General features: G+C 46.9%; 3 protein-coding genes and 1 long non-coding RNA gene across 5 annotated transcripts in view; 3 read left to right on the top strand and 1 right to left on the bottom strand.

Annotated features, from left to right (window-relative positions):
• Window positions 1-129,132: 129,132 nt before the first annotated feature.
• Window positions 129,133-184,303, top strand: mttp (microsomal triglyceride transfer protein). The gene is made up of 18 exons (XM_078218673.1): window positions 129,133-129,301; window positions 143,428-143,609; window positions 145,769-145,912; window positions 157,192-157,299; window positions 158,242-158,358; window positions 160,003-160,142; window positions 161,049-161,199; window positions 162,509-162,666; window positions 163,559-163,727; window positions 165,663-165,770; window positions 167,377-167,589; window positions 170,446-170,657; window positions 172,440-172,537; window positions 173,403-173,524; window positions 175,722-175,949; window positions 177,254-177,378; window positions 178,440-178,610; window positions 184,125-184,303. The coding sequence occupies exons 1-18, from the start codon at window positions 129,241-129,243 to the stop codon at window positions 184,288-184,290; spliced, it is 2,673 nt and encodes an 890-aa protein (XP_078074799.1). The 5' UTR covers window positions 129,133-129,240; the 3' UTR covers window positions 184,291-184,303.
• A 1,719-nt stretch (window positions 184,304-186,022) lies between these two features.
• LOC144488206 (uncharacterized protein C4orf54 homolog) lies at window positions 186,023-228,541 on the bottom strand. 2 transcript variants are annotated; one of them, XM_078206344.1, is made up of 3 exons: window positions 228,441-228,541; window positions 222,197-226,624; window positions 186,023-186,191 (listed from the first exon to the last, which is right to left on the bottom strand). In XM_078206344.1, exon 2 carries the CDS (start codon window positions 226,521-226,523, stop codon window positions 222,216-222,218), a length of 4,308 nt encoding a protein of 1,435 aa, XP_078062470.1. In that variant the 5' UTR covers window positions 226,524-226,624; window positions 228,441-228,541; the 3' UTR covers window positions 186,023-186,191; window positions 222,197-222,215. The 2 variants fall into 2 exon arrangements, with proteins under 2 accessions (XP_078062470.1, XP_078062397.1); XM_078206271.1 differs by lacking the exon at window positions 186,023-186,191 and adding an exon at window positions 195,617-198,781.
• Window positions 224,516-252,040, top strand: LOC144489408 (uncharacterized). The gene is made up of 3 exons (XR_013496971.1): window positions 224,516-224,654; window positions 232,913-232,992; window positions 251,664-252,040. It is a non-coding gene; the product is annotated as an uncharacterized LOC144489408 (long non-coding RNA).
• Window positions 252,041-283,698: 31,658 nt separating this feature from the next.
• Window positions 283,699-285,621, top strand: part of LOC144486960 (putative E3 ubiquitin-protein ligase HERC4) — a 70,603-nt gene continuing 68,680 nt past the window's right edge. The window contains exon 1 of the mRNA XM_078205017.1: window positions 283,699-283,961. Coding sequence (XP_078061143.1) covers window positions 283,754-283,961 — 208 coding nt within the window. The 5' untranslated portion in view covers window positions 283,699-283,753. The remainder of the gene's footprint in view (window positions 283,962-285,621) is intronic.

Below are 285,621 nucleotides of genomic sequence, written 5' to 3'. Positions count from 1 at the left end.
GTGTCAGGGGGGATTAGCCGGGTAAATACATGGGATTACGGGAATAGGGCCTGAGTGGGGTGCAAACTCAATGGGCCGAATGGCCTCTTTCTGCACTGTAGGGATTCTATGACTCTATGATTCTAACCAGGAATGATGTTCTGCTAAGGGAATTGGAGGAGTTAGGAATCAAATTAAAACACAGACCATTAAAGTTAATGATCTCTGGATTATTATCTGAGCCAAGTGCCATTTAGCGTTGCATCAAACAGATTTGAGAATTAAATGCTTGATGTGGGAAGGAGGGGTTTTGATTCATGGGGCACTGGTATCAGTACTCAGGAAGGAGTGAGCTATTCCATTGGCATGGTCTCCACTTGAACCAGGCTGGGACCAGTGTTCTGGCCAACTGTATAACGAGGGTGTGGACAGAGATTGAAACTCAGAGAAGTGAGAGAGGGTTTGGGCGAAGGGATATTTCAAAGTCTGAAGAAAAAGGTCAAGGTATCAGAGCTGTACATTGCTCAGGGTGAAGACAAGTAGAGTGGGACAGGAACAGACAGAGAGTTTAACAAAAACGTGCACACACTGGCTAATGAGGAAATTGCAAGGAATAGAAGCAAAAAAATGAAATTGAAGGTTCTTTATCTCAATGCAGGAAGCACCTGCAATAAGACAACTGATTAGTGGCACAAATGGAGATAAATGGCATAGATTTAATCGTCATTATTGAAACATGGTTACAAAGTGATCAAAATTGGGAAATAAATATTCTTGGGTACGCAATATTTCAGAAAGACAGAATGGCAAACACGGGGTTTGGGGGGTGGGGGTGTAACCCTGATAGTAAAGGACAGCATCAGGACATTGTGAGAAAGGACCTGGCCTCTGGAGATCGTGAATATGGGTGGAAATTAGGAATAACATAGCAAGAGTTGGAGAACCCTGGTGGGAGCTGTTCGTAGGCCCCCTAGCAGTAGTTATATCATTAGACAGAGCATCAAACAAGAAATTATTGGAGTCTGTAACAAAGGAAAAGTAATAATTGTGGGGGACTTTAATCTTCAGAAAGACTGGGACAATCAAATTGGCAAAAGTGGTCTAAAATATGAGTTTGTAGGATGTTTTTGTGACAGTTTATTGGAGCAGTGCATAGTGGAATGAGTTAGGGGATAAAGCTATCTTAGATTTGGAATGGTATAATGAGGCAGGGTTAATTAATAATGTCACAGTGAAAGATCCACTGGGAAATAATGATCATAATATTATTCAATAATACCATGTTAAGTTTGTAGGTGATTTCATTTGCAAACAAGAATCTTAAACTTAAACAAAGCCAACTACATAGGTACGAGGAAAGAATTGGCTAAGGTTAATTGGGTAAATAGATAAAATGTATGGAGGTAAATGAACAGTGGCAAACGTTTAACAGAACTATTCACAATCTTCAACACAAATACATTCCAATGAAAAACAAGACCTCAGTGAGAACATACAAAGACAGAGCAGGCCATTCAGCCCCTCGAACCTGCTCCACCATTTAGTAAGATCATGGCTGATCTGTTAGTAACCTCAAATCTGCATCTCGCCCACCCCCCGGATAACCTATCACCCTTTGCTTGCCAAGAATCTATCCACTCTGCCTTAAAAACATTCAAGGAATGTGCTTCCACTGCCTTTTCAGGAAGAGAGTTCCAAAGACTCACGACCCTCTGAAGGTTTTTTGCCTCACCTTATTTTAAGTGGCGATGCATTGCTTTTAAAATGGCTTGTTCTAGATTCTAAATTCTAGCTCTAGATTCTAGAAAGACCCATCTGTGACACTCACTCCAGCAGATTAACATTAGTATTAGATTAAAATAAGAGTTTACAATGTTACAAATACAGGAGCAAGTCTGAGGATTGGGGGTGTTTTAGAAACCAGCAAAAGGCCAACAAAAAGTTGACAAAAAGGGAAAAATAGAGTGCGAGAGTAAATATAAAATAACTTGTAAGAGTTTTCACAGGTACATAAAAAGGAAGAGAGTAGCTAAAATAAATGTTAGTCCCTTAGAAGCAAAATTATCACGGGGATTAAGGAAATGGCAGAGGCATCTATCTTCGCAGTAGAAAACACAAGTTTCACACCAAAACCTCATCCAGCCTCCCATCCATTGACTCTGTCTACACTTCCCGCTGCCTCGGCAAAGCAGCCGGCATAATTAAGGACCCCCACGCGCCCCGGACATTCTCTCTTCCACCTTCTGCCTTCGGGAAAAAGATACAAAAGTCTGAGGTCACGTACCGACCGACTCAAGAACAGCTTCTTCCCTGCTGCCGTCAGACTTTTGAATGGACTTACCTTGCATTAAGTTGATCTTTCTCTGCACTCTAGCTGTGACTGTAACACCACATTCTACACTCTCTCCTTTCCTTCTCTATGAACGGTATGCTTTGGCTGTATAGCGCGCAAGAAACAATACTTTTCACTGTATGTTAATACATGTGACAATAATAAATCAAATCAAATCAAAAGAAATAGACGATAACCTAGGCACTAAAAAGATTGAAGAAATAAAGGACATTAATATCAGCAAAAAAATAGTATTGTCAAAACCTAAGGGACTAAAAGCCAACAAATCCCTAGGACCTGATAGTCTACAAACTAGGGTTCTAAAAGAGATAGCCGCAGAGATAGTGGCCGGAATTTTACCGGAATTGGGGCAGGTGGGGCTCGCAGAACGAAATTCTCCTTTGGCCTTGGGCGGGATTTTACACGCCTTGCCTAAGTGAGGTTGGAAAATTCCGCACAGTGGGCACACTGGCTATGATTTCCAAAATTCCTTAGATTTGGGAACAGTCCCATTAGGTTGGAAATTGGCAATGTTACACCACTTTTCAGGAAAGAAGGGGGAGAGAAAACAATGAATTAATTAGGCGTCAGCTAACCTAACATCAGTTGTTGAGAAAATGCTGGAATCCATTATTAAGGAAGTCTTAACAATGCATTTAATGCAGAGTATGATTAGAGCCTCAGCTATTTACAATCTATATCAATGACTTAGATGAAAAGATGGAGAGCAATGTATCAAAGTTTGCTGATGATACCAAACTAGATAGAAAGGGAAGCTATGGGGAGGGCACAGAGAAGCTGCAGAGAGATATTGACTGGTTAACTGAGTGGCCAACAAGTTGGCAGATGGAGTATAATGTAGGGAAGTATAAAGTTATTCACTTTAGTGGTAAGAATAGCAGAAACCTTTTCAAAAGGCATGAAACTTGTAAATGTTGATGTCCGAAGAGACTTCGGTGTGCGGGTATGAGGAATAGAGAGTTAGTGTAGTGGTGTATCAGCAGTTAGGATAGCAAATGGCATGTTGGCCTTTATTGCAAGGGGATTGGAGTACAAAATTAAAACAGTATTGCTGTGATTGGACAGGGTTTTGGTAAGACCACATTTGGAATACTGTGAGCAGTTTTGGTCTCCATATTTAAGAAAGGATAAGCTCGCATTGGAGGCTTGCGACTTTAGAACTCTCTGCCTCAGAAGGAGGCGGGGTCACTGAATATTTTTAAGGCAGAGGTAGATGGATTCTTGGTGGGCAAGGAAATCTGGAAGGAAATGTGAAAGTCAGCACAAAAAGATCAGCTATGATCTTATTGAATGATGGAGCAGGCTCAAGGAGCCAAATGGCCTACGTCTGATCCTATTTTATATGTTCCTAGATTGTTCCCACTGGTTGGGGAATCCTAAACACAGGGACACAGTCTCAGGATAAGGGACCGATCATTTTGGACTGGGAGGGGGAAATTATTTCACTCAAAGTGTTGTGAATCTTTGGAATTCTCTACCCCAGAGGGTTGTAGATGCTCCATTGTTGAATACCTATAAGGCTGGAATAGACAATTTTTAAATTTCTCAGGGAATTAAGGAATAGAGGGAACAGGTGGGAAAGTGAAACTGAAGACCAAGATCAGCGATGAATGTACTGAATGGTGGAACTGGCTCGACGGGCCATGTGGTCTACTCCTGCTCCCATTTCTTGTGTTCTTGTGGTCCTGCTACGGAATTCAAATAGAGGCCTCAAAATGTACAGTGGAGTCTCACTTCCACAGGTTGTAAATTGTTTTGAGAGTCTTTTAAAATGTAACATCTTCAATTTAATTTTAAATTCTTTTTTTCCTCTCTCTCTTCAATCCAATTTTTTTAAGTTTAAGTTTCTTTATTAGTCACAAGTAAGGCTTACATTAACACTGCAGTGAAGTTACTGTGAAATTCTCCCTAGTCGCCACATTCCGGTGCCTGTTTGGGTTACACTGAGGGAGAATTTAGCACGGCCAATGCACCCTAACCAACATGTCTTCCGGACTGTGGGAGGAAACCGGAGCACCCGGAGGAAATCCTTGCAGACACGGGGAGAACGTGCAGACTCCGCACAGACAGTGACCCAAGCCGGGAATCAAACCCAGGTCCCTGGCGCTGTGAGGCAGCAGCGCTCACCACTGTGCCACCGTGCCGTCCCTTAATTAAACACCTTAATTAAATTGCCCCTTCATGCCGTACACACAAAGGGAACACAAGACTGGACTATACAATCATCCTTCCCCTCTGCTTCTTCTTCTGTATCTTTTCTGATTTCAACTCACTCTCTTTCTCTGAGATTCCATTGTTTTCTTCTCAATCCTAACAATTTAGTTAAGGAGATAGATTGTTGGTCCTGTCATTCATCATGGTCATGATGTGGAGATGCCGGCGTTGGACTGGGGTAAACACAGTAAGAAGTTTAACAACACCAGGTTAAAGTCCAACAGCTTTATTTGGTAGCAAAAGCCACACAAGCTTTAAGCTTGTGTGGCTTTTGCTACCAAATAAACCTGTTGGACTTTAACCTGGTGTTGTTAAACTTCTTACTGTATTCATCATGGTCCCAGGCGTCCTGTTGACCTTATCCTGCTGATTTTAACTTGTACTTTTGAAATGCAAAGTTAGTGCAATCTGAAGAGCGTGAAAGAAAACAAATTAATGTTTGGGATCAAGCTCAATAAGTTCACTTCAAAAACAGTGTTCAGGTTTTGTGTTTTCAGTTTTCTCCTGTGGATGTTGGGATGTCCTGTGTGAAAGGGTAATGAAGATGTGTATTGCTACTGTTTTCTTTCAATTTTCTCTTCGCGCCTTTAGATATCAAGAACTAAAGATCCACTGAGGTTGGAAAACATCTCAGAATAATTGTTTTATTGATATTAGAGCATAACAGATTTATAGATAGAAAATCTTAGTCAGAAGTCAGGGCGGCACGGTGGCACAGTGGTTAGCACTGCTGCCTCACAGTGCCAGGGATCCGGGTTCAATTCCACCCTTGGGTCACTATCTGTGTGGAGTTTGCACATTCTCCCCATGTCTGCATGGATTTCCTCCCAGTGCTCCGGTTTCCTCCCACAGTCCAAAGGTGTGTAGGTTAGGTGGATTGGCCATGTGTGGGAATAGAGTGGAGGGAAGACCTGGGTGGGATGCTCATTTGGACAGTCGGTGCAGACTCGGTGGGCCGAATGGCATCTTCTGCACTGTTGGGATTCTAAGTACAATTCAAAATGTAGAATGGTCAAACTCATCAGCTCTGAGGACTAAGGGGTTAATAGTTCTTTGACTTCCTTCTTAAATTGGCAGTTTCTGCTTTATCTCCTGAAACTTCCTAAACTGGTTACTTTTATACAATTTGTGCTGATGCAAAAGCAGTTTGCTATCTTATACATGCAGTTTCTTACAACCTTATCTTTAATCTTGATCTTATCTCCACAGAAATACATAGGAAAGTGCTCCAGAACCAGGGGGGGCCTTTCAGCCTTTCACGTCTTTTCCACAATTTAGTTATTTTAATTCTATCTGCCCGCCTTTGTTCCATAAACCCCAAATACCCTTACCTAACAAAAAGCAATGACAATTTGACCACCTCCCCACTGTTTCCCCCCAACTCGCCACCCGCCACCGTGCCACAGCTGGGGGAGGGTGTTCCAGATTTTCAGTGCCCTTTGTGTGACAAAGTGTTTCCTGACATCACCCCTGACTGGCCGAGCTGACTTTAAGATGATTCTCCTTCGTTCTGGGCTCCTCATTAACCAGAGGAATGAGTTTCCCTCCATCAACCCTTCCCTTTAATTCATCTTAAAACACCTCTACTAAATTGCCCCTTCATGCCCTGTACACAAAGGGAGCACAAGACTGGACTATACAACCTGTCCTCACAGTTTAACCTTTTTAATTTCATCTCAATTTGCCTGCCTTTCACAATCAGAGGCAACAATAATAATCCGTGATACTTTTTCAAGTTTAACAGTCTTGTGATCTATTAGAGTCATGGGGCGGGATTTTTCCTGTCCCGCCCGCCACGGGAATCATAGCAGGCGGGACACAGACCATGCAAAAGTCTGTTGACCGCGGGAGGGGTTTTCCGGTCTTGGGGCAAACGCGGCTGGAAATACCCGCCCATGGAGTTTTACAGCACAAAAAGAGGCCCTTCGGCCCATCGTATCTGTGTCAGCCATCAAGGACCTATCTTCCCCAATCCCATTTTCCCATTCTTTGTGGCTAATGCTTTTAACCAAACTTTGTTCCCTTAACACACCCCTGTGCTGGGTTTCCTGCACAGTCTTTCAGTGTTGTTTGGATCTTGGAATGTGAGCTCAGTGTGTATTCAGTCTTCTCTCCCCACCGGCTGCTGAGAACTTTGCACCATTTCTGCTACTGGCACAGCGAGGTCCGTCTAACAGAGTTCAATCCTCATTGCTGCCTCTGACCTGCTGTAGCTAATCGCTCCCCGCTCTGCTCTTAGGCCACACTTGGAATATAGTGTTCAATTCTGATCGCCACACTACCAGAAAGATGTGGAGGCTTTGGAGAGGGTACAGAAAAGATTTACCAGGATGTTGCCTGGTATGGAGGGCATTAGCTATGAGGAGAGGTTGGAAAAACTTGGTTTGTTCTCACTGCAGCGACGGAGGTTGAGGGGAGACCTGATAGAAGTCTACAAGATTATGAGAGGCATGGACAGAGTGGATAGTCAGAAGCTTTTTCCCAGGCTGGAAGAGTCAATTACTGGGGGGCATAGGTTTAAGGTGCGAGGGGCAAGGTTTAAAGGAGATGTATGAGGCAGATGTTTTTGCACAGAGAGTAGCGGGTGCCTGGAACTCATTGCCGGGGGAGGTAGTGGAAGCGGATACGGTAGTGACTTTTAAGGGGCGTCTTGACGAGTACATAAATAGGATGGGAATAGAGGAACATGGTCCCCGGAAGGGTAGGGGGTTTTAGTTAAGTCGGGCAGCATGGTCGGTGCAGGCTTGGAGGGCCGAAGGGCCTGTTCCTGCGCTGTAATTTTCTTTGTTCTTTGTTCTCTTTGAAAGAGCATCAGACTCTGACGAATGGAATCATTATGTATAAGTACATAATGATTCTATTTCAAATGTGTAAATGTTTAATGGCTAAACACATAAGAACATAGTTTCATATTGCATTGGCTGGGATGTATATCATTTGTAATATTATAAAATAAATAAGTGTTAGATAATTAATATGAATTCTTTAGTGTGGTTTTTTAAAATTGTATTCCATTGGAACAGTCTTTTTTGGATTTCATTTGGGCTGAAATCAAGCTAACATCCCTCAAAGACATCTCCTGTACAAAATTCAACCCCATGGCCCTTGGCTGAGAAAATGTTTTTCATGCACTCCACTGTTACACGGGCATACACGGAAGGATTTGCGATTGTTGCCTCATTTTCTTTTCATTTGTAGGATATGGGTGTCTCTGGCTGGTCAGCATTTATTGCCCATCCCTAATTGCCCCTTGAGAAGGTGGTGGTGAGCTGCCTTCTTGAATCGCTGCTGTCCATGTTCTGTGGGTTGACCCACAATGCCGTTAGGGAGGGAATTCCAGGATTTTGACCCAGCGACTACGAAGGAACGGTGATATATTTCCAAGTCAGGATGGTGAGTGGCTTGGAGGGGAACTTGCAGGTGGTGATGTTCCCATGTATCTGCTGCCCTTGTCCTTCTAGATGGAAGTGGGTCGTGGGTTTGAAAGGTGCTGTCTAAGGATCTTTGGTGAACTGCTGCAGTGCATCTTGTAGATAGTACACACTGCTGCTCCTGAGTGTCGGTGGTGGAGGGAGTGGATATTTGTAGATGTGGGGCCAAGCAAGTGGGCTGCTTTGTCCTGGATGGTGCCATTATCACATTCCAAAATCTGAGCATGCCGACCTCACATCAGGAAAATTGGCATTCTGACCCGAGGAATAGGTTGCAGTGACCCCTTGCCCTGCCCGATTCCATCCTCTCCATCAATCCAAATCGCTCCCTCATGGTGCAGTACTGAGGGAGTGCTGCACTGCCAGGCGAGACATTAAGCCAAGGCTTGGGTACTCTCTCAGCTGGATATAAAAGATCCCGTGGTACTATTTCAAAGAACAAGGCGTCCTTCCCAATATTTATTCCCTCAACCAACAATGTTAAAAACAAATTATTTGGTTATTATCTCACAGTTGTTTGTGGGAGTTTGCTGTGTGCAAATTGGTTGCTGTGTGTCCTACCTTACAGAAAGACGACTCATAACACCAGGTTAAAGCCCAACAGATTTATTTGGTAGCACAAGCTTTTGGAGCGCTGCCCCTTTCATCAGGTGAATGGAGAGTTGGGTTCACAAACAGGGCAATATATAGACACAGACTCAATTACAAGATAATGGTTGGAATGTGAGTCTGAACAGGTAATCAAGTCTTTACAGGTGCAGACAATGCGAGTGGAGAGAGGGTTAAGCAAAGGTTAAAGAGGTGTGTATTGTCTCAAGCCAGGACAGTTAGTGACATTTTGCAAGCCCAGGCAAATCGTGGGGTTACATGTACTGTGACATGAACCCAAGATCCCAAGTTGAGGCCGTCCTCATGTGTGCGGAACTTGGCTATCAGTTTCTGCTCAGCGATTCTGTGTTGTTGTGTGTCTTGAAGGCCGCCTTGGAGAACGCTTACCTGAAGATCGGAGGCTGAATGCCCCTGACTGCTGAAATCTTCCCCGATGGGAAGAGAACATTCCTGCCTGGTGATTGTCGAGCGGTGTCCATTCATCCGTTGTTGTAGCGTCTGCATGGTCTTGCCAATGTACCATGCCGCGGGACATCCTTTCCTGCAGCATATCAGGTAGACAATGTTGGCTGAGTCACAAGAGTATGTACCGTGTATCTGGTGGATGGTGCTCTCATGTGAGATGCTGGCATCCATGTTGATGATCCGATACGTCTTGCAGACGTTGCCGTGGCAGGGTTGTGTGGTGTCGTGGTCACTGTTCTCCTGAAGGCAGGGTAGTTTGCTGTGAACAATGGTCTGTTTGAGGTTGCGTGGTTGTTTGAAGGCAAGTAGTGGGGGTGTGGGGGATGGCCTTGGCGAGATGTTCGTCTTCATCGATGACATGTTGAAGGCTCCGAAGAAGATGCCGTAGCTTCTCCATTCCGGGGAAGTACGATGACGAAGGGTACTCTGTCCACCGTGTCCCGTGTTTGTCTTCTGAGGAGGTCTTGGGCGAGACCAGAAATTCCCGCACAACGTCTACGAAGATTTCCATTGTCCTACCTTACAACAGCAGCTACACATCAAAGATACCTCATAGTCGGTAAAGTGCACTGGGACATCCTGAGGTCATGAAAGGTGCTACATAAATGCAAGTCTTTCTTTTGTAATGTTCAGCCGAGGTATAAAAATGAAAGATAATTTGGTGCTGTAGAATGGAAAAGTGTGCCGGAACTCTACCACCCCGTCTGCCACGGAACCGGTGCGGGCGAGGGTTCGACAATGGAAATCTCCATTGACCATGGGCAGGAAGTTCTGGTCTCGCCCGAGCGAGGCCGTAAGATCCCGCCCAATAGTTTGAAATCTCTGGAGAGTGCCTCTATCATTTTATGAAGCCAATATCAACATCTAAACTAAAGTCAAAGAATGTTCTATCTCACGAGGGCAATGGTGACAAACAGCATTTGAATGCTAATGCTGAAAATTACTCAGATATTGTCCCAGTGCTTGAAGGTTAACTGGCCCCTTTTCTCTTTCAGTGATTAAGAACCGGGCAGCACGGTGGCACAGTGGGTTAGCTCTGCTGTCTCACAGCGCCAGGGATCTGGGTTCGATTCCCGGCTTGGGTCACTGTCTGTGTGGAGTCTGCACGTTCTCCCCGTGTCTGCGTGGGTTTCCTCCGGGTGCTCCGGTTTCCTCCCACATTCTGAAAGACGTGCTGGTTAGGGTGCATTGACCCGAACAGGTACTGGAGTGTGGCGACTTGGGGGAATTTCACAGTAACTTCATTGCAGTGTTAATGTAAGCCTTACTTGTGACTAATAAATACACTTTAAAAAATTTGAAACAAAAGAGCGTGAGGTGTATTTAGATTATGCTTTGCAGTTTGAATTCTGGCGTACACTGATTAACACAAGATATTGTTTGGTTTAATACACTGCAGGTTATTGAATAGTCAGCTTGCCGTGTGTTCATAATAGGCTGTGAATTCATCAAATGTTTCCTTTAATCCTTTGCAGTGGTCTGAAACATATGTGAGGCTTGAACGATGCTAGCAACAGATCCCCAAGAGGGAAGCCCCAGCTATTTGTAAGTTTGAGTTATTCATACAGCTAGCTTTTGTAGAATTCAATAGAATTTACATCCCGGGAACAGAGTGATATTCATGCCTCACAAGAGTCTCCTCCCACACCTCATCTTGCCCTACAATCCTTCCGATCCTTTCCCCCTCATGAGTTTATCCAGCTTCCCTGTTAAGTGTATCTGTGCCATTTGCCCCAACAATCACAGTGGTGGTGAGTTTCACATTGTTGCCACACTCTAGGTTTCTCCTGAATTCCCTATTGGATTTATTTATCACAGTCTACATTTATAGCCCCTGGTTCTGGTCTGACCCACAAGTGGGAACAAATGGACAGCACGGTGACACAGTGGTTAGCACTTCTGCCTCACAGCGTCAGAGACCCGGGTTCAAATCCGGCCTCGGGTGACTGTCTGTGTGGAGTTTGCACATTCTCCCCGTGTCTGTGTGTGTTTCCTCCGGGTGCTCCAGTTTCCTCCCACAGTCCAAAGATGTGCGGGTTAGGTGGATTGGTCATGCTAAATCATGCATTATGTGTCCAAAGATGCATAGGTTAAGGGGATTAGGTAATGCGCGGGGTTATGGGGATAGGGGTGGGCCTGGGTAAGATGCTCTTTCCGCGAGTCGGTGCAGACCCGATGGGTCGAATGACCTCCTTCAGCACCGTAGGGATTCTGTCCATCTTCTCTATGCCTACCCTATCAAACCACTGCATAATCTTAAAGGCTTCAGTCTGGTCACCTCCCAGACTTCTCTATTCCAAGAGAAAAGAGCCCCAGCCTTATTCTTGCAAAGAGAATAAAATATTGGGAATTAAGCCACAATACAGGTCTGAACAGGTTCCTGGAGGGCAACTGTATGTTATAATGCATTAAAAAGCCAAAATAAATTGCCAATCAGATCCCTTTTGAAAGTATATTCTAGAATGGAACTTCAGAAGTGGGTAGAGTGATAATCTCATTGAAATATGGGAAAGAGTGAATTGTTGAAGGGCTACTTGCCCAGTAAACCCAGTCCTTTCAACAATGATATACAATCTGCATATTTTCTAAACTTAAGTGGGAGTGGGGGTGGGATAACCACTTTCCAATGCTTTGAACTTTCCCCCTTACCCCAAAGATAATAAAGCAGCAATCTAGAATATCAACATATACAAATAGTCATTTGGAAGCACAAAATTTGTGTATTGCTGAAAGAGACAGGCTGTCGAAGCTTTCCGCCTTGTATTCATCAGGACAGATTCGAAAGAATAGTAAAGGGAACAACAATTTATACTGCATTTATACAGGCCCTTCGGCCCCAACGTGTGGGGCCGAAGGGCCTGCTTTGTGCTGTAGTTTTTCTATGTTTTCTATGAGAAGAGAGACCTAATCAGTTGGTAAGTAGACTCCGACAGGGAGGGACAATTGGCAACACTTGCTAAATAATCCTGAGTGTGCTAAGAATTACACTGAAAACCAATTTAAGATTATCAGTTGGGCTTACAGTGTGGCTCACCTATGCATCCCAGAAGCTACATCTATGCACCCACAATGGGCCCTGGCCTTTGTAGACAGATCATGCCCACACATTGTGCCTTTTGCAACTAAGGCTTGGGGGACATCCATTACCTGGTTCATTCTCCATGGCAATGCCTTGACCAATCAGGGTCAACCTGCCTGGTTTGAATTTGCCCAAATGCTTGGCAATTAACTGTTACCTAGTGCATTCTCAACAGCAATGCTTCTACCAATCAGAGTCCACTTGCTGACCAATCAGGACTCTCTTCTTGTGCAGTATAAATTGTTGTCCCTTTTACAGTTGGTACTCTTGCAAATTGTCCTGATGAATCCAAGACAAAAAGCTTCAGCAGCACGCCTCTTTTTTAGAGAAATTTCCACATATCTTTGGGGCAGGACTCTTCCCTCCTGAGTCAAAAGGTAATGGGTTCAAATCCCACTTCAGAGACTTGAGCACACAATGCAGGCTGAAACTCCCAGTGGAGTACTGATGGAGTGCAGCACTGTCAGATGTGCCATCTCTCAGATATGACTTTATCTGGTCATTATTTCACTGCTGTTTGTGGGAGTTTGCTGTGTGCAAATTGGCTCCCTCTATTAAAATACTGGCTATGATTCATTGACAATAAAGTACTTTGGGACTTCCTGAGGTTGTGAAAGACACTTGAAGAATGCAAATTCTCTCTCTCTTTATTTAACAGTGGGCTGGTTAGATATAACAAGTGACATTTCCAAAGTCCCAGCTGAATTGGAGCTGTAGGGTAAATGTACTGTCTGTACACAGACTGTGTGTAGAGCCCCTCTCCAGGGAGGCATGCTTCGGGAGCATGCCATGATTTTCCATCCGTTAAAACAAATGAAGGACAAATCATAGACCATTGAGCACAATCTTTTGATTAATGCTCCCAAAGAACAGTGTCACAATTCTGTAAGTGGAAAGTTACCCCTTGATTATGCATCCCTTAGCATTCCGAAAACCTGGCATGTCCAGGACAATCATATCCAACCGCCATCATTTCAGTCCAGTCGTGTTAATGGACAGAAAAACATGATGACAGATGGCCTGTCTGTATTCCCAATTCCCATTTCCATCTTGTGTGAAGCTTGGTGCTGAGAGACACGATTGATGGCTGGAAGTGTTATGCCAAGTTCTCTCTGACATTGACAGCTTTTGTTTTATTTCTGAATTATGCAACTTTATAGCGTCCAAGGCGGACATCTGTAGAGAGAGAGAGAGAGACCCAAATCCGACCTTTGCCCTACTACTACACACCATGGATTCATAGAATACAGCACAGAAACAGGCCATTTGGTCCATGCTGCCCTCCCAGCTTGTCCCAATTGCCCGTGTTTGGCCCATATCCCTCTAATCCTTTCCCATCCATGTACTTATCCAAATGCTTTTTAAATGTTGCTATTGAACCTGCCTCAACTGCTTTCTCTGGCAGCTCATTCCATATCCACACCACCCTCTGCGTGAAGAAGTTACCCCTCGGGTCCCTTTCAAATCTTTCCCCTCTCACCTTAAACCTCTGCCCTCTAGTTTTCAATTCCCCTTCCCTGGGAAAAAGACTATGTGCGTCCATCCTATCGATGCCCCTCATGATTTTATACACCTCAATAAAGTCACTCCTCATTCTCCCACGATCCAATGAATAAAGCCCCATCCTGGCAAAACTCTCCCTATAACTCTAGCCCAGTAGTCCTGGCAACATCTTTGTGAATCTTCTTTGCACTCATTCCAGTTTATCAATGTCTTTCCTGTAACAAGGCGACCAAAACTGTACACAATACTGCAAGTGCGGCCTCACCAACATCTTATACAACTGTAATGTAATGTCCTACCTCTTATACTCAGTGCCCTGACTGATGAAGGCCAGTGTGCTAATCACCTTCTTCACCACTCTGTCTACCTGTGAAGCTTCTTTCAATGAACTATGTACAGGTACTTCTAGGTCCCTCTGTTCCTCAACACTCCCCAGGGCCCTACCACTCACTGTATAAGTCCTATCTGGTTTAACTTTCCAAAATGCAACACCTCACACTTATCTATATTGAAATCCATTTGCCAATCCTCGGCCCACTTCCCGAACTGATCAAGATCCCCCTGTAATTTTTGGTAATCTTCTATCAACGGTTCGCCTAATTTAGTGTCATTGTTTGAACTCTATTGCAAAGCCACTTCCAGTTGGTTTATTTGGCTTAAGTTTAATGAGTGATGTGAAGTGTCGCTTGAAAATCTGCATGTATCAGGCACTAATTTAAGTTACCTCCTCGAAGAATTCCAGTGAATTGGTGAGGCTCAATGTGTTGCTTTAGTAATTGGAAAACCCCTCATGCGTTCTACAATCTTTAGCTGAACATTTACAACCCCCTGTTCACCGCTGTCTTACATTTCATTGTTACTGAACAACCTTCTTGTTTCATTGCTTTTCTGACCATCACAATCACATTAGTTAGAGAGGTATACCACATAGAGGCTTACAGCATGGAAACAGCCCTTTGGCCCAACTTGTCCATGCCGCCCTTTTTTTTTAAACCTCTAAGCTAGTCCCAATTGCTCGCATTTGGCCCATATCCCTCTATACCCATCTTACCCTTGTAACTGTCTAAACGCTTTTTAAAAGACAAAATTGTACCCGCCTCTACTACTACCTTTGGCAGCTTGTTCCAGACACTCACCACCCTCTGTGTGAAAAAATTGCCCCATCTGGATACTTTTGCATCTCTCCCCTCTCACCTTAAACCTATGCCCTCTAGTTTTAGACTCCCCTTCCTTTGGGAAAAGATGATGACTATCTAACTGATCTATGCCCCTCATTATTTTATAGACCTCTATAACATCACCCCTAAGCCTCCTAAGTTCCAGAGAAAAAAGTCCCAGTCTATCCAGCCTCTCCTTATAACTCAAACCATCAAGTTCTGGTAGCATCCTAGAAAATCTTTTCTGCACTCTTTCTAGTTTAGTAATATCCTTTCTATAATAGGGTGACCAGAACTATACACAGTATTCCAAGTGTGGCCTTACCAATGTCTTGTACAACTTCAACAAGACGTCCCAACTCCTGTATTCAATGTTCTGACCAATGAAACCAAACATGTTGAATGCCTTCTTCACCACTCTGTCCACCTGTGACTCCATTTTCAAGGAGCTATGTACATGTACCCCGAGATCTCTTTGTTCTGTAACTTGCCAGCACTTGGCCCATAGTCTTGAATGTTATGGCGTGCCAAGTACACATCCAGGTACTTTTTAAAGGATTTGAGGCATCCTGCCTCCCAGGCAGCACATTCCAGACCATCGCCACCCTCTGAGGAAAAAGAATTTTCCTCAAATCCCCCCCTAAACCTCCCACCCCTTAAGATGTTCCTTAAAACGTACCTTGTTAATCAAGCTTTTGACCATCCATCCTAATATTCCCTCAGTGTCAATACTGCTCCAGTGAAGCACCATGGGATGATTGTTGAAGGTGCTATGTAAATGCAGCTTGTTGGTGTTGAGGGAACACAGTCTTGGAATTTTCCAATCATGGAGAAGTGAAAGTTTGACAAATTGTTCAGAGATGAAGTCCTCGCTAGAACTCCGGCTGCGCCAGCTACCTGACCTTCTGAGGCCAGGACGACATTATTTTTAGAAGGTGTGAGATTCTCCGCCCCCCCCCCCCCCCCCACCCCCCCACCCCCCGTCCCACCGTGTGTTTCTCACTGGTGAGAGGCGGCACGCCGTTCACTGGCAGTGGGATTCTCCGGCCCCCCAGCTGTTGTCAGTGGTATTTCCCATTGAAGCCCCCCCATGCTGCCGGGAATCCCGCAGGAGGGGGTGCAATGACAGTGGGACCAGAGGGCCCGGCTGGCATGAACGGCCTGAGAACTCCGGCCAAGACTTCCAGAATTATCTTCATCCGCACAATCCCGCTCGAAAGGTGATTCATAATAAAGCTTATTTTTCCATTGGTTTTGAAAATTCATCTAGAAATGACCCACAAGGCAGACCAGGGCAACAACCTCTACCTTTCCTCAGCAATTCTACACCTAGACCTGGAAACAGCAACACCTGCAAAATTCCTGCTGACCACTTCATCTACAGCCGGAACAACCCTCATCCCAAAAGGGTTTACCACATTCAAGGTAACCTGTGCACCTACACACCAAATTCCATAGATCAAAATGTCAATGTTTTTCTAGGGATGGGCAATAAAATGCGGGCCAGCCAGGGACGCCCATGTCCCACAACTGAATAAAAAACAGAGACTGAATGGACAAAATAAGAGTGCACTCACGGTTAAGACTAGAAATTGCAAAAATAATAATTTAGAGTTAAAGGCACTCTATCTGAACACATGCAACATTCACAACCGGGTAGATGAATTGAATTGGCACATAGAAATCATAGAGTCCCTACAGTGTAGAAGGAGGCCATTCGGTCCATCGAGTCTGCTCCGACAACAATCCCACCCCAGGCCCTATCCCCACAATCACTCCGCTAATTCCTCTAACCTACGCATCCCAGGACACTAAGGGGCAATTTAGCATGGCCAATCCACCTAACCCACACATCTTTGGACTGTGGGAGGAAACTGGAGCACCCGGAGGAAACCCACGCAGACACGGGGAGAATGTGCAAACTCCACACAGACAGTGATCCAAGCCGGGAATTGAACCCAAGTCCCTGGCGCAGTGAGGCAGCAGTGCTAACCACTGTGCCACCGTGCCGCCCCGGATAGGCACAGATAGAAGTACATAAGATATGATCAAACTGCCATTACATGGTGTCGCTGCAGGGTGACCAAGGTTGGGAATTGAATATTCAAGGCTATTCAGCATCTGGGAAGTGCAGGCAAAAAGGAAAAGGAGGTGGGGTCACATTGATAATAAAGAATGGGATCCACACATTAGTGGGAGAGAACCTTAAATCGGAAAATCAAGATGTAGTGATCTTACTGGTTGTCACGCTGACCGATGGATGGAGCAAGCCGGTAAGATTGCACGAGATGCAAAAAACAGGGTTTGCGTCCGAGTTCTCGCCTCTTGCGATCTTGGGGCGGCACAGTGGCACAGTGGCTAGCATTGCTGCCTCACCGCCAGGGACACGGGTTCGATTCTGGCCTCGGGTGACTGTCTGTGTGGAGTTTGCAAGTTCTCCCCGTGTCTGCGCAGGTTTCCTCCGGGTGCTCCGGTTTCCTCCCACACTCCAAAGGGCAGGACTGTATGAATCTCGTGCAGAAGCGCTGGTAAAATTCTGCCCTATGCCCAGTGGCGGATTAACCATTAGGCTGAGTAGGCTGAAGCCTAGGGGCCCGGAAGGGAGGGTGAATAAATTTTCATAACTATACCCTGTGGGTGAATTAATATAACAAATACCTATAAATAGAGGAGCTTCACCCCCGGACTTGTACTACATGCAAATAAATACAAAATAAATGCAACAAAGAGTTTATTGTCATGCTATAACATGTATACACACTTATTTTAGTGCATACTTAGTTACATATAGTACTTTTTTCAACATTCACCCTTACATAGTATTAGTCCCACACCACAGCACGATGACCGTCACCACCTGCCCCCAGTACTATCAATGTATCATCAAATTCACGATCATCATCTGATAATTCACCAATATTAACATCAAAATCGATCTGTTGATTTACATGCTGTTATCGACACTTTTGTAAACCAAAAAACGCGGAAGCTTTTTAAAGTACAAATGTAAAGAAAATGAAAAATAAATGAATAAAAGGGCTGTAACTGATTCATATAACTTTATGATACTATACATGTAGTACATTATACATAGTACAACGATATAAGTTATCTAACGTCACTTTATTCTATTCAGCGAAGGATGGGGCAGGGGGCAAGGTCAGGGGGCAAGGTCAGGGGGCCTTACTAAAGCTCAGCCTAGGGGTCCGGGTGGTAGTTAATCCGCCACTGCCTATGGCCGGAATTTTAATGTCCAGCCCGCCACGGGAATCGGAGTGGGCGAGGGGCGGACCATAGAAAGGTCCGGCCGGGGTTTTACAGTTTCACGACAAAGGAGGCTGTAAATTCCCACCCATTAGTTACCAATTCAAAGGGTACACTGCCCCTTGGAGCCTGTCTTTATTGGAACTGAATGTAACATGGCTGCTCCCAGTCAGTGCCTCATGGAAGAGGCATCATTAGAGCAAATCTGGTGGGATCTTTAGTCCATGATTGCATTTCAATCCAAATGGAGAGGATGACAATTCAAATAGATAAATAAAACTCAGAAGGGGTTTGATAGGGTAAATGGTGAGAAGATGTTTTAGCTTGTTAGAGAGTCTCGAACTAGTCCACAAATAATGTAGAAGAGTCGCTAATAAATTCAATCAGAAATTCAGAAGAAATTTATCTCCCCAGATGGTGGGATTTCCTTTAACAATAGTGCCCCGATCTCTGGGCTGGCCAGCACTTTTCCAGCGATGCATAGATTTGCACCGATCAGGTGGGTGAATTCCACCGGACCGGCACTGCTAATGCCAATGGGAAACACTCCTGGTGAAAGCACTGATTCGGCTGCATTGTCTCCCCCATCTTCCCTTAATAAAATACAGATTGAAAACTGTTGTGATAGCTTGTACAACTTTCCCTTTGGGATTTGCTTCATCTCTAATTACCCCCTGTCATATCTTAACCCAATGGTCTATTCTGTGCTCTAATTCCGCACAGAAGGTGTTTAGTCACAATGCTTCACCATTATGAGGGGTAGGGCAAGCTTGATGGGCCAGCTCTGGCCCCTGTCTTAGTGTTACAGCGGGTTTCTCAGCCAGGCTGCTCCACCACTTAATAATGCAAGTCCGACAACTACTCAGGTGGCTCCACTGACTGTGTTGCAGGTCTGAATAATCAGCTTGTCTGCAAGGTGGATGATTATGGCGTCTGTCACAAAGAAGCGGCTAAACAACCAACACCAAAACAACAGATCATCAAACCACAGTGGCCAATCGTTGCAAACATTCCCATAACTGCTCCTTATCCAACACATATCATCACGGGAATACCACAACCCCCCTGTAAAGAAGATTCACAAATTGACATCAGCTTATTATGTGAGTATTCATGGCTGTGTAGACATGAGTGTGTTCCAGTTTAATTTAAGCGATAGAAAGAATGCTGAGGTTTGAACAGGGCCTTCATTGCACAGAGTGTAGGCAATGCAAAGGTTCATCCAGTTGACTAGTTCAGTGACTCAGAGTCCAGGTTGACCATTTATCATGACTTCTTCCCAGCTTAAGTTCATGGAATCGCAGAATTTTAACAGTAGCCCCTGATGAGAAAGTTTCAGAGAAAGAGACATCACCTTAAAATCAGAGAGAGACCATTCAGGAGAGATATTCGTCAAAGTATCTTCAAGTAAAGGGTAGTACGGTAGAGTGTGGCACTCTCAGCCACACTCAATTAATCATTTAATATCTGAAATTGATAGGTTTTTTTTAGCTAGCAAAGGTACAAAACCAAGGTGAGAGGATAGAGATAGAATGTCATTCAGCCATGATCTCTATGAATGACAGAACAGCATCAAGGGGCTGAATGGCCTTCTGCTGTTACTACTAAAGGAAGCCATCTGGCAACTGTATCTGCACTGGCTCTCTGCAAAAGTTTTTTTTCTCATTGAATCCCATTCCCCAAAGTCCACCTGCTGCTTCTTGGTATCAAAGTCAATCAGTAGCTTAAAGATGGAATTCAACAGCCCACCAGCTGAGCTGTCAATGGGTCATTGGTCCTAGTTGGTTCAGAGACTGACTTAACTCCAACTTGAGCCACCTGATGAAGGAGCAACACTCTGAAAGCTCGTGATACCAAATTAATCTGTTGGACTTTAACCTGATGTTGTAAGACTTCTTACTGTGCCCACCCCAGTCCAACACTGGCATCTCCACATCATGGGCTTAACTTGCATTTTGTTTTAGTGTTATAAATGTTATTGGTCAAGAAAGTGTCCAGCTGTAGGCTGAATAGAACGTAAGTGCAGATTGGTGCAAACTGATTCCTTTCTTGGAGACTAGTGGAGTTGGTGACTGCCTTTGCTGTTTCATGCAGATTCCCAGGCATGGAGAGAGGAACTGAGAGACCTAACAGCAAGAGTGGATTTCAATCCAGAACTAATGACAGAAGGCAAAGAGGTGATGGGAACTCGCCTTTCTGCAGCATGTAAAACTGGTTAACGTCTTAAGGGGGGAATTTTCCTGTCTCATGGGGGTGGGGGGGAATGGGGGGAGAGGGATGGCTATGGAGTTGAGGGTGGGGATTTCTGGGATGGGGAGACATTGTGGATGGAAGTGTGTTGGGTGCAATGTGTCCCTTCCTCCAGGAGATCTTCCCAGAGGTGAATTCCCTGTGGCATCCATGGTGTGTAATTCATAGAAATCATAGAAACCCTACAGTGCAAAAGGAGGCCATTTGGCCCATCGGGCCTGCACCAACAACAATCCCACCCATGTCCTATCCCTGTAATCCCACATATTTACCCCGCTAATCCCTCTAACCTATGCATCCCGGGCACTGAGGGGCAATTTAGCACGGCCAATACACCTAACCCACATATATTAGGACTGTGGGAGGAAACCTGAGCACCCAGAGGAAACTCAGGCAGACACAGGGAGAACGTGCAAACTCCATACAGACAGTGACCTAAGCCAGGAATCGAACCTGGATTCCTGGAGCTGTGAGGCAGTAGTGCTACCCACTGTGCCACCGTGCTGCCTGATTGAGGTAATTGAAAGGACATGGGCAGCATGGTGGCACAGTGGTTAGCGCTGCTGCCTCACAGCGCCAGGGTCCCAGGTTCAATTCCAGCCTTGGGTGACTGTCTGTGTGGAGTTCTCCCCGTGTTTGTGTGGGTTTCCTCCGGGTGCTCCGGTTTCCTCCCACAGCCCAAAGATGTGCAGGTTAGGTGGATTGGCCATGCTAAATTGTCCCTTAGTGTCCCAAAATGTGCAGGTAGGTTGATTACCCATGGGAAATGTGTGGGGTTACAGGGACAGGGAAGGTGAGAGGGCCTGGGTAAGATGCTCTGTCAGAGAGTCGGTGCAGACTCTCTGACAGGGGCGGCACGGTAGCACAGTGGTTAGCACTGCTGCTTCACAGCTCCAGGGACCTGGGTTCGATTCCCGGCTTGGGTCACTGTCTGTGTGGAGTTTGCATGTTCTCCTCGTGTCTGCGTGGGTTTCCTCCGGGTGCTCCGGTTTCCTCCCACAGTCCAAAGATGTGCGGGTTAAGTTGATTTGGCCATGCTAAAAATTGCCCTTAGTGTCCTGAGATGCGTAAGTTAGAGGGATTAGTGGGTAAAATATGTAGGGGTAGGGCCTGGGTGGGATTGTGGTCGGTGCAGACTCGATGGGCCGAATGGCCTCTTTCTGTACTGTAGGGTTTCTATGACTCTATGACTCTATGATTCTATGATGGGCCGAATATACTCTTCTGCACTGTAGGAATTCTATGACAGTTAGACCATCATTGAGCAGGATAATGCCATTTTACAGGTGACATGTAGTCAGTGTCAGGGGTCCAGCACTTTGAAGGTCATGGGGTCATTGGAGCATACTGTCCACGTCACTATCAAAAAACCATGAGGTTTAAATGGCACAGCCCACGTCAAAGCATTCCCGTGGAGTTGTTTCCCCCTCCATATCGATTGTCCTTCGAAGTCTCCCTTTTAAGGCATTCCCTAGGGCTTCCAGACTGTTTCAGCAAGGCCCCCTCTCCCAGTGGGGAGGCTGGCCATCCAGTCCTGCAGGTGTCCCCACCATGTCTAGACCATCGCCCTTAACTGAACAGCAAACACAAAGGCTGCCCATGAATTCCCGGCCTCCTGTAGGATTGTGACGGAGGATACACTTCCGACATGAGTGGGGTCCGATCCGGGACATTTTCTAAGGTGGAGGAGATTCTAAACAGGATAACACATCAGTCTTTACAACATTGGGTTGGTCTATTTGAAGTGCCCCTTCTTTGGAACCTTCTTCCACCATAAGCACAGTTGTTTGAGCACAGCATGGTGGCACAGTGGTTAGAACTGCTGCCTCACAGCGCCAGGGACCCGTGTTCAATTCCGGCCTTGGTCACTGTCTGTGTGGAGTTTGCACATTCTCCCCGTGTCTGCGTGGGTTTCCTCCGGGTGCTCCGGTTTTCTCCCACAGTCCAAAAATATGTGGGTTAGATTGATTGGCCATGCTAAATTTACCCTAGTGTCAGGGGATTAGCAGCGTAATTAGATGGGGTTACGGGAATAGGGCCTGGATGGGATTGTGGTCGGTGTAGATTCGATGTTCCAAATGGTCTCCTTCTGCACTGTATGATTCTATGTTGCTGAATCAATTGTTAATTTTAAATCAGAGATTGCGAGATTGCTATTCATCAAAGGTAGAAAGGGATACGACTGAGGTTGGGTATATGGAGTTAGGTCACAGATCAGCCTGTGTAGAAACTGAAGGGGCCAAATGGCCTCCCATGTTCTAATGTTGCTGAGATGTATCAAAGATGGGTGAATGGGTTTGATGTCCTCGTCAACAATGAACCAATTGAATGACCTGGAATCTGAAGTGTTGGATTGACCCGTTACTGATCCTAATCATAGCACACAAGAGGTTATTGATAAAGAGTAGAACACATCGATAAACCTTTATTTTGTTCTGGGATCAAGTATTTAACATTTCTACATTGCTGGAGCAATATGGAGTGAGGAAAAATCAGACAGTTTAAGTTTTTAAAATATGTTTTCTTTTCTAAATAGGATGAGATTACAAAATGGGGAATTCAATATGCTGGTGAAAGGAGGAACCTTTGTCCTTCTCCAACAAGACTTACATCCAGGTCTTCCACGAAGCCGGCTTCACGCGTTGGATGTGCTAGACCAGTCCTGACAGTGGCTGAACGAGAAGTTCTCGTGAGTAGTTCCAGTATTTGTTGCATGGTTTGTTTGTCAAGGCTAGTTCCTCCCAAACCTACAGCAAGGGGGTAGATGCAGAGAGGGGCCCAAAAATCCCCTTCAAGTCACACACCATCCTCACTTGGAAATTCTATTGGCCGATCCTTCGTTGCCACTGGGTCAAAATCCTGACACTCCCTCTTTATCAGCACTGTGGATGTACCTACGTCACATGGATGACAGCAATTCAACCTTTCTAAAGGCAATGAGCAATAAATACTGACCTTGCAGTGGTCTCTGTACATTGAACGGGGTTATGAATTGTTGCAAGTCTAGAACACTGTGTCTCAGTGGGTCACACTCTCATCTCGGGGTCAGAGGTTGTGGGTTCAAGTCCAACTTTCCTGAGCTCCAAATCCCACTGAGAAGTCCAATGCCAATACTGAGGGAGCACTGCACTGTCAAAGGTGACTTCTATCGGATGAGACATTAAACTGAGACCCTGTCCCTCGGGGGGGGATGTAAGGAGCACTATATAAATGCCAGTTGTTGTTATAACAGAGTAGCACCATTTGCTTTAGTCTACACTATCAGAGCAGAGTGAAATGCAATATTAGAAACAGACACATATCAAACTCAATCCATTATCTTCCTCATCCTACATCAGCCCCACATTGAAGTCCTGTAACACCAGGGCCTCAATTTTATGCTCCCCATTCGCCACCCCCACCTCCCCGACTCCCTGGTTTTGAGATGGGGAGAGGAGTTTGAAATTGCATGGATGGGAATCCCAACACCATGATCCAGGTGGGATTTTATGGTGGGAGGGGCAGTACCTCGGATTGGAACCCCTGCCCTTGCCCCGGATTGGGAAGTCTAGTTGTCTATTGGCCATGATAGGGTCTTTTCCCATCCAGCCTAAATTTTCAGGCTGACGGGTGTCGGATAACTCAGGGTGGGAAATAGAAAAGTGTAACAATCTCAATCTTGGATTGGAAGATTGGGGAACACACCTCCATCGAAAGCTCCCTTCTGTCTGGGGACACCCTCCCTTCATGAACCAGATACCTCTGGACCTCCATCCACCCTTGGCCTATCCCCATAATTAACCGTTTGTCCCCCTCCCCCCAAGCATCCATCCTCCTACCCTCCCTGGGACCCCTGCCAAATCTCTTCACACCGCTCCCTGCACTGAGTTTCAGGCACGCTGCTGCAGTACCTCTTCTGGCCACTGCAGCACTGTGCCTAGATGGGGATGGTGAGCTGATTGGTCAATCTGATTGGTCAGTAGCCCTCCAAGGCAGGATTTACTTCCAAGTGCAGGTGGAAGTCCCGCCTTCTGCCAATCAGCACGCAACTGGGCGTGAAGTGGTAACAGGCCTGTCCCTGCCAACTCACCGGATGGTGCAGGTCCAACCCCTTCCCACCACACCGTATCATCATTGTCCCAGTGGCCAAGAGCTCCCTACCCAGCAGCAACCCAATGGGGAGCTTGTGGATGAGGGCTGTATTCGTGTAAAGTGTACATCTCTCTTGTCACAGTTACGGTTAGTGAAGCGACAATCCACTCTGTTTAATTATACTGTGGCAATGTGTTGCCGTTCATTTAGGTGCTGGAGCTACTGGCTCAGATCTTGCAGACCGATTCACTCCAAGCTGTACAGCAGTGGTTACTCATTACAGGAACGAAAGGTTAGTGAAGCCACCCCAGATCATTACACAACGTAAACTTCTCAGCCCATTATATTTTGGTGGGATTTTCCTGCGTGTAAATTGGCTGTCATGTTTCCTATCAATTTGCTTCGAGAACAGGGTGGCTTCACAGCGCCAGGGACCCGGGTTCAATTCCCGGCTTGGGTCACTGTCTGTGCGGAGTTTGCACATTCTCCCCGTGTCTGCTTGGGTTTTCTCCGGGTGCTCCGGTTTCCTCCCACAATCCAAAAGACGTGCTGGTGAGGTTCATTGGCCATGCTAAATTTCCCCTCAGTGTACCCGAACAGGCGCCAGAGCGTGGTGACTGGGGGATTTTCACAGTAACTTCATTGCAGTGTTAATGTAAGCCTACTTGGGACACTAATAAATAAATAAACCATTTTGCTGAGTAGTTCCCAAAGGTAGGGGAGTCTAAAACAAGAGGGCGTAGGTTTAAGGTGAGAGGGGAGAAATACAAAAGGGTCCAGAGGGGCAATTTTTTCAGAGGGTGGTGAGTATCTGAAACAAGCTGCCAGAGGTAGTAGTAGAGGCGGATACAATTTTGTCTTTTAAAAAGCATTTAGGCAGTTACATGGGCAAGATGGGTATAGAGGGATATGGGCCAAATGCGGGCAATTGGGACTAGCTTAGTGGTTTAAAAAAAAGGGCAGCATGGACAAGTTGGGCCGAAGGGCCTGTTTCCATGCTGTAAACCTCAATGACTCTATGACTTAGTTATTGGTGGCCGTTTATCAGGCTGATTCCAGGGATGGCGGAACTGATGAATGAGGAGAGATTGACTAGGTTAGGATTGTTTTCGTTGGAGTTCAGAGGAATGAGGGGGGAACACATTGAGACTTATAAAATTCTAACAGGACTAGACAGGGTAGATGCAGGGAGGATGTTCCCGATGGCGGGGGAGTCCAGAACCAGGGGTCACAGTCTGAGAATTTGGGGTAGACCATTTAGGATGGAGGTGAGGAGACATTTCTTCGCCCAAAGAGGGGTGAGCCTGTGGAATTCATTATCACAGGAAGTAGTTGATGCCAAAACATTGGATGTATTCAAGAGGTGGCTGGATACAGCACTCGGGGTGAACGGGATCAAAGGTTATAGGGAGAAAGCAGGATTAGGCTATTGAGTTGGACAATCAGCCATGATCTTGATGAATGGCAGAGCAGGCTCAAAGGGCCCCTCCTGATCCTATCTTCTACGTGTCTATGTTCCTTCAGTTGCTAAGGCCCTTAGCTCTGAAATTTCCTTCCTTAAATCTCGCCTACTCTACATCCCTCTTTCTTTAAGAGGCTCCTAATAATATATCTCTTTAATCAAGTTTTTGGTCCTCTGTGCTCATACCATCTCTGTAACTTGGGGTGGGGGGACGGGTGAATTTCTGGGCCACGCTCGCCCCAAAACTGGAAAATCCAGTCCGAGGTCAACGGACTTTGCATGTTCCGTATCCCACTCGCTACCATTCCAGTGGTGGCGGGACAGGAGAATTCCACCCGGGGTGGGATTGGGCAAGATCAGAAACTTCTGCCCGAATCCAACAGATCTTTTGCTGGTCCGTCAAGTTATCCAACCCGCCCACAACGATTCCTGCGGCGGGCAGGACTGGGTAACTTAGATAAAAGCAAATTACTGCAGAGGCTGGAATCTGAAACAAAAAGAGAAAATGCTGGAAAATCTCAACAGGTCTGACAGCGTCTGTGGAGAGAGAAACAGAGTCAACGTCTCGAGTCCAGGTGGCATTCGGACAAAAGGTCACCTTGGCTCGAAATGCTGGATAATTTAGGCCTTGGTGTCTGATTTGATTTATAACCCTCCCCCAACCCCCCCATCTCTATAAACACCTTGGGATGTCTTCCTGCAATTATGTAACTTGTTGTAATCTTGCGGACATTGTTGTGGGAATGTATCCGGTCTTTGCAGCTTTCTCTCCCCGCTCCCGCCCCCCCCCCCCCCCCCCCAACCGGCCTGGAGGATTTGAGGCCAGTTTGTTAATTAAAATGTGGAGGGTGAATTTTTGCTCCTCTCCTTGTGTTTCACCCTGATTTAGAGAAAGAAATGGTGTTGGATTTGCTGCGTACAGCTGTGGCCAATATGAAGTTCAGTAGTTCAACATGTGTCGCTGCAAGAGAAAAGTTAGCCTCTCGTCAGCCGACCGACACCATGGAGACAGAAATATTCCGAGCAAAGTCTGCCTGTGAGAGGCGGCGTGCCAGGTTTGTACCAGCCGGACATTTGGTATTTAAATTTTTGCACAGGAAATGCTTTCTGTAATTTTTTGCTTCAGATTTTTGTAGATTGGATGCGGGCAGGGTTTGTAGACCTTCTGTCGGTCACTATGGTCAGGTGTCAGTCTTAGTTTGCACTGCCCTTGAGGTGGCACGGTGGCACAGTGGTTAGCACTGTTGCCTCACAGCGCCAGGGACCCAGGTTCGATTCCCAGCTTGGGTCACTGTCTGTGCGGAGTCTGCACGGGTTTCCTCCGGGTGCTCCGGCTTCCTCCCACAGTCCGAAAGACGTGCTGGTGAGGGTGCATTGGCCGTGCTAAATTCTCCCTCGGTGTACCCGGACAGGCACCAGAGTGTGGTGACTGGGGGATTTTCACAGTAACGTCATTGCAGTGTTAATGTAAGCCTACTTGTGACTAATAAATAAAACAAGATTGTGGGTTAAAGCCCCGGTTTAGAGATTTGAGCACAGAATCCAGGCTGTCACTCAATAGCGCAGTACTGAGAGTGCTGCGCTGTCTGAGGTGCCGTTTAACAGATGAGACATTAAACCCTCTCAGGTGGATGTGAAAGATCCCATTGCACTATTTTGGAGACATTCTGCATTGTGCTTCCCAATATCTTACCCTGGTTAATATAACCATAACTACAGGCAGCACGGTGGCACACTGGTTAGTACTGCTGCCTCACAGCGCCAGGGACCCAGGTTCAATTCCCGGCTCGGGTCACTGTCTGTGTGGAGTCAGCATGTTCTCCCCATGTCTGCATGGGTTTCCTCCGGGTGCTCCGGTTTCCACCCACTATCCAAAGATGTGTGGGTTAGGTTGATTGGTCATACTAAATTAAATACATGGGGTTATGGGGATAGGGCCTCGGTGAGATTGTTGTTGGTGCAGTCTCGATGGGCCAAATGGCCTCCTTCTGCACTGTAGGGATTCTTTGAACTAAAAATAACAGCTTATCTTGTCATTATTTTATGATGTTTGTGGGACCTTGCTGTGTGTAAGAGCAGGGCAGGCCATTCAGCCCCTCAATCCTGCTCTACCATTGAATAAGATCATAGTTGATCTGATAATAACCTCAAATCTGTACTCCACCTACCCCTGATAACCTATCCCCTCTCCTTGCTTACCAAGAATCTATCCACCCCTGCTTTAAAAATATTCAAAGACTGTGCTTCCACCGTCTTTTCAGGAAGAGAGTTCCAGAAATTCACGACCCTCTGAGTGAACAAAGTTCTCCTCATCTCCAATTTAAATGAGCAACACTCTTTTTCTAAACAGTGACTCTTAATTCTAGCTCCTCCGTCGAGAGGAAACATCCTCTCCACATCCTCTCTGTCAATAATACCCCTCAGAATCTTACATGTTTCAATCAAGTCGCCTCTTCCTCTTCTAAACTCCAGCCTAGCCTGTCCAAACTCTCCTCATAAGACAAGCCACCCATTCCAGGTATTAGGTTGGTAAACCTTCTCTGAAGTGTTTCCAACACACTTGCATCTTTTCCCAAAAAAGGTGACTGTGGTGATTGTCTCTTTAAGGAAAACACAGCAGAAAAAGTCACCTGGCTGGGAGGACCAATTGGGACAAAGAGTGGGTAATCACCCCAGGGGATGGAGTCTTCTCTTGGGCAGTAGACATGTAGAGGGACCACAGTGAGGCCACACTTGGAGTAGTGTACAGTACTGGTCACTGTAATGATACACTTTCATCGACTTCATTAGAAACACAAAACATATTTATTAATAAGAAAAACTGTATAGAGGCCAGCCTGTGAAAAAGCATCATTACAATGTGACGGCCTAGTGGTATTATAGCTAGATTATTAATCCAGAAACTCAATTAATGTTCTGGGGACCGGGATTCGAATCCCGCCATGGCAGATGGTGGAATTTGAATTTAATAAAAAATATCTGGAATTAAGAATCTACTAATGACCATGAAACTATTCGGGCAGCCTGGTCGGTGCAGGCTTGGAGGGCCGAAGGGTCTGTTCCTGTGCTGTAATTTTCTTTGTTCTTTGTTCAATGACCAATACTGTACACAGTACTCCAGAAGTAGAAAGGGCATGTCAGAAAGGCAAGGTCACAGTGATCATGGGGGATTTCAATATGCAGGTGGACTGGGTAAATAATGTTGCCAGTGGACCCAAAGAAAGGGAATTCATTGAATGTTTACAGGATGGCTTTTTGGAACAGCTTGTGATGGAGCCCACGAGGGAACAGGCTATTCTGGACTTAGTGTTATGTAATGAGCCAGACGTGATAAAAGATCTTAAAGTAAGGGAACACTTAGGAAGCAGTGATCATAATATGGTAGAATTCAGTCTGCAATTTGAAAGAAGGAAGGCAGAATCAGATGTGAAGGTTCTACAGTTAAATAAAGGTAATTACAGGCGCATGAGGGAGGAACTGACAAAAATCGACTGGAAGCAGAGCCTAATGGGAAAGACAGTAGAACAGCAATGGCAGGAGTTTCTGGGAGTAATTGAGGACACAGTGCAGAGGTTCATCCCAAACAAAAGAAAGGTTATCAGAGGGGGGATTAGGCAGCCATGGCTGACAAAGGAAGTCAGGGAATGCATCAAGGCAAAAGAGAGAGCCTATAATGTGGCAAAGAGTAGTGGGAAGTCAGAAGATTGGGAAGGCTATAAAAACAAACAGAGGATAACAAAGAGAGAAATAAGGAAGGAGAGGATCAAATATGAAGGTAGGCTAGCCAGTAACATTAGGAATGATAGTAAAAGTTTCTTTAAATACATTAAAAACAAACGGGAGGCAAAAGTAGACATTGGGCCGCTCCAAAATGACGCTGGTAATCTAGTGATGGGAGACGAGGAAATAGCTGAGGAACTTAATAAGTACTTTGCGTCAGTCTTCACAGTAGAAGACATGAGTAATATCCCAACAATTCAGGAAAGTCAGGGGGCAGAGTTGAATATGGTTGCCATCACAAAGGAGAAAGTGCTAGAGAAACTAAAAGGTCTGAAAATTGATAAATCTCCGGGCCCAGATGGGCTACATCCTAGAGTTCTAAAGGAGATAGCTGAAGAAATAGTGGAGGCGTTAGTTATGATCTTTCAAAAGTCACTGGAGTCAGGGAAAGTCCCAGAGGATTGGAAAATCGCTGTTGTAACCCCACTGTTCAAGAAGGGAACAAGAAAAAAGATGGAAAATTATAGGCCAATTAGCCTAACCTCAGTTGTTGGCAAAATTCTAGAATCCATCGTTAAGGATGAGATTTCTAAATTCTTGGAAGTGCAGGGTCGGATTAAGACAAGTCAGCATGGATTTAGTAAGGGGAGGTCGTGCCTGACAAACCTGTTAGAGTTCTTTGAAGAGATAACAAATAGGTTAGACCAAGGAGAGCCAATGGATGTTATCTATCTTGACTTCCAAAAGGCCTTTGACAAGGTGCCTCACGGGAGACTGCTGAGTAAAATAAGGGCCCATGGTATTCGAGGCAAGGTACTAACATGGATTGACGATTGGCTGTCAGACAGAAGGCAGAGAGTTGGGATAAAAGGTTCTTTCTCAGAATGGCAACCGGTGACAAGTGGTGTCCCGCAGGGTTCAGTGTTGGGGCCACAGCTGTTCTCTTTATATATTAACGATCTAGATGACGGGACTGGGAGCATTCTGGCCAAGTTTGCCGATGATACAAAGATAGGTGGAGGGGCAGGTAGTATTGAGGAGGTGGGGAGGCTGCAGAAAGATTTAGACAGTTTAGGAGAGTGGTCCAAGAAGTGGCTGATGAAATTCAACGTGGGCAAGTGCGAGGTCGTACACTTTGGAAAAAAGAATAGAGGCATGGACTATTTTCTAAACGGTGACAAAATTCATAATGCTAAAGTGCAAAGGGACTTGGGAGTCCTAGTCCAGGATTCTCTAAAGGTAAACTTGCAGGTTGAGTCCGTAATTAAGAAAGCAAATGTAATGTTGTCATTTATCTCAAGAGGCTTGGAATACAAAAGCAGGGATGTACTTCTGAGGCTTTATAAAGCACTGGTTAGGCCCCATTTGGAGTACTGTGAGCAATTTTGGGCCCCACACCTCAGGAAGGACATACTGGCACTGGAGCGGGTCCAGCGGAGATTCACACGGATGATCCCAGGAATGGTAGGCCTGACATACGATGAACGTCTGAGGATCGTGGGATTATATTCATTGGAGTTTAGGAGGTTGAGGGGAGATCTGATAGAAACTTACAAGATAATGAACGGCTTAGATAGGATGGACGTAGGGAAGTTGTTTCCATTAACAGGGGAGACTAGGACGCGGGGGCACAGCCTTAGAATAAAAGGGAGTCACTTTAGAACAGAGATGAGGAGAAATTTCTTCAGCCAGAGAGTGGTGGGTCTGTGGAATTCATTGCCACAGAGGGCTGTGGAGGCCGAGACGTTGAGCGTCTTCAAGACAGAAATTGATAAATTCTTGATTTCTCGAGGAATTAAGGGCTATGGGGAGAGAGCGGGTAAATGGAGTTGAAATCAACCATGATTGAATGGTGGAGTGGACTCGATGGGCCGAATGGCCTTACTTCCGCTCCTATGTCTTATGGTCTTATGGTCTTAAGTAGTCTCATTAGACCCCTATACAACTAAAGTATAACATCACTACTTTTGCACTCAATTCGGCTAGCAATAAATGATAACATTCTATTAGCTTTCGTAATTATTCGTGGTTAGCACTGCTGCCGCACAGCACCGGGGTTCAATTCCAGCCTTGGGTCCCTGTCTGTGTAGAGTTTGCACGTTCTCCCCGTGTCTGCGTCGGTTTCCTCCAAGTGCTCCGTTTTCCTCCCACAATCCGAAAGACGGGCGGATTAGGTTGATTAGCCATGCTAAATTGCCCCTTAGTGTCAGGGGGATTAGGAGGGTAAATATGTGGGGTTGTGGGGATGGGATTGTTGTCGGTGCAGACTCGATGGGCCAAATGGCCTCCTTCTGCACCGTATGATTCTATGAATTACTTCTGTACCTACAGTCACCCATTTGTGACTGGGACATTTGCCCTAGGACACCCAGATCCCTCTGCACCTCCGAGTTCTACAAACGTATCTCCCTGAATGGCCTAGGCTGTATATGGATTATGAGCAGGAAGAAAAGATGGAAAGTGATTATAGGTTTGTAATGATTGGAGCTGAAATGTTTCATTTTTGTTTTACAGGTCGCAATGTCGATGTCAAACACTGGACTCAATCTTGGAGAAAGAACCAGGTACACGGGTTGTGAAACTGACAGTCTAACAATTTTGTTTTATTAATTGAACTAAATATGGGGTTACTCAAGGTCAGCTGCAAAGACAAGCCAGTAGCCATCGTTAGTTAATAAAGGATGAAACGATCTAAACATTGGCTGATAGGATGAGAAGGATTACCGAGCAGGCAAGAAAATAAGTTTTTAAAAGAGGAAAGGAGTGGAAATAATTGAATAACCCTTTCAAAGAGCTAGCATAGACACAATGGGCCAAATGGACCCCTCTGTTCTGTAAGATTTTCTGATTCTCAATATTTTCCCATATAGAAATATAGAAAATAGGGGCAGGAGGAGGCCATTTGGCCCTTCTAGCCTGCTCCGCCATTCATTGTGATCATGGCTGATCATCCAACTCAACAGCCTGATCCCACATTCCCCCATATCCTTTGGTCCCTTTCATCCAAAGATCTATATCTAACTCCTTCTTGAAAACGTACAGACCGCAATTCTCCCATCCTGCTACACTAATCTTTTAGTGCAGCGAGCCGGGAGATTCTCACATCGGTCGATTTGCGGGGTTTATGCGAGTGTTCGTGCTCTGCTTGTCTCTCCCAGCGATGGATTTCTGGCGGTGTCTACTCTGCGCTGGAAATCGGTGGGGAGGTGCAACGACCATTTAAATGGTCATTGTAATATAATTTAAATATAATGACTCCAGGCCTGCTAGCCTCTCCCACTCCTCAGAATGGTTCACTCCAGCGGGGATCACAGTAGCTCCCGATTTCGGCGAGCTAGCAGCTCAACCCTGCTGGAGTGAAGGGGGGGAGGGGGCAATCAGGGCCCCCCAGAGGGTCAAGCGGCGGTGGGGGATTGGCCCCTGGGTTTTGGCACCTTGGCAGTGCCAGCCTGGGCCCCTTGGCACTGTCCATTGGGCAGGGGGGGCAGTGCCACGGGGACAGGGCATATGGGGTTCTAGGGGGTGGGGTCTGATGGGGCAGGTCCTGGGGGCAATTGGTAGGGCTGGGGGAGTTCCACTGCCACTCTGTATATGGAGCGCTGAGGTAATAGGGAGGCCAGTGATCGAGGTGGGGATGTTAGGCTGCGGGGGTGGGGGGGGGGGGCGGGGGCGGTGAAGGGGTTAGACTGGCCTGAGAATGGTCTGGGCGGTGGGGGGGCGGGGTTGGGGGGGGGGGAATCGATTGGGCAATGTGGGAGGGAGGGGACAGAGCGCCAGCATTGCTGGGGTCTTGGGCTGGCCAGCGATCGAGATATTGCAGCACCTTCCCCAAAATATTAAGCTTAATGAAAGCTAATAAAGGCTGTGTGTTTCACCTACATCATAGACTTACCAGGGCGCAAAGCTTATGAATTATATTTTGGGAATCTGGCGTTGCATTATGATTATCCTGTATCACATTTATTCCAACTTCTAATAATTCAGATCGAGAGAGGGACCTCAAAATGCTGGAAGAGATGAGACCGCTTTCCTCTGCTCGCCACAGTCCACAATGTAAAACTGTCAAAAAGCCGAAAACCCTTGGACCCACAAGATTATTCAACGTGATGTCTTCCCCAATATTGGGTGGGAAGTTGTGCCACAGTGTGACTGATTTATGCAAAACTTAAAAACAGAGGCTGACCCCTTGAAAGAGTTTGCAACGAATGAATGTGCAGAGTTATCAGTAAATTTTTTTGGAGGTAAATGAAGCATTGACGTGTCAGATTATATTGTACATTGTCGCTCGGCTGATCCACCAATTTTTGTCAAGGCTTATTCCACCAGAGAGGAAACAATAATTTTAAAGTCGAACTTCAGAGTAACAAGACTGAAACTTTACAACAGAAATGTAGTTACTATCCCCATCTACTTTTGCACTGTGACCATACGGCGACACGGTGGCACAGTGGTTAGCACTGCTGCCTCACAGCGCCAGGGAGCCGGGTTCGATTCCTGGCTTGGGTCACTGTCTGTGCGGAGTTTGCACGTTCTCCCCGTGTCTGCGTGGGTTTGCTCCGGGTGCTCCGGTTTCTTCCCACTGACCAAGATGTGCGGGTTTGGTGGATTGGCCATGCTATAATTTCCCTGAGTGTCAGGGGGATTAGCAGGGTAAATACATGAAGTTATGGGGATAGGGTCTGGGTGGGATTGTGTTCGGAGCAGACTCAATGGGCCTAATGGCCTCCTTCTGCACTGTAGGATTCTATGAACTACCCCTAAAAATGCTATTTAAATCTCATTCCACTCACTACAGTAGTACAGACCTAAGAACTGAAGTATCTTTAAGGCAATGCTCTAATTCAAGACTCAACAAGCCCATCATTCATAGAATCATAGAAACCCTACAGTGCAGAAGGAGGCCATTCGGCCCATCGAGTCTGCACCGACCACAATCCCACCCAGGCCCTACCCCCACATATTTTACCCGCTAATCCCTCTAACCTACGCATCCCAGGACTCTAAGGGGCAATTTTTTTAACCTGGCCAATTAACCTAACCCGCACATCTTTGGACTGTGGGAGGAAACCGGAGCACCCGGAGGAAACCCACGCAGACACGAGGAGAATGTGCAAACTCCACACAGACAGTGACCCGAGCCGGAATCGAACCCGGGACCCTGGAGCTGCGAAGCAGCAGTGCTAACCACTGTGCTACCGTGCCGCCCCCATTCTTAATTCCAACGAGCAAAAATAGCAATGGATTAAAGATTCTAATCAGCACTGATCACCCGACAACCTTGGGTGCACGAGCAGCCTCCATTTAAAAAATAAACTTAATTCTCTCTCATACCATCTGCTGCAATGGATTTTTCATACTTTTTATTTTAAAGGATCTGCCCAATTTTCCTTTTTATTTTTAACTTCCTACATTCTGGCCTCATGCATTTGAACACTTCACTGTAGCAAATAATTTAACCTTGACCAAGTTTGCAAGTCCCTTCATAATCTTCAGAACTGTTTTAGGCCATTTTACAACTTCCCATTTCCAAAGGGAACAATTCACCCCGAGCTGACCAGGGCATCTAACGTTCTTCCCCACGTTTCTTTATCCTTGGGATGAGAGCGTGACCAGGGATTGGTCTTTTTCAAAACTTCACTCGCAGAATGTGAGTTATGTCAGTGTTCATTGGCCATCAATGCGGCACGGTGACACAGCGGTTAGCACTGCTGCCTCACAGCGCCAGGGACCAGGTTCAATTCCGGCCTCGGGTCACTGTCTGTGTGGAGTTTGTACTTTCTCCCCGTGTCAGGTGCTCCGGTTTCCTCCCACACTCCAAAGATGCGCGGGTTAGGTTGATTGGCTTTGCTAAAGTGACCCTAATGCAGGGGAATTAGCAGGGTATATGAGGATTACGGGAATAGGGCCTGGGTGGGATTGTGGTCGGTACAGACTCGATGGGCTGAATAGCCTCCTTTTGTACTGTAGGGATTCTATTCTACGATGATTCTATTCTATGATAATCCAAACTTGCCCTTGAGAAGGTAAATGTGAGCCACCTTCTCCACAACTGAGTAAGTTGCTGGACCATTTCAGAGGTTAAGAGACAACTACATTATGTGGGACTGGATTTTCATGCAGGCCGGATTATGTCAAGAGGCCCAATTTCCTTCCTGAACCATGTCAGTGAAGCAGATGGGTTTTTTAATAGTCACTTTTGCCAACACCAGCTTTTTAAATTCCAGATGCATTTGGCTAATTGAATTGAAATTCCCCAGCCGGTTACTCCAGGCTCTGGATTTCTTATCATTTATTTTATATATTAAAAAAGGATTTGCATCACCTAAAATCAGCCTTAATGTCAATATTTCAGAAAATGCAAGGTCTGGATTGGTAAAACGGGCAATCACATTGAAAATTACTGAATACAAAAATAAATCTCCTTAAAATCTAGCCATCAACCATTTAATATATTTCAAGAGCAAAGGGTCAGCAACCTTTCGGACGTGGCGTGCCGAGTCTTCATTTATTCACTTTACGTCTTCCCACACCAGTCATACATTTGGCACGGTGGCACAGTGGTTAGCACTGCTGCCTCACAGCTCCAGGGACCTGGGTTCGATTCCCGGCTCGGGTCACTGTCTGTGTGGAGTCTGCTCATTCTCCCCGTGTCTGCGTGGGTTTCTTCCGGGTGCTCTGGTTTCCTCCCACAGTCCAAAGGACGTGTTGGTTAGATGCTTAATTGACCCTCAGTGTACCTGAACAGGTGCCGGCGTGTGGCGACTAGGGGATTTTTACAGTAACTTCATTGCAGTGTTAATGTGACACTAATAAATAAACTTTACAAACTTTAAAGTTTAGGAGGTCTCTATAAATAATGACCATAATCTTGGCAGTTAAATGTAATCCTTGCCCTAGCTTTTTCTGAATTTTCCAATGCCTGCAAGTGTTTGGATACACCTTCCCCCGCTACCCACGAAACTGTCACCGTGCCAGCCCCCCCCCCCCGACAGTCGCTGCACTGATGTTGACCTCCAGGGATAGTTTTCGGGTGGACTTTTCATAACCAAAGCTCGAGGTCGGAATCAGCAGTGCAGCAACTCAGTGAAACTCACACCAACAGACTGGCTTTAAAAAGATCGGAACTCCTTTGTTCTGATTTTTTTAAAGCCAGTCTGTCAGGTGTGTGGCTTTGGTTGCTGGACAATCAAGTCACAGGCCTTCGATTGCCAACACCTGGCATAGAGGAAGAGATTGGTTAAAGAAAGATTACAGCAAATGAGCTCTTTGTGATTTGTTGTTGTATATTCTGGGAAATCTGGTGCAGAATCCTATATTTAAGCCATTAATAGCTGAATGTTATAAGTGGGGAAAATATCTACTTTGAAATATGCTTTATCAATTAGAAGCCATGTTCAATATCGACTATCGAAGCAGGTTGCTTTGGTATTAACTGTGGCTCAGTTGATGTCTGAGTCAGAAGGCTGTTGGTTCAAGTCCAACTCCAGGACCCAAGCACAAACATCCAGTGCAGTACAAAGAAAGATGCTGCCTTTTGGATGAGACAAGGTTCTGTCTATCCTCGCAGGTGGATGTAAAAATTCCCATGTCACTACTTTGAAGAAGAAAACCCTGGGGTTTTGGCCAATATTTTATCCCTAACCATAATGGAATAGAACAGATTACCTGGTCATTCATTATCACATTGATAGTTGTGGGAGCTTGTTGTGTGTAAACTGATACTGCATTTCCTGCATTAACAGCAGTGACGACACTTCAAAAGTCCTTCATTGGCTGAAACGCATTTTGGTACATTCTGTGTTTGTGAAAGGGCTTATGTAAATATTAGCATTTCTTTATAGATGTTTCATTTGTACAAGGGTTAATCTTTCTCCCCTCTGTGTTCTTCCTAATTATAGACACCTCAACTAACTGGATATATTGTAATTGCTGTACTGGCAATGATAATGCACTTTTGCTTATGTGTTACTCAGATCATTTTCCTGATTGCATCATGAAATAAATCTTTTCAACTTTTGAACATGAGGCAGTCAATGTTGTTCTGTCAACAGGGAACTTGTACTGACTTTTCAGATTGATCTTTGCACAATGAATTATCCTGGACGTTGATTATGCTGGCTGCTTTACGTCGAAAGCTACGAATAAAAAGTTACGATGAAACATCTGTCGTATCTGTTTGCTTCAGTCATTGTTGACTCCAAGCCTCGTGCAAAGTTTGTTATTACTGACGCCTGCGTCCAATCACCCATGGGAGGACATGATAGGAAAACGCAGTTTAGGAATCCAGTCTTGCCTTTTCCAATAGTTTCACAGTTTTCACTTGTCTTAGAAAGTGACAAGTGAGGTTCACCTGCACCACTGTTTCTCTTCACACAAAGGGGAGGGGAAATCTGGAACCTTCTCCTTTGCCCTTTAGTATCAGAGGGGCCAGCAGGGTAGACATGTGGGGTTACGGGGATAAGGCTGGGTGGAATTGTTGTCGGTGCAGGCTCAATGGGCCGAATGGCCTCCTCCTGCCCTGTTTCGATGATCTTACGAAAAAGTTGTGCAAAGAAACTTTGCACAGATCAACTGAAAATGTCAAAACTGAGATTTTTATGATAGGCAAGTGTATTAAGGATTGCAAAACCAAGACAGGATGATAACACAAAGATATAAAGAAAGCACAAGAGCAAAGATACAGATCAGTGATGATTGAATTAGATAGTGGAACAGGCTGAAGGGGTGGAATAGTTTCCTGTTGAAAGCCCTCAGGAACTACAAACTGCTCAGCAAGTAATGGTGTGAATCAATTTTACTGCATTACTTCACGTCTTCTGAATCAGCAGGACCCAAGTAAAAGAAATAATTAAAAGGTAACCCAGCACCTGTCATTAAGAATGACCATAATTATATTGAAGCCAAGGTGACTGGCCATTGATTCCAATGTACGTCAAGGTATCATACTGAAATTAAATACTACAACCACACTCTCATTGAATGACCACAAGTATTGCTCCTCTGAAAATCAATTCTTCTTATAACATTAGCATTTTGCAGTAACTGCGGGCACCTGGAATTATAGTTCCGGCAAGAGAATATTAGTTTTTGAATCAACTACGTTTGTGTGCATACATTATGTACAAAGGTCATATTCACAGAGAACACTTCAACCTGGGGGAATAAATATTTTCAATCTATTCAGTCATTTTATAAAGCAATTAGGCACCTCTCTGTGCACAATCCAGCTAGAATCCATTTGGGCTAAATCAAAGCAACTAAAATACCAGTATGCACATTGGCAATGACTGCAGGCATTGCGATTTTCAATTCCAAAAACGTTTTAACACAATTCAAAAACTCCGGTGGAGTCATGAACATATAAACAACTAGCAATCTGGGCAGCAGAATTCTGAATAAGTTCAAGTTAATGGAGGGTGGAAAACTGGAAGCAACCAGGGCAGGGGTAACAAATCAATGGATTTTTTTTGAAAGTGAAATTCTCACACTTTCTAAAGCACAAGGAACTGCATGCATTAGTTTTTAAATATATTCATTCCTCAGCCCTACACAGTTCAAGCTTAGATTCCAGGTAGAGAATTATTTCCTTTGTGGCACTTTCCCCCCGCTGTTGCTCCCAAGTACTTTTACCAGCTTGTTTCAGAGTCGGACTGGAGGAGTTCCGGCAGCAGGTGATTTTCTCACCCAAAAGAAAGGTCACAAAGTGGACATGGAGAAGGAAGGGTGAACACGGGAGGCTAAACCTTCGGAAGGATGAGTCTGACAGTTTAATGAAAAAAGGAATTCAAACAAATAACATTCTTTCCGCAGTAAATCACAACAGCGGCAACACTAATGATGTTTGTTCCTTTTCCTCACGGATCATGTACTATTCCCCAACCAGTGAGACAGGCTGTAATCCACTCACTGAGCACGACTTGTCAATTGCTGAAAGCAGCTCTGCTCTGTTTCCCAGTCCGCCCTGCAGTGATTTATAACTGCATCTTCCTGGTAACTTCAATCACAGTAAAAATCTATTAGGCGAAGAAACTTGTTCAGGGCGATTGCTGCACTCTGGCACCTCTGCAGTGCAGAATATCGGGTCTGAATAGCCTTTCCTTGTGGGGCGGAACGTAGAGCCCAAATAGTTTAGCGCGGCACGGTGGCACAGTGGTTAGCATTGCTGCCTCACAGCGCCAGGGACCCGGGTTCGATTCCCGGCTTGGGTCACTGTCTGTGTGGAGTCTGCATGGGTTTCCTCCGGGTGGCTCCAGTTTCCTCCCACAGTCCAAATAATAACTTCATTTAACTTTATTAAAACGAAACGCACAAACTCGAGCAGTGAGTTAGTGGTTACTGCTAACCACTGCTCCTGGTTAGCAGTAACTGAGGTTCACCCCAGAGCCTCATTGCAAATCCAACACTCACCCCCACCTCCCATTGCAAACCCAACACTCATCCCCAGAGCCCCATTGCAAACCCAACGCTCATCCCAGAGCCTCACTGCATACCCAACACTCTGCCCAACTTCCCCATTGCAAACCCAACACTCACCCCAGAGACCCATTGCAAACTCACCCCAACCTCCCCATTGCAAACCCAACACTCATCTACTGCCCCATTTGCAAACCCAACACTCATCCAGAGCCCCAACACTCACCCCAAACCCAACAGTCATCCCAACCTCCCCATTGCAAACCCAACACTCACCCCAGCCTCTCCATTGCATACCCAACACTCATCCCCAGAGCCCCATTGTAAACCCAACTCATCCCAAACTCCCCATTGCAAACCCAACACTCACCCCAGCCTCTCCATTGCATACCCAACACTCATCCCCAGAGCCCCATTGTAAACCCAACTCATCCCAAACTCCCCATTGCAAACCCAACAATCACCCCAGAGCCCCACTACAGACTCAAAACTCACCCCAACCTCCCCATTGCAAACCCAACACTCATCCAGTGCCCCATTGCAAACCCAACACTCACCCCAGCACCCCATTGCAAACACAACACTCACCCAATGCCCCATTGCAAACCAAACACTCACCCCAGAGCCCCATTGCAAATCCAACACTGCACAGAGCACCATTGCAAATTCAACACTCACCCCAACCTCCCCATCACAAACGCAACACTCAACCCAGAGTCCCATTGCAAACCCAGCACTCACCCCAGAACCTCACTGCAAACCCAACACTCACCCGAACCCACCCCATAGATAAGCTGCAGAGCTGGGCTGAGAGGTGGCAAATGGAGTTTAATGCGGAAAAGTGTGAGGTGATTCACTTTGGAAGGAGTAACAGGAATACAGAGTACTGGGCTAATGGTAAGATACTTGGTAGTGTGGATGAACAGAGGGATCTGGGTGTCCATGTGCATAGATCCCTGAAAGTTGGCACCCAGGTTGATAGGGTTGTTAAGAAGGCATACGGTGTGTTAGCTTTTATTGGTAGAGGGATTGAGTTTCGGAGCCAGGAGGTCATGCTGCAACTGTACAAAACTCTGGTGCGGCCACATTTGGAGTATTGCGTACAGTTCTGGTCGCTGCATTATAGGAAAGATGTGGAAGCGTTGGAAAGGGTGCAGAGGAGATTTACCAGGATGTTGCCTGGTATGGTGGGAAAATCGTATGAGGAAAGGCTGAGGGGCTTGAGGTTGTTTTCGTTAGAGAGAAGAAGGTTAAGAGGTGACTTAATAGAGGCATACAAGATGATCAGAGGATTAGATAGGGTGGATAGTGAGAGCCTTTTTCCTCGGACGGTGATGGCCAGCATGAGGGGGCATAGCTTTAAATTGAGGGGTGAGAGATATAGGACAGATGTCAGAGGTAGGTTCTTTACTCAGAGAGTAGTAAGGGCGTGGAATGCCCTGCCTTCAGCAGTAGTGGACTCGACAACATTAAGAGCATTCAAATGGTTGTTGGATAAACATATGGATGATGTTGGAATAGTGTAGATTAGAGGAGCTTTAGATTGGTTCCACTGGTCGGCGCAACATCAAGGGCCGAAGGGCCTGTACTGCGCTGTAATGTTCTATGTTCTATGTTCTATTGCAAACCCAACTCATCCCAACTGCCCCATTGCAAACCCAACACTCACCCCAGAGCCCCATTACAAACCCAACACTCACCCCAACCTCCCCATTGCAAACCCAGCACTCACCCCAGAGCCCCATTACAAACTCAAAACTCACCCCAACCTCCCCATTGCAAACCCAACACCCATCCAGTGCCCCATTGCAAACCCAGCACTCACCCCAGCACCCCATTGCAAACCCAACACTCACCCAAGGCCCCATTACAAACCCAACACTCACCCAATGCCTCATTGCAAACCAAACACTCACCCAAGAGCCTCATTGCAAACTCAACACTCACCCCAACCTCTCCATTGCAAACCCAACACTCATCCCAATGTCCCCATTGCAAACCCAACACTCACCCCAGAGCCCCGTTACAAACCCAACACTCACCCAGTGCCCCCCAACACTCACCCCGGAGTCCTATTACAAATCCAACACTTACCTCAACATCCCCATTGCAAACTCAACACTCACCCCCAGAGCCCCATTGCAAACCCAACACTCACCCCAGAGCCCCATTACAAATCCAACACTCATTCCAGTGTCCCATTGCAAACCCAACACTTACCTCCAGAGCCCCATTGCAAACCCAACACTCATCCCCGGAGCCCCATTGCAAAGCCCCCGCTCACCCCAGTGCCCCATTTCAAGACTTTTATTTATCCCAATGTCAGTGAGTGTCTGCAGAGAGTCGGAATAAATGGGTCATTCTCAGGTTTGCAGGCTGTTAGTGGTACCATAGGAATCTGCACTCACAATCTGCTCACAATCTATATAAATGATTTGGATGTGGGGACCAATTGTAATATTTCCAAATTTGCCAATTACACCCAACATGGTGAGAGTGTAAGTTGTGAGGAAGATGCAAGGAGACTTCAAGAGGACTTGGACAGGTCAAGTGAATGGGCTGAACATGACAGATGGAATATAATGTGAATAAGTGCAAATATATTTACTTCGGTCGGAAACATTACGAGGTTGGGATGTGAGGGTGCCCAAAGGGACCTGGGTGTCTTGTTTATGACTCACTAAAAACTAGCACGCACGTGCAGCAAGCAATTAAGAAGGCAAATGGTATGTTGGCCTTCATCACAAGGAAATTTGAGTACAGGAGTAAAGATGTCTTGCCGCAGTTGTATGGAGCCTTGGTGAGACATCACCTAGAGCATTGTGTACAGTTTTGGTCACCTTATTTAAGGAGGGCTGAACTTGCTATAGAGGGAGTACAACAGAGGTTCACCAGATTGATTCCTGGGATGGCAGGATTGTTTAATGAGAAGTGATTGAGGAGACTGAATCTGCATACAAAGATATGGAGAGGGACAGGTAGTATTGAGGAAGCAGGGGGGCTGCAGAAGGACTTGGACAGGTTAGGAGAGTGGGCAAAAAAGTGGCAGATGGAATACAATGTGGAAAAGTGTGAGGTTATGCACTTTGGAAGGAGGAATGGAGGCACAGACTATTTTCAAAATGGGAAAATGCTTAGGAAATCAGAAACACAAAGGAACTTGGGAGTCATTCTTCAAGATTCTCTTAAGGTTAACATGCAGGTTCAGTCGGCAGTTAGGAAGGCAGATGCAATGTTAGCATTTATGTCGAGAGGGCTAGAATACAAGAGCAGGGATGGACTTCTGAGGCTGTATAAGGCTCTGGCCAGACCCCATTTGGAGTATTGTGAGCAGTTTTGAGCCCCATATCTCAGGAAGGATGTGCTGTCCTTGGAACAGGTCCAGAGGAGGTTTACAAGAACGATCCCTGGAATGAAGAGCTCGTCGTATGAGGAACGGTTGAGGACTCTGGGTCTGTACTCGTTGGAGTTTAGAAGGATGAGGGGGGATCTTATTGAAACTTACAGGATACTGCGAGGCCTGGATAGAGTGGATGTGGAGAGGATGTTTCCACTAGTAGGAAAAACTAGAACCAGAGGGCACAACCTCAGGCTAAAGGGATGATCGTTTAAAACAGAGATGTGGAGGAATTTCTTCAGCCAGAGAGTGGTGAATCTGTGGAACTCTTTGCCGCAGAAGGCTGTGGAGGCCAGGTCATTGAGTGTCTTTAAGACAGAGATAGATAGGTTCTTGATTAATAAGGGGATCAGAGATTATGGGGAAAAGGCAAGAAAATGGGGATAAGAAATATCAGCCATGATTGAATGATGGAGCAGACTCGATGGGCCGAGTGGCCTAATTCTACTCCTATGTCTTATGGTCTTATGTATTCCCTGGAGTTTCGAAGAATGAGGGGGTGACCTTCCTGAATTTTACAAAATTCTTACAGTGCATGACAAGGTAGATGAAGATGGGATGTTTCATCTGGCTGGTGGGTCTAAAACCAGGAGTTATAATCTCTGGCTAAGGCATATAAACTAGAAGCAGGAATAGGCCATTCGGCCCTTCGAGCCTGCTCCTCCATTCATTTTGATCATGACTGATCATTGAATTCAATATCCTGATTCCCCTTTCCCCCATATCCCCATTGGTGTAGGCCATTTAAGACTGAAATGAGGAGGAATTTCTTCACTCAGGAGTGGGGGGGGTGGGGGGGGGGGGGGTGGTGGTGGTGGGGGGGGCGGGGGGCGGGGGGCTCTTTGGAATTCTGTACCTCAGAGGCTGTGGAAGGTCAATCATTGAACTTGTTCAAGACAGAAATCAATAGATTTATGGAGGTTAATGACATCACAGGATATGGAGATGGTGTGGGAAAGTGGCATTGAGGTTGATTATCAGCCATGATCTAATTGAATGGTGGAGCAGGCTTGATGGGCTGAATGGCCTACTCATGTTCCCAGGACATATTTGTAGGAGATGCTTAAATTAGAGGTTTAATAGTTTCAAATTAATTAAAATTAGTGCCGGAATGCTGGAGAGGAGAACAATTGAAATAAAATTTTAATTTCATCAGCCTTGATAACCTTGTAATGTCCTAATGTCCTGTTAGGCGTTGTGGGTTTCCCACAAAAAGAAAATATGTGGTTTGCACACGTAGATTCAAAATAACCACAGGTTTATTGAAGAGCTGCTCTCTTCACAGAACAGAATAGTAAAAAGCAGCATCTGCAAACACACTGATGACGTCACCATCACATCATGTGATCAGCTCTTAAAGCAACCTGCAACCCTTTTAAATGCACAACAAACCTAAAATTATTTGTGTGATCCGTAATTCAGATGAATTTTATGACTCAATGAAAAACCAATTTGCTGCTCTTTAGTCTTGTTTAATTAAAGTACATCAGATTTTGATTTATTGTTATATGTATTAGTATACAGTGAAAAGTATTTTTTCTTGTGTGCTATACAGACAAAGCATGCCATTCATAAAGAAGGAAAGGAGAGAGTGCAGAATGTAGTGTAGCAGTCATAGCTAGCACGTAGAGAAAGATCAACTTAATGCGAGGTAAGTCCATTCAAAAGTCTGATGGCAGCAGGGAAGAATCTATCCTTGAGTCGGTTGGTACGTGACCTCAGACTTTTGTATCTTTTTCCCGACGGGAGAAGGTGGAAGAGAGTATGTCCGGGGTGCGTGGGGTCCTTAATTATGCTGGCTGCTTTCCCGAGGCAGCGGGAAGTGTAGACAGAGTCAATGGATGGGAGGTTGGTTTGCGTGATGGACAGGGCTTCATTTCTGACCCTTTGTAGTTCCTTGCAGTCTTGGTCACAGCAGGAGCCATACCAAGCTGTGATACAACCAGAAAGAATGCTTTCGATGGTGCACCTGCAAAAAATAAAAAGAATAAAATAATTTTAAAAAGAATAAAAGTTAATCTGGTAGATACGATTTCTGGTACGCTGATCCAGTTCAATGAAATGGATTGTGTCTCACTCAACCTCTATCTCTCAACCTCCAGACAGAGTAACCAGCCACTTATGACATATCTGTGTGTGGGAGCTTGCTGTGTGCAAATTCAGTCCTGCATTAGTTTACAGAACAACAGTGACTGCACTTTGACAGTAAAATGTTTTGGAATGTCCCAGGTTGTGAAAGGTGTTATAGAAATTCAACTTCTCTTTATAGTTCTCACATAAGTAATAAAATGGTGCAGCAATATTCTTGAAAAGTAACCAAGGAACCAGAAGTGCTAAGCTAATTAATGTGGCACGCACAACTCCACAAACTTGTTTAGCAGAATTATCACTTAAAGTGATTGGATAGCATGTTTGTGTTTCCTATATAATTGACCCAATTCACTGGGCTGATGATCCATTATAGTGGTGTTAAATAGGGTATTTAATGTTCAACAACATTCAACTATGTTAGAAATATTTTTGGATAATGATTTGGAATATGAGCAGGCTTTATCTATATTTTGACTTGCAGAGAAAAATAAAAGCCAATAGTGTGCCAGGAAGAAAGGCAGCGACAGATCATTTTAACATATTTAAAGCAGCATGGTCAAATCAGGATTTTAAACCCAGTCAATCTGCTACCATCTGAAAATGTTTATAGTTGAATCAAAAACGTCACCAGAAAGCATAGTAATGTTCTGACCTCTGTCAAATGCATGATGTAACAATGTGATATTAATGCTGGACGATATGGGCTGCACAGTGACACAGTGGTTAGCACTGCTGCCTCACAGCACCAGGGACTCGGATTTGATTCCTGACTTGGGTCACTGTCTCTGTGGAGTTTGCACATTCTCCCCGTGTCTGTGTGGGTCTCCTCTGGGTGTTCCGGTTTCCTCCCACAGTCCAAAGATGTGTGTGTTAGGTAGATTGACCATGCTAAATTGCCCCTTAGTGTCCTGAGATGTGCGGGTTAGGTGGATTGGCCATGCTAAATTGCCCCTTAGTGTCAGAGGGATTAGCAGGGTAAATATGTGGAGTTATAGGGACAGAGTCTAGGAGGGATTGTTGTTGGTGCAGACTCGATGGGCTGACCGGCCTTCTTCGGTACTGTAAGGATTCTATGATACTTTGGTGATAATTGTGCTATTGATGAAATTAAATAAATGTGCTTGTTAATAATAATCATTTGAGTTTTGCATCATGCCCTTGAAGTTTTCTAAGGACAGTAAGAGTTATTAGCAGGACTGCATTATATTCACTCTAAACAGGATACAGTCTTTTCTTTAAAGTTAATTGGCTTATACTGGATAACATTGAAGCCAAATCGTAAATGGTGATCCAATTCTTCCGACACTGAGGATTGCATGTTGTGCAGCCATGTTGGCTAATATTTGGGTCCAGGGCAATCTGAGCCACTCCACAATCCCACTGAGGCTCTGTCTCTGTAACCCCATCTATTTACTCTCCTAGTCCCCCTGACACTAAGGGGCAATTTAGCATGGTCCATGAATCTAACCAGCACGTCTTTCGGACTGTGGGAGGAAACTGGAGCACCCAGAGGAAACTCACGCAGACACGGAGAGAACGTGCAGACTCCACACAGTCACTGAATATTTTTAAGGCTGTGTTAGAAAGATTCTTGACTAACGAAGGAGTCAGGGCCAAGCGGGAACATGCTATGATCGTATTGAATGGTGGAGTAGGCTCGAGGGGGCGAATGGCGAAGGTGGTAAGTTGGTATCAAGCTTCCCCAGGGCACTTGGGCACTGCATATAAGCAGCATCACCGGAGTAGGAGAAGCAACCAGTCCCAGATAAAGGCGACATACTGCGGATTCTGGAATCTGAAACAGAAACAGAAAATGCTGGAAAATCTCAGCAGCTCTGACAGCATCTGTGGAGAGAGAATAGAGCCAACATTTCTGACAAAGGCTCATCCACACTCAAAAGTTGGCTCTATTCTCTCTCCACAGATGCTGTCAGACTTGCTGAGATTTTCTGTTTTTGCAACTAGTCTGAGAGAGGGTAATAAAATGGACGATCCACAAAAAAGGTGGAAACAAAACTACAGGCAGTGCATTTTGTGAAGGGACATGGGCAACATATGGGTGGCATGATAAGACTCCATTCCTGGCATTCTCACACATGGTGCTACCATTCATAAATATTTCCTCGCGCGGGAATGAGGCTGATTGTAAACATGTTCTATGTTGCCTGGTCTGGTGGGAAGGTCTTATGAGGAAAGGCTGAGGGACTTGAGGTTGTTTTCATTAGAGAGAAGAAGGTTAAGACGTGACTTAATAGAGGCCTACAAGATGATCAGAGGATTAGACAGGGTGGACAGTGAGAGCCTTTTTCCTCGGATGGTGATAGCTAGCACGATGGGACATAGCTTTAAATTGAGGGGTGATAGATATAGGACAGATGTCAGAGGTAGGTTCTTCACTCAGAGAGTAGTAAGGGTGTGGAATGCCCTGCCTGCAGCAATAGCGGACTTGCCAACATTAAGGCCATTTAAATGGTCATTGGATAAACATATGGATGATATTGGAATAGTGTAGGTTAGATGGGCTTTAGATTGGTTTCACTGGTCGATGCAACATCGAGGGCCGAAGGGCCTGTACTGAGCTGTAATGTTCTATGTTCTGTGTTCTATGTTCTATTATTGTTGCAATGGGAAGCCGTGTCCATGGCAATGGCAGATGTGTTTCTGTGACAGCATAATGGTGGCAGTTGGATAAAGGTTGGCTGGAGGGAGTTGAATGAACACTCCAGTTGGAGGGAGGTCAGGAAGAGATCAGAGCTGTAAAATTCACTGTCCATAGCTGCCTGTCCCTTTGTTGATTGGAACATTAATGAGGATGTGTGAGAAGCGATTGAAGCTTGCTTGCAAGCGGAAGCTGCCTAATCTATTACTAGTGGTGGTCTTCTTCCTCATGACAGCCTTATTTTACATTTATCCGTAAGTATTTTCACCACAGAGTGGGTGGTAGGCGTGTTCTTTACAGATAAGGTCTATTTCAAATGCATTTTTTAATAGGACGAGGTAATAAATCCCAACCACATTTTTATCTTTGAGCCTCAAAGTAGTGCGTTCAAAGCCCCCTTCAGAATTTCAAGCAGGAAATCACTTTGACCTACTGGGAGAGTGTTGCACTGTCATTAGGTGTTGAAATTGTCTTTGGGATGAGTGTGAAGTCTAGCCTCATCGGAGCAGGAGACTTCCCCACTTAGTCTTGGACCATACTTATTCTTTGCTCTGCACCTCTTTAATAAGATTGTCTACTCCTTACCACCTTGTGGATTGCAAGAGCCCCCTGCGTGCTAAGAATATAGGAATCAGGAGTAGAAGTAGGTAAGTTCAGCCCTTCGAGCCTGCTCCGTCATTCAATCAAATCATGGCTGATCTCTCCCTGGTCTCAAATCCACCTCCCCTTCTCTTCCCCATATCCCACTTTCCATTTTTTCATTAGAAATATGTCTATTTCCCTCTTGAAGCCATTCAATGATTCAGACTCCACCGCGCTTTGTCTCCATTGACTCTGTCTATACTTCCCGCTGCCACAGAAAAGCAGCCAGCATAATCAAGGACCCAATATACCCCGGACATTCTCTCTTCCACCTTCTTCGATCAGGGAAAAAGATACAAAAGTCTGAGAATACATACCAACCAATTCGAACAGCTTCTTCCCTGTTGCCATCAGACTTTTGAATGGACCTACCTCGCATTAAGTTGATCTTTCTCTACACCCTAGCTATGACTGTAACATTGCGTTCTGCACTCTCTCCTTTCCTTCTCTATGAACAGTATGCTTTGTCTGTATAGTGCGCAAGAAATAATACTTTGAACTGTATGCTAATACATGTGACAATAATAACTCAAATCAGAAAGCTATGGGGCAGCGAGTTCCACAAATTCACAACCCTCTGGGAGCAGAAGTTCTTCCTCATCTCAGTTTTAAATCCGCCACCTCTCAACCGATACCTGTGACTTTCTGTGATTATGAAAGATGCTATAGAAAGGCAAATTTTTATTTATTTTTGAAATCATGTTTAAAATTAACCCCCCCTCCAGTCCCACCCCCAAATAATCATCATGTTAAAATAGCCTGGGACACTTAATTTGGACAATTTACATTAAAATTAAACTTAAAATGCAAAAATTTTTAAAACTCATTTGCCGCAGCTTAATTATCTCCTGAAGCTTTTACAATGTTACATTTGACAATGTCCCTGTGAATATTGTAGTTGGTACCATTGCTCCCCAGAAGTAACATTGGCGGTTTACATTCTGGAAAGTGAAGATTGTAACTTTATTAAGCTGATAAAAGCAAAGACATTTTCGGGGCGATATGATTAGTCTGTGGAAACAATGTGGTTGAACAATGTCACGTAGCATTGATCTGTCAAAATTGCTACTCTGACATTAAGAAGGAACAATGCCATAACAACAGTGACATCATAGAGCCATTTTAACCAGTCATAAGTTCTGATTCATAATTTATCATTACTTAGAATGTACAGCACAAAACAGGCCATTCGGCCCATCTGCTCCATGCTGGTGTTCATGCCCCATACGAGCCTCCTCCCATCATGACTCTTCTCACCCTAGCAACATATCCTTCTATTCCTTTCTCCCTTGTATATCTTGCTAGTTTCTGTTTAAATGTATATATACTGTTCACATCAGCTATTCACTATGGTCGTGAGTTCTGCATTATCAGCACTCTCTGGCTAAATAAGTTTATCCTGATTCCCGATTCGATTTATTTGTCGTTATCTCCTATTTACAATAGTGGCACACTGGTTGGCGCTGCTGCCTCACAGCGCCAGGGACCCGGGTTCAATTCCGACCTCAGGTCACCACCGTCTGTGTGGAGTTTGCGCATTCTCCCCGAGCCTGCGTGGGTTTCCTCTGGGTGCTCCGGTTTCCTCCCACAGTTCAAAGCTGTGTGGGTTAGGTGGATTGGCCACGCTAAATTGACCCTAGTGTCAGGGGGATTATCAGGGTAAAGATGAAGGGTTATGGGAATAGGGCCTGGGTGGGATTGTGATCAATGCAGACTCGATGGGCCGAATGGCTCCCTTCTGCATTGTCAGGGATTCTATGATATGATAGGATGGAGAAATGAACATTCTCCTTCAGCGATTTTCAATGAAGCATGAAAGGTTTAAACATGTCTCTCTCAGGCATAAAATTACAGGAGAGTATGTTGTGAAAAAAGCACTTTAGTTTCTAACTTTAAAAAAATTCTTTTGACTATTTTTAAAGCATGTTTTATATTGTAAGGATCTGTTCAGTAGATCTTGCTAAGATGCTCAGTAAGGTTGGGCCGTTGTGTTTATTGGTAAGACCTTACTATTTACATATCGATAAAGTATAGCCCAACCTAGGAGCTAACCTCATGCTAACATCCCCTTCACTCACCACATACAACTCTGCCTTCTGTCATGTGTGTCCCAGCATTATACTGTGGGTGCTACAATTCGCCATTCCCACAAAATCCTTATTCTGCCAAATACCCTTACACCGCATTATATAAATGGGGCAATTTGTAAATCTACAATGACTGGCAACATGTTGGCAATAGTTTGACGAGAGAAGTATGTTGTTTGATTTGATTTATTATTGTCACATGTTTTGGGATACAGTGAAAAGTATTGTTCCCTGCGCGCTATACAGACAAAAGACAAATTGTGTCCGTTCATAGAGAAGGAAAGGAGAGAGTGCAGAATGTAGTGTTACAGTCATAGCTAGGGTGTAGAGAAAGATCAACTTAATACAAGGGAGCTCCATTCAAAAGTCTGACGGCAGCAGGGAAGAAGCTGTTCTTGAGTCGGTTGGTACGTGACCTCAGACTTTTATATCTTTTTCCCAACGGAAGAAGGTGGAAGAGAGAATGTCCGGGGTGTGGGGGGTCCTGGCTGCTTCTCCAAGGCAGTGGGAAATGTAGACGGAGTCAATGGATGGGAGGTTGGTTTACGTGTTGGACTGGGCTTCGTTCACGACCCTTGTTCAGATCTGCAAGTTGCCATAATAAGAACAAAAAATGCTGATGAAAGGTCACAGACCTGAAACATTAACTCAGTTCCTCTTCCCCCAGATGCTGCCTGACCTGATGAGTATTTCCAGCATTTTCTGTTTTTATTTCAGCATCCCAGCATCTGCAACATTTTGCTTTTGGCAAGATGTTGTTTGATTGAATGAGTGAAATGCACTTTTGTATTTTCAAGGGTGATGTTAGGAAACAGTTAGTGAAGAAACCATTCCAACAATAGTGGAAAGCTGTAACTCTTTCCACATTCCCCCCCTCCCCCATTAAAAAAAATTGTTGAACTTGGGGTTAATCCGAAATTGTGACTGATATTTTGTAGAGTGGGTCTATTAAGGGTTGCGGAACTGGGGTAGACAAATGGAATTAAATTACACGTTATACCCTAACCGAATGATGGAACAAACAGGCTCAGGACACTGACTGGCCTCCTCCTGTTGCTGTGTATCGTTGATGTGGAGATGCCGGCGTTGGACTGGGGTAAACACAGTAAGAAGTTTAACAACACCAGGTTAAAGTCCAACAGGTTTATTTGGGAACAAAAGCTTGTGGCTTTTGCTACCAAATAAACCTGTTGGACTTTAACCTGGTGTTGTTAAACTTCTTGCTATGTATCGTTGTCAGTCATTGGGGGGAGGTATTTGTACAGAATCTAGTATATATTTTAACAAGGCAAATGGAATGTTGGCCTTTATTTCAAAAGAAGTGGTGCATAAGAATAGGAAAGTGGTGTATAAGAATAGGGCGGCACGGTAGCACAGTGGTTAGCACTGCTGCTTCACAGCTCCAGGGACCTGGGTTCGATTCCCGGCTTGGGTCACTGTCTGTGTGGAGTTTGCACATTCTCCTTGTGTCTGCGTGGGTTTCCTTCGGATGCTCTGGTTTCCTCCCACAGTCCAAAGATGTGTGGGTTAGGTTGATTGGCGATGCTAAAATTGCCCTTAGTGTCTTGAGTTGCGTAGGTTAGAGGGATTAGTGGGTAAAATATGTAGGGGTATGGGGGTAGGGCCTGGGTGGGATTGTGGTCGGTGCAGACTCGATGGGCCGAATGGCCTCTTTCTGTGCTGTAGTTTCTATGATTCATAGAAATCATAGAAACCCTACAGTACAGAAAGAGATGATTTCTATGAATCATAGAAACTACAGCACAGAAAGAGGCCATTTGGCCCATCGAGTCTGCACCAACCACAATCCCACCCAGGCCCTACCCCCATATCCCTACATATTTCCCACTAATTCCTCTAACCTACACATCTCAGGACACTAAGGGCAATTTTTAGCATGGCCAATCAACCTAACCTGCACATCTTTGGACTGTGGGAGGAAACCGGAGCACCCGGAGGAAACCCACGCAGACACGAGGAGAATGTGCAAACTCCACACAGACAGTGACCCAAGCCGGGAATCGAACCCAGGTCCCTGGAACTGTGAAGCAGCAGTGCTAACTATTGTGCTACCGTGCCGCCCATAATTCTTATATAAAGTTCACATCTGGAATATTGTGAATAGTTTTGGCCCCCTTATCTAAGGCAAGATATACCGGCATTACAAGTGGTCCAGAGGAGATTCATTAGGTTGATCCTGGGTATGGAGGGATTTTCTTATGGAGGGAGGTTGAGTAGGTTGGGCCTGTACTCATTGGAGTTTAGAAGAATGAGAGGTGACCTTATTGTGATACATCGGATTCTCAGGGGGCTTGACAGGGTAGATGCTGAGAAGGTGTTTCCCCTTGTGGGAGAGTCTGGAGGGCATCATCTCAGAGTAAGGGGGTCAGAGATGAGGAGGAATTTCATCTCTGAGGGGAGTGAATCTGTGGAATGTTTTGCCGCAGGGAGCTGTAGAGGCTGGGTCGTTCAGTATGTTTAAGGCTGAGATAGACAGATTTTTAACGAGTCAGAGAATCGAGGGTTATGGGGATAAGGTGGGAAAGTGGAGTTGTGAATTGTCACATCAGATCAGCCATGATCTCATTGAATGGCAGAACAGACTCGATGGGCCGAATGGCCTATTTCTGCTTCTACGACTTATGAAATCTGTCTGAAGTATATTACTGAACTCTTTTCTGCTTTGTTTTCAGATGTATGTGGCTACTTCACAACATTTCAATGGCAACATTGATCATTCAAGCAATCTTTTTCATAAGCTGCTGCATTAGCTACTTCTCTTGCATCTTTACGAATCCCGGAATTATCCGCAGAGGTAATGTCGCCTGGAGCGTTTAAGATAAATACAAACTGGAATGGAGTCACTGTGGCTGAACTGCGGAATTGATGGAAGGATGTGACTCACTGGATGTTGCAAAACGTGCTCCTCCAAATAATCCACAGGCTCTAATTTTGGGCCTTGTCCTGACGTTGTGTTGTGGAATTTTAAAAGGGAGTGTATGAACAGAAATGAACACAAATCTTTGAAAGCAGGCTCAGAAGGGCAGAGGTTTGTTGGCGGGGGGGGGGGGGGGGGGGGGGGGGGCGGGGGGGGGGGGGGGGGGCGGAGGGGGGGAGGTACTCCTGTTCAAAAGAACGGTATAGCACAGGTGTTGAGGATGATCATGGAGGAGGTGTTGTTGCCTATCTTTATTGATTACGGTCTGTGGGTTCGGAAGTTCAGGATCCAGTCGCAGAGGGAGGGGCCGAGCCCGAGGCCACAGAGTTTGGAGATGAGTTTTTGTCGTGGTTGAAGGCTGAGCTGTAGTCAATAAATAGAAGTCTGTTGTGATCTAGAGTGCACTTCTTGAAAGGTAGAAACAGCTTTGTGGCCCAAAACTTTCAGAAAGTTGTCTGCAGACAGACGTAGGCAATTCTGAAGCTATTACCTCCCTCAGCCAGAACAAAAGAGAGAAAAAACAAAACAGATGTACCCATGTTGCTTGAGAAGTTGTGAAAAATTTGTGAGCGCCTCCATGCAGTAATATCACTGCTTTCTTGCAGCATCAGCATGTGGGGGATTTGTAAAGGAAGTCAGTCTGTTACTAACAGTTTTACTCATCAATAAAGTCGAGAGAAGGGGAAAGGTAGGACAGGGACCCAGGGAGACGGAGGAAATTAAGAAGACAGAAGCCCTTGGTAAATATATATCGAAAAGACGAGCCGTGACAGGGTGCAAAATAACAAATGAAAAATTTGGATGCATCGATTCGATTCGATTCGAGTACTCCCGACAAAACAAATCTGAAAAATATGACCGTCTGCCTCAGTAGTGACGGGGTTGCAAATGCCAGGAAATAAACATAAACGAGGGGGTGAGAAACAGACAGGTTGAGAGAAGAGATAAGCCAAGGGTGGTCAGTGGCAAACACTGAGCAGCAAACTTGTTGCTTTTCCACTTCTACCTCCTCCTCCTCCTCCTTCTTCCGACACACTAGGCAGCTTTGTATTCACCTCATTTTTGGTTTTCCAGTCACTTGTTCATCACAACAGTAGTAATTTTCGAAAGCCATGATGTGGAGATGCCGGCGTTGGACTGGGGTGGGCACAGTAAGAAGTCTCACAACACCAGGTTAAAATCCAACAGGTTTATTTGGAATCATGAGCTTTCAGTGCACTGCTCCTTCATCAGGTGAGTGAAGAGGTAGGTTTCACAAACACGGCATATATAGACAGAGACACAATTGCAAGACAATGGTTGGAATGCGAGTCCTTTCAGGTAATCAAGTCTTTACTGGTACAGACAGTGTGAGTGGAGAGAGGGTTAATCACAGGTTAAAGAGATGTGAATTGTCTCAAGCCAGGAGATGAGTAGGATTTTGCAAACCCAGGCCAAATGGTGGGGGTTACACATAGTGTGACACCTGGTGAAGGAGCAGCGCTCCGAAAGCTCATGATTCCAAATAAACCTGCTGGCCTTTAACCTGGTGTGGTGAGACTTCTCACAATTTTCAAAAGGGAATTGGGATAAACCCTTGAAAAGAAAACCTTTGAATGGTAATGGGGCTAGAGCGGGGGTGGGGGGTAAGGCTAATTCAATGGCTCTTTCAAAGAGCTGGGACAGGTACAATGGAATGAATGACCAGTGACTGCACGATTCTCAGTGTTTTCTTTTGTTGTAGATCCTGATGACCCAAACTATTTACTGGAGGCAGAAGAAGTGACAATCAACGGGGTCACCTTCATAAAGAAATGGTGCCATGTCTGTCGATTCTTTCGGCCTCTGCGCTGTCGACACTGCTACACGTGTAATGTTTGTGTGGAGGTAAAAGTTGCTACAACGTTTTGTGTCGTTGTTATTTTGTATCTACTTTTAAACAGGTCGGTTGGTTCCAGGTATGGACCATTGCCCATCTCGACTGGGCTGCTTAGAGTTCTGAAAGATCAACCACAAAGCCAGGAACTCATTTGCCCTCTGCCTCCTTCAGCTGCTGAAAGATGGGTGGGTGTAGGTTTCCTGCCTGGGCCATTTTCATGCCCTGCCATTGCTCTGGGGCAGAGCTCCCAAAGAGAGCAGTGGTTAAAATGTCCCAAAACCTGAATATTGGCCTGCAAAGCAACAAGGCCATCAGCAAGACACGCTGAACACTCTTTGTTCCGTGGAGAGCCTTGACACATCTGGTGGGGGGGGGTCTCTCTGTCTGGACATTTCTCGGGAACATCCCCTTAAGCCAACGCTGACTACTGTGAACAAGGCCTGTTCTCAAACCCCAGGGGCAGGCTGACAAGGGACCCATTAAAGAGACTGCTTTGCCCTGGATGGTGTTGAGCCGCTTGTGTTGTTGCAGCTGCACGCATCCGAGTGAGTTGAGAGCACTCCAGCACACCCCTGACTTGTGCCTTGTAGGTGGTGAAGTGGCTTTGGGGAGTCCGGAGCTCACCACAGAATACCAGTCCTTGACCAGCTTGAGTAGCCTTGATATTTATCATAGAAATCCCTACAGTGCAGAAGGAGGCCATGTGGCCATCGAGCCTGCACCGACAACAATCCCACCGAGAGCATATCCCTGTAACCCCCACTGTCAAGCCCCCTGAAACTAAGGGTCAATTTAGCATGGCCACTCCATCTAACCTGCACATCTTTGGACAATGGGAGGAAACCGGAGCACCCGGAGGAAACCCACGCAGACATGGGGAGAACGTGCAAACTCCACACAGACAGTGACCCAAGCAGGGAATCGAATCCGGGTCCCTGGTGCTGTGAGGCAGCAGTGCTAACCACTGTGCTACCGTGCCTCCCTGAGGGCAGAGGGGTAGATGGTAATCAGCAGGAGGCTTTCTTGTCAACCTTTGACTTGATGCCAAAAGACTTCTTGAAGCCAATGTCGAGCACTGATGGGGCCCAACTATATAACGCTGTAACCCTGTCGCTGGTGTTTCTGTTCTTCCGAGGGGACGGGATATGCCCAGGGATGGTGGAGTCTGCAACTTGGGCTGATGGATATGATTCAGGGAACCTGTCTATGCTGAGCTGTCACTTCACTAACCTGTAGGATAGTTCTTCCAACTTTGGCACAATCCCCTAGGTCATAGAGGTTTACAGCTTGGAAACAGGCCCTTTGACCCAACTTGTCCATGCCGCCCTTTCTTTAGCCCCTAAGCGAGTCCCAATTGCCCACATTTGGCCCATACCCCTCTAATCCCGTCTTGCCCATGTGACTGTCGAAATGCTTTTTAAAAGACAAAGTTGTACCCGCCTCTACTACTACCTCTGGCAGCTTGTTCCAGACACTCACCATTCTGTGTGAAAAAATTGCCCCTCTGGACCCTTTTGTATCTCTCCCCTCTCACCTTAAACCTAAGCCCTCTAGTTTTAGACACCTCTACCTTTGGGAAAAGATATTGGTGAGAGCATGGAGGACATTGTGTGGTGAATTGGATCGGATATGTCTGTGCCTTGTCCTCATTTGATATTGAGTGGCCTGTTGGTTTCCTTCAGTGCGATATCAGGTTGCCAGTACAAATCTGTGCAATTTCCTTGTAGTCTGTCTTATCCTGAAAATGGAAAAAAGTTTAATTAAAATTGAATATAGTGAGAATGAAATAAATTGTAACGGAGAAAGTTATGTGTTCACATGGAAGAGAAGTAATTAAAAAATGAATGAAGGTATGAAACTTACAGCACTGTGTAATGACATTTTCAAATATTCATTCAACAGGAGCTGGATCATCACTGCGTTTTGATAAATACCTGCATTGGAAAACGAAATTACCGCTTCTTCTTCATTTTACTGCTTTCCTTGGTGTTCTTTCATCTTTCAATGTTCGGTTTCTGCTTGACCTACATATCTTTGAACATTCACGAGCATTATACAATCGAAAAGATCGTCACGTATCCTTTTATTGGAACTCTAAGGAAGTTAAATGGGAACAAGTAGCAATTCCAAGAGCCTTGTTACAGTGGATTCCATTACGATGGAGCGGACATTGCATAGTTATTTTTTTTTGTACTTTTCCAATTCAATCAAATCAAGTCCAATTCAGAGTCTCAACAAGTTGAGACATTTGCGATCCAGGCTGACAAGACAGGGCATGCAATCCTCTACCCTGTCTTGGGCCTGATCTACATGAGCCAAGCTGATTGGAGTAGGCAGACATCTCTGCTCCCCCCAGGCTTGATCTCATTTGCATCTTAGCCAAAAGGCCGAGATGCCGTTTTAAAAAATTGCTTCATATGAAAATGAAGCTTAAATGCAATCCAATGGCCTCAACCAAGTGCAGCATCACCAGACCACACTTGATCTTAGCCAAAAGGCCGAGATTGAATTATTTACTGGTAACAGCATAAAGCTTCACAGAAATGGGCTATTCAATGTTTCTGCTCTGCATGAGTCTCCTCCCACCTTTACATCATTTCATGTATCAACCTATCCTCTTATTCCTTTCTCTCTCATGTATCTATCTAACATTATGATGCAATTTGCCTCAATGGCTGACCAGAAGTCTCTCCCGCTCTTACCATTGGTGTGTTAAAAGGATTTTCAGATTGACACTCAACCCGTTTGGTTGTGTTATGAACGAGCTGTCCTTGGCCATCAAGTCCTGGGGTTATTTTTTTTTACCGTGTTTATCTTTATGTTGATTTGTGAGGGAGCCTGATGCATTTGTGAAATGTGGTGTTGCTATGGGCTACGGCGTGGAGATTCAGGGTGTTTAGATTTTAAAGAGTTTCATTTCATAGTGGAATCAGCCACATTGTGATTGGTTGCACAAAGCAGGGACTTTAACCATGTCATTCAAAAAAAAAGGTTGGCGACCTTCAGTAGGATTCACAGCAGATTTCACCTCTCCCCCCCCGACCCACCCCCCCATCCCCACCCCTCTAAACACATACACAGGACAGAGATCCTCATCCCTCGTTCTTGGAGTGTGATGGAACATTCTCCACTTGCCTGGATGAGTGTGGCTCCAACAACACTCAAGAAGCTCAACACCATCCAGGACAAAGCAGCCTCCTTGATTGGCACCCTATCTACTACGTTGAACACTCATCCCCTCCACCACTGACACACAGTGGCAGCCATGTGTACCATCTACAAGATGCACTGCAGCAACTCAGCTTCTTAGACAGCGCCTTCTAAACCCTCAATCTCAACCACCTGGAAGGACAAGGGCAATGGATGCACAGGAGCAACACCACCTGCAAATTCCCCTTCAAACCACTCATCATCCTCACTTGCAAATCCATCACCGTTCCTTCACTCTCCCTGGGTCAAAATCCTGGGAATCCCATGCTATCAGCACCACGGGTGTACCTACACCAGATAGATTGCAGCGGTTCAAGAAGGCTGCTCACCTTCACCTCCTCGAGGGCAATTAGGGATGGGCAATAAATGATGGAATAATTAATTTTAAAAAGTTAGGCTGGAAAGGAAGCTCGGCTTGTCGGTCTGAGGCCTGGTGCTTCATGGTGCTATGTTCCCTGATGGCCTTAAACTGCAGAGTTGAATTTCAAATACATTGGAGCTTGATATTGAGATTTTTAATGTGTTTTTTTAATTTCTGAGAGTTGAGTTTTCTGTTGATTCAATTTTTACACAATTTTGGTTCATGAGTTACTGATTTATATGTAGTTTATAAATACCCATGGAAGGGAATCTGCAAAGTGTCTTTCCCTTAACCATTCATTTGATTATTATGATGCTCAATGCTGACCTGTTTTCCTTAATCACTTTTTTGCAGCCTTATTCTTCTCTGTTTGTCTGGAATGTTTTCCTTTTTTTTAACTTATTTTTTTGGATTTCACTCTTACCTTGTGGCAAGAGGAACGAACACCTTTGAGCAGGTAAACACAGACAAAGGTCAAACAATTGCACGAGTAGACATAATGTACAGATGTAAAATTGCATACAACAATAGCTTGCATTTATACAGCGCTTAAATCCAGTAAAACATTCCAGGGCATCTCTCAGGAGCGATTCTCAAACCAGGTTTGACACCGAGCCACTTCAGTAGCTGTTAGGACAAAAGCTTCTCGGGAGAGCCTTCAAGGAGCATCAGAGGAGGGGAGGGAGAAGGAGATGTCTAAGATCAGAGTTCCCGAGCTTGGGGTCCAGGCAGCTAAAGACTTGACCATCAGAGATGGAGCGATTCAAATTGGGGATGTCCAAGGGCCAGAGTTAGAGGAGTGCAGATATCTCGGCGATTTGTGAGGATGGAGGAGATTACAGAGATAGGGAGGGGTGTAGGGGTTGGAAAAGGTTACAGAGATAGGGAGGGGGGAAGGGGCTGGAGGAGGTTACAGAGATGGGGAGGGGATGTAGGGGCTGGAGGAGGTTACAGAGATAGGGAGGGGTGTAGGGGTTGGAGGAGGTTACAGAGATGGGGAGGGGATGTAGGGGCTGGAGGAGGTTACAGAGATAGGGAGGGGTGTAGGGGCTGGAGGAGGTTACAGAGATAGGAGGGGGTGTAGAGGCTTGAAAATGTTACAGGGATAGGGAGGGGTGTAGGGGCTGGAGGAGGTTACAGTAATGGGGAGGGGTGTAGGGGCTGGAAAAGGTTACAGAGATACGGAGGGGTGTAGGGGCTGGAGGGGGTTACTGAGATCGGGAGGGATGTAGGGGCTGGAGGAGATTACAGAGATAGGGAGGGTGTAAGGGCTGGAGAAGGTTACAGAGATAGGGAGGGGTGTAGGGGCTGGAGAAGGTTACAGAGATAGGAAGACAAGCAAAACTAAGGAGGGTTTGAAAAGCAAGGATAAGGATTTGAGATCGAGGCCTTGCTTAATCAAAGGTCAATGAGCTCTAGGGTGATGGGTGAATGGGGCTTGGAAGGTGTAAGGACACAGGTAACTGAGATTTCCCCAGTTACCCTGTGTAGAATGTGGGAGCTCAGCCAGGAATGCACTGGGACAGTCAAGTCTAGAGATAGTAAAGGCTTGCATGAAGCTTTCATCAACGGATGAGCTGAGGAAGGAATGGAATTAGTCGATATTACAGTGGTGGAAACAGGCGATCTTATTGATGGTGAGGATATGTAGTTGAACTGCATCTCCGGGTCATACGAGACAAAGGCTGGAATTCCCTGATCTCTCACCGCCCACTACCGCTGCCAGCGAGAACGGAGCATTTGGCAAATTCAGCCAAATCTCCATTCACAACAGCGGGTCTGGAGAATCCCAGCCGCGGGCGAGATCGGAGAATCCCAGCCGCGGGCGAGATCGGAGAATTCCGTGCTGTGTTTGTCAACAGTCTGGTTGAGCCTCAGAGGGTTACCCGAGAGAGGGGGGTGCAGTCAGCGAGGAAGGAGCTGAGGTTGTGCAGGGATCGAAAACAATCGTTTCAATCTTCCCAATATTTAAATAAATTTATTTACGGAGAGTCTGGAGAATATGTAGTCACTTCCAGAAGGAATAGTTGAAGTGAATAGCCTAGATTCATTGAAGAGGAAACTAGATACAGACAGGAGGGAAACAAGGATGGGAGATAATGCTACAAGAATGACTTGAAGAAGAGTTTAAGGAGGCTTGTGTGGACCGTAAATGTTGCCATGGAGACGTTGAGATGAATGACAATTTTTTGTGCTGTGAGTTTGGTGGAGGTGACAGCATATTAGCAATATCACTGGCCTAGTCATCCTGAGGCCCAACCTAGTTATCTGGGGACATGGCTTCAAATCCCACCATGGCAGCTGGCGAAATTTAAATTCAATTAATAAATTTGGAATGATTAAGCTATCATTGATTGTCATAAAAGCCCATCTTGTTCACAAAGTCCTTTAGAGAAGGAAATCTGCCGTCCTTACCTGGTCTGACCTACATGTGACTCCAGATACACAGCAATGTGGTTGACTCTGACGAAGGGTCATCCAGACTCAAAACGTTGGCTGTATTCTCTCCCCACAGATACTGTCAGACCTGCTGAGATTTTCCAGCATTTCCTGTTTTAGTAATTGTGGTTGACCCTTAAACGCCCTCTGAAGTGGTTGAGCAAGCCATTCAGTTAAAGGCAACTAGAGATGGGTAACAAATACTGGCCTTGCCAGCAATACCTCATCCCCTAAAAGAGAAAAAGGTCTTTCTGCCACACCTCTACAAGTACAACTTGGAAATATCTGTTGGTTTGAATGTACCATTTATCATTGGAAAACTTGTTCAATTTCCAATTTGATCAACCTGACCCTTTACCTAAATAGTTATTTTCTCAATTTTCACTATTTGCTTTTTGTAGATGTAATTTCTGCTTTTATTACATTAGAAACATAGAAATTAGGCACAGGAGGAGGCCATTCGGCCCTTTGAGCCTGCACCTCCATTCAATATGATCATGGTTGATCATACGCTTTCAATATCCCACTCCCATTTTCTCTCTATACCCCTTGGTCCTTTTAGCCACAAGGGCCGCGTTCAGTTCCCTCTTGAACATATTTAACAAAGTATTTTTCTCCTTCACTCGGTATTCTCTCCCCCCTCCCCTCCCCCCTTTTACATCTCTTTTTTCATGTGATATTTTTCTCCTGCTTTACTCCTGGTTGCACTTCACTGTCTGTCAGAGGGTTCAGTCTCTCAGCGAATGCACGCGTCAACCAGCCATAGAGATGTATGTCTGAGTGATAGAGTGGGGGAAGAGTTTGATCTTGTTTTGTCATCTACCCAGTTACAATCTATAAGACGCAGTGTATGGAGGATAAGAGCAAACATGCCGTGTCCTGCTACTTGGTCACTGTTCTTTGAAACTTTTCACATTGCATCATGCTATTTCTCTGTTCAGGATGTCTCGTTATTCTTTGTTGCATTAACATCACCAAAACAAATGGAAATATTAAAAAAATGATATTGCCTTAAAAGATGTTACCTTCTGGAGGTTCCCGTTCAAGTCACTCACCATCCTGCCTTGGAAATATATTGCCGTTTCCTTCACAATCGCTGGGTCAAAATCCTCCCTAACAGCACGGTGGTTGCACCTCTGGGACTGCAGCAGCTCAAGAAGGCAACTCACCACCACCTTCAACTAGGGATAGGCAATAAATGCTGGCCTAGTCAGCGATGCCCATGTCCTATAAATTAATTTTTAAATAAGACAACATAAATTGATCCAGACATGCCATCAAATTGTAATTACGAACCTCTTGTACACACATAAAGTTTCTGGTTGGTATTTTGCTACCAATTCTTGTTTGGTTCCGGGGACTGAAACTGTTTGAACGTTTGTTGTTGACAGCGTACCCGTATGTACAAATTTGTACCAAATCCTTTCAACCGCGGATGTTTGAAGAACTTCTATCTGATGCTGTTCAGCCCTCTGCCAGCAAGGTGAGTTCTGCTTTCAAAAAGGAAATGAAGGTTAATCAGTGTTATTTGTTGATTTTTATTATTTGAATGTATAATACTTTTAAAACATGGCGTGGGCTCAACACTGTGAGTAAAGGACGGTGGATTATAGGACAGTGTGAGTGATCAGAATAATATCTCCGGAAGGTGAATATTGTATGTTTTCTCATGTTTGTTGCCGAGTACAGCCTGTGTGTGGGACTGTCTGCTGTACCAGTTATTTTGTATACAAAATATGCACGCAAATATTAAAAACTGGCCTTTAAAATGACAAAAATAATTAAAGAGTTTTATGATTTAGCGCACAGCAGTGTGGATTATATGAGCCCACATCAGGAACTCAACTCCATCACGGGGCAGCATGATTTTCTGTCTGTTATTTTTAATGGGTGGAAAATGAGACTGGCTGTACTGACATCTGTCCCTGAATTCCAGGTGTGCACTCTCAATGAGTGAAGCTCTACTCTTCCAGCAACACTAGAATCACCTATAGTACAGAAAGAGGCCATTTGGCCCATCGAGTCTGCACCGACCACAATCCCACCCAGGCCCTATTCTCGTAACCCTCATTTACTCTGCTAATCCCCCTGACACTAGGGTCAATTTAGCATGGCCAATCCATCTAACCCGCACATCTTTGGGGCTAAATGGTTAGAATGCTCCCCCTAACAAAATGGAACTGGCATTCAATTTTAATTCCTTAAATTTTATTTTGAAGGTTGTTAGGGACCAGATCAGAAACTCCAAGGTATGTTACAAAGTTAGCCTAGACCCCAACTTTTACATTTGACTTTGGCATGAGGGTGAGTTAGGGGTATGTATCTCGAAGCTATTGTGCCATCTACAGCTTTGGAGTGTGAAGAAATACTCTACGCTTCCAGGAAGAGTACAGCTGCAATGAAATTTGACCCCAACCGGGGTAAAGCAGTTTGTTTGATCAGTCCCACATCAACTAGCCCTTGGGTTTCTGGGGTGGGGAGCAAGTTCCAGTAATGAGGCCTCAGCTGCCACAGACAGAGTCTGGTGTTAGCCTGTAAATAGGGTGCCTTCATGAGGCTTTCCGACTGAGAGTCACTTCACAAGATGTGCTGCAATCTTCAGATCAGAATGTCTCGCTAAAGATTAGTCCTCATGTCTGCTTAGCGGGGTCACCTTTGGCTGACACAGCTCTTAAGAGGCTCGACACCATCAAGCGCAAAGCAGGCTGCTCATCAGAGGAGCATCCATCTCCTTCAACACCCACCTCCTTTGCAACTGCAGTGTGTGCCATCTCACACCCACCGCAGTAACTCACTGCCTGAGATCTGTCCAAAATGTGAGTCCAGGCTAACACCAGTGTGTCAACACCTGCCCTCTGGAGAAGCCTCACAGCTGTATCAGCCTGCTGCAAAGAAGCAGATGTTGAGAATTGAACCACTTTTTCAAGGCAATTATGGATGGGTTGGTAATAATTATCATAGAATCATAGAAACCCTACAGTACAGAAGGAGGCCATTCGGCCCATCAAGTCTGCACCGACCACAATCCCACCCAGGCCCTACCCCCACATATTTTACCCACTAATCTACGCATCTCAGGACACTAAGGGGCAATTTTTAACCTGGCCAATCAACCTAACCCGCACATATTTGGACTGTGGGAGGAAACCGGAGCACCTGGAGAAAACCCACGCAGACACGAGGAGAATGTGCAAACTCCATACAGACAGTGACCCGAGCCGGGAATCGAACCCGGGACCCTGGAGCTGTGAAGCAGCAGTGCTAACCACTGTGCTACCATGCCGCCCAATTATGATGCGGAGATGCCGGCGTTGGACTGGGGTAAACACAGTGGGGCGGCACGGTAGCACAGTGGTTAGCACTGCTGCTTCACAGCTCCAGGGTCCCAGGTTCGATTCCCGGCTCGGGTCACTGTCTGTGTGGAGTTTGCACATTCTCCTTGTGTCTGCGTGGGTTTCCTCCGAGTGCTCCGGTTTCCTCCCACAGTCCAAAGATGTGCGGGTTAGGTTGATTGGCCAGGTTAAAAAAAAAATTGCCCCTTAGAGTCCTGAGATGCAGAGGTTAGAGGGATTAGCGGGTAAAATATGTGGGAGTAGCCTGGGTGGGATTGTGGTCGGTGCAGACTCGATGGGCCGAATGGCCTCCTTCTGCACTGTAGGGATTCTATGATTCTAATATGAAGAAATACAAGTCAACTTTATAACTTTTATTTTCCTTGTTTATATTGCAGCCGTGTGAAATCCATCAAGAAAACCCAAAGAATAAATAATCTCCAGGAACAAACCTTGCATGTTGTATCTCCGACCACTGCTCCTATCACAGACATTGGTGACGTAACAGACAACACTGCGATGTCTACCTCTCCTGCTGTAGATAACCCACCTCCGTACTGCTGTATAATCAACCTGACCAAATCCAATTCTGTAGCTCCCCTCAGCAGCTCCCCCCGTGTTACTGGCCCGACTAATTCCCCCACAAGAGCGACCTTCCCCCGCTCTGATCCAGCCTCTGTACCAACTCACCTATTTTCTGTGATTCCACTGAAAACACTTTCTCCTGAAGCTGACCCGAACCCCTCTCTGCCTGTGACTGCCCTGACAGTCACCTCCCCTGGCAATGCAGTGACCACCTCCTCTGCCCTATCTGCCCTGGCCAACCCCTCTGTTATAATTGCCATGAGTGAGTCCCTTACCCTGCCCGTGTCATCTATTGTATAATGTGGAAAAATCGGCTCCACCTCATCACAATCATTTCTGTCGGCTGCTCTTCTATCCGTGCCTGGCACGGCCCATGCTCGCCATCACCTAACCCGTCGCAAGCCACCCTGTACGCTGCCTGGATGTCCCTGAACCTCCCTTCCAGCTCCTTGTACCTCTGCGCACCTTGAGCCAGGAGTTCCTGGGCCTTCCGTTCACTCTCCTTTGCCTCAACTACCTGCCATTGGAGGAATTCCTTTTCGTATCGGTGTGACTCGCTAGCTTGTAGGATGCACTGCCTCGCATCAGTTAATTCATTAAATAACTGTTCCTCCGCTCTAGCGCTGTCCCCGGCGCTGGTCTTAACTTTACTCAACTCTCTCTCCAGTACAGCAATTCTCCTTTCCATTTTGGCTACCTGCTGGGACAGGCAGGCTAGCCAAACTGCCTTTTCCAACCCTTTAGTGTATTCCTTGCTCTCTGTCCATGTGGCCGCAGCCGTTACGGGCTGCTCCGTATTTATTAGCTCCAATACCCACGTTTTGGTGAGGTTGACCTTTTTCCACAGATATGAGGAGATTCTCTCCTCCATTTTGCTTCTTTCCCTCACCCTCTCTGATAAGTCACATATCCCAGACCACCGGAGTCCTGTCGCGGTCGCCATTGTAGCGGGATCTCCTTTCTAACTCCACTGGGCTTATTTTAGGTTTGGTTCTCCGTTACCCAAACCCCACCGATGCCCGAGTGATTCTCTCTCTCGCCGATGGAACAACGGCCACCTTGCGTCTACTTCACTAGAGTAGCGCTCCCAAGAGAGAGAAAAGGAAACTGCTGCCTATCCACTACCTGGCAGCCTTTCCTGAGTGGGCGGTTTCGAAGCGCCCAGGGTACCCTCAGTTCTAGACTCTGGAATTATGGTAAGGGATATTTCATATTGTGACTTGGTCAGAGATCGTTGGTGAGAAATTGAAAAGATAAAAACGGACTCCAATGGAAGTCAAAGATATATAGAAATATATATTTGTTAAAACATCAAGGTCAATCACCAAACACCAGGAAAACAACACACAATGCCTTATGCTCTATAAGACTATAGCTATGGAAGCAAAACTAAAACGGACACAACGAAATGTTTACTTTACACAAGTTTACCAGTGTCTTAAACTATGAAAGGTGCATGCAAAAGCCCCCCCTTTCCCCAAAGCCTCATCCACTATGATGATCTCGGGAACTTCGCGAATTACCGGAGGGTACTCACAATCCTAGTTTAAATTGCTGGAGAGGAACGAGAGGCAGGAACAGGAGAAGAGAGTGGAGGGTGCTGCCATGCTGGTCCGAAGAGAAAAAAAAGAGAGAGACCAGAGCGTGCTTGTCCCTTTTTAAAACCTGAACCAGTGATTCTCTCACACAAAAACAGTTTCTGATCATTGATAGTTTCGATTGACTGGAACAAAAGGGCCGACAGCCTTAATTGACATTTTAATGTCTTTAAAATGTTCTCTGAGTCATACTGATTGGAATCCCATCAGCGAGCTGAGTCATTGATGTTGTCTGTGAATGGAATGATCTCTGTTCTCATTGTCTTGCTGCTGGGCTATTTACTCCTTGTCTGCTGGTCATGGTTTCTCCTTTGTTTCCTGTTGATTAGATTATCCCTGTCTCGACCTTCTCGTTATTCCCAGCCTCTTGCATATTCATGGGCCTGACAACCAGTCGGCCATTTTCCTTATCTCTGTCTCCTCCCGTTGGGGTCCCATACCCCTAGAATTCCCGGCTCAGTGAGCTCTACACACCTTCCTTGTATCCCTTGTTTAAAGTACCCAATATGTTCCTTGCAGGGTGCCCCCGATGTGTCAATAGTGAATAACTCTTGTGGGAGCCACCCTGGTGTTGCGATGAATAGGGAGTTTACTGATCGCGCTGAGGGGTAACAAGCGGTCCTATTCCCATAGATCTGGATGTGTGTTTTCAGGAATAGGTTTCCTTCCATGATTGGTGGTTCTGCTCCCCTAACCCCCGTATGTTGGAGCGTATTTACAATGGTCATGGTTATTATCAAATATGTCCCTGTTCCCATATCGTTTTTTTTTCAACAGTATTTTTACAGTTATAGTATATACAGAAAATAAACAGGCAATCAAATTAAAAGTAGTTTGTTCCGACGTCTTGATAGTAGATCTGGTCCTGGTTCCTGTGGAATTTGAACGAACGAAAACGGTATCTTTAGTTCATTTGTCTTCATACAGCTTTAATTGGGTCCAATGTTTCCAGACCCCCTGTCCCCTTATATCTATACAGGCACAGGTATCTCCGCTAATAATGACCTCGTAAGGTCCGTGCCATCTTGGGGCAAATCCTGGTTTTGCAGGAAGCACTTTTGTTAAGACCAGGCTCCCGGCTTTTGGGACCTCTGGTAATATTTCTGAGTCCTCCTCTGTATCGACCTGTGCCTGATTAGAAATTACGGACCGGCGCATCCCCTTCAATTGGGTGCTAAGGTCTCGGATGTATTGACGGATCTTATCCTTTATCGGACCCACATCTGTCCAGCCTGTAATAATGTTTTCGGGTAAGTGCATTGCTCGCCCGGTCATCAGCTCGTATGGAGTCAAGCCGGTAGTTCGATTTGTGGTCGCTCTAAGCCTCATCAGAACTGCAGGTGGGACTTCTGTCCAATTTCTACCTGAGGATTGCATTGCTTTTGCCATGGTTATTTTTAGAGTTCGATTCATCCTCTCCACCATCCCGGAACTTTGTGGGTGATAGGGGATGTGAAATTTCTGTTTTATTCCTAATAGTTGGCAAATATTTTTCATAACCTTTCCTGTGAAATGTGTTCCCTGGTCCGAATCAACTTGAATTGGCATCCCCCATCGGGGAATGACTTCTGCTGCCAAAATCCTGGCTACCGTTAGGGCTGTACAATTGGTTGTGGGGAATGCTTCTACCCACCTGGTGAATTGATCTACTATTACCAGGCAGTATGTTTTCCCGTGAGAGGGGGGCAATGGTCCCATGAAGTCCATTTGTCTCTGTTCCCAGGGTCCCTTTGGTCTGGGTTGGTGTCCCATCTTTACCTTTATGGGCTTCTCGGGGTTGTGCTGTGCACATATAGTGCATCTGCGGCAGTATGCAGCCACATCCCGTCTCAATCCTTTCCACCACCACTCTCTCCCCAGGCTCTGTATCATTGCATCCCTGCCTGTATGGGGAAGTCCGTGGTGTAGTTCCAGTAATGTGTTCTGGATACATCCTGGTGCCAATACCCGGTTATCTTTTCTCCACACGCCGTCAGTCCCTTTAACTGCGCCCAGCTCCTCCCATCTATCTCATTCTTGTTGGGGAATGTCCCCATGTAATTTCTGTATGTCAATTTCTTCCGGTTCTACCACTATCGCTGCAAGGGGCAGGCTTTTAATGTCGCTGTTTTCTAGTGTTTGCTGTGCCGCTGTGTCTGCGGCTTGATTCCCTTTGAAATGAATCCACCCTGGGGTGTCCCTTCCGGGTTCCCGCTGGTGGGCTTTTATTTTAATTACTGCGGCCTCTGTAGGCTGTTCACTAGCAGCGCCCTTATCTGCTGTTGGTGTTTAATGGGGGTACCTCCTGTAGTAATGAACCCCCTTCTCCCCCATGCGGACATGTAATCATGGATCACACCAAACGCGTATTGGCTGTCTGTATACACATTTACTGTTTTCCCTGCTGCTAATCTTAAGGCTTGGGTGAGGGCAACTAATTCTGCTACCTGAGCGGACTGACCCCCGTCAATCCGTCCTGATTCTAGGGTTTCCAGGTTCTGGTCTACTACTGCCCACCCTGTCCTTGGTGATCCGGATACATATTTGCGGGACCCATCCACATAGAAGGTCTTATCTGCTGTTGGAAGGGGATCGTCTCTAATCTTTCCTTCCTTGCTATCTTCGTCAATTTCTCCACAGCTGTGCGCTTCCCCAATATCTAAAATCCCTTCCGCGGGGTTTTCTCCCGTGTCCCTAATGATGGTGACTGACTTGTTAGGTGGTAGGAGTGTGGCCTCCCACCTTGCCCTCCTTATATTCGAGACTGTTTTGAGTTTGCCCGTGTTTAGCGTTTCTACCAATGTATGTTTTGTGTGTAGCACAATATCTCCTGTCATGACAATGGGCTCACTTATCCTCACAGCCCATGCTGCACAATCTAGGGCGGCTATGCACCTGGGCATCCCGGTGACTACTGGTCCCTCAGCCGTTGAATAATACCCTACGGGTCTCTTTCTATCTCCATGAGTCTGTGCCACTACGGCAGAATAGAAGCCGTCCTGGTTATCACAGAAGATGTGGAACTTCTTTCTTCCATCTGGCAGTCCCAGCCCTGGGGCTGAAATTAACCTAGCTTTCAACTCTGCATATGCTGTCTCTTGCTCTTGTCCCCACTCTATACTTTCCAAGGCTGGCTTTCCTCCCTTCACTAGTCTCTGAATTGGCTCCGCGATTCTTACGAAGTCAGGGAAAAAACTCCGACTGTAATTGAATAGTTCTAAAACTTTTCGGACCCCTCTTACTGTAACTGGTCGCGGCATTTCTTTAATCGCAGTTTTGCGATCTGCGGGCATTTCTTTAATTCCCTGGGAAATTAGGTGCCCTAAGTACAGGACCTGGGGTTTTGCAATTTGTGCCTTATGTGGGCTGACTTTCAGCCCAGTTTTTGCCAATCCTTCTAGTACTGCATACAGGGCTGCCTTGTGCCCTTCTTCTGTTTTGGATGCTATTAACACATCGTCCACATACTGGAGGACCGTATTGTCCTCATGCAATTTCACCCTACTCAGGATATCGCTCATTGTTCTGTGAAATATGGCAGGACTGTTATGAAATCCCTGTGGGAGGCGAGTCCATGTACACTGTTTCTCTCCCACAGTGAAGGCGAATTTGTTTTGGGATTCTGTGTCCAGTGGAAGGGACCAGAACCCATTTGCTATATCTAGCACCGTGAGAATTTTGTGGTCTTGTGCCAATCCGTTTAAAATAGTCGAGGGGTTTGCCACAATGGGGTGTAATTTAGGTGTTACCTTGTTCAAACCTGTGTAATCGATGGTGAGCCGGTAGCTCCCGTCAGATTTTATAACTGGCCATGTGGGGGAATTGGTGGTACTGGTGGTTTCCCTGAGGATTCCCTTTTCTATTAAACCCTTGACGATTTCTATCACTGCCCCTTGCGCTTCTCTCTTGATAGGGTATTGTCGGTGGGGCTTGTGTTCCGGTCCTGGGACTTTCATTTGTTCTGTGTCGGTTAGTCCGGTATCTAATTTTGTCCTAGCCCAGGCTTCTGGAATGGAAGCGCAGATGGCTCTGAACCCTTCTTTTTCCTGATCCCAATGTTGTAGGGAAAAATCCCTTGTACCAGTGCATTCAAGGAGTCGAGTCGCAAGGTAATTTTCAAAGCGTTTTTCTTTATTGTACAATTACTGGGAACCCAGGGAGACCCCTGTAGCCAGCTTAGAAACAGTGCTTGGCCACGTTGATCTCAACAGTTATACATTTGCTCTGGATATTTATAGGGATCCAAATTCGAGCGGGAACATTTGCTCATACATTTTTACAATACTTATAAAGTGGCCTGTCTGGTCAGGAAGTTCCCTGAGAGACTTGTCAATTTGCATCTATATGGTGTGTGTCCGTGTTAATGGGACTGCCTGTTCTTGGCCCGGTGTTTTAATGTGTTTCCCATTATCCTCTCGATGTGTCCCCTTATCTACATCGACCTCTACTGTTTTGTGTCTGTATTCTATGCTTGCGAGATTAGGTGTTAATGTCATTTTGTCCTGCTGTGTGTAGGGGGATTTAATCTAATCTTTTATTCTTTTTATCCTGGTTTATTAAGTTTCTTTGCCTGCCTTGGCCATTTTATTCCTGTAATATTTTATTGACAGTCCGGTTATGCCATATAACCCACTCCAGGTCTTGACTCGCAGATATCCCGATCTTCTGGCCAAGGGTCGGTTTAAAATGCAGCTTCGTGCTGTTGCTGGGCAGAATAAGGATCTTTTGTCGGCTTTGAAATTAAAGGTCTCTCAGCTGTGTAGAGGGGGATTTAAACGAATGTCCATTCGGGTGTTCCCCTCTGCATTGTGGGCACGTTATGAATGGTGCCAATCAGTCCAATAAATGAATATGTTTAATGAGGTGAATATTGATGAGATAATAAAAATATGGCTTTTGGAAAATGGCCTCCTTCAGTCCCTCCTCTCGTCCAGGGGGTCCCATTCATGGCTGACCCCCCATGGACGATCTTCAGAGGTACAGTGACTTGTACAGATGTCGTCCTTGCCGTTGTTCCTCTTCCTCTGTGGTTTGGTTAAATTCTTGCATCTGGATACTGGCAGTGGGCAGCATTCTTGATGCAATAGTTTCACATATCACTTTAATACAGGTTAAGCCCAGGCAGAGTGTGAACAGGATGGCTACTACTAAAATTAATCCCTTCATAATGTATGCTCCCCAAACTGTGTTAAACAGTCACCCTAACCACCCATCAGTCCCTGTAAATCCCTGTTTAAAGCTATCCAATTGCTTTTGTATCCCGGACATGGCTGCTGTTATGTTTAATGTCTCGTCGTGTACATATGTGATGCATTTTCCTTTGATGGTGGTGCACACCCCTCCTTGTCTGGCTAGCTGATAGTCTACTGCATATCTCGTTTGCTGTGTGTATAGTCTGAGTTCTGCGAGTTCTTGGTCAATTGCACCCAGTGCTTGTCGGGTGCTGTTTCCTAAAATGGTCAGTCCACATATGAAGAAATTCCTATTACTGGCACTGATCACCCCTGCGGCGCCCCCTAGGGATAGTGTTCCCAGAAATCCATACCCCAAAGAAGATCCTAATGTGACAGGGGCCTGCCAGTCGGCGCAGAATTCTGCGCTGATGGCCCTGGTCACTATGCGTTTCTGGACATGCCCTTCGCTTGGGCACGGAACCGTGAGAGGTCTGATTGTCCCTACGGAAAAGAACCTTGGAGGCCTGTCTGTGGCCGTCATGTATACATTTTTGAATAAAAACACATAACCTTCTTTAACCCGACAACATGCATTACCCCGAATCATTTTTAGGGACAAAGGCATGCACGCACCCCCATCCCTCTCCCTTAAAACATTGTGGGTAGTTCCCATGTGTCTCCTCCCGTTGGGGTCCCATCACCCCTAGAATTCCCGGCTCAGTGAGCTCTACACACCTTCCTTGTATCCCTTGTTTAAAGTACCCAATATGTTCCTTGCAGGGTGCCCCCGATGTGTCAATCGTGAATAACTCTTGTGGGAGCCACCCTGGTGTTGCGATGAATAGGGAGTTTACTGATCGTGCTGAAGGGTAACAAGCGGTCCTATTCCCATAGATCTGGATGTGTGTTTTCAGGAATAGGTTTCCTTCCATGATTGGTGGTTCTGGTCCCCTAACCCCCATATGTTGGAGCGTATTTACAATGGTCATGGCTATCATCAAATATGTCCCTGTTCCCATATCGTTTTTTTTTACAACAGTATTTTTACAGTTATAGTATATACAGAAAATAAACAGGCAATCAAATTAAAAGTAGTTTGTTCCGACGTCTTGATAGTAGATCTGGTCCTGGTGACTGTGGAATTTGAACGAACGAAAACGGTATCTTTAGTTCATTTGTCTTCATACAGCTTTAATTGGGTCCAATGTTTCCAGACCCCCTGTCCCCTTATATCTATACAGGCACAGGTATCTCCGCTAATAATGACCTCGTAAGGTCCGTGCCACCTTGGGGCAAATCTTGGTTTTGCAGGAAGCACTTTTGTTAAGACCCGGCTCCCGGCTTTTGGGACCTCTGGTAATATTTCTGAGTCCTCCTCTGTATCGACCTGTGCCTGATTTAAAATTACGGACCGGCGCATCCCCTTCAATTGGGTGCTAAGGTCTCGGGTGTATTGACGGATCTTATCCTTTATCAGACCCACATCTGTCCAGCCTGTAATAATGTTTTCGGGTAAGTGCATTGCTCGCCCGGTCATCAGCTCGTATGGAGTCAAGCCGGTAGTTCGATTTCTGGTCGCTCTAAGCCTCATCAGAACTGCAGGTGGGACTTCTGCCCAATTTCTACCTGAGGATTGCATTGCTTTTGCCATGGTTATTTTTAGAGTCCGATTCATCCTCTCCACCATCCCGGAACTTTGTGGGTGATAGGGGATGTGAAATTTCTGTTTTATTCCTAATAGTTGGCAAATATTTTTCATATCCTTTCCTGTGAAATGTGTTCCCTGGTCCGAATCAACTTGAATTGGCATCCCCCATCGGGGAATGACTTCTGCTGCCAAAATCCTGGCTACCGTTAGGGCTGTACAATTGGTTGTGGGGAATGCTTCTACCCACCTGGTGAATTGATCTACTATTACCAGGCAGTATGTTTTCCCGTGAGAGGGGGGCAATGGTCCCATGAAGTCCATTTGTATCTGTTCCCAGGGTCCCTTTGGTCTGGGTTGGTGTCCCATCTTTACCTTTATGGGCTTCCCGGGGTTGTGTTGTGCACATATAGTGCATCTGCGGCAGTATGCGGCCACATCCCGTCCCAATCCTTTCCACCACCACTCTCTCCCCAGGCTCTGTATCATTGCATCCCTGCCTGTATGGGGAAGTCCGTGGTGTAGTTCCAGTAATGTGTTCTGGATACATCCTGGTGCCAATACCCGGTTATCTTTTCTCCACACCCCGTCAGTCCCTTTAGCTGCGCCCAGCTCCTCCCATCTATCTCGTTCTTGTTGGGGAATGTCCCCATGTAATTTCTGTATGTCAATTTCTTCCGGTTCTACCACTATCACTGCAAGGGGCAGGCTTTTAATGTCGCTGTTTTCTAGTGTTTGCTGTGCCGCTGTGTCTGCGGCTTGATTCCCTTTGAAATGAATCCACCCCGGGGTGTCCCTTCCGGGTTCCCGCTGGTGGGCTTTTATTTTAATTACTGCGGCCTCTGTAGGCTGTTCACTAGCTGCTAGCAGCGCCCTTATCTGCTGTTGGTGTTTAATGGGGGTACCTCCTGTAGTAATGAACCCCCTTCTCCCCCATGCGGACATGTAATCATGGATCACACCAAACGCGTATTGGCTGTCTGTATACACATTTACTGTTTTCCCTGCTGCTAATCTTAAGGCTTGGGTGAGGGCAACTAATTCTGCTACCTGAGCGGACTGACCCCCGTCGATCCGTCCTGATTATAGGGTTTCCAGGTTCTGGTCTACTACTGCCCACCCTGTCCTTGGTGATCCGGATACATATTTGCGGGACCCATCCACATAGAAGGTCTTATCTGCTGTTGGAAGGGGTTCATCTCTAATCTTTCCTTCCTTGCTATCTTCGTCAATTTCTCCACAGCTGTGCGCTTCCCCAATATCTAAAATCCCTTCCGCGGGGTTTTCTCTCGTGTCCCTAATGATGGTGACTGACTTGTTAGGTGGTAGGAGTGTGGCCTCCCACCTTGCCCTCCTTATATTCGAGACTGTTTTGAGTTTGCCCGTGTTTAGCGTTTCTACCAATGTATGTTTTGTGTGTAGCACAATATCTCCTGTCATGACAATGGGCTCACTTATCCTCACAGCCCCTGCTGCACAATCTAGGGCGGCTATGCACCTGGGCAGCCCGGTGACTACTGGTCCCTCAGCCGTTGAATAATACCCTACGGGTCTCTTTCTATCTCCATGAGTCTGTGCCACTACGGCAGAATAGAAGCCGTCCTGGTTATCACAGAAGATGTGGAACTCCTTGCTTCCATCTGGCAGTCCCAGCCCTGGGGCTGAAACTAACCTAGCTTTCAACTCTGCAAATGCTGTCTCTTGCTCTTGCCCCCACTCTATACTTTCCAAGGCTGGCTTTCCTCCCTTCACTAGTCTCTGAATTGGCTCCGCGATTCTTGCGAAGTCAGGGATAAAACTCCGACTGTAATTGAATAGTTCTAAAACTTTTCGGACCCCTCTTACTGTAACTGGTCGCGGCATTTCTTTAATTGCAGTTTTGCGATCTGCGGGCATTTCTTTAATTCCCTGGGAAATTAGGTGCCCTAAGTACAGGACCTGGGGTTTTGCAATTTGTGCCTTATGTGGGCTGACTTTCAGCCCAGTTTTTGCCAATCCTTCTAGTACTGCATACAGGGCTGCCTTGTGCCCTTCTTCTGTTTTGGACGCTATTAACACATCGTCCACATACTGGAGGACCGTATTGTCCTCATGCAATTTCACCCTACTCAGGATATCGCTCATTGTTCTGTGAAATATGGCAGGACTGTTATGAAATCCCTGTGGGAGGCGAGTCCATGGATACTGTTTCTCTCCCACAGTGAAGGCGAATTTGTTTTGGGATTCTGTGTCCATTGGAAGGGACCAGAACCCATTTGCTATATCTAGCACCGTGAGAATTTTGTGGTCTTGTGCCAATCCGTTTAAAATAGTCGAGGGGTTTGCCACAATGGGGTGTAATTTAGGTGTTACCTTGTTCAAACCTGTGTAATCGATGGTGAGCCGATAGCTCCCGTCAGGTTTTATAACTGGCCATGTGGGGGAATTGGTGGTACTGGTGGTTTCCCTGAGGATTCCCTTTTCTATTAAACCCTTGACTATTTCTACCACTGCCCCTTGCACTTCTCTCTTGATAGGGTATTGTCGGTGGGGCTTGTGTTCCGGTCCTGGGACTTTCATTTGTTCTGTGTCGGTTAGTCCGGTATCTAATTTCGTCCTAGCCCAGGCTTCGGGAATGGAAGCGCAGATGGCTCCGAACCCTTCTTTTTCCTGATCCCAATGTTGTAGGGAAAAATCCCTTGTACCAGTGCATTCAAGGAGTCGAGTCGCAAGGTAATTTTCAAAGCGTTTTTCTTTATTGTACAATTACTGGGAACCCAGGGAGACCCCTGTAGCCAGCTTAGAAACAGTGCTTGGCCACGTTGATCTCAATAGTTATACATTTGCTCTGGATATTTATAGGGATCCAAATTCGAGCGGGAACATTTGCTCATACATTTTTACAATACTTATAAAGTGGCCTGTCTGGTCAGGAAGTTCCCTGAGAGACTTGTCAATTTGCATCTATATGGTGTGTGTCCGTGTTAATGGGACTGCCTGTTCTTGGCCCGGTGTTTTAATGTGTTTCCCATTATCCTCTCGATGTGTCCCCTTATCTACATCGACCTCTACTGTTTTGTGTCTGTATTCTATGCTTGCGAGATTAGGTGTTAATGTCATTTTGTCCTGCTGTGTGTAGGGGGATTTAATCTAATCTTTTATTCTTTTTATCCTGGTTTATTAAGTTTCTTTGCCTGCCTTGGCCATTTTATTCCTGTAATATTTTATTGACAGTCCGGTTATGCCATATAACCCACTCCAGGTCTTGACTCGCAGATATCCCGATCTTCTGGCCAAGGGTCGGTTTAAAATGCAGCTTCGTGCTGTTGCTGGGCAGAATAAGGATCTTTTGTCGGCTTTGAAATTAAAGGTCTCTCAGCTGTGCAGAGGGGGATTTAAACGAATGTCCATTCGGGTGTTCCCCTCTGCATTGTGGGCACGTTATGAATGGTGCCAATCAGTCCAATAAATGAATATGTTTAATGAGGTGAATATTGATGAGATAATAAAAATATGGCTTTTGGAAAATGGCCTACTTCAGTCCCTCCTCTCGTCCAGGGGGTCCCATTCATGGCTGACCCCCCATGGACGATCTTCAGAGGTACAGTGACTTGTACAGATGTCGTCCTTGCCGTTGTTCCTCTTCCTCTGTGTTGTGGTTAAATTCTTGCATCTGGATACTGGCAGTGGGCAGCATTCTTGATGCAATATTTTCACATATCACTTTAATACAGGTTAAGCCCAGGCAGAGTGTGAACAGGATGGCTACTACTAAAATTAATCCCTTCATAATGTATGCTCCCCAAACTGTGTTAAACAGCCACCCTAACCACCCATCAGTCCCTGTAAATCCCTGTTTAAAGCTATCCAATTGCTTTTGTATCCCGGACATGGCTGCTGTTATGTTTAATGTCTCGTCGTGTACATATGTGATGCATTTTCCTTTGATGATGGTGCATACCCCTCCTTGTCTGGCTAGCTGATAGTCTACTGCATATCTCGTATCCTGTGTGTACAGTCTGAGTTCTGCGAGTTCTTGGTCAATTGCACCCAGTGCTTGTAGGGTGCTGTTTCCTAAAATGGTCAGTCCACATATGAAGAAATTCCTATTACTGGCGCTGATCACCCCTGCGGCGCCCCCGAGGGATAGTGTCCCCAGAAATCCATACCCCAAAGAAGATCCTAATGTGACAGGGGCCTGCCAGTCGGCGCAGAATTCTGCGCTGATGGCCCTGGTCACTATGCGTTTCTGGACATGCCCTTCGCTTGGGCACGGAACCGTGAGAGGTCTGATTGTCCCTACGGAAAAGAACCTTGGAGGCCTGTCTGTGGCCGTCATGTATACATTTTTGAATAAAAACACATAACCTTCTTTAACCCGATAACATGCATTACCCCGGGGTCGTTTGACCACATGGTCCCATGTTGTGGAACCTTCCCTCCCCCGGGACTGTCCACTTGATTGTACCCCTTGGTGAGAATCAAATGGGTATGTCCCCGAGGCTGAGCTTACGTGGGTGCCGTTGCACTTGCCACACATAAGCTGCCTACCCGCGGTGACTGCAATGCATTTTTGTTGCTTGCAGTCACAAGTGAAGTGTCCTTCCTGGACCCGGCACTCCTGGAGAGCACAATGTGCCTCAGCGCACGAATCATTTTTAGGGACAAAGGCATGCACGCACCCCCATCCCTCTCCCTTAAAACATTGTGGGTAGTTCCCATGTGTCTCCTCCCGTTGGGGTCCCATCACCCCTAGAATTCCCGGCTCAGTGAGCTCTACACACCTTCCTTGTATCCCTTGTTTAAAGGACCCAATATGTTCCTTGCAGGGTGCCCCCGATGTGTCAATCGTGAATAACTCTTGTGGGAGCCACCCTGGTGTTGCGATGAATAGGGAGTTTACTGATCGTGCTGAAGGGTAACAAGCGGTCCTATTCCCATAGATCTGGATGTGTGTTTTCAGGAATAGGTTTCCTTCCATGATTGGTGGTTCTGGTCCCCTAACCCCCATATGTTGGAGCGTATTTACAATGGTCATGGCTATCATCAAATATGTCCCTGTTCCCATATCGTTTTTTTTTACAACAGTATTTTTACAGTTATAGTATATACAGAAAATAAACAGGCAATCAAATTAAAAGTAGTTTGTTCCGACGTCTTGATAGTAGATCTGGTCCTGGTGACTGTGGAATTTGAACGAACGAAAACGGTATCTTTAGTTCATTTGTCTTCATACAGCTTTAATTGGGTCCAATGTTTCCAGACCCCCTGTCCCCTTATATCTATACAGGCACAGGTATCTCCGCTAATAATGACCTCGTAAGGTCCGTGCCACCTTGGGGCAAATCTTGGTTTTGCAGGAAGCACTTTTGTTAAGACCCGGCTCCCGGCTTTTGGGACCTCTGGTAATATTTCTGAGTCCTCCTCTGTATCGACCTGTGCCTGATTTAAAATTACGGACCGGCGCATCCCCTTCAATTGGGTGCTAAGGTCTCGGGTGTATTGACGGATCTTATCCTTTATCAGACCCACATCTGTCCAGCCTGTAATAATGTTTTCGGGTAAGTGCATTGCTCGCCCGGTCATCAGCTCGTATGGAGTCAAGCCGGTAGTTCGATTTCTGGTCGCTCTAAGCCTCATCAGAACTGCAGGTGGGACTTCTGCCCAATTTCTACCTGAGGATTGCATTGCTTTTGCCATGGTTATTTTTAGAGTCCGATTCATCCTCTCCACCATCCCGGAACTTTGTGGGTGATAGGGGATGTGAAATTTCTGTTTTATTCCTAATAGTTGGCAAATATTTTTCATATCCTTTCCTGTGAAATGTGTTCCCTGGTCCGAATCAACTTGAATTGGCATCCCCCATCGGGGAATGACTTCTGCTGCCAAAATCCTGGCTACCGTTAGGGCTGTACAATTGGTTGTGGGGAATGCTTCTACCCACCTGGTGAATTGATCTACTATTACCAGGCAGTATGTTTTCCCGTGAGAGGGGGGCAATGGTCCCATGAAGTCCATTTGTATCTGTTCCCAGGGTCCCTTTGGTCTGGGTTGGTGTCCCATCTTTACCTTTATGGGCTTCCCGGGGTTGTGCTGTGCACATATAGTGCATCTGCGGCAGTATGCGGCCACATCCCGTCCCAATCCTTTCCACCACCACTCTCTCCCCAGGCTCTGTATCATTGCATCCCTGCCTGTATGGGGAAGTCCGTGGTGTAGTTCCAGTAATGTGTTCTGGATACATCCTGGTGCCAATACCCGGTTATCTTTTCTCCACACCCCGTCAGTCCCTTTAGCTGCGCCCAGCTCCTCCCATCTATCTCGTTCTTGTTGGGGAATGTCCCCATGTAATTTCTGTATGTCAATTTCTTCCGGTTCTACCACTATCGCTGCAAGGGGCAGGCTTTTAATGTCGCTGTTTTCTAGTGCTTGCTGTGCCGCTGTGTCTGCGGCTTGATTCCCTTTGAAATGAATCCACCCTGGGGTGTCCCTTCCGGGTTCCCGCTGGTGGGCTTTTATTTTAATTACTGCGGCCTCTGTAGGCTGTTCACTAGCTGCTAGCAGCACCCTTATCTGCTGTTGGTGTTTAATGGGGGTACCTCCTGTAGTAATGAACCCCCTTCTCCCCCATGCGGACATGTAATCATGGATCACACCAAACGCGTATTGGCTGTCTGTATACACATTTACTGTTTTCCCTGCTGCTAATCTTAAGGCTTGGGTGAGGGCAACTAATTCTGCTACCTGAACGGACTGACCCCCGTTGATCCGTCCTGATTCTAGGGTTTCCAGGTTCTGGTCTACTACTGCCCACCCTGTCCTTGGTGATCCGGATACATATTTGCGGGACCCATCCACATAGAAGGTCTTATCTGCTGTTGGAAGGGGATCGTCTCTAATCTTTCCTTCCTTGCTACCTTCGTCAATTTCTCCACAGCTGTGCGCTTCCCCAATATCTAAAATCCCTTCCGCAGGGTTTTCTCCCGTGTCCCTAATGATGGTGACTGACTTGTTAGGTGGTAGGAGTGTGGCCTCCCACCTTGCCCTCCTTATATTCGAGACTGTTTTGAGTTTGCCTGTGTTTAGCGTTTCTACCAATGTATGTTTTGTGTGTCGCACAATATCTCCTGTCATGACAATGGGCTCACTTATCCTCACAGCCCATGCTGCACAATCTAGGGCGGCTATGCACCTGGGCATCCCGGTGACTACTGGTCCCTCAGCCGTTGAATAATACCCTACGGGTCTCTTTCTATCTCCATGAGTCTGTGCCACTACGGCAGAATAGAAGCCGTCCTGGTTATCACAGAAGATGTGGAACCTCTTGCTTCCATCTGGCAGTCCCAGCCCTGGGGCTGAAATTAACCTAGCTTTCAACTCTGCAAATGCTGTCTCTTGCTCTTGTCTCCACTCTATACTTTCCAAGGCTGGCTTTCCTCCTTTCACTGGTCTCTGAATTGGCTCCGCGATTCTTGCGAAGTCAGGGATAAAACTCCGACTGTAATTGAATAGTTCTAAAACTTTTCAGACCCCTCTTACTGTAACTGGTCGCGGCATTTCTTTAATCGCAGTTTTGCGATCTGCGGGCATTTCTTTAATTCCCTGGGAAATTAGGTGCCCTAGGTACAGGACCTGGGGTTTTGCAATTTGTGCCTTATGTGGGCTGACTTTCAGCCCAGTTTTTGCCAATCCTTCTAGTACTGCATACAGGGCTGCCTTGTGCCCTTCTTCTGTTTTGGACGCTATTAACACATCGTCCACATACTGGAGGACCGTATTGTCCTCATGCAATTTCACCCTACTCAGGATATCGCTCATTGTTCTGTGAAATATGGCAGGACTGTTATGAAATCCCTGTGGGAGGCGAGTCCATGTGTACTGTTTCTCTCCCACAGTGAAGGCGAATTTGTTTTGGGATTCTGTGTCCAGTGGAAGGGACCAGAACCCATTTGCTATATCTAGCACCGTGAAAATTTTGTGGTCTTGTGCCAATCCGTTTAAAATAGTCGAGGGGTTTGCCACAATGGGGTGTAATTTAGGTGTTACCTTGTTCAAACCTGTGTAATCGATGGTGAGCCGGTAGCTCCCGTCAGGTTTTATAACTGGCCATGTGGGGGAATTGGTGGTACTGGTGGTTTCCCTGAGGATTCCCTTTTCTATTAAACCCTTGACTATTTCTACCACTGCCCCTTGCACTTCTCTCTTGATAGGGTATTGTCGGTGGGGCTTGTGTTCCGGTCCTGGGACTTTCATTTGTTCTGTGTCGGTTAGTCCGGTATCTAATTTCGTCCTAGCCCAGGCTTCTGGAATGGAAGCGCAGATGGCTCTGAACCCTTCTTTTTCCTGATCCCAATGTTGTAGGGAAAAATCCCTTGTACCAGTGCATTCAAGGAGTCGAGTCGCAAGGTAATTTTCAAAGCGTTTTTCTTTATTGTACAATTACTGGGAACCCAGGGAGACCCCTGTAACCAGCTTAAAAACAGTGCTTGGCCACGTTGATCTCAATAGTTATACATTTGCTCTGGATATTTATAGGGATCCAAATTCGAGCAGGAACATTTGCTCATACATTTTTACAATACTTATAAAGTGGCCTGTCTGGTCAGGAAGTTCCCTGAGAGACTTGTCAATTTGCATCTGTATGGTGTGTGTCCGTGTTAATGGGACTGCCTGTTCTTGCCCCGGTGTTTTAATGTGTTTCCCATTATCCTCTCGATGTGTCCCCTTATCTAAATCGATCTCTACTGTTTTGTGTCTGTATTCTATGCTTGCGAGATTAGGTGTTAATGTCATTTTGTCCTGCTGTGTGTAGGGGGATTTAATCTAATCTTTTATTCCTTTTATCCTGGTTTATTAAGTTTCTTTGCCTGCCTTGGCCATTTTATTCCTGTAATATTTTATTGACAGTCCGGTTATGCCATATAACCCACTCCAGGTCTTGACTCGCAGATATCCCGATCTTCTGGCCAAGGGTCGGTTTAAAATGCAGCTTCGTGCTGTTGCTGGGCAGAATAAGGATCTTTTGTCGGCTTTGAAATTAAAGGTCTCTCAGCTGTGCAGAGGGGGATTTAAACGAATGTCCATTCGGGTGTTCCCCTCTGCATTGTGGGCATGTTATGAATGGTGCCAATCAGTCCAATAAATGAATATGTTTAATGAGGTGAATATTGATGAGATAATAAAAATATGGCTTTTGGAAAATGGCCTACTTCAGTCCCTCCTCTCGTCCAGGGGGTCCCATTCATGGCTGACCCCCCATGGACGATCTTCAGAGGTACAGTGACTTGTACAGATGTCGTCCTTGCCGTTGTTCCTCTTCCTCTGTGGTGTGGTTAAATTCTTGCATCTGGATACTGGCAGTGGGCAGCATTCTTGATGCAATATTTTCACATATCACTTTAATACAGGTTAAGCCCAGGCAGAGTGTGAACAGGATGGCTACTACTAAAATTAATCCCTTCATAATGTATGCTCCCCAAACTGTGTTAAACAGCCACCCTAACCACCCATCAGTCCCTGTAAATCCCTGTTTAAAGCTATCCAATTGCTTTTGTATCCCGGACATGGCTGCTGTTATGTTTAATGTCTCGTCGTGTACATATGTGATGCATTTTCCTTTGATGATGGTGCATACCCCTCCTTGTCTGGCTAGCTGATAGTCTACTGCATATCTCGTTTGCTGTGTGTACAGTCTGAGTTCTGCGAGTTCTTGGTCAATTGCACCCAGTGCTTGTAGGGTGCTGTTTCCTAAGATGGTCAGTCCACATATGAAGAAATTCCTATTACTGGCACTGATCACCCCTGCGGCGCCCCCTAGGGATAGTGTCCCCAGAAACCCATACCCCAAAGAAGATCCTAATGTGACAGGGGCCTGCCAGTCGGCGCAGAATTCTGCGCTGATGGCCCTGGTCACTATGCGTTTCTGGACATGCCCTTCGCTTGGGCACGGAACCGTGAGAGGTCTGATTGTCCCTACGGAAAAGAACCTTGGAGGCCTGTCTGTGGCCGTCATATATACATTTTTGAATAAAAACACATAACCTTCTTTAACCCGACAACATGCATTACCCCGGGGTCGTTTGACCACATGGTCCCATGTTGTGGAACCTTCCCTCCCCCGGGACTGTCCACTTGATTGTACCCCTTGGTGAGAATCAAATGGGTATGTCCCCGAGGCTGAGCTTACGTGGGTGCCGTTGCACTTGCCACACATAAGCAGCCTACCCGCGGTGACTGCAATGCATTTTTGTTGCTTGCAGTCACAAGTGAAGTGTCCTTCCCGGACCCGGCACTCCTGGAGAGCACAATGTGCCTCAGCGCACGAATCATTTTTAGGGACAAAGGCATGCACGCACCCCCATCCCTCTCCCTTAAAACATTGTGGGTAGTTCCCATGTGTCTCCTCCCGTTGGGGTCCCGTCCCCCTTAGAATTCCCGGCTCAGTGAGCTCTACACACCTTCCTTGTATCCCTTGTTTAAAGTACCCAATATGTTCCTTGCAGGGTGCCCCCGATGTGTCAATCGTGAATAACTCTTGTGGGAGCCACCCTGGTGTTGCGATGAATAGGGAGTTTACTGATCGCGCTGAGGGGTAACAAGCGGTCCTATTCCCATAGATCTGGATGTGTGTTTTCAGGAATAGGTTTCCTTCCATGATTGGTGGTTCTGCTCCCCTAACCCCCATGTGTTGGGGCGTATTTACAATGGTCAGGGTTATTATCAGATATGTCCCTGTTCCCATATCGTTTTTTTTTACAACAGTATTTTTACAGTTATAGTACATAAAGAAAATAAACAGGCAATCAAATTAAAAGTAGTTTGTTCCGACATCTTGATAGTAGATCTGGTCCTGGTGACTGTGGAATTTGAACGAACGAAAACGGTATCTTTAGTTCATTTGTCTTCATACAGCTTTAATTGGGTCCAATGTTTCCAGACCCCCTGTTCCCTTATATCTATACAGGCACAGGTATCTCCGCTAATAATGACCTCGTAAGGTCCGTGCCACCTTGGGGCAAATCTTGGTTTTGCAGGAAGCACTTTTGTTAAGACCCGGCTCCCTGCTTTTGGGACCTCTGGTAATATTTCTGAGTCCTCCTCTGTATCGACCTGTGCCTGATTTAAAATTACGGACCGGCGCATCCCCTTCAATTGGGTGCTAAGGTCTCGGATGTATTGACGGATCTTATCCTTTATCGGACCCACATCTGTCCAGCCTGTAATAATGTTTTCGGGTAAGTGCATTGCTCGCCCGGTCATCAGCTCGTATGGAGTCAAGCCGGTAGTTCGATTTGTGGTCGCTCTAAGCCTCATCAGAACTGCAGGTGGGACTTCTGCCCAATTTCTACCTGAGGATTGCATTGCTTTTGCCATGGTTATTTTTAGAGTTCGATTCATCCTCTCCACCATCCCGGAACTTTGTGGGTGATAGGGGATGTGAAATTTCTGTTTTATTCCTAATAGTTGGCAAATATTTTTCATAACCTTTCCTGTGAAATGTGTTCCCTGATCCGAATCAACTTGAATTGGCATCCCCCATCGGGGAATGACTTCTGCTGCCGAAATCCTGGCTACCGTTAGGGCTGTACAATTGGTTGTGGGGAATGCTTCTACCCACCTGGTGAATTGATCTACTATTACCAGGCAGTATGTTTTCCCGTGAGAGGGGGGCAATGGTCCCATGAAGTCAATTTGTATCTGTTCCCAGGGTCCCTTTGGTCTGGGTTGGTGTCCCATCTTTACCTTTATGGGCTTCCCGGGGTTGTGCTGTGCACATATAGTGCATCTGCGGCAGTATGCGGCCACATCCCGTCCCAATCCTTTCCACCACCACTCTCTCCCCAGGCTCTGTATCATTGCATCCCTGCCTGTATGGGGAAGTCCGTGGTGTAGTTCCAGTAATGTGTTCTGGATACATCCTGGTGCCAATACCCGGTTATCTTTTCTCCACACCCCGTCAGTCCCTTTAGCTGCGCCCAGCTCCTCCCATCTATCTCATTCTTGTTGGGGAATGTCCCCATGTAATTTCTGTATGTCAATTTCTTCCGGTTCTACCACTATCACTGCAAGGGGCAGGCTTTTAATGTCACTGTTTTCTAGTGCTTGCTGTGCCGCTGTGTCTGCGGCTTGATTCCCTTTGAAATGAATCCACCCCGGGGTGTCCCTTCCGGGTTCCCGCTGGTGGGCTTTTATTTTAATTACTGCGGCCTCTGTAGGCTGTTCACTAGCTGCTAGCAGCGCCCTTATCTGCTGTTGGTGTTTAATGGGGGTACCTCCTGTAGTAATGAACCCCCTTCTCCCCCATGCGGACATGTAATCATGGATCACACCAAACGCGTATTGGCTGTCTGTATACACATTTACTGTTTTCCCTGCTGCTAATCTTAAGGCTTGGGTGAGGGCAACTAATTCTGCTACCTGAGCGGACTGACCCCCGTCGATCCGTCCTGATTCTAGGGTTTCCAGGTTCTGGTCTATTACTGCCCACCCTGTCCTTGGTGATCCGGATACATATTTGCGGGACCCATCCACATAGAAGGTCTTATCTGCTGTTGGAAGGGGTTCATCTCTAATCTTTCCTTCCTTGCTATCTTCGTCAATTTCTCCACAGCTGTGCGCTTCCCCAATATCTAAAATCCCTTCCGCGGGGTTTTCTCTCGTGTCCCTAATGATGGTGACTGACTTGTTAGGTGGTAGGAGTGTGGCCTCCCACCTTGCCCTCCTTACATTCGAGACTGTTTTGAGTTTGCCCGTGTTTAGCGTTTCTACCAATGTATGTTTTGTGTGTCGCACGATATCTCCTGTCATGACAATGGGCTCACTTATCCTCACAGCCCATGCTGCACAATCTAGGGCGGCTATGCACCTGGGCATCCCGGTGACTACTGGTCCCTCAGCCGTTGAATAATACCCTACGGGTCTCTTTCTATCTCCATGAGTCTGTGCCACTACGGCAGAATAGAAGCCGTCCTGGTTATCACAGAAGATGTGGATCCTCTTGCTTCCATCTGGCAGTCCCAGCCCTGGGGCTGAAACTAACCTAGCTTTCAACTCTGCAAATGCTGTCTCTTGCTCTTGTCTCCACTCTATACTTTCCAAGGCTGGCTTTCCTCCCTTCACTAGTCTCTGAATTGGCTCCGCGATTCTTACGAAGTCAGGGAAAAAACTCCGACTGTAATTGAATAGTTCTAAAACTTTTCGGACCCCTCTTACTGTAACTGGTCGCGGCATTTCTTTAATCGCAGTTTTGCGATCTGCGGGCATTTCTTTAATTCCCTGGGAAATTAGGTGTCCTAAGTACAGGACCTGGGGTTTTGCAATTTGTGCCTTATGTGGGCTGACTTTCAGCCCAGTTTTTGCCAATCCTTCTAGTACTGCATACAGGGCTGCCTTGTGCCCTTCTTCTGTTTTGGACGCTATTAACACATCGTCCACATACTGGAGGACCGTATTGTCCTCATGCAATTTCACCCTACTCAGGATATCGCTCATTGTTCTGTGAAATATGGCAGGACTGTTATGAAATCCCTGTGGGAGGCGAGTCCATGTACACTGTTTCTCTCCCACAGTGAAGGCGAATTTGTTTTGGGATTCTGTGTCCAGTGGAAGGGACCAGAACCCATTTGCTATATCTAGCACCGTGAGAATTTTGTGGTCTTGTGCCAATCCGTTTAAAATAGTCGAGGGGTTTGCCACAATGGGGTGTAATTTAGGTGTTACCTTGTTCAAACCTGTGTAATCGTTGGTGAGCCGGTAGCTCCCGTCAGGTTTTATAACTGGCCATGTGGGGGAATTGGTGGTACTGGTGGTTTCCCTGAGGATTCCCTTTTCTATTAAACCCTTGACTATTTCTACCACTGCCCCTTGCGCTTCTCTCTTGATAGGGTATTGTCGGTGGGGCTTGTGTTCCGGTCCTGGGACTTTCATTTGTTCTGTGTCGGTTAGTCCGGTACCTAATTTCGTCCTAGCCCAGGCTTCTGGAATGGAAGCGCAGATGGCTCTGAACCCTTCTTTTTCCTGATCCCAATGTTGTAGGGAAAAATCCCTTGTACCAGTGCATTCAAGGAGTCGAGTCGCAAGGTAATTTTCAAAGCGTTTTTCTTTATTGTACAATTACTGGGAACCCAGGGAGACCCCTGTAACCAGCTTAGAAACAGTGCTTGGCCACGTTGATCTCAATGGTTATACATTTGCTCTGGATATTTATAGGGATGCAAATTCGAGCGGGAACATTTGCTCATACATTTTTACAATACTTATAAAGTGGCCTGTCTGGTCAGGAAGTTCCCTGAGAGACTTGTCAATTTGCATCTATATGGTGTGTGTCCGTGTTAATGGGACTGCCTGTTCTTGGCCCGGTGTTTTAATGTGTTTCCCATTATCCTCTCGATGTGTCCCCTTATCTACATCGACCTCTACTGTTTTGTGTCTGTATTCTATGCTTGCGAGATTAGGTGTTAATGTCATTTTGTCCTGCTGTGTGTAGGGGGATTTAATCTAATCTTTTATTCTTTTTATCCTGGTTTATTAAGTTTCTTTGCCTGCCTTGGCCATTTTATTCCTGTAATATTTTATTGACAGTCCGGTTATGCCATATAACCCACTCCAGGTCTTGACTCGCAGATATCCCGATCTTCTGGCCAAGGGCCGGTTTAAAATGCAGCTTCGTGCTGTTGCTGGGCAGAATAAGGATCTTTTGTCGGCTTTGAAATTAAAGGTCTCTCAGCTGTGCAGAGGGGGATTTAAACGAATGTCCATTCGGGTGTTCCCCTCTGCATTGTGGGCACGTTATGAATGGTGCCAATCAGTCCAATAAATGAATATGTTTAATGAGGTGAATATTGATGAGATAATAAAAATATGGCTTTTGGAAAATGGCCTACTTCAGTCCCTCCTCTCGTCCAGGGGGTCCCATTCATGGCTGACCCCCATGGACGATCTTCAGAGGTACAGTGACTTGTACAGATGTCGTCCTTGCCGTTGTTCCTCTTCCTCTGTGGTGTGGTTAAATTCTTGCATCTGGATACTGGCAGTGGGCAGCATTCTTGATGCAATAGTTTCACATATCACTTTAATACAGGTTAAGCCCAGGCAGAGTGTGAACAGGATGGCTACTACTAAAATTAATCCCTTCATAATGTATGCTCCCCAAACTGTGTTAAACAGCCACCCTAACCACCCATCAGTCCCTGTAAATCCCTGTTTAAAGCTATCCAATTGCTTTTGTATCCCGGACATGGCTGCTGTTATGTTTAATGTCTCGTCGTGTACATATGTGATGCATTTTCCTTTGATGGTGGTGCACACCCCTCCTTGTCTGGCTAGCTGATAGTCTACTGCATATCTCGATTGCTGTGTGTATAGTCTGAGTTCTGCGAGTTCTTGGTCAATTGCACCCAGTGCTTGTAGGGTGCTGTTTCCTAAGATGGTCAGTCCACATATGAAGAAATTCCTATTACTGGCACTGATCACCCCTGCGGCGCCCCCTAGGGATAGTGACTCCAGAAACCCATACCCCAAAGAAGATCCTAATGTGACAGGGGCCTGCCAGTCGGTGCAGAATTCTGCGCTGATGGCCCTGGTCACTATGCGTTTCTGGACATGCCCTTCGCTTGGGCACGGAACCGTGAGAGGTCTGATTGTCCCTACGGAAAAGAACCTTGGAGGCCTGTCTGTGGCCGTCATGTATACATTTTTGAATAAAAACACATAATCTTCTTTAACCCGACAACATGCATTACCCCGGTGTCGTTTGACCACATGGTCCCATGTTGTGGAACCTTCCCTCCCCCGGGACTGTCCACTTGATTGTACCCCTTGGTGAGAATCAAATGGGTATGTCCCCGAGGCTGAGCTTACGTGGGTGCCGTTGCACTTGCCACACATAAGCAGCCTACCCGCGGTGACTGCAATGCATTTTTGTTGCTTGCAGTCACAAGTGAAGTGTCCTTCCCGGACCCGGCACTCCTGGAGAGCACAATGTGCCTCAGCGCACGAATCATTTTTAGGGACAAAGGCATGCACGCACCCCCATCCCTCTCCCTTAAAACATTGTGGGTAGTTCCCATGTGTCTCCTCCCGTTGGGGTCCCATCACCCCTAGAATTCCCGGCTCAGTGAGCTCTACACACCTTCCTTGTATCCCTTGTTTAAAGTACCCAATATGTTCCTTGCAGGGTGCCCCCGATGTGTCAATAGTGAATAACTCTTGTGGGAGCCACCCTGGTGTTGCGATGAATAGGGAGTTTACTGATCGCGCTGAGGGGTAACAAGCGGTCCTATTCCCATAGATCTGGATGTGTGTTTTCAGGAATAGGTTTCCTTCCATGATTGGTGGTTCTGCTCCCCTAACCCCAATGTGTTGGAGCGTATTTACAATGGTCAGGGTTATTATCAAATATGTCCCTGTTCCCATATCGCTCTTTTTTTTTACAACAGTATTTTTACAGTTATAGTACATAAAGAAAATAAACAGGCAATCAAATTAAAAGTAGTTTGTTCCGACATCTTGATAGTAGATCTGGTCCTGGTGACTGTGGAATTTGAACGAACGAAAACGGTATCTTTAGTTCATTTGTCTTCATACAGCTTTAATTGGGTCCAATGTTTCCAGACCCCCTGTCCCCTTATATCTATACAGGCACAGGTATCTCCGCTAATAATGACCTCGTAAGGTCCGTGCCATCTTGGGGCAAATCCTGGTTTTGCAGGAAGCACTTTTGTTAAGACCAGGCTCCCGGCTTTTGGGACCTCTGGTAATATTTCTGAGTCCTCCTCTGTATCGACCTGTGCCTGATTAAAAATTACGGACCGGCGCATCCCCTTCAATTGGGTGCTAAGGTCTCGGATGTATTGACGGATCTTATCCTTTATCGGACCCACATCTGTCCAGCCTGTAATAATGTTTTCGGGTAAGTGCATTGCTCGCCCGGTCATCAGCTCGTATGGAGTCAAGCCGGTAGTTCGATTTGTGGTCGCCCTAAGCCTCATCAGAACTGCAGGTGGGACTTCTGTCCAATTTCTACCTGAGGATTGCATTGCTTTTGCCATGGTTATTTTTAGAGTTCGATTCATCCTCTCCACCATCCCGGAACTTTGTGGGTGATAGGGGATGTGAAATTTCTGTTTTATTCCTAATAGTTGGCAAATGTTTTTCATAACCTTTCCTGTGAAATGTGTTCCCTGGTCCGAATCAACTAGAACTGGCATCCCCCATCGGGGAATGACTTCTGCTGCCAAAATCCTGGCTACCGTTAGGGCTGTACAATTGGTTGTGGGGAATGCTTCTACCCACCTGGTGAATTGATCTACTATTACCAGGCAGTATGTTTTCCCGTGAGAGGGGGGCAATGGTCCCATGAAGTCCATTTGTATCTGTTCCCAGGGTCCCTTTGGTCTGGGTTGGTGTCCCATCTTTACCTTTATGGGCTTCTCGGGATTGTGCTGTGCACATATAGTGCATCTGCGGCAGTATGCGGCCACATCCCGTCCCAATCCTTTCCACCACCACTCTCTCCCCAGGCTCTGTATCATTGCATCCCTGCCTGTATGGGGAAGTCCGTGGTGTAGTTCCAGTAATGTGTTCTGGATACATCCTGGTGCCAATACCCGGTTATCTTTTCTCCACACCCCGTCAGTCCCTTTAACAGCGCCCAGCTCCTCCCATCTATCTCATTCTTGTTGGGGAATGTCCCCATGTAATTTCTGTATGTCAATTTCTTCCGGTTCTACCACTATCGCTGCAAGGGGCAGGCTTTTAATGTCGCTGTTTTCTAGTGTTTGCTGTGCCGCTGTGTCTGCGGCTTGATTCCCTTTGAAATGAATCCACCCCGGGGTGTCCCTTCCGGGTTCCCGCTGGTGGGCTTTTATTTTAATTACTGCGGCCTCTGTAGGCTGTTCACTAGCAGCGCCCTTATCTGCTGTTGGTGTTTAATGGGGGTACCTCCTGTAGTAATGAACCCCCTTCTCCCCCATGCGGACATGTAATCATGGACCACACCAAACGCGTATTGGCTGTCTGTATACACATTTACTGTTTTCCCTGCTGCTAATCTTAAGGCTTGGGTGAGGGCAACTAATTCTGCTACCTGAGCGGACTGACCCCCGTCAATCCGCCCTGATTCTAGGGTTTCCAGGTTCTGGTCTACTACTGCCCACCCTGTCCTTGGTGATCCGGATACATATTTGCGGGACCCATCCACATAGAAGGTCTTATCTGCTGTTGGAAGGGGATCGTCTCTAATCTTTCCTTCCTTGCTATCTTCGTCAATTTCTCCACAGCTGTGCGCTTCCCCAATATCTAAAATCCCTTCCGCGGGGTTTTCTCCCGTGTCCCTAATGATGGTGACTGACTTGTTAGGTGGTAGGAGTGTGGCCTCCCACCTTGCCCTCCTTATATTCGAGACTGTTTTGAGTTTGCCCGTGTTTAGCGTTTCTACCAATGTATGTTTTGTGTGTAGCACAATATCTCCTGTCATGACAATGGGCTCACTTATCCTCACAGCCCATGCTGCACAATCTAGGGCGGCTATGCACCTGGGCATCCCGGTGACTACTGGTCCCTCAGCCGTTGAATAATACCCTACGGGTCTCTTTCTATCTCCATGAGTCTGTGCCACTCCGGCAGAATAGAAGCCGTCCTGGTTATCACAGAAGATGTGGAACTCCTTGCTTCCATCTGGCAGTCCCAGCCCTGGGGCTGAAATTAACCTAGCTTTCAACTCTGCAAATGCTGTCTCTTGCTCTTGTCCCCACTCTGTACTTTCCAAGGCTGGCTTTCCTCCCTTCACTAGTCTCTGAATTGGCTCCGCGATTCTTACGAAGTCAGGGAAAAAACTCCTACTGTAATTGAATAGTTCTAAAACTTTTCGGACCCCTCTTACTGTAACTGGTCGCGGCATTTCTTTAATCGCAGTTTTGCGATCTGCGGGCATTTCTTTAATTCCCTGGGAAATTAGGTGCCCTAGGTACAGGACCTGGGGTTTTGCAATTTGTGCCTTATGTGGGCTGACTTTCAGCCCGGTTTTTGCCAATCCTTCTAGTACTGCATACAGGGCTGCCTTGTGCCCTTCTTCTGTTTTGGACGCTATTAACACATCGTCCACATACTGGAGGACCGTATTGTCCTCATGCAATTTCACCCTACTCAGGATATCGCTCATTGTTCTGTGAAATATGGCAGGACTGTTATGAAATCCCTGTGGGAGGCGAGTCCATGTACACTGTTTCTCTCTCACAGTGAAGGCGAATTTGTTTTGGGATTCTGTGTCCATTGGAAGGGACCAGAACCCATTTGCTATATCTAGCACCGTGAAAATTTTGTGGTCTTGTGCCAATCCGTTTAAAATAGTCGAGGGGTTTGCCACAATGGGGTGTAATTTAGGTGTTACCTTGTTCAAACCTGTGTAATCGATGGTGAGCCGGTAGCTCCCGTCAGGTTTTATAACTGGCCATGTGGGGGAATTGGTGGTACTGGTGGTTTCCCTGAGGATTCCCTTTTCTATTAAACCCTTGACTATTTCTACCACTGCCCCTTGCGCTTCTCTCTTGATAGGGTATTGTCGGTGGGGCTTGTGTTCCGGTCCTGGGACTTTCATTTGTTCTGTGTCGGTTAGTCCGGTATCTAATTTCGTCCTAGCCCAGGCTTCTGGAATGGAAGCGCAGATGGCTCTGAACCCTTCTTTTTCCTGATCCCAATGTTGTAGGGAAAAATCCCTTGTACCAGTGCATTCAAGGAGTCGAGTCGCAAGGTAATTTTCAAAGCGTTTTTCTTTATTGTACAATTACTGGGTACCCAGGGAGACCCCTGTAACCAGCTTAGAAACAGTGCTTGGCCACATTGATCTCAATAGTTATACATTTGCTCTGGATATTTATAGGGATCCAAATTCGAGCGGGAACATTTGCTCATACATTTTTACAATACTTACAAAGTGGCCTGTCTGGTCAGGAAGTTCCCTGAGAGACTTGTCAATTTGCATCTATATGGTGTGTGTCCGTGTTAATGGGACTGCCTGTTCTTGGCCCGGTGTTTTAATGTGTTTCCCATTATCCTCTCGATGTGTCCCCTTATCTACATCGACCTCTACTGTTTTGTGTCTGTATTCTATGCTTGCGAGATTAGGTGTTAATGTCATTTTGTCCTGCTGTGTGTAGGGGGATTTAATCTAATCTTTTATTCTTTTTATCCTGGTTTATTAAGTTTCTTTGCCTGCCTTGGCCATTTTATTCCTGTAATATTTTATTGACAGTCCGGTTATGCCATATAACCCACTCCAGGTCTTGACTCGCAGATATCCCGATCTTCTGGCCAAGGGTCGGTTTAAAATGCAGCTTCGTGCTGTTGCTGGGCAGAATAAGGATCTTTTGTCGGCTTTGAAATTAAAGGTCTCTCAGCTGTGCAGAGGGGGATTTAAACGAATGTCCATTCGGGTGTTCCCCTCTGCATTGTGGGCACGTTATGAATGGTGCCAATCAGTCCAATAAATGAATATGTTTAATGAGGTGAATATTGATGAGATAATAAAAATATGGCTTTTGGAAAATGGCCTACTTCAGTCCCTCCTCTCGTCCAGGGGGTCCCATTCATGGCTGACCCCCATGGACGATCTTCAGAGGTACAGTGACTTGTACAGATGTCGTCCTTGCCGTTGTTCCTCTTCCTCTGTGGTGTGGTTAAATTCTTGCATCTGGATACTGGCAGTGGGCAGCATTCTTGATGCAATAGTTTCACATATCACTTTAATACAGGTTAAGCCCAGGCAGAGTGTGAACAGGATGGCTACTACTAAAATTAATCCCTTCATAATGTATGCTCCCCAAACTGTGTTAAACAGCCACCCTAACCACCCATCAGTCCCTGTAAATCCCTGTTTAAAGCTATCCAATTGCTTTTGTATCCCGGACATGGCTGCTGTTATGTTTAATGTCTCGTCGTGTACATATGTGATGCATTTTCCTTTGATGGTGGTGCACACCCCTCCTTGTCTGGCTAGCTGATAGTCTACTGCATATCTCGTATGCTGTGTGTACAGTCTGAGTTCTGCGAGTTCTTGGTCAATTGCACCCAGTGCTTGTCGGGTGCTGTTTCCTAAGATGGTGAGTCCACATATGAAGAAATTCCTATTACTGGCACTGATCACCCCTGCGGCGCCCCCTAGGGATAGTGTCCCCAGAAATCCATACCCCAGGGAAGATCCTAATGTGACAGGGGCCTGCCAGTCGGCGCAGAATTCTGCGCTGATGGCCCTGGTCACTATGCGTTTCTGGACATGCCCTTCGCTTGGGCACGGAACCGTGAGAGGTCTGATTGTCCCTACGGAAAAGAACCTTGGAGGCCTGTCTGTGGCCGTCATGTATACATTTTTGAATAAAAACACATAACCTTCTTTAACCCGACAACATGCATTACCCCGGGGTCGTTTGACCACATGGTCCCATGTTGTGGAACCTTCCCTCCCCCGGGACTGTCCACTTGATTGTACCCCTTGGTGAGAATCAAATGGGTATGTCCCCGAGGCTGAGCTTACGTGGGTGCCGTTGCATTTGCCACACATAAGCAGCCTACCCGCGGTGACTGCAATGCATTTTTGTTGCTTGCAGTCACAAGTGAAGTGTCCTTCCCGGACCCGGCACTCCTGGAGAGCACAATGTGCCTCAGCGCACGAATCATTTTTAGGGACAAAGGCATGCACGCACCCCCATCCCTCTCCCTTAAAACATTGTGGGTAGTTCCCATGTGTCTCCTCCCGTTGGGGTCCCGTCCCCCTTAGAATTCCCGGCTCAGTGAGCTCTACACACCTTCCTTGTATCCCTTGTTTAAAGTACCCAATATGTTCCTTGCAGGGTGCCCCCGATGTGTCAATCGTGAATAACTCTTGTGGGAGCCACCCTGGTGTTGCGATGAATAGGGAGTTTACTGATCGCGCTGAGGGGTAACAAGCGGTCCTATTCCCATAGATCTGGATGTGTGTTTTCAGGAATAGGTTTCCTTCCATGATTGGTGGTTCTGCTCCCCTAACCCCCATGTGTTGGAGCGTATTTACAATGGTCAGGGTTATTATCAGATATGTCCCTGTTCCAATATCGCTCTTTTTTTTTACAACAGTATTTTTACAGTTATAGTACATAAAGAAAATAAACAGGCAATCAAATTAAAAGTAGTTTGTTCCGACATCTTGATAGTAGATCTGGTCCTGGTGACTGTGGAATTTGAACGAACGAAAACGGTATCTTTAGTTCATTTGTCTTCATACAGCTTTAATTGGGTCCAATGTTTCCAGACCCCCTGTTCCCTTATATCTATACAGGCACAGGTATCTCCGCTAATAATGACCTCGTAAGGTCCGTGCCACCTTGGGGCAAATCTTGGTTTTGCAGGAAGCACTTTTGTTAAGACCCGGCTCCCTGCTTTTGGGACCTCTGGTAATATTTCTGAGTCCTCCTCTGTATCGACCTGTGCCTGATTTAAAATTACGGACCGGCGCATCCCCTTCAATTGGGTGCTAAGGTCTCGGATGTATTGACGGATCTTATCCTTTATCGGACCCACATCTGTCCAGCCTGTAATAATGTTTTCGGGTAAGTGCATTGCTCGCCCGGTCATCAGCTCGTATGGAGTCAAGCCGGTAGTTCGATTTCTGGTCGCTCTAAGCCTCATCAGAACTGCAGGTGGGACTTCTGCCCAATTTCTACCTGAGGATTGCATTGCTTTTGCCATGGTTATTTTTAGAGTCCGATTCATCCTCTCCACCATCCCGGAACTTTGTGGGTGATAGGGAATGTGAAATTTCTGTTTTATTCCTAATAGTTGGCAAATATTTTTCATAACCTTTCCTGTGAAATGTGTTCCCTGATCCGAATCAACTTGAATTGGCATCCCCCATCGGGGAATGACTTCTGCTGCCAAAATCCTGGCTACCGTTAGGGCTGTACAATTGGTTGTGGGGAATGCTTCTACCCACCTGGTGAATTGATCTACTATTACCAGGCAGTATGTTTTCCCGTGAGAGGGGGGCAATGGTCCCATGAAGTCAATTTGTATCTGTTCCCAGGGTCCCTTTGGTCTGGGTTGGTGTCCCATCTTTACCTTTATGGGCTTCCCGGGGTTGTGCTGTGCACATATAGTGCATCTGCGGCAGTATGCGGCCACATCCCGTCCCAATCCTTTCCACCACCACTCTCTCCCCAGGCTCTGTATCATTGCATCCCTGCCTGTATGGGGAAGTCCGTGGTGTAGTTCCAGTAATGTGTTCTGGATACATCCTGGTGCCAATACCCGGTTATCTTTTCTCCACACCCCGTCAGTCCCTTTAGCTGCGCCCAGCTCCTCCCATCTATCTCATTCTTGTTGGGGAATGTCCCCATGTAATTTCTGTATGTCAATTTCTTCCGGTTCTACCACTATCACTGCAAGGGGCAGGCTTTTAATGTCGCTGTTTTCTAGTGCTTGCTGTGCCGCTGTGTCTGCGGCTTGATTCCCTTTGAAATGAATCCACCCCGGGGTGTCCCTTCCGTGTTCCCGCTGGTGGGCTTTTATTTTAATTACTGCGGCCTCTGTAGGCTGTTCACTAGCTGCTAGCAGCGCCCTTATCTGCTGTTGGTGTTTAATGGGGGTACCTCCTGTAGTAATGAACCCCCTTCTCCCCCATGCGGACATGTAATCATGGATCACACCAAACGCGTATTGGCTGTCTGTATACACATTGACTGTTTTCCCTGCTGCTAATCTTAAGGCTTGGGTGAGGGCAACTAATTCTGCTACCTGAGCGGACTGACCCCCGTCGATCCGTCCTGATTCTAGGGTTTCCAGGTTCTGGTCTATTACTGCCCACCCTGTCCTTGGTGATCCGGATACATATTTGCGGGACCCATCCACATAGAAGGTCTTATCTGCTGTTGGAAGGGGTTCATCTCTAATCTTTCCTTCCTTGCTATCTTCGTCAATTTCTCCACAGCTGTGCGCTTCCCCAATATCTAAAATCCCTTCCGCGGGGTTTTCTCTCGTGTCCCTAATGATGGTGACTGACTTGTTAGGTGGTAGGAGTGTGGCCTCCCACCTTGCCCTCCTTATATTCGAGACTGTTTTGAGTTTGCCTGTGTTTAGCGTTTCTACCAATGTATGTTTTGTGTGTCGCACAATATCTCCTGTCATGACAATGGGCTCACTTATCCTCACAGCCCATGCTGCACAATCTAGGGCGGCTATGCACCTGGGCATCCCGGTGACTACTGGTCCCTCAGCCGTTGAATAATACCCTACGGGTCTCTTTCTATCTCCATGAGTCTGTGCCACTACGGCAGAATAGAAGCCGTCCTGGTTATCACAGAAGATGTGGAACCTCTTGCTTCCATCTGGCAGTCCCAGCCCTGGGGCTGAAATTAACCTAGCTTTCAACTCTGCAAATGCTGTCTCTTGCTCTTGTCCCCACTCTATACTTTCCAAGGCTGGCTTTCCTCCTTTCACTGGTCTCTGAATTGGCTCCGCGATTCTTGCGAAGTCAGGGATAAAACTCCGACTGTAATTGAATAGTTCTAAAACTTTTCAGACCCCTCTTACTGTAACTGGTCGCGGCATTTCTTTAATCGCAGTTTTGCGATCTGCGGGCATTTCTTTAATTCCCTGGGAAATTAGGTGCCCTAGGTACAGGACCTGGGGTTTTGCAATTTGTGCCTTATGTGGGCTGACTTTCAGCCCGGCTTTTGCCAATCCTTCTAGTACTGCATACAGGGCTGCCTTGTGCCCTTCTTCTGTTTTGGACGCTATTAACACATCGTCCACATACTGGAGGACCGTATTGTCCTCATGCAATTTCACCCTACTCAGGATATCGCTCATTGTTCTGTGAAATATGGCAGGACTGTTATGAAATCCCTGTGGGAGGCGAGTCCATGTACACTGTTTCTCTCCCACAGTGAAGGCGAATTTGTTTTGGGATTCTGTGTCCATTGGAAGGGACCAGAACCCATTTGCTATATCTAGCACCGTGAGAATTTTGTGGTCTTGTGCCAATCCGTTTAAAATAGTCGAGGGGTTTGCCACAATGGGGTGTAATTTAGGTGTTACCTTGTTCAAACCTGTGTAATCGATGGTGAGCCGGTAGCTCCCGTCAGGTTTTATAACTGGCCATGTGGGGGAATTGGTGGTACTGGTGGTTTCCCTGAGGATTCCCTTTTCTATTAAACCCTTGACTATTTCTACCACTGCCCCTTGCGCTTCTCTCTTGATAGGGTATTGTCGGTGGGGCTTGTGTTCCGGTCCTGGGACTTTCATTTGTTCTGTGTCGGTTAGTCCGGTAGCTAATTTCGTCCTAGCCCAGGCTTCGGGAATGGAAATGCAGATGGCTCCGAACCCTTCTTTTTCCTGTTCCCAATCTCGGGCCACAATGGTGGCTACCCCAACCATCCCCAGGTGGCTTGCTAATGTCCCTATTCCGGTCTTCCTACCGTCAGGTTGTGGCCAAATTAGTTTCCCTTTCCCACAATCTATCAGCACCTGGTATTCCCTCATTAAATCGTTCCCCATGATTGTGCCCTCATTATTCTGACATACGTAAAATTGCATTGGAATATACTTGTGGTTGACTTCTACTAGTGTGGTTTCGCTAAGATAGGCGGGTATTCTCTCTCCCCCTACCCCGGTTATGTGTATTCTTTTGTTGGTCAGTGGCAGGGGTAGGTTTGTAATTGATATGGCTGCTCCCGCATCTACTAACATGTGGCATTCCCTACCCCCTACCAAGGCTTCTACATATATTCTCTCCCCCTCTTTCCTGTTTTGGATGGGAGCTACGGGTTGTGAGATTTCGACCAGTGCTGGTCGATGAGTCGGGTGGACGGACACCGGCTTCTGTCGCGATTCACTGTCTTCTGTGGGCGTGGCTACACTAATCCTCTCTTGTCTCCCATCTCCCTGGTTTGGGGTCTCTTCTAGTCACCCTAGTGGATTCCGGGAATGTGATGCCCCCGGGGTTGGTCTATAGTTGTCTTGGGGTCTCCCATGTTTCCCCCAACATGTTGCCTCGGTGTGCCCTGCCCTGTGGCAGTGGTCACAGCGGGGCCCGCCATTCTCGGGTTTCCCTTTGAATGGTGCTCCCCTGCAGAATCTAGCCATATGCCCTGGCTGGCCACACGTGGAGCAGCGGAGCCCGGTTCTCCCCTTATCTCCGTCATGGGGGGTTTCAGTTCTCTCTCGTCTGGGCTTTGTCTGGGCAACCTTCCCTTCTTTTATCCCGCTAGCCCACTCGACTAGCTCGTCATAGTCTTGGGATGCTATCACCCCCATCTTAAGGATTTCTTGGTGTACCTCTGATAGCCCGTCCTTGAATGCCTGGATAAAAGCCCTGTCTCTCCTATCCACATTGTCCTGTCCTGAACATTCCCTATATACCTGGAATAATCTCTCTCCAAATTCCGATGCACTTTCCCCCTGTCCTTGTTTAGTATTTGTGATCCTGCTCCAATTAGTGGGGGAGTTCCCTAACACCCGCTGGATTTCGGTCTTAAATAATGTGAAGGGTGCCTGCTGGTCGTCTATCTCAGCCGTTGTAGGAACGGCATGTGTCCACCTTCCTCCATTATAGTCCTGTGCTGCTTGGGTCGCTGGCCCTCCTGCTACCAACCTCCATTTATCCGCTGGACAGGCTGCCCTGACCAGCTGGTGTATGTCCCTTAAATGTAACTGGTGTCCTACCCAGAGTGAATCCAATTCGCCCCAAAATCCCAGGTTTGCGCTTCTGGGTTTTAACTTCCCCAGGGATGCCATATTCTGCTGCCTTTCCCCTGGGGTAAAAGGCTTATAGGTTGCTTTTGGTTGTGCTAACGTCCCTCCTCTGGTGACTGGCATTAGATTATAATTTTTTATGTCCCCTTCTGATACTGGAGCGGTTGTATGTTTCTGCACTGACTGTTATGAACGCCGTGGGTCCGTTTCCTCTGATCTCTGCGTTATCTCCGCAGTGTGGCTTCTGTGTTCTAATTCCCTCACTCTCTCCTGCAATACCTTAATTTGTTCTGTCTCTTTGTGTCTCTCCTCCATGGAGGCATTTACCTTCTCAATTAGTCCAACTAACTGGGTCACTAACATTACTCCCATTACTTTTGTTTTGTCCCGTTTAACTCCGTCTACCCACTTTCTCTGATCTTCTAAAGTTTGTGATGCGTTCCACCCGTTCCCTTTCATCTTTGCAACAATCGCTTCTCTGGCTAACAGATACTTAAAAATGAGAGCTACTGCAGTTTCTCCCTTAACAACGTGGTCTGCCATTTTTCTGTCTAGCAGTCCTGCAACCCCCGTATGCTGGTTCCAAGAGTAAAAGTGCCCCAACTCTCTCTTATCTCCTGTCACTGATACTGCTCCAGCACCGTCTGTATTGCTGTAGGGTCTCGTAGTGGGGTCCCAGTGGGTCTCTGCCCCTGTGCTCCCCCAACTATTCCTGACACCTCACGCTTGGTCTATTTTGTGTTGTCTTATTGGGATGTGTGCTGGTCTTTAGTGGGTTTGTCGGCCCCTGTCCCCAGCCCCTTTAAGTACAACGCCTCCCGCTTGGCCACCACCTCCCCTAGCAAGGTTGATCCGTTACCCCAAAAAGGGAGTTTCAGCTCCCTGGTACCCTGCTATGGACTGTGGTGTTCCCTACAGACGAACAAGGTTATCAAACTCCGCCCGGGTCCCTAATGGATTCTCCGTCGCCGTGTCTCTTGGTCAGGATGGATCGGGTCCCCTCTTCCTCAACACTTACACATATGTATCTGTTATCAAAGCCCCTGTTATAATTAGTAACTGTATCGACTCTGAGGTTGTTCGTCCCTTCAGAGTCTGTGTTGTTACCCGATTTACACTGTCCGTGCCTTGCACCCTGAGTGCCTGTGCCTCTTAGCGCCCGCTTCAAAACCCAACCTTAGCGTGGGAGATTTCTCCTCTTAACGTCCAGTTTAGGGTAGGGCACCTTGAGTCAAGCACTCCCTTGTCCAATTGCCTTGGCACAGACAGCGGTTTCGTCTACAATCCTGGGTTAGTTACACCAATTAGTTCTGCATGCGGTTCTTATCTTTATATTAGTCTTAATTCCTTATTCCCGTTATCAAATAGCCCAAAACCTGTTATCTTTACCTCTGGTCCTCTATTCCTATTAAAGTTACTTACCTTCTTCCACGCGGTCGTTCTGACCTGTACCTCTTTAGTGCAGAATTCTGTTTCAATTTAAAAAACTTAGGCAAGGTTATACAGTTCTACAAGTTCTATTTGTAAAAGCTTTTACTATCATTTTTTATATTTAGACCTCGCCTAGCTTCATAACCTATCTTTCCTTTCTTTATCGCTTTCTTAGTCGTTCTTTGTTATTTCTTAAAGTTTTCCCAATCTTCCGATTCTCCACTATTTTTGGCCACTCTGTACGCATCGGTCTTTAATTTAATACTCTCCTTAATTTCCTTCGTTATCCATGGCTGGTTATCCCTTTTCTTACAGTCCTTCTTTATCACCGGAATATATTGTTGCTGAGTACTGAAAAGGATCTCCTTAAAAATGCTCCACTGTTCCTCAGCTGTCCTACCTACCAGTCTGCTCTCCCAGTCCACCTTAGCCAATTCAGCCCTCATCCTATCGTACTTCCCTCTGTTCAAACAGAGGACAGTGGTATGGGACCCTACTTTCTCCTCTTCCATTTGTATCAGAAATTCAACCATATTGTGATCACTTGACCCAAGAGGGTCCTTCACAAGAACATCCTTAATTCTCCCTACCTCGTTACACATTACCAGATCTAAGATAACTCGTTCCCTCGTCGGTTCTGTGACATACTGTTCAAGGTAACTATCCCGACAGCATTCTAAGAACTCTTCCTCCATCCCACCCCTTCCAACTTGAGTCAGCCAATCAATATGCAGGTTGAAGTACCCCATGATTATTGCCGTTCCGTTTTTGCACGCATCCATTATTTGCTTGTTTATAGCCCTCCCCACCTCAACATTATTATTTGGGGGCCTATAGACCACGCCTACTAGTGTCTTTCTCCCCCTACTATTCCTTATCTCTACCCATAACGATTCCACGTTTTGTTCCTTGGAGTCTATGTCATCCCTCACTATTACCCTGATATTATCTTTTATTAACAGAGCTACCCCACCACCTTTTCCTTCCTGTCTATTCTTCCTAAATGCCTGATACCCCTGGATATTCATCTCCCAGTCCTGGTCTCCCTGCAGCCACGTTTCTGTAATGGCCACTAGATCATACCCATTAGTGCTGATTTGCACCATCAACTCATTAACTTTGTTCCGAATGCTTCGTGCATTCAGGCAAAGTGTCTTTATTCCAGCTTTTATCTGGACCCGATTTGATGAAACGCTATCAACCTCTCCCTCTCCCTCTACTCCTTTAACTACTTGAATGCCCTCATTCACTTGCACTCGCTCCCTCTCCTCTACCATTGATTTTGTAATTCCTCTTACCTCTGCACCCTCCCCCCCATAAATTAGTTTAAAGCCCGATCTACAGCCCGAGTGATACGATTCGCTAGGACTCTGGTCCCAGCACGGTTCAAACGGAGACCATCCCATCTATACAGGTCCCATCTGCCCAAATACTGGTGCCAATGCCCCATGAATTCGAACCCATTCCTCCCACACCAATCCTTGAGCCACGCATTCATCTCCTTAATCCTATTAACCCTGCGCCAATTCACGCGTGGCTCAGGTAGTAATCCAGAGATTACCACCTTGTTGGTTCTGCTTTTTAATTTGTTCCCCAGCTCTTCGTACTCCCTCTGCAGATCCTTAGTTCCTGTTTTGTCGATGTCATTGGCACCTACATGGACCACGACAACTGGATTTTCACCCTCCCACTCCAGATTCCTCTGCAGCCCAGATGATACATCCTGGACCCGAGCACCAGGCAGGCAACACAACCTATGGTATTCCTTATCCTGGTCACAGAGAACAGTGTCTATGCCCTTCACTATCCCCAATTACTACTACATTTCTCTTTGATTTCTCCGTTGCAGCAGCACCCTGCACCCTGGTACTGCCGACAGTTTGCTCGTCTTTCTCGCAGTCATTTTTCCATCCACACTGGTGGCAAGAACCTCAAATCTGTTGCACAGATTTAAGGGCTGAGGTTCTTGGGACTTCACCTCCTGCAAACTACTTCCTTTCTTCCCCCCACTGCCCGCCTCACCCGCAGCCACTCCCTGTTGTCCCTGCCCCCCAGCTAAGTTAGTCAGTCTAAGGGGCGTGACTTTCTCTTTATACACATTATCCAGACAGCTCTCTCCTTCCCTGATAAGCCTCAGTGTCTGTAGCTCAGAGTCCAGTTCATCTACCTTGAGCTGGAGATCCTCCAGCAACCAGCACTTACTGCAGACATGGTCCCTGGGGTCCACCTTGGGGTCCACTTGCTCCCACATCATGCAGAAGCAGCACATTACATATCCCTCCATACCAATTAACCTTGTATAAGTTGGTGCAATTTAAAAGTGAAACCCTACCCTGCCTCTGCCTGTCCTCGCCGAAGCCCTGTGAGCCAAAGCCCTTACAGTTCACACTCTGCTCCCCACTCACTCCGGTGCCCGCTCCCGACGCTGCCCGCTGTATAGAGTGACTTTTATACTAAAAATAAACACAATCTCCCAGAATCTCCTGCGGCCTACTCCCACTTCCCTTAGTTTAAACCCTTGAAAAAAAGCCCCCGACAAAAACGGATTAAATAAATAAATCACAGCACTTTACTCACCCTCAGCACTGCTGCTGAGAATCTCTCCCTCTGTCCTGCTCCAGTCGAACAAATGAGACCACGCAGACGCTACGACAATGAATGAATGAACACTGCTCTGCAATCACCAGGCAGGAGTGTTCCCTTCCAATCGGGGAACACTTCAGCGGTCACGGGCATTCAGCCTCTGATCTTCGGGTAAGGGTCCTCCAAGGCTTACCCGAAGATCGAGACGAGGTGACTGGGAGCGAGGAAGTTAGCTCGCAAACCGAGAAGGGTTGTAGACAGTGCAAGAGGGAGGATGGAAGGGGGATAGAGAAGGGGAGAGCTCAGACCAAAGGATTGAGATGTGTTTCCTTTAATGCCAGGAGTATAGTGAATAAAGGGGATGAGCTCAGAGTGTGGATCGATGCCTGGAAGTGTGATGTGGTGGCCATTATGGAGACTTGGATGCCTCAGGGACAGGACTGGATACTCCAGGTGCCGGGATTCAGATGTTTCAGGAAGGACAGGGAGGGAGGCAAGAGAAGGGGTGGAGAGGCACTGCTGATCAGGGATAGTGTCACAGCTGTAGAGAAGGTGTATGCTGTGGAGGGATTGTCTACAGAGTCTCTGTGGGTGGAAGTTCGGAGTGGGAAGGGGTCAATCACTTTGCTGGGAGTTTTCTATAGGCCGCCCAATAGTAACAGGGAGGTGGAGGAGCAGATAGGGAAACAGATCCTGGAGAGCTGCAATAATAGCAGAGTTGTTATGATGGGAGACTTTAATTTCCCAAATATAGATTGGAATATCCCTCGGGTAAGGGGATTGGATGGGGAGGAGTTCGTTAGGTGTGTTCAGGAGGGTTTCCTGACTCAGCATGTGGACAAGCCTACAAGAGGAGAGGCTGTACTTGATCTGATACTGACCAATGAACCTGGACAGGTGTCAGATCTCTCGGTGGGAGAGCATCTTGGGGATAGCGATCATAACTCTATCTCCTTTATGCTTGCATTGGAAAAAGAGAGGATCAGGCAAGCTAGGAAAGCGTTTATATGGAGTAAGGGGAAATATGAAGACATAAGGCAGCAAATTAGAGGAATAAATTGGAAGGTGGTATTCTCGGGGAAATGTACTGAAGAGAGGTGGCAGTTTTTCAAGGAATGTCTGTCTAGAGTTCTACAGGACAACGTTCCGAGCAGACAAGGAAGAGTTGGTAGGTTAAAGGAACCGTGGTGCACGAAAGCTGTGCGGGACTTAGTCAAGAAGAAAAGGAAAGCGTACAAAAGGTTCAGAGAGCTTGGCGAAGATAAGGATCTAGATGAGTATACGACTTGTAGGAAGGGACTAAAGAAGGAAATTAAGAGAGCCAGAAGGGGTCACGAGAAGGCCTTGGCAGGTAGGATTAAGGAAAACCCTAAGGCGTTTGGTAAATATGTGAAGAGTAAAAGGATGAGACTTAAAGGAATAGGGCCTATAAAAGGTGAAGGTGGGAAAACCTGTATGGAACCAGTAGAAATGGCAGAGGTGCTTAATGAGTATTTTGCCTCGGTTTTCACAGAGGAGAAGGACCTGGGTGGATGTACTGTGGGCTTGCGGTGGACTGAAAAGATTGAGTATGTGGACTTTAACAAAGAGGTTCTGCTGGAATCTTTGAATGGCATCAAGATAGATAAGTTGCCGGGTCCGGATGGGATGTACCCCAGGTTACTGTGGGAGGCGAGGGAAGAGATTGCAGAGCCTCTGGCGATGATCTTTGCGTCGTCGATGGAGATGGGAGAGGTGCCGGAGGATTGGAGGATTGCGGATGTGGTTCCTATTTTCAAGAAGGGGAATAGGGATAGCCCAAGAAATTACCGACCAGTGAGTCTACCTCAGTGGTTGGTAAGCTGATGGAGAAGATCCTGAGGGACAAGATTTATGAGCATTTAGAAAGGTTTAGTATGCTCAAGAATACTCAGCATGGCTTTGTCAAAGGCAGATCGTGCCTTACGAGCCTGGTGGAGTTCTTCGAAAATGTGACTAAACACATTGGCGAAGGGAAACCGGTAGATGTGGTTTATATGGATTTTAGCCTTTATGGTTCTGCCATTTATCGTATAGCTCCTCCCTACATTATTTCTACCAAAATGCATCACTTCGCATTTATCAGGATTGAACTCCATCTGCCATTTCTTTGCCCAAATTTCCAGCCTATCTATATCCTTCTGTAGCTTCTGACAATGCTCCTCACTATCTGCAAGTCCTGCCAATTTTGTGTCGTCCGCAAACTTACTGATCACCCCAGTTACACCTTCTTCCAGATCGTTTATATAAATCACAAACAGCAGAGGTCCCAATACAGAGCCCTGCGGAACACCACTAGTCACAGGACTCCAGCCGGAAAAAGACCCTTCCACTACCACCCTCTGTCTTCTGTGACCAAGCCAGTTCTCCACCCATCTAGCCACCTCCCCCTTTATCCCATGAGATCCAACCTTTTTCACCAGCCTACCATGAGGGACTTTGTCAAACACTTTACTAAAGTCCATCCACGGCCCTTCCCTCGTCAACCATTCTGGTCACTTCTTCAAAAAACTCCACCAGGTTAGTGAGGCATGACCTCCCTCTCACAAAACCATGCTGACTATCGTTAATGAGTTTTTTCCTTTCTAAATGCGCATACATCCTATCTCTAAGAATCTTCTCCAACAACTTCCCCACCACGGACGTCAAGCTCACCGGCCTATAATTACCCGGGTTATCCTTCCTACCCTTCTTAAATAACGGGACCACATTAGCTATCCTCCAATCCTCTGGGACCTCACCTGCGTCCAGTGACGAGACAAAGATTTGCGTCAGAGGCCCAGCAATTTCATCTCTTGTCTCCCTGAGCAGCCTTGGATAGATTCCATCAGGCTCTGGGGATTTGTCAGTCTTTATATTCTCTAACAAACCTAACACTTCCTCCCTTGTAATGGAGATTTTCTCCAACGGTTCAACACTCCCCTCCGAGACACTCCCAGTCAACACATCCCTCTCCTTTGTGAATACTGACGCAAAGTATTCATTTAGGATCTCCCCTACTTCTTTGGGCTCCAAGCATAATTCCCCACTTTTGTCCCTGAGAGGTCCGATTTTTTTCCCTGACAACCCTTTTGTTCCTAACGTATGAATAAAATGCCTTGGGATTCTCCTTAATCCTGTCTGCCAAGGACATTTCATTACCCATTTTTGCCCTTCTAATTCCCCGTTTGAGTTCTTTCCTACTTTCTTTGTACTCCTCCAGAGCTCCCTCCGTTTTTAGCTGCCTGGACCTAACATACGCCTCTCTTTTCTTTTTGACCAGTCTCTCAATTTCCCTGGTTATCCACGGTTCTCGAATCCTACCCTTTGATGCGCGATTGATTCACACGGGAGGCGAGGACGTACCCGGGAATAAAGGCTTTTATTCACAACAAGATTGGAGCACACTACTTAACAATATTATCCCAGACTAAGGGCTACTAGGAAGTAGCAGTGACCTTTATACTCCTGTAAGAAGGCGGAGCCGAACGGAGTGTACCACATAAACAATAATAACAGGTGGAACACCCAAACCCTAACCCCAACAGTAACTAGAGTAACATATGTACAAGTACCCATAGTGGTAACCATCTATGGTTCACCACATTCACTCCTCCTTTAAAAACAAAGGCCGGTGGGGTAAGGAGACAATACGAACTATCCCCATGTTCACAAGTTCAGCCGTATCGGGGGTCCGCACCGTCTCTGCGACCTCCGCAGCACTGGCTCCAGTGCCGGTTCTGTTGACCATGGTGACGACCCTCCCTCCGAGGTGGTGTCCACTGACTCCTCCAGTTCCTCACACGCCTGTGGACCCCGAGGCGGCGACAATCTCCTGGACTCAGGCAAGCTGTACACGGGAGTAAGAGGATTAAGTTGAGGTCCCGATGCTGCCCGCGCCGTGTCAGGAGGGGAGAGAATGGGCAAAGGAATCCTAACCAGGGGTGCGGGAGTGACTGGGGTTTCCAGGTCCCCTGCAGGCGCTAGATCTCTGATAGAGACCGTGTCCTCTCGCCCGTCAGGATATGCCACATAGGCATATTGAGGGTTGGCGTGGAGGAGATGGACCTGTTCAACCAAAGGGTCGGACTTGCGGGCCCTAACATGCCGCCGCAGGAGGACAGGTCCTGAGTACGTCAACCAAGACGGCAGTGAGGTCCCAGAGGAAGACTTCCTAGGGAAGGTAAACATCCGCTCATGTGGGGTAGCGTTGGTTGCCATACACAGGAGGGACCGGATTGAATGGAGCGCATCAGAAAGTACCTCTTGCCAACGGGTGACTGGAAGACCCCTAGACCTTAGCGCCAGTAAAACAGCCTTCCAGACTATAGCGTTTTCTCTCTCGACCTGTCCATTACCCCTGGGGTTTTAACTCGTAGTCCTACTTGAGGCAATTCCCTTAGAGAGCAGGTATTGCCTCAAGTCGTCGCTCATAAACGACGAACCCCTATTACTGTGGATATAACTGGGGTAGCCAAACAGGGTAAAAAGACTCCGCAGGGCTTTGATGACCGTGGCAGAGGACATGTCAGAACAGGGGATGGCAAAGGGGAATCGGGAGTATTCATCAACCACGTTGAGGAAATACACATTCCGATCTGTCGAAGGAAGGGGCCCCTTGAAGTCGACACTCAGTCATTCAAAAGGGCGAGTGGCCTTAATGAGGTGTGCCCTGTCAGGCCGGTAGAAGTGCGGCTTGCGCTCTGCACAAACCTGGCAGCTTCGAGTTATCGACCTGACATCCTCTATGGAGTAGGGCAGATTCCGAGCCTTTACAAAATGGAAAACCGAGTGATCCCCGGATGGCAGAGATCATTGTGGAGGGCCTGTAACCGGTCCTCCTGCACACTGGCACATGTTCCACGCGACAGGGCATCTGAGGGCTCACTGAGCTTCCCCGGACGGTACACGATATCATAGTTGTAGGTGGAGAGTTCGATTCGCCACCTCAAGATTTTATCATTCTTAATTTTTCCCTTTAACATGCTGTTGAACATGAAGGCCACGGACCGCTGGTCTGTGAGCAGGGTAAACCGTTTGCCAGCCAAATAATGGCGCCAATGCCGTACGGCCTCCACAATGGCCTGAGCCTCTTTCTCCACAGAGGAGTGCCGAATTTCAGGGCCTTGGAGGGTGCGAGAGAAAAAGGCGACGGGCCTGCCCGCCTGGTTAAGTGTGGCGGCCAGGGCGAAATCAGATGCATCACTCTCCACTGGAAAAGGGATGGACTCATCGACAGCGTGCATCGTGGCTTTCGCGATGTCGGCTTTTATCCCTGCAAAGGCTAGGCGAGCCTCTGCTGTCAGGGGAAAAGAGGTAGATTTTATGAGCGGACGGGCTTTATCCACATAATTGGGGACCCACTGTGCATAGTACGAGAAGAAGCCTAAACATCTTCTCAGTGCTTTGATGCTAGTGGGTACGGGAAGTTCAAGGAGGGGACGCATACGGTCTGGATCGGGGCCGATGACCCCGTTTTCCACCACGTATCCGAGGATTGCTAGGCGGTGCTTGCTAAATGCGCACTTCTCCCTGTTATAGGTCAGGTTCAGGAGAGACGCAGTGTGTAAAAACTTCTGGAGGTTTGCGTCGTGGTCCTGCTGGTCATGGCCACAGATAGTGACGTTGTCCAGGTACGGGAAGGTAGCCCGTAGCCCGTTTTGGTCCACCATTCGATCCATCTCACGCTGGAAGACCGAGACCCCATTAGTGACGTCGAAAGGGACTCTTAAAAAGTGGTAGAGACGGCCATCCGCCTCAAAGGCCGTGTATTTGCGGTCCTCTGGGCGAATGAGGAGCTGGTGGTAGGCTGACTTCAAGTCAATGGTGGAGAACACCCGGTACTGCGCAATCTGGTTGACCATGTCAGATATGCGCGGGAGAGGGTACGCGTCCAGCTGCGTGTACCTATTAATGGTCTGACTATAGTCTGTGACCATCCGGGGCTTGTCTCCAGTCTTAACCACCACGACTTGTGCTCTCCATGGGCTAGTGCTAGGTTGAATGACCCCTTCCCTGAGGAGCCGCTGAACCTCAGATCTAATAAAGATCCGATCCTCAGCGCTGTAACGCCTGCTCTTAGTCGCGATGGGCTTGCAGCCTGGCACGAGATTTTCGAATAGGGAAGGCGGGGTAATTTTGAGTGTTGAGAGGCCGCATGTGGAGCGCGCTGGACAATTTGGAGGCTGCTGTTCTCCCACTGAAAGTGGAGGGAGTGGCCCATCGTACCGCAGGGTCACACTCTTCAGGTGGACCATAAAGTCTAGCCCCAGGAGTAACGGAGCGCAAAGGTGCGGTAACACAAGGAGCCTGAAGTTCTCGTAGACTGTGCCCCGCACCGTTAAGGTTACCACACAGCTCCCAAGAACGAGGACAGATCGGGACCTCGACGCCATGGAGATTGTCTGCCTGACAGTTTGCACACGGAGAGCGCACCGTTTTACTGTATCCGGATGGATGAAGCTCTCCGTGCTCCCGCTGTCAAACAGGCAACGCGCCAGGCGCCCGTTTACCTCTATGTTCATCATGGACTTGTCGAGTTTGTGAGGCTTGGCCTGCTCCAGGATGATTGACGCCACTGTTGGATCCCGAGTGTAACTGCAGGCAGCTGAGATAGCCGAAGACGAGGACCCCTGCTGGTCTTCTGCGGCCGGTGTCGACCAAAATGGCTGTGCCCATGAATCGCACGTGGTCGATGATGTTGAAAACGGCGGCACCCGCAGGTCTCACGTGGCTTCCGTCGTCATCATAGGAAATGGCGGTGCCCGTGGATCGCACGTGGCTGAAGACATCGACGAGGCCGGAGACGAGGAGATGGATCCTGGGGAGTCGCACGCAGCACTGCTGGGCTTGGAAGGGGTCTTAGCTCAGCACACTTTTGCATAGTGCCCTTTCTTCCCACAGGCGGAGCAAAACACCACCCTGGCCGGACATCTCTGGCGAGGATGCTTCGCCAATCCGCAGAAATAGCACCGTGGGCCTCTAGGAGCTGCCGCAGCCATCAGGTCTGAAGTTGAGAGCATTATCGCGCAGTTCCGAGGAGCCGCCGAGTACAGTTGAGGCGGTGGCTGTGCTTGCCACGCTGTTCCCACGTGGTCGGTGGGGTAGGTTTCGAGACTTCTGGAGGCCGTTTCCATTACATCGGCCAATTCTACCGTCTTAGCCAGGTCCAAGTTACCCTGCTCTAGCAGCCGCAGGTGAATATAGGATGAGCCGATTCCCGCCACGAACGCGTCCCGAATAAGGTCGTTGGTGTATTGAGTAGCCGACACCTCCTTGCAGTTGCAGGCTCTGGCTAGCTGTTGAAGTTCGTGCAGGTACTGTCCCGTAGTTTCGCCGGGCTGCCGCCGTCGAGTGGCTCATAGGTGACGAGCATGAATTTCATTCGGCTGTTTATTGTACAGCTTCTTGAGTAATTCGATGGCATCTTTGTAATTTTGGGAATCGCGAATTGTTGCATACACAGTGTCGCTCACACTGGCGTGGAGGACCCGCAATCTGTCGGCGACGGACTGGACTGCTGTCGAGGCCTCAACGTAATCCTCGAAGCACTTCAACCAATGGTCGAAAGTATTCGATGCCCCAGCGGCACGCGGTTCCAAGGTTAGCCGATCGGGCTTTAGCATCTGCTCCATTTTTTTTTTCGAACAAAATCTTCAGAATCTTGTTGTGAATAAAATTGATGCGCGATTGATTCACACGGGAGGCTAGGACATAGCCGGGAATAAAGGCTTTTATTCACAACAAGATTGGAGCACTCTACTTAACAATACTATCCCAGACTAAGGGCTACTCGGAAGTAGCAGTGACCTTTATACTCCTGTAAGAAGGCAGAGCCGAACGGAGTGTACCACATAAACAATAATAACAGGTGGAACACCCAAACCCTAACCCCAACAGTAACAAGAGTAACACATGTACAAGTACCCATAGTGGTAACCATCTATGGTTCACCACAACCTCCCTCTCACAAAACCATGCTGACTATCGTTAATGAGTATTTCTTTCTAAATGCGCATACATCCTATCTCTAAGAATCTTCTCCAACAACTTCCCCACCACAGACGTGGTGGTTCACCACACCCTTCCTATCCTTCTTTTTTACAGGCACATGCCTGTCCTGTAGCCCTAACAACTGTTCCTTAAAAGACTCCCACATGCCAGATGTGGATTTACCCTCAAACAGCCTCTCCCAATCAAGAGCTGCCAATTTCTGCCTAATCCCACTAAAGTTAGCCTTCCCCCAATCCAACACCTTACCCTTGGGACACCACTCATCCTTTTCCATCACTATCCTAAAGCTAACAGAATTGTGGTCACTATTTGCTACATGTTCCCCTACCGAAACTTTGAAGACATGACCGGGCTCATTCCCCAGTACGAGGTCCAGTATAGCCCCCTCTCTAGTCGGGCTATCTACATATTGTTCCAAAGAATCCTCCTGTACACATTTTACAAATTCCTCCCCATTCAGAGTCCCAGCTCTCAGCGATTTCCAGTCTATACCAGGGAAATTGAAGTCTCCCACGACAACAACACTATTTTTCCTGCACCTATCCAGTATCTCCTGACATATCCGTTCTTCCACTTCCCTTGGGCTTTTGGGGGGCCTGTAGTACACCCCCAACATAGTGACTGCGCCCTTCCTGTTTCTAAGCTCCACCCAGAGTGACTCGTTACACGACCCCTCTGAATTGTCCTCCCTCTGCACCGCTGTAATATGCTCTCCAACTAATACTGCTACTCCCCCACCTCTTTTGGCCCCTCCTCTGTCTCGCCTGAAACACTTGTACCCCGGAATATTCAGCTGCCAATCCTGTCCCTCTTTCAACCAAGTCCCCGTCACCGCAACCACATCCAAATTCCTCGTGAGCATTAAGGCCCTAAGTTCGTCTGTCTTACCTGCTACGCTCCTTGCATTGAAGTATAAGCACTCCAGACCTCCAGGCCCAGTGCTCTTCTTCTTTGCCAGCCTTGTCCCAGCCCCAAGCTCGTCCTCAGCCTCTACATTTGTAGACCTAATATTTTGATCCCCACCCCCCTGCCATACTAGTTTAAACCCCCCCCCGAACTGCACTAGCAAAACTCCCAGCCAGGATATTCGTGCCCTTCCAACTTAGTTGTGACCCGTTCTTCTTGTACAGGTGCCATCCTCTCCTGAAAACTTCCCATTGATCTAGGAAAATGAAGCCCTCCCTCCTGGATCAGTCCTTTAGCCAAGCATTCAATTGTACTAATTCCCTATTCTTAGCCTCACTGGCACGAGGCATTGGGAGCAGCCCAGAGATGGCCACCCTGGAGGCCCTACTTTTTAGTCTATTTCCCAACTCCCTGAATTGCTCGCGGAGGATCCCCCTGCTCTTCCTATCTACGTCATTTGCACCAATGTGGACAATGACATCCGTTTCTTTATCTTCCCCTTTTAAGATGCCTCCTATCCGCTCGGTGACATCCATTACCCCAGCACCAGGTAGGCAGACTACCATCCTGGAGTCCCGTTCGCACCCACAGAATCGCCTGTCTGTGCCTCTAACCAACGCATCCCCCACCACTATTGCTCTCCTAACCCCTCTCTTTCCTTTCCGGGCCACAGAGCCTGACTGTGTGCCAGTGACCTGGTCACTGTGGCTTACCCCTGGAGAGTCATCCTCCTCCACACTATCCAAAACAATATACTTGTTTTGGAGTGGGACAACCACAGGTGACCCCTCCACTAATTGCTCACTCCCCTCCCCTCTCACACCTGTCGCCGAGCCCTTCCTATTATGAGAGACAGCCACTGGAGTACTCTCTGGTACATTACCCTTTTGACCTTTACTCCTCCTAACTGTGACCCACGTGTCTTCCTCCCGATGCCCCGGTGTAACTAGTTCCCTATAACTCATGGCAATTATTCTCTCATTCTCCCTGACTAGACTACTGCAGAGGATCAGAAGGACCTTGGGGTCCGGGTCCATAGGACTCTAAAATCAGCCCCGCAGGTGGAGGAGGTGGTTAAGAAGGCGTATGATGTGCTGGCCTTTATCAATCGAGGGATTGAGTTCAATTCGATTCCCGGCTTGGGTCACTGTCTGTGTGGAGTTTGCACATTCTCCTCGTGTCTGCGTGGGTTTCCTCCGGGTGCTCCGGTTTCCTCCCACAGTCCAAAGATGTGTGGGTTAGGTTGATTGGCCATGATTAAATTGTCCCTTAGTGTCCTGGGATGCGTAGGTTAGAGGGATTAGCGGGTAAAATATGTAGGGAAATGGGGGTAGGGCCTGGGTGGGATTGTGGTCAGTGCAGACTCGATGGGCCGAATGGCCTCTTTCTGTGCTGTAGGGTTTCTATGATACCCTCTGCTGTATTTAACCTTGCCTGTTCAAAGCTGTCAGTACCCAGACTCTCCAGAATAGCTCCAGTGGTACATCTGGTCCTACTTAATAATCAGTCCTTTATCCTTCCTGTTAATATCATTCCCTTTTCATCTGTCTTCCCCGAAATTGCAGCAAATGATGAGAAAAAATTCACTAACTTAACATGACAGTCGAAATTTCCTAAACTCTCCTGACTTCTTGAAATGGCATCAGCTCAGACTTGCAGAGTGTTTGAACTGGCAAAGGTGGTCCGAGATATTTTGCAGACACGAGGAGGATGGACATGAAACCAAAGGAAAGAATGATTAGGAATGTGTTTTCACAAAGCTGCTCAGAAAGGTGGGTTTTAAGGGGGAGGGGGAGAGTGCCGCTGCTACGGAGGGATTTAAAATTGGACTGGGGTAGCTGGAAACAAGTGTTTGTTGGGGAAGGTATGTGGGAACAGACTGACTGGTTCCTCGGTGCCAGCTAGACCTCAACCACACCATTGCCATATTCAAATAACACCCTTTGCAGATCTTTTTGCCCCTTTTTTTATGGACAGCAGGTGAAATCAGAGTACAGACATTTAGGCTTGCTCGGTGCTAAATAGTATGTGATAACAGCCACTCAATAGTGCTCCGTTAAAGTAATAAAACATTGCCAGGTTCTTCACAGAGATTATCAAACACCGGGCCACACAACAAGATATTAGGACAGGTGTCCAAAGGAGAACAGAGAGGTGGTGAGGTTTAGGGAGGGAATTCCAGAGCTTTAGACCCAGGCAACTGAAGGTGCAGACACCACTTTGGAAATTAGGCATGCTCGGAATTATTTAATGGGAAAAAAAAGGGAGTTTTGTGCCGCAGGTTTGAGGCCACTTAAGTCCCTGGCACTGTGTCAGTAAATCAGCAGAGGGAAATGAGGATCCCTGATGCCTCTGATCCTTGTGTTTCTGCCCCCAGTCTCCGGCCAAATTCACAGCAGAAAATTGTTAAAGGCTCCCACTAATACTTGGGGCTAAATCTGTTTTTATTTTGTTTGAGCAGCACCAGGGAATCTTTCTAAAGAACGGTTTTGATGCTTTCAAAGTAGAGAAAATGTTTCCTGCAGAAACTTAGCTGAGTTTCTGCTTGTTTTCTTCCACCGGTATCCCAGCAGTGACTGGCTCGGAGCTTATTGTACTTTGTAAATATTGTGCTTTGTAAATATTGTGCTTTGTAAAAGTTTATATCACTCACAATTGTAATTTAAATGCTGATAGAGCAATCTCTATTTAATTTTGTTGATTTGATATATTGTTGTTACATGTATTGTATTAAGAGATAAAACCTTTAAGACTGATTTTCCTGTTCAAAAGACAATTAAAATAAAGTTAAATTCACATTTACCAATGCTGGGTGATAAATGTATTGTTTTTTTTTCCTTTATTCTTTTCATGGGACATGGGCATCGCTGACTGGCATCTGCTGCCCATCCCTAATTGCCCCTGAACTGAGTGGTTTGCAAGGTCATTACAGAGGGCAGTTGAGAGTCAACCACATTGCTGTGGCTCTGGAGCCACATGTAGGCCAGACCGGGTAAGGACGGCAGATTTCCTTCCCTAAAGGACATTGGTGAACCAAATGGGTTTTTCCGACAATTAATGATAGTTCCCTGGTCACCATTAAATCTAGCTTTATATTCCTAATTTATTAATTGAATTTAATTTCCACCAGTCTCCGTGGTGGGATTTAAACTCACGTCCCCAGGACATTAATTAACCTGGATTGCTAATTCCTTGACATTACCACTACCCCACCCTCTTCCCCCCATAGCCTTTATGCTTCTGAGGTGACCCTCCCATGTCATAAGAATTCATTGTGTCATAAGTTTTTATTCGAAATAAAAATTTGAGTTTAATGTAAAACTTGTTGCTGGCACTGAGTAGCAATGCTGTTAAATCATGGTGGAATCTTTCGTAAGCACGTTATCATCAATATTCATCCTGCCTTGAGTACTTTGGATTCATCAATGTCATTGCTTTGCGTCAGTGAGTTGCATTAGATGGAAAAGCTACCTTCAGGAAGCTGTGCTGGACCCAAGGCGCTCACTCCAGTCAGAGAGTACGCCATTGGATTCATGATGTGGAGTTGCCGGCATTGGACTGGGGTGGGCACAGTAAGAAGTCCAACAGGTTTATTTGGTAGCACGAACTTTCGGAGCGCTGCTCCTTCAAGATGAAGGAGTAGCGCTCCGAAAGCTCATGCTACCAAATAACCTGTTGGACTTTAAGCTGGTGTTGTGAGACTTCTTAATGTGCCATTAGATTCAGTCAGAGCATTCACACCCAGAGCACTCACTCCAGTCAGAGACTCTATCCATGGAAATGTCCATACCTTCCCACGTGGTAATAGTTGAAGAGAAGCCAACTTCTATCAGTCAGAAGAAGCATGCAGGTTTGGTGTCACAAGTAAGCTGACATTAACACTGCAATGAAGTTACTGTGAAAATCCCCTAGTTGCCACACTCCGGCACCTGTTCAGGTACACTGAGGGAGAATTTAGCATGGCCAATGCACCCTAACCAACACGTCTTTCAGATTGTGGGAGGAAACCAAAGCACCTGGAGGAAACCCACGCAGACACGGGGAGAATGTGGAGACTCCGCACAGACAGTGACCCAAGCTGGGGATTGCAGTAGGGCCTTTGGCACTGTGAGGCAGCAGTATTAACCACTGTGCCACCGGAAGGAAGAGAATTGGGAACAAATGGTATTCAACATCACACAGTAACTATGAATGGATTTAAACAATGGGAAATGGATTAAAAATGTTGTTGGCTGTTTTAATATTGAACTCTGTAAATGAGTTGCTGCTTCATGAGAGTTGGGAGGGTCAAGTAGGTCACACGAGTGATAGAGCGCTGACTTATTGCTGCTGACCTTTGAGAAGAGCTGGATCGACCTGGGGTATAATTTGGTGATGTTGGGAGAAGATGCAGAGTTGTGGCAGACTCCACAAATCCTTCTCATGGACCCCCAGTTGAGATCTCCTGTGTTAACCAAGCCAAGCGGGCCTTTAACTCCCAGATTGCTCCCAACTCTGCATTGAGTGAGCTGATGGAGTGATGGTGTTGAAGGCAGTTATCCTGGTCATTGTCATGCCGGTGGGGCGGGGGAGGTGGGGGAGGGGGGGGGGCGGTGAGAGGACTTCAACCAAGAAGAGTACCAGGTCACCACCTAACCGATCCCTGCAGAATGTGTGGTAGACATCTTTTAACACTTTAAGAAGAAACATCTATTTGCAAAACTCCTTAAGCAACCTTGAAAAATTCTGAAGCACTTTACAACCTATGAAATACTTATTGAAGTGTAGTCTTTATTGTAAAGTAGGACATGTGCACAGGCAGTGCACAAAAACCTCCCACAAACAGCAACATGATGACCAGGTAACCTGTTTTTAGTGATGTTGGTTAGGGGATAAACATTAGCCAGGACACGGGAGAGATTCTCTGCTCTTTGATGAAGGAGCAGCACTCCGAAATCTCATGATTCCAAATAAATCTATTGGACTTTAACCTGGTGTTGTAAGACTACTTACTGTGCCCATCCCAGTCCAACGCCGGCAACTCCACATCATGGCTACCACCCACACCACAAACTGCTGGCTCAGAGCGGAGAGGATCTCCAAGAAGATCACGCATATCGACACGGCATCAAGTTTCTACAAAGATGCATTCATTCACCTGATGAAGGAGCAGCGCTCTGAAAGCTCGTGATTCCAAATAAATCTGTTGGACTTTAACCTGGTGTTGTGAGACTTCTTACTTTGAAATAAAACCATGAGATCTTTTATCTTTCCTTGAGAGGGTGCATACAGCCTCAGTTTAACATCCCACCTGGAAGAAAGCACCTCAGGGCAGTGTCGCGGAGTGTTAGCCTCAGTTTTATATTAATCGAGACAATGCTGCCTCAGTAATATCCAGCTTTATGCTTTGGGGTGAGGTGATAGCTCAAATATTACAGCTTTCAATTAAGCATGATGTGGAGATGCCGGCGTTAGGGTGGGCACAGTAAGAAGTCTCTCAACACCAGGCTAAAGTCCTATACACTTGCCTGATGAAGGAGCAGCGCTCCGAAAGCTCGTGATACAAAATAAACCTATTGGACAACCTGGTGTTGTGAGACTTCTTTCAATTAAACATTTCAGGCCTAGATTTTTCTCCATGCTCTGTCAGTCTGAGTTTTGGGCAGGAAGTTTCTGTAGTTCAAATAATTTATTGTTGGTTCATCCTCTCTGTGCCCCTAGAGGGAGTCAGAGGCCGAGTGTGAAAGATTATCTGTTCGATTCTGTAACAGGGCAGCTGCAGCACAATAAACTTTCGGGAGTCTATAATTTGCATTTGAGTAGCATCTCTAGTAAAACATCGTTTGATTTGATTTATTATTGTCAAATATATTGGTATACAGTGAAAAGTGTTGTTTCTTACGCACCAAACAGACAAAGCATACCGTTCATAGAGAAGGAAAGGAGAGTGTGCAGAATGTAGTGTTACAGTCATAGCTAGGGTATTGAGAAAGATCAACTTAATGTGTGGTCGGTCCATTCAAAAATGTGAAGGCAGCAGGGAAGAAGCTGTTCTCGACTTGGTTGGTACATGTCCCCTCAACTCTTTTGTCATTTAAGCTCTTCTGTCTTCGAGTCGATCACACGGACCTTCCCTTATGTTCTTTACCTGACCCCCATTCACTTGTTTAAACTCTGTCACATTTCTAACTTTGCCCGGTTCTGATGAAAGGTCACAAAACCAGAAAATGCAGGAAAATCTCAGCAGGTCTGACTCTCTGTGGAGAGAGAATAGAGCCAACGTTTTGATTCTGGATGACCCTTCATCAGAGCTTATGCAACATCATTGACCCAAAACATTGGCTGGGATTTTACGACCTCGCTTGGGCAAGGCTCGTAAAATTCCACCTGAGGCCAACAGAGAATTCCGTTCTGTGAACCTCGCCCGTCCCAATTTATGGATGATATTGGGATAGTATAGATTAGATGGCTTTAGATTGGTTTCACAGGTCGGCGCAACATCGAGGGCCGAAGGGCCTGTAATGTTCTATGTTCGATGTTCTATGTTAATTCCTGGATGGACGTGCTGGTAAAATTCTGGTTGTTAACTCTGTTCCTCTCGCCACAGGCACTGCCAGACCTGCTGAGTATTTTCAGCATTTTCAGTCTTTTGTTGGTTATGGGTAACACAGTTGTGGATAACTGCTGCGCCGAGGGGCGGGGGAGACGGAGCTGCCGGGAGGCCTCCCTCCCTCTCTCTCCAGTGGGTGTAGCCGGGTGCTGGGGTGCTTGCAGTGACCAGATGTTGAACCCCGGTGGCCCACCATGGTGGAGGCAGCAGCAGAAGAAGAGGGGAGTTGGGAGGGCAGGGGGTTGCTGAACCAGCCGAGGCAGCGGCAGGGGGAAGAAAAAAAAAGAAAAAAAATGTTTTTTTTGAAGGGGTAACCAAGAAGGTAAGATGAGGGCAGTGCAGTTGACATTGTCTACATGGACTTTAGCAAGGTTTCTGACAAGATACTGCATGACCAAGGAGGTGGATGGGGGCAAGGCAGTGGACGTGGTATATATGGATTTTAGTAAGGCGTTTGATAAGGTTCACCATGGTAGGCTTCTGCAGAAAATGCAGATGTATGGGATTGGGGGTGATCTAGGAAATTGGATCAGGAATTGGCTAGCGGATAGGAAACAGAGGGTGGTGGTTGATAGTAAATATTCATCATGGAGTGCGGTTACAAGTGGTGTACCTCAGGGATCTGTTTTGGGGCCACTGCTGTTTGTAATATTTATTAATGATCTGGATGAGGGTATAGTTGGGTGGATTAGCAAATTTGCTGATGACACCAAAGTCGGTGGTGTGGTAGACAGTGAGGAAGGGTGTCGTAGTTTGCAGGAAGACTTAGACAGGTTGCAAAGTTGGGCCGAGAGGTGGCGGATGGAGTTTAATGCGGAGAAGTGTGAGGTAATTCACTTTGGTAGGAATAACAGATGTGTTGAGTATAGGGCTAACGGGAGGACTTTGAATAGTGTGGAGGAGCAGAGGGATCTAGGTGTATGTGTGCATAGATCCCTGAAAGTTGGGAATCAAGTAGATAAGGTTGTTAAGAAGGCATATGGTGTCTTGGCGTTTATTGGTAGGGGGATTGAATTTAGGAGTCGTAGCGTTATGTTGCAACTGTACACAACTCTGGTGCGGCCGCACTTGGAGTACTGTGTGCAGTTCTGGTCCCCACATTACAGGAAGGATGTGGAGGCTTTGGAGAGGGTGTAGAGGAGGTTTACCAGGATGTTGCCTGGTATGGAGGGGAGATCCTATGAGGAGAGGCTGAGGGATTTGGGATTGTTTTCGCTGGTAAGGCGGCGGCTAAGAGGGGATCTTATTGAAACATATAAGATGATTAGAGGTTTAGATAGGGTGGATAGTGATAGCCTTTTTCCTCTGATGGAGAAATCCAGCACGAGGGGGCATGGCTTTAAATTGAGGGGGGGTAGTTATAGAACCGATGTCAGGGGTAGGTTCTTTACCCAGAGGGTGGTGAGGGATTGGAATGCCCTGCCAGCATCAGTAGTAAATGCGCCTAGTTTGGGGGCATTTAAGAGATCCGTAGATAGGTTCATGGACGAAAAGAAATTGGTTTAGGTTGGAGGGTCACAGTTTTTTTTTTACTGGTCGGTGCAACATCGTGGGCCGAAGGGCCTGTTCTGCGCTGTAATGTTCTATGTTCTATGTTCTATGTTCTATGGTAGGTTGTTGCATGAAGTTAAATCTCACAGGACCCAGGGTGAGGTAGCCAATTGGATACAAAATTGGCTTGATGACAGGAGCCAGCGGTGTGCCTCAGGGATTGGTGCTGGGTCCACTGTTATTTGTCATTTATATTAATGATTTGGATGAGAATTTAGGAGGCATGGTTACTAAGTTTGCAGATGGGGCGGCAGACTGGGTGGCACAGTGGCACAGTGGCACAGTAGTTAGCACTGCTGCTTCACAGTGCCAGGGACCCGGGTTTGATTCCTGGCTTGGGTCACTGTCTGTGTGGAGTTTGCATGTTCTCCGTGTGTCTGTATAGGTTTCCTCCGGATGCCCTGGTTTCCTCCCACATTCTGAAAGACCCAAACAGGCATTGTGAAGTGCATTGACCCAAACAGGTGCCGGATTGTGGCGAATAGGGGATTTTCACAGTAACTTCATTGCAGTGTTAATGTAAGCCTACTTGTGGCTAATAAATTAACTTTAACGTTTTAACTTTAACATGAGTAAGGCCACACTTGGAATACTGTGTACAGTTCTGGTCACTCTATTGTAGAAAGGATATTATTAAACCAGAAAGAGTGCAGAAACGATTTACGAGGGTGTTCCCGGGATTTGATGGTTTGAGTTATCAGGAGAGGCTGAATAGACTGGGACTTTTGTCCCTGGAGCGTGGGAGGCTTAGGGTTGATCTTATAGAGGTCTATAAAATAACGAGGGGCATAGATCAGCTAGACAGTCAACGTCTTTTCGCAAAGATAAGGGAGTCTAAAACTAGAGGGCATAGGTTTAAGGTAAGAGGGGAGCGATACAAAAGGGTCCAGAGGGGAAATTTTTTCACTCAGAGGATGGTGAGTGTCTGGAGCAAGCTGCCAGAGGCAGTAGTAGAGGCGGGTACAATTTTGTCTTTTTAAAAAGCATTTAGACAGTTACATGGGTAAGATGGGTATAGAGGGATATGGGCCAAACACGGGCACTTGGCGGTGAAACTTAACTTAGTGGTAAAACAGGGGCAGCATGGACAAGTTGGCCAAAGGGCCTGTTTCCATGCTGTAAACCTCTCTGACTCTAACTGAGTTAGAAATAGGTCAGGAAATGGTGAACAGAGCACAATTAAAATTCCAATGCGCACTCTTCACAGGCAAGAATCTCAAACTGTCGGAAAATTAACTCTGAGGTTGACACAAAGGTGTTCTCCGGGATGATTAAGTGAGTTCATAAAGGAAAATTATCTGTTTACACAAAGAAATTTCTTAGGTTGACAACTTTGCTGAAATTATCAACAAAAATTTTGTACCTGCGTGGATTTTTTTTTTCAGTATAATGAATCTGGGTGAATCTCAACTCCAAAGACAGCTGACCTTCAGACAAGGAAGTTGAATCTTCACATATCATAGTTCAAAGTGCACTGTGCAAAATCCAGTGTTCATATTTTATGGTTCACATTTTCAGTTTCGCAAAGATTCTTTGGCCTTGAGGCAAATGCGCAATTACTCAGGTCAAAAGCAGTGTAAGGTGAGGGAGATCTTGTGGTGCAGTGGGCAGCATCCCTGGGGTCTAACGTGAGTTCGCAACGTTAACTCTGTTTCTCTCTCCGCAGAGGCTGCCAGACCTCTGGCACTTTCTGCTTTTATTACGAATTTTTCTCTGATGGGATTGAACATAAATAATCGTTATAGAGGGAAATAGGGAATGGAAAATTTAATTCCCATATTGGAGCCCAGATTATTTTTCCATTAGTTTAAAGCTTCATTGTAGGAAAATTTTAAAATGAGCTACACTGCAGGGGTTGCATTGCTGCCTCACAGCGCCAGGGACCCGGGTTCATTTCTGGCCTTGGGTCACTATCTGTGTGGAGTTTGCACGTTCTCCCCGTGTCTATGTGAGTTTCCTCCAGGGGCTCTGGTTTCCTCCCACACTCCAGAGATGTGCAGGTTAGATGGATTGGCCGTGCTAAATTGCCCCTAAGGGCCCGATTTTACCATTGCATCGTGCCCATTTTCGGGCGCGAAAACGTGGTAAAGTCGGGCGTCAGCCCATTAACGTGATCCGCGTCTGCGTCCGCGCAGATGGCCACTTTACCCAGGCCCGGGAATGGCCGCGATCTGATTCGCGACCGAAACCTCTCTGACTCTAACTGAGTTAGAAATAGGTCAGGAAATGGTGAACAGAGTACAATTAAAATTCCAATGCGCACTCTTCACAGGTGAGAATCTCAAACTGTCGGAAAATTAACTCTGAGGTTGACACAAAGGTGTTCTCTGGGATGATTCAGTGAGTTCATAAAGGAAGATTACCTGTTCACAGCTGCTGAAGAGGCGAGTTCAGAGCTTCCAACGGCTCTCTGACTCAGATCGGTGGTGGGGAGGGAGAGGGAGGGGGAGGGGGGGCCATATCATTCTCTGGTGAGGCGGGGGAGGGGAGTAGGGAGGTGGGTCAGATGCACCTCTGGGGTGGTGGGGGGGGGGGGGGGGGGAGGGGCGGGGAAGGGAGTGAGGCCAGATCATTCTCTAGGTTGGGTGGGGTGAGTGAGGCCAGATCATTCTCAGGAGGGGGGGGGGGGGGGGAAGTGAGGCCAGATCATTCTCTGGGGGTGGGGAGTGAGGCCAGATTATTCTCTAGGTTGGGTGGGGCGAGTGAGGCCAGATCATTCTCAGGAGGGGGGTGGAGAGTGAAGCCAGATCATTCTCTAGGTGGGGTAGGTGAGGCCAGATCATTCTCTGGTGGGGGGGGTGGGAGGGGGGGGGGGTTGGGAGTGAGGCCAGATTGTTCTCTGGGGGGGGTAGGGTGGGGAAGGCGGGTAATCTCTGGTGGGGGGTGGAGGCCCGATCACTCACTGGTGGGGGGACGGGGGTCTGCTGCCACTCTGCAGGCGATCGGTGGGGGGGAAGGGGGCAGGGGGTCGCAATCAGTCTGGGTAGCGGGGGGGTGGGGTAGGTGGATAAGGGGAACAGTGATGTTGTGGGGGTGGGGGTGATGGCTGTGGGGGCCATCGCTACTGCTTTCTCTGCTTTTTGCGGCCCGGGAGCGATCTGACATGGGCGCGCTTTTTCATATTCTTTTCTAAATGCGCATGCGCAGTTCAGAGCTCCGATCGCTTCGGCCGCGCTTCGCCCCGCCCACAGCGCGATTCAGACCCGTGATTTTTTTTTCAGGCTAAGTGCGTACGGGGGCGCCTGAGAACAGATTTCCAAGTCGGATCTGAATTGCGCCCAGATTCAGCACCTAGAACGAAAATGGTAAAATCAGGCCCCAAGTGTCCAAAAATGTGCAGGTTAGGTGGATTGGCCATGCTAAACTGTCCCTTAGTGTCCAAAGATGTGCCATTCTAGATGGATAGGCCATCTAGAATGGCACATCCACCTAACCTGCACATTTTTGGACACTTGGATAGGCCATCTAGAATTGCTCCTTTATGTCCAAGATGTGTAGGTTAGATGGATTAGCCACGCTAAATGTGCGAAGTTATATTTACCTTTTTATTTTACCATTAGTTTAAAGCTTCATTGTTGGAAAATTTTAGGTGAGCACTGCTGCCTCACAGCGCCAGGGACCCGGGTTTATTTCTGGCCTTGGGTCACCGTCTGTGTAGAGTTTGCACATTCACAGGGATGGGGGAGGGAGAGGGCCTGGGTAAGATGCTCTGTCAGAGAGTTGGTGCCGTTTGGATGGGCTCTTTCTTCACTGGAGGGATTCTATGATTCTATGTGTTTTAATTGGTCCATCAGTATTTGGATGGACACATGGCGACACTTGCAACAGGAAATTTCAAAGTGGTCGGTTCAATGTGGTTGTAGTCAGCAATATTAATGATCAGGTAGAATCAATTGTGGGTGATCTTGTGGGGCAATGGGTAATACCCCTGCCTTTGAGCCAGAAGCTCTGGGTTCAAGTCCCACTCCAGGACCTAGTGGCCAAGGAATACATGTTCATAACAATGTTACATCCGTTTAGTTTCAACTTGTAAAATCCTTCCAACATATAGCCAGGAAGTAAGAGAGGGAGAGATTCCTGGTCAGCCATGTAATGGAGAGAAATTGAAACTTCTGCTATCACTATCCATAGCTCCAGACTACACCAGAAAGGGATATTGCCAAAGCAACTCGGACTCCTCGGAAGTCTGGTTGGTTCAGTTAACTGGATGGCGAGTGTGGATCAGATTGGTGCCAACAACATGGGGTTCAATCCCTGTTGTGGCTGGGATGGATTTCGGGAGGCAATTGCTTAGTGGTATTATCGCTAGACTATTAATCCATAAACTCAGCTAATGTTCTGGGGACCCAGATTCGAATCCCGCCATGGCAGATGGTGGAATTTGAATTCAATAAAAAACATCCGGAATTAAGAATCTACTGATGACCATGAAACCACTGTTGATTGTCGGAAAAACCCATCTGGTTCACTAATGTCCTTTGGGGAAGAAAATCTGCCATCCTTACCCGGTCTGGCCTATACGTGACTCCAGAGCCACAGCTATGTGGTTGACTCTCAACTGCCCTCTGAAATAGCCTAGCAAGCCACTCAGTTCAAGGATGACTAGTGTTGGGCAATAAATGCTGGCCAACCAGTGACACCCATGTCCCACGAATGAATAAAAAGAAAAACTGGGACCTGCCTCATTGCTCTACCCATGGTGGGATTGTGGCAGTGTTGGTTGGACTTGCCTTCAGGCAGAGATCTCAAGAAAAAGAACCAGTGCCACTCAGTAACAAGATAGTTAGAAAAGGTGGCAATTAACTCCAGTCTTTTGGAGCGCGCGCCATTACGTGTTGAAATTTATTCCTCTTAAGGCCATTCCTAATGTACCTCCAACTCCACTTGATCATCACATCATCAATCACCAGGTAATCAGTGACATTGGAACCCATTTACATTTGAAACATGAACAGGCTCTCGACAACACCCGGCATGTGTTAGCTCAATAACTCCCAGCCTATTTTAAGTGCAGAAAAGATTGATGAGGATGGTTCCAAGGATGAGGAGCTTCAGTTATGAGGATCGATTGGAGAAGTTGGAACTGTTTTCCTTGGAGGAAAGAAGGTTGGGAGGAGATTTGACAGAGTATTCAAAATCATGGGGAGTCTGGACAGAGTTTAGGGAGAAGTTGTTTCCACTCGTGAAAGGGTCAAGAACGAGAGGGCACAAATTTAGAATAATTGGCAAAAGAAGCAAAAGGGATATGAGAGAAAACCATTTCACACAGCGAGTGGCTAAAGCCTGGAATGCGCTGCTTGAGAGTGTAGTGGAGATAGGTTCCATCGAGGCATTCAAAAGGAAATTAGACTTATCAGAAAAGGAAGAATGTGCAGGGTTACTGGGAGAAAGCGGGAGAATGACACTACGTGAATTGGAGAGCCGATGCAGACACGATGGGCTGAATGGCCTCCTCCTCCACTTTAATAATTCTGTGATTCTGTGAACCTATTTAAGGACATGGTTCCATTTATTATACTCCATGAGTCTTTCCAACAGAAGTGCAACCTGCAATGGGACAGTTTTGCATTAGAGCAATGGGTGAACCATTTAGACTGACGGCTAATTTTCCTCTTACGCCATGGCTTGTGGTAACTCAGTCTCTTTGTGCTTCTAGAAGCAAACTCTCCCAGTGTCCCAGAGACCAGATTGTTGTGAGTGGCTCAGGCTAGTGCCTTTGTATTGCTTTGTCAGGACCATTAAACATGGGGAATTTTCAGCTGACTCAGTGAGTTCTGCGAGTGAATTCTTGCCCTCTCATACCCCACCAGAGTGGGCAGCATCCATGTGATTGCTGGGAGGGGGCCGGTTCACAAAGGTGGGAGTCACAGCCTAGATGGGTCCTGTTTCCATTTGGTATCTCTGCCATGGCTCAGTTGGTGGTCACAATCAGAATGTTGTGTGTCCAAGATCCACTCCAGTGAACTGAGCACAATAAACAGGCTGGTACTCCCGGTGCGGTGCTAAGGGACTATTAGAGGTGTTGTCTATTGAATGAGACGCTAAACTGAGGCCCCTGTCTCCCTGCTCAGGTAGATCCATGGCACCCGGTATAACATCATTAAAACAGTTTATCCCATTGGCCGCTGTGCTTCCTACATTATAACTGTTACATTTCAGAAGCATTTAATTGGCTGCACAGAAATTTTCAATTTCTTAAGATTTGATTTGATTTATTGTTGCCATATGTATTAGTGTACAGTGAAAAGTATTGTTTCGTGCGCACTATACAAAGCATACCATTCATAGAGAAGGAAAGGAGAGAGTGCAGAATGTAGTGTTACAGTCATAGCTAGGGTGTCGAGAAAGATCAACTTAATATGAGGTAGGTCCATTCAAAAGTCTGTTGCCAGCAGGGAAGAATGGTGGCACAGTGGTTAGCACTGCTGCCTCACAGCACCAGGGACCCAGGTTCAATTCCGGCCTCGGGTCACTGTCTGTGTGGAGTTTGCACGTTCTCCCCGTGTCTGTGTGGGTTTCTTCCAGGTGCTCCAGGTTAGGTTGATTGGCTATGCAAAATTAAATCTAGTGTCAGGGGGATGAGCAGGGTAAATATATGAGGTTATGGGGATAGGGCCTGGGTGGGATTGTGGTTGGTGCAGACTCGATGGGCCGAATGGCCTCCTTCTGCACTTATTGGGATTCTATGATTCTAAGAAGCTGTTCTTGAGTTGGTTGCTCAATGGTTCCCGATGGAAGAAGGTGGAAGAGAGAATGTCCGGCATGCATGGGGTCATTGATTATGCTGGCTGCTTTTCCAAGGCAGCGGGAAGTGTAGACAAAATGGTGAAAGGTGTTATATAAATGCAAGTCTTTTCGCCCACGCTCAATTTTATCTGACTTGTTCTCAGTCATCTCGAGTCCTGAATGAGATCAGTGAGCTCAGGATGAGGGGGGAATGTAAGATTAAACTTGGGAGCTTCCTACATGTCCATAGAACAGTACAGCAGAGAACAGGCCCTTCGGCCCACAATGTTGTGCCGATGTACGTGTCTCAGGATTTCACCGACGTGGATGCCTTTCCTGACTCTTTTTCAAAGAGGCCTTTGACATCTACCACCTCAATTTTCACCACTTTAAGTTGTGTGAAAGGGGCAGAGTGTCACATGGGAGGGGATAACAAAAGCTTTGCAAATGCTGATTTGTTAGTTTGAATGAATGTGAGATGTCATCTGCCTTTTGATTCAGGTGAACTGAGAACCTGGGTTGCTCCTGGCCCGGTTGATTCTAAATCAAATCACAACTGATTAATATTTAACCTGAGGGCCCAGAACCATTGTGTGGAGTTTGGAATCTGACCTCTGTTCCACACAGATAAACGTTAAAGCTTGTGCCCTGACTCTTTCTGTTCAGTGGCCTTCTTCTCCAGAGCTGATTTTATTTTCCTCGTCTCTCCCTCTTCCCCCTGTCCGGGTTTGCTGCCCATTTCTAATTCCTCCTGTCAGGGGACGCTTGGCTGAGTTGAAAAAATGTCAACACTTTGGGTGCTGTTAATCCTAACGGCCGTCTCCTTTTCAACTTCTGCAAAAGGTGAGTCCATGACCATGCTCCTGCTTTCTTGGTGTCTTTTGTTTTTTTCTGTGTCTCATTTGAGTTCACAATTATTTGTACTTTTGCAGCATTTATTCTGGGGGTGTTTATTATCTCATTTTGTATCCTTTACCTGTCTTCAACAATGAATGAGGCAAGTTGCGGAAACAAAAATCAGTTCATTTAAGACTAACAGTTGGCTGGTTGTGCCGAGTATTTCACTCTTTGTTCTCCTGTTGTTTGGAGAGATACTCATCAGGTGCTGAAGCTGGAGATGGATGAAACCAATAAATCCAACATGAAATTCAGGGGAAACCTCTTCACTCGAGAGAGTGGTGGGAACTCATGATCATCAGGAGTAGTTGAGGTGGACAGAATAGATGAATTTCAGGAGAAGCTGATGAGTGCATGAGGTTGGAAGGAATGACAGGTTATGCTGATTGGCTGAGTTGAAGTGGGGTTGGAGGAAGCTCAGGTGGACCAGATGAGCTGTAGAGTCTGTTTCCGTGCTGTAATGTAATATGGAATTCAAGAAGACTTACGCAGGAAGAAGAACCTTCAGTTTGGATCCTTTCCATCTTAAAATCTTCCTCTTCTGATTTGGAGCTTTATTCATTAAGGAGTAGGAGCCAATGGGAACATTAAAAAGTTGTTTTGTCTGCACAAAGAATAGCAATGCACCACAAATTGCAGACAATTAAAATTGGGTAGGATATTCCTATCCAGGCAGTTAACATGGTAACCAAACTGAAAACCTAGCGTAAGACAGCTGAGCAATTCAGTTTATCCATGTTCCGTTTCAAATGTATCTCCTTTTGAAAGTTATTATTGAATCTGCTTCCGATGCCCTTTCAAACAGTGCATTCCAGATATCACAACTGGCAGTGTTAAATCAAACCACACCACTGGTTCTTTCATTTACCCTGTTTGAGAATTTTGGAAAGGATTGGAAGAATGTAGTGTTACGCTGAGGTTACAGCCTGGACCATAGCAGCAGACTCCTTGTTTAGTTATCATCATAGATCATAGAATCCCAACAGTGCGGAAGGAGGCCATTCAGCCCATCGAGTCAGCACCGATCACAATCCCACCCAGGCCCCTATCCCCGTAACCCCACATGTTTACTCTGCTAATCCCCCTGACACTAGGGTCAATTTAGCATGGCCAATCAACCTAACCCGCACATCTTTGGAGGAAACCAGAGCACCCGGAGGAAATCCACGCAGATACAGGGAGAACGTGCAAACTCCACACAGACAGTGACCCAAACCAGGAATCAAACCCGGGTCCCTGGCGCTGTGAGGCAGCAGTGCGAACCACTGTGCTACCGTTCTATGGAAAAAAAGGTTGAATCCATTTGGGTAGAAATTAGAAATAGTAAGGAGAAAAAGTCACTGATCAGCATAGTCTATAGGCCACCAAATAATAACATCATGGTGAGGCGAGAAATAAACAAAGAAATAACTGATGCAAGTAAAAATGATACAGCAATTATCATGGGGGATTTTAATCTTCATATCAATTGGTCAAACCAGGTTGGTCAAGGCAGCCTTGAGGAGGAGTTATAGAATGTTTCTGCGATAGTTTCCTTGAACAATATGTAATGGAACCTACGAGGGAGCAAGCTATCCTACATCTGGCGGCCTCAACCGGGATATTGGGTTCATAGCACACTATTTGTAACCCCCACAGAGTTTCACTGGCTGTCTTGTCTGGAGACAATACACATCTTTTTAGCCTGTCTTGATGCTCTCTCCACTCACATTGTTTTGTTTCTTAAAGACTTGATTAGTTGTAAGTATTCGCATTCCAACCATTATTCATGTAAATTGAGTTTGTGTCTTTATATGCTCTGTTTGTGAACAGAATTCCCACTCACCTGAGGAAGGGGCTAAGAGCTCCGAAAGCTTGTGTGGCTTTTGCTACCAAATAAACCTGTTGGACTTTAACCTGGTGTTGTTAAACTTCTTCCTGTGTAATGAGACAGGAATAATTAATGATCTTACAGTTCGGGATCCTCTTGGAAGAAGCGATCACAGTATGGTTGAATTTAAAATACAGATGGAACATAAGAAGGTAAAATCCAATGCCAGTGTCTTGTGCTTAAACAAAGGAGACTACAATGGGATGAGGGATGCCTTGGCTAAGGTAAACTGGGAGCAAAAACTTTATGGTGGGACAATTGAGGAACAGTGGAGGATTTTCAAAGCGATCTTTCACAGTGCTCAGCAAAAGTATATGCCAGTGATAAGGAAGGACTGTAGAAAAAGAGATAATCAGCCATGGATATCGAAGGAAATAAAGGAGGGTATCAAATTGAAAGAAAATGCATACAAAATGGCAAAGATTAGTGGGAAACTAGAGGATTGGGAAATCTTTAAAGGTCAGCAGAAAGCCACGAAAAAAGCTATAAAGAAAAGTAAAATTTTGAAGAAGTGACCAAAATGGTTGACGAAGGAAGGGCCGTGGATGTTGTCTATATGGACTTTAGTAAAGCATTTGACAAAGTCCCTCATGGTAGGCTAGTGAAAAAGGTTGGATCCCATGGGATAAAGGGGGAGGTGGCTAGATGGGTGGAGAACTGGCTTGGTCATAGAAGACAGAGGGTGGTAGTGGAAGGGTCTTTTTCCGGCTGGAGGCCTGTGACTAGTGGTGTACCGCAGGGCTCTGTATTGGGACCTCTGCTGTTTGTGATTTATATAAATGATCTGGAAGAAGGAGTAACTGGGGTGATCAGTAAGTTTGCGGACGACACAAAACTGGCAGGACTTGCAGATAGTGAGGAACATTGTCAGAGGCTACAGAAGGATATAGATAGGCTGGAAATTTGGGCAAGGAAATGGCAGATGGAGTTCAATCCTGATAAATGCGAAGTGATGCATTTTGGTGGGAATAATGTAGGGAGGAGCTACACGATAAATGGAAGAACCATAAAGGGTGTAGAGACGCAGAGGGACCTGGGTGTGCAAGTCCACAGATCTTTGAAGGTGACGTCACAGGTGGAGAAGGTGGTGAAGAAGGCATATGGCATGCTTGCCTTTATAGGACGGGGCATAGAGTATAAAAGTTGGGGTCTGATGTTGCAGATGTATAGAACGTTGGTTCGGCCACATTTGGAATACTGCGTCCAGTTCTGGTCGCCACACTACCAGAAGGACGTGGAGGCTTTGGAGAGAGTACAGAGGAGGTTTACCAGGATGTTGCCTGGTATGGAGGGGCTTGGTTATGAGGAGAGATTGGGGAAACTGGGGTTGTTCTCCTTGGAAAGACGGAGGATGAGGGGAGACTTAATAGAGGTGTATAAAATTATGAAAGGCATAGATAGGGTGAACGGTGGGAAGCTTTTCCCCGGGTCGGTGGTGACGTTCACGAGGGGTCATAGGTTCAAGGTGAAGGGGGGGAGGTTTAACACAGATATCAGAGGGACATATTTCACACAGAGGGTCGTGGGGGCCTGGAATGTGTTGCCGGGCAAGGTGGTGGAGGCGGACACACTGGGAACGTTTAAGACTTATCTAGACAGCTATATGAACGGAGTGGAAATGGAGGGATACAAAAGAGTGGTCTAGTTTGGACCAGGGAGCGGCGCGGGCTAATTGTTCCTGGTTTCTCGTTTCAAGGCTTCATTCTATGATCATCTTGCTGGTGCCAGTACAGAGTGAGACTGCGGATAGTTGGGAACCTGTCTCGGGGGCAAGGAATTCATATGGTGTTCGTGGAAGTGGAAATGACTAGGGTTGGGAAGCATTTTCCGATCGGGGCCATTGTGATCTCCTGGACTCGTTTCGATCGCCTCAGGGGGTCGGAGAGGAATTTCCCAGATTTTTTTTTCCCCATATTGGCCCTGGGGTTTTTCACTCTGGGTTTTCGCCTCTCCCTGGAGATCACATGGTCTGGAATGGGGGGGTGGGGGTAAGTTAATAGGTTGTAATGAACAAAGCATCGTAGCTGTGAGGGACAGCTCGGTGGATAGGATATTGGTATGTAGATAGGCTGGAAAATTGGGCGGGGATCCTGGATTCAGGATTCAATCCTGGACCGGGGAGCGGCGCGGGCTTGGAGGGCCGAAGGGCCTGTTCCTGTGCTGTATTGTTCTTTGTTCTTTGTTCTTTGTTCTTTGGATTATGAGAGTAAACTAGCTCAGAATATAAAAACAGATAGCAAAAGTTTTGACAAATATATAAAACAAAAAAGAGTGGCGAAAGTAAACATTGGTCCTTTAGAGGATGAGAAGGGGGATGTAATAACTGGAAATGAGGAAATGGCTGAGGCATTGAACAGGTATTTTGTGTCGGTCTTCACAGTGGAAGACACAAATAACATGCCAAAAATTGATGACAGGAAGGCTATGGCAGGTGAGGACCTAGAAACTATCATTATCACGAAAGAGGTAGTGTTGGGCAAGTTAATGGGCTAAAGGTAGACAAGTCTCCTGGTCCTGATGGAATGCATTCCAGGGTACTAAAAGAGATGGCGGGGGAAATAGCAAATGCACTAGTGGTAATTTGCCAAAATTTGCTGGACTCTGGGGTGGTTCCTGCAGATTGGAAAACAGCAAATGTGACACCACTGTTTAAAAAAGGAGGTAGACAAACAGCGGGTAACTATAGGCCGGTTAGCTTAACTTCTGTAGTAGGGAAACTGCTTGCATCTATCATCAAGAAAGAAATAGCGAGACATCTGGATATAAATTGTCCCATTGGTAAGACGCAGCATGGGTTCATGAAGTGCAGATCATGTTTGACTAATTTGGTGGAATCCTTTGAGAACATTACATACGCAGTGGACAATGGGGAACCTGTGGATGTGGTGTATCCGGATTTCCAGAAGACATTTGACAAGGTGCCGCACCAAAGACTGTTGCATAAGATAAAGGTGTACGGTGTTACAGGTAATGTATTAGATAGAAGATTGGTTAACTAACAGAAAGCAAAGAGTGGGGGTAAATGGGTTTTTCTGGTTGGTGATCAGTGACCAGTGGTGTGCCTCAGGGATCAGTGTTGGGACCGTAATTGTTTACGATTTACATAGATGATTTGGAGTTGGGGACCAAGTGTAGTGTGTCAAAATTCACAGATGACACTAAGATGAGTGGCAGAGCAAAGTGTGCAGAGGATGCTGAAAGTCTGCAAAGGGATATAGATAGTCTAAGTGAGTGGGCGAGGATCTGGCAGATGGGGTACAATGTTGGTAAATGTGAGGTCATCCATTTTGGTAGGAAAAACAGCAAAATGGACTATTATTTAAATGGTAAAAAATTGCAGCATGCTGCTGTGCAGAGGGACCTGGGTGTCCTTGTGCAGGAATCACAAGGAATTGGTTTGCAGGTGCAGCAGGTAATTAAGAAGGCAAATGGAATTTTGTCCTTCATTGCTAGAGGGATGGAGTTTAAAAACAATGAGGTTATGTTGCAGCTGTATAAGGTGCTGGTGAGGCCACACCTGGAGTACTGTGTACAGTTTTGGTCTCCTTACTTGAGAAAGGATATACTGGCACTGGAGGGGGTGCAGAGGAAATTCACTAGGTTGATTCCGGAGTTGAGAGGGTTGGCTTATGAGGAGAGACTGAGTAGACTGGGGCTATACTCATTGGAATTCAGAAGAATGAGGGGCGATCTTATAGAAACATAAGATTATGAAGGAAATAGATAAGATCGAAGCAGGGAAGTTGTTTCCACTGGCGGGTGAAACTAGAACTAGGGGGCATGGCCTCAAAATAAGGGGGAGCAGATTTAGGACTGAGTTGAGGAGGAACTTCTTCACACAAAGGGTTGTGAATCTGTGGAATTCCCTGCCCAGTGAAGCAGTTGAGGCTACCTCATTGAATGTTTTTAAGGCAAGGATAGGCACATTTTTGAACAGTAAAGGAATTAAGGGTTATGGTGAGCGGGTGGGTAAGTGGAGCTGAGTCCATGAAAAGATCAGCCATGATCTTATTGAATGGTGGAGCAGGCTCGAGGGGCCAGATGGCCCACTCCTGCTCCTAGTTTATGTGCTGCCCCAATCAGGATCTCCTGAGCTGTGAATATACAGGTGCATTATCAATCAATGGGACTGTTTCTTCACAGTTTAGTCTTTGAAGGATTGTATTCTGTCCTTTAATAAATACTCTTCCGGTTTCATTTTCTTCATTCTCTCGCCATACACCGTCCTCAGTCAGCTACCCGCCAACGTACCTGCAATAAAATATAAAAGCAGATCACTGAAAGCTGGAAATAAAAGTCGGATTCTCTGACCTCACCTGTGGCTGGGATTCTCCAGTCCCGCTGCAGTGAGTGGAGTTTTGGTTGAGTGTCAAATTCTCTGTTCTCTGTGGCAGGGTGTACAACACTGGAGAATCCTGACCAAAAACGGAAAGTGCTGGAAAGACTCAGCAAGTCTGGCAGCCTCAGTGGAGAGAGAAACAGCGTTAAGGTTTCAAGTCCTTGTGACTCTTCTTCATAGAAATCATAGAAACCCTACAGTGCAGAAGGAGGCCATTCGGCCCATCGAGTCTGCACCGACCACAATCCCACCCAGGCCCTACCCCCACATATTTACCCACTAATCCTTCTAACCTACACATCTCAGGACTCTAAGGGGCAATTTTTTTTTTAACCTGGCCAATCAACCTAACCTGCACATCTTTGGACTGTGGGAGGAAACCGGAGCACCCGGAGGAAACCCATGCAGACACGAGGAGAATGTGCAAACTCCACACAGACAGTGACCCGAGCCGGGAATCGAACCCGAGACCCTGGAGCTGTGAAGCAGCAGTGCTAACCACTGTGCTACCGTGCCGCCCCCTCTTCAGAACTTTGGTGTGAATATCGTCGCTTTAAGGGGCATGGCATAAGATGTGGAGACATGCCTCTTGAGCTTAGATAGATAGAAGAAAATAGGAGCAGGAGGAGGCCATTTGGCCCTTCGAGCCTGCCCCATCATTCATCACGATCATGGCTGATTGTCCAACTCAATAGCCTAATCCTGCTTTCTCCCCATAACCTTTCATCCCATTTGCTCCCCTGGCTGTGGAAATTGGATTTTATTCAGTCAATGCAACTCCATCTTTTCCCTAAGCAGCACAGCCGTGATTGGAAATCCTGTGTGGGAGGGTGGATGGGTGGGTGGAGATTGGAGATCGGATTGGGGTCAATGTTGTGCTGTAATTGTAGAGATGCAGACTCACATGGTAGGGAGCGGGGGTTTGAAATAGAAGGGAATGAAAGGAGGCCATTTGGCCCATCATGTCTGTACCGACTGTCCAACAGAGTATCTTACCCAGGCCCACCCCAAATCCTATCCCTGAAAGCCCATGCATTTATCTCACTAACTCCCCCTAACCTGCACATCTTTGGGCACTATTGTATTAACTCCTAACGGGTTTGTTCTTAATGATGGGCTGTAAAGACTATGTCCCATGGAATTAAAAAGAATTTGCAGTGCAGAAACAGCCCACTTGACCCGATTAGCCCATGACAACATTTAAGTCCCATAGGCGTATCCTCCCAGCCAACACATCTTAGATTGACACGAGGGTCAAGCGTTATGGGGGCACAGGCAGGAGAGTGGAGATATCACTCCCTGTTCTCACCACTCCCTGTGGGAGCGAGTTCCACCTTCTCCCCACTCCCTGTGGGAATGAGTTCCACCTTCTCACCACTCCCTGTGGGAGTGAGTTCCACATTCTCGCCACTCCCTTTGGGAATGAGTTCCACATTCTCACCACTCCCTGTGGGAGTGAGTTCCACATTCTCCCCATTTTTTAGGTGAAGAGATTTTTCCTGAAATCCCCGTTGGATTCATCGATGACTATCTAAATTTGGTCTCTCCCAAATGGGGAAGTGGAATCATCAGCTGGAATTTTCCAGCTGATTTTTCCAGTGGGATCTTTCGGTGAACCCTAACTGTGGGTTTTCCAGCGACGGGGCTGGCGGGGAGGAATGCATAGAACGGGAATCCCTTTGCCAGCGGTGGGATCGGAAGATGCTGCCGGCAGCCAATGGTAGGCCACCTCTGCTACCACGAAACATGCCGTGGGGGCCTGAGGAAAATGCCACCCATCTTCTCTACGTCCACCCTGTCAGACCCCTTCATCTTTATTACAAGCCAGATCTTACCTCCTCTTCAATTTAGAATCTCAGCTCCTTGGCCTGTCTCGATCATTATAACCTCTCAGTTCTAGAGTTGATCGAATTTATTTAGGATTTAATATTTTTAATTTGAGAAATGTTTTTGAACCATTGGGTGTTGATTTAATTTGATTTATTATTGTCACATGTATTAACATCTAGTGAAAAGTATTGTTTCTTGTGCGCTACATAGACAAAACATACCGTTCATAGAGAAGGAAAGGAGAGAGTGCAGAATGTAGTGTTACAGTCATAGCTAGGGTGTAGAGAAAGATCAACTTAATGCGAGGTAGGTCCATTCAAAAGTCTGATGGCAGCAGGGAAGAAACTGTTCTTGAGTCGGTTGGTCGTGTGACCTCAGAATTTTGTATCTTTTTCCTGACGGAAGAAGGTGGACGAGAGTATGTCCGGGGTGTGTGGGGTCCTTGCTTATGCTGGCTGCTTTGCCGAGGCAGCGGGAAGTGTAGACAGAGTCATTGGATGGGAGGCTGGTTTGTGTGATGGACTGGGCTACATTCACGACTCTTTGTAGTTTCTTGCGGTCTTGGGCAGAGCAGGAGCCATACCAAGCTGTGATACAACCAGAAAGAATGCTTTCTATGGTGCATCTCTAAAAGTTGGTGAGATTTGTAGCTGACATGCCAAATTTCCTTAGTCTTCTGAGAAAATAGAGGCATTGGTGGGGCTTTCTTAACTATAGTGTCAGCATGGGGGGACCAGGACAGGTTGTTGGTGATCTGGACACCTAAAAACTTGAAGCTTTTGACCCTTTCTACTTCGTCCCCGTTGATGTAGACAGGGAGTATGTGTTATATCATGGATGAAGCTGTGTCAGTCTGTAAATTCCACCCATGGCAGATCTGAACATTCCACTTTACCATCTCTACTGATGCACGTGGATTTCTGGGGATACGCTTGGGTTGCTGCTGTTAAGTTTCACCCCCAGGTTTCCAACTCCCAAATCTGCACAAGGGTTTGACCCTTGCACCAAGTTTTATAGATTGTGACAGTGTCGGATTTTGATAAGCTGCGAAATGTGCCATTGGGTTTGTGAAGACTTTAACTTATCATGCACTTTTAATACAATCAGTATGCGTGTGTACACTTCACTTTGTCACACTTATTGTATTCTATAAGCGACCCAGCACTGGTCTGTTATCAGTAGATAGCAGTGAGGTCGATCTTCTCTACGTCATGTCTATGTAGGGAGGGATAACAAAGAACAAAGAACAGTACAGCACAGGAAACAGGCCCTTCGGCCCTCCAAGCCTGTGCCGCTCCTTGGTCCAACTAGACCAATCGTTTGTATCCCTCCATTCCCAGGCTGCTCATGTGACTATCCAGGTAAGTCTTAATCGATGTTAGCGTGCCTGCCTCCACCACCCTACTTGGCAGCGCATTCCGGATATAGAGTCGCAGCTCACATCGTGAAGATGATTATAGCGATCAATGTCCTAACATGCTGATCAATAAAACTGTAAGGTGTGGATTTGTAACTGGAATCTTCACAGGAATGTGGGGCGGCGGTGGGGGGGCCGGGGGGGGGGGGGGGGGAAGCATGTTGAAAATACAACAACATTTATATATTTATATAGCATCTTTAATGCAAGTTTCACATATAAGAACAACTTATAACAGTAGTTAGAACTGCTGCCTCACAGTACCAGGACCCAGGTTCGATTCCCGGCTTGGGTAACTGTCTGTGTGGAGTTTGCACATTCTCCCTGTGCCTGCATGGGTTTCCTCCGGGTGCTCCGGTTTCCTCCCACAGTCTGAAAGATGTGCTGGTTAGGCTGCATTGGCCAAGCTAAATTCTCCCTCAGTGTACCCGAACAGGCACCAGGGTATGGCGACTAAGGAATTTTCACATTAATTTCATGGCACTGTTAATGTAAGCCTTACTTGTGACTAATAAATAAACTTTAAAAAAACTCTACTTCTACTGTATCTCAGTGAGAGGCTTTATTGAAATGATTGGGAACGGCAGCCTACAGTGTTTACCTCATGGCAGTCACATGACTATGGCAAGCCAGATTGGACATGTTGCATTTCAAAACCCAAACAATGAAATAAAATGTCCCAAGGTTCTTCACAGAGTTACCAAACAAAACGTAACACTGAGGCACATGAAGAGATAGTGGGACGGGTGATCAAAAATTAGATCAGTGAGGTAGGATTAGGAACATCGTGAAGAAGGAGAGAGAGGTGGAGAGGTTTAGGGAGGGAACTCCAGAGCTTAGGGCCCAGGGAGCTAAAAGCACGGCTGCCAATGGTGGAGGGATAGAAATTCAGGATGCTCAAGAGGCTGGAATTGAGGGAGTGCAGATACATCAAAGGGTTGTAGGACTGAAGGAGGCGACAAACATGGGGAGAGGCGAAAGGGAGGATTTAAATACAGTGTTGAGGAATTTTCAATTCAGCAGATTGCTGGACCTGGAGCCAGTGTCGGTCTGTGAATCGATACAGACCAGTTACTGGGGAAACGTTTACAGAGGATGAGTCTTACATCACATTGGTGTAAAACTAGTGTCGGACTTGATCTCAACAGACTCCTGATGAGCCAGTTAGATTATGATTTCTTCAGTCTTCCTGATTCCCTATAATCTGGAAAATGCTTTTCCTTTTTTGGGGAATTTAAAATTATGCCCCAGCATTTTTTTTCCTAATTTGGTAAACTTAATCCTTTGTTAACTAAAGAACTTATCCTTTGACAACTAAGTCACCTGGTGATACAGCAGTTATATATCTCTGAAGAGAGAGACAAGCTGTTGAAGCTTTTCACCTTGCAGATATCCCCTGGCATTTAATCACCTTTAACACCACAATACCTCACAGCGCCAGGGACTTGGGTTCAATTCCAGCCTTGGGTGACTGTGGAGTTTGTATGTTCTCCCCGTGTCTGCGTGGGTTTCCTCCAGGTGCTCTGGTTTCCTCCCACAGTGCAAAGATGTGCAGGTTAGTTGGATTGGCCATGCTAAATTGCCCCTTACTGTCCCAAGATTTGTAAGTTAGAGGAATTAACGGGGTAAATCTATGAGGTTATGGGGTTAAGGTCTGGGTAGAATGCGCAATGGGCATTCCATGCACTATAAGGTTTCTATGAATTGGATCATCTCTTAATCTTCAATACTTAAGAATTCTAAACTTCTAAACTGCAGTGTTAGGGTGTGATGGCTGAATTACAATAGAAACTCAATGAAAGCAAAATACTGTGGATGCTGGAATCTGAAACCAAAAGAGAAAATGCTGGAAAATCTCAGCAGGTCTGGCAGCATCTGTAAGGAGAGAAAAGAGCTGACGTTTCGAGTCCAGATGACCCTTTGTCAGAGCAGCTACAGATGCTGCCAGACCTGCTGAGATTTTCCAGCATTTTCTCTTTTTGGTTACAATCACACAAGAGTTTTAGTACATTGAAGATGTCGGCTGGAATGCTCCAACCTCACCTGCGGCTGGGATTCTCTGGTCCGGCTGTCAGTCGAAAATACTGATCATAGACAGATTATTCTCCCTCCAAATCAATTAATAATTAAGTTGATCTTTCTCTACACCCTAACTGTGACTGTTACACTGCATTCTGCACTCTCTCCTTTCCTTCTCTATGAACGGTATGCTTTGTCTGTATAGCACGCAAGAAACAATACTTTTCACTATGTTAATACATTTGACAATAATAAATCAAATCAAATCAAAACAAAGTTACGCACAATATTCCCAGGGTGATTGGTCAAAGTAAGGTTCCCTACACTATAAATTTTGACCTGTTGAACTCACTAGACCTTTGTGCACGGCACAACAACATGAACCTGCATTGATTTAACACATTTAATGTTAATTCAATGGGTGAAATATTTACGTGTAGAGAATCTTATTTTAACCAATCAGCCTGGAAATATTGTGTGTAATCAACTTACGCAGGGGGAAAAATACCAACTGAGTTGGAATGAGAGCAATCTGTCCATAACTTTAATGTTTTAAACGTTTTTTGTGGCGGCTCGGTAGCACAGTGGTTAGCACTGCTGCTTCACAGCTCCAGGGACCTGGGTTCGATTCCCGGCTTGGGTGACTGTCTGTGTGGAGTTTGCACATTCTCCTCGTGTCTGCGTGGGTTTCCTCCGGGTGCTCCGGTTTCCTCCCACAGTCCAAAGATGTGCGGGTTAGGTTGATTGGCCATGCTAAAAAAATTGCCCCTTAGTGTCCTGAGATGCATAGGTTAGAGGGATTAGTGGGTAAAATATATGGGGATAGGGCCTGGGTGGGATGGTGGTCGGTGCAGACTCGATGGGCCGAATGGCCTCTTTCTGTACTGTAGGGTTTCTATGTTTCTATGTTGTACGTACGCACGATCATCTTCTGTCACAATTCAGCTGTCACGCTTTAACATCCCAAAGCACTTGACAGGAGTGTCATCAGATAAGATTTGACACTGAGCCACATAGAGAACAAAGAACAAAGAAAATTACAGCACAGGAACAGGCCATTCGGCCCTCCAAGCCTGCACTGACCATGCTGCCCAACTGAACTAAAACCCCCTACCCTTCCGGGGACCATATCCCTCCATTCCCATCCTATTCATGTATTTGTCTAAACGCCCCTTAAAAATCACTATGGTATCTGCTTCCACTGCCTCCCCCGGCAGCGAGTTCCAGGCACCCACCACCCTCTGTGTAAAAACACTTGCCTCGTAGGACATGTGACCTAAAGTTTGGTCAAAGGGTTTGGTTTTAAGGAGCCTCTTAAAGGAGGAGATGGGGCAGCGAGGCTTCGGGAGGGAATTTCAGAGCTTAGGGCCCAGCTAACTGAAGGCACTGCTGCCAATTTTGGATCGATTAAAATCGAGGATGCTCAAGAGGCCAGAATTGGAGGAGCGCAGAGATCTCGGAATCTGGGAACTGGAGGAGATTCCAGACATAGGGAGAGGCGAGACCTTGAAGGGACTTGATAGCAAGGGTGAGCTTTTAAAATTGTCTTGCCTGACTGAGCCAGTGTGGATCCACAAATACAGGTGACGATGGCCGCAGGGGGCTTGGTGTGAATTAGGATGTGGGCAGCAGGATATTCGATCAGCCCAGGTTTACAGAGAGTGGAAGATGGGAGGTTGATCCAGAAATGAAATTGTTGTCAATTCTCGAGGGAACAAAAGCATTGGATGAGAATCCCAGCAGCAGATAGGCCAAGGCAGGGGCAGAGAAAGGCTGTTATGGGTGGGGGTGAAGTAGGCGATTTTAGCATTGGGGCGGATCTGTGGTCAGGACTTCAGCTCAGAGTCAAACGGGAGGCTAAAGTTGCGAACAGTCTGGCTCAGCCTCAGAAAGGCTCCAGGGAAAAGGATGGGATCGATGGTTAGGAATCAAAGAGAATGGACAAAACCTTGGGTCAAGCCGGTATTTAGTTGGAGGAGATTTCTCCCCTCAGGGACTAGATGTTAGATGAGCAGTTTGACAAATCAAATCAAGTGGAGGGGTTTGAGAAAGAAGTGGATGTCATCAGTGCACAGGATAGAATGTGCTTCCTTTCACTTAGATCTCTCCCACTTGTTCTGTCTTTCTTTACTGTCATCTGACTGGTTTCCTGGAGCAAGCTCTGGTGTTCTCCTGATGAGGAGATTAAATATATAAAGTTTATTAGTGTAATGAAGTTATTGTGAAATAACTAGTCGCCACACTCTGTTCGGGTAGACTGAGGGAGAATTTAGCACGGCCAATGTATCTAACCAGCACGTCATTCAGACTGTGGGAGGAAACTGGAGCACTCAGAGGAAACCCACGCAGACACGGGGAGAACATGCAGACTCCACACAGACAGTGACCCAAGCCGGGAATCAAACCCGGGTCCCTGGCGCCATGAGGCAGCAACGCCAACCACTGTGCCACCGTGCCACCCTCAAAGGGAAATGTCAAGAGTGGGACACAGATCTGAAACAAAGCCAAGTTTGGTGAATCACTCCTTTTGAGAGCGGGTCATGTGCAATGTGGCTGGGAATCTTATTTATTATAATTTTAATTTCTTTCTTAACCAGCACCACGTGGTGGACCCAGGTTTAAAGCAGAGAAAACCTACAAATACAGTTACACCATGGAGGTACAGTTAGACAGAGGCAAAGGAACAGATAGTGCTGGCTTTAAAACTGTCTCCAACATCAATGTTGACTTGTTATGGAAAAATGCAACCAATGAAGAGGAGCAACTTATTCAAATTACGGTAGGTTCTGTTTAATGGTGGCCATTCCAATCATGGAGCAATAAGATACTGAAGGAGGCCATTCAACCCCTTTGTGCCTTGTGCTGGAAGCAGAGGTGGTTGAGTGGTTGGGTTGGGGGAGACAGAAGAATGCTTTCCATTGTCTTTTCCTTCACTTTCACAGTATCACAGAATCCTACAGTGCAGAAGAGGCCCTTTGGCCCATCGAGTCTGCACCGACACATGAAAGGCCCTGACCTGCCCATCTAATCCCACTTGCCAGCACTTGGCGTGTAGCCTTGAATGTTATGGCGTGCCAAGTGCTCATCCAGGTACTTTTTAAAGGATGTGAGGCAACTCGTCCCCACCACCCTCCCAGGCAGCGCATTCCAGACCATCACCACCCTCTGGGTAAAAACGTTTTTCCTCAAATTCCCCCCTAAACCTCCCACCCCTCACTTTTAGCTTGTGTCCCCTCATAACTGACACTTCAACTAACGGGAACAGCTGCTCCCTATCCACACTTTACCTTCTCTTCCTTTGTAACCACTTCCTGAGATTTGTTTACCCTCCGTCATGAGGATCTGGAAGATCCCAGACCCGCGTCCACTTGGCCAGGTGATTCCTTACTCTCACAGATGGTCGGATGAAGACAGGAAGTGTCTAGCGGCAGTTTGTTCTTCTTTATTTTTTTGCTCTGGTGAACTTTATTCTAAGCCTGCCGTGTTTTCAGAATGTCTTCCAATTTCCACCTCTCCATTCCCAGGTTTGACCTCTCACCTTCAATCAGAGGAGCTTTAAGGCAATTCACAACCTCTGATGCTGCTGAACACACAAACCAGGGAGACTTCAGCCTCAGTCTCTGGCTGGGGTTGCCAATCCCTCCAGGATTGTCCTGGAGTCACCTGGACACCACTATGAATAAAACCACTGGGGGCTCTAAAAGACAACAGCACTTTTTCCCCATTCTCTGTGACCACCTCTGATCATTAACCACAAGAGGGGTGAGAAAGAAATTGTTTGACTGGGCAGGGCTATTGGAATTGAGAGCTCTAGTTGGCAACCCCTTTTCCCGAGCCTCTGGTGAATGCTGAGTATTACCAGAATTTGTTGCTGTTTATTTTCAGACTGATCCGTGCTGTTTTCATCTCAATGATTTGATTGGAGTATTTGACCAGGATTCTCCCAAAAAAAATCGGAAGACCCCCGTTTGTGAGAAAATTGGAATAAATCCCGGCAGTTTTTTACAGTGTGATTCCCAGAATGAATCTCCCACATTCTCTGCATCACAGAGTGCCCGAGTGGGATTCACACTGAAAATCAGGGGACGGGGCCTATTCCTGCTGGAGAGGCGGCACGGTAGCACAGTGGTTAGCACTGCTGCTTCACAGCTCCAGGGTCCCGGGTTCGATTCCCGGCTCGGGTCACTGTCTGTGTGGAGTTTGCACATTCTCCTCGTGTCTGCGTGGGTTTCCTCTGGGTGCTCCGGTTTCCTCCCACAGTCCAAAGATGTGCGGGTTAGGTTAATTGGCCAGGTTAAAAAAAAAATTGCCCCTTAGAGTCCTGGGATGTGTAGGTTAGAGGGATTAGCGGGAAAATATGTGGGGGGAGGGTCTGGGTGGGATTGTGGTCGGTGCAGACTCGATGGGCCGAATGGCCTCCTTCTGCACTGTAGGATTTCTATGATTTATCCAATTTTGAAAGTTCCGATTGAATCTGCCTCCATTCCCCTGGCAGGCAGCATCATCCAGATTATAACCTTTGGATTTCTGGTTTTCTGGCAAACCAGCCTCCCATCCATTGACTCTGTCGACACTTCCCGCTGCCTCGGCAAAGCAGCCAGCATAATCAAGGACCCCACACACCCCAGACATTTTCTCTTCCACCTTCTTCCTTCGGGAAAAGGACACAAAAGTCTGAGGTCACGTACCAACTGACTCAAGAACAGCTTCTTCCCTGCTGCCGTCAGACTTTTGAATGGACCTGCCTCGCATTAAATTGATCTTTCTCTGCACCCTAGCTATGACTGTAACACTATCTCGTTTTCGTCTCTATGAACGGTATGCTCTGTCTGTATAGCACGCAAGAAACAATACTAATACATGTAGCAATAATAAATCAAATCAAATCAAATTCTGGTGCTCAGTTTAGTTTAACTGGTGTCTGGACTCCTTTCCCAGGTAACCGATGTCAACTTTGAAAATGTGAGTGAGCGGACTGACAACAAAAACATCTTTAAAGACACCACTGCCGGGGGAATTCTCGGGAAGAGCAACCTGGCCACCTTGAAGACCCCAGTTCTCATCCACTGGCTGAATGGGAAGGTACTGTCGCTGCTGTGTTGCTTTAACCTGAGCTAAAACAGAGTATTTGGCCTTTATGCTGCTGTTTGTGGGGATTTGCTGAGCGTCCAATACCTACTGAGTTTCCCTACATTGCAACACTGACTATACTTCAAAAGGTGCTTAATTGACTGTAACATTCTGCACAGTGGTGGGTAAACTGGGCCCAGGGGGTCACATGCGGCCCATCTGGGTTCTGAGTGCGGCCCCATGAGACATTGTGTTGACTGTTGCCCATGTGCAGGGTTGCTGCCTTTCCATCCGTGTGGTTTTTCTTCCTGCTGGTCTGACTGAAGTAATTCACGCATAAAGCAAGGGCAAGGAAAATGAGGTGTGTGCTGATTGCTCACAACATTGACTGTGAGAGCCGTGCCCTCCCTCTGTGTCCAAAGTGTAAATGTTCCTTGTGTTTTTACCATTTGAAATTGATAGTTCCATTGACCTGTGAATGATGAAGCATTTTCTATAATTCGATATGGAATATTTGGCCTGTATTAAATGTATTTAATCTTATTCATGGGGTCACGGTTAGTGAACAAGCCCAATTTCAATCTTGTGGCCCAATGAGATGAAGGAGAGCCACTCACGCGGTCCACTCACTAGCCCAGGTTCCCCACCACTAACCTGCGGGCCTGGGTAATATGCTCTTTCGGAGAGTCAGTGCTGACTCGATGGGCTGAATCGCCTGAATGGTAAAGATTCCGTGGTAAAGGGACAGGATTAACATTGGAGAAAGAAGAATTTAATGTCAAATGTCAGGAAGAACACCTTCGTGTAAGGAGATGTTTTTCTTTATTAATTCATGATTGTTGCCTGGGGCAGCATTAATTGTCCATTCCTCATGCTCTTGAGAAGGTGGTGGTGAACTGCCTTCTTGAATTGTTGCAATCCATGTGGTGTAGGTACACCCATGGTGCTGTTAGGGAGGGAGTTCCAGGATATTGACCCAGCGATAGCGATATATGTTCCCTGAAGGTCTCTGCTGCCCTTGTCCTCTTAACTGACAAAATTCTCAGATATCTTGGAATGAAGTGGATAAGGGAGTGGAGGCAAAAACCTCTGACTTGTCCGAGGATCAGATAGTTAACATTGCAGCTGGTAATGCAGGTTGTTTTCCTGGGTGCAAGAGCTACAGCGGCTCAGGTGTCTGTCCCCTTATCTCTATTTGTGACCTTGTAAATGGGTCAATTCTATTCTTCGCCAACAGTTTCGAAGGAGATCTGTCAGCAGTGAACCTATTTATTGTTGCTAGGTAACCAGTGATACTTTGACCTCCTGATGGCCATTACATCACTAATCCGATTAAGGAATTGACGCGGCAATGTCTACATTTAGAACAGACCAATGAAACGGTGACACATAAAGCTCAGTAACTATAGTGCAATCACAGGAGTTTGGCAGATGTTGCGAGTGACACAAGAATTCAAGGTTCAGCCTGGGATTTAGTGTCAGTGGCTGGGAAAAGATGAGTTGTATAATCACAAATGATTGAATCATAAAAACCCTGCAGCGCAGGGTTAAAGTGCAGGATCTTGAAGGAAGTGATTTCTGCACTGCTACCTGTGCCACGTGCTAGTGAGAGTAGGAATAGGAAGATTAGGCAGATGAATGCGTGGCTTGAGAGCTGGTGCAGGGGGCAGGGATTTAGATTTCTGCATCATTGGGATCTCTTCTGGGGAAGGGGTGACCTGTTCAAGAGGGACGGGTGACACTTGAACTGGAGGGGGACTAACATCCTGGCGAGGAGATTTGCTAGATCCACTCGGGAGAGTTTAAACTAGGTTGGCCGGGGAGTGGGACCCAAAGCGGTAGGGGGACAGAAGAGAAGGTTGAGGACAGCACAGAAGTTAAAGAGAGCACATTAAATAGTTAAGGCAGTGCCAGTATGTGGTGAACCATAGATGGTTACCAGTATGGGTACTGAACCATAGATGGTTATCACTGTGGGTACTTGTACATATGTTACTCTTGTTACTGTTGGGGTTAGGGTTGGGGTGTTCCACCTGTTAGCATTGTTCTGTGGTACACCCGGTTTGGCTCCGCCTACTTATAGGAGTATAAAGGTCACTGCCACTTCCTAGTGACCCTTAGTCTGGGATAGTATTGTTAAGCAGTATGTTCTATTTCTGTTGCAAATAAAAGCCTTTATTCCCGGGTACGATCTAGCCTCCCAAGTGGATTAATCGCGCATCACAGTAATCCTAGTACCCGACAGATCAGGCAAAAGCAGAGCAGAGAGCAAGGGAAGTCCTGATTAAACTGCATTTATTTCAGTGTAAGATGCCTGATGGGCAAGGCAGATGAACTCAGGGCATGGATGGGTACATGGGACTGGGATATTATAGCAATTACTGAAACATGGCTAAGGAAGGGACAGGACTGGCAGCTCAATGTTGCAGGGTACAGATGCTATCGGAAAGATAGAACAGGAGGAAAGAGAGGAGGGGGAGTTGCACTTTTGATGAAAGAAAACATCACGGCAGTATTGAGAGGGGATATATCCAAGGGTTCGGCAACTGAGTCTATATGGGTAGAACTGACAAATAAGAAGGGGGAAATCACTTTGATAGGATTATACTACAGGCCCCCAAATAGTCAGCGGGAAATTGAGGAGCAAATATGTAAGGAGATTACAGATAGCTCCAAGGAAAATAGGGTGGTAATAGACGGAGATTTTAACTTTCCCAACATTGACTGGGACAGCCATAGTATTAGAGGCTTGGATGAAGAGAAATTTGTTGAGTGCATTCAGGAGGAATTTCTCATTCAGTATGTGGATAGCCCGACTAGAGAGGGGGCAAAACTTGACCTCCTCTTGGGAAATAAGGAAGGGCAGGTGACAGAAGTGTTAGTGAGGGATCACTTTGGGACCAGTGACCATATTTCTATTAGTTTTAAGATATCTATGGAGAATGATAAGTCTGGCCCAAAAGTTAAAATTCTAAATTGGGGCAAGGCCAATTTTGATGGTATCAGGCAGGAACTTTCAAAAGTTAATTGGGGGAGTCTGTGGGAAGGCAAAGGGATATTTGGTAAGTGGGAGGCTTTCAAATGTGTGTTAACCAGGGTCCAGGGTAAGCACATTCCTCTTAGAGTGAAGGGCAAGGCTGGCAGAAGGAGGGAACCCTGGATGACTTGGGATATTGAGGCCCTGGTCAAGAAGAAGAAGGAGGCACATGACATGCATAGGCAGCTGGGATCAAGTGAATCTCTTGAAGAGTATAGGGGGTGTAGGAGTAGAGTTAAGAGAGAAATCTGGAGGGCAAAAAGGGGACACGAGATTGTTTTGGCAGATAAGGCAAAGGAGAATCCAAAGAGCTTCTACAAATACATAAAGGGCAAAAGAGTGACAAGGGAGAGAGTAGGGCCTCTTAAGGATCAACAAGGTCATCTATGTGTGGAACCACAAGAGATGGGTGAGATCCTAAATGAATATTCCTCATCAGCATTTACTGTTGAGAAAAGCATGGATGTTAGGGAACTTGGGGAAATAAATAGTGATGCCTTGATGAGTGTATTACAGAGAAGGAGGTGCTGGAAGTCTTAAAGGGCATCAAGGTAGATAAATCCCCGGGACCTGATGAAATGTATCCCAGGATATTGTGGGAGGCTAGGGAGGAAATTGCGGGTCCCCGAGCAGAGATATTTGAATCATCGATAGTCACAGTTGAGGTGCTTGAAGATTGGAGGGTGGCAAATGTTGTGCCATTGTTTAAAAAGGACTGCAGGGAAAAGCCTGGGAACTACAGGCCAGTGAGCTTCACATCTGTGGTGGGTAAGTTGTTGGAAGGTATTTTGAGAGACAGGATTTACAGGTATTTAGAAATGCAAGGACTGATTAGGGACAGTCAACATGGCTTTATGAGTGGAAAATCATGTCTCACAAATTTGATTGAGTTTTTTTGAAGGGGTAACCAAGAAGGTAGATGAGGGCAGGGTAGGTGATGTTGTCTACATGGACTTTAGCAAAGCCTTTGACAAGGTACCACATGGTCGCTTGTTGCATAAGGTTAAATCTCACGGGATCCAGGGTGAGGTTGTTAAATGGATACAAAATTGGCTTGATGACAGAAGCCAGAGGGTGGTTGTTGAGGGTTGTTTTTCAAACTGGAGGCCTGTGACCAGCGGTGTGCCTCAGGGATCAGTGCTGGGTCCACTGTTATTTGTTATTTACATTAATGATTTGGATGAAAATATAGGAGGCACGGTTAGTAAGTTTGCAGATGACACTAAGATTGGTGGCATAGTGGACAGTGAAGAAAGTTATCTTGGATTGCAACGGGATCTTGATCAATTGGGCCACTGAGCTAACGAATGGCAGATGGAGTTTAATTTAGATAAATGCGAGGTGATGCATTTTGGTAGATTGAATCAGGGCAGGACTTACTCAGTTAATGGTAGGGCGTTGGGGAGAGTTACAGAACAAAGAGATCTAGGGTCACAGGTTCATAGCTCCTTGAAAGTGGAGTCACAGCTGGACAGAGTGGTGAAGAAGCCATTCAGCATGCTTGGTTTCATTGGTCAGAACATTGAATACAGGAGTTGGGACGTCTTGTTGAAGTTATACAAGACATTGGTAAGGCCACACTTGGAATATGTGTACAGTTCTGGTCACCCTATTATAGAAAGGATATTATTAAACTAGAAAGAGTGGAGGAAAGATTTACTAGGATGCTACCGGGACTTGATGGTTTGAGTTATAAGGAGAGGCTGGATAGACTGGGACATTTTTCTCTGGAGCATAGAAGGCTGAGGGGTGATCTCACAGAGGTCTATAAAATAATGAGGGGCATAGATCAGCGAGATAGTCAATATCTTTTCCCAAAGGTAGAGGAGTCTAAAACTAGAGGGCATAGGTTTAAGGTGAGAGGGGAGAGATACAAAAGTGTCCAGAGGGGCAATTTTTTCACACAGAGGGTGGTGAGTGTCTGGAACAAGCTGCCGGAGGTAGTAGTAGAGGCGGGTACAATTTTGTCTTTTAAAAAGCACTTAGACAGTTACATGGGTACAATGGGTATAGAGGGATATGGGCCAAATGCAGGCAATTGGGACTAGCTTAGGGGTTTAAGAAAAAAGGGCGGCATGGATAAGTTAGGCCGAAGGGCCTGTTTCCATGCTGTAAACTTCTATGACTCTATGCAGAAGGAGGCCATTCAGCCCATTGAGCCTGCACTGACAACAATCCCATCCAGGCCCTATCCCCGTAACCCCATGTACGCACCCCACTAATCCCCTAACGTTAGGGACACGAAGGGCAATTTAGCATGGCCAATCCACCTAACCTGCACATCTCTGGACTGTGGGAGGAAACCGGAGCACCCGGTGGAAACCCACACAGACACGGGGAGAACGTGCAGACTCCACACAGACAGTGACCCGAGGCTGGAATCGAACCCGGGTCTTCTATTGTTGTGAGGCAGCAGTGCTAACCACTGTGCCACTGTGCCGCCTGTATATTGCTGGTTATATCCATACTTTAGCCCAAGCTTAACGCTAGGGTTGCCAACCCTCTAAAGTTGCCCTGGAGTTTCCAGGAATTGAATGTCGTTGCTGTGAGCAAACTCCAGGGAGACAATTTTCAAGAAAAGTTTGTGCGTTGTTTACAAAAATAATCATCAGACATACTTGATTTATAATTATTTTAAAAATACAAACATTGGAGGCAAGAAAATACAACCATCTAAGTTGAGAATCTTTCAACTGGTTTGCCATGAATTTACTTGCTTCTGAGTTGGCCGTGGGGAGGTGGGCAAGGATGGGCATGTGGCTAGATCAATGCTGGGAGTGTGGGGGTGGGCAGTGGGAGGCCTCCACAAATACACCCAACCAGCAGTGGGTTGGCATGAAATGTTCAGCCGTGCGCTGCCACTGATTGGGTGGAGTGTAAATTAGGTGCAGAGCCCAGAACTGACTCCAGAGCAGTGCAGAATGAGACTTCCTGCCCATCCAGGGAGTCTTACTCCACTCCACCCCCATTTCCAGTCAGGGTCAGACTCCAGATTCAGGCTGTATTTTTACCACATTCACAGTGCTGGCGTGAGGCAAAACTGCTTGGTGCCAACTGTAGTTAAAGTGTCGATGCCTTCTCCTTTTCCACAGTTTGTGATTTTTGTAAACCTCTTTGAAGGAAGCCTTCCCTGAACAACCTCTCTTAGAGTGTTGCCATGGCGAGGGCCTCGCACAACCGATCCTGTTACTACAATGGAGCACATTTACACCGGCAGAAATATCATTGGTGTAGAAATAATGCCGTGTTTAACATCTCTCTGTGCACATCTTTTTAATTCATTCGTGAGACACGGGCGTCGCTGGCTGGCCAGTATTTATTGCCCATCCCTAGTTGCCTGAGGGCAGTTGAGAGTCAACCACATTGCTGTGGGTCTGGAGTCACATGTAGGCCAGACCAAGTAAGGACGGCAGATTTCCTTCCCGAAAGGATATTAGTGAACCAGATGGGTTTTTCCAACAATCGACAATGGTTTCATGGTTATCACTAGATTCTGAATTCCAGATTTTTTAAAAATTTGAATTCAAATTCCACCATCCACTGAGGTGGGATTTGAATCTGGGTTCCCCGAACATTAGCTGGGGCTCTGCATTAATAGTCTAGTGATAATATCACTCGGCCATCGCCTTCCCCAAGGAATGGAGGAACCATTCAAACCATCAGAATGTCCTGAAGCCCCTCACAGCCAAAAAACATGGCAGCCAGTTTATACAAATTCCCACAAACAACAATGAAATAACTGGCCAGACAATGTTTATGAGGTATTGACTGGGGGATAAACATCTGTCCCGAACACTGAAAAACTTCACCCACATTTATATCCACCTTAGATGTCAGGCATGGTCTTGATTTACTATCTGAAAACCAGCCTCACGACAGTGTGGCACTCCCTCGGTACAGCACTGTGAGTGTCAGCTTATATTTTATGCTGAAGTCATACAATCATAGAGGTTTACAGCATGGAAACAGGCCATTCGGCCCACCTTGTCCATGCTGCCCTTTTTTTTAAACCACTAAGCTAGTCCCAATTGCCCGCATTGGGACCATATCCCTCTGTACCCATCCTATCCCTGTAACTGTCCAAATGCTTTTTAAAAGACAAAATTGTACCCACCTCTACTACTACCTCTGGAAGCTCGTTCCAGACACTCACCACCCTCTGTGTGAAAAAATTGCCCCCTGGACACTTTTGTATCTTTCTCCTCTCACCTTAAACCTATGTCCTCTAGTTTTAGACTCCCCTACCTTTGGGAAAAGATATTGACTGTCTCGCTGATCTATGCCCCACATTATTTTATAGACCTCTATAAGATCACTCCTAAGCCTCCTACACTCCAGGGAAAAGAGTCCCAGTCTATCCAGCCTCTCCTTATAACTCAAACCATCAAGTCCCGGTAGCATCCCAGTAAATCTTTTCTGCACTCTTTCTAGTTTAATAATATGCTTTCTATAATCGGGATATTATTAAATGAGAAAGTCAGACTTGAACTGACAACCCGCTGACGACAGGACATCCCAAAGCACTTGACAATCAGAGAAGTATTTCTGGAGTGCAATCACTTTGATCTCTCCATCAATTCCCACAGTGGATGTGAGTGGAACTTAGAATCATAGAATCACTGAATCCCTACAGTGCAGAAGGAGGCCATTCGGCCCATTGAGTCTGCACCGACCACAATCCCACCCAGGCCCTATCCCCATAACCCCATGCATTTACCCTAGCTAGTCCCCCTGACACTGAGGGGCAATTTAGCATGGCCAATCCACCTAACCCACACATCTTTGGAGTGTGAGAGGAAACCAGAGAATCCTGGAAGAAACCCACGTGCAGCCAGGGGCAAACTCCACGCAGCCAGTGACCCGAGCCAGGAATTGAACCCGGGTCCCTGGCGCTGTGAGGCAGCAGTGCTAACCCACTGTGCCACCGTGTCGTCCCTAGTAACTCCAACTCTGGTTTGTAAATGACAGTTTTACAAGAGGTTTTGCTGCTTTTGTAGGAATGCTAACTCACAACGATCTGTACTGGAGGGTGCTCTTTAACTCTGCAAAGTGTTGTAATGATGATAAGATGTGAATTGCACACTGATGATAATAAGGTTGAGCCCGAGTATTGCTTAAGGTTCAGAGTCGAGGATCCCAGAGGCTGCGAGTAGCAGAGGCCAGCCTGGCAGTTCAAAAGTCGGGCTGTTTAGTAATCTTAATTCAAAAAAAAGAATAGATTTATCAGCGACTTTACACTCTCCAGTTGTCACATCCAGAGTAAAGTGCAGCTGTGTGTGATGATTTGTCCTCCCTTCCCTTTCCGGTGGATAGAACCAGTAAGTGGGCTTTCGGGAGAATTCCTGCCTTAAAGTTGATTTATTATTGTCACAAGTAAGGCTTACATTAACACTGCAATGAAGTTACTGTGAAAATCGCCTCGTCGCCACACTCCGGCGCCTGTTCGGGTACACCGAGGGAGAATTTAGCATGGCCAGTGCACCCTAACCAGCACGTTTTTCAGACTGTGGGAGGAAACCGGAGCACCCGGAGGAAACCCACGCAGACACGGGGAGAACGTGCAAATTCTGCACAGACAGTGACTCAAGCTGAGAATCGAACCCAGTCCCTGGCGCTGTGAGGCAGCAGTGCTCACCACTGTGTCACCGTGCTGCCCTTAATCCTAGTGGTGGGAGCTGTGGGAGTGGGGGGCGGGGGGGGTGGGGGGGGCGGGGGGGGGGGGGTGGACTCTTCTGAAGGACTGTCCCCTGGTTATTCTCAGATTCCAGCTTTCACTCGTGTTTTCTGGGGTAGGGGTGGGGGGGGTGGGGGGGGGGCGGTGTGTGGTGCGGGGGTGAGAGGGGGTGAGAGGGGGGTCCCAATTTTCTTTCTTTGTTTGAAGCCAGTCTAAGTGCAGAGACTGAGATACTCCCCTCCTTGTGTGCCAGGGTGGTCTGGCTTCTTGAAGGAAGCAGCGAGGAGCCGTCCCACCGTGGGGTATCTGGCTCAGGATGCGAGCTGGAACGCTGGAACGTAACCCATCATCGGCTTCCATGATGAGAGGCCGAATGGACCTAAAGGGGAGCAGAAGTGGAGGAGCAGGAGGAGGAGGCAAAATGAAAGAAGGATGAAAGAGCAGTATGGCCTTGCGAATGGCCTCCTTCAGTGCTACAATGACTCTGTGATGCCCACCACCCCACCATGACTACCAAATATCCCAAAGTGCTTCACAGCTAACAGAGTGCCCTTTGGAGTGTAGTCGTTGCTGTAACGTAGGAAATGCAGCAGCCAGTTCGTGCACAGCAAGATCCCACAAACCACAACGTGATAATGATAAGATAGTCTGTTTTGTGTGAGGTTGTTTCAGAGATGAATATTGGTGAGGACACCATGAGAATTTCCCTTTTCTTCTTCAAAACAATACTGTCCACTTGAGAGAGCAGACAGGGCCTTGCCTTACTGTCTCATCCAAAACACGGCACGAGGGTCAAGACCCACTCCTCCTCCGCACCCAACGCCCCACCAGAGCACCAGGTTTTCCAGCCATACGGGCTGATAGACCCGCAACATTGCACCCCTGTGCCAGGGGGCAGCTGTCAAAGTCACACAAATGGGTTGAATGGTTTCAAGAAGGAGATAGATATATTTCTAATAAAAAAGAGGTTAAAGGGATATGGGGAACAAGTCGGGAGGTGGATTTGAGACCAGGATGAGATCAGCCATGATCTGATGGAATGGCGGAGCAGGCTCGAAGGGCTGAATTTGCCTAGCTCCTAATTCCTGTGTTCCTTTGTTCCAAATTGGATGCCCTCTCCTTGACCTCATGCACCCTGGCTGCCAGTGTGTTCTGAAGGGCCTTGTGGAATCTCTATTCTACCATAGGACCAAAACCTGATACTTGGTTGGAAACATCGGAACATGAGGTAGCCATATTCCACTCCTTTGATCCTTGCTGCGGTTTAATTAGATCATGGCTGCTTTGTTTCTTAACTTAGTTTATGTTGAAAGACACAAAACTATTTTCCTAAACCTTTTAGGGAGGCTTTTCCTTTCCCTCTGTGTCTGCTTCTTACCTGAAGACAGTGACTCATGCTAAAATATTATTCCACAGTTTTCCTGCAACTGATCTGATTATCATGGAATACAGATGGAGGCCATGCAGCCCGTCAAACCTGTGTTGGCCCTTTGAAAGAGCTATCCAATTAGTCCCATTTTTCCCTCCAGATCCTGCAATATTCTCTTTTCCAAGTATTCGTCCGATTCCCCTTTGAGGGTTAAACTGAATCTGCTTCCACTGCCCTTTTGGGAAGCACATTCCAGATCCTCAAACCTTGCTGAGTAAAAGCAATTCTCCCCTTTGGTATTTTTGCTAATTACCTTAAATCTTTGTCCTCTGATTACCAACCCATCTGCCGGTGGAAACAAAGTTCATGCCAGCACCATAAATCTTATGATAATCGTCCGTGATAATTCATTAAACCAGAAAGCTCATCATTCAAAATAATGACAGATTATCATAGAATCCCTGCAGTGCAGAAGGAGGCCATTCAACCCATCGAGTCTGCAGCGACCACAATCCCACCCAGGCCCTATTCCTGTAACCCCACACATTTACCCTGTTCATCCCCTGACAATAAGGGTCAATTTAGCATAGCCAATCATCCTAGCCCATACCCAAAGGAAACCCACACAAAGGACAAAGTTGATCTTTCTCTACACCCTAGCTATGACTGTAACACTACATTCTGCACTCTCTCGTTTCCTTCTCAATGAACGGTATGCGTTGTCTGTGTAGTGCGCAAGAAACAATACTTTTTACTGTATGTTAATACATGTGACAATAATAAATCAAATCAAATCAGATTCCACACAGACTGTGACTGAGGCTGGAATTGAACCCAGGTCCCTGGCGCTGTGAGGCAGCAGTGCTAACCATTGTGTTACCCTTATTATTAGTTGATTACTCCCCAATTGTAGCCTTCTGTGCAACCCCCATTTCATTCTTTATATTGGTGGCAGTGTCTTCAACTGCCTGGGCTCTAAGCTCTGGAATTCCCTCCATTAGCCTCCCTAACTCTCTCCTCCTTTAAGCTGGACTCATTGACCGAGCTTTTGGTCTCCAATATCTCCTTATGTGGCTTTGTGTCAAATTTATTCTGATTACACTCCTGTGGGCCTTTTGTACCGAGTTAAAGATGTTGTTGTTGGCGATGCATTCAGAACCCTCTTTCCAACAAGCCTGGTCACTTGCACTCTGACCTTCCTCATTCTCCAGGTGAAGACGTTGTACTCGTTTCCCAGTGAGCCAATGATAATTCAGAACATCAAGAGGGGCCTGGCCAGCTTGTTCCAAGTACAGATCAGAACGACAAGCGAGACTGAGGTGAGCCTGCCTTTATGCGGTGATTCTTCAGGGTTGTGGTGGACTCACAGTTTTAAATTTCAGTTGATTTATTAGTAAGCTGACACTAACATTGTGATTCTTGGTTGCTGTATGCAGTGGACTTGATGGAGTCATTGATTAGCAATGTATGGGTGCTGGCGAGTGACAATTTAAAAAAATCACCTCAAGCACTTGGACGAAATGGGGTGGGATTTTCCAGCCCTTCCCAGAAGAGTAGGGTCTTCCGGTTCTGTTGAAGGTGATATCCCCGCCCCACCACCACCACCCCCCCCCCACCAAAATCACAACAGGTTCCCTGACGAAGGACAGCCAGACCGCGTAAAACACCGGAAGATCCCACCAGCGGATAATGGAAAGCCACCTCCGGCACTGGGAGACATGCTGCCCCATGAGTGGGTTGGGGGTTTACCAACGCTCCAGGATACATAACCTCCAGCACACTGCTCGGTGAGCTAGACACCAAGAGACAAATCGATAGAGGGAATAAAAGGATTGAGCTTGGGAAGATTTCTTTGGGCGCTTTGTTTTTCTGGTTATATAAATGTTGGACGTGGGGAAAGTTGCTATTTGACATAATGAATCCAATGGAAAATCAGTTCACTCTCTGATTGCCCATGAGAAGTTGGAGCGTTGCCAAGGTGGGCTTCTTGGGTGACCAATGGCGGGAGTGTTGTGGGCAGGGGGAGAATGATGATTGGAGGTGAGAGGTCACATGACAAAGCCTCTAGGAATGTGTCCAACTTGATTTGACAATCCAATATGAAAGGCAGGTTCTAATCTTCTGTTTTCTATTATCTAATTCAGTCTTTATCTTTCAACTTTTACTCTTTGCCTCTTGTTCAACTTTTCCCTCTTTTGTTCCCCCCCATCTGCTCTTCCAGTTTATCTCACATCAGCATCTTTCTCTCCCATGCTCACTAGGTCGATGTCTCTGGTAAATGCAAGGTTAATTACCAGGCCCGTGACAACCAGGTGACCAAAGTGAAATTACTGGACAGCTGCAAAGGGACCCGGAAAGGATTCACCAGTCACAGTAAGGTCAGTATTAACGGAACATCCAGCACCTCCATCCCTCAATGGTCAACAATCAGTTCATATCTTCACGTAAATCTCTGAGTGTAACAGCTGGGAAGAATCATATTAGTTACATCAAATTTACGGTGCAAAAAGAGGCCATTCAGCCAACTGCCAGCTCTACAGGAGCCTCCACATACTCTACTTCATCAATGTAACCCTCAATTCCTCTCTCCCTCATGTGTTTATCCACCTTCCCCTGAAATACATCAACACTATTCACCTCAACCACTCCCTGTGGGAGCGAGTCCCACATTCTCCCCACTCCCCGTGGGAGTGAGTCCCACATTCTCCCCACTCCCCGTGGGAGCGAGTCCCACATTCTCCCCACTCCCCGTGGGAGCGAGTCCCACATTCTCCCCACTCCCCGTGGGAGCGAGTCTCACATTCTCCCCACTCCCTGTGGGAGTGAGTCCCACATTCTCCCCAATCTCTGTGGGAGTGAGTCCACATTCCCCCCATCCCCGTGGGAGTGAGTCCCACATTCTCCCCAACCCCTATGGGAGCGAGTCCCACATTCTCCCCACTTCCTGTGGGAGTGAGTCCCACATTCTCCCCACTCCCTGTGGGAGCAAGTCCACATTCCCCCCATTCCCCGTGGGAATGAGTCCCACATTCTCCCCACTCCCCATGGGAGTGAGTCCCGCATTCTCCCCACTTCCTGTGGGAGTGAGTCCCACATTCTTCCCACTCCCTCTGGGAGCGAGTTCCACAAGAATGTTGGAAACAGATTTAGTCAAAACTTTCCGAAGGGAATTGGATATAATTTCGCAAATGAAGAATTTACAAGGCTGGTGTGGGGAATATTTTGTGTGTGTATATAAGAGAGAGAAAGTATGTGTATGTGTGTGAGAGAGAGAGTTTATGTTTGTGTGAGAGAGAGTACGTGAGTGTGTGAAAATGTGTGAGAGAGTGTGTATGTAAGTGGGGGAGTGTAGTGTGTATGTGTGTGTGAGAGTGTGTGTGTGTGTAAAAGTGTGTGAGAGAGTGTGTATGTGTGTTGGAGGAATGTAGTATGTATGTGTGTGTGTGTGAGAGAGAGTGTGTATGTGTGTTGGAGGAGTGTAGTGTGTATGCGTGTGTGTGAGAGAGTGTGTATGTGTGGGTGAGTGTTGTGTGAATGTGTGTGTGAGAGACTGTGTGTGTGGGGGGAGTGTGTGTGTGAGAGAGAGTGTTTATGGTGTGGAGTTATGATGTAGTCTGTGTGACATTGTGTTTGTGGGGGGTGGGGGGAGGGGGGAGGGGGTGGGGGTGCAGTTACAAGTTTATTTTGCTTACTGGATAGGATGTTTCTCTGTTATTGAGGTGAGCTTGGTTCTGATAAGGAATGACAAGCATTGGTGATTTATGTTAATTGGTAACTCAGAAATATGGGGGAATCTGAAGCAGCAAGTCAAGAATCAGCGAGATGTGTGTGTAAAGAAAATGACATTCTTGTCTGGCTATGATTAGCATTTGAGTTCTAGTTAAACATTACTATTGGCTTTGAAAGAACAACATCAGTCCGCTATTTACAATGAGAACCATTGACAGCAATCTGAAGAGTTACATTCAAGGGAGAGCGATTGTGTATATGTTTCCTCTTTAATGTTGAATTGCATTTTCTAGGTATTAGGAGTCAATACAACATCGACATCAGCTAGCATTTATCTGCTGAAAAATAATCTAATTCATTCAGTCCTGTCTGAGGAACATCATCTGATCTCACTCAACCTACGACAAGAACTTGCAGCCAAAATTGTATCAATGTAAGTTCGCAATGTTGGTCAACTAAGACAAGGGGAATTGAGATAAAAATAGATGTGAAGGAATAAAGACTTGCATTTATATAGCCCCTTTCATGTCCCAAAGCCACTTTACTGACAATGAAATCCTTTCTGAAGTGTTGTCAGTGTTGTAATGGAGAAAATGTTGTTAGATATTTGCCAGAATTTATTTGTGTCATTCAGAAAGTACAATCTAAAGTTTACAAGGGGATTTTCACATTAAACTTTTGATTGTACTTTTTGAAGTACATAAATTTGGGAGATATCCAACAACATTTTCTACATTACAATGTTGACAACACCACAAAAAGGATTTCATTGTCAGTAAAGTGGCTTTGGGACGTGAAAGGGGCTATATAAATGCAAGTCTTGTTCCTTAGCCATGGAAAGATAGACATTATTGACTATTGTAATACTACCTCTTGTAGTAAATTAACGCATATTGGCAGCACGGTGGCACAGTGGTTAGCACTGCTGCCTCAGTGCCAGGGATCCGGGTTCAATTCCAACCTCAGGTCCATTGTCTGTGTGGAGTTTGCACGTTCCCCCCGTGTCTGCGTGGGTTTCCCCCAGGTGCTCTGGTTTCCTCCCACAGTCCAAAGATGTGCGGGTTAGCTGGATTGGCCATGCTAAATTGCCCCTTAGTGTCAGGGGGACTAGCAGGGTAAATGTGTGGGGTTACGGGAATAGGACCTGGGTGGGATGTGGTCGGTGCAGACTCGATGGGCCGAATGGCCTCCTTCTGCACTGTAGGGATTCCATGATTCATTTATTTTGCAATATTGCAGCATGGTGCTGTCATGCATTGGAGCTACTTTTATGTGAAACTGCACTGCCAGAACTGAATGGCAGGCTGCCTGAATTCAGACTCTTCCTTTCACTTTTTAGACAGAGGTTGGAGTTTCAGTTGACAAAGGCTGGACCTAAACAAATCCAAGCAGGAGAAATCAGCAGCATTGTTAATTCTGTGAATCCCGAGTATGTGTCCATCTCTCTGATCCCTGGCGCAGTCAAAGCAGAATGCAAAGGTTGTCCTTCAGTAAGTAATCAGACTCTTTTAACTGGTAATTCATTTGGAAATTAATTTTGAGGTGGATTGAGTTAGCCCTGAAGAATATATTTTGTGGATTCTGATTGGTGGAGACATTGCCATGGCGAATGCAGCATAGAGCAGTTAGCTGTCAGAGTCCACTTGCCAACCAATCAGCATTCTCGTCTTATGCTTCCCCTGTAACAGTTTGGTAACTTCTTGTGATCTGTCCTGATGAGTGAGAGACCCAAAATTTTGATGGCATGTCTCTTTTTTCAGCAGTACTCAAGTTCCGTGCTACTAAATGACTATTTCCTCCCCGGCCAAACCTAGATGCAATTTCATGCTTGGGCGGGCTGGACTTTGGGCGGCAAACTCACCCATTCACTTGACCACTTCAGGGCCCTTTCCCGACCAGCCTCGATGTTTAGGCTGGCAGGAGTGGGTAGGGTGAGAAAGTGACATTTGAACTTCTCCTCATGCCTGGTGGGAAGGGAGGGAGGTGCACCTCACTCTGAAGGTCCCTCTGAAGAGCTGGGATGTCCTTCCCCCGCCCCCCCAGAACATTGGAGCTTCAGCACCCATAGCGCACCTCCCGACACGCAATTCCATTCCGTTCCTCCCCCAACCCCCCCCACCCGCCCTGGGGATCTGGGGATCTCCTACCCTCCCACCCCTGGGACCTCCGAGACTTTTCAAAGGTCATGGGCAGACTGCCGCAGTACCGCTTCTGGCCACCGCTACGCTGTGCCTGGCGGGGTTGAAGAGCTAATGATCAATCTGATTGGCTGACGGAAGCTTGCCCTCTGCCAATCAATGTTCTAATGAGTGTTCAGTGGCAGTGGGAGTTTGGGAGTCAGTGACTGGGTGTTAGGCATTGACTCTCAGGATGGTGAGCACCAATCACTCACCATCCCTAAAATTCCAGTGTTAGAAACAAGCATTTCCAGTTGAGATAGAGCAGGAACAGAATGATTATTGGCAATCCCACGTGTCAAGGACGATCTAATCCTTGAAGATGACTGGGTGGGAGTGAGATGTCAACGTTGGCCATGGGTTTCCAGGTGGTTTCTGAGCCCTATTGTAGCTTTGACGTCTCTCTCAGTGAGGACATCAGTTGTTAGATGATCGAGGTGGTGGCGGGTGTTGGTTTAAGGAGCTGCCCTCCCTCCCCCTCTCTTGCTGCTCTCTCCCGGTGGCTTCTCTTGTTAATCGGAAGGTCTTGACACGGTTTTAGATGATGGATGACCATTACAGACAGAATGACCCTGTGCCCAAAGAGGGTTAAGTTTGTTTTTCTCTCTCTCTCTGCCGGCAGCTTGTTGAATATTGGAAGACTATACGGAAAGAACTGGAGCCTGGGAATCTCGCAAAAGCATCTGCCACCAGGAGTTTCTTATTGCTGGTTCAAGCTTTGAGAAAAGCCAAGAAGGAGGATATTCTGAAAATCCTGAGAAGTGAGAATGACAGCACGCTGTGAGTCACACTGTCACTCGCTCTTCTTAACACTCACTGCTCTGATACAGGAATGCTAGTGTAGATTTGCTTGGTCAGTTCACTGTGCCTCAGAGTTTGATGCACAGAGAACACTGATCAAAACTGGTCATAAATATATCATAAATATTTGATGCATTGATTCATGTGACTTGTGCAACTGGCCTAGATCTCTGTCCACAATTGCTGCTCTCAAACCCCTCAGAAGCCTCACACCTCCCTCCATCTACGTAACCTCACCCGCTCCTACGATCCTCCAAGGTCTCTGCACTCCTCTAATTCTGGCCTCTTGAGCATCCCCCATTTTAATTCCCCATCATTGGCAGCCATGCCTTCAGTTAACTGGGGCCTAAGATGTGGAACTCCCTCCCTAAACCTCTCTGTTTCTCTCCCTCTTGCTTTAAGATGGCCCTTATGGACCCTACCTATTTGACCAAGCTTTTGATCATCTGACCTCTTCATGTGATTCGATATTAGCTTGTGTTTGATAACAATCGTGTGAAGCATCTTGGGATATTTTACAATGTAAAAGGCCCTATATAAATGTAAGTTGTTTTTAGCATCGATGTGATTGTACTTATTCAAAGGTGAATCAAAGATTGGTGAATGTTGGAGATCAGAGTTAGTTTAGTTTTGTCCCAAAACACTTTGGAACTCATTGGTCAAGATTATTGGTTAGCGTAGCACTGCATTGTTTCTTACCTAGGCTTGCTGGGTAAGTAGATATTCCTTGACGTTGATCCAATTGGATCCTGGATACAGGGTGTTTGGTTGTCCATAAGAAATAAGTGGTTCCAGAATGTAAAGTTGGAAGTTGGGGTTCTTCCCGGATCAATTGCACTCACCCAGTTGTTTTCCAATCTTACTGTCCCAGTCCACAACTGGTCGACGCTGTGACCTCTGCTCAGACCACTGCTTCTTTGACGGCGATGCTGGAATTCTTAGATTTCAGAAACGGCAGTAACTATATCCTGCAGGAGAGGTTTCTCTACGCCTGCGGCTTTGCCTCCCACCCCACGGAGGAGATGCTGAAAGTTTTAATGGTAAGTCTTTTCATCCTGAGCAACTTCTTATTGCCAGACTGTCTTTAAAAATGCTTCTTTTGGTTATCCGCCCCTCTGTCCTGATGCAATCACTCATGATGGCACTCAATTCCCTGGGCACTGTCGCAACGTGCAATGTCCACATGGCCATTCTGCATGCGGACAGTAAGACCAACATTGCATAAGGAGCTGCCAGCACACAAAAGGTTTTTTTTCATGATTTTTCTGCCGAGCACTAGATTCAGTGACGAAAATGAACTTGATTCTTTACTCATATTATTTTTATTTATTTATTGTCACAAGTCGGCTTACATTAACACTGCAATGAAGCTACTGTGAAAATCCCCCAGTCGCCATACTCCGGCGCCTGTTCGGGTACACTGAGGGAGAATTTAGCACGGCCAATTCACCCTGACCAGGACGTCTTTCAGACTGTGGGAGGAAACCAGAGAACCAGGCCGAAACCCACGCAGACATGGGGAGAATGTGGAGACTCCACACAGACAGTGACCCAAGCGGGAATCGAACTCAGGTCCCTAGCGCTGTGAGGCAGCAGTGCTAACCACTGTGCCGCCTCAATCGGTCCTCAATGTACACCCTACACACGGACATGTTTGAATGGATGTCACCGGGGAGGTCAGCAGCAAGGAGGTCATTGAATCTATTCATGGCTGAGTTGGACAGAGTTCTGATTGACAAGGGGGTCAAGGGTTATGGGGAGGGCTGACAAGAAAGTGGAGTTGAGACCACAATCAGATTGGCCATGATCTTATTGAATGGTGGAGCAGGCTCGAAGGGTCTCCCCCAGCTCCTACATTGCAATCTTGCTGAGATATTAGGCCAATTGTACCCAACAGTACAATTGGAAGGCCTTGTCCAGCAAGGGTTAACAGGGAATATAAGCCATTCAAATTCAAGCTGCTTCAAGGAGATGAATTATCCAAAGCAAATCTGGGAAGAGAGATTTTTCATTCCCCCATGTTCCAAAGATTAACCCAGGGTATTTTGAGATACATAGGGGCAGGTCTGCCACAAACTCTCCATCTAAGAGATATCTCAAAAGGCAGGGAATGGAAGGAAGTGGTCAAGTGTCTTTTTTACTCATTCGTTAATCTGAGGACCACTGGCTAGGCCAACATTTATTGCCCATCTCTAATTGCCCTCGATAAGGCGGTGACGAGCTGCCTTCATGAACTGCTGCAGGCCCATGTTGTGTAGGTACACCCACAATGCTGTTAGAGAGGGAATTATTTATAGGTTATTCCTGATTGCAAAGCTGAAGAAAAATTTTTTAGGTTAGAAGGGTGTTCCAGAAATAAGATCGTAGGATTCTTAGGATAATTCTAGTTGGGTCAGTTCCTTTCGATCCAAATATTACGTAGTCTAGGGAGGAGCAGCTGTGTATGATAATGTTTGTCAAATTGAGGAGCTCCTATAGGTTTAAGGTGAGAGGGGAGAGATACAAGAAGGTCCAGAGGAGCAATTTTTTCACACAGAGAGTGGTGAGTGTCTGGAACAAGCTGCCAGAGGTAGTTGTAGAGGCGGGTACAATTTTGTCTTTTAAAAAGCATTTAGACAGTTACATGGGTAAGATGGGTATAGAGGGATATGGGCCAAACGCGGGCAATTGGGACTAGCTTTGTGGTTAAAAAAAGGGTGGCATGGACAAGTTGGGTCAAAGGGCTGTTTCCATGATGTAAACCTCTATGATTCTATGAGGCCCAACCACCATCTCAGACCAGTGTAAAGTGAAACTTGAATAACATGCGAAACTACAGTTTAACATAAGGAAACTTGGTTCAATAAATTGCGTTCCAATATAACTTTTAAAACTACTATAGATTGTTGCGTGTCTGTTTTAATACAGTCTCTGCTGTATAATAAATGCTTCTACTGTTAATACCAATGTTTTTCTTTGTCACATGTTTGTCACAGGGAAAACTTGATGGAAAAATCAAGAGCAATGATATCCGAGAAACAATTGTGATTATCATTGGGGCTCTCGTTAGGAAGTTCTGCCAGAAAGGACAGTGTGAACTGCCGGTGGGTACACATACAATCTGCTGTGTCTCGTTTGCACAGAGTTACATTGACTCTGCAGCACAAGAACAGGCCATTCGGCCCAGCTGGTCTATACTTGTGGTTTATGCTCCACCTGAACTTCCTTCTACCACTCTTTAACTAACTTAATCACATAAGCTTCTGTTCCTCTCTCCCTCATGTGTTTATCCAGCTTCACCCTGATTTATATCAATGCTATTCACTTCAGCCAGCAAGTTCCACATTCTCCCCACTCCCTGTGGGAGTCAGTCCCACATTTTCCCCACTCGCTGTGGGAGCGAGTCCCACATTCCCCCCACTCCCGATGGGAGCGAGTCCCACATTCTCCCCACTCCCTGCAGGAGCAAGTCTCACATTCTCCCCACTCCCTGTGGGAGCGAGTCCCACATTCTTCCCACTCCCTGTGGGAGTGAGTCCTACATTCTCCTCACTCCCTGTGGGAGCGAGTCCTCCATTCTCCCCAATCCCTGTGGGAGTGAGTTCCACATTCTCCTCACTCCCTGGGGTAGCAAGTTCCACATTCTCCCTAATCCCCGTGGGAGTGAGTCCCACATTCTCACCACTCCCTGTGGGAACGGATTCCACATTCTCCCCATTCCCTGTGGGAGTGAGCCCCACATTCTCCCCACTCCCTGTGGGAGCGAGTCCCACATTCCCCCCACTCCCTATGGGAGCGAGTCCCACATTCTCCCCACTCCCTATGGGAGCGAGTCCCACATTCCCCCCACTCCCTGTGGGAACAGGTTCCACATTCTCCCCACTGCCTGTGGGGGCGAGTCCCACATTTTCCCCACTTCCTGTGGGAACGGATTCCACATACCCCCATTCCCTGTGGGAGTGAGCCCCACATTCTCCCCACTCCCTGTGGGAGCGAGTCCCACATTCTCCCCACTCCCTTTGGGAACGAGTTCCACATTCTCCCCACTCCCTGTGGGAGTGAGCCCCACATTCTCCCCACTCCCTGTGGGAGCAAGTCCCACATTCTCCCCACTCCCTGTGGGAACAGGTTCCACATTCTCCCCACTGCCTGTGGAATCGAGTCCCACATTTTCCCCACTCCCTTTGGGAGCAAGTCCCACATTCTCCCCACTCCCTGTGGGAACAGGTTCCACATTCTCCCCACTCCCTGGTAGAGAGGTTCATGGAGGCAAAGAGAGAAGCGGAGAGGTTCAGGGAGTGAGGGGGAGAGGCAGAGAGGTTCTGGGGGTGAGTGGGAGAGGCAGAAAGGTTCAAGGAGTGAGGGGCAGAGGCAGAGAGGTTCAGGGAGTGAGGGGGAGAGGCAGAGAGGTTTAGGTAGTGAGCGGGAGAGGCAGAGAGGTTCAGGGAGTGAGGGGGAGAGGCAGAGAGGTTGAGGGAGTGAGGGAGAGAGGCAGAGAGGTTGAGGGAGTGAGGGGGTGAGGCAGATACGTTCAGGGAGAGAGGCAGGGAGGTTCAGGGGGTGAGGTGGAGAGGCAGATAGGTTCAGGGAGGGAATTCCAGAGCTTGGGGCCCAGGCTGCCAGAAATCAAACGATGATACAAAAAGTATCATCAAATTGCACATTGTGTTTTCAATTTCTGAACCCAAAATGATTATTTTTCTATTTCAGGCTGTGGTCAAAGCAAAGGAAATGATTCTTAAAGGTGCAGATTCAGCTGAAAAGGAATCTGAGATTGAGATGTACATCCTGTCTTTGAAGAATTCTCTACTGCCTGTTGCTATTCCCATCTTACTGAGACACGCGGAATCGAGTTCTGGACCTGTCAGCAATATCGCTCTGTCAGCTATCCAGAAATATGAGCGAGCGGACATCACAGAGGAGGTGAAGTTTCACATCAGTATCAGAGAATCACGATGCGCAGAGGAAGCCAATCGGCATGTACTGGCTCTTTGAAGGAGAAATCCAATTGGAGCCTCACCCAGCTTTGTCCCCATAGCCCTGAGAAGTGTCTTGTTAAGGGTTCTCTGGAATCTCAGTCCACCACATTTTAAGAATGATCTTAACAAACGTCTGTGCAAACCTTCCCGTGCAAAGGCTACCTGTCATAACGGTTGCTAAAGATCCAGGGATCAGTGTAATTTACCTTTGCAATTTCAAATGGAAAGTTGTAAAACTGGGAAAGATTCCACGACCAGCAATGAGATAATAACAACAGAAAATTCTGGAAGCACTCAGCAGGCCAGTTAGTGTCCGTGGAAGTGGAAACAGGGTTACCCTTTCAGGTCAATGACCTTACATCAGAACTGGAGTAAGATGTAGCGGGTTTAAGTGAGTACTGAGAGAGGGGAAGGTGGGGATAGGAGGAGGAACAAAACAGGGAGGTCTGTAATCAGGGGGGATGTCAGTGTTTAGGACTCTAGGACCATGGGATCATGGGAAGGCAGGAGGTAAAAGGAACGGTATTATCTGTATTCTTTTGCTGTGGGGAGCGGAGGAACATTGGGGGTTGATGAGTGAGCCAGACTGTTGTGGAGGGAATACAACCTTCTGGAAGCTGGAGGAGGATGGAGAGGAATCGATGTTCAGCGATGCCATCCCAGTCCCAAACACTCCTTCAGGGAACCAGCAATTTCCTCGCACTTATTTCGATTTTCTGTAATCACTATTCAGAATCTACCTCCTCTACATTGGGGAGACCAAACGCAGATTGTGAGATTAGAATCATAGAATCATAGAATCCTACAGTGCAGAAGGAGACCATTCGGCCCATCGGGTCTGCACCGACCACAATCCCACCCAGGCCCTATCCCCATAACCCCATGCATTTACCCTAACTAGTCCCCCTGACAGTAAGGGACAATTTAATATGGTCAATCCACCTAATTCGCACGTCTTTGGGCTGTGGGAGGAAACCGGAGCACCCGGAGGAAACCCACACAGACACGGGGATAACATGCAGACTCCACACAGACAGTGACCCAAGCCGGGAATCGAACCCAGGTCCCTGGTGCTGTGAGGCTGCAGTGCTAACCACTGTGCCACTGTGCCACGGTTCAATCTGCAAGTGTAACCCTGAGCTCCCCGTCACCTGTCCTTCTATCTCTCTGCCTCTTTCCCACTCTGACCCCTCCGACCGTGGCTTCCTACACTCTTACAATGAAACTCGAGGAACAGACTTCTAGACTCAATGGGTGAGATTTTCCAGCCGCGTTTGCCCCAAAGCCAGAAATCCCGACCTGAGGTCAACGGACCTTTGCATGGTCCGTGTCCCACCTACTATGATGCCCATGGCGGGTGGGACAGGAAAATTCTGCCCAACACCTCCTCTTGCCTGGCACCATCTTCCCTCTTGTTATCTAACCCCTCCTACCCTCCACCAAAACACAGACCTTCCCTTCTCTTTGTTCCTCCCTCCTCTTCCCTTCCTCCATACTTGCTCAAACCCTGTTACATCTCCAGCTTACTCCCATTCCGATGAAAGGTCATCGACCTGAAACGTTAACTCTGTTTCTCTCTCCACAGTAGCTGCCTGACCTGCTGAGTATTTCCAGCATTTTCTGTTTTGATTTCAGATTTCCAGCATCCACAGTATTTTATTTTTGTTCCAGGCGACCTGTTTTTTTTCGGGAAGTCCGTTGAGGGATGAGTGTTGAGCAGGACACCGGGGAGAGCTTTGCTGCTCTGCTTCCAAATGGTGACGTGGGATCTTTTATGTCCAACTGACAGGGTAGACAGTGGCTTAACATCTCATCAGAAAGACAGCACCTTTGACAGTGCAGCACTCCCTCAGTACTGAACTGGAGTGCCATCCAGGCCTCTGAATTGAGGCTTGAACTCATGATCTACTAACCTGGAGGCGTAGAGCTACCCACTGCCAGGCTGACATTGTGAAGGACGGTAGTTCTCTCTGTCTGTCCCAAGGATAATTTGGTGGTGGGATGGGCGGGGGAGGGGGCGGGGGGGGGTGGGGGGCGGGGGGGTGGGGGGGTGGTGATGGCGCAGTGAGCATGCCACTGGATGGACTGGTTATCCAGGGGCTAATGCTCTGAGGACATGGGTTCAAATCCCAGCATGGCAGCGAATGGGATTTAAGTTCAATGAATAAAATCTGGAAAATAAAGCTAGTTTCAGTAATGGTGACCATAAGATTACCAGTGACTGTTGCAAAAACCCATTTGGTTCACTAATGTCCCTTTGGGGAAGGAAATCTGCCGTCCTCACCTGGTCTGGCCTACATGTGACTCCAGACTCACAGCAATGTGGTTGACTCTGAACTGTCCTTTGGAATGGCTGAGAAACCACTCAGTTCAAGGGGCAATTGGAGATGGGTAACAAGTGCCGGCCCTGCCAGTAACACCCATGTCCCATGGAGAATATAGAGAAAGAACAGCTGAAATGAGTTGAATCAGAGTGAGTGGGCTGAAGCTGGCCCAAATGGGACAGTGAGTACATTTAAGGGGGAATTAGACAGATTTTTAATTGGTAATGGGGTTGAAGGGTTATGGGGAGAAGGCAGGAAAATGGGGATGAGGAGCATATCAGCCGTGATCGAATGACGGAGCAGACTCGATGGGCCGAATGGCCTAATTCTGCTCCTATATTTTATGAGCTAAGTGGCTCGGTTCTCCCATTGGGCAGCATGTCCTTTTGGCTCTTTAATTAACCTTGAGCAGATGCTGTGGGCAGAACGGTGTGTCCGTTTACCAAGCTGATTGTCGTGGCTTTGTGTTTGACCAGGTGAAGAAGGTGATGAACAGGATCTACCACCAGAACCGACGGGTCTATGAGAAGACGGTGCGGGCGTCTGCGGCAGACATCATCTTCAACAACAACCCCTCCTTTGTGGAGGTTCAAAACATTATCCTTTCCATTGGCGAACTACCAGCTGAAATGAGCAAATACTTACTCTCCAAGATTCAGGATATTCTCCGCTTTAAACTTCCAGCCAGGTATGTTTATCTTCATTTGTAAATTGCGTTTTCACATAAAGCAGATTTAAGGTAATTGGCTGACCTTTAAACAGATTTAATAATAGCTTTCAACAAAAGGAATTGGATTAAATACTTGAAACTTTGGGCGGCACGGTGGCACAGTGGTTAGCACTGCTGCCTCACAGCGCCAGGGACCCGGGTTCAATTCCAGCCTTGGGTCACTGTCTGTGCGGAGTCTGCACGTTCTCCTCGTGTCTGCGTGGGTTTCCTCCGGGTGTTCCGGTTTCCTCCCACAGTCTGAAAGACGTGCTGGTTAAAAGCAAATTACTGCAGATGCTGGAATCTGAAACCAAAAGAGAAAACGCTGGAAAATCTCAGCAGGTCTGGCAGCATCTGTAAGGAGAGAAAAGAGCTGACGTTTCAAGTCCAGACGACCCTTTAAAGATTTAAAGCTCTGACTTTGACAAAGGGTCATCTGGACTCGAAACGTCAGCTGTTTTCTCTCCTTACAGATGCTGCCAGACCTGTTGAAATGTGCAGGTTAGGTTGATTGGCCAGACTAAATTGCCAGGATGCATAAGTTAGGGGGATTAGCAGGATAAAAATGTGGGGTGACAGGGATGGGGCCTGGGGTGGGATTGTTGTTGGGACAGGCTCGATGGGCCGAATGGCCTCCTTCTGCTATGCAGGGATTCTATGAAAAGAAAAGGAGATATGGGATCAGGGTCATTGTGTTAATTAAATAGAAATTTCAAAGAGCTTTCGGAGCGCTGCCCCTTCATCAGGTGAGTGATGAAGGAGCAGCGCTCTGAAAGCTCATGATTCCAAATAAACCTGTTGGACGTTAACCTGGTGTTGTGAGACTTCTTATTGTGCCCACCCCAGTCCAACGCCGGCATCTCCACCTCATGGCTTTTGAGGGTTGTTGGAGCCACACTCATCCAGGCAAGTGGAGAGTATTCCATCACACTCCTGACCTCTGCCTTGTAGATGGTGTAAGGAGTCTAACAACACCAGGTTAAAGTCCAACAGGTTTATCTGGTAGCAAACGCCACTAGCCTTCGGAGCGCTGCTCCTTCGTCAGATGGAGTGGAAATCTGCTCTCAAACAGGGCACAGGGACACAAAATCAAGTTACAGAATACTGATTAGAATACGAATCTCTACAGCCAACCAGGTCTTAGTAGATGGTGGACAGGCTTTAGGGGATTCAGAAACCGAATTAGTCACTGCAGAATTTCAACCTCTGACCTGCTCTTGTAGCCACCGTCCAACACCTTGGGAAATTTTTGTAAGTAAATGAGATAGCCATCTCTCCCTCACCTTCATGTGTCGCTGTGGGTGTTCCATCTCACTGTCCTCCCCCAGTATTGTGAAACTCTTCCCATTGATGACATTGATGTCTAATATGCATCCCACAAAGTACTTCAGGCCCAAGAGAGGCAATTGGGCTGGGGTCATGGTGGGGTCAAGGCAGCGAGTGCAATTCCCCTGAATGTATCCAAATATCTCCCTGGAGACGATGGTATGCTTAAAAGCTACACAAATTTCCTTAAAGTCCTCCACAATCAATCTTTGTTTTTGGTAAATATGCTTAACTCTATGGCCCCCTTTAGACCCTAATGGGCAGGATATTACAAGCTCACTTGACCCGAGACCAGAAAATCACATCTGAGGTCTACGAACCTTCCCATTGTCCGCCCCTTGCCCACGGGCGGGGCAGGGTGGTAGAACTCTGGCCAATGTCTCGTCACAATGCGAAGATTACTCGTTCTCAACATGTCTACTTTCTCCTTTGCAGTGAAATGGTGCGGAAAGTTCTGAAGGACACTGTTGTCCACAACTATGACCGTTTCTCCAAGATTGGCTCTTCATCGGCCTACTCCGGATACATGAAACGTAAGGCAACAACAACTACGGCATTTATATAGCACCTTTTGAAAGTACTCAGATATCCCAGGCTCCTTTGCAGGAATGTTAGTCGACAGAATTTCACCCTTAAGGAGATGTTAGGGCATGTTACCAAAAACTTCATCAAGGAAGTAGGTATAGAGGGGAGTCTCAAAGGAGAACATAGGAACAGGAGGAGGCCATTCAACCCCTTGGGCTTATTTAGCCATTCAATGAGATCATGTGTGAGTATTGTGTGTGTGTGTATAGGGTCGGGGTGTGTGTGGGTGTGTGTGGGTGTGTGTGCGTGGGTGTGTGTGCGTGGGTGTGTGTGCGTGGGTGTGTGTGCGTGGGTGTGTGTGCGTGGGTGTGTGTGCGTGTGTGTGTGCGTGTGTGTGTGTGTGGGTGTGTGTGTGTGGGTGTGTGTGTGTGTGTATAGTGAGTGTGGGTGTGTGTGTATATAGGGTCGATGTGTGTGTATGTGTGTGTGTGTGTGTGTGGGTGTGTGTGTATATAGGGTCGATGTGTGTGTGGGTGTGTGTGTGGGTGTGTGTGTGGGTGTGTGTGTATATAGGGTCGATGTGTGTGTGCGTGTGTGGGTGTAGGTGTGTGTGTGTGTGTGAGGGTGCGTGTGTGGGTGTGTGTGTGTGTGTGAGGCAGTTCTGCCTTGGATGATGAATAAGCCGTTGACCTTTACTTTATAAACTCATACAGTGAGACCCAGGGAGCGGCCAGACTGTAGAGAGAGAGCTGGGATGGTCAGTTGGAGCAGTTAATTCAGCTAAAACCTGGTTCAAGATGCTTTATACAAGCGGGTAGCGTCCTGTGGTGATGATACAGGATGAATTACTGGGGAAGCCTTTCTCTTTTTCAGAGGGTACAGATTCATCGTCGACATACAGTCTGGATATCTTATACTCGGGATCGGGCATTCTGAGAAAGAGCAACATGAACATCTTTGTACACAGCCAGGCAACACAGCTACAGGCCACCCAGGTATGGGCACACAGGCCACCCAGGTATGGGCACACAGGCCACCCAGGTATGGGCACACAGGCCACCCAGGTATGGGCACACAGGCCACCCAGTATGGGCACGCAGGCCACCCAGTATGGGCACGCAGGCCACCCAGTATGGGCACGCAGGCCACCCAGTATGGGCACACAGAGGCTTGTGCTTCTTTCACTGCTTTAATTGTTTTCCTGCGAGAAGAAGCAACTCAAAATAGCCCAAAACCTCCGGCTGGCTCGGGAATAAGTTCAGAAAGTGCTGGAAATACACAGGCAGCATCGGCAGCGAGAGGGACTGAGTTAACAGGTCAAATTGTAACCTTTGCAAAATGCACCTATAATTACAGGTCACTGACCTTGAATTAGAAATAATCCTGACAGTGCTGAGAGACGCTACAGGAACTGCTCCTGCAATGATATGCCAGGAATTACATTGATTTACAATACAGAGACAGGCCATTCGGCCCACCTGGTCGGTGTTGATGTTTCTGCTCCACACCAGCCTCCTCCCACCCTCTCTTCACCTCACCCTATCAACGTTTCCTTTTCTTCCTTTCTCCCTCATGTGTTTATCCAGATTCCCCTCAAATGTATCGAAGCGATTCACCTCAAACACTCCCTGTGGGAACGAGTCCCACATTCTCCCCACTCCCCGTGAGAGTGAGTCCCACACTCTCCCCACTCCCTGTGGGAGCGAGTCCCACATTCTCCCCACTCCCTGTGGGAGCGAGTTCCACATTCTCCCCATTCCCTATGGGAGCGAGTTCCACATTCTCCCCACTCCCTGTGGGAGCGAGTCCCACACTCTCCCAATTCCCCATGAGAGTGAGTCCCACACTCTCCCCACTCCCTGTGGGAGTGAGTCCCACACTCTCCCCACTCCCTGTGGGAGCGAGTCCCACATTCTCCCCATTCCCTATGGGAGCGAGTTCCACATTCTCCCCACTCCCTGTGGGAGCGAGTCCCACACTCTCCCTATTCCCCGTGAGAGTGAGTCCCACACTCTCCCCACTCCCTGTGGGAGTGAGTCCCACACTCTCCCCACTCCCTGTGGGAGCGAGTCCCACATTCTCCCCACTCCCTGTGGGAGCGAGTTCCACATTCTCCCCATTCCCTGTGGGAACGAGTCCCACATTCTCCCCACTCCCCGTGGGAGTGAGTCCCACATTCTCCCCACTCCCTGTGGGAGCGAGTCCCACACTCTCCCAATTCCCCGTGAGAGTGAGTCCCACACTCTCCCCACTCCCTGTGGGAGCGAGTTCCACATTCTCCCCACTCCCTGTGGGAGCGAGTTCCACATTCCCCCCACTCCCTGTGGGAGCGAGTTCCACATTCCCCCCACTCCCTGTGGGAGCGAGTTCCACATTCCCCCCACTCCCTGTGGGAGCGAGTCCCACATTCTCCCCACTCACTGTGGGAGCGAGTCCCACATTCTCCCCACTCACTGTGGGAGCGAGTCCCACATTCTCCCCACTCACTGTGGGAGCGAGTTCTACATTTTCCCCACTCACTGTGGGAGCGAGTTCTACATTCTCCTCACTCCCTGTGGGAGCGAGTTCTACATTCTCCTCACTCCCTGTGGGAGCGAGTTCTACATTCTCCTCACTCCCTGGGTAAAGAGGTTTCACCTGAATTCCCCAATGGATTCATTAGTGACTGTCTGACATTTATTGCCCCTTGTTTTGACCTCACCCACAGCTGGAAACATCTCCACATCCACCCTATTTAACTTTATTATTTTAAAGACACCTGTTAAGTCACTCTTCAGCCTTCTCTTTATTGGGGTAAAGAGCCCCAGCCCGTTCAAACTTTACCAATCTCCCTCTCAATGCTAACATCATTTATGTAAATAATGTTTGCACCTTCTCCAGTGCCTTTATATCCTTTCATCGAGACCAGAACAGATTCCAAACGTCATTCTACCAACGCTTAATACAACTTTAACTTACTACCAAAAAGGTTAGCCCTCCCTCAGTACTGATCCTCTGACAGTGCAGCACTCCTTCAGTACTGACTCTCTGACAGTGCAGCGCTTCCTCAGTACTGACCCTCTGACAGTGCGGCACTCCCTCAGTACTGACTCTCTGACAGTGCAGCACTCCCTCAGCACTGACCCTCTGACAGTATTGCTGCTTTTAGTGTCTGTTCAAGTTTTTTAAGTGCGATGTTTTTCTTTCCTGTAGGTGGTGATTGAAGCTCAGGGGTTGGAGACTCTAATCGCTGCAACAGCTGATGAAGGTGAGAAGGATCTCGAGTCCCTGGCTGGGATGTCTGCCGTGCTGTTTGATGTCCAGCTCAGACCAGTCACCTTCTTCCGAGGCTACAGTGACTTAATGGCCAAGATGTTCACAGCGACTGGAGAGCCAGTGAGTGTGGTCAAAGGCCTCATCCTGCTCATTGACCATGCCCAGGTATCTACCCATCTCCACAACTTTCAACTCTCCATTTTCTACTAACAATTAAGTCAATTCTTTCAAACTTTGCTTTTGATATCCAGGCCACGAGATTTTAATCAGAACATTTTCTCTAGTTGACATAGCCCAGTGCGTAGAATTTTGAATTGAATTCTCTGTTACAGAGTGGCACTCCCTCAGTACAGTGTCTGTACATAATTTAAAACGTATAGATGTGTGCCTCGCTGGCTAGACCAGTATTTATTGCCCATTCCGAATTGCCTTCGAGCAGGTGGCGGTGAGCTGCCTTCCTGAACTGTAGTAGTATCAGGATTTTGACCCAGCGATAGTGAAGGAATGGCCAATACATTTCCAGGTCAGGATGGTTTTTTAAAGTCTAGCTATTAGTGTCACAAGTAGGCTTACATTAACACTGCAGTGAAGTTATTGTGCAAATTCCCTAGTCGCCACACTCCGGTGCCTGTTCAGTAACACTGAGGGAAAATTTAGCCCAGCCAATGCACCTAACCAGTACGTCTTTGGGAGGAAACCGGAGCACCCGGAGGAAGCCCATGCAGACATGGGGAAAATGTGCAGACTCCGCACAGACAGTGACCCAAGCTGGGAATGGAAGCCGGGTCCCTGGCGCTGTGAGGCAGCAGTGCTAACCACTGTGCCGCCCATGTAGGGACTCATAGAATCCTACAGTGCAGGAGGAAGCCATTCGGCCCATTGAGCTTGCACTCACCCCAATCTCACCCAGGCCCTATCCCCATAACCCCATGCATTGACCCTAGCTTGTCCCCCTGACGCTAAGGGGAAATTCAGCATGGCCAATCCACTTAACCTGCACATCTTTGGACTGTGGGAGAAACCGGAGCACCCGGAGGAAACCCACGCAGACATGGGGAGAACGCGCAAACTCCACACAGTGACCCGAGGCTGGAATCGAACCTGGGTCCCTGGCACTGTGAGGCAGCAGTGCTAACCACGGTGCCACCGTGCTGCCCATGTAGGGACTCAAAGCAACAGGGAGTGGTTACGGTGAATAATATCGATACATTTAAGGGGAAGCTTGACAAACACATGAGGGAGAAAGGAATAGAAGGATACATTGATAGGATGAGATTGGAGGAAACGTGTGTAGAGCATAAACAAGGACACAGAGCAGGCGTGCCGAATGGCCTGTTTCTGTGCTGTTAATGGAACAGTGTGAGGAAAGTCTGCCCATTATAAATCTGAAGGATTAAATAGTGTGGAATTCAATGCCTCGGTAAAGAGTCACTGGGAAATTGAAAGCCCTCTTTCTCTTTTCACATCAGGTCCTTCAGCTGCCGTCCGGACTGAAGGCAACTGTGGAATTCCAAGGAGGTCTGTCCATCGATATCTCTGGTGGGATGGATTTCAGTTTATGGTACCGGGAATCTAAAACCACCGTCACCAACAGGTATGACGCTTCGCTGCACCTTGCATCCTGTGGCCAAATGCTTTTTCTTGAGCGGCGCTCGCTGTGACACCTACTGTCACTTGTAGGGACAGGAAGGAGGAGGCTATTCAGCCCATTGAGCCCATTCCACCATTCACTGAGATCATGGCTAATCTGTATCTTAGCTCCATCTATGTGCCTTGAATTCATTCGTAGGACAACAGGTGTTGCTGCCAGGACCAGCATTTAGCGCCCATCTCTAATTGTCCTTGAAAAGGTGGGATTGAGCCACCTTCTTGAAATCAGCTGAGTGGCTCACTCGACCATTGCAGAGAGTTGAGAGTCAACCACATTGCTGTGGCTCTGGAGTCACATGTAGGCCAGACCAGGTAAAGACAGCAGATTTCCTTCCCTAAAGGACATTAGTGAACCAGATGGGTTTTTACAGCATTCTGGTGGTTTACCAATACTAGCTTTCTATTTCAGATTTTATTAATTGAATTTAAACTCAATGGTGTTTTAGCTCTTATATCTGAATTATTAGTCCAGTAGCATAAGCACGATATTGTGTTGTTAGTGCACCAGCTGTCAGGAGCACACTGGGGGAGTCATCATGTGATGTTGCTGCTGAATTAACTAAAACAAAAATGGGTTATTCAAACTAAGGTCCACGAGTGGGAGCAGGTAGTGGCCATTGTTTGAGGAGAATGGGGAGTGCCTTGTTGTTTGAACATGTGTTTTTGCACCATGAACATGTTGTTCCTCTACTCTGCTGTTTGGTCCAATCTACAAGGCAACATCAGTCATGGCGGCCGCTTGCCTTTGAGCATTGCCCCAGAGCCAGCTCCCGCCTCCGGGCAACGCCCAGCTCCACTCATTAGACTCCGAGCTTGCCTCCAGTTGGAAGCTTTGCATATTAAAATAGCACCACGGGCTTGGAAGCTGGAAATGGGCATCAGATTCCCGAGCCCAGATTGATAATCCGGCCTACACAGGTGCCCTGGGTTCAGAGTTCAGTGGATGGGCTATACTGTATCAAGTCTAAAATAGGCTTCCTTTTCCTTTCACATTTTGTCCCCAAGAGGTGCAATGGTCGTTGTTGGTAACATCACAGTGGATGCGCTGTTTGTCAAAAGTGGCGTGGAGACGAGTGTGGAAACGGAGGCGCTACTCGATTTCATCTCAACCGTAAAGTTCTCCGAGTATCCGTTTCTGGTCTGTATGCAGATGGTCAAGGAGCAATTTCCATTCAGGTAAGAAACAAACCCATTCTCTTTGGTCTAGAAGAGAGATGGATAGAGGATGAGCTGAAAGAGTCTTTATAAATAGGGAAGGCTTCGATAGAATAGACAAAAACTTCTCCACTTGGGGGGGAAGAGTCCAAAACTCGGGGTCATAGAAAAAGAAGAGTCACTAATAAACCCAGCAGGAATCCAGGAGAAACCTCTTTACCCAGAGGGTGATGAGAATGTGGAACTCACTACCACATGGACTGGTTTAGTCAAAGAACATAAAAAAACAAGAGCAAGACTCAACTTGGCCCATCGAGCCGGATCTCAGGTTTCAACTTCATTTTCATGCCCACTCCCCTTATCCCTTCATTCCCCCTTTTTTAATTCATTCCTGGGATGTGGACACTTGGCCAGGCCAGCATTTATTGCCCATCCCTAATTTCCCTTGAGAGAATGGTGGTGAGCTGCCTTCTTGAACAGCTGCAGCCCATGTGGCGTAGGTACACCCACAGCGCTGTTAGGGAGGGAGTTCCAAGATTTTGACCCAGCGACAGTGAAGGAACGCCGATATATTTCCAGGTCAGGATGGTGAGTGGCTCAGAGGGGAACCTCCCGGTGGTGGTGTTCCCAGGCGTCCGCTGCCCTCGTGACATGTGTCCCTGAGACACCAAAAATCTGTCCTTCCCTGCCTTAAATGTATGAGACACTAAATTCATAGATACGTTTAAGGAGAAGCTAGATAAACACCTGGAGGAAAAAGGACTAGAAAGTTTTTGGTGATCGGGTGAGAGGAAGAGGAACGTAGGAACGCAGGAAAGGATGAGACCATTCGGCCCCTCAATCCTGCTCTGTCATTCTGCTAGAGCATGGCTGATTTTCTACATCAAGCCATTTTCTCATACAATCCCCATGCCTTTTGATATCTTTATAATCTAGAAATCTACCCTTCTCTGTCTTGAACATACTCAGCGACTGAGTAACAAATTCCAAAGATTTACCGCCCTCTGAGTGAACAAATTGCTCCTCATCTCTGTCCTAATAGGACTGTGTCCCCTGCAGTTATAGACCCCTCAGCCAGGGGGAAACATCCTTCCTGCATCCTTGTTGAATTTTGTATGTCTCAATGAGGTCGCCTCTCATTCTTCTAAACACCAGTGAATAGAGGCCCAATTTCCTTAATCTCTCCTCATTGCATAATCCCACCATTCCCAGGAATCCGCCTGGTGACCCTTCGTTGCACTCCCACGATGGCCAATAGATCATTCCTTAGGCAGGGAGACCAAAACTGTACACAACATTCCAGGTGTGCTCTCACCAAGGCTCTATACAATTACAGCAAAACCTCTTTACTCCTGCACTCAAATCCTCTTGCGATAAAGGACAACATACCATTTACCTTCCCAATTGATTACGGCATTTGCATGTTAGGCTTGAGTGGAACATAAACACTGGCATAGACCAGCTGGGCCTGAATCTAACATGTCTCCATCACAGGTAGGCAGGCGATGGAGTCATTTTGACAGTTAAGATCCATCCAATCCCATTCTTTCATTCGCTGCTCCAACACAGCCACGAGAGAGGTTCTCATTTCTGAAGCACTCACTGCCTGAGGGTGGGGCTCTTTGCGTATATCCTGCGTCAGTGGGCTAGTGCTGGAGGCCTCCCACTCCTGTCACCCGAACTGTGTTCCCCTTGCACAGGCCCCTGTTACTGACTGCTTCTTACCTGCCCTCTTAACACTGCTTCCAGGGGCAATTCCATGAGTCGCTGTAATAACTGCCCTCCCTCCCAACACCCACCCCCTCCGTCTCCCACCCCCTCTGTCTCCCACCCCCTCCGTCTCCCACCCCCTCCATCTCCCACCCCCCAGTGCTTGGGCATTCAGTTGTGGCCTTTAGCAGAAGCTGGAACAGAGGAGGTCAATCTCAACCTCAGGCTAAAGGGACGATCCTTTAAAACAGAGATGAGGAGGAATTTCTTCAGCCAGAGAGTCGTGAATCTGTGGAACTCTTTGTCGCAGAAGGCTATAGAGGTCAGGTCATTGAGTGTCTGTAAGACAGAGATAGATCGGTTCTTGATTAATAAGGGGATCAGGGGTTATGGGGAAAAGACAGGAGAATGGGGATGAGAAAAATATCAGCCATGATTGAATGGCGGAGCAGACACGATGGGCCGAGTGGCCTAATTCTGCTCCTATGTCTTATGGTCTAATCAGCCCTATTCTGCTACTCAATTGAATCATGGCTGATCTGCATTTTTAAAGGGATTTGGGCCAAATGCGGGCAATTGGGACCAGCTTAGGGGTTTAAAAAAAAGGGCGGCATGGACAAGTTGGGCCGAAGGGCCTGTTTCCATGCTGTAAACCCCTATGACTCTAATTCCATCCATCCACCTGGCTTAACAAAAGTCCACCAATCTCAGTTATGAATCTGTTCGGTGACCCTAAATGGCCTGCCTCTAATTTCAACATTCTGCCCCCTTGTTCTAGTCTCCCCCGCCCCCCACAACCAGATAAGTTTGCTTCTCCCCGTGTCTGCGTGGGTTTCCTCCGGGTGCTCCAATTTCCTCCCACACTCCAAAGATGTGCAGGTTAGGTTGATTGGCAATGGTAAAATTACCCCTGAGTGTCGGGGGTTTAGCAGGGTAAATGCATGAGGTTATGGGGATAGGGCCTGGGTGGAATGTTTTTGGTGCAGGCTCGATGGGCCAAATGGCCTCCTTCTACACTGGAAAGATTCTGTGGCTTATGAGGAGAGACTGAGTAGACTGGGACTATACTCATTGGAATTCAGAAGAATGAGGGGAGATCTTATAGAAACATACAAGATTATGAAGGGAATAGATAAGATAGAAGCACAGTGGTTGTTTCCACTGGCAGGTGAAATTAGAACTAGGGGGCATAGCCTCAAAATAAGGGGGAGCAGATTTAGGACTGAGTTGAGGAGGGACTTCTTCACACAAAGGGTTGTGAATCTGTGGAATTCCCTGCCCAGTGAAGCAGTTGGGGCTACCACATTGAATGTTCTTAAGGCAAGGATAGATACATTTTTGAACAGTAAAGGAATTAAGGGTGATGGTGAGTGGGCGGGTAAGTGGAGCTGAGTCCATGAAAAGATCAGCCATGATCTTATTGAATGGCAGAGCAGGCTCGAGGGACCAGATGGCCGACTCCTAGTTCTTATGTTATTAAGGATGCGATCTTACCGGCTGTTCACGCCACGCTCCTGCTGCAATCAGGTCGGGGAATTTGGTGGCCAGCCAAATCTCCGTTCACTGCGGCGGGACAGGAAAATCCCGCCGGCGTGAACAGTGATAAGATTCCAGCCTATGATTCGATGGTTCTCTATCTACCCTATCAATTCCTTCAGTCAACTTGAACACCTCAGTTAAATCATTCCATAATCTTAAACACCTGAGAGTTCGCAAGGCTAATCCATGGAAACTATCTGCTGATTGAACCCTTTTAGTTCAGTGTCATTCTGCTGAATCGGTACTCTCAGCCCAAACCATTATAGCCTTGCTGAGGTCCGATACTCAGTTTGCTTCAGACTGGGTCTAGTGTAAGTTATGGAAGAGCTAATGCGCCTTTCAATGAGAATAGTGACATTTTGTCTTCCTAGTAATTATTGAATTGCTAATCTTTTATTGGTACTGAACTGTGCCTAAGAGTGAGTCGGTAAAAATCAACCCAGTGTGGAACTGGTGAAAGTGACCCAGAATATACCAAGTTTAGCCCCTGGCTGCACTGAGTTGAGATAGGGTGGCATTAAAGTTTATTTATTAGTCACAAGTAAGGCTTACATTAACACTCAATGAAGTTACTGTGAAATTCCCCTAGTCGCCACACTCCGGCGCCTGTTCGGGTCAATGCACCTAACCAGCGCATCTTTCAGACTGTGGGAAGAAAGTGGGAGCACCCAGAGGAAACCCACGCAGACATGGGGAGAATGTGCAAACTCCACACAGACAGTGACCCAAGGCCGGAATTGAACCCAGATCCCTGGTGTTGTGAGGCAGCAGTGCTACCCTGCCACCCTGATCATCAAGTAGTGAGCCCTGCTAGAATAACATCCTTGTGGATATCTGCTCCAGATAGGCCCAAATGTGATGCATCCACAGTGGAATTGCCCACCAGAAATTGGCCACCACGGAACATGTATAGCACAGAAGGAGGCTAATTGGCCCATTGTAAAACAAATCCAATTAGTCCCACTCCCTCTGCTCTTACCCATATTCCTGCAATTGTTTTTATCCATCAAGTATTTATCCAATTCCCTTTTGGAAGCTACAATAGAATCTGTATCCTCTACCTTGTCAGCAAACATGGTCCAAATCCTAACCACTTGTTGCATAAAAACCTTTTCCTCGTGTCACTCCTGGATCTTTTGCAATCACCCTTAAACTGTGTTCCTTCAGCCATTGGAAGCAGTTCCACTCTATCTAAACCCATCAAGATTTTAAACACATCAGTCAAATCTCCTCTTAGCTTTCTCTGCCCTAAGGGCAACCACCCCAACTTCTCCAGACTCTCCACATTAAGTGAAGACCCTCACCTCTGAAACCATTTAAATCCCTTCAGTACCCTCTCCAAATCCTTCGCAACCCTCCCAAAGTGTGGCGTCCAGGATTGGACACAGTTGTTTTATAAAGGTTCAGTATAATTTCCTGGCCCTGGTATTATATGCCTCTATTTATAAAGTGTAAATAAATACTAGTCAGTTGAATGAAGTGCCAGGAGGCAGCTGTCATGTGTAGATGGGTGCCTGTGTACATGCCAGTTCTTTCAAGCAAGGGTGAGGAAACCCAAAATAAATTTGAGGTAATTAGGAAAATGTGTAAAAAAGTGGAAATAAAGAGTTGCCTGATTGGGTGGTGGAAGCCAATCTGATTGTAGCCTTTGAAATGGAATTGGATAAATACTTGAAGAAGTTCAGGGTGTGGAGAAAGGGCGGAGGAGTGGGATTACTGGACTGTTCTTGGAATGGGGCGGCATGGTGGCACAGTAGTTAGCACTGCTGCCTCTCAGAGCCAGGGACTTGGGTTCGATTCCCGGCTTGGGTCACTGACTGTGCGGAGTCTGCACGTTCTCCTCGTGTCTGCGTGGGTTTCCTCCGGTTGCTCCGGTTTCCTCCCACAGTCCGAAAGACGTGCTGCTTAGCATGCATTGGCCGTGCTAAATTCTCCCTCAGTGTGCCCGAACAGGCGCTGGAATATGACGAGTGGGGGATTTTCACAGTAACTTCATTGCAGCATTAATGTAAGCCTACTTGTGACTAATAATTAAGTAAACTATAAGAGTCAGCACAGACCTTTTAGGCCAAATGGTCACATTCTGAGCTGTACTATTCTATGGAAATTATAGTGGGCCGCGGAGCCATCTGGGGTGTATTAGCCTGGTTGAATAGCAAATCATTACAGCACAGAAATGGGCCATTCAGCCCATTGCGTCCAGGCTGGCTGTGCTATGACCTTTTGAAATATGGTTACCATGCACACTGAGGCGCTCTGTTAACCAATCCATGTTTGATCTTACAGGCAACTTTTAACCAAATATGAAAGCCTACCATTGGGAAAATCGTACGTGTCTCGGAAAGGGAAGAAAATTCTGATGGCTGGATCGGAGTTCCCTCTCCACCAGGAAAATTCTGACATGTGCAAGAAGGTCTTTGAGGTTGAGCCAGACTCATCGGAGTGGTTCTGAGACCCGGGAAGGCTGGGGGGGGGGGGGGGGGGGAGCTTTGGGGCAGGAGGGGGAGGGCGTTCAATCACTGACTGCAGAATGCTGCAACAGAAGATATGAAGAATTAAAACTGAACTGAACAGTAGAGGGAGCTGTCACCAGGCTCCCTCGTAACTAAATGGAGGATGTAGCTAAAGTTATAATTCTGAATGTGGAAATAAGTCTCTCGATCTAACAAACGTGTGGGGACAACAGACCCTTGGTGCATTTCCCATGGCAATCTGAGTCAACTTACCAACCAATCATCACCCTTTGTTGCTCCTTCTGAAATCTGGTATTCTTGTGTCTGTCCTGATGAGTACAAGATGAAAAACTTCAGCAGCACATCTCACCTTTCAGTAACACTCTCTTCTGCCCTCCCCTTGCTACCTTTTATGATGAGTTGATGTCGGGATGTCATTTGAACCTAACTTGGCGAAGAGAATTCAACCAGATCGTATCTGGTACTCATTTTATTTTTTACTCAACACACGAAATATTCTCACCGTTGAAACATCAACGGGATGTAAATTCCAACCAGGAGCGTGAGACCCCAGCTTGTAAGCTAAGGGTGGGATTTTCCAGCTGTGCTCACCCCAAAACCGGAAAATCTCACCCAAGGTCAACGGACCTTTGCATGATCCACCCCCCCCTCGCCCCCTACCGCCCACCACGATTCCCATGGGGGGCCAGGACAGGAACATTTCGGTATGAGTTCCCTGCTGCGCAGGTTAGGTTAAAATTTGCTTTCTGGATTGTTTGTGAAGATGTGTACTGGATTTTCCAATCCCCACTGTTAGACAGAGAGATCCCCCCTGTTCAGGCTATGGGCATAACTCAGTCCCCTCCCCTCCCTTCCTCCAGATACCCTTCTCTCCAACTGCCCTGTATCCAACCATAAGAGGGCATTAAAGAGAGGACTGACTGTATTAACGTTTAGAATTATTTCTCAATTTGGATGAATACACTTCCCCTTTAAGGCTGTGTGTATTAATTTAATATCTTCAAGATGTTTACATTTTTACATGTATTTAAAGTTTTTTTTAAGAAATAGCAGGAAATGAGTGAAATAATAAAAAGCCACAACTATAACGCAAGACACAGCCAACTAGACGTCTTGGGAATTGGGTAGCCAATAGATTAGGGCACATGGGATAATATTTCAGCATTAATATTTAAATGCCTGTGGGGTGGCAGTGTTAAAGTCCCAGGCATCAATTACTTTGAACATAGGTAGGAAGCTGTGGCAATGGATCTATCTGTGATTTCAGAGCTAGCATTCCGTGTGAAAGGTGTTTCTCACCGTCAATGCCCGATTGAATGCAGGAACACAAGAATTAGGAGCAGGAATGGGCCATTCGGCCCCTCGAGCCTGCTGCACCATTCAGGAAGATCATGCCTGATCTGATTGTGGCCTCAATCCCACTTCCCGTCTGCCTTCCCGGCGCACTCAGCCTCTTGGGACTCAGGCTACAGCTGCCATTCCTGGTTGGACATGTTCCTGGAAATTTGATCACATCATCTCCTGCCTCCACTCCCTCCCCCACTCCTCACCCTCCACCATTGGTCTCCCAACTCATCCATCCTTGCTGCACGCCAGACCAAGGGGAAGCAGCAGACCCCTCGGTTGTTCGATCGGGCGATTCTTGGACTCCCAATATCCTGCAATCTCCAATGGTTTTCCAACTAGTAAACCAAAATGGAAAAAAGAATTGAAGAGGCAATTATTTTCTTTAATGCTCCCACAATATTTCTCTGGGATATTTTCTTCCAGCACTGTCCCGGAGATGAATCCTTAATTCTTGGAGACTCCTGGAGGGCTGGCATCCTAAAGTTGTGTAAAAACAGAAAGTGCTGGAAAAACTCGGCAGGTCTGGCAGCATCTGTGGAGAGAGAGACAGAGTTAACATTTCGAGCCCAGTGTGACTCAGTGCGGTCTTACAGAGCGGAAATACAATTGCAGGTCAGACCGCAACCATGAGATTCCAAAAATTTAGGTTTAAGTCTGGAGTTCTGGGTCTTGGATTGGATCTTGGAAAGTTGGAAAGATTATTAAAGCCTCAGGTTATTTCTTAACATTTCTTGTATCTTTTCCCAAGTTGTGCATGAGGGACAATGGACAGAATGTTGCGGGACCCTCCCACTGGTGGGGTTTTCCAGTTCCGCCAAAGTCAATGAACTTTTGAACAGCATTGTCCAGCCCTGCCCCTATCGCCGCGGGTTCCGAAAAACCCTCCCTGTTTGGGGGAGGGGAGGGGCGGGAGTGGTGGTGGGCATTGAGGTATAAATTGTACAATAATGCTGAAATTGCGAGAACCAAACTGAGAAACTGAAACTTGATGAAAACCTTTTATTTTATTTCCCAAAACCAATGAACTAAAAGTTGGAAATGAAGCATCAGGATGGAATTGGGACTTTTTAAAAAAATATGAGGACTACAACTAAATGAAAAGAGAAGTACAAATGATAGAGACAGGACAGAAACATAAAATATTAACAGGATTAAAACAACAGTCGGGGAGTTTGCCAAGTGTAATTGTTTTTTATGGAATGCAGTTTGATACATGATCCAATTGGTGGGACAGGCTCAATGGGCTGAATGGCCTCTTGTTCCTAAAAAAGCAAAGTCACGACTTTCATTGCTGAGACTTTTCTGCTTTTGCTCCTTTAGTGCTTACAAAAAAGAAATCCCCAAAATGTTCAAGAAATAGAAATGTATTCTCTTTGTGGAGTTTTTAGATGTTTTGAGAATTTGGATATTCTAAGATTAAAGAGAAGAAGACACTTGGTAGCGATGTGTGTGTTTCTTTCAAACCAATTTCATTTCCAATTACAGCATGTCCAGACAACCCTGTTCATTTAGTTAATTTCATTATATCGGTGCTGAAACTGCACTGTTGATATTTCTGCATTGATTATAGAGTCATAGAGGTTTACAGCATGGAAACAGGCCCTTTGGCCCAACTTGTCCATGCCGCCCTTTTCTTTAATGACTAAGCTAGTCCCAATTGCCCGTGTTTGGCCCATATCCCTCTATACCCATCTTACCCATGTAACTGTCTAAACGCTTTTAAAAGACAAAATTGTACCCGCCTCTACTACTACCTCTGGCAGATGCTCCAGAAAGCAGGTTGTCAGGACCTGCCTACTGCCAGGTTTCCCGGGGTGATCTTGTGGGGGTGCGAAGCCTCTATCATTCCCAAACAGCTCCTGGGGTCAAGGGACCAAGACAGGGCTACTTGAGCTGGGAATTCCTGCACCCAATCCCTCAATCGCATGGAGCTACATGGCACGAAATAGGCCATTCAGCCCAACTGGCCTATTTCAGTGCTTATATTCATCATGAGGATCCTCCCACTCTACTTCATCTAAACCGATCAGAGTATCTGATGATTCCTTTCTCCCTCATGTGTTTACCCATCTTCCCCTTATCTGTCTAGACTATTCACCTCACCCACTCCCTGTGGGAGTGAGTTCCACATTCTCATCACTTTCTGGGTAAAGACATTTCTCCTGAATTCCCAATTGGATTTATGGGTGACTGCCATATTTATGGTCCCTAGTTCTGGTCACACTCGCAAGTGCAAACATCAGCTCAATGCTTTCCCTATTGCGGTTTGGGATCTAGCCATGTGATTGGTGCAGTTATATCTGGTCCAATTGGTCATACTTCTCCTGGTCCTAGCACCAAGCACAATTAAGGACCCCATGCACCCCGGACATTCTCTCTTCCACCTTCTTCCATCGGGAAAAAGATATAAAAGTCTGAGGTCACGTACCAACCGACTCAAGAACAGCTTCATCCCTGCTGCCATCAGACTTTGGAATGGACTTACCTTGCACTAAGTTGATCTTTCTCTACACTGTGATTGTAACACTACATTCTGTACTCTCTCCTTTCCTTCTCTATGAACGGTATGCTTTGTCTGTATAGTGCACAAGAAACAATACTTTTCACTATATGTTAATACATGTGACAATAATAAATCAAATCAAATCAAATCAAATCAATGGACCTCACCAGATTGTCAGGTGTTGACCCTGAAGGAGGTCAGAGTGTATGAACGAGTTGAAGAAGCCCTCCTTTCTAAGAGCACACAGATTGTTCTTCTGGGAGGGTGGTACTGGCAGCCCCAAGTGGCCTGCAAGAGCTTCTGGGGTCTCCATGGAGGAACCACTGCAGATTCCTCCAGTGAATCACCCCTTCAGACTCACCAACTTAGATCCTGTGGGATCTTTGGATCAGGGTGGTTTAGCCCAACTCACCTCCACTGGTGAATCACTGTCCCAGAGGAACATCAGATTGAAGTGTGGAAGGTATTACAGTAGGCACACATTCCAGATGAGGTCTTTTAATGAGAACTATTAACCATAGAACCATAGAGTCCCATAGAATCCCCTGGTGCATGAGGAGGCCATTTGGCCCATCGAGACCCATTGAAAGAGCATCTTACCCAAGCCCACAGCACTCCACCGACACATCCTAACCTCATAATCCCGCACATTTACCACGGCTAACCCGCCTAACCTATACATCTTTGGACTATTCATTCCCAAATAACTGCCTGAACATTCAGTACTTGTATGTCAGAATTTTACATTGGGACCTGCTGATATTGTGTGAGAAGATATAGAGTGAATGTCCTGTTGTTTGCGCACAATATTTTAGTCAGCGGGACCTTGCGAGAGTCGGAAATGCACATGTCGACAATCTAGCCCGCTAAAGGGTTAAATTGATTTTCAGTGGCCCGTCTGCTTTCCCGGTTGACGGTGGGCCAATTGGCCAGGTGGCCTTTACATTTTAACTGTAACCTCAATCCAGGGCGGGATGAACTGTCAGAGCTGAAATTAAATTATAAAATATGTCTGGGGGCTGAGGTGTGTGTTTGAATTTGCTGCCTGGACATCGCAGTGTTTTTCATAAATTCCTTACAGAGCAGAAGGCGGCCAGATTGATACCAGAGATGAGGGGTGTTGATTATGAGGAGAGACTGAGCAGATTGGGTTTGTACTCGTTGGAATTTAGAAGGCTGAGGGGGGATCTTATAGAGACCTATAAGATAATGAAGGGGCTGGATAGGGTAGAGATGGAGAGATTCTTTCCACTTAGAAAGGAAGCTAGAACTAGAGGGCACAGCCTCAAAATAAAGGGGCATCAGTTTAGGACAGAGTTGAGGAGGAACTTCTTCTCTCAGAAGGTGGTGAATCTCTGGAATTCTCTGCCCACTGAAGTGGTGGAGGCTACCTCGTTGAATATGTTTAAATCACGGATAGATGGATTCCTGATCGGTAAGGGAATTAGGGGTTATAGGGATCAGGCGGGTAAGTGGAACTGATCCACTTCAGATCAGCCATGATCTTATTGAATGGTGGGGCAGGCTCGAGGGGCTAGATGGCCTACTCCTGCTCCTATTTCTTATGTTCTTATTCAGCCCATCGAGTCTGCACCGACCACAATCCCACCAAGGCCCTATCTCCATAACTCCATCCATTTACCCTAGCTAGTCCCCCTGATACTAAGGGGCAATTTAGCATGACAAATCCACCTAACCCGCACATCCTTGGAGTGTGGGCGGAAACCAGAGCACCCCAGAGGAAACCCACTCAGACACGGGGAGAATGTGCAAACTCCACACAGACAGTGACCCGAGCTAGGAATCGAACCCGGGTCCCTGGTGCTGTGAGGCAGCAGTGCTAACCACTGTGCCACTATGCCACCATCCGGGTTGAGTTTGTACGGATCTGGAGCTCCCCAAGACCACTCCGAAGCAGCTGTCCCCCTGAGGGAGTCCATTAGAAGCACCAGCCCGCACCATCCCTTTTCTCGGTGTCAACCCTCTTGCCACCCTCCCCTTTGCCTGGTGCGTGTTTCATGTTGGCTGCCCATGAAACTGCAAACTGGGGGCCAATCGCGGCCAGAAGCATGTTTTGTGCCTGTTCCCAGGCTCACCAAGTGTACTTGCCGAACAGGTGCAAAATTCAGGCCTTTATGTGCTTATTTTTCAACTCGAACTGCTTGGCTTAAAATGCTACTGGGGCCAATTTCCTACTCGATACCTTACAGCTTTCTCAACGCTGACACCAGAATGTGCGGCTTATCACTAGAAAATGGCATTGCGAAAGTTGGCTGGAATCAGATGATCTCCAAAAGAGGTTTTATTAAAGTATTCTCAATTGGTTTTAGCTTTGGGAGTGTGAATGCGTGTTAGATTTCAAGGCATTAATTGGAACGCTGCTATATGTTTGCCTGCAGCGCAGTGTTAAGCCCTCTGCTATAGATACTGCTGCCTTGAATAAACCTTGTTGCCATCAGCCTTATGAGGCCACTGATGGTTTGAGTTATACACTGAGCAAAGGTAGTTGAGAGTTGCACAACATTTCTGGATATCTTTGCCGTGCTCCCAGCTGGACTGATCGCTGTCACACACATTTGAGACTGGTTCTGACTGGTACTAGTTTGTAGAATAATTCGCTGCATTTGATCACACGTCAGAGGGTGTTAAGATTTTTAAATTACATTTAGCCGCACTGTCTTTCCAGGGAAGATTAAAGGCTCCTGTGGCTGTGCGCGTAACCTACCTAAATAACTCTGCAAGACATACACATCACGTTATCCAAATCCAGAACTTGAGCTCAGAAATCCAGGCTGACACTCCCACACAGCTCTGAGGGAGTGCCGCACTGTCTTTCACACTATACATTAAACCAAGGCCCAGCCATAGAGGTTTACAGCATGGAAGCAGGCCCTTTGGCCCAACTTGTCCATGCTGCCCTTTTTTTTAACAACTAAGCTAGTCCCAATTGCCTGTGTTTGGCCCATATCCCTCTCTACCCATCTTACCCATGTAACTGTCTGAATGCTTTTTAAAAGACAAAATTGTACCCGCCTCTACTACTACCCCTGGCAGCTTGTTCCAGACACTCACCACCCTCTGTGTGAAAAAAAATGCCCCTCTGGACCCTTTTGTATCTTTCCCCTTTCACCTTAAACCCTCTAGTTTTCGATTCCCCTACCTTTGGGAAAAGATGGTGACTATCTACCTTATCTATGCCCCTCGTTATTTTATAGACCTCTATAAGATCACCCCTCAACCTCCTACACTCCAGGGAAAAAAGTCCCAGTCTATCCAGCCTCTCCTTATAACCCAAACCATCAAGTCCTGGTAGCATCCTAGTAAATCTTTTCTGCACTCTTTCTAGTTTAATAATATCCTTTCTATAATAGGGTGACCAGAACGGTATACAGTATGTGCCCCCAAGTGTGGCCTTACCAATGTCTTGTACAACTTCAACAAAACGTCCCAATTACCTCCTCAGGTGAACATGAAAGATCCCGCAGCCATCACTTTGAAGAAGGGCTGTGGTAATCTCCCAGTGTCCCGACCAATATTTATCCCTCAACTACCATCACTGAAACGGATTATCTGGTCAATATCGCATTGCTGTTTGTGGGATCTTGTTGTGTGCAAATTGGCTACTGCTTTTCCTATGTTACAACAGGGACCACTCTTCAAAAAATACTTAATTGGCTGTAAGTTATATTGGAGGCATCCTGAGATCTGAAAGGTGCTATTATAAATGGAAATATTTTTATTATGATCAGGACGGGTCTTTACCCAAAATCAGTGGCAATATCTACCAATAATCTAATAGATTATTGTGTCAAATTCACAAATTATATTATCATGTATCGCTGAGGCATATTTCTGAGCTGTTGGCAGTAGATAAATGGGTAAAAATGTTTCAACTTACAACTTACATGGGGTGGCACGGTGGCACAATGGTTAGCACTGCTACCTCACATTGCCAGGGACTCGGGTTCGATTCCCAGCTCAGGTCACTGTCTGTGTGGAGTCTGCACGTTCTCCCCGTGTCTGTGTGGGTTTCCTCCGGGTGCTCCGGTTTCCTCCCGCAGTCCAAAGAGGTGCTGGTTAGGTTGATTGGCCATGCTGAATTCTCCCTCAGTGTACCCGAACAGATGCCGGAGTGTGGCGACTAGGGGATTTTCACAATAACTCCATTGCGGTGTTAACATCAGCCCACTTGGGACACTGATAAAAAATAATTTTTTAAAATTACATCTCGCCTGATAAAGGAAGTTCGTGCTTTCAGTGTTTGTGTGTTTCATCCTGATGTTGGAAGCTGAAAATCTGGACCGGGATTCTCCCATCCAGCCCGCCACCGGAATTTTAGTAGGTGAGTTGCGGACAATGTGAAACCCCATTGACGGTCAGGCAGGAATTTCCGGCTTTTAGACCAGAGCAGCTGGAGAATTCCGCCCCTGAAACCTAAAGCTGGAGATCAGCAAACCGGCCAGTGTCCCAGTGATGAGAAACAGGGTCAATGGGAGGACGTTTACAGCCCGTCCCACTGACAGAATTTCCTGGTCCCACCGCGCCAGACAGTGCGGCAAAATTCACCCAACATTTCGGGTTGATGACCTTTCATCTGAATTGTACATTCCACCTTTCCTGGAATATCACTCTTTGCAGCTGTACGCATTACCATTTGATTTGATTTTGATTTGACTTATTATTGTCACATGTATTAACATACAGTGAAAAGTATTGTTTCTTGCGCGCTATACAGGCAAAGCATACCCTTCATAGAGAAGGAAAGGAATGCAGAATGTAGTGTTACAGTCATAGCTAGGGTGTAGAGAAAGATCAACTTAATGCAAGGTAGGTCCATTCAAAAGTCTGACAGCAGCAGGGAAGAAGCTGTTCTTGAGTCGATTGGTACGTGGCCTCAGACTTTTGTATCTTTTTCCTGATGGAAGAAAGTGGAAGAGAGAATGTCCGGGGTGCGTGTGGGGTCCTTAATTATGCCGAGGCAGTGGGAAGTGTAGACAGAGTCAATGGATGGGAGGCTGGTTTGCGTGATGGATTGGGCTACATTCACGACCTTTTGTAGTTCCTTGCAGTCTTGGGCAGAGCAGGAGCCATACCAAGCTGTGATACAACCAGAAAGAATACTTTCTATGATGCATCTGTAAAAGTTGGTGAGAGTCGTAGCTGACATTCCAAATTTCCAAATTCCCATATCAAAATAGGGACAATGAGGCCTCCTTAACCCTCCTACCACCTCACACTTACCCACACTAAAATTAATTTGCCATTGACAAGAAAGAAGACACTTTGCAACTATTTACAAAAAAGACGCAATTTGAAAAGCAGAAACATAGGCTGGGATTTCCCGGTCCCTCCCGATTGTGGGATCTTCTCTTCCCACTGAAGTCAATGGGGTTTTGAAAAGCTTGCTGCATTTTACAGCCCCTGCCCAGCCATGAAGAGGCCTCAAAATTCCACCCATAGCAACAGGAAGAGGCCATTCAGCCTGTTCCGTTGTTCAATGGGATCATGGCTGATCTGTATCCTAACTCCAATCACTTGCCTTGGCTCCATGACCCTTAGTAACCTTGGCCCAGCAAAAACAAATCTAGTGATCTCTGATTTAAAATGGTTAATTGAGTTAACGTCTAGTTCTGCTTGTGAGAGTTTCACACTCCTCCCTCTCTGTGGAGAAGTGTTTCCTTACTTCTCAGTGCCCGGGCTCTGACTTATGTCACCTTGTCCTAGATTGGTGTCACCAAATGGGAAAAGCTTCACCTTGTGGGCAGAGCAGTGTTACCCTCTTCATTTGACCCCAACAATGAATTGTGGCAGGTCGACTTTGAGAGATCCACGGGCAATGGCAGAAAATTGCTTAAATGTCAGGTTTTAGAAGAAAGAATTCAGACCCATGCGAGCCGGAGTTTCAAGTATCAACTTGGCTCTTGCTTCTGTGACTGCCAGTCTCTCCTTTCAGTTTACAGTATAAACATATTAATTCTTCAAACACCTGCTCTGGATCCTAATACAGATGATCCCAAGCAACGTGGCTTAGTACCTTTCAGCCTGTCCTGAACTGACATCTACATTCTCCTTTCAATAGACCCTGCTCTGCTGGAAAGAACCAGTGTCTGGGTTCCTGTCGATTCTCTTGCACCCGACACACACTTTTTTATGTTACTGTAATTGCGTCAGTTGCAATCAAGGACAGCACGTCTGAAAACCGATTGAAATTGGTGCACTGACTGTATTAGATCAACCTCCTTGTCTTCCTGTTCTGTCACTTTTCAGTTCAAAATAAAGAATGTAAGATTAAGTTGGGACAAAAAAGATGTTAGACTTGTTCCTTCCACGGTGCACCCTCTGTGCTTTAAGGAAAAGTTTGTTGAATTTAAGTTCCACCATTTGCCATGGCGGGATTTGAACCCAAGTCCCCAGAACATTAGATGAGTTTCTGGAGTAATTCTCCAGCGATAATACCACTAGGCCATCGCCTCCCCTTCACTGTTCCTTCACTGTCACTGGCTCAAAATCCTGGAACTCTCTCCCTAACAGCACTGTGGGTGTACCTACACCATGTGGACTGCAGCAGTTCATGAAGGTTGCTCAACACAACTTTCTCAAGGGTAGTTAGGGATGGGCAACAAATGCTGGCCTGGCCAGTGAGGCGGACATCCCATAAAAGAAAAAAATCCTGAAGAACTGTGAATGTTCAATCAGTGAGAATATTCATAACTGATCTGATCCATTATTTGGGCTCTAAAGCATTAGGGACATGGGGATTGGGTGAGAAGGTTGACGTAGATCAGCCATGATCTTACTAAAAGCTGCAAAAGACTGAAGGAGCTGAATGACTCATCCTATTTCTCACGTTCTGGCGTAGAAACTGCACCACTCTGGTGCAAACAGGGAACTCCTGTAAAAGATCCCCCCCATGTAGGTTAGCGGGATTAGCGGGTAAAATATGTGGGGTGGGATTGTGGTCGGTGCAGACTCGATGGGCCGAATGGCCTCCTTCTGCACTGTAGGGTTTCTATGATTTCTATAAGCAAGAAAAAAGAGATGACAGTTTGTGTTTATAAATTCAAATTCCTTGTTTAAATGTTCTTTTTTTGCCCTTTTAAAAAAGGTAAATGTTTTAATTCCAATGGTTAAATAACTGGATAATGTCATGTTTTCAATTTAGAATTATCAATGTCGTGTATATTGTGCAATGTACAATGAATTGTTGAATTGTGTGGAACCAGGTGTTGTGTATTCCGTGACTGGTTTTGATGTTAACAGTATACTTGGGGATGTCACAGGTAAAGGAGAATGTACACTAATTCAAACAAAAACTTGCAATAACAATATTATGAAACAGAAATTAGGTGGGATTTTCTACATTAAGTGTATCAAATACTTTTGAAGTACATCTGATCTGAAACTCATCCACGGAAAAATAGTCTAAGAGAAAATCTAAGACACACACAAACTGCTCACTGGAAAATTACATTATCTTTATTCAGCAAATCCAATACATACATAATATTGGCTTGCACATTGTTTCCATAAGAAATAAGGAACAGTCCTCCATGTATTAACACTGTTATAAAATACTTTCCCTGTGTGCAACACTTGACTAGTGCAATTTCCTGATGTACAACTGTATCTTAACAATGTTTTAGCCTCGGTTTCGAGGATCCTCTCCAAGCTCATTCCTGAGTTCCACATTTTGCTCCTCTTGTTCTTCATCTCCGACATCTACCCAAATACCTCGACCGACTCTTACTCCTTTCAATTGCTTTTCCTGTCCTGAATTCCCAAAGAGCTCATCGCAACGGCGACTTCACGGTTGTCCTGCAATCTCGGGACTGCTTCCTTACGCTTCCGTCGATCATAACTCGCACAGCCTTCGCACGTACCCTCACACTCTGCTTTTCACAATGCAGATCTGACATGTCAAAACAGTGTAAACAGTGGACAATATGGAGCTCTAACAACGTGAAAGTAGGTTCACCGTGGAACACAAGCATTACAATGTTCGGGGTGGGGGGTTTGGAGAGGGGGAGGCGCTGGCATATGTGGCATGGCTTACCCAGGGAAATGTCATTAACATGTACTTGACAGTCTTTGAGTAACTGACCTCCATTCAATGGAAAACCCCACAGTACCAGCCAAGACAATGGAAAAGAAGAAAATAATAAAGACTTATGTGGAAACCAAATGGCAGTTTTTACTTCTTTGCTGCCTTCGCAGCTTGTGAACCTCGGCGTACAGTTCTGAACAGATACTTGAAGCGAATGCATGTTGTAACAATAACATCCCCTCTTTTTCACTCTGCTGACAGGGCCAGTTGTCCAATTGCCTGACAAATGTCTAAATGTGTCATCAATTTAAGAGGGAGGGAACACTATAGCATTGAGGTTAAAAAAAGAATCTGTGCCATACAAGCTACTGGCCAGATACTTTCCCTGCAGAAGCTGTTGCAACCCCTTAAACCTTCATGAGCATGTCAGATCCCAGGGAGAATTTCTGAACCTGTGGTTAGGTGGATTTGCTGAGCTAAGTCAGAATGGAAACCAATCGAGCCGGTTGGTGCACCTCTTGGGCTGGGCTGCATGACCGTATCCAGCACTCAGTTTACATTTCCCTGCGAACACTGGTTGGAAAATCCTCTCAGAAGACTAATGGAAAATCGCCAAATGTGGCCTGAGGACTTTTTCCATGAATCTATGTCTGCACTAAAGGGGCGTCACGGTGGCGCAGTGGTTAGCACTGCTGCCTCACAGTGCTAGAGACCCGAGTTCAATTCCGGCCTCAGGTCACTGTGTGTGCAGAGTCTGCACGTTCCGCCCCCCCACCCCCCCCACCGCCCCTGTCTGCGTGGGTTTCCTCCCGGTGCTCCGGTTTCCTCCCACAGTCCGAAAGATGTGCAGATTAGGTTGATTGACCATGCTAAATTGCCCCTTAGCGTCAGGGGACTTGCAGGGTAAATATGTGGGGTTATGGGAATAGGGCCTGGGTGGGATTGTGGCTGGTGCAGACTCAATGAGCCGAATGGCCTCCTTCTGTAGGGATTCTATGATAAAGGAGAAAGCTGTAGCTGGGCAAAGCTGATTTCTGAATACTTTAAAATATTTCCCGCAAAAGAAAGTAAGACGCTGCTGTTTTGGTTATCAGGTTATCTCTCCGTGTACTGTAGAAGTGTAAATGGTATTGACAGAAACCATGGGAATCATTGCAAATGCAACTGTTGTAAACGGGGTAGCTCTGTATTTGACGTAGCACCAGGTCCCTCTCTAACAAACCAGAGAGGGGTCACCTACATACACCACTGAAACCACAGGCCAACATCTACATTCATACAATAACTAGATAATCCAAATTGTAAAATTACCAGTTACACTTGGCTAGATTACACCTGGGTTTTGTCCCTTGATTCTGCTTTGAATTCTTGATTGGAGGGTTGCAGATTCCAGTTGTTTGTGGGGGTGGAGGGGGGCGGGGAGGGCGTGGGGGGGGGGGGTGGTGGTGGAGTAGCTGGGTGCATTGGTGAGATCTGACAATGTTACATTTTAGGGAGCGGGGGGGGGTCATGGGTCATGCACCTATGATGCGGGCATCTGGAAATTGCTGCTGTGCACTGCATGATTTTCTGTATGTTAATTTTAAAAGCTGGAAATCTATGGGGACAATGGAAATGCACCCAGAGGGTGAGGTTCCCTGATGGAAGTGCACTGGTTGTATAATTCTGAACGCCAGTGTACTATGTACAGAAACTATGGAATTAGGGCCACAAATTATAATAATATCCACTACTTCTTTAGTGTCTATGTTACCGTGCCTGGCATCAGTTAACCAGTCATTGTGCTTACCCTTGGACAACTGTTTGAGTGAATACTGAATAGATCTGCTCTTCTTTCCAAAAGTCTTTGCTTAAAAAAGTAAGCAGCCTCAAGCTAAATGACCATCAGATGATGAGGAGTCAGGAAGTTCAAATCAAATAATTTGTATGAAATCTGACACCAGACAAAATATTCCTCAGGTCAGATACTGAATATATTTTGCACAGCTCCAATATTAGAGACTGTTACATAGTTTAAACCGTCAATAAAGTTTAAATTGAGGTGTGGTTCAGGCGGAATTTCTGTGAACCTGACGACCCTTCACCGGATCACCTATTCCACAGCTTATTACAGAGAGAGATAGTTAGGGCTCGACTGTTAATAATATTTTCTTGAACTCTCTGGCATTGAGAATGTCAAACGTGCACACATTCCATTAAGGGTCATTGAGTTATTCCTCAGAGGCCTGTTAAGGCTGAATGTTAAATTATCTGTGACTAACTGCAATGAACCCTTTCACCATCAAAGTGCTGTCATGCACAAGGATCTCTACAATGACAAACTAGTTATCATCTTTAATAGCAAAATGTTGAGCAAAAGCACAGTCATATAGTGTTCTCAGTAAACTCAACTGGCATTGAATGCTCTGGTATAAAGTATCTATACATGCTGCCAAAAAACATTTTTGAACAGTAAAGAAATTATATTAAACACACATTACTACACTTGAGAACAGGAAAATCCTAAGGAAGTTTTAAGAAGTTGTTTTGCATTGTACAGCAGTCTTCATACAACATTCTTCATCCTCAACTCCTCCTGAATAAATATAGATAATATCAGAATTAGTCTCAAATCTTACATTTCTGCATCTATATTTGACAATCTATCTTAACCTTCATAAAGAGGATGAAACAAACGAGATATCGTATATGACCAATTATAGGAAGCACATGATTACAACAGAATAGAATCATAATACCGTATAGCACAGATGGAGGCCATTTGGCCCATCATGCCTTGACCAGCTCACTGAAAGAGCTATCCAATCAGCTCTCACTCTCCTGCTTCCTCCCTAAAGCCTTGAACATCTGTCCTTTTTGAGTATTTATCCAATCCGTTTCTGAAAGCTCCGATTGAATTTACTTCCATCATCCTTTCAGGATCACGACAACTCGCTGTGTCTGCTCACATACCTGTCAGGTTCTTTCGCCAATTACCTTAAATCTGTGTCCCTCTGATTACTGAGCCAGCTTGCCAGTGAAACAGTTTCTCATTATTTACTCTGTCAATACCTCTTCATAATTTTGAATACCTCTGTTAAATCTCCCAACTTTTTCTGCTCTAGGGAGAACAAGCCCATATTCAGTCATGGGATGTGGACATTGCTGGCTAGACCAGCATTTATTGTCCATCTCATCCTGGGTTCAATTCCGGCCTCGGGTCTCTGTGCGGAGTTTGCACGTTCTCCCTGTGTCTGTGTGGGTTTCCTCCAGGTTCCTCCCACAGTCCAAAGATGTGGGGGTTAGATTGATTGGTCATGCTAAATTGCCCCTTAGTGTCAGGGGACTTTGCAGGGTAAATATGTGGGGTTACGGGGACGGGGCCTGGGTGGGATTGTGGACAGTGCAGACTCGATGGGCCAAATGGTCTTCTTCTGCGTTGTAAAGATTCTAAGATTCTAATTATCCTTGACAAGTTGGTGGTGGTGAACCGCTGCAGTCCATGAGGTGTAGGTACACCCACAGTGCTGTTAGGGAGGGAGTTCCAGGATTTTGACCCAGCGACAATGAAGGAACGGCTTATATATTTCCAAGTCAGGATGGTGAGTGACTTGGATGGGAACTTGTAGGTGGTGTATTCCCAGGTATCTGCTACCCTTGAAGTCCTTCTAGATGGAAGCAGTTGTACAAACAAAGAACAAAGAAAAGCACAGGAACAGGCCCTTCGGCCCTCCAAGCCCGTGCCGATCATGATGCCCTAACCAAACTAAAAAAAACCTTCTGCCCTTACTCGGTCTGTATCCCTCTATTCCCTCCCTATTCATGGACCCATCCAGATGCCTCTTAAATGTTGCTAATGTTCCTGCTTCCACCACCTCCTCTGGCAGCGCGTTCCAGGCACCCACCACCCTCTGCGTGAAAAACTCCCCCCGCACATCTCCCTTAAACTTTCCCCCCCTCTCACCTTGAACCTGTGCCCCCTTGTAACTGACCCTTCCACCCTGGGGAAAAGCCTCTGACTATCCACCCTGTCTGTGCCTCTCATCACTTTGTAGACCTCTATCAGGTCTCCCCTCAGCCTCCGTCTTTCCAGTGAAAACAATCCCAGTTTATTCGGGTTTGGAAGGTGCTATCTGAGGAATCTGAGTGAGTTCCAGCAGTACTTCTCCACCCCCTCCACACAATTGTGGTCCCTCATCCCTGGTTCCACTCTACTAAATCTCCTCTGCACCCTCACCCAGCCCTGATATCCTTCCCAAAGTGTGGAGTCCAGAATTGGACACAATTGTCTCACTGTGGTCTAACCGATGTGATACAAATATCTAGCATAGAAAAAAAAACAGCTTTGTTTGCCACCTTTAAGGATCTCTTTATACTTTGGGAATTTATCTCTCAATTTCAAGCTATTTCATTTTCTTTATTAATTTTAGAATCACACAATGCAGAAGGAAGCCATTTGGCCCATCAAGTCTGAACCGATCACAATACCACCCAGACCCTATCCCCATGTATTTACCCTAGCTAGTCCCCCTGACTCTAAGGGGTAATTTAGCATGGCCAATCAACCTAACTCACGCATCTTTTGGAGAATGGGAGGAGACCGGAGCACCCGGAGGAAACCCACGCAGACATGGGGAGAATGTGCAAACTCCACACGGACAGTGACCCGAGGCCAGAATTGAACCCGGGTCTCTGGCATTGTGAGGCAGCAGTGCTAACCACTGTGCCACCATGCCGCCCAATTGATCTTTTCAATTGGTTTGCTGGAAGGAGGCCATTCAGCCCTTTGAGTCAATGGCGGCTTTCTGCAAGAGCAACCCTGTTAGTTCCACTCCCACTCCCTTTCCTCACCTTGCTTTATTATTTATTCCCCTGTTATTTGCAATTTCTGCCTGACTCTGCGACTATCTTTACTTGTGATCAACAAGAAGAATGACCTTTACTAGGAAGCTGAGTAAGTCCATTAAATAGCCAACTATCATCAACGTGTAGGAAGCCAGTATTTGGCAGAGACCCGGGTTCCCATGGCAAAGTAAACAAAGTTCACTGTGTCACTGACAGCAGATAAAGATAGCTTTGATGGGCACTTGGATGTGTAACAAAGGTTTTGCTCCCTCCAGCTCACGGCCCAAAGAGCTGGTGAAATTCGAGGAGGTGGATTTTCAAATTTCCACCTGGGCGTAAAGTTGACCTTGCAGATTGTCTGTTAACGAAGCCTCCTGTTTTTCACCCCCACAATACAATGGGGCATGTGGGGGTGGATGCATTACGTGAGGTTGGGGGGGGGGGTGGGGGGGGATGGGGGGGGGGGAGGAGGAGGCATGGTGAGCGTGCCTCCAGAGCGGCACAGTGGTTAGCACTGCTGCCTCACTGCGCCAGGATTTCCTTCAAGCTACCCGTGTGGCATAGGAGAGCGGGTTTTGAGAAAATGCCACCTCAGGATCTAAAGGTCAAATCTACTCATGCAGTGTCACAGTGGGTTAGCACTGCTGCCTCACAGCTCCAGCGACCTGGGTTCGATTCCCGGCTTGGGTGACTGTCTATGTGGAGTCTGCACGTTCTCCCCGTGTCTGCGTGGGTTTCCTCCAGGTGCTCTGGTTTCCTCCCACACATCAAATGACGTGCTGGTTAGGGTGCATTGGCCATACTAAATTCCCCCTCAGTGTACCCGAACAGGCGCCGGAGTGTGGCGACGAGGGGATTTTCACAGTAGCTTCATTGCAGCGTTAATGTAAACCTACTTGTAACTAATAAATAAACTTTAAACTTTATCTTTTTACTTTAAGAGGAGCTCTAGGGCGGCACGGTAGCACAGTGGTTAGCACTGCTGCTTCACAGCTCCAGGGTCCTGGGTTCGATTCCCGGCTTGGGTCACTGTCTGTGTGGAATTTGGACATTCTCCTCATGTCTGTGTGGGTTTCCTCCGGGTGCTCCGGCTTCCTCCCACAGTCCAAAGATGTGCAGGTTAGGTTGATTGGACATGCTAAAATTGCCCCTTAGAGTCCTGGGATGCGTAGATTAGAGGGATTAGCAGGTAAAATATATGGGGGTAGGGCCTGGGTGGGATTGTGGTCGGTGCAGACTCGATGGGCCGAATGGCCTCTTTCTGTACTGTAGGGTTTCTATTTCTATGGTTCTATTACGGCTTATTATATTGATGGTGCTATATAAATCCATGTTGTTGTTTGGACCCCACTAGGAAAAAGTAGACTCTCCCTTCGGATCTCATCCCTCCCTTCTTCTTTCCCAGGTGATGACAAGTGAGTGCAGCGAAGGTTCACCAGACCTGCTCCCAGGACGGCGGGAGTGTTTTATGAAAAGAGATTGGGGCAAACTGGAATTATAATCTCTAGAGTTTGGAAGAATGAGAGGGGATCTCATTGAAACCTACAAAATACATCAAGGAATCGACAGGGTAGATGTGGGTTAGATGTTTCCCCAGGTTGGGGAGTCTAGAACCAGGGGACAATTTCAAAATAAGGGGGAAACCACTTAGGACCGGGATGAGGAGGAATTTCTTTACCCAGAGGGTGGTGAATCTTTGGAATTCTCCACCCCCGAGGGCTGGGGAAGCTCAGTTAGTGAGTGTGTTTAAAGCAGAGATTGAGAGATTTTTGATCAACAATAACCTAAAGGATTGTGGGGGATTGTGGGTATAAAAGGCATTGAAATGTCCAATCAGCCATGATTGTATTGAATGGAGGAAGAGGCTCGATGGGCTGAATGGCCCACTCCTGTTCCTATGTTCCTTCCTAGGGCCTCAGTGTGTGATCCTGCCTCCCATTTGTCCTCCATCAGCAGCCTCCAGGTCACACTGGCTCCTGTTGCTTCCCACAGCGGGAGGTGGGGAGTCTGCCAACAGTATTTAAATGAACCTCACTTTGTGCAGTGAGTTCCTAACCCACATGGTTTCTTGCCCGTCCAAAGAACAGGGCCAGAGTTAAAATTGGACTCATATCACTTCACAGTACATAACTGACAACATAAATGGAAACTGGCGATAAGTAAATTAATTTTGGAGGACAAAAGTAGTGGAGGTTTGGAGTAACTTGGTGTGCAAGATAATACAATACATAAACATGATGCTTGTTCGAGACTACACGCTATGTTCGCTAATCTGCTAGAGAGTTGATTCTGCTGAGGATGTCATTCAGGGGCTTTAACCTTTATGATTAAACTAATTACGGTGACACAGTGGTTAGCACTGCTGCTTCACAGCGCCAGGGACCCGGGTTCAATTCCAGCCTCAGGTCACTGTCCATGTGGAGTTTGCACGCTCTGCCCCGTGTCTGCGTGGGTTTCCTCCGGGTGCTCCGGTTTCCTCCCACAGTTCAAAGATATGTTGGTTAGGGGGATCAGCAATGGTAAATTGTCCCTTAGTGTCCCAAGATGTGTAGGTTAGGAGGATTAGCCAGGATAAATTGTCCCTTAGTGTTCCAAGATGTGTAGGTTAGGGGGATTAGCCATGGTAAAATTGTCCCTTAGTGTTCCAAGGTGTGTAAGTTAGGTGGATTTGTCATGGTAAATGCATGGGGTTATGGGGATAGGGTGGGGTGGTGTGGGCCTGGGTAAGATGGTCATGTGGAGAGTCGGTGCAGACTCGATGGACCGAGTGGCCTCCTTCTGCCCTGTAGGGATTCTATGATTCTATGAATATGTTGTTTGCTATATTCATACATTTTTCTCCAGTGCTGCCCATCATTCCTGGGCTAACAAGGTTCCAGATGACCTGTTCCTCGGTTTTGCTTATGGAGATGTCGGCAGTGGCTCAGTGATCTGACACCAAACAACTCATTGCAACAATTATCCCTGCAGAGGCTGCATCAAGAGAGGGGTTGGAGGGTTGCGGGTTTGAGCCACATTTCTAAGCCTGCAACTCATCAGAGGAGCCATTTGACCCATCAGACCTATAATGGTTCTCGCCCTTTATTGTGTCTGATCCTACTGTCCTATCTTTACAGAGAGACTGCAGCAGAGTAGATGTGATGTGGAGATGCCGGCGTTGGACTGGGGTAAGCACAGTAAGAAGTCTCACAACACCAGGTTAAAGTCCAACAGGTTTATTTGGTAGCAAATACCATAAGCTTTCGGAGCACAGCTCCTTCGTCAGATGGAGTAGATGGCCATGGGACTCATCTTGCGTGCGCTGTGTCTAGCTCGAGAACTGGAGGCACCGATGGGTCACGACTGAGTCACGGGAGCATTGGGTGCTCATACTTACAGAAAGACTCAAGTCACAGACCCAACAAAAGACTAAACGTGTGAATGCTTTAAAGCGCGTAACTGAGTTTTCTCTCCCCTGCTGTTTTGGCAAGAGGTGTTAATCAGTTTAAAATTAACTGAGTTGCAAGGAGGTTCTTGCTGTCAGTGAACCAGATCGGAAGGGCTGTGTGCCCTGGAAGCTCAGCATGTGGGAGAGGGAACTGTGGCTCACAGAAACATGGCAGCACTTTCATACTCCACCACAAAGTGAGTCTAGGTTCACGAGGGGGTTGGTGAGGAGAGACTGCATTGCATCACTGCATTGATGCCCGTTAAGTATCTCGTGAGTTGTCTCAGGCACTACCCCTCCCCCTCCCCTGTGCCGAGGTTGCTTCTTGCAGTGCCCTGCAAGAGCGGCTTAAATAGACACACATCTTTCACCATTCTACAGCAGACCAACATTCCCATCTCACCAGGATCGCAAGGAGGCTCCTGAGATTAATGGGACCAGGAACACGAGCAGATCAGTGTCAGAGTGACTGGCAGCCAAACGTGAGTACCAGGTGCCAGAGGAAAACAGCACAGGACCTTTGAGAGTTGGGCCTAAAAGTACACAGGTGGCGACCAATTTACATCTCCAAAATTCTGACTTATGATCTGAAGGTGCCCCTTTGCACTAATACTGCAGGATAAGGTTGCTCACAGCTAGGGAGAGATTATATTCCCAGGGGTCTATCGAAGAGTTCTACTGCTTTCCAACTCTGAACACACCCAGGCACAGTAACATGTCATAAATTACAAAGTGAAGATTCAAGAGGGACTTACTAAAAAGGCACAGGAACCACCGAGTGATTTAAAGAGGGATATGCTTGCATTGCAGGCAGTTCAGAGAAGGTTCACTGGGCTGATTCTAATTAAGGGGTTTCTTAGAGGAAAGGTTGAGCAGGTTGGGCCCTTAACCATTGGAGTTTAGAAGAATGAGAGGTGATCTTATTGAAAGATACAAGATTCTTAAGAGGTGCTTGACAGGATAGACGTTGGGAGAATGTTTCCCATTCCGCGACAATCTAGAACTAGAGGGCACAGTTTCAAAATGAGGGTTCTCCAATTGAAGGCAGGGGTCAGGAGAAGTTGCTTCTCTTAAAGGGTTGTTAATCTTTTGGAATAATCTACTTCAGAGAGCGATGAAGGCTGGGTCATAGAATATATTCAAGCCTGAGACTGATAGATCTGTCAATTAAAGGGGAAGGCAAGTGTTCTGAGTGGGGGGAGGCGGCTAGGAATGTGGAAATGAGACCTAGATCATGATCTTATTGAATTATGGTGCAGTTTTGTGGGGCTGTGTGGCCTCCTATTGCTCCTGTCTCTCGTGTTGTAGAGCACGATAGTACACAATGGGGAGCATTCTCCCTAGCGTCTATCCTGCAAGCACCTCTTCATAAGCATATGTTTCAATAAGATCACCTCTCATTCTTCTAAACTCCAATGAGTATCGTCCTAATCCACTTGACCTTTCCTCATAAGGCAACCCCTTCGTGTGTGTGTGTGCGCGCGCACAGGTATATCCTCACCCATTCTCCTGCAACCTCTTTCAATACAAAGAACTTTGCAAATAAATAACATGTTAAACTCTTGTCGTACTGAGCACTGTGCTCACTCTTGTGAGCACTGCATCCTGTTCTGGTCCCGTGGTCACAGTAAGAAGTCTCTCAACGCCAGGTTAAAGTCCAACAGGTTTATTTGGAATCACAAGCTTTCGGAGCGCTGCTCCTTCATCAGGTGAATGGAGAGGTAGGTTTCACAAACACGGCATATATAGACAGAGACACAATTGCAAGATAATGGTTGGAATGCGAGTCTTGCATTATCTTGCAATTGTGTCTTTGTCTATATATGCCGAGTTTGTGAAACCTACCTCTCCACTCACCTGTTAAGGAGCAGTGCTCCGAAAACTGGTGATTCCAAATAAACCAGTTGGACTTTAACCTGGTGTTGTGAGACTTCTTACTGTGCCCACCCCAGTCCAACGCCGGCATCTCCACATCATGGTTCCGTGGTGACTGAGGGACTGTGGAGCTGGGAAGGGGGCACGCTTGCTGTTCCTGTTTCTACATTAAACATGAGAAAAATACTTTTTATTTAACACTTAGCTACTGTTTTCCCAGCGTCAGGGTGAAGCAGAATGAGGCTCATTGGCAAACACAAGTTTCTTGTGAAGCTGAGAATTGGGAGAAATGCAGTCCCTAGTGGCCAAATCATGCGACTACATTGTGACAGTTCACCAAGCAAAATTGAATGGGATATTTGACATAGCGATTTACAATGATTAATTATCAAGGCAAATGCATGACCAAAGACTATGGCAACAGAAAACAAGGATTGTGGTTGGGAAAATGGGAAGTGTTATTAAGAACTTAAGAATTGGAGCAGGAGTAAGCGATTCACCCATTTAAGGCTTCTCTGCCACTCAACAAGATTATGACGGATCTGATGTGGCCTTAATTCCACATTCTTGCCTGTCCCTTTGACCCTCGACTCCCTTGTCAATAAAAATCTAAATCTTGAATATATTCACTGACCCTGCCTTCACTGATCACTGGGGAAGATAATTCCAAACACAAAAGACCCTCTGAGAGAAAAAAATTCCTCTTCATCTTCATCTTAAATGGAAAAACGTTTATTTTAAAATGTTTCTAGATTGGGCGCCACGGTGGCACAGTGGTTAACACTGCTGCCTCACAGTGCCAGGGACCCGGGTTCGATTCCGGCCTCAGGTCACTAAAAGTTTTTAAAAATTTATTAGTCACAAGTAGGCTTACTTACGAGTACTCGCCTGTTCGAGTACTCTGAGGGAGAATTTAGTATGGCCAACGCACCTAACCAGCCGTCCTTCGGACTGTCGGAGGAAATCCACACAGACACGGGGAGTGCGTGGAAGCTCCACACAGGCAGTGACCCAAGCCGGGAATCGAACCCAGATCCCTGGCACTGTGAGGCAGCAGTGCTAACCACTGTGCCACCGTGGAATCTGCACATTCGCCCCATGTCTGCGTGGGTTTCCTCCGGGTGCTTCGGTTGCCTCCCACAGTCCGAAAGACGTGTGGGTTAGGTGGATTGGCCGTGCTAAATGCACAGGGTTACAAGGATAGGATGGGGTGGTGTGGGCCTGGGTAAGATGCCTGTTTGGAGAGTTGGTGCAGACTTAATGGGCCGAATGTACTCCTTCTGCACTGTAGGAATTATATACACTCCACGAGGGGACACATCCTCTCAATATCTACCCCATCAAGACCCCTTAGAATGTTTTAATAAGATCACCTCTCATCCCTCTGAACTCCACTGAGAAGTCAATATGAGGACAAAAAGATTTCAAGTCAGTAACCTCACTGTGAGGTGAGAAAGTGATTTCATAGAATCACAGCATCCCTACAGTGCAGACGGAGACTATTCGGCCCATCGAGTCTGCACCAACCACAATCCCACGCAGACCCTATTCCCGTAACCCCACATATTTACCCCGCTAATCCCCCTGACACTAGGGTCAATTTAGCTTGGCCAATCAACCTAACCTGCGCATCTTTGGACCGTGGATTTGAAGATCTCCTTTTAGTTAGAACCTATTACGTTAATGCCCATTCAGATTGAAGAAACATAAGCTGCCTCCATTTTGTTTGAAATGTACGTGTTCAACATTTTATTTAATTAATATTTTTATTCTAGATCACCATCTGGAATGACAGGTCCGAGGTACTGGGTGCTGTGGTGCACGCTAGTTGAATGGTAGAAATCTGGAATTCTCACCCAAAAGCTGAGTTTGTTGTTGGGTCAGAGTATTAACGGTTGTTGAACCAAGGCGGGTAGATGGAGTTAAGATCCTGTTACCCCATGATCTAACGGAATGACAGAGTGTCTCCTGAGGAGCTGAATGGCCTCCTCCTGTTATTTTTAACAGTTTGTGAATAAAATGTGAAAGAACATTGCATTTATATAGTGCCTTTCACATCCTCGGGATACCCCAATTGTTTGCCTTCGCCCCAAGTGGCAGGAGGTTAGGTTTTCAATTACGTGATCTCTGGTTAGACCCCATCTGGAATACGCCGTTCACCTCTGGACACCACAATTCAGGAAGGATATTCTTTCTGGTCTTAATGAGACCACAGCTCAAATTCATCTGGATGTAATCAGGGATTAGGGGGTTAAATTACAAGGACAAGTTGCACAGACTAGGCTCGAGTCAGGGTGATCTAATCAAAGTGTTTCAGATTGAAAGATTTGATGGGATAAAGAGAAACTATTTCCTCTGATCGGGGACAGCGGGTGGACTAGAGGAAAGGGGCAGAGCCTTAAAATTTGAGTTTGGCAGTTCAGAGGTTACCTTTGATAGGGTAGATGCAGAAATGTTTTCACTTGTGCAGGAGACTAGTACAAGGGGTCAGAAGTATAAGATAATCACTAATAAATTGAATGGAAAATTCAGGAGAAGCTCCTTTATCACAGAGTGGTGAGAATGTTAAGGTGTATAGTATGAGATGCAGTTAAAGGGAAATTTGGGGCTGAATTTTACAATTTACGGCCCCACCCTCACCATGACCGGGTGGCAAAATTCCACCCTAGATGGGTACATGAGGCAAAGAGGAATAGAATCCATAGAATCCCAAGAGTGCAGAAGGAGGCCCATTGATCCCTCACCAACAACAATTCCACCCAAGCCCTATCCCCATATATTGCCCCTGCCAATCCCCCTGACACTAAGGGGCAATTTAGCATGGCCAATCCACCTAACCCGCACATCTTCAGACTGTGGGAGGAAACCGGAGCACCCGGAGGAAACCCACGCAGACACGGGGAGTACATGCAGACTCCACACAGACAGTGATCCGAGGCTGGAATTGAATTCAGGTCCCTGGCGCTGTGAGGCAGCAGTGCTAACCACGGTGCCACTGCGCCGCCCTGAAGGGTAGGTTGATAGGGTGAGATGAAGTAGAGCAGGAGGAGAGTTTTGCGAAGCAGAAACACCAACATATTGAGCCGAATGGCCTGTTTCTGCACCGCAAATACTTTATATTTGTGACAGTGATCAACAACTTTGTTTTGAATGTTAGCAACTGGCCACTTGGCACAGCTCCGACAGTGCTTAACATTAGATAGGGCAAGCAGTACGAAGCTATTTACAGCAGCACAACAACCCAACTCTGACTTTCTCTCTGGATTACTTACAGTAAACTCCACCATCTTAAATTAGACACAAACAAAACACTCGCTGATTATTTTCTACGATCGCACCATTAGCAGGAAAAATAAATAATTGTGGTTCAAACTGAACAGCTGTTTTTTGCCAAGCTCACCAACAACTCAGAAATAATTGTATCATTCCAGTATTTATAAATATAAAGGTTTTTAAAGTTTCAACACTTCGGGTCATAGAGGTTTACAGCATGGAAACAGGCCCTTCGGCCCAACTTGTCCATGCTGCCCCTTTTTTCAACCACTAAACTAGTCCCAATTGCCCACGTTTGGTCCACATCCCTCTATCCCCATCTTACCCATGTAACTGTCTAAATGCTTTTTAAAAGACAAAATTGTACCCGCCTCTACTACTGCCTCTGGCAGCTCATTCCAAACACTGTGTGAAAAAATTGCCCCTCTGGACCCTTTCATATCTCTCCCCTTAAACCTATGCCCTCTAGTTTTAGACCCCCTACCTTTGGGAAAAGATATTGACTATCTAGCTGTTCTATGCCCCTCATTATTTTATAGACCTCTATAAGGTCACCCCTCAGCCTCCAACGCTCCAGAAAAAAAAGTCCCAGTCTATTCAGCCTCTCCTTATAACTCAATCCATCAAGTCCCGGTAGCATCCCAGTAAATCTTTTCTGCACTCTTTCTAGTTTAATAATATCCTTTCTATAATAGGATGACCAGAACTGTACACAGTACTTCAGGCACCACTGCTCAAAAACTGCCAAAAGGTGGAAGAAAATTCACCAAGGTCAACAACAGAAGTTGTAATGAACGGACTCCTGTAAACTTATCAGTCGTTATTTCATGTTGCTTTATTTTCAATGTACAACCAGAACTTTACAAACTGCAGATCTCCCTCCCTTTCTCTCTGATCAGCTTAACCAGAATCACACCAGTGGCAGTGTTTCCTCATAAACTGTTAAATCTCAAATTACATACAATTCTGATGAAGGGGGAGCAACCTGAAATATCGGCTGGAATTCTCTGGCCATTCACGTCCCGCCGTCTCTGCAGGAATTGGGCGCTCAGCCAGACCTCACTCCGTTCACTGCAGCAGGAAATTCTGGCCATGATCTCTGTCTCAGTTGCTGGCTGTTGTTGAGCATTTTCAGTTTTTATATGGGGCGGCGCGGTGGCACAGTGGTTAGCACTGCTGCCTCACAGAGCCAGGGACTCGGGTTCGATTCCCGGCTTGGGTCACTGTCTGTGTGGAGTTTGCACGTTCTCTCCGTGTCTGCGTGGGTTTCCTCCGGGCGCTCCGGTTTCCTCCCACACTCCAAAGATGTGCGGGTTAGGTTGATTGGCCGTGCTAAAATTGACCCTAGTGTCAGGGGAACTAGCAAGGTAAATGCATGGGGTTATGGGGATAGGGCCTGGATGGGACTGTGGTTGGCACAGATTCGATGGGCCGAATGGCCTCCTTCTGCACTGTTGGATTCTATGGAAATGTTAAACACTGCAGTATTTTGCCTTTGATGCAAGATTACCTCACCTGCTGCTTATAGTCTCATTCACTCTCATCTGACTTACTAGGAGCAATGTGATGTGAGAATCGCTAGTTTTATTTAATATTTAGGACTCTACCTGATGATAATATCCCTGTCATTATAACAGCGCATGGCCGGAATTCTCCGGCCATTCACGCCGACGGGATTCTCCGTGTGGGGTGATGTCATTGGGAATTCCCATTGACAGCAGCAGGACTAGAAAATCCCACCGCTCGCAAACATCGCGCCACCTCTTGCCGGCGGGAAACATGCAGCTGGGAGGCCGGAGAACCTCACCTCTTATCTTCTGACTCTCCATTGGAGATCTCTATTGGAGGTCTGCTGAGGATTTTAATTTCTACTATGACACAAAGATATCTGACAAAGCATTAAATGAGTGCAAGTTCTGCCATTTCCCTGTGCCATCACTAAGATATCTGCACCTTTGGAACATGAACTTCCTCAGCGTAAAGGAGAACATGCCCCTGTCTACATCAATGGGGACGAAGTAGAAAGGGTCGAGAGCTTCAAGTTTTTAGGTGTCCAGATCACCAACAACCTGTCCTGGTCCCCCTCATGCTGACACTATAGTTAAGAAAGCCCACCAACGCCTCTACTTTCTCAGAAGACTAAGGAAATTTGGCATGTCAGCTACGACTCTCATCTACCTCGCATTAAGTTGATCTTTCTCTACACCCTAGCTATGCCTGCAACACTACATTCTGCACTCTCTCCTTTCCTTCTCTATGAACGGTATGCTTTGTCTGTATAGCTCGCAAGAAACAATACTTTTCACTGTATGCTAATACATGTGACAATAATAAATCAAATCAAAGCTCAGCTGCTGCAGGAACCCTCGCCCACTCTTCTATCCCCTCCAGATGTGACGATTCTAATGCACGGCATTCCCACATTCTACCCACCATCTAAACCTCGGCTGTCAGTGTCCTTACTTTCTCCCGTCACCCTGTGCTTACAGACCAACATCGGCTCCAAGTTCAGCAATGCCTCCAACTAAAAATTCTTACCCTTGTTTTCAAACCCACCCCTCTCCCTATCTCTGTAATCTCCGCCAACCCCTCAACTCTTTGAGATCTCTGTGCCCCTCCCATTTTGGACTTTTGATCATTCCCAATTTAATTCCCTCTCCCATTGGTGGCCGCGCCTTCAGTTGCCTGGGCTCTAAGCTCTAGAATTCCCTCCTTAAACCTCTCTGCCTCTCTCGCCTCCTTTAAGATGCTTCATAGAACCTACCCCTTTCACTCAGCTTTTGACCATCTAGAATCATAGAATCCCTACAGTACAGAAGGAGGCTATTTAGCACATGAGTCAGCACCCACCGCAATCCCATCCAGGCCCTATTCCCGTAACCCCACATATTTACCCTGCTAATCTCCCTGACACTAGGGTCAATTTAGCATGGCCAATCAACCTAACCCACACATTTTTGCACTGTGTGAGGCAGCACTGCTAACCACCATGCCACCTGCCCCACTATCGCCTTATGTGGCTCAGTGATGGGTATTACTATCATACCAACATATGCACCAGACAGATGCACCACAGAAAGCATTCTTTCTGGTTGTATCACAGCTTGGTATGGCTCCTGCTGTGACCAAGACCGCAAGAAAAAGGTCATGAATGTAGCCCAATCCATCACACAAACCAGCCTCCCATCCATTGACTCTGTCTACACTTCCCACTGCCTCGGGAAAGCAGCCAGCATAATTAAGGACCCCACGCACCCCCGGACATTCTCTCTTCCACTTTATTCCGTCGGGACAAAGATACAAAAGTCTGAGATCACGTACCAACCGACTCAAGAACAGCTTCTTCCCTGCTGCTGTCAGACTTTTGAATGGACCTGCCTCACATTACACCCTAGCTATGACTGTAACACTACATTCTGCACTCTCCCCTTTTCCTCTCTATGAACAGTATGCTTTGTATAGCGTGCAAGAAACAATATTTTCACTGTATACCAATACATATGACAATAAATCAAATCAAATCAATTAGCAGCAGCTGTAGGCTATTTGGCCCCTCAAGCCTGGACTGTCGCTCAATAAGGTCATGGCTGATTTGAATGTGGCCATCATGCCATCAGGTAGATGGGGGCCTCAACATGGCGGCACAGCCTGGCTGCACCGAGATTGGGGCGCCATGTTTAAAGGGTGCCCTGATCAGACCAAACAATGACCTGCCCCACTTCCCATCATGGAGGTCTCAGTGCCTCCCCCTGCTCCCCCAACCAATTGCAGCCGACGTCCACCAATCCCTCCCCCCAGCGATCAGAGCCCGTAGCTGTCATTCACCCTCAGCACTCACAGCCAGAACCCACCTTCCCCACAACCTCCCACCCGCATGGCCATCGTTGACGTCCCCAGCTACCACATCTGCTCCCCAATCACCACCACAAAGAAATGAATTGATCCCCATGAGGTTCCCACTGAGGTCCGCCCCAGCCATGCACCTGGCACAGGTTGGCACTGCGAGGTTACAATGGGCATGGTGCCAACCTGTGCCATGGGGCATTGCGAGGGCACTGCCTGGACATGTCCCTCTCCGCTGGGAACTATACTGATCTTTACACCCCAGGGGGATCCCCACGACCGGCTGGATGTCTGGATGAACCTGTTGTAAATGTTGGCGAGGTTTGAAAACACAGCAGGGGCTCAATAGCGGGCAGGAGGGTGGATAATAACATGCAAGTATATTAAAATGAATTTAAATCTGGTTCACTCCCATTGTGGGCATAAATCCAATTACGCCACTGGCGAGGGATGGCGAAAAAGGTTTCCCTGGATTATAGAATCCCTACAGTGCAGAAGGAGGCCAGTCAGCCCATCGAGTTTGCACCGACAACTATCCCACCCAGGCCCTATCCCCATAACCCCATGTATTTACCATGCTAATCCCCCTGACACTAAGCGGCAATTTAGCATGGCCAATCAACCTAACGCACACATCGTTGGAGTGTGGGAGGAAACCGGAGCACCCGGAGGAAACCCACGCAGACACGGAGAAAATGCTCCAGACAGATGGTCACCTGAAGCTGGAATTGAACCTGGGTCCCTGGCGCTGAGAGGCAGCAGTGCTAACCACTGTGCCACCATGCCACCCAATGGACAGTAACATGGGCTCAAGATCACCCCCACTTTACCCATTGGCTGTGACAGCAGCATCATTGGCCAGGGGTGCAAATCCTGTAATGGCTGCTACTTCTTACCAGTGTCCAAAAACAGGATTTGTGCCAGTAAGACTTCAGTTTGAGATCTCACAGTTTTTCTCACCTAGTCTAACCCCCTGTGCGATTCTGGGAAGATTGCATCCATTGATTCCCCTGCCAATGGAGAATCTATCTAACTCAGCCTTGAGAATATTCAATGATACAAGTTATTGTTTGATAATTACTCTTGTGAAGAGCTTCAAGAGACTTCATTGCATTAATTAAGAGGGCAAGTGGAATTTTGTCCTTCATTGTTAGAGGGATGGAATTTTAAAAAGGGAGGTTATGTTGCAGCTGTATAAGGTGCTGGTGAGGCCACACCTGGAGTACTGTGTACAGTTTTGGTGTCCTTACTTGAGAAAGGATATACTGGCACTGGAGGGGGTGCAGAGGAGATTCACTAGGTTGATTCCAGAGTTGAGAGGGTTGGCTAATGAGGAGAGACTGAGTAGACTGGGGCTATACTCATTGGAATTCAGAAGAATGAGGGGAGATCTGAGAGAAACATATAAGATTATGAAGGGAATAGATAAGATAGAAGCAGGGAGGTTGTTTCCACTGGCGGGTGAAACTAGAACTAGGGGGCATGGCCTCAAAATAAGGGGGAGCAGATTTAGGACTGAGTTGAGGAGGAACTTCTTCACCCAGAGGGCTGTGAATCTGTGGAATTCCCTGCCCAGTGAAGCAGTTGAGGCTACCTCATTGAATGTTTTTAAGGCAAGGATAGATAAATTTTTGAACAGTAAAAGGATTAAGGGTTATGGTGAGCGGGCGGGTAAGTGGAGCTGAGTCCACGAAAAGATCAGCCATGATCTTATTGAATGGCGGAGCAGGCTCGAGGGGCCAGATGGCCGACTCCTTCTCCTAGTTCTTATGTTAATGATGCTTTACATAGGGAACTATCTAATTCCTCTTCAAAGGAATTTGCAAACTCTACTTCAATGATGGCTTGTGGCACTCTTTAAAAACTTTCTTCTAATCACCTTCTAAATTAATGTTTGTGCTTCTCTTAAACTTCTATCTCCTTGTCACCATTTTGCTGACGAATAGGTTTTCTCTATTAGCCTCATCATAACATTGATGATCTCGGTCAGATTTCCAACTTAATCATCTCAGCACGAGTGTGAAAATCCAAAGTTCTCAGGTTTCTCTACATGACTGTAGACTTTCGTCTTCGCTACCCCTGCACCCTTTCCATAGCCTTTATTTCCTTCCGATAATTGGAGAGTCAGAACTACACACAACGCTCCAACTGCAGCCAGAAACAGACTTTGTAAAGTTACATAGAATTACAGTGTTTGGAGCACTGAAACAGGCCATTCGGCCCAACTGATCTATGCCGCTGCTTATGCTCCACATGATCCTCATCTCGCCAATCAGTATATCCTTCTATTCCTTTCTCCCTTGTGCGTTTATCTAACTTCCCAGTAAACGTATCTATACTATTGACCTAAAGCACTCCGAGTCCATATTCTCCCCAATCTGAGTAAAATGGTTTCTCTTGAATGCCTTATTGAATTTTAAAGTGACTATCTTATAAAGCCTCTTCTCCCACAGGCAGAAATATTATCCCCATATCTAATCTATCAGACACTTCCATGATCTTAAAAAAGACGTGTAACTTTATCTTCTCTGTTTTTATATTTAATGCTTCTCGAATCAAAGCCATAGTTTCTGTTGCTCCTTAAATCTGGAACACCCTTAAGGGGCAGTGATAGATTTACACAGGACAGGAAAGAGTATTCAGGGTTTACAGAATGAAAGCAGGAAAGATAGAGTTAAGGTACAGATCAGCCATGACTTAACTGAATGCAGGAATAGGCTCAAAGGGCTGAATGGCCTACACTTGTTCCTATATTCCTTTTGTGTGGCATTATCTACTCAGGTTGTTTTGTCTAATGACCTGTGCACCTGTACAACCAGATCTGATCTATTTACAGTCCTATCATTTACTGGATCTCCGTTACTGCCTAATTCATATCTTCAAAATACATGACCTCACATATTTCTATATTAAAGTGTACCAGATACCAAGCTGTCCCATCCAACTGGTCTATGTCCTCCTCCAGCCTTTTACAATCTTTGCCACAATTTACCACACTTTCCCCATGTATATTGCTGGCAAGAATTTATCTTGTGACTTCTCCACCCATTTTCCCTGCCCTCCATCTCATTCCCCGCCACCCCCAAGCTCACACGCTGTTCCTCTGTGACAGGGGGACGATTAACACGGCATTTCACGAAAGACAGAGCAGCAACGTAACCTGTCACTTAAGATATCCAGCTTTTGCAGCTGCAGGTGGAAGTGCCTGTAGTAATTTCAGGCGTGACTAACAACTTTTCACAGTATGTGTCATAACCAAACCATGGGGAAAGCTGAGAAAGTTGATTGTTTCACCTTGAGAAAAGAAAATTTCCGTCTCCCGCCTTTGCACGTAGGAAGCTGGCTGTTCAAACATGTTTTGAGATGATAATGGATAAAGAATAAATCTCCCGATGGAATGCTTAACTATTGAGTTCTTAAACACTAAAAAAATTGATCTATGGTAACCCATTCTTTGAGAATACTAACAGTTGATGGGATATACCCCACAATACTGAGAGAGGCAAGGGAGGAAATTGCTGGGACCTTAAGAGAAATCTTTGTATCCTCATTGGCTACAGGGGAGCTCTTAGTGGATTGGAGAATAGCCAACGTTATTCCTTCGTTTAAGAAGGGTAGCAAGAAAGATCCAGGTAATTACAGGCCGGTGAGCCTTACGACAGTGGTAGGGAAATTATTGGAGAGGATTCTTCGAGACAGGATTTACTCCCACTTGGAAATAAGTGGATGTATTAGTGAGAGGCAACATGGTTTTGTGAAGGGGAGGTTGTGTCTCACTAACTTGATCGAGTTTTTCGAAGAAGTGACAAAGATGATTGATGAGGGTAGGGCATTGGATGTTGTCTACATAGACTTTTAAGGCAAGGATAGATACATTTTTGAACAGTAAAAGCCTTTGACAAGGTCCCTCATGGCAGACTGGTGCAGAAGTTGAAGTCGCATGGGATCAGAGGTGAGCTGGCAAGGTGGACACAAAACTGGCTCGGTCAAAGAAGACAGAGGGTAGCAGTGGAAGGGTGCATTTCTGAATGGAGGGCTGTGACAAGTGGCATTCCTCAGGGATCCGTGCTGCGACCTTTGCTAATTGTAACATATATAAATGATTTGGAGGAAAATGTAACTGGTTTGATTAGTAAGTTTGCGGGTGACACAAAGGTTGGTGGATTTGCGGATAGTGATGAGGACCATCAGAGGACACAGCAGGACATAGATCGGTTGGAGGCTTGCGCGGAGAGATGGCAGATGGAGTTTAATCCGGACAAACATGAGGTAATGCATTTTGGAAGGTCCAATAAAGATAGGAAATATACAGTAAATGGCAGAACCCTTAAGAGCATTGATAGGCAAAGGGATCTGGGTGTATAAGTACTGAAAGTGGCAATGCAGGTGGAGAAGGTAGTCAAGAAGGCATATGGCATGCTTGCCTTCATCGGCCGGGGCACTGAGTTTAAAAATTGGCAAGTTATGTTGCAGCTTTATAGAGCCTTAGTGAGGCCACACTTGGAATATAGTGTTCAATTCTGGTCGCCACACTACCAGAAAGATGTGGAGGCTTTGGAGAGGGTGCAGAAAAGATTTACCAGGATGTTGCCTGGTATGGAGGGCATTAGCTATGAGGAGAGGTTAGAGAAAGGCAGTGTGGTCGGCGCAGACTTGGAGGGCCGAAGGGTCTGTTTCTGTGCTGTAATTTTCTTTGTTCTTTGTTCTAGTTAAAAAATAAAAGTGTCCCCCTTAATAAAAGTTCTATTTTTTATTGTCACTTCTCTGATTAATGTTTAGACAATACAATGTACAATACCTAAGTAAAGGGCAAAGTTGCCATAGTCCCAGATGACCATAGACTGCTCTGTTTGCAGGGGAGAGCTGACCAGTGGTGATTTAGCCTGAGGATCAGCGCACCTCAGGCGGAGGACAAGGTTGAGAAGACAGAACCTTTGTGAATAACCTCAGCCGCTACAGGAATTGAACCCACGCGATTGGCGTCATGAACCAGCCATCCAGCCAACTGAGCTAACCAACTCCAGACAACACCTACTACCACTCCTATCTATAATAGCAAGTTGCACTTATATAGCACCATTAAACCCTCTTGCTGTATCTGGATAAAGTTTATTTATTAATGTCGCAAGTAGGCTTGTATTAACACTGCAATGAAGTTGCTGTGAAAATCCCCTATTCGCCACACTCCGCTGGGTACACTGAAGGAAAATTTAGCACGGCCAATGCACCTAACCGGCATGTCTTTTGGACTGTGGGAGAAAACCGGAGCACCCAGAGGAAACCCACCCAGACACGGGGAGAACGTGCAGACTCTGCACAGACAGTGACCCAAGCCAGGAATCGAACCTGGGTCCCTGGCGCTGTGAGGCAGCAGTGCTAACCACTGTGCCAGCGTGCCACCCGTGCGTTCTAACTTTGGGGGCCCCAACTTGTGAGGCACCTGCAAAGGAACTTCCAAGTTACTTAAAGGGACTTAAAGGGAATATTGTTCTCTTTTTTCAGCAGCCTTACTCTAGAGGGGCTGTTGGTCTAGCTGCTCAATGCTAATGGGCGGTGTGTCACGCTGATATACGCTCCACTTATCTTTACTTCAAAATTACACTCAGGGTCCTGGGCACATCACAAGACTCCAGGTTGTCCCTTGCAAGTCTTGGTTCATTGGCCACCTGTCTCAGCATCATAACAAAAATGGTTAGAGTGGCAGTACAGGTGGGTATCTGATGATATTTTCAATCTGCTATTGTGCCCATTTGCATCATTTGAGAACAGCTCCCATTGACAATGTGTGTGTATGAAGACTGGTTCACTTTTGTTCTGTACTGCAGCAACAAAACTGTTCCCTAGCAAACAAAGTTGTATAAATAAGAGACAGAAGGCGACCAAACTGAAAGGGAAAGTGAGGCAGAAACATTTGGTCTACGTTTACTTAATCAATCCCTTTTATTATTTTGTACACCTCGATCAGATCCCCTCTCATCCTTCTAAACTCCAGCGAGTACAAACCCAAACTCTTTAATCTCTCCTCATACGTCAACCCTTTCATCCCCGGAATCAATCTGCTGAACCTTCTCTGAATTGTCTCAAATGCCACCACATCCTTCCTCAAATAAGGAGACCAAAACTGAAGACAATACTCCAGGTGTGGTCTCAGCAACATCCTATACAATTGCAACAACACTTCTCTACTTTTATACTCCAGTCCCTTTGCAATAAATGCTAACATCCCATTCATGTTTTTAATTACGTGCTGTACCTGCATACCAACTTTCGCGATTCATGAACCCAGATCCCAGATTCTCCTAACCTATCTATATCTGTCTGTAAAATCTTTATCTCCTCTTTACTGCCTGCTTTCCCACCTATTTTAGTACCATCCGCAAATGTTGCTATGTTAAAACAACACCCTACCTCCCCACTCTCACAGCACTTTTCTGGGGATTAATTGAAAATTTCAAAAGCAAAGATTGATAGAATTTAGTTGGGCAAGTGTATTAGGGGTTACAGAACCAAGATGGGTAAATGGAGTTTAGATACAAAACATTAGATACAAACTGAGTGGAGAGAAGGGCTCAAGGGGCTGAATGACCTACTCATGTTCCTGAGTAACATATTCCACATTGGTGCGATGTTAATCCTGCAATAGCCTGAAGATTCTCGGCATTGCTGCATTTATTACCAATTTTAAAAGAAAATCTTATTCCTTTCCCTGAGTTGCAAATCCAAAGTCGACTGGGCAAGCCCTTAATCCATCTCCATGCTCCAAAAACCAATTCAAATTAAATCCAATTCATCGCCTCCACAAAAGAGAGAAACAAGACCCAATTTTTACTCCAGCCTTAAAGTTACAAAGCCAATGCTTAGAGTGGGCAGGCAAGGCTGTGTCCTCAGCCCCTTACTATACTCCTTATACACCTATGACTCTGTGGCCAAATTCCCTTCCAACTCAACTTTCAAGTTTGCTGATGACACCACTGTCATGAGTCGGATCTCAAACAATGACAAGACAGAGTACAGGAATGAGATAGAGAATCTGGTGAACTGGTGCGACAACAATAATCTCTCCCTCACTGTCAATAAAACGAAGGAGATTGTCATCAACTTCAGGAAGCGTAAAGGAGAACATGCCCCTGTCTACATCAATGCGACGAAGTAGAGAGGGTCGAGAGCTTCAAGTTTTTAGGTGTCCAGATCACCAACAACCTGTCCTGGTCCCCCCATGCCGACACTATAGTTAAGAAAGCCCACCAACGCCTCTACTTTCTCAGAAGACTAAGGAAATTTGGCATGTCCACTACAACTCTCACCAACTTTTACAGATGCATCATAGAAAGCATTCTTTCTGGTTGTATCACAGCTTGGTATGGGCTCCTGCTCTGTCCAAGATCGCAAGGAACTACAAAGGATCATGAACATAGCCCAGTCCATCACGTGAAAAGCCTCGCATCCATTGCCAATGTCTACACTTGCTGCTGTCTCGGAAAAGCAGCCAGCATAATTAAGGACCCCACGCACCCCGGACATTCTCTCTTCCACCTTCTTCCGTTGGGAAAAAGATACAAAAATCTGAGGACCAACCGACTCAAGAACAGCTTCTTCCGTGCTGCCATCAGACTTTTGAATGGATTTATCTTGCATTAAGTTGATCTTTCTCTACACCCTAGCTATGACTGGAACACTACATTCTGCACTCTCTCCTTTCCTTCACTATGAATGGTATGCTTTGTCTATATAGCGCGCAAGAAACAATACTTTTCACTGTATACCAAATCACGTGACAATAATAAATCAAATCAAAAATCAAACCCAAGTCCATTCCTTGCTTTCTCACAAACCCAATTCAAATTCCAATTGAATCTAATTCATGGTCCCCACAAAAGAGATAAACAAGATCTACGCTGACACAATAAGATATTGTAACCCATCTTGGGTTTGATCTTAGCCAAGAGGCTGATACCTAACTGCCTTGAGTGTCTCACTCAGCCATTTCAGAGGGTAGTTAAGAGTCAACTACATTGCTGTAGATCTGGATTCACATGTAGGCCAGACCAGGTAAGGACGGCAGATTTCCTTCGCTAAAAGGACACTAGTGAACCAGATGGGTTTTTACAACAACCTGCAATTTTTATGCTCACTATTATTGATTCTGGCTTTCTTTCGAATTCCTGAATTTCCCAGTTATATAAATTTCAATTTCCCAGCTGCCACATTGGGATTTCAGATCATTAGCCCCAAACTTCCGGATTACAATCCCGGAAATGTAAGAAATATCCCAAGGCAGCCAATTAGAAGTGTCAAACAGTGGGCAGATTTTTACCAGCACATCCACCCGAGGTTCGTACAGTCCCGCCCGAGGCCAACGGAGAATGCCGTTCTCCGAGCCGAGCCCACCCCCGGAATCGGGGCGAGTATGCCGGTAAAATTCCAGCCAAAGTCTTAAGCTTTTGATTTCAATCGTGTGCTCCTGAGATCTGGAAAATTAAACCAGGTCTGTTGTGAAAGCAAAATGCTGCGGATGCTGGAATCTGAAACAGAAAATGCTGGAAAATCTCGGCAGGTCTGACAGCATCAGTGGGGAGAGAATAAAGCCAACGTTTCGAGTCTGGATGACCCTTCAAAGGCTCTATTCTCCCTCCACGGATGCTGTAAGACCTGTTGAGATTTTCCAGCATTTTATGTTTCTGTGTCAGCCTGGTCTAAGGGGCAATTTGTGTAGTTATCCATGGTCACTGCTCGAAGATGCATACTCACATGTGGCGTACCCAGACTCTCATCGGTGTTCAACTACGAAGCTCATGGTGGTGCCATCGAAGGAAGGTGGGGCGATGATTCTTGGCCCTGGCTGCGACGTGAAGCTGATCACTGGCTTGCCCTCGGAAAAGCCCTTGGAGGCCCTGGTGACCTGCTGGGAGGTCAGAATGTGTGTAGGGTTCGAGGCCTTGCCTGTTGGGAAATAGTAAGGACTCTCCATGTAGTGGATCTCGCTGGGTTGGCTGGCAGTACTGTTGGGTTTGGCAGTCTCATTGCATTCGTTGTCTGGCTGGGACAGCGGGGTGGGTAGAGTGGGCAGCATGGCTGGTGTGGGCAGGAATCCAGGGTAGACCATGTAGGTGGTGCTGTAGGTGCCAGGGTTGATTGCAATGGGGGACATGGGTACTGGCATTGTGGCCATGGGCTGTTGGGGCATTGGCACATCCACATACTGCCTGGTCTCTGGGTCATACAGCCTCTTGCGGGTAGGTGGCAAGGGGGTGTCTACCAGATAGTACTGCCCGGTGCTGGGGTCCAGCAGCATCTTGCGCTGGGTTTGCGGGGCAGGGAAGCAGGGCACCGGGGAGCTCTCCATCAGCACCGGGGGCGGGTGCACCTTGAGGGGGCTGATCGGCTCTGGAGGCTGCACCCCGGGCGGGGTGAAGGAGACTCGCTGGGCGGGGGGCTGGTGGTAGATGGTGGCGGGGGAAGGTTCCCGCTGCTGTTTGGGGCTGTGGGGGTGCAGGGGACCGGGGGGCCGGGAATAGGCGGCGGGAGGCGGCGGGGCGGCGGCTGCTTTGATGGGGATGGTGAGGTAGTTCTCGAATTCAGCGGGCGGCGGGTTCTGGGAGGCGCTCCTGTTGTCGGGCGGGGTTCCCGCCGCCACCGAGCGCGGCTCCTCCAGCGAAGCACGGCGCGGCGCCCGCAGCGAGCGGAATTCAGGCGGCGGCGGCGCCGGCGGGCTCCGGGCGCGGGCGGGTTTGAGATCCCGGAGTTGCGGCAGGACCGGCGCGACGGTGAAGAGCTGCGGGACCTTGTTGCCGGGCTGGAGGCTCGGGGGGGCTCCGGGGGGCTTGGCGGCCGCTTCCCCTCTCCGGGCGGGATGGCGGGCGGACGGGCGAGCCGCGCCTTCTCCCTCCTCGCTGGCGATCAGCGATAGGACGTGACTCCCGGCCAGCGAGTCGGCGCCGGAGCCGCTCTTCCGCTTCCACTCGTTCTTGTCGAAGACATAGAGTTCCTCCATGGTCTTCACCGCCGCCGTCAGCTTCTCCAGCGCTAGCTGCTTGCTGGCCACCTTTTCCGCTCCCGCCGCGGCGGGTGGGCTTCCCGCCGCTCTCCGGCCTGCGGGCGGGCGCTGCGCGTTCTTCATGGGGGCGGGAGGGGTGGGGGTGTCCCCGCCGGGGGTTGGAGGGGTGTCCCCCCTGGGGCTCGGGGGGTTTCCCTCCTCGGGCAGAGGTTTTCCGGCGGCGGGCGCGTTCCTCACCGCCTGGCACTTGATGACGATGGGCAGCAGCGAGGTGAGGGCGCCGGGGGGCAGCTGGAGCTTGGTGCCGCCGCCACTGCTGCCTTCCAACGTGAGGATGTGATAGGAACTCTTCACCAGCTTCCTGACATCCCGGACCTGGTGGATGGGAGCCTGTAGCTTGTGGATATTCTCCCGAATGTCCCGCACGGTGAAGTGAGGGGCTTTATTCCTGCCCTCTGCTCCTGGCTGCCCCGCTCCCTCTGCAAACCATGTGGAGACCGTGTGGAATTTAGTGTCAGCGGGCGGGCGGGCCGCATTCCCGCCTATATTGGGAGTCAGCAGTTTGGCAATGCTGAATGCACTCTGCTGCTGGCTCTCTCTCCGGTTCCGCAGCTTGATCCGGATCTCCGGCGATTTGCAGCTCCCCGTGCCTCCCCCGGGACCCCCGCCCGCCCCCTTCTGGCCCAAAACCACCCCCTGGCCCGGGCTTCCCCCTTCCCCCCGCCCCTCCGCCGCTCTCTGGATTCTGGGGATGAAAAGGTGCGACATTTTCCGTTCCTTCCGCAGCTCCAGTCTCCCGCCTGGCGGCTCCGGCCCCCGTCCGGTCTGGGTCGGCGGTCGCTCCTTCCAGGATCGGAAGGCGCTGTGTTGGCTCTGGAAGCCGCCCGCCCTCTCCTCCTCCTCCTCCTCCTCCGCCGCCGCCGGGGCCGGAAGATCGCGGCCGCAGGTTGGGACGGATCCCAGTCTCGCAACTCCGGCCGCGTCGCCGCTCCTGGTCCCCGGGGGAGATTCCGGGCTCCCGCTCCCGCCGCTCGGGGCTTTGTGGGGATCCCCCGGGCTCAGAACCGGCGTGGCCGCTTTCGGGGTTTCGGAGGCGAGGGGCGGACTGGCGGGACCGGCGGGACCGGGGAAGGAAGTGTCGGAAATTTCCCCTCTTTCCATCCGCAACTCCTGTTCAAACTGCATCTTCTTCCCGATGACATTCTGCAGCAGGTTGGAGGCCAGTTTGGATTTTTTCTGCGTGTTCTCCATGTCTCCGGCCGTTCTCCATGTCTCCCGGCAGCGCTCGCCGTCTCCCTGCTCCCTTGGCACCGCTTCCGTAACCCCATCGGCGCAACGCGATCCTCCGGGATTCCTGACGGCGGGACCGGCAATCCTCTGGCTCTCCCTCCTGGCCGCGGTGCCTTCCTTCACGTCGTAGCTGAGATTGACAGTCTCCGTCAGGGTGATGACCCTGGATCCCACCTCCTCCAACTTGCCGCTCACTTGAATTTGCCTGTGGGAGCGAGTTTCCGTCCCCGCCGCCACCGCCCGCTTTTCCGGCTTCTCGGTAACGGCGCTGGCCGCCTCCTTCACGCCGGGTAAGTGTTTCCGTTCCCGCCCTGCTCCCTGCCGCTTGCCGCTCGGGGTTTCCTCTCTCCGCTGCCCGTTTAACGCCGAATTTTCCCCAGCACATTGGCGCGGATTTCCGTTCTCGGCTGCATTCCGACAGCGAGAGTCGATATATTCCGCCCAGTGGTTCATCCCGATGGTTTCCGCCGACAGGAAAGATACATCGGTGGATCTATTGGCGGAGTAGTAAGTGTCCAAATATTCGTCGCCTCGACAGGCGAGACTGCGGAAAGTCCGGGCGGTTAAATTCCGAACTTCCTTATCCGTGTCATCCAGCTCACTAATTGCGCTGGAACTTCCGCTGTAATATTCCAGACCTTTGCCCCTGAGGGGGCTTTTGGCGGTGGGCACCGCACCATCCGCTCTGCCACCCCCTGGCAAACACCGCGAATTTCCGCGCCAATCGCGCTCCGCCGCTTCCTTTCGGGCGCAATTTTCCTGCTCCTTTTCCTGCTCGCCCACCGCCCGCGAGCTGGCCTGGATGGACAGATGGATGTGCCCACTGGAGTTGGCAGTGCCAGGCCGCTCTGTGCCCTCTGCGCACTCGCCATTCCCCCGAATTTCCTGCCCGTCCGACGCCGCCTCCGCCGCGCCCCAAAGCGGCGGCGCTTCCTCGGTGGGACTGGAGCCGCGCGGAGTGTCGGAGGTTTCCTCGGACGCGTCGCTTTCCAGGGAGCTGCTGTCCAGGAAGGCGTAGACGGCGCTGCTCTCCTCCAGGGCACAGGAAGATCCCAGGGCGAACTCACAATCCCCGTCGTGGTCCAACTCATACAACTGGATCTCGTGCGTGCTGATAAAATGCGTCTCGTCATTCCCGCCCGGCGGGAAATCCTCCCGGGATAAATCCGGCTTCCCGCTCAGCCCGGCTCCGCCGTCCTTACGCCCCGCTTGCGCTCCGGCGGAGCGGCGTAAAGGAGCGGCCTCCCCGGCGGATCCCACTCCGCCGCCGTCCCCGTCACTGAAACTCTCGTAGATATCCGAGCCCGCCGCCGTTTCGTAGCCGGAAAATTCGGCGGGGGACTCGCCCGTCCAGCGGAGAGATCCACTCCCGCCCGCCCGAGTTTCCTCTCCGCCGGCGCCTCTCAGGCGGGAGTCTGCCGGGGTCTCCTCTCTCCTCATGCCGCCCGCCAGCTCCTCTGCCCCCTCCGCCGACTGGCCCCGCCGCGCCGGATCGCCGCCGGCTCGCCGCGCCGGATCGCCGCCGGCTCGCCCCGCCGGATCGCCGCCGGCTCGCCCCGCCGGATCGCCGCCGGTCCCTCCGGGAAGCGGGGCTCGGTGCAGCCGCTTGCCTGCAGCCTGTGTGCCGGTCAGTGTGCGGGGGGAGGCGGGTAGCTGTCCTCCCGGTGCCGCTCTGGCTCTGTCCCCTTTAGTGGGTGCAGGTTTGGCGGTGCCATGGGCGGACAGAGTGCCATTCACTGCCGCAGCAGCAGCGCTCCCAGTCCCTGCTACCGAGAAATGGAGGCACAGCATGTGGCAGCGCCCCGCCGCACTGTCCCCGGAGTCACGTCAGCAGCCAGACATTCAGACAAATGTCCCTCCTCAGAGATCCGGCAGCAAAGTGAGAGCATTTCCTAAAGAGAGATAAAATGCAGATTTCAGTCACTGGGACAGGGGGCAGATTCTCCCGACATTCCTCCCCAAAGCTGCAGCCTTTACAATCTTCAAATCACCTCATCATTCACTTACAAGTGAAACTTCATAAGAACCTGTGCAAAACCTTTCATAATGCAAAAACTTGCATTCAAATAGCGCCTTCAGGGATGTCCCTAAAGGTAGTGTGTCCCCACAGTCCCTGTTGACAGTGCTGAGATTAATGGAACGGCTTCCAAAGAGGCAGCACTTACAACGACGGGCCGAATGGTCTCCTTCTTGTGCTCATTCTATGTGGTTACAAACATCGCCACCCAGAATGGTAATAATTAACCCCCCCCACACACACACACACACACACTATTCCCCCCCCCCCCCACACACACACACACACTACTCCCCCCCCCACACACTATCCCCCCTCCCACCAAACACACACTATCCCCCCCCCCACACACACACTACTCCCCCCCCCCACATACTATCCCCCCTCCCCCCACACACACACGCACTATTCACCCCCTCCCCCCCCACACACACCATTCCCCCCTCCCCCCCCCCCACACCATCCCCCCTCCCCCCACACACACCATTCCCCCCTCCCCCCACACACACCATTCCCCCCTCCCCCCACACACACACTATTCCCCCCTCCCCCCCACACACACTATTCCCCCTCCCCCCCCCACACACACCATTCCCCCCTCCCCCCACACACACACTATTCCCCCCTCCCCCCCACACACACACTATTCCCCCCTCCCCCCCACACACACTATTCCCCCTCCCCCCCCCCCCACACACACCATTCCTCCCTCCCCCCCCCCCCACACACTCACAATTCCCCCCTCCCCCCCCACACACACTCACTATTCCTCCCTCCCTCCCCCCACACACACACTATTCCCCTCCCCCACACACACACTCACTATTCCCTCTCTCAATAAATGCAGAGATACTCAGCACACAATGAAATGTAAATCCTATCCCACATCTGCTGTTTGCTTAGCCCAACATGTGGGAACTTGCACTGAGAGCAGGAGAGGGAATGACTCTGGTGTAACTTTTGCCCGGGATTTTCACAGAGGGACACAAGGGCCCTGTACAAGTGTGGGAAAGGGAGACTTGGTGCCGAACATTACCCCAAACCCCGTCTGCTGTAAACATCAGAAAACCGTTTAAACATCAGAACCACTTATAAATGATGGGAATTGGAAATGACTGTGGATCAACAGCAAGTGACAACCTCAATGACAAGGTGTAAAATTCTGATCACAGATTCAGATCTGCAGAGTAACAGATGAGTTCACTGCCTGATACAATACTGATGTGGAGATGCCGGCGTTGGACTGGGGTAAACACAGTAAGAAGTTTAACAACACCAGGTTAAAGTCCAACAGGTTTATTTGGTAGCAAAAGCCACTTTTGCTTTTGCTACCAAATAAACCTGTTGGACTTTAACCTGGTGTTGTTAAACTTCTTACTGTGATACAATACTGACACCGGTCTGAACTCTACACCCATAACTACTGATACAAGTTGAGTTCAAAGCATTTAACTGCAACATACAGTAATCTGCAAATTAAAACCACACGGATTTATTACTGGATACAAGCTAGCTCTGCACTTGCTATTGGCGAATTTCCTTACTTTTGAACGCAAGTGGCATTCGGTTCTGAATCAAGGACAGCAGCTGAAGATTATTTGAACCCTTTCTTTGATTACCAGCGGGTATATCAGAATGATACGAGTCAGAGACGCACACTATAGCGGATGGGTGGGAGGGGGGAAACTCACAGTGCTGGTGGCGACTGCTTTTCCGTGGGTTGAGAAGGCAGCAGCGGGCGGAAGGTAAGCTGCATCTGGAGTTTGGCGAGCTCTTTGTTAGCAGCGGCCCATTGAAGACGATCCCTGAGTCAGAACTGGAAACTATTCATAGACTATGCGTCAGTTATGCCGATTGAATAAAGTCCTATTTTAAACTGACCATTACATTCGCTCATTCTGACAATAAGAAGGGTGGGACAGAGGTAACGGGAAACGGAAATCGGGGATGGAGTTTGGTGTCTGATGCTGTTTATTGCTCTCAGTCCCACACCCCTGGCAGAGTTTGTTTCGGTTTACTGTGGAAAGGACAGACTTGTATCTTACACAACATCAGCGGCCCCAAAGCACTTGCTAATGAAATACAACAGCGTGGAACTCCCTCAGTACTGGCCCTCTGACAGTGCGGCACCCCCTCAGTACTGACCCTCTGACAGTGCGGCACCCCCTCAGTACTGACCCTCTGACAGTGTGGCACCCCCTCAGTACTGATCCTCTGACAGTGCGGCACTCCCTCAGTACTGACCCTCTGACAGTGCGGCACTCCCTCAGTACTGGCCCTCTGACAGTGCGGCACCCCCTCAGTACTGACCCTCTGACAGTGCGGCACTCCCTCAGTACTGACCCTCTGACAGTGCGGCACTCCCTCAGTACTGACCCTCTGACAGTGCGGCACTCCCTCAGTACTGACCCTCTGACAGTGCGGCACTCCCTCAGTACTGACCCTCTGACAGTGCGGCACTCCCTCAATACTGGCCCTCTGACAGTGCGGCACTCCCTCAGTACTGACCCTCTGACAGTGCGGCACTCCCTCAGTACTGACCCTCTGACAATGCAGCACTCCCTCAGTACTGACCCTCTGACAGTGCAGCACTCCCTCAGTACTGACCATCTGACAGTGCGGCAATCCCTCAGTACTGACATAAGAACATAAGAAATAGGAGCAGGAGTAGGCCATCTAGCCCCTCAAGCCTGCCCCGCCATTCAATAAGATCATGGCTGATCTGAAGTGGATCAGTTCCACTTACCCGCCTGATCCCTATAACCCCTAATTCCCTTACCGATCAGGAATCCATCTATCCGTGATTTAAACATATTCAACGAGGTAGCCTCCACACTTCAGTGGGCAGAGAATTCCAGAGATTCACTACCCTCTGAGAGAAGAGGTTCCTCCTCAACTCTGTCCTAAACTGATCCCCCTTTATTTTGAGGCTGTGCCCTCTAGTTCTAGCTTCCTTTCTAAGTGGAAAGAATCTCTCCACCCCTACCCTATCCAGCCCCTTCATTATCTTATAGGTCTCTATAAGATCCTCCCTCAGCCTTCTAAATTCCAATGAGTACAAACCCAATCTGCTCAGTCTCTCCTCGTAACCAACTCCCCTCATCTCTGGTGTCAACCTGGTGAACCTTCTCTGCACTCCCTCCAAGGCCAATATATCCTTCCGCAAATAAGGGGACCAATACTGCACACAGTATTCCAGCTGCGGCCTCACCAATGCCCTGTACAGATGCAGCAAGGCATCTCTGCTTTTATATTCTATCCCCCTTGCGATATAGGCCAACATCCCATTTGCCTTCTTGATCACGTGTTGCACCTACAGACTGGGTTTTTCCGTCTCATGCACAAGGACCCCCAGGTCCCTTTGCACAGTAGCATGTTGTAATTTTTTTCCATTTAGATAATAATCCAATTTGCTATTATTTCCTCCAAAGTGAATAACCTCGCATTTGTCAACGTTATACTCCATCTGCCAGATCCTCGCCCACTCACTCAGCCTGTCCAAATCTCTCTGCAGACCTTCTACGCCCTCCACACGATTCACTTTTCCACTTATCCTTGTGTCATCTGCAAACTTTGTTACCCTACACTCAGTCCCCTCCTCCAGATCGTCTACATAAATGGCAAATAGCTGAGGCCCCAGTACCGATCCCTGCGGCACGCCACTAGTTACCATCTGCCAACCAGAAAAGCACTCATTTATTCCGACTCTCTGTTTCCTGTCGGATAGCCAATCCCCAATCCACGCTAACACCCTACCCCCAACTCCGTGTGACCCAATCTTCTTCAGCAACCTTTTGTGAGGGAACCTTATCAAACGCCTTTTGGTACTGACCCTCTGACAGTGCAGCACTCCCCAGTGCTGACCCTCAGATAGTGCAGCACTTCCCAGTGCTGACCCTCTGACAGTGCAGCACTCCCTCAGTACTGACCCTCTGACAATGCGGCACTCCCTCAGTACTGACCCTCTGACAGTGCGGCACCCCCTCAGTACTGACCCTCTGACAGTGCAGCACTCCCTCAGTACTGACCCTCTGACAGTGCGGCACCCCCTCAGTACTGACCTTCTGACAGTGCAGCACTCCCTCAGTACTGACCCTCTGACATTGCAGCACTCCCTCAGTACTGACCCTCTGACAGTGCGGCACCCCCTCAGTACTGACCTTCTGACAGTGCAGCAGTCCCTCAGTACTGACCCTCTGACATTGCAGCACTCCCTCAGTACTGACCCTCTGACAGTGCGGCACCCCCTCAGTACTGACCTTCTGACAGTGCAGCACTCCCTCAGTACTGACCCTCTGACATTGCAGCACTCCCTCAGTACTGACCCTCTGACAGTGCGGCACCCCCTCAGTACTGACCTTCTGACAGTGCAGCACTCCCTCAGTACTGACCCTCTGACAGTGCGGCACTCCCTCAGTACTGACCCTCTGACATTGCAAGCACTCCCTCAGTGTTGCATTGGAGTAAGAAGTTTAACAACACCAGGTTAAAGTCCAACAGGTTTATTTGGTAGCAAATGCCATTAGCTTTCGGAGCGCTGCCCCTTCGTCAGGTGGTGCAGACTGCATTCCAATCATTATTCTGTAAATTGAGTTTGTGTCTCTGTATGCCCTGTTTGTGAGCATTTCTCCACTCCACCTGACGAAGGGGCAGCGCTCCGAAAGCTAGTGGCATTTGCTACCAAATAAACCTGTTGGACTTTAACCTGGTGTTGTTTAAGTTCTTACTGTGTTCACCCCAGTCCAACGCCGGCATCTCCACATCATTGCATTGGAGTGTCAGCCCAGAATTATTGTGCTGAAGTCTCTGGCGGGACTCGAACCCATAACAATGGAAGGTAGACTAAATAGTCAATAAATCCATGATAATGCTCACGTTGTCCAGTCTGCATAAAAACAGCAATCTTCATATACAACAGATGTTTTGTATTATAACCATACCATGACATTGGCTTTGGAGTGAAAGTGATGCTGAATGTGTGGATGTGACATTCACTAAAGCCATCCCACCTATCATCCAATTTATCCAAGAGACAGTAACTCAATGTGCCCGTGCTCAAAAGACAAAATGTTAATCGAATTATTGTCCAAATATGCACAGTCTCTCCAGCTACTGAAGGACATGGGGCTGTGAAAGTCTATATCATTCAATATGAATTATTTAGGCATCAGATGATGTATTTACAGCAGTAAGTACAGCATTATAAAATTAAAGTTAAATGTTAAAGTTTATTTATTAGTCACAAGTAGGCTTACATTAACACTGCAATGAAGTCACTGTGAAATTATCTAGGTTATGCATTATCTAGATTGCTTAAATTAGAATTTATTTGATGAGGCGTGGGGGTCTGTTTTATAGAAACCAGTATCCTATCCGATGACGAGAATGTGTCTGTCTGAGGGACTGGAATAAGCCAGACCCGCGGTTTAGGAGGAATCAGCTTCCTTCACCCTGAATAGCAATGGATACATCTGCAGACGAATAATCACCATACCACATTAAAAATAAGGAGCAGTAGATATGAGAGAGGGAGAAACCTGAGCCTCACTTGCTCTGTGCCCCCTCGCTCAGTATCTGGATGTGGATTGCAGTATCTCTTTTTGCTAGCGGGGGTGATGGGGCGGCCACATAGCTAACGACAGGTGTGTTTTAAACATGGAACGACATGTCGACTCTCCCCAGTAGCAGCCAGTCACTGTGACTGCCCTCACTGTATCCCAATATATAATGACATGGAAATAGAACATACACAACAACAAATGCCCCGTTGGGTTTAACCATTTTGTATTTGTCCAGCAAACCCGGTGCATCCAGCAATCCCATGTCCTTGATGTAAAATTCACCAAAGAAATGGCTGATTAAGCGCTGGGTGGGATCACCGACACAGATCCGCTACCCCCCCTCCCCCCCCCCCTTACAATTTCTAACATCTCCGTGGGTGTAATGGAGGCAAATTCAATCAAAGCTTGGGTAAATTAGCGGAGGAGAGCCATTTAAAAAGATGCAGGGATAAAAACAGGGAAGGGGTCACTAGCTAAATTGCTCTTGCAGAGAACCAGCACCAGTATGATGGGCGGAATGGCCACATTCTGTGCTGTAACCATTTTTCATTCTGTCTGGAGGCAGCTCCTTGGCTAATTCTCTGCTCTTTCTTCATCCTCAGCTGCTTGCTTGCCATTTTGCGATTGCTTTCTTCTGTCCTGGGCAGGGTGAGGTGGTAGATATCTTCCTCAGGCAGCTCAGGTAGGTATGTACCTCGATCAGGTGTCTACCTCAGGTATGTGCCTCCCTCAGGCAGGTGTCAACCTCAGGTAGGTATGTACCTTGATCAGGTTTCTACCTCAGTCAGGTGTCTATCTCATCCGGAGCGGGAAGTGAATCCACGCTGTTGCCGTTATTCTGAAGCACACTGTAGCCATTTACCCAACCAGGCCAATTAGCCCCCACATAACCATTCTATGATTCTGTCACATAGAAACAGAGGAAATCACTGGAGATTGCAGGCATCCAAACATCAAAACCAAAGTTGCCATAATATATTGAAACCAAATCTTTAAAAGATCCCACAACAGTGTCAGTAGCTGCTGAAAGGAGGTTAATCTGACTACAGCAGGGTGACATGTAACAAACATCTGGCAAAATAAGACTCAAATCATTCCATCCATACTTTCCCAACCTAATCATTCACACGTGTGAGGGGCTGATTCTGGTTATTGCCTTTAATGTTATGCTGTCTGTATGAAATTTACACTGAGTTACACGTGTTCTAGCGCTGCTCACGTATTACAGGACAAGCACAAACAGACAATATGATATCCACTGCCTATCTTTATCTGTATTTGTAGTCAAAACCCTAATGAAATGGCTAATGCGGCAGTGTTATTTATAAATATGGCGCAAAGGAAGGATTTCTTCAGGGAAGGTGATGGCCTATTAATCCAGAAACTCAACTAATATTCTGGGGTCCTGTGTTCAAATCCCACCACGGCAGCTGGGGGAATTTGAATTCAATAAAAAAAATCTGGAATTAAGAATCTATTGATGACCATGAAACCATTGTCAATTGTTGGAAAAACTCTATCTGGTTCACTAATGTCCTTTAGGGTAGGAAATCTGCCATCCTTACCCAGTCTGGTCTACATGTGTCTCCAGCGCCACAACAATGTGGTTGACTCTCAACTGCCCCCTGAAGTGGCTGAGCAAGCCACACAGTTCAAGGGCAACTCGGGATGGGCAATAAATGCTGGCCAGCCAGTGACGCCCATGTCCCATGAATGAATTGAAGAAAATTGCTGTTTAGACTCTGCCTTTCACAACCTCAGGACGTCACAAAGTGCTTTACAGACAATGAAGTAGTTTTGAAGCATTTGTTTGAATGTAAGAATGGAAGCCGCTATTTTTTACAGCAAGCTCCCACAAACAGCAACAGTTATTTTAAATGCTGGTTAATGGATAAGTCGTGAGTCAGGACACTCCCCTGCACTTCTTCATAAAGTGACATAGGTCCTTTATGTCCACCTGGATCTTCAAGTTCAAATCTTGTCCAGAAAACTGCACCTCTTACAGTTCAGCACTTCGCAATACTGAACTGCAGTGGGAGCCTTAGCCCACATATTGTGCTCCCATTCTGCACTCTCTCCTTTCCTTCTCTATGGTATGCTTTGTCTGTATATCGCGCAAGAAACTGCACTTTTCACTGTATACCGAGACATGTGACAAAAATAAATCTAAATCAAATCTCCAGATTGAGACTTGAATCCGCAACCTCCGAGGTGAGAGTGCTACACACCGAGCCACAGCTGACACCTACTCCAGAATGAAGAGGGTTAAAGGGGTGAGGTTGACCTTGTGGGTGGAGGGGGGGGTGGGGGGGATGCCTCTCATGGGCCCAGGGGAGCCACAAAGGCGGTTCCCCCCACCTCCTTGCAAGAGACCAACCCGCACAGCTAAAAACCTAAACATGTAGGGGCAAGACTAATCAACAGCTGATGCTCTTAAATACTCTGTGACAGCAAATTATGACCCACTCATTGCTTTCTTCTGTTACGTGTTGGATTTTGCAGGCAACAGTTTGATTTTGGTAGGAATCGTTTTGAACTCTAGGAAGTGCTTCACGGTAATAAAATTTGCATGGGAAGTTCTTGTTTGAGATAGATTCATGGGAGTACATTAATAGCACACTATTATGTTACATAGCTGTCTTAAAATGATATATGTTAACATCTGATAAATGACTGACTCCATCAAAGCACAATTTGCTGATGAGTAAGATATCGAACAATCCATGTACAGTAAGTACAGCATTGGCTCATAAGGTGAAGGAGGGTCATCTGAACCCTACGTCAATTTAGCAAGAAATAACATATCTGGAACATAATACCAAACAATGGCACCTACTCCAGTTCACCCACCCACACTCTGAGTCTCATACTGCCTTCTCCTCAAAATAATCACAGTGCTTCCGTGGTTTGATGGTTTATATGCTCACTTCTGTATCAGAGGGTTTTTGGGTTCATGTCCCATTCATGAGACTTGAACCTGACACCGCAGTGCAGTACTGTTGGAGTGCTGCATTGTTGGAGGTGCCATCTTTTGGATGGATTTAAAGCTATTGATTCCATTAAAGGATCATTGCAAGGTTGTATAAAAGTCAGCTCAAGAAATTACCTCAAAATAAGGGGAAGCAGATTGACAAAGAACAAAGAAAATTACAGCACAGGAACAGGCCCTTCGGCCCTCCAAGCCTGCACCGACCATGCTGCCCGACTGAACTAAACCCCCTACCCTTCCGGGGACCATATCCCTCTATTCCCATCCTATTCATGTATTTGTCAAGACGCCCCTTAAAAGTCACTAACGTATCCGCTTCCACTACCTCCCCCGGCAACGAGTTCCAGGCACCCACCACTCTCTGTGTAAAAAATCTGCCTCGTACATCACCTTTAAACTTTGCCCCTCGCACCTTAAACCTGTGGCCCCCAGGTAATTGACTCTTCCACCCTGGGAAAAAGCTTCTGACTATCCACTCTGTCCATGCCTCTTATAATCTTGTAGACTTCTATCAGATTGCCCCTCAACTTCCATCGTTCAAAGTTTCTCCAACTTCTCCTCATAGCTAATGCCCTCCATACCAGGCAACATCCTGGTAAATCTTTTCTGTACCCTCTCCAAAGCCTCCACATCTTTCTGGTAGTATGGCAACCAGAATTGAACACTATATTCCAAGTGCGGACTAACTAAGGTTCTATAAAGCTGCAACATGACTTGCCAATTTTTAAACTCAATACCCCGGCTGATGAAGGCAAGCATGCCGTATGCCTTCTTGACTACCTTCTCTACCTGCATTGCCACTTTCAGTGACCTGTGTACCTGTACACCCAGATCCCTTTGCCTATCAATACTCTTAAGGGTTCTGCCATTTACTGTATATTTCCTATCTGTATTAGGACTGAGTTGAGGGGAAACATCTTCACACAAAGGGTTGTGAATCTGTGGAATTCCCTGCCCAGTGAAGCAGTTGAGGCTACCTCATTGAATGTTTTTAAGGTAAGGATAGATACATTTTTGAACAGTAAAGGAATTAAGGGTTATGGTAGCGGATAAGCGGAGCTGAGTCCGCGAAAAGATCAGCCATGATCTTATTGAATGGCAGAACAGGCTCGAGAGGCCAGGTGGCCTATTCCTGCTCATTGCTCTTAGGAGAGGGGGCACAGTAGCACAGTGGTTAGCACTGCTGCTTCATAGCACCGAGGACCCGGGTTCGATTCCCAGCTTGAGTCACTGTCTGTGCGGAGTTTGCACATTCTCCCTGTGTCTGTGTGGGTTTCCTCCGGGTGCTCCAGTTTCCTCCCACATTCTGAAAGACGTGCTGGTTAGATGCATTCTCCTGAACAGGCACTGGCCTGTGGCGACCAGGGGAATTTCACAGTAAACTTCATTGCAGTGTTAATGTAAGCCTTGTGACTATTAAATAAACTTTAACTTCATGACAATTTTGGAACATGTGATTAGATTGGGATATTCTACAGCCTTGGTCCAATAACTTATAATTATTCTAATTAGAGTCATAGAGTCATAGAGGTTTACAGCATGGAAACAGGCCCTTCGGCCCAACTTGTCCATGCTGCCCTTATTTCTTTTTAAAACCCCTAAGCTAATCCCAATTGCCCTTGTTTGGCCCATATCCCTCTATTCCCATTGTACCCATGTAACTATCTAAACGCTTTTTAAAAGATAAAATTGTACCGACCTCTACTACTACCTCTGGCAGCTTGTTCCAGACACTCACCACCCTCTGTGTGAAAAAATTGCCCCTCTGGACACTTTTGTAGCTCTCCCCTCTCACTTTAAACTTATGCCCTCTAGTTTTAGACTCCCCTACCTTTGGGAAACGATATTGACTTTCTACCTTGTCTATGCCCCTCATTATTTTATAGACCTCTATAAGGTCACCCCTCAGCCTCCTACGCTCCAGAGAAAAAAGTCCCAGCCTATTCAGCCTCTCCTTATAACTCAATCCATCAAGTCCCGGTACCATCCTAGTAAATCTTTTCTGCACTCTTTCTAGTTTAATAATATCCCTTCTATAATAGGGTGACCAGAATTGCACACAGTATTCCAAGTGTGGCCTTACCAATGTCTTGTACAACTTCAACAAGACGTCCCAACTCCTGTATTCAACGTTCTGACTGATGAAACCAAGCATGCCGAAAGCCTTCTTCACCACCCTGTCCACCTGTGACTCCACTTTCAAGGAGCTATGAACATGTACCCCTCGATCTCTTTGTTCTGTAACTCTCCCCAACGCCCTACCAACCCTTGCCCTTGAACTGAGTGGTGTAGTTCAGAGTTAATCATCTTGCTGTGGATCTGAGATCACGTATAGGCCAGACCAGGTGAGAACAGCTTTAGTGAACCGGATGGGGTTTGCGATGCTAGTTTCATGGTCACCGTTACCGAGACTAGCTTTCAATTCCAGATTGTATTAACTGAATTTAACAATTCCAGCAGTTGCTGTGGTTTGATTTGAATTCATATCTCCTCTGAAAGGGACATTACCACAAGGCGCCACCATCACCGAGAATGTGAAGGTGCAAAAAACAAATGAACAAGAATGGTGGCAGATGTGAGAAGTTACAGTGATCAGGGAAGTCTGGTCAGTCGGAGAATCCTTTCATTTGAAAAGAGAAGTCTGGGAGGTCAACTTTAAAGAGAAGTTTTTAAAATTATGAAGGATTATGAAGGAGGGTAGATGATAGACCTTGTGGGAAGTTCAAAACCGGGAATGCTAAATAGAAGAGAGTCACCAATAAATTCACGAAGAAATTCAGGAGAAACCTCTTTACCCAGAGAGCGGAGGGAAAGTAGAGCTCGCTCCCACAGGGAGTGGGGAGAATGTGGGACTCGCTCCCACAGGGAGTGGGGAGAATGTGGGGCTCGCTCCCACAGAGAGTGGGGAGAATATGGGACTTGCTCCCACAGGGAGTGGGGAGAATGTGGGACTCGCTCCCACAGGGAGTGGGGAGAATGTGGGACTCGCTCCCACAGGGAGTGGGGAGAATGTGGGACTCGCTCCCACATGGAGTGGGGAGAGTGTGGGACTCGCTCCCACAGGGAGTGGGGAGAATGTGGGACTCGCTGCCACAGGGAGTGGGGAGAATGTGGGACTCGCTCCCACAGGAACTGGGGAGAATGTGGGAATTGCTCCCACATGGAGTGGGGAGAATGTGGGACTCGCTCCCACAGGGAGTGGGGAGAATGTGGGACTCGCTCCCACAGGGAGTGGGGAGAATGTGGGACTCGCTCCCACAGGGAGTGGGAAGAATGTGGGACTCGCTCCCATAGGGAGTGGGGAGAATGTGGGACTCGCTCCCACATGGAGTGGGGAGAATGTGGGAGTTGCTCCCACAGAGAATGGGGAGAATGTGGGACTTGCTCCCACAGGGACTATTGAAGTAAAGAGCATAGGTGCCTTTAAGTGTAAGCTGGATAAGTGCATGAGGGAAGAAAAGGAATACAGGTGAACACTGGTAGAGCAGAGTGGGAGGAGGTTCATGTGAAGCATGACCTGGCGGAGTCCCGTGAGCATAATGCTTTGTTTCTGTGTTGCAAATTCTATGTCACTTTGACAGTTGTGTGTACAGCATCAATTGACCTTATCGATGGCCATTCGTTCATATAGTGTTATATTCTCAACCTGTGCCAGTGCAGTGAGGAGACAGCAATCTGTTCAGGAATGTCCCGTTTGGAAAAGCATAAAATGGTTTAGCACATTCTGATCCAGAGCGATTCCAAACCAGAGTAACGTGTCCCCCAGCCCATTCCTGTGCTCGGATTATGGGCACTTTTGTTTTCAGTCAGCAGTTAGCCATTGTTTCCCAAAGACACTTTGTGAAATTGTCACCACGTTGCTCATGGAATCATGGAATGACGCAACAGAGAAGGAGGCCATTCGGCCCATTGTGCCCATGCTGGCTCTTTGAAAGGGCCAGCCAATTAGTCTCACTCCCCCTGCTCTTTCCTTCAGCCGTGGAAATGTTCACTCCTTTGTGTATTCAGACAATTCTCGTGAGTGTTAGTCTTCGATCCGCTCCCCCCACCCTTTCAGACAGTGTACGTAAGATCATAACAACTCACTGCGTTAAAAAGGCATTTTCTTCATCTCACTTCAGACTCTCTGACCAGTTACCTTAAATCTCTGCCCCCTGGTTACCAGCCCTTCTGCCACAGAAACTAATTGATTCTTATTTACCCGATCAAAACCATTTGTACTTTTGAACATTCTTAAATCATCCCTTAACCTTCTCTGCCCTGAGTAGAAATATCTCAGCTGCTCCAATCTTTCCAGATGGAATTCTTTAACACTGTTTGCTTCCTCAGTGCTGAGTTCCATCAACTCCAGCCAAACATCCATGTGTAAACCTGCAGAGAATGTAGATGCCTACAATAACAGGAGCGGCTTCAATCATGTCAACATTCGGGATGCCAGGAATTTCATCAAGGTCCTTGGAACACACATGATGACTTTTCTTTTATCCTTCTCAGTTTCCAACTGAACATACAGCTTACAGCACATAAATTGTTCCATCGCTATCTGCTGCGGGAAGTTAAACAATTTGCCTTTGTATAGTACCTGTCCTGAAATAGGATATTCCAAACCAATAAACAGCCATTGAAGTATTTTGGAGGTTTTGTGATGCAGGAAGCATGGAAGCCAAACCAAGCAAGCACCCACAAACCACAAGAATCACCAGGTCACCGGCTTTAGTGATGCGGACACTGTAGAAAGGTCCCCTGCTTTCATTATAGTGCCATAAGACCATATGGCATAGGAGCAGATGTAGGCCATTCAGCCCGTCGAATTTGCTCCGCCATTCAGTGAGATCATGACTGATCTGTTGCGATAATCCTCAACTCCCCTTTCCTGCCTTATCCCCATAACTCTCGATTCCCTTACTGATTAAATATCTGTCAATCTCAGCCTTGAACATACTCAATGACCCAGCCTCGACAGCTCCCTGCGGTAAATAATTCCAAAATTCACTCCCTTTTGAGAGAAGAAATTCCTCTTCATCTCTGTCTTCAATGGGTGACCTCCTTACTCTGAGATGATGCCCTCTGGTCCTAGACTCTCCCACAAGAGGAAACAACCTCTCAGCATGTAACTTGTCAAGCCCCTTGAGAATCCGAAATGTCTCAATAAGATCACCTCTCATCTTCTAAACTCCAATGAGTACAGGCCCAACCTACTCAACCTTTCCTCATTAAAAAAATCCCTCCATAGCCAGAATTGACCGAGTGAACCTTCTCTGGACTGCCTCCAATGCCAGAATATCTTTCCTTAGGTATGGGGACCAAAACTGTTCACAGTGTTCCAGGTGTGATCTAACTAACACTTTGTATAGTTTGAGCAAGAAATCCCTATTTTTATTCTCCATTCCCTTTGAAATAAAGGCCAGCATTCCATTGCCTTCCCTATCACCTGCTGAACTTGCATGCGAGCATTCGGAGCCTCAAATACCTCCCTGCTTTCTGTAGATTTTCTTCATTTAAATAATATTCAGCTCCTTTACTTTTCTGACCAAAGTGCACAACTTCACATTTTTTGTGTTCTCATTGGAACGGTGGAGGTTGAGGGGCGACCTGATAGAAGTCTGCAAGATTATGAGGGTCATGGACAAAGTGGATAGTCAGCTTTTTCCCAGGGTCAATTACTAGAGGGCACAGGTTTAAGGTGTGAGGGGCAATGTTTAAAGGAGATGTACGAGGCAGATTTTTTACACAGTGAGTAGTGGGTGCCTGGAACTCGTTGCCGAGGGAGGTAGTGGAAGCAGATACGGTAGTGACTTTTAAGTGGCGTCTTGACAAATACATGAATAGGATGGGAATGGAGGGATATGGTCCCCGGAAGGGCAGGGGGTTTGAGTTCAGTTGAGTAGCATGGTCGGTGCAAGCTTGGAGGGCCGAAGGGCCTGTTCCTGTGCTGTAATTTTCTTTGTTCTTTGTTCTTTGTACATTATATTCCATTTGCCAAGTTTCTGTCCATTCACTTGTTTATATCCCTGTGTATTCTTTGGGTGGGATTTTCCAGCCGCGCTCACCCCAAGTCTGGAAAATCCCGCCCGAGGTCAACGGACCTTTGCATGTTCCTGTCCCACCCGCTTCGATTCCCATGGTGGGAGGGAAGAGAAAATTCTGCCCTTTGTATCATGCTCACCACTTCCCTTCCCACCAACTTTTGTGTCATCTGCCAACTTGACAATAGCGCATTGTCAGGGGATCCTTTACACCCACTTGCCTCAGATAAATGTCTCATTCAAAAGACGACACTTTCAACAGTGTTGCACTCCCTCAGCCCTGCACTGGACGTCAGCCACAGTCTCTCTACTCAGGATTTTGGAGTGGGACTGAGAGACAACAGTGCGAGTAACTGGTGCTAAAACTGAAGCTTAGCCTATAGGTCTCTGCTCCGGTTCTTTTTCATCAACATTAATGATTCTTTGATTAGTGACAGAAACTTTGGGCCTGCAGCTGCAGCCCATACATCCAGTTTCTAACCCTGCACAATGAGCTGCTTCTCTGTATGTTCCGCTATTTACATTCTTACTGTTGATAGGTGGCCAAACAAACAAACGTTACAAGCGCCCTCCCCCTCTCCCTGTCACCTGTTGACACCATACTGGGTGATATAGTAGCTACATCTTATAGAATCATACCATAGTACTGTGATCAAGAGGCCATTCAGCTCATCGAGTCTACACTCGTTCTTTCAAAGAGAAATCCAGTTAGTCCCACACCCCTCTCCTTTCCCAATTTCCCTGAACTTTCCCCCTTCAAGTTTTTCTCCAATTCTCTTTTGCAAGTTCATGCTGAATCTATATCCATCACCCCATCAGGTAGCACATTCCAAATCCTAACCATCCATTGTGTAAAAATGTTTTTCCTCATGTCACCCCTGGTTCTTTTGCCAACAATCATTAATCTGTTCCTCTAGTTGTCGAGCCTTCAGACGTTGGAAACAGTTCCTCTTTATTTGCTCTATCTACATCCATCATGATTTCAAACACTTCCACCAAATCTCCTCATAGTCTCTCTGCTTTATGGTGAAGTCAGAATCAGTCAATGTTATTGTTATTTGGGTGTGATCTCAATACTCTGCCAGCACTGAATTAACCAAATGTGTCAAAAACAATGCACAGAAATGTTAGGGTTTTTTTATAATGGTATATTTTATGTCACCATTGTAGATTTTGATGACGTGATATGGGTAGGCCGCTTCGGACTGAGATGAGGAGAAACTTCTTCACTCAGAGGGTGGTAAACCTGCAATGGAGGCCAAGTCGCTGAATATATTTAAGAAAGAAATGGATAGATTTCTAGGCTTTAAAGGTGTCAATGGGTATGGGGAGAGAGTGGGAGTATGGCATTGAGATAGATGTTCAGCCATGATCCTATTGAATGGCGGAGCAGGCTCGAAGGGCTGAATGGCCTACTCTTGCTCCTATTTACTATGTTTCTATGCTTTTGGGAGGATGATGCTTCAGCTGGGAGGACTGTAGCTGAAGCTATTTGATTTGCTATTGTTCTCTGGTGGTTTAGTTAGGCATCTGAACGAAGGAGTGATGCTTTCTACTGATCTTTGTCAATAAGATGGTTGTTTCTTGTATCTCAAGGTACTAGTCTGAAGCGACACTGACATGGGTACTGTGGAGAACCTTCAGTCTGTTGGTGTTGCTTTCAAATTAGAGTTTTAAAAAGAAAACTATTGTATAGATACAAAACAGGCCGATTTGCATTTGTATAGCACCTTTCACAGCTGCTGGACATCCCAAAAATTTGGGAAAATATTTCAAAATGTATATCCCCCATCCATATTTTGAAATATTTTCCCAAATTTTTGACTGTCAGGTTTTTAGTTCCTGCGATTATAATTTTGACATTATCTTCCAAAGGGAATTCCTCTAATTCTGTGCAATGTTCAGATGAAAACAAGATGAAAGAAAGGATCCAAGGCTGCTCCAGAGGCAGATTAGCTGCACCCAACGTTGCCCATGCAAATCACATTCATAAGTAGGGGCACATCTGCCATGGAATGTGAGGGAAGAGTTGCCAATACAAACTTCTTTTCACTATGGTTGATTTCCCAGATTTAGTCATCTCCTTGAATCTTATTTCCAACCAAGTTCCACCACGTGGACAATTCTTCCAAGTTCACCACATGACTCTGAACATTTGAGCACCTGGCTCATGGCTACAGGGACATCAACAATCCAGTTACAGATCATAAATGTATTATACAGGTCACTAATTGCTCACTGGGACACTGTAGTTTAATTACCTTTCCCATAGATAATTAGGCAGCACAAAGAAGATGCTACATTATTTTCAGTTTGCAAGACTCTCCCAAGTCCATCCTCCCCCTCCATCCTCCCCCCCCGCCCCCAACCAAAGATCCATCTGAGCACCCCCCCCCCCCCCCCCCCCCCTCCAGCGGTATAGGCCCGATGCCCGACTTTACCGTGATTTCGCACCCGTTTTCGGCGCCCACAAGTTGCGCCAAACATGTCCCTACCTACTAGGCTTACCTATAACCCTCTATCTTACTAACTTCCATGAACTTATCCAAAAGTCTCTTAAAAGACCCTATCGAATCCGCCTCCACCACCACTACCGACAGCCGATTCCACGCACCCACCACCCTCTGAGTGAATAATAACTGACACTTTTGTTAAAGAGGTACTTAGCCTGAAATGGCCAAGACATAACTTTTTTTGTGACACATTTAGTCCGTATCAACTACACAAATATGGCAACTTCACACATTTCAATGTTGAGGTAGGCAGAGAAATGGCATTTCCGTGAAGCTAACCGAGAAACAGCACATCCTGTCCAGTAGCCTTTGGATCTTTCAGCTTCTCCACACATCTACCCTGTGGAGTGGCACGGTGGCACAGTGGTTAGCACTGCTGCCTCACAACACCAGAGATCCAGGTTCGATGCCTTTATAGGACGGGGTATAGAGTATAAAAGCTGGAGTCTGATGTTGCAGCTGTATAGAACGCTGGTTAGGCCATATTTGGAATACTGCGTCCAGTTCTGGTCGCCGCACTACCAGAAGGACGTGGAGGCTTTAGAGAGAGTGCAGAGAAGGTTTACCAGGATGTTGCCTGGTATGGAGGGTCTTAGCTATGAGGAGAGATTGGGTAAACTGGGGTTGTTCTCCCTGGAAAGACGGAGAATGAGGGGAGATCTAATAGAGGTGTACAAGATTATGAAGGGGATAGATAGGGTGAACGGTGGGAAGCTTTTTCCCAGATGAGAAGTGACGTTCACGAGGGGTCACGGGCTCAAGGTGAGAGGGGCGAAGTATAACTCAGATATTAGAGGGATGTTTTTTACACAGAGGGTGGTGGGGGCCTGGAATGCGCTGCCAAGTAGGGTGGTGGAGGCAGGCATGCTGACATCGTTTAAGACTTACCTGGATAGTCACATGAGCAGCCTGGGAATGGAGGGATACAAACGATTGGTCTAGTTGGATCAAGGAGCGGCACAGGCTTGGAGGGCCGAAGGGCCTGTTTCCTGTGCTGTACTGTTCTTTGTTCTTTGTTCTTTGATTCCCGGCTTGGGTCACTGTCTGTGTGGAGTCTGCACGTTCTCCCCGTGTCTGCGTGGGTTTCCTCCGGGTGCTCCGGGTTCCTCCCACAGTCCGATAGAGGTGCTGGTTAGGTGCATTGGCCGTGCTAAATTCTCCCTCAGTGTACCTGAACAGGAGTGTGGTGACTAGGGGATTTTCACCATAACTTCATTGCAGTGTTAATGTAAGCCTACTTGTGACACTAATAAATAAACTTTAACTTTACTTTGTGCCTGAAATTACTATGGCATCTGTGCATAAAAGTAACTTGTATAAATAACAATGACCTGTAATTTTCTGCCACTTTCATCATCATACATTTTTGTCCCAAAATACATTCAAAATAAACTCACGAGCAACGCAAAAAATAGTTTGTGTATTTTCTGTTGGTGAGAAATGGTTTCAATGCCACAGTGTAAATAGGAACTGAAACTGAGCGCACGGAAAGTGTTGTCTGGGTAAACAGTTTGGAAATTTTGGAGTACAACTTGATGAAACCTTTGGATGAATTAGCATCTATTTAAAGTTGTTTGGTGGTAGGGGGATGGGGAGTTTGGTGTTAAATGTGGCAGTCGCACAGCCTGTCAGAGAGTCTGGGTAAGAGAATGTAGCCCTCCAGTTGTCTCCTGTTGACAGGGGTTGGGTCTGACATTAGTCTTCCTGTCAGATGTGACTGTCACTTTTCCATGGCTAGAATAAAGAGGCGGCAGATGATTAATGTTTGACTTGGCAAGGAGACATGGACTGGACAACCCCCCCCCCAAACAATCTCCTGACTGACCATTACATCATTGGGGTGAGTGGGGGAGGGTGGGTGAGGGTGTTTCATTTTCTCCATGTGTTAGATCAAGTGTATTTGCTGATTGTGGAGTTCTAATCTTATGGTAAGTGTTAACTTGCACTCCTAAATGAGCTCCAATGAATATAAATGGCACTAATCTACGGACCTGCTGCAATGGATTTTATTCGCTCGTTAATTCGTAATAAAAATTGAAAGCGCAAACCTGTTCTTGTCCTTCCCCTTTTAAGCGCCAATGGGGTCGGGAAGCATTATTTTACCAAACATAGAAAAAAAATGAAGGAGGAGACGTTTGCTGGAATGATTACAAGATTTTCTGACCTGCCTTGGGGAAACGGTGATCCATTCAAACATCCATTGACTTCATTGGGACTGGAAAACCCTACCGCCAGAAGGCTGACAAAACCATTGTATCAACCAATGAGATGGAAGTTGGGTCGGACTTACAGCAAGACTAATAACAAACAGCCTATTTTCCAGCAAAAATGTCCAATAATTCATTAAATAGAGTGCATTTAAACAATGCGCTGTAGCAAACAGTCTACAGAGTCTATTTAATTGGAGTCACTACAAATTACAGCAAATAGAATCCAATGTTGCAGCAACGTCTCCTGATGAAAGCAGGATTATTCCTCCACCAAAATGCAGCACGGTGGCACAATGGTTAACACTGCTGCCTCACAGCGTCAGGGACCCAAGTTCAATTCTGGCCTTGGGTGACTGTGTGGAGTCTGCACGTTCTCCTCGTGTCTGCGTGGGTTTCCTCCGGGTGCTCAAGTTTCCTCCCACAGTCCAAAGTCCAAAGATGTGTGGGTTATATGGATTGGCCGTGCTAAATTGCCCCTTAGTGTCAGGAGGATTAGTAAGGTTGCGGGGGTAGGGCCTGGGTGGGATTGTTGTCGGTGCATGCTTGATGGGCCGAATGGCCTCCTTCTGCACTGTCGGGATTCTATGATATTACACATTGCGCAATAGGTTACAAAGGTTTTCAGTGATTAACTCAAACCATTTCCTTGGCCAGTGATTGGTGATCCTATTGTTTTTGTTTTCTGTTTTGTACACAGCTATGTTCACATGATCATTCTCAGCGCTAATATCTAAACAGTTGCGTTTGTTGCCAACATCTGTTGATTTGCCTTGTATAACTGAGAGCTTTGTCCAAGAAGCTAGACTTGAAAGTCTCCCTGTGTGAGACGCACCTGCTACCTAACATCAGTTAATGCTCTTGTAAGTTTTAACACAGGGACATGAAATTCCTGATTCCTTGGACAGCGAACAATTTTATTTGAGTTACTGCCCACTGGAGTGTGCCAATCAGGGCAGAATGAAAACTAATACCTGCCGTATGAAAATTGCACACCAGTTTACAGGGATACAGCTGTCAGCTGTGGGGTTCATTAAACAGAATCCCATTGGGAATGTCACTCACGGACTTGAAGCCAATACAACTGCTTTCCAGTACATGCTGAGTGAAGCTGGGATCAGATCTTACTTTAAGCCCTGGGTAACTAAAGATAGCACAGGGCAATAAACCATTGTGCTGTATTTGCAAGCTGTGTAGCAGTGACCTTTTTACAGTTGTTGTTAATTTAACCCGATGAAGTGCCCCAACCAGCCAATTGCTTACTAAAATTTGGAATACTGTGTTCAGTTCTGGTCACCACACTATCAGAAGGATGTGAAGACTTTGGAGAGAGTGCAGAAAAGGTTTACCAGGATGTTGCCTGGTATGGATGGTATTAGCTATGAGGAGAGATTGAATAAACTGGGATTATTCTCCCTGAAAAGACGGAGGCTGAGGGGGCAACCTGATAGAAATTTATAAAATTATGAGGGGTATAGATAGGGTTAACAGTTGGAAGCTTTTTCCCAGGGCAGAAATGACAATTACAAGGGGGCACAAGTTCAAAATAAGGGGGGAAAGGTTCAGTGGAGATGTGCAGGGGGAGTTTTCTTACACAGAGGGGGTGGGGGCCTGGAATGCACCGCCAAGTGAGGTGGTTGAGACAGATACGTTAGCCACATTAAAGACTTATGTTGATAGGCATATGAACACACGGGGAATAGAGGGATATAAGCAGTTGGTTTAGATAGGACAATGTGATCAGCGCAGGCTTGGAGGGCCGAAGGGCCTGTTCCTGTGCTTTACTGTTCTTTGTTCTTTAAAAGTGGAGATTCTGGGCTGTTGCTCCTTTAACAGTTCATGTGTGGTGTACTCCAACATCAATAACCCTTAACACAGTAAAAAAGTCCTAAGGTACTTTGTGGGAGCACTATCAAAGGAAAGTATGTCATACAGGCCCGCATATTGGGATAGGTGACAACAAATGTGATCAGAGAGGAAGGTTTGAAAGAGGAATGATGGAAGGAGAGGTTTGGGGAGAGAATTCCAAAGTTTAGTGTTTGGAAGATGTGCAAAAGATCCAAATTCCCCTTGAGAAAACAATGGGAATGAAAGAAGGCAGTGGGAATCTACCTTGCATCTAAAGCCACTGGTCTGGCAATGTATTTATACTAGTGTCATTTCTACCGTGCACTGGTGTAAAACATAGAAGATCGGAACAAGAGGAGGCCATTCGGCCCTTCGAGCCTGCTCCGCCACTCATCACGATCATGGCTGATCGTCCAACTCAATAGCCTAATCCTGGGAGTAAATGTGGAGTTAGACAGGATGTGGAGATGCCGGCGTTGGACTGGGGTGGGCACAGTAAGAAGTCTCACAACACCAGGTTAAAGTCCAACAGGTTTATTTGGTATTTGCTGCCAAATAAACCTGTTGGACTTTAACCTGGTGTTGTGAGACTTCTTACGGAGTTAGACAGGGCCAGGGAGATAAATCATCAGGACCTGGTGTCCTCCTGCTTCTGGGCACCCAAGGGCCCAACATGACTTTTGAATAGGGAATTAACTGGGAATCCCTCCGCTAGACAGACTCACTGACTTCTTTCCAGTGTTTACTTAGAATCTGACCCAACGCTGAGGCTATATTTACAGCACAGAGCAAAGCTGAAGCAAAGAATAGAACAGGGGTATCCATGTGGCCACATTTAGAGTGTTTTTTATACATTGCATTTCATCTTTTTGGATGAAACACAATCAACTGAACAAGAAATAAGGGCAATGGGTTGTAACAATATTAATTGTACTTTGCCACATTTTGTGAGCACATGCTGAAAGGGCCTGTCCTCAGTTCCGCTGTATAGTATCGTTATCAACTCTGATTTCATTACATGACACCTCCTGCCAACTGCCCCACACCCCAATTTCACCATTGGTCACCCGACATGCCCATCCCCGCGGTGCCTCACCTTTTGAAACCAATTGGACAGCAAATAGGGTCATCTGGACTCGAAACGTCAGCTCTTTTCTCTCCTTACAGATGCTGCCAGACCCGCTGAGATTTTCCAGCGTTTTCTCTTTTGTTACCTGATTGGATGGTTCTTGACTGTTGATCAAACAGATTTTAAGTCTAAAGGATGAGAATGTAACACAAAGGAAATCGGGCAGCTCGGTGGCACAGTGGTTAGCACCGCCGCCTCACAGCTCTGGTGACCTGGGTTCAATTCTGACCTCGGGTCATTGTCTTGTGTGGAGTTTGCACGTTCTCTCTGTGTCTGCATGGGTTTCCTCCGGGTGCTCTAGTTTTCTCCCACAGTCCAATGATGTGCAGGTTAGGTGGATTGGCCATGCTAAATTGGCCCTTAGTGTCAGGCGGACTAGCTAGGGTAAATGCATGGGGTTATGGGGATAGGGCCTGGGTGGGATTGTTGTCAGTGCAGGCTCGATGGGCTGAATGGCCTCCTTCTGCACTGTAGGGATTCTATGATTCAAAGTCATGCACAATTATTTTTAATGCCCAACAATTATTCTCTAAAGTTTTACTTGCAGCAGAGTTGTGAGTTCCAGGAGACTCCCAGCCAAACAGGATTGGTAATTCGAATATACAAGGATACAATCCAGGCTGCAGATTATCAAATAGCTTCCCAAAAAGTTCCAACCAAGTCTAATGTTCCGCTGAAAAAAAAGTTTGCAAAGGACTTTCAGCGTCAGTTAACTTATCTGCCCAGCTTCCAAAAAAGTATCACAATCCCTCCAGCTATGTGACTGGGTCTTTCGCAGGACACGCAATCTCCAAATGCCATGCATACAAATTAGCGTGGCATGCAGCTGGCAAAACGCTATGTCCAATGCCAGACCCTCAGCTGATCGGTACTGAGAAGGGTAAAAGGTTGTGCTAACATTGAAAGTAAAGTGATTTTGAGAGCAGCAGATTGTAAGGTGTTCCTGTTGAATTGATAAGGATTATAAATCAGCAGCAAGTTAACCATTTGATTACTACAAAACACCATCATGTTACACTCTGCAATACAAATGGAGTTTAAATTTAAAGCCCCACAGAACAAAAAGGGTCATTTTACGGTTCATTTAAAAATGCTAGGCTAAAATTTTAAATGCAACGAGATATGGAATCCCACAGGGCAGAAAGAAGCCATTCAGCCCATTGAGTCTGCACCGACCACAACCCACCTAGGTCCTAGCACTATAACCCCATGCATTTTACCCTAGCTAATCCCCCTGACACGAAGGGGCAATTTAGCATGGCCAATCTACCTAACTCGCACATCTTTGGACTGTTGCAAGAAACCAGAGCACCCGGAGGAAACCCACGCAGACAATGTGCAGACTCCACACAGACAGTGACCTAAGCCGGGAATCGAACCCGGGTCCCTGGCGCTGTGAGGCAGCAGTGCTAACCACTGTGCCACCGTGACGCCCACAATATCCATCACAAGATTTTGGATGGTGTTAACCCTAAACTTCTAGGACCTGATTTAGAAACACGTTGTTTCGATACTCTTACTCTCATTTAATTACAGCTGAGATGTGATAAATGCGAAGTGATGCATTTTGGAAGAAATAATGTCGGGAGGAGTTATACAATAAATGGCAGAGTCATCAGGAGTATAAAAACACAGAGGGACCTAGGTGTGCAAGTCCACAAATCCTTGAAGGTGGCAACACAGGTGGAGAAGGTGATGAAGAAGGAATATGGTATGCTTGCCTTTATAGGACGGGGTATAGAGTATAAAAGCTGGAGTCTGATGATGCAGCTGTACAGAACGCTGGTTAGGCCGCATTTGGAGTACTGCGTCCAGTTCTGGTCGCCGCACTACCAGAAGGACGTGGAGGCGTTAGAGAGAGTGCAGAGAAGGTTTACCAGGATGTTGCCTGGTATGGAGGGTCATAGCTATGAGGAGAGATTGGGTAGACTGGGGTTGTTCTCCTTGGAAAGACGGAGAATGAGGGGAGATCTAATAGAGGTGTACAAGATTATGAAGGGTATAGATAGGGTGAACAGTGGGAAGCTTTTTCCCAGGTCGGAGGTGACGATCACGAGGGGTCACGGGCCCAAGCTGAGAGGGGCGAAGTATAACTCAGATATCAGAGGGACGTTTTTTACACAGAGGGTGGTGGGGGCCTGGAATGCGCTGCCAAGTAGGGTGGTGGAGGCAGGCACGCTGACATCGTTTAAGACTTACCTGGATAGTCACATGAGCAGCCTGGGAATGGAGGGATACAAATGATTGGTCTAGTTGGACCAAGGAGCGGCACAGGCTTGGAGGGCCGAAGGGCCTGTTTCCTGTGCAGTACTGTTCTTTGTTCTTTGTTCTTTGAGATGCACCTTGCTATGTTATAGTCCAATTCAATTTCACGTGCCCTTGAAACTGTTTGTTGATGTATTTATCAGTTCCCCCTTTATGTAGGGAAAGCAAGAACCTGCATTTCTGTAGCACCTTTCATGACCTCAGTATGACCCCAAGTACTTTGAGGTACTTTTTGAAGTGTGGTCACTGTTGTAATGCAGCAGTCAGTTTGTGTGCACCAACTCCCCCAAGATAGTGGCCGGATAATATGCTTGTAGTCGAGGGAGAGGTTATTGGCCCAGACACCAGGGATAACTCCTACTCCTCTTTAAATTAGTGTCACGGAAACCTTTCCCAACTACCAGAGGGCAGACACAACACTGACCATCTCACCCGAAAGACAGACGGCTCGGGAGCAGGGAGCCATGAATGGATGGAATGGAAAACCCAGAGACACAACATCACCCCAATCGAGGGCCGAAGGGCCTGTACTGCACTGTAATGTTCTATGTTCTTTGTTCTATATGTTACTTCAATTCACAATTTGATGCCTCAACTAACCGTGTTTTTGCAGGTTGAAGCTTTGACTGCATCTCGTGTAAATACAGAATTATAACTGCGTATTATGAATGCAATGTAAAATTAATGCAAATAAAGGAGAGTTGCATATCTTTTATGAAGATCTGAAAGAAGAAATAAAGGCATTTTGTCAGAAGAAAACAAGAGTTTATTGATTATTTTTCAATCATAATTTCCCATGAATATGTGACATAAAATGATTGCTCACAATTTTTTGCCTTCAGTTCTTTTGGTTGCTGGTTTATTAACAAAAATGGAAATTTGGGCCTAGCCAGCGTGAGTTGTGTGTCAGTCATGGCTCAGTGGGAAGCACTCTCCCCTCTAAGTCAGAGGGTCGTGTGCTTGAATCCTGCTCCTGAGCATAAAAGTTGCAGCTGATAGAGTCGTAGAGGTTTACAGCATGGAAACAGGCCCTTCGGCCCAACTTGCCCATGCCGCCCTTTTTTTTTAAACCCCTAAACTAATCCCAATTGCCTGCGTTTGGCCCATATCCCTCGATACCCATCTTACCCATGTAATTATCTAAATGCTTTTTAAAAGACAAAATTGTACCCGCCTCTACTACTACCTCTGGCAGCTCGTTCCAGACACTCACCACCCTCTGTGTGAAAAAATTGCCCCTCTGGACACTTTTGTATCTCTCACCTCTCACCTTAAACCTATGCCCTCTAGTTTTGGACTCCCCTACTTTTGGGAAAAGATATTGACTATCTAGCTGATTTTAAAGACCTCTATAAGATCACCCCCAGACCTCTATAAGATCACCCCCAGACCTCTATAAGATCACCCGTGCAGCGCTGTGGGACTGTTGCGCTGGCAGAGATGCCATCTTCCGGGTGAGGTGTTTAAACTGTGGCCCCTGCCTGCCCTCTCAGGCAGAAGGAGAGCAGGTAAGTTATCTGTGGCATCTTAGCCAATATTTATCCCTCAATCAACGCCATAAAAACAGATTATCTGGTGATTATCACATTGCAATTTTAGGAGCTAGTTTTACATTGCCACGGTGACTACACTTACATCCAGTGGTTGTGACCAGTGGTGTAAAAATGCAAGTTTTTCTCTAATGCAGGTTGCCAGTCTGAGAGCACGCAACTGGGTTCATGGTGCCAAGAGGAATGGGTCTGTAAATAGTGAGGTTGTGTAGTATTCGGTGAAGGACGCAATGATGTGTGGCCTGTATTCTACCTTCAGTTTCACCTTCAATCTCTCTTCAATAAGAGCTCGCACACATTTCTCAGCCTGATTCTATTTACGGTGGCTGTTATTTTGGGGGCAATGCAAAGGGGTCATGATCAGGGCAGCGGTTTTTAAAAAAATTTTGTGCTGTGACATACTCGGCAGCTCCACATTTCCCAGAAGAACGTACACAGTCAACAGGTTCCTCCGTCACCGACACTGACATCTGAATGAGCGAGGATCGTCAATTTCTGCCTCACTCTGCCTGCCTGGTAAAGGAAGTTTCCCGGCACGGAAACAGCTAATCTTACAATGGGTAACAGCGGGGCAATGGCATCTGTGTGACTGAAACAGGGAATTGGATTTAGGAAAAAATTGAAACATAAGAGCTGGGAGCAGGAGTGGACAATTCAGCCCCTCAAGCCTGCTCCACCATTCAACACAGCAGAGGACATTCGGTCCATTGAGTCTGCAACAACCCCCTGATAGAGTATCTTACTCAGGCCCTCTCCTCCGCCCTATCCCTGTAACCCCACACATTTACCATGGCTAATCCATCTAGCCTACACATCTTTGGACACTGAAGTGCAATTTACCATAGCCAATCCACCTAACCTACACATCATAGAATCACAGAATCATAATATCCTACAGTGCAGAAGGAGGCCATTCGGCCCATCTAGTCGGCACCGACCACAATCCCACCCAGGCCCTATCCCTGTAACCCTAGCCAGTCCCCGTGACAGTAAGGGGCTATTTAGCATGGCCAATTCACCTAACCCGGAGTGTGGGAGGAAACTGGAGCACCCGGAGGAAACCCCACGCAGACACGGGGATGGGGGATTTTCCTGTCCCGCCTGCCACGGGAAGCGTAGTGGGCGGAGAGCTCACCATGCAAAGGTTCGTTGACCTCTGGCAGGATTTTCCTGTTTTGAGAAAGTGTGGCTGGGAAATCCCCCCCTGGGAGAATGTGTCAGCTACACACAGACAGTCACCCAGGCTGGAATTGAACCCGGGTCCCTGGCGCTGTGAAGCCATGGTGCTAACCACTGTGCCACCGTGTCGCCCATTGACCTAATTGGCTGTAAAGAGTCTTGGGATATCCTGGGAGTGTGAAACACACAGTACAGACACAAACCTCTCATTAATGTTGGTCTGAGATCAGAATTAACTTCAGAAAATGAAATCAGGTCCATATGCAGCATTTTAATGCATCAAGTACGCATGAAACGTAATAAGTGTCTCAGAACTCCAGAAGGACATTGCTCTGACCATCTGGTATGTCCATTATATCATCCTAAAGTCTACAGCCAGTTGCAGTCGAACCCCTTCCCCACAGATTAATACACACACAGTACCCACCCTAGCTTATAGTGTGAAAACATTTAAAACAGATCAGGAAATAGATGGCTTGGGAATCCTGTCTCCCAGGTTCGAAGGCTGGTGATAGCTTATCATATAATGTATCTGTGAAAAAAGATGATTGGGACAGAATACTTTGGCAGTGGAACTAACTGCATCAAATATATTCCCAGCTGTGAAAGATGCCTTCTCAGCGGTAATGGGGTGAGCCAATACTCCCAATCATTTCTCACCTGCTGAGTTCAGATCCTGTGCCAGTTAACTTACCACCAGTTGAGGTGGGCATGGGTTTATCCAGATAGAGCAAAGGGGTTTAGAATCATAGAGTCATAGAGGTTTACAGCATGGAAACAGGCCCTTCGGACCAACTTATCCATGCCACCCTTTTTTTTCAAACCCCTAAGCTAATCCCAATTGCCTGCGTTTGGCCCATATCCCTCGATATCCATCTTACCCATGTAACTGTCTAAATGCTTTATAAAAGACAAAATTGTACCCGCCTCTACTACTACCTCTGGCAGCTTGTTCCAGACACTCACCACCCTGTGTGTGAAAGAATTGCCCCTCTGGACACTTTTGTATCTCTCCCCTCTCACCTTAAACCTGTGCCCTCTAGTTTTAGACTCCCCTACTTTTGGGAAAAGATATTGACTATCCAGCTGACCTACGCCCCTCATTATTTTATAGACCTCTATAAGGTCACCCCTCAGTCTCCTGTACTCCAGAGATAAAAGTCCCAGTCTATCCAGCCTCTCTTTATAACTCAAATCATCAAGTCCTGGTAGCATCCTAGTAAATATTTTCTGCACTCTTTCTAGTTTAATAATATCCTTTCTATAATAGGGTGACCAGAAAGTTTAATTGCTCTTTGCTTTATGTCAAGTGAGAGAACCATAATGATTGATGGGTTGAGGCAACATTTTCAGCTATGAACCATCTGAACCAGCAGTAGGCCATTCAGCCCCTTAAGCCTGCTCCGCCATTCAATACGATCATGGCTGCTAGCTCCATACTGAACTCTGGTACGTGTGATCCATGGTTCTAGAAATTACTACACAAAAAAATGGAAAAAAAAAATCCATTACCAATGATATCCCAATACAACAACAACTTGCATTTATAAAGCATCTTCAAACCATGCCTAGGCTCTTCACAGGAGCAATTATCAAATAAAAACGAGTGATTGAGACATGAAGGAAGATGTTAGGACAGGTGACCAAAGCTTGGTCAAAGAAGTAGGGTTTGAAAGTGGAGAAGTAGAGAGGTTTAGGGGAAGAATTCCAGAGCTTAGGCCCAGGCAGCGAAAGGCGTGGCTGCCAATGATGGAGTGATGGAAAGCAGAGATGCACAAGTGGCCAATGGAGTCCCAATATAAAAAGATGGAAAGAGTTTATAGTTCTTTCATAGGGGCACAGTGGTTAGCACTGCTGCCTCACAGCGGCAGGTTCAATTCCGGCCTTGGTCACTGTCTGTGCACAGTCTGCACGTTCTCCCCGTGTCTGCGTGGGTTTCCTTCGGGTGCTCCAGTTTCCTCCCACACTCCAAAGGTGTGCAAGTTAGGTTGATTGGCCATGTTAGGTTGACCCTTAGTGTCAGGGGGATTAGCAGGGTAAATGTGTGGAGTTACGGGAATAGGGCCTGGGTGGGATTGTGGTCGGTGCAGACTCGATGGGCCGAATGGCCTCCTTCTGCATTGTAGGGGTTCTATGATTCTTCATGTTCTCAAGACGTTGCAGAACATTTTACAGCTAATTACTTTTGAGTGTTGAAATGTAGGAAACGTGGCCATTAATTTGCACACAGCACCCCCAGCATGACCAGATAATTGGTGAAATTTTACTATCCCTTCTGCCGATGGGATTTTACATTCCTGCTACAGTCAATGGAATTTTGAATGGCTCACCACATTTTACAGTCTCCCCCTCATCACGACAGGTTGTAAAATTCCACCGAATGTCTTTTTTAGTGGTGTTGATTAAGGGCTAAATATTGGTTTTCCTCCCGTAAGGGACATTAGGAAACATTCGACATAAAACCATAAGGTATAGGAGCAGAATTAGGCCACTCGGCCCATCGAGTCTGCTCCGTCATTCAATCATGGCTGATATTTTTCTCATCCCCATTCTCCTGCCTTTTCCCCATAACCCCTGATCCCCTTATTAATCAAGAACCTATCTATCTATGTCTCCGTGAGGAGTAGGGCTTGAACTCAGCCTTCTGGCTCAGAGGAAAGTGTCCGATCCATTAAACCAAAACTGAGGTTTCCTTCAGCGGACATTGGCCTGCCGTTTCAGATTCTAACAAATGTCATTGATTTTCAGAAGGTAGAACTCAGGCTGCAAGTGTGTCCCTTGTACAATTAAAGATAGGGGAGCTTCCATTGTGACACTGACTGAGGCTATTCTCACTCAGATACTCCCATGGCCAGGGATACTATTCTGTCAGAACAATCGCAACAAGCTGCACAAGTACTTGAAATGGAATACAGGCACGACGGGGGCGATTCTCCCAAAAACATTCTAAGTGTTGAATTTGTGTAAAAACTGGAGTAAATCACGCTGGTCTTTTCAGTGGGAGTTTCAACATGAATCTCCCACACTCTGTACTCTGCAGCGTGCACGAGAGTGATTCAGGTTAAAAATCAATGGGTGGGGCCTATTCCTGCTGGAGAGGCCGACAGCTGAGCGGGCATACGCCGGTCTGTCAGCGCCAAGATCGGTGCATGTGCAGTGGCCCCGCACTGCCGGCCTCCCGATCGCAGGTCAGCCCCGCAATCCCACATCGGCAGCCGTGCGACCCCCCCTACGGTCCGATCGCTGGCCTCCCCCCCCCGGACATGTCCGGGTCCAGCCCCGACCCCCCCCATCCCCCTTAGCAACGCTGGTCTCCCACCTCCCCCCCCCCCCCGACCCCGCAGCAGGCCATGTTTCCTCCCCACCCTGATGGCCAGCCTGGATCGCTGGCCTTCCTCCCTCTGTCACTCAGCCCAAAGTGCAATGTAGCAGCGGGAACCCCCCCACCCCTGGAGGCAATCCCCCCCCCCCTCCCAATCAGGCCCTTCCCTCCATGGCACTGCCTGATGCCCCTTGGGCATTGTCACTTTGCCCCATGGGCAGTGCCAAGGGGCCCAGGCTGGCACTGCCAACATGGCAATGCCTAGGGGGCACCAACCCCAATGCCTGACCCTCCGGGAGGCCCCAATTGCCCCCTCCCTTCATTTCAGTGGGGTCAGGCCACCAGCTCCCCACAAGTGAGGAACTATAGTAAACCCCGCTGAAGTGAACCATTCCTGGCAGGGGGGGAGAGGCTGGTGGGCTGGAGATTTCAGTCCTGGGCCCGCTAATAGCACTGAAATGATATTGAAATGAGCTGTGGAATATATTCGGCACTCTGCACCGATGTCTGGCGCGGAACTGACGGTGCTGGAAATCTGGCACTGGGAGACGCGAGGAGGCCGTGACGCCCAGTGGGGAGCCCATGGAATGGCCTCGGCTCGAGTCTCCCAGCCCGCTGCGCTAAACAAGCTCCTGGGTGGTATATATGACAAGATTGATCATTCTCACATGTTACTGCACTGCACATGTATGAGCTGCTCAAATCATACAAGAGTGATGTTCCTGTTATCTATGAATGGTTCTGCACAACATGAAACAGTCGAATGATTGGGCGAGTTGCTACAATCAGATCTGAACAGGTTTCCCACATACACGGTGAAGGATTCCTCACCTTTGCAAAGACCATACAGGACTTGCATATCAATAGCAAGGCCATATACATGTGGCCGTCCAACATTGCTAGACTATTCACCAATGTGCCATTCAAGGAAGCCATAGACAATTGAATTGAGTCACTATATCATGGTGGTCCAGACACATCACCACTATCTAAATCTGTATTCATTGAACTTACGAACTCAACAACTTGCTCCGTTGAGTTCAGTTTTAATGACATCATGTTTGCCCAAATAGATGGTGTTGCCATGGGATCCTCACTGGGCCCAGCTCTCACAAACATCTTTATCGCTTTCCATGAGAAATGCATCTTGGAATGAATGGCACCTAACTTCCCACCCCTTCCATATTTCCGATACGGATATGTTTGCAATATCTGCAATATCTGCAGCGAGGGGTAAAAATTCCTTACGCAATGTGATGGGCTTCATCCTGTCTTCAAATCCACCTTTGAATTGGAGCAATCAAATGAGTTCCCTTTATCGATCTGCTACTTGGGAAATTTGCCAGTGAGTTCACAATTACAGCCGACTGCGAGCCTATCTTTACTGATTATTAAACTAGAAACAGTGCAGAAAAGATTTACTGGATGCTACCGGGAATTGATGGTTTGAGTTATAAGGGGCAGCTGAATAGACTGGGACTTTTTTCCCTGGAGTGTAGGAGGATCAAGACGTCTGTAAAATAATGAAGGGCATAGATCAGCTAGATAGTCAACATCTTTTCCCAAAGGTAGGGGAGTCTAAAACTAGAGGGCATCAGTTTAAAGTGAGAGGGGAGAGATACATAAGTGTCCAGAGGGGCAATTTTTTCACACAGAGGGTGGTGAGTGTCTGGAACGAGCTGCCAGAGGTAGTAGGAGAGGCAGGTACAATTTTGCCTTTTAAAAAGCATTTAGACAGTTACATGGGTAAGATGGGTATAGAGGGATATGGCCAAATGTGGGCAATTGGGACTAGCTTAGTGGTAAAAAAGGGCGGCATGGACAAGTTGGGCCGAAGGGCCTGTTTCCATGCTGTAAATCTCTCTGACTCTATGAAATTGGGGCAGGCGAGGCTCGCAGACCGGCATTCTCCATTGACCTCGGGTGCAATCTTACAACCGTGTCAGTAAAGTTCCGCCCTATGACTCGAAAGCACATTTTCTACTCAGTTCAAAATTGATCTTCCAGTTATTGAGGTATCTGGGGATTCCCACTTCCAGTTGGACGTTTTCCTGCAGCTTTCATCACATGACCTCCAACTGGCCTATCACCCATTTCCTCTCCATCGGCTGCCAAACTCGTCCATCTTTGTTGCTTTGCTTTGCTGCACTTATGGGAAAGCAAACAAGATCTTAATACCCTGATTGGATGATGCCTGTTTGTCAAAACAATCTGCTTACCCTGTCTTCAATAATTTAATGAATGAAAGTGTTCAAAGAAAATGAAAATAAAGGCATGTTTTTTTTTAACACCTTCTTTGATTTTTGTCCTGGTTTTATACTCGCAGCAATGCCCTCGAGACTCCAGTTTGATTCTGGAGAGTAGCACAAAGCAAAGCAGAATTATTCTGCACCCAGTGAGAGGCCAAAGTGCCTATTTATTGTTTAAGGATATTCAGCGTGACACATGGTCTGGCGTGTCTGCTCTCTTGGTGTTTGAGGGATGTGGGAAGGGCATTGCTTTCAGGTCATAGTCCAAGTTCAGACTTGCTGTCTGTCATCACATTCAAATACCGCAGATAAATGTCTGAGGATAGGGCCCCGAGTGTTGATTACAGGAATGGTGCATTGACATTCAAGGTCCTCCTCCATTGCAGACCTTCCTTCGATTGAATGGAAGGTTCTGGGTGTTTTTGCTGCCACTGGTCTAACCTTTCACAACCTCACAACGTCCCAGTGTGCTTTACAGCCTCTGAGGTACTCTCGAACTGTGGTCATTGGTCCAATGTACAGAATATGACAGATAATCCACACACTCCTACAAACGGCAATGAGATAAATGACCAGATAATCTGTTTTGATGACATTGATTAAAGGGTAATATTAGAATCATAGAATCATAGAATCCCTACAGTGCAGAAGGAGGCCATTTGGCCCATCGAGTCTGCACCGACCACAATCCCAGCCAGGCCCTATTCCCGTAACCCCACATATTTACCCTGCTAATCCCCTGACACTAGGGCAATTTAGCATGGCCAATCTAACTAACCCACACATCTTTGGACTGTGGGAGGAAACCGGAGCACCCGGAGGGAACCCATGCAGACATGGGGAGAATGCAGACTTCCAAGCCAGAATTGAACCCAGGTCCCTGGTGCTGTGAGGCGGCAGTGCTAACCACTGTGTCACCGTGCCGCCCATTAATATTGTTCAGGACATCACGGAGAACTCCCCTGCTGTTCTTTGAAAGGGCAAACAGGCAATTAGTTTAAAAAAGAACAGAAAGACAGCATCTCTGCCAGTACAGCATTCCATCCATACTGTGTCAGCTGAGGTTAATGTACTAAAGTCAATGGAGTGGAGCAATAAACCTGAAAGCATCTGTGTCAAAGGTGGAAGTATTACCTGCTCAGAAACAGCTGACGCCAGTGCGAGTGCTCTGGATAGTGGTGCAGACATCAGGAGTGACACTGAAGCCTCGGGCTGGATTTTAACTGAGCTGGTCCACCAGGAGACGGGAGCTTGGGGGCACACAGGGAAATCGGAGCCAGGGTTTGATTCCACAGTGCGCGTGATATCACTGAAAGGTTCCCAACCTGGAAGCTAGATTGATTGACAGCCAGACAGGGATCAATCCCTGGGACCAGGTCGGGGGGATGCACTAGGATTTGTGTGGACCATAGAATCATAGGGCGGCACGGTGGCACAGTGGTTAGCACTGCTGCCTCACAGCGCCAAGGTCCCAGGTTCGAATCCCTGCTTGGTTCACTGTCTGTGTGGAGTTTGCACGTTCTCCCCGTGTGGGTTTCCTCCAGGTGATCTGGTTTCCTCTCACAGTCCCAAGATGTGTGGGTTAGGTGGATTGGCCATGCTAAGTTGCCCCTTAGTGTCAGGGGGACTAGCTAGGGTAAATGCATGGGGATAGGGCCTGGGTGGGATTGTGGTCAGTGCAGACTAGATGGGCCAAATGGCCTCCTTCTGCACTGTAGGATTCTCTGATTCTATGGATGTTGATGTCAGGGAGTTGATCTCAGGTTTCTAGGGATGAGGGTGGTGTGTAGTCCGGGGATTGGGGAATGGGCTAGGCTTATGATCTTGGGATCTGGAGAAAGGGATGGACCTGGAGTCCTCATGTGGAAGATTAGAGGGGCCAGGAATGGGAAAGGTTGAAAGCCTAGATTGGGGATGATCTGAGGATCATTAGTTTGGGATAATCGGAAGCCTTGTTTTGGGGGAGGAATGGGAAATAGTAGGGAATGGAGACTGTGTGGGGAATGGTTTGTAGCTGTGAGGCGAACGTCAAAGCCTCATGGGAAAGGTCAGGGGTCAGGGGGAATTGGAATTGTCGAGAAGGGTGTCCAATAAGGTGACATTTTCCAGGCAGGCATGCGGGATCCAGTGGATCCAGTGATTTAGATTCCAGAAATCCAAAAGATCCCGAGGTAAACCACCAAATTCTGTTTTTTACGTAGCCATGTTTCAATTCACATATTGAAACCTAGCTCCTTGCGGTGAATTACTGCCTCCCATTCCCCGTTTGGATGTCAGATACTTTGGGTCATAAATCGTCACTGCCAGCGTGCTTGCTGTCAGGAACAATGGGACAAACTGGGGGTCTTTTCTCCGGAAAAGAGAAGACTGAGAGGTGGCCTGATAGAAATCTTTAAAATACAGAAGGAGTTCACTGTGACAGATATAAAGCAAATATTTATTAGAATCATTGTAGAATCCTACAGCGCTGAAGGGGGCCATTCAGCCCATCGGGTCTGTACCAGCCATAATCCGATCCAGGCCCTACCCCCACAACCCCATGCATTTACCCTAACTCATCCCCCTGAAACTAATGGTCAATTTAGCACGGCCAATCCACCTAACCCGCACATCTTTGAACTGTGGGGGGAAACCGGAGCACTCGGAGGAAACCCACGCAGACACAGGGAAAACGTACAGACTCCGCACAGACAGTGACCCAAGCCGGGTATCGAACCCGGGTCCCTGGTGCTGTGAGGCAGCAGTGCTAACCACTGCGCCACCAGGCCGCCCCTAATACTAATGGGGACGACTGAAACTCAGGACACAAATAGAAACATAGAAAAAAATAGGAGCAGGAGTAGGCCATTCGGCCCTTCAAGCCTGCTCCGCCATTCAGTATGATGATGACTGATGCTCTATCTCAGAGGTTCCCTAGCCGATGTGCCATGGCACCCTGCCGTGCCGTGAAGACCCTCCAAGTGTGCCGCAAAAAAAGATTCAGAATGATTCAAAATTCATGTATTTAAACTAAAACTAACCTTTGTATTAGCTCTATGGTTGCTATCTCCAAGACCCGACCAATCTTGGGGCTACCACCAGCTGGGAAAGAGCTGCAAATGCATGTTTACAGATTTTTTAACGTTGGTCAGACCCATCCCTGTGGCCAATGGGACTTGGAGCTGAAGCAAAGGTCCCCGTGCGCCCGCACACAAAGCCAAAACTCTAAAAGGGTGCAAAAACCCCCGGGAGAAGTGAGAGACAGGGAAATGTTTAAAAAAACAGGTGAGAGGACAGGAAGAAGTTAAAAACAAAGTTCCCAGTAAGGGAAAAAGAGAGAGACAATAGGAGGTGTGTCAAAATGTTTTGTAGTAGAGAGATGTGACATGACAGATAAAAGGTTGGGAATCATTGCTCTATCTCAATGCCCATCCTCCTGCTCTCACCCCATAACCCTTGACACCTTTAATATGTGACAGTCACTAATAAATTCAGTCGCGCATTCAGGAGAAAGGTCTTTAGTTCAAGTTTATTTATTAGTGTCACAGATAGGCTGACATTAACACTGCAATGAAGTTACTGTGAAAATCCCCTAGTCGCCACTCTCCGGCGCCTGTTCGGGTACACTGAGGGAGAATTTAGCATGGCCAATGCACCCAACCAGCACGTCTTTCAGACTGTGGGAGGAAACCAGAGCACCCGGAGGAAACCCAGGCAGACACGGGGAGAACGTGCAGACTCCGCATAGACAGTGACCCAAGGGAATTGAACCCGGGTCCCTGGCGTTGTGAGGCAGCAGTGCTAACCACTGTGCCACCATGCCACCGTGCCACCCCCCCCCCCCTTACCCAGAGAGTTGTGAGTTTGGGGAACTTGCTGCCACAGGGGGTGGTGAGGCAAATATCATAGAAGCCTTTAAGGGAAAGAGGGGTAAGTAGCTGAGGGAGAAAGAAATAGAGAGATCTCTGATTAGGCTGAGGTGAAAGGTGGGGGCTCACATGGAATATAAACCTTGACATAGACCAGTTAGACCAAAAGGTTTGTGCTTTAAATTCTATTTCACCTCATCTAACTCACATCAAGTCCCATTCCCCTCTCACCCTTGCGCATACTGACCCACACTGGCCCCCTGTCAAGATATAGCTTTATTTTAAAATTCCCATCCCCTCTCCATGGCCTTGCTCTTCCCTATCCCTGGAATCTCCCCCAGCCCTATAATCTTCTGAGGTGTTTGTACTCCTCAACGTTTGACCTCTTGAGTATCCCAATTATAATCACTCCAACATTGGTAGCCCTGTCTTCAGCTGCCTGCACCCTAAGCTCTGGAATTCCCTCCCCAAACCTCTCCGCCTTGCTTTCCTACTTTCAGACACGCCTTTACCCCACGTCTTTGAGAAAGCTTTTGGTCATCTACCTTCAGTGTCACACTTTGTTTTATAACACTCCTGTGAAGTGGATTGGGACCTATCATTACGCTGAAGATTCTACATTAATGTAAGTTATTGTTGTAACTCCGCACACCTGGGTTGCAGGCTCTTTAAGCAGAGCTCCCATTGAGGTTGTTGCATGAATTCTGCCCTGAGACATTTAACAAGTGGATGATAAACATGTTAACAGCGCATTGCGCCGCAGTAATGTCTAAGGTTATTCCACAAAGTTACATTCTCCCAACTTCGAAAGTGTTTATTATGACTTCTCAATGATGGAGGCATATCGGATAGGCAACGCTTTCTCAGTGTTAGATGATTAAATTGCCCACATCCTCCACTTCATTTGTGACAACACAGTGGCACAGTGGTTAGTGCCGCTGCCTCACAGCGCCAGGAACCCGGTTTTAATTCCAGCCTTGGGTCACTGTCTGTGTGGAGTTTGCACATTCTCCCCATGTCTGCGTGGGTTTCCTCCCGGTGTTCCGGTTTCCTCCCACAGTCCGAAAGACGTGCTTGTTAGGTACATTTACCCAAAAAGGCGGCAGAGTGTGGCGACTAGGGGAATTTCACAGTAACTTCATTGCAGTGTTAATGTAACCCTTACTTGTGACACTAATAAATGAACTTTAACTTTAAACTTTAATTTAGGAAATGTGGCAGCGCAGCAACATACCACAAACAGCAACGTGACAACGGCCAGATAATCTTTTTGCAGGTGTTGGTTGAGGGATAATTACTATCAGTACATCTGGGTGAACTTTCCTGCTCATCATTAAGATAATACCATCAAACATTAATGTCCATTTGAGGGGACGCATGGCACTGGTGTTTATCAGTTGGATGTTTAAGTGTTTACGGGTAATGGGCTATTAATTGGGGATTTTTCAATGCTCCTATATAAAGACACAGACTGAAACTGTTGGAAGGTGGAAGATGGATAATGTGCGTCTGTGAAAATGAAAGCTTGTACAGTAAGTTTTCACTTAAAGTTGTGGTTGGTTTCCTCAAAGTCACGACACACATGCATTTCCAGCTGAAGTAACTTGTAAAAGAAAATAAGTCACTAAGTATGGAATAAGTAGTGTACAATAAAATAAATAGTTGTCGTGAATCAAGTTGCGCTCACTGTTTTCTGATGGGCTCTATCTAGTGGTGGATGTTAGTCGGTGCAGATGACAGCTGCAGGAATCCCGGGATTTCAGTGCTGGGAGAGCGGGAGTGGGAGCGAGGGGAAGAGGAACAGCTGAAGAATAGTGGCAGTGGACACAGAACTTTAACAGTAAGAATGGAGGGTGGAAATGTGAGGAGGAGTGAACGTGGGAGCTGGGGGGGTGGGAAGTGGGAGTTCAGCTCCGAGGATGGGAATGGAAGTTCTGGGACTACATCACGGACACATTCAGACCACAGAATGGTTTGTGACAAAAGGGGTTAGAGTGAAACTCACAACCTTAAACGGATGTATCCTTCCTATTTATCCTAGCTGCATTGGCCGTGCTAAATTCTCCCTCAGTGTACCCGAACAGGCGCCGGAGTGTGGCGACTAGGGGTTTTCACAGTAACTTCATTGCTGTGTTAATGTAAACCTACTTGTGACACTAATAAATAAACTTTTTTTTTAAACTAATGACATTAAAGTGAAACAATGTTAACGGACTCAATGCTGAGTGGGGATTTACTGTAAGTCAGGGGGTCCCAAACTGTGGCTCATTGTCGCTGTTGGGGACCTGGGCCGGAGTTTGGGGGTCACAAGTTCTAAGTCTGTAATAGTGGCTGTGGAGTGACCCTAATGGAAGGGTTACTTTGGGTCACTTTGATGAAAATACAAGTCCCCAGACAGAGACAGAGTCTGGCTGGTTACCCTGGGGTCGACTGGGGCAGCAGAGAGGTAGCTAGCCAGGATGTCACAGACTCAGCAGAGAAATTCTCTCCTATTTGCTGGGGATAATTCTGGAGATCCCCCAACCCCCCTCACGCTCACAACTCCCCACATTCGTTTCCCCAACTCTCACATCTCCTTCACTGCTATTTGCCCCCATTCTCATTCCCCCCATTCTCACAGCTGCCTCCCCTCTCATTCCCTGCCCCCACTCTCACAACCCTCCTCACACTCATATCCCCCTTTCCACTCACCATTCCCCACTGCTTTAATTTGTCCCCTCCTCCACCCTCACACCTCCCCATCCTCCCTCCACTCATGGCACAGTGGGGAGAAAGGTTTGGGAAGCACTGATATCAGTTCATAATGTCCAGGCTCCAGTCCTGGTCTTCACCACCTGGTTATCTGGTTAGAACAGACGGGGCCCGCAGTTTAACATCTTATTCTGAACATGGTGCCTCCGGAAGTGCAGCACACCCTCAGTACTTCACTGGGAGTGTCAACAGAGTAGATTTTGTGCTGAAGTGTCTGGAGTGGGAATTGAACCTAAGGTGGGAGCAGATCCCACTGAGCCACAGCTTCAGGGCGGCACGGTGGTTTAGCACTGCTGCCTCAGTGCCAGAGACCCAGGTTCGATTCCCTGGGTCACTGTCTGTGTGGAGTTTGCACGTTCTCTCCATGTCTGCGTGGGTTTTCTCCGGGTGCTCCAGTTTCCTCCCACAGTCTGAAAGACGTGCTGGTTAGGGTGCATTGACCCGAACAGGTGCCAGAGTGTGGCGACTAGGGGAATTTCACGGTAGCTTCATTGCAGTGTTAATGTAAGCCTTACTTGTGGCTAATAAATAAACTTTAATATGTAGCAGCGTCAATTAACAACTGCTCTGTTCCTAATTTAGTTTCCTCAGCCTGACAACCACATTTCACTGACTGTTCTCCACTTACTAGATAAACCAGAGGGTATAAAACTCCCAAATAACAATCCGTTATGAGAAGGCGCTTAACTGCATCGTGGCAATGTGCTGTGGACTTATATGGCAGTGAAAGTTTGGGGCCTTTTGTTTTGATTAAGCAATCCTTGCATAGCAAAAGCAAACCTTCATATAGAAGATACTTGTGTCTCTCATCTTGTAATGTGATCTGATGGGACCCCCCTTGGCTCAATATCATAGCAACCAGATATGCTGTTCACTCTGATATCCCTTATCTAATCGGCTCAGGTACAAGTTTAATTCCTGACAGGATATTGCTGCTTGTTTGTGACATTTCTGCCAATATTTAGTCCCATTCCTGGCGGGTTAAGGCATGTGCAAAGCTTATTATTTCAAACTTTGCCGTACCTTCCCACACAGCCTCTGTGCCACTGTATTTTAAACACAGCAAAAAATAACCCCGACACCCAGATAATCCCCGTTTTGTCTAGCGGTTCAGGCTAATGGTTCAGAGCCTCCTGCGAACAGGTTAAATTTAGTTGGCTTTTAAAATCACTGCCTCTAGCATGTAGCAGAGATCAGTTTACCTGTGGTCAAACTGTATGGGAGCAGATGTTAAATCATGGCCTCCTCCCATTAATCAAAGTAGGCTCAGAATATCCTGCGTACACCAGCCGCTGACCTTTTTGGGTTAGGCTGCGTTAGGCTCGAGGTGGCGGCAGAATATTGAAATAAACTGCCCTGTATCGGGGCAAGTTGTCTCCAGATACTTAGACGAACTGAGAAAGGGGAGAACTCCATGAAATCCCAGCTTAGAATAGAATCATAGAATCCCTACCGTGCAGGAGGAGGACATTCGGCCCATCGAGTCTACACCAACCACAACCCCACCCAGGCCCTATTCCCATAACACCACATATTTACCTTGCGAATCCCCCTGACATTCGGGTCAATTTAGCATGGCCAATCAGCCTAACCCACACATCTTTGGACTGTGGGAGGAAACCGGAGCACCCGGAGGAAAGCCACGTAGACAGGGGGAGAACGTACAGACTCCGCACAGACAGTGACCCAAGCCGGGAATCGAAAAGTCTCTTTGTCCAGCTAGACATTTACATATTTTTGATTGAAATTATTTTTCACTCAAAAATGGAAGGACCTTTTTCTCTGAAATTGCAGAATTAATTAATGCCGATAGTGCATTTTACAATGTCCGTGTTTTATCGTAATGTTGAGCAGGCGACTGCATGTACACATTCCGAATCAGGTTTGTATTACAGTCGGGGGAGCTGTGTTGAACCTGTGTTTTGGGACTTAACGTGGGCCAATTTACACATTCCTCTAGTTAGTCAAACTTTTACACCTGATTGACTCAAGGGCAAAATCCTCTGCTTGTGCACCAGTCAAAAAGAAAGCTTCTTCATTGCTCCAGTGGAATCCAATTCTAGAATCTCGTAAACTGGACATGACTGTAGTAAACTGCAATTTTAAAAATGCAGCCCAAAGTTTTAGGTTTTACCAAAGGCATGGACAATTAAAATGAAATTGTGCAGATTAACTCTTTACATACCAGCTATCTTGTTTCTTGTTCCTTTCTGGGACGTGGAGATCATAGTCAAGGATGGCGTCTACCACCCAAGCACATTGCTCTTAACATTTCAGAGGGCAGTTAAGAGTGGCTGTGGGTCTAGAGTCGCAGGTAGGCCAGACCGGGTAGGGAAGGCAGGTCTCCTTCCCTAAAGGACAGTTATAGGATCATAGAATCCCTACAGTGCAAAAGGAGGCCATTTGGCCCATCGAGGCTGCACCGACTCTCCAACAGAATATCTTACCTAGGCCCTATCTCCGTAACCCCATGAACTTACCCCGCTAATCCCCCTAGCCTACATACCTTCGGACACTAAGGCACAATTTAGCATGGCCAATCCACCCTACCTGTAACTGCAATACTATATTCTGCACCCTTTCCTTTCCCTTTTCCCCTATGAACGGTATGCTTTGCCTGTATAGTGCGCAAGAAACAATACTTTTCACTGTAGCCCAATACATGTGATAATAATAAATCAAATCAAACCTAACCTGCACATGTTTGGACTGTGGGAGGAAACCCACACAGACACGGGGAGAACATGCAAACTCCACATAGACAGTCACCAAAGGTCGGAATCGAACTGGGCTCCCTGGCGCTGTGAGGCAGCAATGCTAACCACTGTGCCACCGTGCCTGATTTGTCATCGAATTCACTCACTGTAACTTAGACCTCCTCCTCAATCTTTGTGCTTTCAATTTCACAATCATTCCATCTGATAAAAAGAGATATTCTATTGGTTCACTCAGATCTCTCACTGCCCTGTTAGCAGGTCAGACTTTCACAAACCTAATGGAAACAAAAGCTTTGGGCTGCAGGGACAAGTCTAACTGGCAGCGAAAGCTGTTGGACACATCACTACAACAGAACTTCATAGAATCCCTACAGTGCAGAAGGAGGCCATTTGGCCCATCGAGTCTGCACTGACCACAATCCCACCCAGGCCCTACACCCACATATTTACCCGCTAGTCCCTCTAACCTACGCATCCCAGGACTCTAAGGGGCAATTTCTTTTTTATAACCTGGCCAATCAACCTGACCTGCACATCTTTGGACTGTGGGAGGAAACCGGAGCACCCGGAGGAAACCCACGCAGACACGAGGAGAATGTGCAAACTCCACACAGACAGTGACCCGATCCGGGAATCGAACCCAGGACCCTGGAGCTGTGAAGCAGCAGTGCTAACCACTGTGCTACCGTGCCTTGACCCAATTACTTACACCCATCTGTTATGCTTTTGACTGGTGCACAAGCAGAGGATTTTGCCCTTGAGCCAATCAGGTGTAAAAGTTCGACTAACTAGAGGAATGTGTAAATTGGCCCGCGTTAAGTCCTAAAACACAGGTTCAACACAGCTCCCCCGACTGTAATACAAACCTGATTCGGAATGTGTACATGCAGTCGCCTGCTCAACATTACGATAAAACACGGACATTGTAAAATGCACTATCGGCATTAATTAATTCTGCAATTTCAGAGAAAAAGGTCCTTCCATTTTTGAGTGAAAAATAATTTCAATCAAAAATATGTAAATGTCTAGCTGGACAAAGAGACTTTTTGAATAACTGACATTACTGAGCTGTTTTCTGTTTCTAAAACAGTAATAAGAGTCGGACAGATCTGTCATCAATAACTCAGAAATGTGTTTGGCATTTGTCTATCCTGTTTCTCCCTGGGTTTCTTTCTAACAGATGGCACTCAATCACTAACCCTCAGTCTATCTGGCTTTGCTGTGCACAGTGAACATCATGAACTTTGATGCCGGCGTTGGACTGGGGTGGGCACAGTAAGAAGTCTCTCGACACCAGGTTAAAGTCCAACAGGTTTATTTGGAATCATGAGCTTTCGGAGCGCTGCTCCTTCATCAGGTGAGGGACTCTTCACTCACCTGATGAAGGAGCAGTGCTCCAAAAGCTCGTGATTCCAAATAAGCCTGTCGGATTTTAACCTAGTGTTCATAGAGTCATAGAGGTTTACAGCATGGAAACAGGCCCTTTGGCCCAACTTGTCCATGCCGCCCTTTTTTTTAAACCCCGAAGCTAGTCCTAATTGCCCGCATAGGGCCCATATCCCTCTGTACCCATCGTACCCATGTAACTGTCTAAATGCTTTTTAAAAGACAAAATTGTACCTGCCTCTACTACTACCTCTGGCAGCTTGTTCCAGACACTCACCACCCTCTGTGTGAAAACATTGCCCCTCTGGACACTTTTGTATCTCTCCCCTCTCGCCTTAAACCTATGCCCTCTAGTTTTAGACACCCCTACCTTTGGGAAAAGATATTGATTGTCTAGCTGATCTATGCTTCTCATTATTTTATAGACATCTATAAGATCACCCTCAGCCTTCTATGCTCCAGAGAAAAAAGACCCAGTCTATCCAGCCTCTCCTTATAACTCAAACCATCAAGTCCGGGTAGCACCCTAGTAAATCTTTTCTGCACTCTTTCTAGTTTAATAATATCCTTTCTATATTAGGGTGCTGTGAGACTTCTTATCAAAAACTTTGAACAACCACATGCCCAGACCAATGTCTGGTTATTATCCGCTCGACAATCACCAGGCAAGACTGTTCTCTTCCTGTTGGGGAGCACTTCAGCGGTCACGGGCATTCGGCCTCTGATATTCGGGTAAGCGTTCTCCAAGGCGGCCTTCGTGACACACGACAGCGCAGAGTCGCTGAGCAAAAACTGATAGCCAAGTTCCGCACACACAAGGACGGCCTCAACCGGGATATTGGGTTCATGTCACACTATTTGTAACTCCCACAGTTGCGTGGACCTGCAGAGTTTCACTGGCTGTCTTGTCTGGAGACAATACACATCTTTTTAGCCTGTCTTGATGCTCTCTCCACTCCCATTGTTTTGTTTCTTAAAGACTGGATTAGTTGTAAGTATTCGCATTCCAACCATTATTCATGTAAATTGAGTCTGTGTCTTTATAAGTTCTGTTTGTGAACAGAATTCCCACTCACCTGAAGAAGGGGCTTAGAGCCTCGAAAGCTTGTGTGGCTTTTGCTACCAAATAAACCTGTTGGACTTTAACCTGGTGTTGTTAAACTTCTTACTGTGGTTATTATTGGTCATGCATGAAGAAAGCAAAGACCCACTGACTCAGAAATTCGATTGCACCCAAGAACAGGTGGCCATGGGGGGTGTGGGAGTCTTGTGGGGGGGCGGTTGGGGGGGGGTTGTGGGGGGCGGGGGGGTGGCGGGGTGGTGTGAGGTGAGGATGAAGATTGGACTTGCCTGTTCATGTGCTTGAAAGGACATCAGAAACAACTTGCAGATACACAGCTTCTTTAATATAAAATCCCCAAGATGTTTCACAGGAGTGCTTTCAGAATAGAAGTAGCACTGAACCACATGAGGAGATATTAGGTCAGGTGACCAAAAGCTTGGCCAAAGAGTAGAACATCTGAAAGGAGGAGAGAGAGATGAGGAGGCTGACTGACTTAGGGAGGGCCCTAAAAGCTGAAGGCAAGGCCGCCAATGGTGGAGCATTGGGAATTGGAGATCCGTAAGATCCGAATTGGAAGAGCGCCGAGGTTTTAGAGGGTTGTCTGGCTGGAGGGGGGAGTCACAATGTGGAGATGCCGGCGTTGGACTGGGGTAAACACAGTAAGAAGTCTAACAACACCAGGTTAAAGTCCAACAGGTTTATATGGTAGCAAACGCCACTAGCTTTCGGAGCGCTTGCTGCTCCTTCCTCAGGTGGAGTGGGAGATGTGAGGTGGAGGGGGGAGAACAGACTTGGAGGAATTTCAACAGAAGGATGAATATTTTTAAATTGAGATGCTGTGAGACTGGTAACCAAAGTAGGTCAGTAAGCAGAGGATTGAGGGGAGAATGGAACCAGTGCAACTTAGGAATCTGGCAGTAAGGAAACTTCAGGATAAGGTAATGATTGCAGGAATGGCTGCTCGGATATGCAGCATTGTAACTAATTCAGACAGTGCACAGTGGGCTGGAATTCCTGGTGTCTTGCGGAGACAGAAAGCCCTCTGAGGAACACTCCTGCTTCCAGTGTGAAGAAGTGGCTGAGGTGAACAACGACAGGAACCTGGGAGGCAGGAGATTGTGCATCCAGATGTTATTCTGGAGACTTGAGCTCCATGTCTAGGTTGACACCTTGGTGCAGTCCTAAAGGACATTGTCAGGTGTGCTGTCTTCCTGATAAGATGTTCCACCAAGACATGGTCAGTCCTGTCAGGTGTATGTAAAAGATCCAATGGCACTAGTGCAGGAAAGTCCTTCCCAGTTTTCTGGCGAATATTTATCCCTCAATTAGCATCAGTGAAACTGATTATCTGGTCATTTGCACCCTGCTGTTTGTGGGATCTTGCTGTGCACAAAGTGGCTACTGCATTTCCCGCATTACATCAGTGGCTACATTTCAAAAGTGTTTCATTGGCTCTATAGTACTTTGAGGCATCCTCCTGTCATGAAAGGCGCTATACAAATGCAATTTCTTCAGTTCTCAGCTCATAGGACAAGGCTACAATTCTGGAAAAAGGTTGATGACTTGTCAGCTCAAGCCTGGATATTGTCCAGGTCTTGCTGCATTTGGATATGAGCTGCCTCAGTAACTGAGGAGTCACAAATGGTGCTGAACATTGTGCAATCACCAATGGACATCCCACTTCTGAGCTTCTGATGGAGGGAAGTTCACCGATCAAGTAGCTGAAGATGGTTGGTCCGAAGACACTACCCTGAGGAACTTCTGTCTGTCTGTCTATCTATCTATCTATCTATCTATCTATCTATCTATCTATCTATCTATCTATCTATCTATCTATCTATCTATCTATCTATCTATTTACCTGTCTTTCTGTATATCTATCTATCTATCTATCTATCTATCTATCTATCTATCTATCTATCTATCTATCTATCTATCTATCTATCTATCTATCTATCTATCTGTCTCTCCATCTATCTATCTGTTTGTCTATATATCTATTTATCTGTCTTTCTGTCTATCTATCTATCTATCTTTTGATCTGATTTATTATTGTCACGTGTATTAGTATACAGTGAAAAGTATTGTTTCTTGCGCACTATATGGACAAAGCATACCGTTCATAGAGAAGGAAAGGAGAGAGTGCAGAATGTAGTGTTACAGTCATAGCTAGGGTGTAGAGAAAGATCAACTTAATGCAAGGTAGATCCATTCAAAACTCTGATGGAAGTAGGGAAGAAGCTGTTCTTGAGTCGGTTGGTACGTGACCTCAGATTTTTGAAGAAGGTGGAAGAGAGAATGTCCGGGGTACGTGGGCTCCTTGATTATGCTGGCTGCTTTCCCCGAGGCAGAGTGAAGTGTAGACAGAGTCAATGGATGGGAGGCTGGTTTGTGTGATGGATCTATCTATCCATCTACCCAATATCATTCATTTTCTTAACCAAAGCAAACCTGAAAGACGTGTCTAACGCTGGAGCTAACAACCCTTTAAAGAACCTCCTTTGGTACATCCCAAATTCTGACCATCCCAGAAGTGGGAATCTTAAAATTAAACTGTTACAAATATAACCTGCATATAGAATCTAAATAAAATGATTTAAGAGGGATAACTGGGAGAATGTTACAAGCAGGAATTCAACCCTGGTGCTCCAATGACTTGTATAAACCAGTGAAGAATTCCTCTCACAGAATTATGATGCCATTCAAATCCCGCTGACCAGATTATTGCCTTCTCATTTCACTGCCCTCGATTATTCCACGTTCACTAAATTTAAACAAGCTCTCGTTAAATTCTTTCACACATCAATCACATTCTAAATTCAGTTGAAATGATTCTATGTTTCTGGGGAAGATTCAAATATCTTCTCCTTTGGAAAACCTTAACATTTTCAAATCTGTGTCACCACGTACTTTTTCAATGTTTTACAGAACTGCCAATCCTCTTCTTTACTTCTCTATAATGTCTTTGACGATTCAAAGGCATATCATTTCTAGGTTAATGTCCGATCGATTTCACATAGAATTACGTAGATTATAGAGAATTTACAACACTGAAACAGGCCATTCGGCTCTATGCTGGTCTTTTTGCCCCAAATGAACTTGCCCCAATCTTATCTGTGGCACGGTGGCACAGTGGTTAGCACTGCTGCCTCATCGTGCCAAGGACTTGGGTTCGATTCCCGGCTCGGGTCACTGTCTGTGCAGAGTCTGCACATTCCCCCCGTCTCTGCGTGGGTTTCCTCCGGGTGCTCCGGTTTCCTCCCACAGTCCGAAACACGTGCTGGTTAGGGTGCATTGGCCATGCTAAATTCTCCCTCAGTGTACCCGAAAAGGCGCCAGAGTGTGGGGATTTTCACAGTAACTTCATTGCATTGTTAATGTAAGCCTACTTGTGACACTAATAAATAAACTTTAATCTTTATCCCCCCTTTCAGCTTCTATTCCTTTCTCCATCTTGTGTTTATCCGGCTTCCCCTTAAACGTAAGTGTACTATTCGTTTGAACCACTGCCTGTGGGAGCGAGTTCCACATTCCCACCACCCTCTGCGTAAAGAAGTTTCTCCTGAATTCTTTTTAAGTGAGTATTTTATATATTTTATATTTAGGGCCCCTGATTTTGGGCTCCCCCACTCTTTTGGATAAAAATCCGACCCTTATGGTTGAATTCCTCCATAGCCCGTGCTCCTTCCCACTGTTCTAACCTCCTCCAGCCATACAAATACTCTGAATACTCCGTATTACTTCACTTCTGGCCATCTGTATATCTCTTAATTTTCCTCACCCCTCCATTGGTGGCCGTGGTAGTGCAGCCCTGTAGGGGACAAGGTTTCGGAGAGACCCGTCTGGACAACTGTGTCAGAGTGCACGAATCCTGGAGCTGAGTGTGGGTTTCCCTTGTCGTTCAGGAGTCTGGAGTTGTGGAGCATCCCCTCAACCTTCTCTGCTCTAAGGAGAACATATTTATTAATTAAGATTCCTTTTAGAGAAATAGTCATAGAGTCATGGAGTCATTGAGGTTTACAGCATGGAAACAGGCCCTTCGGCCCAACTTGTCCAAGCCGCCCCTTTTTTAAATCCCTAAGCCAGTCCCAATTGCCCGCATTTGGCCCATATCCCTCTATACCCATCTTATCCATGTAACTATCTAAATGCTTCTTAAAAGACAAAATTGTACCTGCCTCTACTACTACCTCTGGCAGCTTGTTCCAGACACTCACTACCCTCTGTGTGAAAAAATTACCCCTCTGGACCCTTTTGTATTATACCCCTCTCACCTTAAAACTATGCCCTCAAGTTTTAGGTTCCCCTCCTTTGGGAAAGGATATTGACTATCTAGCTGATCTATGCCCCTCATTATTTTATAGACCTCTATAAGATCACCCTTAAGGCTCCTACACTCCAGAGAAAAAAGTCCCAGTCTATCCAGACTCTCCTTATAACGCAAACCATCAAGTCCCATTGGCATCCTAGTAAATCTTTTCTGCACTCTTTCTAGTTTAATAATATCCTTTCTATAATAGGGTGACCAGAACTGTACACAGTATTCCAAGTGTGTCCTTACCAATGTCTTGTACAACTTCAACAAGATGTCCCAACTCCTGTATTCAATGTTCTGACCAATGAAACCAAGCATGCCGAATGCCTTCTTCACCACTCTGTCCACCTGTGACTCCACTTTCGAGGAGCTGTGAACCTGTACCCCTGGTCATTTTAGACAGTGGCGTAATCTAAATATGGGTCAACTGGCTTTCAAAAAGAAAACATCATTTGAATTAGTTGAGTTCAATGTTTACAGACAGACCAAAGAAAGTGAGTGAAACTATTTTTTTCCCCGTAATGATTGGAAAATGAATATATCTTTCCTTTGTACGTGACATCCAATGTGTGTGTCTCCATGTATTGGTCATAGCCAGGCTAAATATTAATGCTGGCACCAGTTCAGATTGGAAAGCTAAATTTATTCTAACTGATGAGACTACCTTGGGACTGTCCACACGGCAGATGAGTGTGAACAGGCAGTCAGTATACAGTTACACAAACCCAAAGCAACTTATATTTGAAGCAATGAGTTATCAGCAGGTCTGCCTGCCATGCAGAGTAACAGAGTACCATAACTGAGTTAATGTGCAGATGAATCCTGCACATTTCAACAGCCGCTTTTACCCAGTACCTCTTTAATAAAGTTAAAGTTAAAGTTTATTTATTAGTCACAAGTAAGGCTTACATTAACACTGCAATGAAGTTACTGTGAAATTCCCCTAGTCACCACACTCCGGCGCCTGTTCGGGTCAATCCACCTAACCAGCACGCCTTTCAGACTATGGGAGGAAACCGGAGCACCCGGAGGAAACCCACGCAGACACGGCGAGAACGTGGAAACTCCACACAGACAGTGAGCCGAGCCGGGAATCGAACACAGGTCCCTGGAGCTGTGAGGCAGCGGTGCTAACCACTGTGCCGCCGTGCAGAGTCTGAGTTACTATGGGCTGAATGTTAGGCTGGGGGCGGGTGTCCCATTGCCGTTTGGACACTTCAACCTGCAGCCATTCAATGACCACTGGTCACTGCCTCCATCATGGGAGGAAGTCCAAAACTGCTGGAAAAATCAAATGGCCAACCGTTTCCTGGTCCCACCAGGGTCCATTGGGCAAGCCTCCAACTACCCCCAACCCCACCACCCACCCCTCACTGCTGTGGGTAAAATCTCAACGGTGGCAGGAGGAGGTCCATGGGTAAGCAGATCACCACCACCCCCCCACCCTCACCCTCAGCCTACAGCACCGCGTTCTTCCTCCACCCGAACACCCCACAGTCACGGACCCTCCCCCCCCCCCATCCCCCCCCCCCCCCGTCCCCCGTCCCCCTCCCCCCCCACCCCCACCCCCACCCCAGGGTTTTCTACCCTCCATCCCGCCCAGGACTTACATAGAACATAGAACATTACAGCGCAGTACAGGCCCTTCGGCCCTCGATGTTGCGCCGACCAGTGAAACCAATCTAAAGCCCATCTAACCTACACTATTCCAATATCATCCATATGTTTATCCAATGACCATTTAAATGCCCTTAATGTTGGCGAGTCCACTACTGCTGCAGGCAGGGCATTCCACACCCTTACTACTCTCTGAGTGAAGAAACTACCTCTGACATCTGTCCTATATCTATCACCCCTCAATTTAAAGCTATGTCCCCTCGTGTTAGCCATCACCATCCGAGGAAAAAGGCTCTCACTGTCCACCCTATCTAATCCTCTGATCATCTTGTATGCTTCTATTAAGTCACCTCTTAACCTTCTTCGCTCTAACGAAAACAATCTCAAGTCCCTCAGCCTTTCCTCATAAGACCTTTCCACCATACAAGGCAACATCCTAGTAAATCTCCTCTGCACCCTTTCCAATGCTTCCACATCCTTCCTATAATGCGGTGACCAGAACTGTACACAATACTCCAAGTGCGGCTGCACCAGAGTTTTGTACAGCTGCAACATGACCTCCTGGCTCCGAAACTCAATCCCTCTACTAATAAAAGCTAACACTCCGTACGCCTTCTTAACAACCTTATCAACCTGGGTGCCTACTTTCAGGGATCTGTGCACATGGACACCGAGATCTCTCTGTTCATCCATTCTGCTCCTATATCTTATGATCTTATGGTGGCCCCAATCGCGCAATGAAGGACCAAGTATCTTACCATTAGCCCAGTACTCGGTATTCCTGTTACTCCTTCCAAAGTGAATCACCTCACACTTTTCCGCATTGAACTCCATTTGCCACCTCTCAGCCCAGCACTGCAGCTTATCTATGTCCCTCTGTAACCTGCAACAACCTTCCGCACTGTCCACAACTCCACCGACTTTAATGTCATCCGCAAATTTACTAACGCATCCTTCTACGCCCTCATCCAGGTCATTTATAAAAATGACAAACAGCAGTGGCCCCAAAACAGATCCTTGTGGTACACCACCAGTAACTGAACTCCAGGATGAACATTTCCCATCAACCACCACCCTCTGTCTTCTTACAGCTAGCCAATTCCTGACCCAAACCGCGAAATCACCCTCAATCCCATGCCTCCGTATCTTCTGCAATAGCTTACCGTGGAGAACCTTATCAAGTGCTTTACTGAAATCCATATACACCACTTGCTCCAAGGCCCTGGGACTTAGTCCCAGGCAGAGTGCTGCAGTCCCACTTCTGGCCACTGCTAGCGCTGTGTCTGGCTGGGTTGAAAAGCTGTCAGCCAATCTGATCTCACGGACTGGTCTTCATTCAAAGGGTGATCGGAAATCCACCTCCCCCCACCGCTAATCAACGCTCAGGTGGGCGTTAAATGCCAGCGGCTGTGTGAGAGTCGGTGGCTGCAAGTTAGGTGCCCGCTCTTGGGGTGGTGAGCACCAATCACTCACCTTAAAATTCTCCCCTGGGATAGAGCAGGACAGCTAGAACGAAATGGAGTGCCAGGAATGAGGAGCTTGTCATATGAGGACCGGTTGAGGACTCTGGGTCTGTCCTCGTTGGAGGTTAGAAGGATGAGGGAGGATCTTATTGAAACTTACAGGATACTGCGAGGCCTGGATAGGGTGGACGTGGAGAGGATGTTTCCACGAGTGGGAGAGACTAGAACCAGAGGGCACAACCTCAGGCTAAAGGGACGATCCTTTAAAACTGAGATGAGGAGGAATTTCTTCAGCGAGAGAGTGGTGAATCTGTGGAACTCTTTGCCATAGAAGGCTGTGGAGGCCGGGTCATTGTGTCTTTAAGACAGAGATAGATACATTGTTGATCAATAAGGGATCAAGGGTTACGGAGAGAAGATAGGAGAATGGGGATGAGAATCCTGTCGGCCATGATTGAATGGCGGAGCAGACTCGATGGGCCGAATGGCCTAATTCTGCTCCTATATCTTATGATCTTATGGTGGCCCCAATCGCGCAATGAAGGACTTCCCAATTTGTGTAATCTTGATTTTTACACATTGTCAGCCGCGACTCCGGGTCATGGGACCAGGTGGGGTGGGGAATGGGGGTGGGGTTGGGGGTGGGGAATGGGGCAACATGTGTGAGAGGCGGTAGTGGTATCAAAATGTAGGCCGACACGGGAATGAGGGGGTGCTGCAGTGCCAGAGGTGCTGTCTTTTGGATGAGATATGAAGCTGAAACCCTCTCAGATGGACACGAGAGATCTTGGGACATTATTTCGTAGAGGGAGCAGTGGAGCTTTCCTCAGCTTCCTCGATATTTACCCTTCCACCAACATCACTAAAAACAGATCGTCTGGTCATTATCACATCGTAAGAGGTCGAACAACACCAGGTTAAAGTCCAACAGGTTTATTTGGTAGCAAATGCCACTAGTTTTCGGAGCGCTGCTCCTTCGTCAGGTGGAGTGGGAGATCTGCTCATAAACAGGGCACAGAGACACAAACTCAATTTACAGAATAATGATTGGAATGCAGTCTTTACAGATAATCAAGTCTTAAAGGTACAGACACCTTTAAGACTTTAAGGTGTACCTTTAAGACTTGATTAGCTGTAAAGACTCGCATTCCAATCATTATTCTGTAAATTGAGTTTGTGTCTCTGTGCCCTGTTTGTGAACAGATCTCTCACTCCACCTGACGAAGGGGCAGCGCTCCGAAAACTAGTGGCATTTGCTACCAAATAAACCTGTTGGACTTTAACCTGGTGTTGTTAAACTTCTTACTGTGTTTACCCCAGTCCAACGCTGGCATCTCCTCATCATTACCACATCGCCACTAATGGGAGCTTGCTGTGCACAAATTGGCTGCCCCCTTTTCCTAGAACGGTGACTACACTTGGAAAGTACTTTGTGGACTGTGAAATATGTCCTGTGGTTGTAAAAGGCGCTACAGAAATGTAAATCTTTCTTTATTTCACTTGAATTAATAACCGGGAAATGGAGCAGACACTTGTTTAAGTTTAAGTTTATTTATTAATGTCACAAGTAGGCTTACATTAACACTGCAATGAAGTTACTGTGAAAATCCCCTAGTCACCACATTCCAGCGCTTGTTCAGGTACACTGAGGGAGAATTTAGCATGGCCAGTGCACCCTAACCAGCACGTCTTTCAGACTGTGGGAGGAAACTGGAGCACCCGGAGGAAACCCACACAGACACAGGGAGAACGTGCAAACTCTACACAGACAGTGACCCAAGCCAGGAATCGAACACGGGTCCTGTCTCTGTGAGACAACAGTGCTTACCACTATGTCACCATGCCGCCACTTGATCCACCTGGTCCAAAATTCTGATGGTCTTCTGACAGGTACATAGCTGTTCCGGGAGTGCAAAGGGTAAGAGTTAGTCCTGAAGATTTCATAGCCCAAATACAGGACAAATTGTGATCATTCTCTGTCTCTGAACGGACTGAAATTATTGAGATTCCTTCAAACAAAATCGGGTTAATACTAAAAACATTAAGGCATTCATCTAACTGGGATTTTAATGATGGCATTAATTACACAAGGTGCTTTCAGAGGTGACATGGTCCATCTGGCATGGACACGTTGGGCCGAATGGCCCAATGGTTCTTTGTTCTAACTTTTCTATCGGTCCCTTTATTTCATTTCCAATTAGCACATAATCCAGATTGGTGCCCCAGTGCCGTCCTGAGGGAGTGCTGCACTGTCAGAGGGTCAGTACTGAGGGAGTGCCGCACTGTCAGAGGGTCAGTACTGAGGGAGTGCCGCACTGTCAGAGGGTCAGTACTGAGGGAGTGCCGCACTGTCAGAGGGTCAGTACTGAGGGAGTGCCGCACTGTCAGAGGGTCAGTACTGAGGGAGTGCCGCACTGTCAGAGGGTCAGTACTGAGGGAGTGCTGCACTGTCAGAGGGTCAGTACTGAGGGAGTGCTGCACTGTCAGAGGGTCAGTGCTGAGGGAGTGCCGCACTGTCAGAGGGTCAGTACTGAGGGAGTGCCGCACTGTCAGAGGGTCAGTACTGAGGGAGTGCCGCACTGTCAGAGGGTCAGTACTGAGGGAGTGCCGCACTGTCAGAGGGTCAGTACTGAGGGAGTGCCGCACTGTCAGAGGGTCAGTACTGAGGGAGTGCTGCACTGTCAGAGGGTCAGTGCTGAGGGAGTGCCGCACTGTCAGAGGGTCAGTACTGAGCGAGTGCCGCACTGTCAGAGGGTCAGTACTGAGGGAGTGCCGCACTGTCAGAGGGTCAGTACTGAGGGAGTGCCGCACTGTCAGAGGGTCAGTACTGAGGGAGTGCTGCACTGTCAGAATGTTAACAGTTAACATGGCTCCAGCTGGTCGCAGTTTCACCTCTAAGCCGGAAATTCTGGATTCAAGTTCCACTCTGGGATTTAAGCACCGCTGACCCTCTGGGCAGTACTGGGGGAGTGCTCTACGGGCTGGAAGTACCGTCTTTCGGGTCAAATGTTGAAACTGAAATCCTGGCCAGAATTCGCCAATCTCGCCCGCAGCTGCGATTCTCCAGTCCCGCTGCAATGAATGGAGGTTTAGCTGAGCACCAAGTTCTCCCTTCTCACTGACAGCAGTAGCGGGGCGTGGGAGACCGGAGAATTCCGGCTCCTGTCTGTCCGTGGATGTAAACGATCTCACGGAACTATGGAATTATCCAATATTTACCCCGCAAATCGACATTGCAACGTGATCTGGTCACTATTGCACTCCTGGGCTGGAATTCTCCCATCCTGCCCGCTACTGGAATTTCAGCGGGTGGGTTGCGGAGAATGTGAAACACCATTGACGGTCGGGCGGGAATTTCCAGTTTTTAGACCAGCGTGACCGGAGAATTCCACCCATTTGTCCAAGTTACCTGTGCACAAACTGGCTGCTGCGTTTCCCATGTTAAAAGTTTTAACAACACCAGGTTAAAGTCCAACAAGTTTATTTGATAGCAAATACCATTAGCTTTCGGAGCGCTGCTCCTTCGTCAGATGGAATGGAAATGTGCTCTCAAACAGTGCACAGAGACACAAAATCAAGTTACAGAATACTGATTAGAATGCGAATCCCTACAGCCAGCCAGATCTTAAAGGTACAGACAATGTGGGTGGAGGGCGCATTAAGCACAGGTTAAAGAGATGTGTATTGTCTCCAGACAGGACAGCCTGCAAGTTCAGGAGGCAAGCTGTGGGGTTTACTGATAATGCGACATAAATCCAACATCCCGGTTTAGGCCGTCCTCATGTGTGCGGAACTTGGCTATCAGTTTCTGCTAAGCGACTCTGCGCTGTCGTGTGTCATGAAGGCCGCCTTGGAGAACGCTTACCTGAAGGTCAGAGGCTGAATGCCCGTGACTGCTGAAGTGCTCCCCCACAGGAAGAGAACAGTCGTGCCTGGTGATTGTCGAGCGGTGTTCATTCATCCGTTGTCGTAGCGTCTGCGTGGTTTCCCCAATGTACCATGCCTCGGGTAAGGATGTCCCGATGTCGATGTAAGGATGTCGAACACCGCTCGACAATCACCAGGCAAGACTGTTCTCTTCCTGTGGGGGAGCACTTCAGCAGTCACAGGCATTCAGCCTCTGATCTTCAGGTAAGTGTTCTCCAAGGTGGCCTTCACGACACACGACAGCGCAGAGTCGCTGAGCAGAAACTGATAGCCAGGTTCCGCACACATGAGGACGGCCTAAACCAGGATGTTGGATTTATGTCATATTATCAGTAACCCCCACAGCTTGCCTCCTGGACTTGCAGAATCTCACTCGCTGTCCTGTCTGGAGACAATACACATCTCTTTAACCTGTGCTTAATGCTCCCTCCACCCACAGTGTCTGTATCTTTAAGATCTGGTTGGCTGTAGGGATTCGCATTCTAATCAGTATTCTGTAACTTGATTTTGTGTCTCTGTGCCCTGTTTGAGAGCACATTTCCACTCCATCTGACGAAGGAGCAGCGCTCTGAAAGCTAATGGTATTTGCTACCAAATAAACCTGTTGGACTTTAACCTGGTGTTGTTAAAACTCTTACTGTGTTTACCCCAGTCCAACGCCGGCATCTCCGCATCTTTCCCATGTTAAACAGTGAAGTGTTTTGAGACATTCGATAGTCGCTAAAAATTCTAAATAAATGGAAGTTGTTCTTTCCGAAAACAAATGATCTGGTCATTTATTCCATGGTTGTTTGTGGGAGCTGCTGTGTGCAAATAGCCCATTGTGTTACCCACATTTAAAGCATCTCCTTATTTCTTTCTGTTCCTCTCCTAAGTGTTTTCCAGAGTTGTTTGCTGTTTCAATCTTCGCAATAAACCCCTCTATCAATATTTTCTTTTGTTTTAATTGGTTGCTGTGCTCAGCTGGGGAACTGGACCTCAGCCAATTAAGAGACTTCAGTTTTGTTTAACAGGAAGCAAAACTACCAGATGTCAGCACCAAGCACAGGACATAGACAAGAGCTGCCAGGGAGACCGGCATGTTGCGCTGGGGAGAGCTGAGCCAGAGGCAATTGGGGTCAGGAACCGACAGGAACGGGGTACTTTCACAAGCCATCCCTCTGGGTGAAGCTTTTGAAAATGAGGAGATTGAGCAAATGTGCTGTGGATCTCAGTTCAGTGTGTTCGCCTTGAAGAATAGCAGAGTTTACACTTTGGTCAATGACCAGATAGAGAGAGGACAGCCAGGTAAGCCAGATTAGGGCGTTTGATCCACTTGTACATCGATCGGTTAAGAAACCTTTTGGGGGGAAATCCTATGGCGCGTGAAATTATTTTATTTTTTCAAAGAGAATGCTCGAAATCAGGAAATGGAATAGACCTGGTTTCTATCGGAGTGGAATCATTTGTTTATCTGCCCGAAATATATAAACTAATCCAGTCCATGTTCCTTTCCCATGCACTTGTATAAGCAATTAGTAAAATATTTAAATGTTTTCCAGGAGCTGTAAAGAATAGTTGTACATAAAGACATGTATATCTGATTCACATTGCATGTAAATTCCGTGTTATTAGTTTTCGACAGATTAAAATAACTGGACGAATGTTTTACCCATAGCAGACATTCATTAATGACAAGGCGTTTGTTTTTGCATTTAATAAGTTACAAATATTTAATGTGATTAGTTCACACAAACACCAATGAGTTGCATTGAGATAAATAACTGGTTGTGTTGGGGCTAACACAGGTAGCTCTTCACACTCTCCCCATCTGAACAGTGAACATTTGAGTTCTGTGTTCGTGAGGAGGGTTTGTCACAGGTCCCATTGCATCATCAGCCTTGTGTTGATTCAGATGATGTTTACATGGAATGAGTTTCAGTTTTAACATTCTCGGGTTTTGATTTGCTGCCCTGCTCCAGCATTTACTTTCACTTTCGATTCTGTGACAGAGTATGCCGTGCCTGGAAATGGAAACTTCTGTTAATGGGAATGTGGCGTTTGCTGCCAAATAAACCTGTTGGACTTTAACCTGGTGTTGTTAAACTCCTTACTGTGTTTACCCCAGTCCAACGCCGGCATCTCCACATTAATGGGAATGCGGCAGGGTTTATTTACACAGTGAAGTCCTGTTCCAAGATACACACATTATCCTTTTGCTTTGTGAAAATGTGCAATTCCTGTGCAGTCAGATGGTCGATTTTACTTTTGCATTTTAAATCACATCATGTTGACAAATTTAAAGTTTTTTTTCCCAGAGTCACAGAATCACTACAGTGCAGAAGAGGCCCTTCGGCCCATCGAGTCGGCACCGATGCATGAAAAGCCCTGACCTGCCCACCTAATTGGGCGGCGTGGTGGCACAGTGGTTAGCACTGCTGCCTCACTGCGCCAGGGACCCGGGTCCGATTCCCAGCTTGGGTCACTGTCTGTGCGGAGTCTGCACGTTCTCCCCGTGTCTGCGTGGGTTTCCTCCGGGTGCTCCGGATTCCTCCCACAGTCTGAAAGACGTGCTGGTTAGGGTGCATTGGCCCGAACAGGCGCCGGCATGTGGCGACTAGGGGAATTTCACAGTAACTTCATTGCAGCGTTAATGTAAGCCTACTTGTGACTAATAAATAAACTTTACTTTAATCCCACTTGCCAGCACTTGGCGTGTAGCCTTGAATGTTATGACGTGCCAAGTGCGCATCCAGGTACTTTTTAAAGGATGCCATTTTCAATATTTTTATATCTAGTAAAGAGAAATGTTCAAAGAAAATGACAAATTAAAATCTTTTTTTAATGTCTGGATGTTTTTTCTCCAGGGTGGCACACAGCAATGTCCGGGAGATTGATTTCCAATTCCTGGAAACTCCAGGCCAATCCTGGAGGGTCAGTGACCCGGGGCGGAATTCTCCCAAAAAAG

The sequence above is a fragment of the Mustelus asterias genome, chromosome 1 (genome assembly GCF_964213995.1).
Source record: "Mustelus asterias chromosome 1, sMusAst1.hap1.1, whole genome shotgun sequence".
NCBI classification, from domain to species: domain Eukaryota; kingdom Metazoa; phylum Chordata; class Chondrichthyes; order Carcharhiniformes; family Triakidae; genus Mustelus; species Mustelus asterias.
The sequence above is the reverse complement of the archived record's forward strand: the minus strand, read 5'-3'. Positions and strand labels throughout refer to the sequence as shown.

Excerpts from the sequence above, each read along its gene's own strand:
- mttp (XM_078218673.1), top strand. The coding sequence starts at position 129,241 with ATGTCAACACTTTGGGTGCTGTTAATCCTAACGGCCGTCTCCTTTTCA. Across the intron at positions 143,610-145,768 it reads AGCAACTTATTCAAATTACG|GTAACCGATGTCAACTTTGA; the intron begins GTAGGTTCTGTT and ends CTCCTTTCCCAG. Across the intron at positions 167,590-170,445 it reads GAGCGGACATCACAGAGGAG|GTGAAGAAGGTGATGAACAG; the intron begins GTGAAGTTTCAC and ends GTGTTTGACCAG.
- LOC144488206 (XM_078206344.1), bottom strand. The coding sequence starts at position 226,523 with ATGCTGTGCCTCCATTTCTCGGTAGCAGGGACTGGGAGCGCTGCTGCT.